The following is a 222,952-nucleotide window of genomic DNA, read 5'->3' on the forward strand; positions in this document are numbered from 1 at the left end:
CGTATTTATCACTTCTCAGAGGAATCCAAAGTTTAAAATGTCTCTTGCCAACAACCTATCTGTGATTATCTCAAGGACCGAGTTGCAATATTAAGCCCCCATTAGGAAGCCCTAACTGGTGAGGAGGGAGGTAGAGAGAGCAGAGGTGGTTTGAGAACAGATAGGTTTCCCATGGAGGTCGGTAAAATATTATAAATTCCCTCCAGCCTAAGGGAGGAATGAGCCACGTGAAGTTACCTTTTGTATATATTCCAGGCTTCTCACCCAGAGTAAATCGACTCACCATCTTTTTGCATTCATTATCTCTGGCAGGGGGAAAAAATATATAAGATCAGAAAAGTGTCTGCAACAGGAAACATCCTCCCACCCCATCCATGCCTGAACCAACTGAAATTCTGGCCTAGGGAATCTTGCGAGTCTATGTAGGGAAATCCTTGCCAATCCAGTGCCCTCCCAATGTTCTAGACTAAACATCACTAGCCCCAGCCGGTATGGCTGCATGATACAGAAACTAATAAGAACATGACTGGACTGGTTGGGGTTGATAGGGACTGTAGTCCAAAACATCTAGAGCAGCCTTTCTCAACCTTGGGTCCCCAGATGTTTTTGGCCTATGAAGCTCTGAGATGGTTCCACAGCAAATGGAATGCTCTTGAGTGTTCTTGCTACTTTTGGGCTAAGTTCTTGGGGGTTGGGTGTCTGGTAGAGCGTGAGAGTCCCGAGCACTTACATTTCAAGTGATGAGTCAATAAGTCCAATCCAATGTGGGAAATTGCTGGGCAGGGCCCTGGAGAACTTTTCTTTGGCATGTTTGCGCAGAGTTCTCTCAGAATCAGGCATTACCCCAGCAGCATGCTGATGTCTTCTGAGGCCTTACTTATTATGACAGGCTGGTCGGATAGCTCTTGAGAAGGTGTGGAGCCAACAGACAGTGTACTGTACATTATCTAAAGGCCTATTGCCCTATTCTCCTCTAAAAACTACGTGCGTGTTATGGTCGGGTGCGTGTTATAGAGCGAAAAATACGGTACCTTTTCCCTCCTAAAAAGTAAGGGAAAGTGTGTGTGCATCTTATGGAGTGAATGCAGGGGGGAGTCAGGCAGGAAAGGCCCCAAGAGCCGCACGGCTCTTGCGGGCTTTTCCCCAGGAGGGAGAAGGGACTGATGCGGCCAGTCAGTCCCTTCTCCCTCCTCGTAGAAAAGCCCGCAGGAGCTGTGCACTTCTTAAAGGGTGCGCGGCTCCTGTGGGCTTTTCTACGAGGTGGGGGAATTCCCCCACCTCACGCAAAAGCCACGCACTCTTTAATATTCTAATAAAATTTTTTTCCTGATTTCCCTCTCTAAAAACTAGGTGCACCTTATGGTCAGGTGCGCCTTATGGAGCGAAAAATACGGTAATCCAAGAGAACTTACTGATAAGCATCTATTACATAAACCATGTCTCCATTGCTTTCAGGCTCCACTGTAATAAGACGTCTGTTGTAATGCGTTGGATCACCTTTCTCTATTGCCAGTGCAACAAGATTCCATCTTCCAGCCAACTAGAAAAAGAAGTTGTTATAGTTTGTTTTTCATAAATGCATCCAGGGAAATTAATCATCTTTCCACTTGCATCAGTCCAGGCAGAAAGCCCACTCTGCCCCCCCCCTTTCCTTAAGGCACCTCGACTAGTGTAAGATACCTTAGCTTGGAAGAATCAGAGGATACAAACAGAACTCTCTCACATAGCTTATGACCTTCTTGGATCCTCTGTGCAAAGGGAAAATGGCATCAGTGATGTGGTGGCCTGTTTTAGGATTTATGTATTTTTCAGCCATGGCAATAAAGGGAATTTTTACAGCTCTCCAACCAGAGGTAGGTAAGGGCCATGTTATGTGCTGTGTGTCACTAATCCACTAATCTCTCTCTCTCTCTCTCTCTCTCTCTCTCTCTCTCTCTCTCTCTCTCTCGTGTGTGTGTCCAGCACACATACACACACAGCACCACAATTTTAGTGTCCCTCCCTCTTTCTATCTATCACAGAGTTTACATTTACTGGAAATGTGGTCTTTTTCTCTTCCCAGAAAAAAATATGTGAAAAGTGTAAAACTGTGTTTCTACTCTTCTGCATCACAGCACTTTTACCCTTCACATTATAGATAGGTTTTGCTTTGTTTCAGTTGTGTGTTATTTGAAAAGCAATAAAGATTACTGTGCAATGATGTGGAGGAAAATGCCATGTAGAAGCATCTCCTTCTGACATCATGGTGTGGTTGCGTAGCAGAGAGAAGAGAAGAGAAGAGAAGAGAAGAGAAGAGAAGAGAAGAGAAGAGAAGAGAAGAGAAATGAAATGCTGCTTTAGTCTGAGATCACAAATCAGCCACAAGAGGCACATGAATGTAGCAAGTGCTACAGAATTACTCTTAAGTAAGGAAGTAGTTTTTGCTTTGTATTGTGGAGACTGGAGACAGTGTTTGGCGGGATGGGGCTTCATTATGAACATTATGAAATAGTCACAAACTTTTAAGGAAAAATAAAGGGCAGTGATTGGTAGCAGCAATACTGAAATTAATTTGTTTATTTAAAATCTGTAACAGTTTCACAATTAAGAGATCTTTGGCACAACAAAAAACTCTCTTGGGGAGACAAATCTGGCCTGCAGGCTGCAAGACCCCTGACAGTAAGAGCTGGGAGTAAAATTCACACAAGTTCAAATCTATACTCAAAATCCAAACCTGCGAGTTTGTGATTTACAGTGACCAAGTAAATAAGAGACCATATCCCAGAAGCTAGATATGTCAAAGATCTCCAGATGGTGCTATTTAATGCTCCCTTGTGCTAAAGGATTGTTGGAATATCTACCTGATCCGATCAGAAATGTGCAAAGGAAAAAGCATCTTAAAGTGCCAAAATTCTGACATGCTTTCTCCATATAAAAGGTGGCAAACACATACCATCACCCCTTTAAGTGTTTAAAGCTAAACCCCGAACAGTTATTATATGGGGCTCAGATTTGGACAGGCCCTCACCTTGGATCTACAGAAGCTGTTCAATCTAAGATCCTAAGGCAACTTTTTTCTGTTCCATCCTTTGTTCCAAATGCTTCATTGCACTTAGAGGCTAATCTCCCCTCTATTGAATTACAGATTTGGTGTAGGACATTTATTTATTGGCTTTGCCTAAATTTAAACCCCACTGGTCTACTACACTTCGTATCGCAAGATACGACATTTTATCCATGGTATGATTATTTTCCACCTTGACATTTTGGCACCCTATTCTGCAAAATTTAACAATTCCAAAATTCAGACACGCTTTCATTTTCGCAAGATTGAATATACTGTCTTTGACTGTACTTGAGGGTCAATTTCAAAAAATTCCACTGGAAAAATGGTTATGTCCAGGTGGAAATGGCAGTATTGAGTCAGTGGCTCACGTACTTGCACTCTATTTATAATGATTTGAGGACTGAGGTCATTATTCCTCTATTATTGTCTATGCCTGGTCGCTTAACCATTGCAACTGTGTCCTTTCTTTTAGATGATCAAGATGACAGCAAAAACTGCAAGGTTTTTAGCGGGGGCAATTAGAATAAGATCTATTATTTGATTATTGATGTAAACCTCCAAAATGTATTTTGTATAGTTAAGTTTTTACCTCTTTCTTCAGTACATTTTATTTTATTTTATTGCTATGACTAGTGGCTGATGCAATAAAGATTCTTCTGATTCTGATTCTACCTGATCATTCCCCTACTTTCAGGCAAGCAGCCAAAGGCAGGTGGGCATTGTGCCCCAAAATTCAAGGCCCCCAAATGGCAGTGCCAAATTATTGCCTCGCTGTTGACTTGACGCCTTGAACTGTTGCAGTAAAAGGAGAAATTGAACACTTATCTTGTTGCCACAGTCCTGCAAAACTGGCATTTGTAAGGCACAAGAGCTGTTACCTTTTGAACATCAAGGTCTGGCTGAATGTCGATGCTGTCTGAAGCTTGAAGCAAGTATAAGGAAGTCAACACCAAACTTAACAGCACACCTGTCATCCTTGCAATGGGCTCACCTTTGCACCAGATTTCTTTCTTCCTTCCTTCCTTTCTTTCATGATGGCTCTTTATAACCTTCAAAGTTTATCTAAGCATATCCACCTATCCACCTCTTTGAAGCTAATTATTCACAGGGAAACAAGATAACCAGGTTATTTTCAGAAGAAATGGTTTCATCAGTACCCATATTCAGAAAGCTCTAGCACACCATGCACATCACAGCTTGTCCCACTGGAAATCTGAAGAGTCAGTCTGTGACTGGAGCCCACTGCATGAATGGAGGGAATATTGCCAACTTTCAGTGTGTGGGGGTAAAAATGCTCAGAACTCTGAAGTGGAGTGGGCTTACTTTTAATGATGAGGTGGCCAAGGATTCTCAGCACACCCTCTTTTTAACAGAAGAAAGCATTGGTACAAATGCAAGTGGTGCCTAGCTTGCCATCAGCAACATGGAACTATTCTGATTTGTTTTATATCTTTATTTTGCCATTTACATGCTTATTTATAATAGGGTTAGATGTAGGGGATGAGTGGTGTCAGCTTAAGTGCAGGGCTGGCGGGCCCATGAGCCTTGCTGAGGCAGTCACCTCAGGCAGCAAGCTGGGGACAGTTGAGAGGGCTGGCGGGTCTGAGGAACCTCAATCGCTGCCTGCCCACTGAGAATCTTCCCTTCTCTTCTGCCCCAGGGAGCACACTGCTCACACCACCTTCTCTTCTCCAGCCTCATTTTTTCTCCCCTGCCTTCAGCACACTGGGGTTTCCCCAGGCCGCCTCCAGTCACTTCATGTGGAGGAGGAGGATATGGGTGCCATTTTCCATTTTGCCTCAGGCGGCAAAATGTCATCTGTCGGCCCTGCTTAGGCGGGTATTTAGGTAGGTAGAGTATGCAGGTTGTTGTTGTTTCTAAGGTATCTTACTAGAGACAATTTTCACAATGTTAAAAATGCAAGTAGAATTTAGTTTGCATCTATTAATATTCTGGGATGAGGGCCTGGAGCCTCCCATACATCCTTGGCCCTCTTGGAGGTCACAAAGCCTAGTGCTCCACTCCTTTGCTGAGTCCAAACTCCCTTTTGTGGTCAGCAGAGTGACTGTCTCCACCACCTACTGAGCTGGAGAAACCCAGATGACTATCCTTGTATCGTTTTATTTGGTTATAGCTACACAGGACATGTGGGGTGAGATAATACTTCTGTTGTACTACACCAAGACACAGTATTAAGCATGTGTTTGTGTCAGTCTCCGCAGACACTCTACACCTGCCTCTCAGACACTGGTTCCAACTAAGACCATCGCATTCCTCTGCTGCCCAGCTTTTTTCTGCTTTTTTTCCTTTTAGCCCTTGATGCTTCCAGGACATTTTTAGGAGCTTCCTCCCTCTATATGGAAGGCAGGGTTATCCTTAAAAAAGTTATGCTGAGGGCGCATTTAAATCCTGTAAATGCTTCACTTTTGTTTTGGAGGGAATGTTTGAATCGCTTCATGTGATGTGTCATAGCAATGAATGGGGCTTCACACATGCACATATATAAATTCACACACCAGAGATACACCACAGTATCTCTGTGGAGAACAGGTCGGTGTTTGCGTCTGCATAAAAAGAGCCAATTTACTGGATCAGAGCAAAGACCCATCTAGTCTGGTGGACAACCAGGAAGCCCAGAAACACGAGTCCACTCTTGCTGATTGCCTTCTAGCAGGTGGTAGATTGCCCCTGAACCAGGGTATTCTATATAGCCATAATTGAGAACTGCCATGGGCAGTCATCTTCTCCCTACCTCAATGAATTTGTGGACTCTTGCTTTCCAAGCCTCCAAGTTTATTGGCCCCATCACAGTTTGTGCCTGTGCATTCCACAAAGCAATTAAGTACTACATGAAGAACCTTTTCCATGGTCTGTAATTTCCCCATCAACAATAGTGGATTACCCAAAGTTCTAGTATTAGATGCAAGAAACTCCCCCTCCAACCACTTTGTGTTCAAGCCCTTGATCATCTTGGCTGCTGCCTTCGTGTTCCTTTTAACTGCAGAGATGATACATGAAATTGTAAGGCTTTGTTTGCAATTAGAAAGTTTTAAATATATTATGCCACCCACATTTCTGTTCTGTTTCTTCTGCAATGAGTCCGGGGGTGCCAACTTGAATAAAATATTTGGAATGGGGTAAGTCCCATCCTAGGGATGCGGGTGGCGCTGTGGGTTAAACCACAGAGCCTAGGACTGTGCGCTGCTCTGGTTCGCCAGAAGCGACTTAGTCATGCTGGCCACATGACCCGGAAGCTGTACGCCGGCTCCCTCGGCCAATAGAGCGAGATGAGCGCCACAACCCCAGAGTCGGCCACGACTGGACGTGATGGTCAGGGGTCCCTTTACCTTTACCTAAGTCCCATCCTGCACAATCGATCACATGCATGCAAATGGTATCATTTGAACGGCAATGCCTATTTGGGGTGGGGGTCTGGACTCCTTAAATATTTTCTGGGGGGTGGGGGCTGAAGGGACCACGGCCCCTAAGAGTTGACTTGTATGAATGAGTCCCTGTCTTCTTTAACACCCACCCACCCACCCACCCACACACACACACACAAACAATAACATTTCTGGTATTTCTGATTAAAGGCCTCCTTTCCTCCTCCTGATCTGTTCCAGATCCAGGCAACTCCAGGGCTTCAGAAGGAGGAAGACTAATAAAGTTAACCCCTAAGGCTTAGAGGAAGCTAAGAGGAAGCTAAGCCAACTGAGGTCCCATCTCAATTCTGGCCCCCCTCTGGTGGGTGCCATTGCCATTATAAAAGAACAAGGGAGGTGTTCATGTTGAGTTCAGGCACCTCATTTTCTAGAAAAATAGCACTGGTGATAATAACAGTCCAAAGCAGAGTGATACAAATAAATTATCTAAAGAACAAAACATAGAAACGCAGTGAAAGTCGGGGAGAGAATTTTATTTTGAAAATGTTCACAAGGTTTTCATGTAAACCCTCCTCCTCCCAAAGTGGCCACCTGGGCCACTTATTGTATCTCCTCAGTGAGCGGTGGTTGCGGCCTGACTTGGGGCCTCCCTCGCTGCTCAGACGCAACACACCATTTTGAGCGCAGCACGTCTCCCTCAGCTGCCGTGGGGGCTCAGGGGTTCCCGCCAAACCTGCTGATTCAAATGAGCCAATCCATGGCAGCCTTAGGGCTGATGAACAGACCTGAGAGAGGCAGGCTTCACTCAGGTCTGCTCAGCAACTATAATTCCCAGCTAACCCTGCCCTCCTTGTTGCAGCAATCCCATTGCTAAGGCAAGTCAGGCGGGGAAGCATGTCACTTAGAAGTTCAGTTATGAGGCACTAAATGGGAATAACATTTAAAAGATACTCAACGGTATACTTTTGAACAGGGGAAAACAGCAACAGCAATGTTTCCCAAAGTATAGTGAGGGGAAAGAGAAGAAGCCTTTGTTTAATGTGTGTGTGTGTGTGTGTGTGTGTGTGTGTGTGAGAGAGAGAGAGAGAGAGAGAGAGAGAGAGAGAGAGAGAGAGAGAGAGAGAGATTAAAGATGACAGGAACTAGAACCACCTTTGCACAATAAAGTGAGGAGAACTGGTAGTCAGCAAACGTAGAGAAATGCTATACATCAGACAGGCTGGGGTCGCAAAGGCAGCTTGCGTCCATAAAATAAATAATGGTGGTGGGGGGAATCAATAAGCAAAAAGCGAAGGCCGTGTATGCACAGAGAAACATGGTTTTTAAAAAGAGACTAGGGTAAGGCTACCAGATTTTCTTCAATGAATCCGGGGACACTTTTCAACTTCCTACTAAATTGATAGATTGATTTGTAAATCTGGGGACTGTCCCTGGGAAATGGGGACGTCTGGTAACCTTAGACTAGGGAGGACTTGTGAATAAAACTAGATTTATTACAGAACAAATGGGAGTCATTGAGCAGAAATAAGGAGTTGTTGTATGACAAGACTTTACCATCTAAGTTTCCTTATACCCAGGGTTGCCAGATCTCCAGGGCTGACCTGGGGTATCCAGGCGTTAATGCACCATAGAGGCTTGTTTAGGTCATGTGTGTCAATAGCTGCTTCTCTGAATGCTGCGGCTGCTTCAACAGTCAGTTCTAGCCCAGGAGACTCAGGTTCTGTCCACACTTCAATTCGTCCTGCACTTCCTTAGCACTTGTATCACATCAGTAGCACTGAACCAAAAGTTTTTCATTTATATTTCAATACAGAAACACACAGACACAAAAATGCTTTTTTACCACTATATCAGAATGAACAAACAAAGCAAATAAACTTGAAAAGAAATTTGGTCCCCTTCCTATCTGATCCTTTTTGGGGCTCTGGAACAGAGAAACACACACTTTCCCTTGTGGCACTGTATGGCATTCCTCTTTAATCTCTTTCACCTCCACACCTTCAGTCTCCATCCATGCCTTGAGTAAAATTCAAGTTATCTCCAGAGCCCATGGTTGTGCGCTTCTGGTTCTCTGCCCCAGACACTATTTTCTTTAAAACGTGTCCCCCTTTTGCACTGACATGGGCATTGTGACAAACTGCATACACATGAGAGAAAGCAGTTTCTCTTTCCAGTGCCAATGTGTGTTAGATGTGTGACCACAATGCAAAAGCAGAGAATGACTGGCTATTGTACAACATCCAAAATTGTCCCTGCTTTCTTGGGTGCAGGGTTGGTGTCTTGTGCCACAGCCACCTCAAACTTTCTATATTATGGGCTGTGTGGATGGTCTTCCTTTAATGGCAATTAAATTATGGTCTATTTTTAACTTGTGCTTGCTGGACTCCCACTTGAGGGTTCCAGAGAAGTGATAACGGTATGCCTTGGAATGCCAGTTGCAAGAACATGGGTGTGAAAGGACTATTGCAATCATGTCTTGCTTGCATGATTGGGACATCTGGCTGGTCACGGTAGGAAACAGAATACTGGGCCAGATAGACCTCTAAACTGATGCAACTGGGCACGTCTTATGTGATTATGATGGTTGTTGTTAAAAAACCGGAAAGGAATTTCCCCCTGCTCCGCAGGTTTTGCCTTCCCCATAGCAATTGTCACAACTTTGGTGGTTTTCGGCCTTGGGCGAAATCCTTTAATCTATCTTCCCTAAATGGGGGGTGGTGTGAAGTGGTGACTCACCCCCCCCACCCCGTGCGGCAGTGATTCCAGGGTTCCCTGTTAAAGGGGTTTGTGTGAAGGGAGTCACTGGCCATACACTGAAAGGTTGTCAGTTAACTCCCCTGGGTTGCACAGAAAAGGGCCCTGGCTTGCTGCGTAAACAAATGTCTTGCAGTGCCCCCTCCCCGGATCCAATTAACCCTGATGTGCCTCAGTCCCCCGGCTGGGAGGGATACACACCCAATGCCTAAGCCAAGGTCTTCCTGAAAGTGTTAATAAAGTTGTGGCCAATGTAAATCCCATAACACTTCATGAGTTATTCATTCCTTTTGGTGGTCTCTCGGGGGTCTGGGGGTCTCCGCCTGGGCATGCAATTAGCACTGATAGAAAAATTAATCACAAACCACAAACTTTTGGTAGCTATGATTGCATGCGGTAACTGGAACTGCCACACAGTTGCAAATACAGCAGTTTAAGGAATGTACACTCCAAAGAAATCTTACCTCACATCTTTGCAAAAGGTGGGAGGGTGCTTTTTTGTTCTACCAGTTTCTTGTATTGTAACTTGAGAAAATAATTTTAAAATCTTTTCTAAAAAGTGTGTCAAATGACTCTTGTTGGTCTTGCTGAACAGTTTCTTTATGAGCCAGAACCCAAATGCAAAGACCGCTGACTAGTTGGCTGCCTTGGGAATGGTAACTGTGAGTTACACATAAGGTCGCTATGCAGCTATCCAAGACTCCAGAGGCTAATGCTCTGAGTCAAAAGGGAGCCCAGAGCAAGAGAGCATGGCTGTCCAGGTAAGCAACTCAGAGGTGTTCTCTTCAGCGCAGAGGGACTGGCCTTTATCCTGAGGGCTTTGCTTTCTAGAATTTCAAGCCATAACACTTGTGGAGCCCTTTTCACAAGGACAGAGAAGCATTGGATAAGAAGCATCAGCTATCACAGGAGGGAGAAGAGAAGCAGAGGTTGTGCTTTGTAAAGAAGAATTGGCTTGCAACTCTTGCAGAGGCCCGTCTTTTCTCTCTTTACACATGTACATTTACATCTGTGATATTACACAGGTGCTGTTGATAGGAACAGCAGTCAAAGTAGATGGTGCACAAGGGGACAATTCCAAAAAAATATAATAATAATCAATGAGGGCTACAACTTTAAAACAGAGTTTTAATGTGCAAAGGAGAGCAAAAATATCAGTTCGCACAAAAGTGCTATAGAAACCTAAGCCTGGTGGGGCAGTGTAACAGGACCACAATTTTGTTTCTTCAGTGGTAGTCCTGCCTGGCTTGGGCAAAGTCCCATACACCCAGAAAATGAAAATAATGAAAGAGAAGGAGATTTGGCAGGATTTTATCTTAATGCCCAATTCCCTTTAATTCTGCGACCTGAATTTGTGAGTATGTGACTGAATCCCATAGGTAATATAATAATAACCTGGAAGTGTCCCTAATTCGTTCTCTGAACATCCATCTCTGACAAATAGAAAGGGTCCCTCCAGAATAATGCAATTCCAGAACGTGCCATTGGCACAACAGTGCATTAGTGGTGAATTTGTTTTTGACTGCCCATGCATCCTTCTGCTTTACTAATTGTTCTGTGATGTTTCCCCAGCCTTACCACATTATTGCCGTATGGAGGGACACAACAAAAGTGGGATCCCCCCTAAAGAGTCTCAGAAAACTTGTGAGATGAAAATTTACAGGATTTTAACAGGAAGTTGCAGGACATGCATGAGCTGGAAACAAAGGAGTACATGAGCCCCAAAACATTTGCAGAAGCAAATGCTACTGATAGCAGGATTGAAAAGAGTTGTGAATATTAAATAAGAAGGACGTCCAGACAGTCCATAAGAAAGATAAATGTTAAATTACCATAGTCCTTTCACAGAATATGCAGCTCTCATAGAAAATAAAAAAGGAAGGAAAGACTCTTTAGTCCCTTTTCCAATGAAGGTGTAAACGTAGTGGTGTAGACCACTTGGTCTACCCAACTGCCCCTGCACCTCTTTTCAGTATGCCAGCCAAGGAGTGCAAAAGCACTGGGGTCATCCACATTTGTCACCAGACTGCTGTCTTGTGGGTTAGATGTGCAACCCATAAGGGAGTCTGCCGATTCTTGGCAGTACGAAGAACGACATCAAAAAACCAAGTTGGGGGAGAGAGGTTTTCTGTCAAAGCAGCTGCTCCAATTGTACCACCGATAACCCAGTCTGGCACAGCTGAGTCTCGCAGGCCATAGCCCAGGGGTAGGGAATTGGAGGAATGCTGTTGACATATTCTATCTTGATTTATTAAAATAAATTTTATTAAGGTTTATAATGAAAAATTTAATATATTTTCTCTATTTTTAAACTAACTAATAATTTTATCTAGATACAATAAAAACATGCAAAGTGGTAGGGTGTGTGTGTGGAGAAATTGAGGAGGATAAAGAAAGAAAGAAGGAAGGAAGGAAGGAAGGAAGGAAGGAAGGAAGGAAGGAAAGAAAGAAAGAAAGAAAGAAAGAAAGAAAGAAAGAAAGAAAGAAATTAAAAGAGAAAGATAGAAAATTAAGATTCAGAAAGTAAAGAACTTCCAATTCTTCATCTGTCTGCTATATAAAAACAATATTCACTTCATCCAACCCAATATCACACCCACCAAACATAATATATATTTTAATAAAAAAATTATTGATATTTTATTAGTTTTTTCAATTATAAAGTAATATAGTGGAACCTTGGCTCCCGAACAAACGAAAACCGGAGGTAATTGTTCCGGTTCTTTGGAATGTTCTTTGGAAGTCGAATGCCCAGCACGGCTTCCGCAACTTCTGATTGGCTGCAGGAAGCTGCTGCAGCCAATCAGAAGCCTTGCCTTGGTTCCCAGACTGTTTCAGGAATTGAACAGACTCCCAGAATGGATTAAGTTTGGGAACCAAGGTTCTAGTGGAACCATCCCACTGTAAAGAGATACAAAGAGAAAGAAGAAAGAACACAACACACAACTGTGTCAATGGGGAAAACATTATATTAAGATATAAAAAAATATATCAGCCTCTTGGCTACCATTAGAGCGCATAAAATCTATTTTTGTTGTCCCATTATTAACATCCATATAGTTGGTAAATGATATATCTTGATTTCAGTAAGGCTTTTGAAAAAAAACAACACCCATGATATTCTTGCATAGAAGCTGGTGGACTGAATGAGGATTCTGTTAGGTGGATTAGTAGCTGGCTGGCTGACCAAACCCAAACGGTTCCTCATCATCCTGATAAAAGGTAAGTAGGGTACTGCAGGGTTCTGCCCTGGGCCCACTGTTGTTCAATGTCTTTATACATGACTTGGACGAAGGAATTGAGGGGATGTTCATCCAATTTACCAGTGACACAAAACTGGGAGGAGTAGCTAATTCTGGGTATGCAAAGTGACGTTAACAGATTGGAGAACTGGGCCCCAACTAACGAAGTGAATTTCAATAGGAAAGAATAGGAAGCAGACGTTTCAAGACCAAGTCTCACTGTGCTTAGAGTAAAATTAATCCAATACATCTGCTTCCATTTTAAAACACTTTACAGTGGTACTTTGGGTTAAGAACTTAATTCGTTCTTAACCTGAAACTGTTCTTAACCTGAGGTACCACTTTAGCTAATTGGGCCTCCCGCTGCCGCTGTGGCGCAATTTCTGTTCTCATCCTGAAGAAAAGTTCTTAATCCGAGGTACTATTTCTGGGTTAGCGGAGTCTGTAACCTGAAGCATCTGTAACCTGAAGCATCTGTAACCTGAGGTACCACTGTACTTTGGCCTTGAAGGACATTAGAAGCTATGCAGAAAGTTTTCAGGAGAGAGTGGAAAGACTCCTCAAGCAAAAGAACCCCAAAACTTCTACTATCCATTTCCCAACTAGTCTGCTGCAAAGGAGCAAGTGGCACTGTGCTCTAAACCACTGAGCCTCTTGGGCTTGTGGATCAGAAGGTCAGCGGTTAGAATCCACCTGATGGGGTGAGCTCCCTTTGCTTGGTCCCAGGTCCTGCACACCTAGCAGTTTGAAAGCATACTAGTGCGAATAGATAAATAGGTACCACTGTGGCGGGAAGGTGAATGGTGTTTCCGTGTGCTCTGGCACTTGTCACGGTTCTCCATGCGCCAGTAGTAGTTTAGTCATGCTGGCCACGTGACCCAGAAAGCTGTCATGCGGACAAATGCCAGCTCCCTTGGCCTGAAGCAAGATGAGCACCGCAACCCCATAGTCGCCTTTGACAGGACTTAACCATCCAGGCGTTTTTTACCTTTACCTTTTTACCTGCTGCAAGGTAAAACTACCCACTGTATAGAAATTTGTTCATGTATGCAGCTACAGCGGTAAGAACGTTACTTGCCCGAAAATGGAATGAAGAAGAAGTCCCAGCAAAGGAAGAATGGATATAAAAAATTATGGAATATGCAGCTACAGCGGTAAGAATGTTACTTGCCCGAAAATGGAATGAAGAAGTCCCAGCAAAGGAAGAATGGATATAAAAAATTATGGAATATGCAGAAATGGCGAAACTTGCTGGAAAAATAAGAAATCAAGATAAGAAACTTATAATAAATGAATGGAAATGCTTTATTGTATAAAAAATAAACTATAAACAAATAAGATCACTGGCAGGATGATTGAATTAACCAGAAGTTTTATAACAATATATATTTAAAGTACAGTCATACCTCGGGTTACAGCTGCTTCAGGTTGCATTTTTTTGGCAGGTTGGGTTTCAGACTGCTGAAAGCCGGAAGTACCGGAATAGGTTACTTCTGGGTTTCGGCGTCAGGCATGCACAGAAGCGCCGAATCACAACCTGCACATGCGCAGACGCGGGTTGCGAATGTGCATCCCACAAATCACGTTTGCAATCCGAGTGTCCACTGTATATACTTAATTAGCAAATTCAGCTAATTTTGATATTCAGAAATACTTTAAAACCTCCTTGAATGTTTCTGGCGTTTGTTCCAACCAATAGCAGGAGGAGAAAAACAAATAGAGTTACATCTCCAATATGGACCATGATCAAACATCCAGGGAAGCATCCTGGCTCTTTTACCACCCTTAATATCATATACATAGCAACATTCTGCAGCTGCCTAAGCATGGCTGGGGTCTAGCATGGGCTAAGGCAATCGTTCTCAGATTGACAGACTGTTGCATACTTGCAAAATCTTTTCCTGTGGCATTTTGCCAGTTCCTCTGACAGGTAGTGGCAAGAGTCTTGAACTAAGACTGGGCAGACCAGGGTCTACAGCCACACTAGGCCTTGAAGCTAAATGGGAATAAGTGGGAGACGTACTGGAAGCCAATGCAGATCTCTCAGGACCGGTGTTATGTGGTCCATAAGAACTTAGACACCCCAAATCTCCGTCTCCCCTCCCTTCACCTCCCTTCATCGTCGCTTTCTTCACTGCTGGATGAGGAGCTGCTTCTCAGAATCTCTGGGGGCTCTCTGTACGCCCATGCCTCCCCCACCCTTCTGAGTGGCATATCCCAGGCCTTCGCCCACTTTACATAATCCACCTCCCTGGCGTCGTCGGGAGGTGTGAATTGGAGGAAGATATTGTTCTCCTCCTTCTCCTCCACCGGATATCCGTCTTCAAAAATTTTTTCCCAAACCCCCCAAAGTGTATCTGACTCGTCGGAACGTCGCTCCACATCAGACATCTCAGCAACTTCATTCCCCGTTCCCTCCTCCTCCCCGGAGGATTGGAATCCCTCAAAGGTCCCCTCGTCGTCTGTAGATCCGAACACCTCTGGGAAAAACCTCTCCGGGGGTTTGGGCTTGTCTGGGAAGAGACCGTGGAACTCCTCTATGAGATACGCCTCCGTCACCTGCTCCGCAGGAATCCACGCGTTTTCCGAAATGGGAGCATCCTCCCAAGCAACTAGATATTCTAGTTGATCTCCGTTCCACCTGGAGTCCTGTATCTCCGTCGCTTCATTATATTGTTCTCTTTCTTCTACGCTCGGTGAGGCGGGCTCCTCCTGCTCCCTCTCCAGGAAGCCATGCCCCTCCCTGTAAGGCAACAGCAGTGACCTGTGAAACACCGGCTGTATCCTCATGTTATCCAGCAACTTAGCCTAAACGCTACTGGGTTGACCTGCTGTGTCACTTCAAAGGGGTCCACCCTCCTAGGCTGCAGTTTCTTGCACCCCCCTCTCAGGGGCAACCCCTGAGATGACAACCACACCTTGTCCCCCACCTGGATGACCTCCCCTGGTCTCCTATTTTTGTCTGCCTCCTTCTTGTACGCCTCCTTGGCTCTCTCCAGAGTTTTCTTGAGCTGTTGGTGTATGGCCTCCATCTCTTCCGCAAATTGCTCTGCGGCCGGTACACTCCATTCCTCCTCCTCCCGCCCTGGAAAGGCCCTGGGGTGACACCCGTAATTGGCAAGGAAGGGACTCATCCCTGTGGACACGTGTTCAGCATTATTGTACGCAAACTCTGCCAGTGCTGGCTTCTCCACCCAATCATTCTGCCTCTGATTGATGCAACAGCGCAAGTACTGCTGCAAACTAGCGTTCGCTCCCTCCACCTGTCCATTAGTTTGTGGGTGCCTTGCTGTCGAGAAGCTCATGTCTACCTGCAACAAACTCATGAGTTTGCGCCAGAAACGCGAGGTGAACTGTCTTCCACAATTGGATCTTACCCTAGAAGGGACCCCATGCAGCCGAAAGATGTGATCCATCCACAAACAACTCTGCTGTCACTACATGAGAGCATGCCACAAAGTGACACATTTTGGTCAGCAGATCCACCACCACCATAACTGCCGTCTTACCTCTGGACAGGGGCAGGTCCATCATGAAGTCTATGGATACCACCTCCCATGGCCTCCCAGGCGTTGGCAAGGGTTCTAGCAACCCCGCCGGGGCCGCCCTTTCCCTCTCTGACACACGTCGCATCCTCTTCCATAATCCCACACATCCTCCCTTACTCTGGGCCACCAAAAATCTGCACTGCTACCCATGAGCAACCGCAAAGACTCCCGGAATGCTGTCAGATGTGCAGGTGGTTGCTCATGAGTAACCAAGCAAGACTCTGACCTGTCTTTTTCAGGTTTTATTGGTGCAAGCTATTTACAGCGCACAACTCCAAAGTTCATGTCCGTCTTAGTCACTTGCAGATTCCAGGAGTGCCCCTTTCCGGTTTCTCCCTCAGCATAATAATAATAATAATAATATTTATACCCCGTCCATCTGGCTGAGTTTTCCCAGCCACTCTGGGCAGCTTCCAATCAAGTGTTAAAAACAATATAGCATCAAATATTAAAAACTTCCCTAAACAGGGCTGCCTTCGGGTGTCTTTTAAAGATAAGATAGCTGCTTATTTCCTTCACATCTGAAGGGAGGGTGTTCCACAAGGCGGGCGCCACTATTGAGAAGGCCCTCTGTTTGGTTCCCTGTAACCTCACTTCTCACAATGAGGGAACCACCAGAAGGCCCTTGGCGCTGGATCTCAGTGTCTGGGCTGAATGATGGGGGTGGAGACGCTCCTTCAGGTATACAGGACCAAGGCCGTTTAGGGCTTTAAAGGTCAACACCAACACTTTGAATTGTGCTTGGAAACATACTGGGAGCCAATGCAGATCTCTCAGGACCGCTGTTATGTGGTCCATAAGAACTTAGCCACCCCAAATCTCTACCTCCCCTCCTTATGTTTCACCCCTCTGCGCAAGCAGAGCGACGGAAGGGTCGTTTGTGGTTGAGGCTTTCTCCATTGCCGGACGAGGAGCTGCTTCTCAGAATCACTGGAAGCTCTCTGTGCCGCCCCTGCCTCCCTCCCCCTTTCCAATGGCAGTTCCCTGGCAGACTTTAAGTGAAGAAACTTACCCAGTAGCTTCTTCCGAATCCATACTCAGACCTGCAGCAGCAGGAGGAACATAAATAGAGTTACATCTCCAATATGGAACATGATCAAACATCGAGGGAAGCATCCTGGCTCTTTTACCACCCTTAATATCATACATGTAGCAGCATTCTGCAGCTGCCTAAGCATGGCTGGGGTCTAGCATGGGCTAAGGCAATAGTGCTCAGATTGAAAGACGGTTGCATACTTGCAAAATCTTTTCCTGTGGCTTTTTGCCAATTCCTCTGACAGGTAGTGACAAGAGTCTCGAAGTAAGACTGGGCAGACCAGGGTCCACAGCCTCACTAGGCCTTGAAGCTCACTGAATGCCGAGTCACTGTCTTTCAGCGTGGTAGTGGGAATAAATGGGAGGGAAGAACTATGTTCCGTCCCTTGAGAACATGGCAGAGCAATGGTTCCACAGTAGCTTCACTTCTCTCGATCACATCAAAGTTGATGCATCGCTCCAAAGGGGCAGAAGACCTGCTTGGCTCAGAATTGGGGATGGGCAGCAAGGATCAGACACTTTAGCAGCATGTTTCTGTCCCAAGAACCAAAAATATGGCTAAGCGGTTAAGGATAGGGGTGAGTTTTCCCTCATGAATTTAAGGCTTCCACCACATAATTCATAATAATATATAAGTGCGGGGGAGGGCGAATAGGGAGCGCGTGTTGGAGACCAAATCTTGCTGTGCTTGGGGTAAAATTATGCAGTTACATCCACTTCCATTTTAAATCACTACTTTGGCCCTGTAGGACATTAGAGGCTATACGGAAAGTTTTCAGGCGTGGAAAGAAACCTCAAGAAGAAGAACCCCAAAAAGAAAGAAAGAAACTTCTGCTGCCCATTCCCAGTTAGTCTGCTGCAAGGAGCTGCATAATACCGAAAGGAAGGAAGGAAGGAAGGAAGGAAAACAGAAAGAAAGAGAATGTAATGGTTATCTCACGATATTGAAACTTACCGGTCGGACTCGGCATGGGTGTTTCTGAACTTGGTTCCTGAGGCAGATTCTGTATATTGGTCTCCATGTTCAATTCTGCCTCAGACCTTTCAATACCAGACGTTACGACAGTGGGCATCGGTCCTCTTGTTGAAGGAGTGCTTATTTCCTGGTGGGGAACACCTAGGATTCCAGAGTCTGAGGTCCTCTGAGATGTAGAAGGATGCAAAGCTGAATCATCCATTGCAGTAGCTGGATCCAGTTGAGATGTTTGGGGCAGAGGACTAGAAGATCTCTCTGGCAACCTGATAAAAGAAACATCTTGTCAGGCATGCAAGGTGGTGAAGACATTTGTGGATCAAACCGCCACTTACTCCTCCATGCCAGAAAAGAAGTTAGGCTGTCAGAAGAAACCAAATAAAATAATTTCTTTCTAGACACAGGGCAAAAATTGAGCCATCAGTATATATTGGGTCAGAGTTGCAATGGACAACCGTGTAGTGAAGAATGGATTTTTAAGGGAGTCTTTCTGGGGTGCATGTGTTAGGAATTGCTATGCCCTCATATGATGAGGCAAAACATGGGGAAACTTATCAATGTCAATTGAACGGCAGGCACGCTTTAAATTTGCAAGGAGGGATTAAAAAACTTTTTATGAAATTGCAAACTCTAAAAAGAAAAAACGTTGCATGGTCCCGCCATAACTTTCTGTTTTCACAAGGTGGCAGTGCACTGTTGGAACATGAGGAAAGCTGCAGGCTGTGGAAGTGTGCATCTCGATTGGGCTCACAGTAAAAGCGACTGCACAGAAGCAGCGTCAATATTGTCCACCTCTTTTGCAAAGACTTTAAGTGAAGAAACTTACCTAGTAGCCTCTTCCGAAGCCACACTCACACCTGCAGTAGGAGGAGAAACACAAATAGAGTTACATCTCTAATATGGACCATTCAGGGAAGCATCCTGGCTCTTTTACCACACTTAATATCAAACACGGAGCAGCATTCTGCAGCTACCTAAGCATGGCTGGGGTCTAGCATGGGCTAAGGCAATAGTGCTCAGATTGACAGACTGTTGCATACTTGCAAAATCTTTTCCTGTGGCATTTTGCCAATTCCTCTGACAGGTAGTGGCAAGAGTCTTGAACTAAGACTGGGCAGACCAGGGTCCACAGCCTCACTAGGCCTTGAAGCTCACTCATGTATTTAAGGCTTGCACCACATAATTCATAATAATAAATAAGAGCGGGGGAGGGTGAATAGAGAGCGGGTGTTTCAAGATCAAATCTTGCTGTGCTTGGGGTAAAATTATGCATTTACATCCACTTCCATCTTAACTCACTACTTTGGCCGTGTAGGACATTAGAAGCTATACGGAAAGTTTTCAGGCGTGGAAAGAAACCTCAAGAAGAAGAACCCCAAAAAGAAAGAAACTTCTGCTCTCCATTCCCAGTTAGTCTGCTGCAAGGAGCTGCATAACACCGAAAGGAAGGAAGGAAGGAAAACAGAAAGAAAGAGAATGTAATGGTTATCTCACAATATTGAAACTTACCGGTCGGAATATTTAAAGTCTCTGTGGATGTTTCTGGCCTTAGTTCCTGAAACCTACTTCGTAGATAGTTCACCATTTCCAAATCTGCCGCAGACTTTTCAATACCAGGGACTACGACCAAGAGCATCGGTATTCTTCTTAAAGAATATCTTCTTTCCCGGATGGGAACATCTAGGATTCCAGAGTCTGAGGCCCTCTGAGATGTAGAAGGATGCAAAGCTGAATCATCCATTGCAGTAGCTTGATCCAGTTGAGATGTTTGGGGCTGAGGACTAGAAGATCTCTCTGGCAACCTGATAAAAGAAACATCTTGTCAGGCATGCAAGGTTGGGAAGACAAATGTGGATCAAACCGCCACTTACTCTTCCATGCAAGAAAAGAAGTTAGGCTGTCAGAACAAGCCAAATAAAATAATTTCTTTATAGACACAGGGCAAAAATTGAGCCATAAGTATTTATTGAGTCAGTGTTGCAATGGACAACTGTGTAGTGAAAAATGGATTTTTAAGGGAGTCTTTCTGGGGTGCATGTGTTTGGAATTGCTATGCCCTCATATGCTGAGGCACAATGTGGGGAAACTTATCAATGTCAATTGAACAGGAGGCAGAGTGTAAATATGCAAGGAATGATTTAAAAACATTTTATTGAATTGCAAGCATTCAAAAGAAAAAAAGTTGCATGGTCCCTCCATAACTTTCTGTTTTCACAAGGTAGCAGTGCACTGTTGGGAACACGAGGAAAGCGGCAGGCTGTGGAAGTGTGCATCTCGATTGGGCTCACAGTAAAAGCGACTGCACAGAAGCAGCGTCAAGATTGTCTACCCCTTTTGCAAAGACTTTAAGTGAAGAAACTTACCCAGTAGCCTCTTCCGAAGCCACAGTGAGACCTGCAGCTGGAGGAGAAACATAAATAGAGTTACATCTCTAATATGGACCATGATCAAACATCCAGGGAACCATCGTGGCTCTTTTACCACACTTAATATCATACACGGAGCAGCATTCTGCAGCTGCCTAAGCATGGCTGGGGTCTAGCATGGCTAAGCGGTTAAGGATAGGGATGAGTTTTCCCTCATGTATTTAAGGCTTGCAACACATAATTCATAATAATAAATAAGAGCAGGGGAGGGCGAATAGGGAGCGGGTGTTTGAAGATCAAATCTTGCTGTGCTTGGGGTAAAATTATGCAGTTACATCCACTTCCATTTTAAATCACTAATTTGGCCCTGTAGGACATTAGAAGCTATACAGAAAGTTTTCAGGCGTGGAAAGCAACCTCAAGAAGAAGCCCAAAAAGAAAGAAACTTCTGCTCTCCATTCCCAGTTAGTCTGCAGCAAGGAGCTGCATAACACCGAAAGAAAGGAAGGAAGGAAAACAGAAAGAAAGAGAATGTAATGGTTATGTCACGATATTGAAACTTACCGGTTGGACTCGGCATGGGTGTTTGTGGCCTTGGTTCCTGAGGCAGATTCTGTATATTGGTCTCCATGTTCAATTCTGCCTCAGGCCTTTCAGTACCAGAGATTACGACAGTGGGCATCGGTCCTCTTGTTGAAGGAGTGCTTATTTCCTGGTGGGGAACATCTAGGATTCCAGAGTCTGAGGCCCTCTGAGATGTAGCAGGATGCAAAGCTGAATCATCCATTGCAGTAGCTTGATCCAGTTGAGATGTTTGGGGCTGAGGACTAGAAGATCTCTCTGGCAACCTGATAAAAGAAACATCTTGTCAGGCATGCAAGGTGGGGAAGACATATGTGGATCAAACCGCCACTTACTCTTCCATGCAAGAAAAGAAGTTAGGCTGTCAGAACAAGCCAAATAAAATAATTTCTTTATAGACACAGGGCAAAAATTGAGCCATAAGTTTTTAATGTGTTAGCGTTGTAATGGACAACTGTGTAGTGAAAAATGGATTTTTAAGGGAGTCTTTCTGGGGTGCATGTGTTTGGAATTGCTATGCCTTCATATGCTGAGGCACAACATGGGGAAACTTATCAATGTCAATTGAACGGCAGGCATGCTTTAAATTTGCAAGGAGGGATTAAAAAACTTTTTATTGAATTGCAACCTTTAAAAAAAAAAGTTGCATAGTCCCTCCATAACTTTCTGTTTGCAAAAGTTGGCAGTGCACTGTTGGGAACATGAGGAAAGCTGCAGGCTGTGGAAGTGTGCATCTTGAATGGGCTCACAATAAAAGCGACTGCACAGAAGCAGTGTCAATATTATCCACCTCTTTGGCAAAGTCTCTATATAGAGTTGCAAACTTTCTAAAGAAAAAAAGTTGCATGGTCCCTCCATAACTTTCTGTTTGCACAAGGTGGCAGCTGCAGGCTGTGGAAGTGTGCATCACAATCGGGCTCACAGTAGAAGTCACTGCACAGAAGCAGCATCAATATTGTCCACCTCTTTTGCAAAGACTTTAAGTGAAGAAACTTACCCAGTAGCCTCTTCCAAATCCACAGTCAGACCTGCAGCAAGAGGAGAAACACAAATAGAGTTACATCTCCAATATGGACCATGATCAAACACACATACAGGTATCCTGGCTCTTTTACCACACTTAATATCATACACGGAGCAGCATTCTGCAGCTGCCTAAGCATGGCTGCGGTCTAGCATGTCTAAGGCAATAGTGCTCAGATTGACAGACGGTTGCATACTTCCAAAACTTGCTCCGACCATAACGCTGTAAAGATGGAAATGAACATAACAACAGCTGGTTCCTTCAGATGGAGGATGAATGACTCCCTATTTAGAGATGAAGAGGTGTACAGAAAGGCCCAGAAAACTATCAAGGACTACTTTGAGATAAATCTGAAAACAGAGGTGGAGAAAAGAACAATTTGGGACGCAAGTAAAGCCGTTATGAGAGGATTTCTGATACAGCAGAATACCTTAAAAAAGAAGAGACAGAATGAAAAGAAAGATAAGATTTTGGAAAGAATAAAAGAAGGTGAAAAGAAATTGAGATTAAAGCCAAAGTCTCATGAAATTTTAAGAGAAATAAAGTTTTACCAGAGACAATATATGGAATTGATGAACCAGGAGATAGAATGGAAAATAAAGCAAATGAGACAAAAGACATTTGAATCGGCAGATAAATGTGGGAAACTTCTGGCATGGCAACTGAAGAAGAGACAAAAGCTGAATATGGTTACAAGCTTAGAGGTTGAAGGAAAGAACATTTTTAGGCCAAATGAGATTAGAAACTGCTTTCAGAGTTATTTCAGAAAACTTTATGCACAAGGGCCGGTGGAGGAAAAAGAGATGGAAGAGATGGAAGAATTTTCTTAAAATTTCTTTAAAAATATGGATTACAAAAAATATCTGAACAAAGTAAAGTGATTTTAAACCAGAAAATAACTGAGCAAGAAATAGAGGGAGCCATTCAAAATATGAAACTGGGAAAATCTCCAGGACCAGATGGACTGACTTCCAGATACTACAAAGCTTTGAAAGATTGGCTGATTCAACCGTTTAAGGAAGTCTGTAATGAAATTTTAGAGGGGAAGAAGGCACCTGAATCGTGGAAAGAAGCATATATCACACTTATACCAAAATCTGAAACTGAAAAGAACCACATTAAGAACTACCGTCCTATATCATTGCTTAATGTGGATTACAAAATTTTTGCAGACATTTTGGCAAAAAGACTGAAGAGGGTTTTGGTGGGTGAGATTCATAAAGACCAGGCTGGCTTTCTCCCAGGAAGACATTTATCTGACAATGTGAGAAATATAATAGATATTATGGAATTACTCGAAAACAATATTAATACTAAGGCAGTATTAATATTTGTGGACGCGGAGAAAGCCTTTGACAATATCTCTTGGAGCTTTATGAAAATGAATCTTAAAGGAATGGGGGTAGGCCAAGGTTTTGAGAATGGTATAGGTGCAATTTATTCTGAACAAAAAGCAAAACTAATTGTAAATAACGTGGTTACTGAAGAAATTGCTATTGAAAAAGGGACACGACAGGGGTGCCCAATATCCCCATTACTTTTTATAACTGTTCTGGAGGTCTTACTAAATATGATTAGAGGGGACCAGCTGGTAAAAGGGATTCAGGTCGGAGCTAAACAATATAAGTTGAAAGCGTTTGCAGATGATTTAGTTTTAACTTTGCAAGAGCCAGACACTAGTACTAAAAAAGTTTTGGAGATAATACAAGTTTTTGGTCGAGTAGCAGGTTTTAAGCTAAATAAACAAAAAACAAAGGTACTGGGAAAGAATTTAACAGTGGAGGAAAGAGAGAAGTTTCAGAGTGAAACTGGATTAATGGTAGCAAATAAAGTGAAATATCTAGGGGTTAATTTAACAACTAAGAATGTGAATTTATTTAAAGATAACTATGAGAAAGGTTGGACAGAAATTAAGAAAGATTTGGAAATATGGTCAAACTTGAGACTTTCCTTGTTAGGCCGAATGGCTGTTATTAAGATGAATGTTTTGCCAAGAATGTTGTTTTTGTTTCAAACACTGCAGATTGTGGACAGAATGGATTGTTTCAAGAAGTGGCAGAAAGATATATCGAGATTTGTCTGGCAGGGCAAAAAGCCCAGAATAAAATTTAAGATACTAACTGATGCAAAAGAAAGAGGGGGGTTTGCCCTGCCGGATTTAAAATTGTACTATGAAGCAGCAGCTTTTTGCTGGCTGAAAGATTGGCTACTTCTTGAGAACACAGACATTTTGGACTTAGAAGGGTTCAATAATAGATTTGGTTGGCATGCATATATATGGTATGACAAGGTAAAAACTCATAAAAGTTTCAAAAACCATATTGTTAGGAAAGCATTATACAATGTTTGGATCCGTTATAAAGATTTGTTGGAAAATAAAACCCCTAGGTGGTTGTCACCAATGGAGGCTAAGGAGGTTAAAAAACTTAATATGGAATCTAAATGGCCAAAATATTGGGAAATTGTAGAACAATAAGGTGAAAAGGTGAAATTACAGAGTTATGAAAAATTGAAGTCTAAAGTTAGAGACTGGCTTCATTATTACCAGATAAATGAAGTTTTCAAACAGGACAGGAAAATTGGCTTCCAGGTGGAGAAGTCAAAGTTAGAAACAGAATTGTTAGAACCCAATACTAAGAATCTGTCTAGAATGTACAATTTGCTGCTGAAATGGAATACACAGGATGAAACGGTTAAATCAGCTATGATTAAATGGGCACAGGACATTGGTCATGACATCAGGTTTGCTGACTGGGAACAGTTATGGACCACCGGTATAAAATTTACGGCATGTAATGCCTTAAGAGAGAATATTATGAAAATGATTTATAGGTGGTGCATGACCCCAGTCAAGCTTGCAAAAATTTATCATTTGCCCAATAACAAATGCTGGAAATGTAATGGAACTGAAGGTACTTTTTATCACCTTTGGTGGACATGCCCAAGGATTAAGGCCTTCTGGGAAACGATATATAATGAAATTAAGAAGGTGCTTAAGTGTACCTTTCATAAGAAACCAGAGGCTTTTCTCCTGGGCATGGTAGGCCAATTGGTGTCAAAGAAAGATAGGACGTTTTTTATGTATGCTACAACAGCAGCAAGAGTTCTACTAGCAAAGTATTGGAAGACACAAGAACTACCCACACTGGAAGAGTGGCAGACGAAGGTGATCGACTACATGGGACTAGCAGAGATGACGAGCAGAATCCGTGACCAAGGGAAAGAGACGGTGGAAAGAAAGGAAGGAAAACAGAAAGAAAGAGAATGTAATGGTTATCTCACGATATTGAAACTTACTGGTCGGACTCGCCATGGGTGTTTCTGTCCTTGGTTCCTGAGGCAGATTCTGTATATTGGTCTCCATGTTCAATTCTGCCTCAGGCCTTTCAGTACCAGAGATTACGACAGTGGGCATCGGTCCTATTGTTGAAGGAGTGCTTATTTCCTGGTGGGGAACATCTAGGATTCCAGAGTCTGAGGCCCTCTGAGATGTAGAAGAATGCAAAGCTGAATCATCCATTGCAGTAGCTTGATCCAGTTGAGATGTTTGGGGCTGAGGACTAGAAGATCTCTCTGGCAACCTGATAAAAGAAACATCTTGTCAGGCATGCAAGGTGGGGAAGACATATGTGGATCAAACCGCCACTTACTCTTCCATGCAAGAAAAGAAGTTAGGCTGTCAGAACAAGCCAAATAAAATAATTTCTTTATAGACACAGGGCAAAAATTGAGCCATAAGTATTTATTGAGTCAGTGTTGCAATGGACAACTGTGTAGTGAAAAATGGATTATTAAGGGAGTCTTTCTGGGGTGCATGTGTTTGGAATTGCTATGCCTTCATATGCTGAGGCACAACATGGGGAAACTTATCAATGTCAATTGAACGGCAGGCCTGCTTTAAATTTGCAAGGAGGGATTAAAAAACTTTTTATTGAATTGCAACCTTTTAAAAAAAAAAAGTTGCATAGTCCCTCCATAACTTTCTGTTTCCAAAAGTTGGCAGTGCACTGTTGGGAACATGAGGAAAGCTGCAGGCTGTGGAAGTGTGCATCTTGAATGGGCTCACAATAAAAGCGACTGCACAGAAGCAGTGTCAATATTATCCACCTCTTTGGCAAAGTCTCTATATAGAGTTGCAAACTTTCTAAAGAAAAAAAGTTGCATGGTCCCTCCATAACTTTCTGTTTGCACAAGGTGGCAGCTGCAGGCTGTGGAAGTGTGCATCACAATCGGGCTCACAGTAGAAGTCACTGCACAGAAGCAGCATCAATATTGTCCACCTCTTTTGCAAAGACTTTAAGTGAAGAAACTTACCCAGTAGCCTCTTCCAAATCCACAGTCAGACCTGCAGCAAGAGGAGAAACACAAATAGAGTTACATCTCCAATATGGACCATGATCAAACATACATACAGGTATCCTGGCTCTTTTACCACACTTAATATCATACACGGAGCAGTATTCTGCAGCTGCCTAAGCATGGCTGCGGTCTAGCATGTCTAAGGCAATAGTGCTCAGATTGACAGACGGTTGCATACTTCCAAAACCCCCAAAATTTGCTGCCCATTCCAAGGTATTCTGCTGCAAGGTGAAACCATAACACTGGAAGGAAGGAGGTAAAACAGAAAGAGAATGTAATGCTTATCTCACGTTATTGAAACTTACTGGTTAGAGACCTTACAGCCTCCTCGGATGTTTCTGGCCTTTGTTCCGAACCCTCTGAATCAAACTCTTCCTGAGCCTCCTGCATAGTGGGAGTACTTGCTCTCCTTTGGGGTGGTGTTGCTCTTAGATACAAGTCTGCAAGACGTCTCTCATTAGCGGGGATGGCTACTATGGGTATCGGACCTCTGCATAAATGAATACGTGGATTCAGTTGGGGACTATCTTCGATTCTAAAAGTTGGGGGAGCTTGAGATCTAGTAAGACAAGAAAAAGAGGTTTGTTTGCATTATCCTTATTGATTTGCAATTTTTTAGGCTAGAGACTAGAAGATGAGCAACTACTCTTTCTCTTTGATAACCTGGTCAAAGAAACACCTTGTCAGGAATGCAAAATGGATCGAGCTCATTGCATGCCATATCTGGAATACATATGACTAAAGCCCAACAAGCTGCCACTTACCCTTGCATGCATAAGAAAAGTCAGGCTGTCAGAACAAACCAAATAAAATAATTTCTTTCTAGACACAGGGCAAAAATTGATCCATAAGTATTTATTGAGTCAGTGTTGCAATGGACAACTGTGTAGTGAAGAGTGGATTTTTAAGGGAGTCTTTCTGGGGTGCATGTGTTTGGAATTGCTATGCCCTCATATGCTGAGCCAAAACATGGGGAAACTTATCAACGTCAATTGAACAGCAGGCACGCTTTAAATTTGCAAGGAGGGATTAAAAAACATTTTATTGAATTGCAAACTTCCAAAAGAAAAAAAGTTGCATGGTCTCTCCATAACTTTCTGTTTGCACAAGGTGGCAGTGCACTGTTGGAACCTGAGGAAAGCTGCAGGCTGTGGAAGTGTGCATCACAATCGGGCTCACAGTAGAAGCGACTGCACGGAAGCAGTATCAATATTGTCCAGCTCTTTTGCAAAGACTTTAAGTGAAGAAACTTACCCAGTAGCCTCTTCCAAATCCACAGTCAGACCTGCAGCAGGAGGAGAAACATAAATAGAGTTACATCTCTAATATGGACCATGATCAAACATCCAGGGAAGCATCCTGGCTCTTTTACCACCCTTAATATCATACATGTAGCAGCATTCTGCAGCTGCCTAAGCATGGCTGGGGTCTAGCATGGGCTAAGGCAATAGTGCTCAGATTGATAGACGGTTGCATACTTGCAAAATCTTTTCCTGTGGCTTTTTGCCAGTTCCTCTGACAGGTAGTGACAAGAGTCTCGAAGTAAGACTGGGCAGACCAGGGTCCACAGCCTCACTAGGCCTTGAAGCTCACTGAATGCCGAGTCACTGTCTTTCAGCGTGGTAGTGGGAATAAATGGGAGGGAGAAGAACTATGTACCGCCCCTTGAGAACATGGCAGAGCAATGGTTCCACAGTAGCTTCACTTCTCTCGATCACATCAAAGTTGATGCATCGCTCCAAAGGGGCAGAAGACCTGCTTGGCTCAGAATTGGGGATGGGCAGCAAGGATCGGACACTTTAGCAGCATGTTTCTGTCCCAAGAACAAGAATATGGCTAAGCGGTTAAGGATAGGGGTGAGTTTTCCCTCATGAATTTAAGGCTTGCACCACATAATTCATAATAATAAATAAGAGCGGGGGAGGGTGAATAGGGAGCGCGTGTTGAAGACCAAATCTTGCTGTGCTTGGGGTAAAATTATGCAGTTACATCCACTTCCATTTTAAATCACTACTTTGGCCCTGTAGGACATTAGAGGCTATACGGAAAGTTTTCAGGCGTGGAAAGAAACCTCAAGAAGAAGAACCCCAAAAAGAAAGAAAGAAACTTCTGCTGCCCATTCCCAGTTAGTCTGCTGCAAGGAGCTGCATAATACTGAAAGGAAGGAAGGAAGGAAATCAGAAATAAAGGGAATGTAATGGTTATGTCACGATATTGAAACTTACCGGTCGGACTCTCCATGGGTGTTTCTGGCCTTGGTTCCTGAGGCAGATTCTGTATATTGGTCTCCATGTTCAATTCTGCCTCAGACCTTTCAGTACCAGACGTTACGACAGTGGGCATCGGTCCTCTTGTTGAAGGAGTGCTTATTTCCTGGTGGGGAACATCTAGGATTCCAGAGTCTGAGGCCGTCTGAGATGTAGAAGGATGCAAAGCTGAATCATCCATTGCAGTAGCTTGATCCAGTTGAGATGTTTGGGGCTGAGGACTAGAAGATCTCTCTGGCAACCTGATAAAAGAAACATCTTGTCAGGCATGCAAGGTGGGGAAGACATATGTGGATCAAACCGCCACTTACTCTTCCATGCAAGAAAAGAAGTCAGGCTGTCAGAACAAGCCAAATAAAATAATTTCTTTACAGACACAGGGCAAAAATTGAGCCATAAGTTTTTAATGTGTTAGCGTTGCAATGGACAACTGTGTAGTGAAAAATGGATTTTTAAGGGAGTCTTTCTGGGGTGCATGTGTTTGGAATTGCTATGCCCTCATATGCTGAGGCAGAATGTGGGGAAACTTATCAATGTCAATTGAACGGCAGGCACGCTTTAAATTTGCAAGGAGGGATTAAAAAACTTTTTATCGAATTGCAAACTTCCAAAAGAAACAAAGTTGCATGGTCCCTCCATAACTTTCTGTTTGCACAAGGTGGCAGTGCACTGTTGGAACCTGAGGAAAGCTGCAGGCTGTGGAAGTGTGCATCACAATCGGGCTCACAGTAGAAGCGACTGCACGGAAGCAGTATCAATATTGTCCAGCTCTTTTGCAAAGACTTTAAGTGAAGAAACTTACCCAGTAGCCTCTTCGAAATCCACAGTCAGACCTGCAGCTGGAGGAGAAACACAAATAGAGTTACATCTCTAATATGGACCATGATCAAACATCCAGGGAAGCATCCTGGCTCTTTTACCACCCTTAATATCATACATGTAGCAGCATTCTGCAGCTGCCTAAGCATGGCTGGGGTCTAGCATGGGCTAAGGCAATAGTGCTCAGATTGATAGACGGTTGCATACTTGCAAAATCTTTTCCTGTGGCTTTTTGCCAGTTCCTCTGACAGGTAGTGACAAGAGTCTCGAAGTAAGACTGGGCAGACCAGTGTCCACAGCCTCACTAGGCCTTGAAGCTCACTGAATGCCGAGTCACTGCCTTTCAGCGTGGTAGCGGGAATAAATGGGAGGGAAGAACTATGTACCGCCCCTTGAGAACATGGCAGAGCAATGGTTCCACAGTAGCTTTACTTCTCTCGATCACATCAAAGTTGATGCATCGCTCCAAAGGGGCAGAAGACCTGCTTGGCTCAGAATTGGGGATGGGCAGCAAGGATCGGACACTTTAGCAGCATGTTTCTGTCCCAAGAACAAGAATATGGCTAAGCGGTTAAGGATAGGGGTGAGTTTTCCCTCATGAATTTAAGGCTTGCACCACATAATTCATAATATTAAATAAGTGCGGGAGAGGGCGAAAAGGGAGCGGGTGTTTGAAGACCAAATCTTGCTGTGCTTGGGGTAAAATTATGCCGTTACATCCACTTCCATTTTAAGTCACTACTTTGGCCCTGTAGGACATTAGAAACTATAGTTTTCAGGCGTGGAAAGAAACCTCAAGAAGAAGAACCCCAAAAGAAGAAGAAGAACCCCAAAAAGAAAGAAAGAAACTTCTGCTGCCCATTCCCAGTTAGTCTGCTGCAAGGAGCTGCATAATACTGAAAGGAAGGAAGGAAGGAAAACAGAAAGAAAGGGAATGTAATGGTTATCTCACGATATTGAAACTTACCGGTCGGACTCTCCATGGGTGTTTCTGGCCTTGGTTCCTGAAGCTGTATATTGGTCTCCATGTTCAATTCTGCCTCAGACCTTTCAATACCAGACATTACGACAGTGGGCATCGGTCCTCTTGTTGAAGGAGTGCTTATTTCCTGGTGGGGAACATCTAGGATTCCAGAGTCTGAGGCCCTCTGAGATGTAGAAGGATGCAAAGCTGAATCATCCATTGCAGTAGCTTGATCCAGTTGAGATGTTTGGGGCTGAGGACTAGAAGATCTCTCTGGCAACCTGGTAAAAGAAACATCTTGTCAGGCATGCAAGGTGGGGAAGACATATGTGGATCAAACCGCCACTTACTCTTCCATGCAAGAAAAGAAGTTAGGCTGTCAGAACAAGCCAAATAAAATAATTTCTTTATAGACACAGGGCAAAAATTGAGCCATAAGTATTTATTGAGTCAGTGTTGCAATGGACAACTGTGTAGTGAAAAATGGATTTTTAAGGGAGTCTTTCTGGGGTGCATGTGTTTGGAATTGCTATGCCTTCATATGCTGAGGCACAACGTGGGGAAACTTATCAATGTCAATTGAACGGCAGGCACGCTTTAAATTTGCAAGGAGGGATTAAAAAAAACTTTTTATCGAATTGCAAACTTCCAAAAGAAAAAAAGTTGCATGGTCCTTCCATAACTTTCTGTTTTCAAAAGATGGCAGTGCACTGTTCGAACATGAGGAAAGCTGCAGGCTGTGGAAGTGTGCATCACAATCGGGATCACAGTAGAAGCGACTGCACGGAAGCAGCATCAATATTGTCCAGCTCTTTTGCAAAGACTTTAAGTGAAGAAACTTACCCAGTAGCCTCTTCCGAAGCCACAGTCAGACCTGCAGCTGGAGGAGAAACATAAATAGAGTTACATCTCCAATATGGACCAGGATCAGACATCCAGGGAAGCATCGTGGCTCTTTTACCACACTTAATATCATACATGTAGCAGCAGTCAGCAGCTGCCTAATCATGGCTGGGGTCTAGCATGGGCTAAGGCAATAGTGCTCAGATTGACAGACGGTTGCATACTTGCAAAAACCCCAAAATTTGCTGCCCATTCCCAGCTAGTCTGCTGCAAGGTGAAACCATAACACTGGAAGGAAGGAGGTAAAACAGAAAGAGAATGTAATGCTTATCTCACGTTATTGAAACTTACTGGTTAGAGACCTTACAGCCTCCTCGGATGTTTCTGGCCTTTGTTCCGAACCCTCTGAATCAAACTCTTCCTGAGCCTCCTGCATAGTGGGAGTACTTGCTCTCCTTTGGGGTGGTGTTGCTCTTAGATACAAGTCTGCAAGACGTCTCTCATTAGCGGGGATGGCTACTATGGGTATCGGACCTCTGCATAAATGAATACGTGGATTCAGTTGGGGACTATCTTCGATTCTAAAAGTTGGGGGAGCTTGAGATCTAGTAAGACAAGAAAAAGAGGTTTGTTTGCATTATCCTTATTGATTTGCAATTTTTTAGGCTAGAGACTAGAAGATGAGCAACTACTCTTTCTCTTTGATAACCTGGTCAAAGAAACACCTTGTCAGGAATGCAAAATGGATCGAGCTCATTGCATGCCATATCTGGAATACATATGACTAAAGCCCAACAAGCTGCCACTTACCCTTGCATGCAAAAGAAAAGTCAGGCTGTCAGAACAAGCCAAATAAAATAATTTCTTTCTAGACACAGGGCAAAAATTGAGCCATAAGTATTTATTGAGTCAGTGTTGCAATGGACAACTGTGTAGTGAAGAGTGGATTTTTAAGGGAGTCTTTCTGGGGTGCATGTGTTTGGAATTGCTATGCCCTCATATGCTGAGCCAAAACATGGGGAAACTTATCAACGTCAGTTGAACAGCAGGCACGCTTTAAATTTCCAAGGAGGGATTAAAAAACATTTTATTGAATTGCAAACTTCCAAAAGAAAAAAAGTTGCATGGTCCCTCCATAACTTTCTGTTTGCAAAAGTTGGCAGTGCACTGTTGGGAACATGAGGAAAGCTGCAGGCTGTGGAAGTGTGCATCACAATCGGGATCACAGTAGAAGCGACTGCACGGAAGCAGTATCAATATTGTCCAGCTCTTTCGCAAAGACTTTAAGTGAAGAAACTTACCCAGTAGCCTCTTCCAAATCCACAGTCAGACCTGCAGCACGAGGAGAAACACAAATAGAGTTACATCTCTAATATGGACCATTCAGGGAAGCATCCTGGCTCTTTTACCACACTTAATATCAAACACGGAGCAGCATTCTGCAGCTGCCTAAGCATGGCTGGGGTCTAGCATGGGCTAAGGCAATAGTGCTCAGATTGATGGACGGTTGCATACTTGCAAAATCTTTTCCTGTGGCTTTTTGCCAGTTCCTCTGACAGGTAGTGACAAGAGTCTCGAACTAAGACTGGGCAGACCAGGGTCCACAGCCTCACTAGGCCTTGAAGCTCACTGAATGCCGAGTCACTGCCTTTCAGCGTGGTAGTGGGAATAAATGGGAGGGAGAAAAACTATGTACCGCCCCTTGAGAATATGGCAGAGCAACGGTTCCACAGTAGCTTCACTTCTCTCGATCACATCAAAGTTGATGAATTGCTCCAAAGGGGCAGAAGACCTGCTTGGCTCATAATTGGGAATGGGCAGCAAGGATCGGCACTTTAGCAGCATATTTCTGTCCCAAGAACCAAAAAGATGGCTAAGCGGTTAAGGATAGGGGTGAGTTTTCCCTCATGAATTTAAGGCTTGCACCACATAATTCATAATAATAAATAAGAGCGGGGGAGGGCGAAAAGGGAGCGGGTGTTTGAAGACCAAATCTTGCTGTGCTTGGGGTAAAATTATGCCGTTACATCCACTTCCATTTTAAGTCACTACTTTGGCCCTGTAGGACATTAGAAACTATAGTTTTCAGGCGTGGAAAGAAACCTCAAGAAGAAGAACCCCAAAAGAAGAAGAAGAACCCCAAAAAGAAAGAAAGAAATGGGACTTCCGGGTTAGCGCCAGCGGCTAATGGCGGATTCCCTCCGAGCTCCGGAGGGAATCGGCTCCACAGGATCAGGGTCTTACCGCTGCGGCGACGCGGGGACCCCTAAAAATCACAGGTGGTGAAGCCTGTGAACCTGGTGACTCAGCGGGCACTATTTGCGCCTCCCCGACCTGCGAAGGAGCCTTTTTAAAGGCTTCGGAACGGGGGACAGGGTGAGCGGCGTGGTGCTGAGAGTCGACTGCTTCTCCTGCGGAGTGAAGCCGCGTTGCCATGGCCGGAGAGCGCTGACTTCTTCTTGTGATTTGGACTTCAAAATAACAACCCGTGAGTAGTATGGAAATTGGATTTTTAAAGAATTTTTTTTTTGTTAATTAGGCACGATCGGGGAAGGCGCAAACAGGAAGTCCGCCTCCCCGTCTTGTAAACAGCCTAAAGCAAGGACCTTCTAACTAAGGTCGAGAGAATTTTTTCTTTTATTATTGGGCAAAAGACATTAATTTCACGATTTGGCACTAGAAGAAACCTTACTGGAGGATAAGAGCTAATTTTGGGAGCTGAAGTGCCACCCCGCCGGACCCAGGAGTGATCCGTGAGAGAGCCTGTTGAAGGTATTGAAGAGTTTGATAGCTGTCAAATTAGCTGTCAAGACGGAAAAAGAGAACTTTGTTTCTGCTGCTTCTGCTGGCTATATTTGTTACAATTTGACTATGTTGAAAACAAGGAAGAACTGATACAAACTAATTTGATTTTTTGATTTGAACTGGAAAGAATACCAAGTAACCAAAATCCCTGTAGAGGGGGTTTTGGGACATTACAAGAATGGCTGAAGGAGGGAAAATTCAAGCTAAATTGGACAGAGTCTTTGTTCTCTTGGGAAAGCTACAAGGCCAAATTTATGTTATGGCTACAAATGTTGCAACTCTGGACTTAACAGTAAACAAATCCATTGAATTTGATAAGGAATTGACTCAGGAAGCCCATGCAGCTGGACAAGAAGAGAAACTTGAGAGTTTTGAGAGTGTGAAGAAAGAGATATATGTTGTTCCTGAGGAAAAGGAAGGAGGAGCTGTAACTTTGCAGATGATAAAGGAGAGCCAGAGGCATGACATGATGGCTACAAAGGAAAATAAGAACTTGATGGTGAAAATTTGGTCTGAATTGGAGACTGAAGAATGGAGAGATCTCCTTATGTGGAGATCTGAAGACCCAAGGATTACAAATTTGATTAAGGTGGAAGTTGGAGCTTTGGAGACATTTGGATTTGAAAGGAGTAAGAAACAAGATTCAGGCTCCACTTTTAAGTATGGAGGTCTGGCTGGAAGAAACATGGACCCTATTGGACTAGAGCTTCTTCGAGATTTGGTGCTTAATACAAAGGGCTATCAAAAAAACCGGCAGAGAGGAATTGAGAGAGAATTAAGAGCCTCGGATGTGAGGTCTCCAGGCTGATAGTAGATTGACTGATGGACACTTGTTGGGGATTGGAACCGGGAAAGGGGGGGGTGGAGTTTGGGAATCCAAAGGGTGTATAATTATAATCTGTTTTGCTTTTACTTTGTTTTGTTATTTGTATGAGAATTGAGGAAATCGTGGAAGGGAGTTTAGGCCGACTTTAGAAAAAGGTTTTAAGAATAAGCACTGATGTATAATCATTTATGTTTATAAGGCAAAATCGGTTTTTCAAAATGAACTAAATATAAAATATAAAAAGGTTAAAAATTAGGGACAAGAACTTGTTGAACCAACAATTTGAATTGCAATACCAGAGGGGGAGGTGTGGGGAGGTCAGGGAAATATGTTATTGAAAATAAGGATTGTGAATTCTATGTGTTTTTAAACTTTTTTGTTTCTTCTTTTTTGATTTTTTAATGTATTACAATGGAAAATTTTAATAAATATCTTTTTAAGAAAGAAAGGAAGACAGAAACTTCTGCTGCCCATTCCCAGTTAGTCTGCTGCAAGGAGCTGCATAATACTGAAAGGAAGGAAGGAAGGAAATCAGAAATAAAGGGAATGTAATGGTTATGTCACGATATTGAAACTTACCGGTCGGACTCTCCATGGGTGTTTCTGGCCTTGGTTCCTGAGGCTGTATATTGGTCTCCATGTTCAATTCTGCCTCAGACCTTTCAGTACCAGACATTACGACAGTGGGCATCGGTCCTCTTGTTGAAGGAGTGCTTATTTCCTGGTGGGGAACATCTAGGATTCCAGAGTCTGAGGCCCTCTGAGATGTAGAAGGATGCAAAGCTGAATCATCCATTGCAGTAGCTTGATCCAGTTGAGATGTTTGGGGCTGAGGACTAGAAGATCTCTCTGGCAACCTGATAAAAGAAACATCTTGTCAGGCATGCAAGGTGGGGAAGACATATGTGGATCAAACCGCCACTTACTCTTCCATGCAAGAAAAGAAGTTAGGCTGTCAGAACAAGCCAAATAAAATAATTTCTTTATAGACACAGGGCAAAAATTGAGCCATAAGTATTTATTGAGTCAGTGTTGCAATGGACAACTGTGTAGTGAAAAATGGATTTTTAAGGGAGTCTTTCTGGGGTGCATGTGTTTGGAATTGCTATGCCTTCATATGCTGAGGCACAACGTGGGGAAACTTATCAATGTCAATTGAACGGCAGGCACGCTTTAAATTTGCAAGGAGGGATTAAAAAAAACTTTTTATCGAATTGCAAACTTCCAAAAGAAAAAAAGTTGCATGGTCCTTCCATAACTTTCTGTTTTCAAAAGATGGCAGTGCACTGTTCGAACATGAGGAAAGCTGCAGGCTGTGGAAGTGTGCATCACAATCGGGATCACAGTAGAAGCGACTGCACGGAAGCAGCATCAATATTGTCCAGCTCTTTTGCAAAGACTTTAAGTGAAGAAACTTACCCAGTAGCCTCTTCCGAAGCCACAGTCAGACCTGCAGCTGGAGGAGAAACATAAATAGAGTTACATCTCCAATATGGACCAGGATCAGACATCCAGGGAAGCATCGTGGCTCTTTTACCACACTTAATATCATACATGTAGCAGCAGTCAGCAGCTGCCTAATCATGGCTGGGGTCTAGCATGGGCTAAGGCAATAGTGCTCAGATTGACAGACGGTTGCATACTTGCAAAAACCCCAAAATTTGCTGCCCATTCCCAGCTAGTCTGCTGCAAGGTGAAACCATAACACTGGAAGGAAGGAGGTAAAACAGAAAGAGAATGTAATGCTTATCTCACGTTATTGAAACTTACTGGTTAGAGACCTTACAGCCTCCTCGGATGTTTCTGGCCTTTGTTCCGAACCCTCTGAATCAAACTCTTCCTGAGCCTCCTGCATAGTGGGAGTACTTGCTCTCCTTTGGGGTGGTGTTGCTCTTAGATACAAGTCTGCAAGACGTCTCTCATTAGCGGGGATGGCTACTATGGGTATCGGACCTCTGCATAAATGAATACGTGGATTCAGTTGGGGACTATCTTCGATTCTAAAAGTTGGGGGAGCTTGAGATCTAGTAAGACAAGAAAAAGAGGTTTGTTTGCATTATCCTTATTGATTTGCAATTTTTTAGGCTAGAGACTAGAAGATGAGCAACTACTCTTTCTCTTTGATAACCTGGTCAAAGAAACACCTTGTCAGGAATGCAAAATGGATCGAGCTCATTGCATGCCATATCTGGAATACATATGACTAAAGCCCAACAAGCTGCCACTTACCCTTGCATGCAAAAGAAAAGTCAGGCTGTCAGAACAAGCCAAATAAAATAATTTCTTTCTAGACACAGGGCAAAAATTGAGCCATAAGTATTTATTGAGTCAGTGTTGCAATGGACAACTGTGTAGTGAAGAGTGGATTTTTAAGGGAGTCTTTCTGGGGTGCATGTGTTTGGAATTGCTATGCCCTCATATGCTGAGCCAAAACATGGGGAAACTTATCAACGTCAGTTGAACAGCAGGCACGCTTTAAATTTCCAAGGAGGGATTAAAAAACATTTTATTGAATTGCAAACTTCCAAAAGAAAAAAAGTTGCATGGTCCCTCCATAACTTTCTGTTTGCAAAAGTTGGCAGTGCACTGTTGGGAACATGAGGAAAGCTGCAGGCTGTGGAAGTGTGCATCACAATCGGGATCACAGTAGAAGCGACTGCACGGAAGCAGTATCAATATTGTCCAGCTCTTTCGCAAAGACTTTAAGTGAAGAAACTTACCCAGTAGCCTCTTCCAAATCCACAGTCAGACCTGCAGCACGAGGAGAAACACAAATAGAGTTACATCTCTAATATGGACCATTCAGGGAAGCATCCTGGCTCTTTTACCACACTTAATATCAAACACGGAGCAGCATTCTGCAGCTGCCTAAGCATGGCTGGGGTCTAGCATGGGCTAAGGCAATAGTGCTCAGATTGATGGACGGTTGCATACTTGCAAAATCTTTTCCTGTGGCTTTTTGCCAGTTCCTCTGACAGGTAGTGACAAGAGTCTCGAACTAAGACTGGGCAGACCAGGGTCCACAGCCTCACTAGGCCTTGAAGCTCACTGAATGCCGAGTCACTGCCTTTCAGCGTGGTAGTGGGAATAAATGGGAGGGAGAAAAACTATGTACCGCCCCTTGAGAATATGGCAGAGCAACGGTTCCACAGTAGCTTCACTTCTCTCGATCACATCAAAGTTGATGAATTGCTCCAAAGGGGCAGAAGACCTGCTTGGCTCATAATTGGGAATGGGCAGCAAGGATCGGCACTTTAGCAGCATATTTCTGTCCCAAGAACCAAAAAGATGGCTAAGCGGTTAAGGATAGGGGTGAGTTTTCCCTCATGAATTTAAGGCTTGCACCACATAATTCATAATAATAAATAAGAGCGGGGGAGGGCGAAAAGGGAGCGGGTGTTTGAAGACCAAATCTTGCTGTGCTTGGGGTAAAATTATGCCGTTACATCCACTTCCATTTTAAGTCACTACTTTGGCCCTGTAGGACATTAGAAACTATAGTTTTCAGGCGTGGAAAGAAACCTCAAGAAGAAGAACCCCAAAAGAAGAAGAAGAACCCCAAAAAGAAAGAAAGAAATGGGACTTCCGGGTTAGCGCCAGCGGCTAATGGCGGATTCCCTCCGAGCTCCGGAGGGAATCGGCTCCACAGGATCAGGGTCTTACCGCTGCGGCGACGCGGGGACCCCTAAAAATCACAGGTGGTGAAGCCTGTGAACCTGGTGACTCAGCGGGCACTATTTGCGCCTCCCCGACCTGCGAAGGAGCCTTTTTAAAGGCTTCGGAACGGGGGACAGGGTGAGCGGCGTGGTGCTGAGAGTCGACTGCTTCTCCTGCGGAGTGAAGCCGCGTTGCCATGGCCGGAGAGCGCTGACTTCTTCTTGTGATTTGGACTTCAAAATAACAACCCGTGAGTAGTATGGAAATTGGATTTTTAAAGAATTTTTTTTTTGTTAATTAGGCACGATCGGGGAAGGCGCAAACAGGAAGTCCGCCTCCCCGTCTTGTAAACAGCCTAAAGCAAGGACCTTCTAACTAAGGTCGAGAGAATTTTTTCTTTTATTATTGGGCAAAAGACATTAATTTCACGATTTGGCACTAGAAGAAACCTTACTGGAGGATAAGAGCTAATTTTGGGAGCTGAAGTGCCACCCCGCCGGACCCAGGAGTGATCCGTGAGAGAGCCTGTTGAAGGTATTGAAGAGTTTGATAGCTGTCAAATTAGCTGTCAAGACGGAAAAAGAGAACTTTGTTTCTGCTGCTTCTGCTGGCTATATTTGTTACAATTTGACTATGTTGAAAACAAGGAAGAACTGATACAAACTAATTTGATTTTTTGATTTGAACTGGAAAGAATACCAAGTAACCAAAATCCCTGTAGAGGGGGTTTTGGGACATTACAAGAATGGCTGAAGGAGGGAAAATTCAAGCTAAATTGGACAGAGTCTTTGTTCTCTTGGGAAAGCTACAAGGCCAAATTTATGTTATGGCTACAAATGTTGCAACTCTGGACTTAACAGTAAACAAATCCATTGAATTTGATAAGGAATTGACTCAGGAAGCCCATGCAGCTGGACAAGAAGAGAAACTTGAGAGTTTTGAGAGTGTGAAGAAAGAGATATATGTTGTTCCTGAGGAAAAGGAAGGAGGAGCTGTAACTTTGCAGATGATAAAGGAGAGCCAGAGGCATGACATGATGGCTACAAAGGAAAATAAGAACTTGATGGTGAAAATTTGGTCTGAATTGGAGACTGAAGAATGGAGAGATCTCCTTATGTGGAGATCTGAAGACCCAAGGATTACAAATTTGATTAAGGTGGAAGTTGGAGCTTTGGAGACATTTGGATTTGAAAGGAGTAAGAAACAAGATTCAGGCTCCACTTTTAAGTATGGAGGTCTGGCTGGAAGAAACATGGACCCTATTGGACTAGAGCTTCTTCGAGATTTGGTGCTTAATACAAAGGGCTATCAAAAAAACCGGCAGAGAGGAATTGAGAGAGAATTAAGAGCCTCGGATGTGAGGTCTCCAGGCTGATAGTAGATTGACTGATGGACACTTGTTGGGGATTGGAACCGGGAAAGGGGGGGGTGGAGTTTGGGAATCCAAAGGGTGTATAATTATAATCTGTTTTGCTTTTACTTTGTTTTGTTATTTGTATGAGAATTGAGGAAATCGTGGAAGGGAGTTTAGGCCGACTTTAGAAAAAGGTTTTAAGAATAAGCACTGATGTATAATCATTTATGTTTATAAGGCAAAATCGGTTTTTCAAAATGAACTAAATATAAAATATAAAAAGGTTAAAAATTAGGGACAAGAACTTGTTGAACCAACAATTTGAATTGCAATACCAGAGGGGGAGGTGTGGGGAGGTCAGGGAAATATGTTATTGAAAATAAGGATTGTGAATTCTATGTGTTTTTAAACTTTTTTGTTTCTTCTTTTTTGATTTTTTAATGTATTACAATGGAAAATTTTAATAAATATCTTTTTAAGAAAGAAAGGAAGACAGAAACTTCTGCTGCCCATTCCCAGTTAGTCTGCTGCAAGGAGCTGCATAATACTGAAAGGAAGGAAGGAAGGAAATCAGAAATAAAGGGAATGTAATGGTTATGTCACGATATTGAAACTTACCGGTCGGACTCTCCATGGGTGTTTCTGGCCTTGGTTCCTGAGGCAGATTCTGTATATTGGTCTCCATGTTCAATTCTGCCTCAGACCTTTCAATACCAGACATTACGACAGTGGGCATCGGTCCTCTTGTTGAAGGAGTGCTTATTTCCTGGTGGGGAACATCTAGGATTCCAGAGTCTGAGGCCCTCTGAGATGTAGAAGGATGCAAAGCTGAATCATCCATTGCAGTAGCTTGATCCAGTTGAGATGTTTGGGGCTGAGGACTAGAAGATCTCTCTGGCAACCTGATAAAAGAAACATCTTGTCAGGCATGCAAGGTGGGGAAGACATATGTGGATCAAACCGCCACTTACTCTTCCATGCAAGAAAAGAAGTCAGGCTGTCAGAACAAGCCAAATAAAATAATTTCTTTACAGACACAGGGCAAAAATTGAGCCATACGTTTTTACTGTGTTAGCGTTGCAATGGACAACTGTGTAGTGAAAAATGGATTTTTAAGGGAGTCTTTCTGGGGTGCATGTGTTTGGAATTGCTATGCCTTCATATGCTGAGGCACAATGTGGGGAAACTTATCAATGTCAATTGAACGGCAGGCACGCTTTAAATTTGCAAGGAGGGATTAAAAAACTTTTTATCGAATTGCAAACTTTCAAAAGAAAAAAAGTTGCATGGTCCCTCCATAACTTTCTGTTTTCAAAAGATGGCAGTTCACTGTTGGGAACCTGAGGAAAGCTGCAGGCTGTGGAAGTGTGCATCACAATCGGGCTCACAGTAGAAGCGACTGCATGGAAGCAGCATCAATATTGTCCACGTCTTTTGCAAAGACTTTAAGTGAAGAAACTTACCCAGTAGCCTCTTCCGAAGCCACAGTCAGACCTGCAGCTGGAGGAGAAACACAAATAGAGTTACATCTCCAATATGGACCAGGATCAGACATCCAGGGAAGCATCGTGGCTCTTTTACCACACTTAATATCATACATGTAGCAGCAGTCAGCAGCTGCCTAATCATGGCTGGGGTCTAGCATGGGCTAAGGCAATAGTGCTCAGATTGACAGACGGTTGCATACTTGCAAAACCCCCAAAATTTGCTGCCCATTCCTAGGTATTCTGCTGCAAGGTGAAACCATAACACTGGAAGGAAGGAGGTAAAACAGAAAGAGAATGTAATGCTTATCTCACGTTATTGAAACTTACTAGTTAGAGACCTTACAGCCTCCTCGGATGTTTCTGGCCTTTGTTCCGAACCCTCTGAATCAAACTCTTCCTGAGCCTCCTGCATAGTGGGAGTACTTGCTCTCCTTTGGGGTGGTGTTGCTCTTAGATACAAGTCTGCAAGACGTCTCTCATTAGCGGGGATGGCTACTATGGGTATCGGACCTCTGCATAAATGAATACGTGGATTCAGTTGGGGACTATCTTCGATTCTAAAAGTTGGGGGAGCTTGAGATCTAGTAAGACAAGAAAAAGAGGTTTGTTTGCATTATCCTTATTGATTTGCAATTTTTTAGGCTAGAGACTAGAAGATGAGCAACTACTCTTTCTCTTTGATAACCTGGTCAAAGAAACACCTTGTCAGGAATGCAAAATGGATCGAGCTCATTGCATGCCATATCTGGAATACATATGACTAAAGCCCAACAAGCTGCCACTTACCCTTGCATGCAAAAGAAAAGTCAGGCTGTCAGAACAAGCCAAATAAAATAATTTCTTTCTAGACACAGGGCAAAAATTGAGCCATAAGTATTTATTGAGTCAGTGTTGCAATGGACAACTGTGTAGTGAAGAGTGGATTTTTAAGGGAGTCTTTCTGGGGTGCATGTGTTTGGAATTGCTATGCCCTCATATGCTGAGCCAAAACATGGGGAAACTTATCAACGTCAATTGAACAGCAGGCACGCTTTAAATTTGCAAGGAGGGATTAAAAAACATTTTATTGAATTGCAAACTTCCAAAAGAAAAAAAGTTGCATGGTCTCTCCATAACTTTCTGTTTGCACAAGGTGGCAGTGCACTGTTGGAACCTGAGGAAAGCTGCAGGCTGTGGAAGTGTGCATCACAATCGGGCTCACAGTAGAAGCGACTGCACGGAAGCAGTATCAATATTGTCCAGCTCTTTTGCAAAGACTTTAAGTGAAGAAACTTACCCAGTAGCCTCTTCCAAATCCACAGTCAGACCTGCAGCAGGAGGAGAAACACAAATAGAGTTACATCTCTAATATGGACCATTCAGGGAAGCATCCTGGCTCTTTTACCACACTTAATATCAAACACGGAGCAGCATTCTGCAGCTGCCTAAGCATGGCTGGGGTCTAGCATGGGCTAAGGCAATAGTGCTCAGATTGATAGACAGTTGCATACTTGCAAAATCTTTTCCGGTGGCTTTTTGCCAGTTCCTCTGACAGGTAGTGACAAGAGTCTCGAACTAAGACTGGGCAGACCAGGGTCCACAGCCTCACTAGGCCTTGAAGCTCACTGAATGCCGAGTCACTGTCTTTCAGCGTGGTAGTGGGAATAAATGGGAGGGAAGAACTATGTTCCGCCCCTTGAGAACATGGCAGAGCAATGGTTCCACAGTAGCTTCACTTCTCTCGATCACATCAAAGTTGATGCATCGCTCCAAAGGGGCAGAAGACCTGCTTGGCTCAGAATTGGGGATGGGCAGCAAGGATCGGACACTTCAGCAGCATGTTTCTGTCCCAAGAACAAGAATATGGCTAAGCGGTTAAGGATAGGGGTGAGTTTTCCCTCATGAATTTAAGGCTTGCACCACATAATTCATAATAATAAATAAGTGCGGGGGAGGGCGAATAGGGAGCGGGTGTTTGAAGACCAAATCTTGCTGTGCTTGGGGTAAAATTATGCAGTTACATCCACTTCCATTTTAAATCACTACTTTGGCCCTGTAGGACATTAGAAACTATAGTTTTCAGGCGTGGAAAGAAACCTCAAGAAGAAGAACCCCAAAAGAAGAAGAAGAACCCCAAAAAGAAAGAAAGAAACTTCTGCTGCCCATTCCCAGTTAGTCTGCTGCAAGGAGCTGCATAATACTGAAAGGAAGGAAGGAAGGAAATCAGAAATAAAGGGAATGTAATGGTTATGTCACGATATTGAAACTTACTGGTCGGACTCTCCATGGGTGTTTCTGGCCTTGGTTCCTGAGGCAGATTCTGTATATTGGTCTCCATGTTCAATTCTGCCTCAGACCTTTCAGTACCAGAGATTACGACAGTGGGCATCGGTCCTATTGTTGAAGGAGTGCTTATTTCCTGGTGGGGAACATCTAGGATTCCAGAGTCTGAGGCCCTCTGAGATGTAGCAGGATGCAAAGCTGAATCATCCATTGCAGTAGCTTGATCCAGTTGAGATGTTTGGGGCTGAGGACTAGAAGATATCTCTGGCAACCTGATAAAAGAAACATCTTGTCAGGCATGCAAGGTGGGGAAGACATATGTGGATCAAACCGCCACTTACTCCTCCATGCCAGAAAAGAAGTTAAGCTGTCAGAACAAACCAAATAAAATAATTTCTTTATAGACACAGGGCAAAAATTGAGCCATAAGTATATATTGAGTCAGTGTTGCAATGGACAACCGTGTAGTGAAGAGTGGATTTTTAAGGGAGTCTTTCTGGGGTGCATGTGTTAGGAATTGCTATGCCCTCATATGCTGAGGCACAACGTGGGGAAACTTATCAATGTCAATTGAACGGTAGGCTCGCTTTAAATTTGCAAGGAGGGATTAAAAAAACTTTTTATCGAATTGCAAACTTTAAAAAGAAAAAAAGTTGCAAGGTCCCGCCGTAACTTTCTGTTTTCACAAGGTGGCAGTTCACTGTTGGGAACACGAGGAAAGCTGCAGGCTGTGGAAGTGTGCATCACAATCGGTCTCACAGTAGAAGCAACTGCCCGGAAGCAGCGTCAATATTGTCCAGCTCTTTTGCAAAGACTTTAAGTGAGAAAACTTACCCAGTAGCCTCTTCCGAAGCCACACTCACACCTGCAGTAGGAGGAGAAACACAAATAGAGTTACATCTCTAATATGGACCATTCAGGGAAGCATCCTGGCTCTTTTACCACACTTAATATCATACACAGAGTAGCATTCTGCAGCTGCCTAAGCATGGCTGGGGTCTAGCATGGGCTAAGGCAAAAGTGCTCAGATTGACAGACGGTTGCATACTTGCAAAATCTTTTCCTGTGCCTTTTTGCCAATTCCTCTGACAGGTAGTGGCAAGAGTCTTGAACTAAGACTGGGCAGACCAGGGTCCACAGCCTCACTAGGCCTTGAAGCTCACTCATGTATTTAAGGCTTGCACCACATAATTCATAATAATAAATAAGAGCGGGGGAGGGCGAATAGGGATCGGGTGTTTCAAGACCAAATCTTGCTGTGCTTGGGGTAAAATTATGCAGTTACATCCACTTCCATTTTAAATCACTACTTTGGCCCTGTAGGACATTAGAAACTATACAGAAAGGGACTTCCGGGTTAGCGCCAATGGCTAATGGCGGATTCCCTCTGAGCTCCGGAGGGAATGGGCTCTACAGGATTAGGGTCGTACCGCTGCGGCGACACGCAGACCCTTAAAAATCACAGGTGGTGAAGCCTGTGAACCTGGTGACTCGGCGGGCACCATTTGCGGCCCCCCGACCCGTGAAGGAGCCTTTTTAAAGGCTCCGGAACGGGGGACGGGGTGAGCCGCGCAGTGCTGTGAGTCATCTGCTTCTCCTGTGGAGTGAAGCCGCGTGCCATGGCCGGAGAGCGCTGACTTCTTCTTGTGATTTGGACTCCAAAATAATAACCCGTGAGTAGTACGGAAATTGGATTTTTAAAGAATTTTTTTTGAAGAATTAGGTACGATTGGGGGAGGTGTAAACAGGAAGTCAGCCTCCTCCTCCTGTAAATAATCTAAAGCAAGGACCTGCTAACTAAGGTCGAGAGAATTTTTTTTTCATCATTTGACAAAAGACATTAATTTCACGATTTGTAACTAGAAGAAATCTTACTGGAGGATAAGAGCTAATTTTGGGAGTTGAAGTGCCACCCCCCCCCCCCGGACCCGGGAGCGATCCGCGAGAGAGCCTGCTGAAGGTATTGTAAGAGTTTGACAGCTGTCAAATTAGCTGTCAGACGGAAAGAGAGAACTTTGTTTCTGTTGCTTCTGCTGGCTATATTTGTTACAATTTGACTATATTTTGTTGAAAATAAGGAAGAACTGATACAAACTAATCTGATTTTTGGATTTGAACTGGAAAGAACACCAAGTAACCAAAATCGCTCTAGAGGGGGTTTTGGGACACTACAAGAATGGCTGAAGGAGGGGAAATTCATGCTGAACTGGACAGAGTCTTTGTTCTCTTGGGAAAGTTACAAGGCCAAATTGATGTTTTGGCTACAAATGTTACAACTCTGGACTTAACAGTAAACAAATTCATTGAATCTGACAAGGAATCGACACAGGAAGCTCATGCAGTTGAACAAGAAGAGAAACTGGAGAGTTTTGAGAGTGGGAAGAAAGAGATATATGGTGTTCCTGAGAAAGAGGAAGGAGGAGCTGTAATTTTACAGATGGCAAAGAAGAGCCAGAGGCCTGGCATGATGGCTGTAAAGGAAAATAAGAACTTGATGGTGAAAATTTGGTTTGAATTGGAGACTGAAGAATGGAGAGATCTTCTTGTGTGGAGATCTGAAGACCTATGGATTACAAATCTGATTAAAATGGAAGTTGGAGCTTTCGGGACATTTGGATTTAAAAAGAGTAAGAAACAAGACTTAGGCTCCAATTTTGAGTGTGGAGGTCTGGCTGGAAGAAACATGGACTTTATTGGACTAGAGCTTCTCCGAGATTTGGTGTTCAATACCAAGGATTATCCAAAAAGCCGGCAGAGAGGGACTGAGAGAGAAGTGAGATCCCCAGGCTGAGAGTAGACTAAGACTGATGGACATTTGTTGGGGATTGAAACCGGGAAAGGGGGGTGGAGTTTGGGAATCCAAAGGGGGCATAATTATAATTTGTTTTTGTTTTTATTTGGTTTTATGTATGAGAATTGGGGAAATCGTGGAAGGGAATTTAGGTTGACTTAAAAGGCTTTAAGTATGAGAACAGATGTGCAATTATTGATGTTTATAAGTTATAAGTTATTAATTTATAAGTTAAAAGTTTAAAAGTTAAAATTGGTTTTTCTAAAAATGACTGAAATTTAAAAAGGTTAAAAATTGGGGACAAGAACTTGTTGAGCCAACAATTTGAACTGGAATACAAGAGGGGGAGGTGGGGGGAAGTCAAGAAAATATGTTATTGAAAGTGAGGACTTTGAATTTTATGTGTTTTTAAATCTTTTCTTTTTGTTTTGTTTTCTTACTTGTGTTTTTGTGTTTTTCTTTGACTTTTTTGGATAATGGAAAAATCTTAATAAATATCATTAAAAAAAAGAAACTATACAGAAAGGCGTGGAAAGAAACCTCAAGAAGAAGAACCCCAAAAGAAGAAGAAGAACCCCAAAAAGAAAGAAAGAAACTTCTGCTGCCCATTCCCAGTTAGTCTGCTGCAAGGAGCTGCATAATACTGAAAGGGAGGAAGGAGGAAAACAGAAAGAAAGAGAATGTAATGGTTATGTCACGATATTGAAACTTACCGGTCGGACTCTCCATGGGTGTTTGTGGCCTTGGTTCCTGAGGCAGATTCTGTATATTGGTCTCCATGTACAATTCTGCCTCAGACCTTTCAATACCAGACATTACGACAGTGGGCATCGGTCCTCTTGTTGAAGGAGTGCTTATTTCCTGGTGGGGAACATCTAGGATTCCAGAGTCTGAGGCCGTCTGAGATGTAGAAGGATGCAAAGCTGAATCATCCATTGCAGTAGCTTGATCCAGTTGAGATGTTTGGGGCTGAGGACTAGAAGATCTCTCTGGCAACCTGGTAAAAGAAACATCTTGTCAGGCATGCAAGGTGGGGAAGACATATGTGGATCAAACCGCCACTTACTCTTCCATGCAAGAAAAGAAGTTAGGCTGTCAGAACAAGCCAAATAAAATAATTTCTTTATAGACACAGGGCAAAAATTGAGCCATAAGTATTTATTGAGTCAGTGTTGCAATGGACAACTGTGTAGTGAAAAATGGATTTTTAAGGGAGTCTTTCTGGGGTGCATGTGTTTGGAATTGCTATGCCCTCATATGCTGAGGCACAACATGGGGAAACTTATCAATGTCAATTGAACAGCAGGCACACTTTAAATTTGCAAGGAGGGATTAAAAAACTTTTTATTGAATTGCAAACTTCCGAAAGAAAAAAAGTTGCATGGTCCCTCCATAACTTTCTGTTTGCACAATGACCGCTCCCCGCATAAAATGGGGGGCGCCTTTGCGTTGACGCGCACAGCCCCCGTATCTGGAGCGGCTCCATCAGCATAGGCTTGGCTTCACCTTCGCTCAGGTGGGATACCTGGAAGTCTCCGCCTACCTCAGTCAGTTGTCCAATCCCACCTGGGGGAAGCGTTGCCAAGGAGACCAGGCCAGGTAGGGGAGGGAATACCTGCCCACACAATAGAGGGAGGATCTTACCTGGGAATCCTCACTTGGCTCCAGAGCTTCTCCCTCCCTACCCACCCTCAGTTAATGTCTTATTTTGCAGGTTAACTTTTCTTCACAGGTGTGCAGGCGCTGCTACGTCAAGGTCACTGTTAAACGGCCGGAAAGGAATTCCCCTGCATTTGCAGGTTTTGCCCTTCCCGTAGCAAAACGTCACAACTTTGCCGGTATCAGGCCTTGGGCGGAATCCTTTAGTCTATCTTCCCCTTGCAGCGGCGATACCAGGGTTCCCAGTTAAAGGGGTTTCTGAAGGGAGGCTTTGACCGTACGCCTAGAGGTCGTCATTGCTCTCCCCTGCGGCAGCGGCGTAACGGGGGCGGCTATCTCTGCTTGAACATATGTTCTCCAGAGCCGGCCCATCCCCCCCCCACTGGATAACCCTGATGCTCCCTAGGTCCCCGGCTGGGGACTGGGGAGGGATAACGCCCAATGCCTGAGCCAAGGTCTACCCACATTTGAAATTTAATAAAGTTGTGGCCAATTTAATCCTATAGCACGTTGTCTTGAGTCGTTATTCCACATGACGGGGGGGGGGGGCGCCCGGGATCTGGGAGACTCCGCCTGTCCACGCAAGGTGGCAGTGCACTATTGGAACACAAGGAAAGCTGCAGGCTGTGGAAGTGTGCATCTCGATTGGGCTCACAGTAAAAGCACGGAAGCAGCGTCAATATTGTCCACGTCTTTTGCAAAGACTTTAAGTGAAAAAACTTACCCAGTAGCTTCTTCCGAAGCCACAGTCAGACCTGCAGCTGGAGGAGAAACATAAATAGAGTTACATCTCCCATATGGACCAGGATCAGATGTCCAGGGAAGCATCGTGACTCTTTTACCACACTTAATATCATACATGTAGCAGCAGTCAGCAGCTGCCTAATCATGGCTGGGGTCTAGCATGTCTAAGGCAATAGTGCTCAGATTGACAGACGGTTGCATACTTCCAAAACCCCCAAATTTGCTGCCCATTCCTAGGTATTCTGCTGCAAGGTGAAACCATAACACTGGAAGGAAGGAGGTAAAACAGAAAGAGAATGTAATGCTTATCTCACGTTATTGAAACTTACTAGTTAGAGACCTTACAGCCTCCTCGGATGTTTCTGGCCTTTGTTCCGAACCCTCTGAATCAAACTCTTCCTGAGCCTCCTGCATAGTGGGAGTACTTGTTCTCCTTTGGGGTGGTGTTGCTCTTAGATACAAGTCTGCAAGACGTCTCTCATTAGCGGGGATGGCTACTATGGGTATCGGACCTCTGCATAAATGAATACGTGGATTCAGTTGGGGACTATCTTCGATTCTAAAAGTTGGGGGAGCTTGAGATCTAGTAAGACAAGAAAAAGAGGTTTGTTTGCATTATCCTTATTGATTTGCAATTTTTTGGGCTACGGACTAGAAGATGAGCAACTACTCTTTCTCTTTGATAACCTGGTAAAAAAAGAAACACCTTGTCAGGAATGCAAAATGGATCGAGCTCATTGAATGCCATATCTGGAATACATATGACTAAAGCCCAACAAACTGCCACTTACCCTTGCATGCAAAAGAAAAGTCAGGCTGTCAGAACAAACCAAATAAAATAATTTATTTATAGACACAGGGCAAAAATTGAGCCATAAGCATTTAATCAAGTCAATATTGCAATGAACGACTGCATAGCTGAATTGAAAACCCCTAGACCAATTAAGTGATAAATATTAGGACTACAATGTATCACTTATAGATCAATCAAACCTGCGGTTGATTAAGTTACTGGGGGTAATATTTATTTTGAAGATTTATACTCTCCATTTCGGTTGAGAGTAGCTCTGTGTATGTTACTATAAGGGAACAAGCAACACAGAGACAATCCAGCACTCATTGACCTGATGGGGTTGGAGACTGAAACAGGACTGACTGTGGTTAAGAAAGTGAAATACCTGGGGATTAATATGATAGCTAAAAATGGGAATTTGTTTAAAGATAATTATGAAAAATGCTGGGCTGAAGTGAAAAAAGATTTAGAAATTTGGTCAAATTTGAAGCTTTCCATGTTGGGTCGAATTGCAGCTATAAAGATGAATGTATTGCCTAGAATGTTGTTTTTGTTTCAAACATTGCAAATTTTGGACAAAATGGACTGTTTCAAGAAGTGGCAGAAAGACATTTATAAATTTGTCTGGCAGGGCAAGAAGCCTAGAATAAAATTTAAGATATTAACTGATGTAAAGGAAAGGGGTGGATTTGCCCTGCCAGACTTCAAACTTTATTATGAGTCAGCAGCATTCTGCTGGTTGAGAGACTGGCTGCTTCTTGAGAATACAGACATTTTGGATCTTGAAGGTTTTAACAATGTATTTGGGTGGCATGCATATTTGTGGTACGACAAGGTTAAAGCACACAAAGCTTTCAAAAACCATATTGTCAGGAGAGCACTGTTTAATGTTTGGATTAGATATAAGGATCTATTGGAAAATAAAACTCCAAGGTGGTTGTCACCAATGGAGGCTAAGGCTCAGAAAAAAACTTAACATGGAGGCCAAATGGCCAAAATATTGGGAAATTTTGGAACAAGAAGGGGACAGACTGAAATTGCAGAGTTTTGAGAAATTGAAAGATAAAGTGCGAGATTGGCTTCATTATTACCAGATAATGGAGGTTTACAATTCGGATAAGAAAGTTGGTTTCCAGGTGGAAAAATCTAAATTGGAAACAGAATTGTTAGAATCCAAAACTAAGACTTTGTCAAAAATGTATAACTTGCTGCTGAAATGGAATACTCAGGATGAGACGGTTAAATCTGTAATGATTAAGTGGGCACAAGACGTTGGACACAATATTATGTTTGCTGACTGGGAACAGTTGTGGACCACCGGAATTAAATTTACGGCATGTAATGCCTTAAGAGAGAATATTATGAAAATGATATATAGGTGGTACATGACCCCAGTCAAGCTTGCAAAAATCTATCATTTGCCCGATAATAAATGTTGGAAATGTAAGGAAAATGAAGGTACATTCTTTCACCTTTGGTGGACATGCCCCAGGATTAAGGCTTTCTGGGAAATGATATATAATGAATTGAAAAAGGTATTTAAATATACCTTCTTGAAGAAACCAGAGGCCTTTCTCTTGGGCATGGCCGGCCAAGTGGTGCCAAAGAAGGACAGAATTTTTTTTATGTATGCTACAACAGCAGCAAGAATACTCATTGCAAAGTATTGGAAGACACAAGATCTACCCACTCTGGAAGAATGGCAGATGAAACTGATTGACTGTATGGGATTGGCAGAAATGACGAGCAGAATCCGTGACCAGGGAGAAGAGTCGGCAGAAGAAGACTGGAAAAAATTTAAGGACTATTTACAGAAATATTGTAAAATTAAGGAATGCTGAATGATGTTGGATTGAAATTGAGTGGTTTCTAGCTGTAATGATATAAAAGAACATGGATGAAAAAAAGGGTTTGGATAGAAAATAAGGTGATATGATAAGCTGTAATGCTTTAAGTTAAGGATTTGCTGAACAAATAATCTGAAATGGAATACAAGAAGGGGAGGTATGAGGAGGTCAGAGAAATATGTTACTGAAAAGATTGCATTATGAACTATATGTCTTTTTTAATCTTTTTGTTTGCTTTTTGTTCGTATAAAAATTGAAAATCTTAATAAATATCCTTTAAAAAAAAATGATGGGGTTGGAGAGAAGGCTTTCCTTCATATTTCCCGGATTTACGCAGGACACATGGCAGTTTGAATAGTGGGTCGGGGGAAAGGGTAAAACTTCCTGCACTTGCTCCTTTCTTAGTCTAAGGATGAGGTTAGGAAGGTCGTACCCTTGCTGTGCTGTGCCTTGTGAGGCCGTGAATGCCAATCTCATGGGGGCCATTGTTTTTATTCTGTTGAAAACATTTCTTTCCCATTCTTCATTGCAAATGCCAATTCCAGAATAGGCTACAAATTAAAGGAAATCAATTATCCTCATCCTCATCTATTTAATTTCTATGCTTCCCTTCATCTGATGATCCCGGGGGGAGGGGTTACAATATAGAAACACTAGTTATTAATATTGGTACTACTGCTACTACTACTACAATACATACTATAGTTTCAAACAAAAATAATCCCCTCCCCCGCCATTGTGTAATTAGCCAAAAGCTTGGGAGAAGAGAAATGTTTTTGCCTGGCGCCTAAAAAATAGGTAATTCATTGCAGAGCTCCAGATGACCCCAATTCAGCAGTTTCACGTAGGTGTTAAGCAGCTCTGGGATAAAATTGAACCCTAAGGAGCCCCACATTGCAGGCTCCACAGGGCAGAACAGCACTCATGCAAACAAGACATGTCACACAAGTATAAACGAAAGCAAGGCATTGCCACCATGCAATGCTCACATAAGAGCAATCCTCACTGTTGCTCGTCAAAATACAGACATTTTAGTGCTTTGGAGATTTAAGCTGGATGAAAACAGGAAAAGTTTACTTATGAATTAAAAGATACATGTATCTCAGTAGACATTTCCCCTCCTATGAAAAGCTGAGGGGCAAACTCCTCCAGGATGGGGCTCCTTTTTTACACAATTGTATTAAGAATGATTTTAACATCAGCAACAACAACACACGTCCAATAATGAGGAACATATTTTCAACCCAGTCAGTGTTGCAACCTTAATCTAGAACCATCTAGGAATGTTCAACATTATTCTTCAGATTCCTCCCCTAGCAGAGACCCCAAACAAATACATCTCATCTATCTCTCTTTAGCAAGCAGTTCATTCTTTCTTAACGTTTCTTTAAAAAAAAATTACTTTCAATAAATCATCAACTCAGCTTTGATGTTGGAGCTGCAGTTTGGACATAAAAGTTTTTAATTCTGCTTTGCCAAGTGTCTTTATCCAGGAAAATTGCTGACCACTAATTTTTTTTTCTTATTTCAATCCACACAATAAATGCTGTGGGATTTCTGACCCAGGAACAGCATCCAACTTCCTTATACCTAGAAATAATTATTACCACAAAAAGCATGGTACCCTGATGCAATAAAATTACACTGGCTGTCCCGAAGAACGAAGGATAAAAATGTGGCTGGCTGGAGGCTTTCATAGGAATGGATGCAAAAGTGAAAGCAAACCTTTCCTCCCTGCTTTCTAGTTTGCGGCTGTTATCCTGCCTTGATAAAATTAAAGCATTTTCTTTCGCTCTTTACGGGGTCAGTATCGGAACAGCAATTTATAAGTTTTGTTGGTAAACAGATTCCCAATCTAAAAAGACAAGCGATGTTGCATACCCGCGGGGTTGGCAGGGAGATCCCCGGTTTGAGCGCGTTAGAGGAAAAGGCAGGGTATAAACACAAGAAAGAAGTAAAACTAATTAAGAGAGTTAAATAATAGAAGTAAAAAAGAAGCAAAGTAACCCCCACAAGTTTTACCTATCCATTTCTTCCTTTTTCAAAGGAGAAGCCGTCCACAGTTGTCTGCCAAGACACCTTGTAACTGCCAAATGGTGCCAAATTGGTCTGTGGGTGAGGTGGAAATGGCGTTGAGTAAGCGGGGGCTTATCTTAAGATTTTCAAGGTCCTTCCCAGTGTTCATTTCTTTTTATTTTGAATAGTCGTAAAGTCAGCTGGGTCAACAGATGTGTTCTCACCAAGGCAGACTAGAGGAGGAGGACTACTGCTTCACTCCAACAGCACACTATACTTGTTGATGCAGCCTAGAAAAGCATTAGCTTTTTTCACTGTTGCAGTGCACTGTTGGTTATTGTTTTTTATAATAAAAAAATATATTGAAAAGTTGCAATAGTTACAATACATTTTCAATCAATATACAGTTGTATCTTGGTTGTCGAACAACTTAGTTGCCAAACGTCTCGGCTCCCAAAGGCTGAAGAAGTGAGTGTTCCGATCTTCAAACGTTTTTTGGAAGCAGAATGTCCAATGCAGCTTCTGCGGCTTCCGAGTGAGTGCAGGAAGCTCCTGCAGCCAATCGGAAGCTGCACCTTGGTTGTTGAATGGTTCTGGGAGTCGAATGGAATCCTGGAACCTTTGACAACCAAGATATGACTGTTTCCCCTCCACAGACACCTCTGTGATGATGGTGGCATTAAAATATCCCGTAATTTGTTTTAGTAAAGCAGTCTAATTTGTCAGTGCCTAAATGATATTGAGCGTCAGAACAACTTGGCCATAATAAGGACATTTTGCCCATGGTATGACTATTTTCCGTCTTCCCATTTCGACTCTCAGGAACCTTATCTGCATAACCTAGCAATTCTAAAATACAGACGCACTTTTACCCTTGCAAGATTGAATGTATTGCCCTCAGCTGTACTTGAGGGTTGATTCCAACAGATTCCACATGAAAAATGCTTATGTCCCTGTGGAGATGGCAGTACCGAATTGGTGGCACATGTCCTTCTGGCATGCACTCTTTATAAAGACTTGAGGAATGAGGTTATCACCCCTCTTTTACTGTCCATTCCGGGTCGCCCAATCACTGCCAGTGTCCTTTCTCTTGGCAGATCAAGATGAGCAGGTGACAGCAAAGGTTGCAAGGTTTTTAGCTGGGGCAATCAGAATAAGGTCCACTATTTGACTGTTGATTCAGGACCCTAAAGTGTGTTTTATATAATTGACTTTTTATTTCTGTTCTTTGTATATCGCATTGTTGTTTTGCTGCTATGGTCGATGACTGACGCAAATAAAGATTCATTCATTAAATATCCTGTTCTTCAATAAAAGAGAAAAAAGGAGACCAGATCATGTCAAAGGTAACTTTTTTGGAGATGCCTTTGAATAGTTGCTGATGGTATGTGAGGCGTTCTGATAGAGCAATGCTCCAGGTGTTATTAACCCAAGCCTCTATGGGGGTTTTAGAAGGTTCCTTCCATCATTGGGCAATAACTAGTCTAGCTGTTGTGAACAGGATGAAAATTAATTCTTTAGATTTAAGGGTAGAATTTGGGGCCAAATCTAATTATAAGCTTGTGGTCATGTTAAGCTTGTGTTCTCTGCTAGATCCTTTTCACATGTGCTGCTGGCAAGCCAGGTGTTTGCAAACTTATATTTGTGAAGTTGGTTATTCATTGTGTTAGTTTTGGCCCAGTTCTCCAACACATTAAAGTCACTTTACATCCCTATTCTGTCTTCTGCCGCACCCCTCTTTCCTTGGTGTCATCTGCAGCTTGGATGAGCATCCCCTCATTTCCGTTATCTGAAATATTTACAGTGGTACCTCGGGTTAAGTACTTAATTTGTTCCAGAGGTCCGTTCTTAACCTGAAACTGTTCTTAACATGAAGCACCACTTTAGCTAATGGGGCCTCCCGCTGCTGCCGTGCTGTTCTCATTCTGAAGCAAAGTTCTTAACCCGAGGTAATATTTCTGGGTTAGTGGAGTCTGTAACCTGAAGCGTATGTAACCTGAAGCATATGTAACTCGAGGTACCACTGTATTTTAAAAAGTGGAACAAAAACCGACCCAGGACAGAATCTTGTTAGTTTTTTCCAGGATGCTGAGGAAACATTTACCTGCCTCCAGTCTACAGGAACCTTCATTTGTTCTCCAAGATTATAGACAGAGGCTCTGAGATTGCATCCACAAGTTCCTTTAGTACCCTTGGATGCAACTCCTTAGGCCCCAGAGACCTGAATTCATTTAAAGTAACTAAAGTCCCCCCCCCCCCAATTTTGTTGTAATGTTCATGAAATGAAATACCAACAAGAATTCTTTCAAAGCGTTAATTCTATCATGCAATAGCAAGCTATCACTCAGCTTTGGAACACATTTTTAAGAGAAAAGCATGACCAGCTTTTCAGATACCTTTCAGTTGAATAACTTTCTTTAAAAATGCCTGAAGTAACTGAGGAGATTTCACCCCTCCCATATCCAAGAATCTGCTGGTGTTCTCTGCTGATTCTCCAGAGAGGAGGGGGAGGTTTCTGCTCTCTACTTATTCCACTCCAACCTCACATCAAAGAGAAAGAGAGAGACTGAGTGTTAGAGAGAGATCGTGTGTATAGATAAGGTTGCTGCTAAGAGCAGCTGCAGACACTCAGTGCAGTTCAGCATTTTTGCTTAGACCTCGTTTAGCTCTGTATATAGTTGTGTATTATAGTTGTAGATAGAATAAAGAAGATATTCTACAGAGCTGCTCTCTGAGTCATTTATGCTCTGCTATACTCTGCTATACTCTGCTGTGCGACGACTGTCTTCTTGTGGAAGTGAATCCGGTGCTCACAACTCTAAGCTGTGAGTCCACAGCACTTTGACCTGTTCCTGTGCAGAAGGTGGTCTCTGGAAGTGCTACCCAGCTCGCCTAGCCCAGTCGGGGCTGAAGTGGATGAGTCCAGTTGGTGGCACTGGCTCAAGAGCGATGCTGACAGTAACTGATATTATAGTTTGAAGTCTTGTTCATTCTGTTATATTTTACTCCAAGAACACTCATTTATCCTAGACAGAACCCAATGAGGCAGACATGTATGTACAAAATATATATTTTAATGTGATCCCATTGAGATCCCAAGTTGAAATTTTGCAGGTAGCTCTTAGAAATATTAAATAAACAATTTTTTAGGAAATTTTAAATCATATTTTTAAAATCACGTTTTAACATTTTAAATTTTGTAAAATTTAACGTAAGTCCATCATGTGACATATCATATTAAAGCCCATGACGTTCTACAGAGATTGGTGTTCTTAGTTTTGACGTATCTCAATGCTGGGCTGAGTTTTTAAGGTTTTTGTGTCGTCCAGAAAGGCCAAAATTGACAATTTTTTGAAATTTCATAACTTACAAACAGGATGAGATAAAAAAAATTATAAATGTAGATTTAAATTTAAGTTTTGATTATTTAACAAGTGTACAGAATATTAAGAAAATTGGCTGCCATGAGATAAAAAAGTTGGATCACTTGATTTGGAAAATTACCCGTGATAAATGGGGATGACCCCAGTGCTTTTGCACTCATTTGCTGACATGCTGAAAAGAGGTGCAGGGACTGCTGGGTAGACTGCTGTCCACACCACTTTCCTTGTATCTCCAACAGAAAAGGGGCTAAAAGTTTTTTCATTATTGCTGGATCAGGCCCCTCTAGCCCAAGAAATCACCCCAAACCCAACTGCACACATCTAAAGGTGTGTGCAAGGTTGCATGCAAATTACTATTTGTGCCCCAGTATGTGACAAGAAAGGGGACGCAGGTGGCGCTGTGGGTTAAACCACAGAGCCTAGGACTTGCTGATCAAAAGGTCGGTGGTTCGAATCCCCGCGACGGGGTGAGCTCCCGTTGCCCGGTCCCTGCTCCTGCCAACCTAGCAATTCAAAAGCACGTCAAAGTGCAAGTAGATAAATAGGTACCACTCCGGTGAGAAGGTAAACGGTGTTTCCATGCGCTGCTCTGGTTCGCCAGAAGCGGCTTAGTCATGCTGGCCACATGACCCGGAAGCTGTACACCAGCACCCTTGGCCAATAAAGAAAGATGAGTGCCACAACCCTAGAGTCGGCCACGACTGGACCTAATGGTCAGGGGTCCCTTTACCTTTGCCTATGTGACAAGAAAGAATCTGCCTCATACCAGTTTGGGTTCCTTCTCTGTTCAGCCCAATATTGTCTATGCAGACCAGCAGCAGCTCTCAGAAAGAGGAAGGGCCTCCTCCCACCCAATTCTTTTGACCAGAGATGTGCATGTGAAGCACGTACGCTGTTAGCGAGAGCATTGGTGCCAAAATGAGTTTGGCAAAGGATGGATTTTTAAGGGAGTCTTTCTGGTGTGCGTGTGTTTGGAACTGCTATGCCCTTGTATGCTAAGGCACAACATGGGGAAACTGATCGAACAACAGGCAAGCTTTGAATTTGCAAGGGGGGAGGTTAAAAAATAAAAATAAAAATCTTGAAGTGCGAACTTTGAAAAGAAAAAAAAAGTTGCATGATCCCTCCATAGCTTCTTGTTTCCACAAGGCGGCAGTGCACTGTTGGGAACGTGAGGCAGGAAGCAGGCAGGATCTCTGGCTCACAGTAAAAGTCACCACACAGAAACAGAATCAATATTGTCCACCCCTTTTACAAAGACTTGTAAGTATAGCAAACTCACCCAGGTTTAAGACCTTTAGAGGCCCTAAGCACTTAAAAGATTTTGTAACCCCCCCTCCATATATATCTAATTCGAAATATAAACCATAAAATAAAATTGCTCGTGCTCGTGCTTTTATACCTCAACCACCACTGTATTGCTCACAGTTCCTCCTAGCTTTATCCCAAGCTCTGCTGTTTAAAACTACCATTTTAAGGGCTGTTCTCTTTTTTTCTCTCTGCCCTGACTTCATGAAAATTCAGGGTTCTGATGAGGCATTAACAAATCCTCCAGTGGGAGTTGCGTGATGACAGCCTTACATTTTTATGTATAGGAAGATTTTCTTAAACATTGAGAAGCTGCCATTCTGGCGCATGTCTCAGCATGTAATGCTCATCTACTTCAGTCCCCTGCAGTGATGAATCTCAACACACATGGTTCCCCCAAGCAATTTGAAACCATACTGGACTCCGCTTTGCTTTGCTAATGTGCTAGCAGCTTTATCACTCCAGTCTGAACACTATCAACACCAATACAAAATAATCCCGGCAGTAATGCAAATTAACACTTTGGGTGCACACTTTGTTGTACGATCTAGACATATCTTCTCAGAAGTAAGTTTCTTTATGTTTAACGGGGCTTACTCTCAGGTGAGTGTGTAGAGGGATTGCACCCTCTGCTTTCTCAGAAGATAGGAGCACAACTAAACTATTATGAACGAAATGAAATGTACTCTGTAGCATTTTAAAATCCTGCTAATTATCTCAGTGATTTTAGCTGTGGGGGTAGAATGCTGAAAAAGGAAGGTATATCTCTTTCTTTCTTTTTTGCTGAGAACTTAGGAAAATGTGTCTCTTTACAAATTTACATGTAAAATTGAAATAGTGAATAAATGAATAAACTATTTTTAAAAAAATGAAAACAGCTCACTCTGCTTTCCATAGCGCATCCAAAGTCAGGTTTAGGGCAATGTGATTGGTTCCGCCATACTTGGTGCCAAGCCTAGGGGGCGCCACAGTGCATCGTAACTATTATGCAGTGAATTGAGAAGAACAGGAGCAGTGGCACTGAATTGGGCCAGATAATGTCTTTTGAGCTAACCTTCATCACATATTTTTTTGTGAGGATAAAATGGAAAGTGGGAGAATCACATATGCCACCTTGAGTTTCTTGGAGGGGGGGAATGTGCAATAGAAATGTAATAATAAAGAAATAAAATTATTTTTTAATCCAGTATTGCAAAAACAAACAAACAAACAACCCGTAATTAATCAGACAGGGCAGGGTTCTCATCTAATGTGATTAAAAAGAAATTAATACTTTTGTCAGTATTAATTTTTAAATGCGGCATCAATCAACTATTTTGTTTCATGCAATATGCTTTGTATGCTTGCCTTTTTTGCTTTGATACTTTTCTTCTTGGTCAGACAGCAGACGTAACATTTTAATAGGTTTACTAGCAAATTGCTCACAAAATGTAGAGGAACACAGAGACACAGAGAGCTGCCTCATTCCAAGAAAGACCTCTGGTCCATTTAGCTCACTAGGGTTGCCATGTGTCCAGAATTTCCTGGACATATCTGGAACACTGCAGCCAGAGGCAGTGTCCAGGTGGAAATCGGCAAAAAAAATGTCCAGGAAATTCCGGACATATGGCCGCCCATGTTGGCGGTGTCATTTTTGCCAAATTTCCTTAAAAATAGCTCAAAAACATTTTTTGTAATTTTGCCAAAAAAGCTCAAGCACTTTTGTGTCCGGATTTTCACTTTTTGAAATATGGCAACCCTAGTCTACACTGATTGGCAGTGACTTCGAGGGTTTGGGTTTGGGGTCTCTCCCAGTGCCTTTTCTGGGGAAAAGGGGTGCCAATACTCACCATGAAGTTGTTAGAGTAAGTGCTACACTTTTAACATTTTTCGTTGGGAGGGGAGGAGGTGCCGGCACTGAGACCTTTGAATACCCCCAGGAAAAAAGCACGGCCTTTTGTTATATTGAATCAGTTGGCGCCATCTATTGTCTGCCTGTTCCATTCACATCACACAGAAAGTATTTGGGCAAATTACACATTCCATTTTATTTTTCTAGGAAAAAATGATGAAGTTAAATGCTGGGTCTGGGGTGTTTGTGTGTGTGTTGCTTAATAAGGAGGAGGGAAACCAGACAACCCCAAGTGCTTGTGTGTATTTTGCTAATGTGAAGCAGGGATGCAATATTCACTTTTGTGGAGAGAAAGGGCAGCAGTCTAACATTACTTCCACCACACCCACAGCGGAACGTTGAAGCAAACTGAACCTATCTTCGCCATGGTTTCCAATAATGTGATCTTGGTGCTGCTCCACTGAAATGCAGAGCCCTGCTTCTACTTAAATCTGTTTCCCCAAGGTTCTACTTTCTTTCATTTATTCATTTTACAGATTAATTCCTGATAAAGGTGTGTTTAATACAATAACCTATTAAACATTAAAAGCTTCCCTAAACAGGGCTGCCTTCAGATGTCTTCTAAAAGTTTGGTAGTTGTTTATCTCTTTGACATCTGGTGGGAGGGAGTTCCACAGGGCGGGCGCCACTACTGAGAAGGCCCTCTGCCTGGTCTACTGTAACTTCGCTTCTCGCAGTGAGGGAACTGCCAGAAGGCCCTCGGCGCTGGACCTCAGTGTCCGGGCAGAACACACCTGTGCACCTCTTTCCCAAGCTCAGGCTGGCAGCAGCCGTGGCATGCAGAGCAGCCCAAGCCCCTGCTGCCTAAGCCGGAAAATCCCACACATTTCCTTTTAAATGTAAAAATCTGCCTGGATGGGCATGTTGTATGGGCGTAGCCAGGTTTTGTGTTGGGGGGAGCAGGACATGTCTGGGTTTTCCTGGACATACAGCAACCCTAGAATCACTGACGATATAAAGCTAGGATGGGTAAGTAAGAAGCAACATCCCATAATGATTGTCATTGTTTAACACACACGATACAGGACATGATCCCCATGGAAGTTCTCTAGCAGAAGCTCCACTAAAACTAATGGGAGCTGCTCAGAGGTATGGTCATGTTTTCCCCCAGCTCCCATTAAATACAGTGGCGGTTCTTCTGGAGAACCTCCCTGTGGACAGTGGTGCTGCACGCAAATGGGCACAGGGCAGGAAATTTAACAGTTGGTGGAGCCAGAGCCAATGACAGCCAAAGCGAAGATATAATAGCTTGCCTTCACTCCCCTCCCTTCTGATTTCTACCAGAGGCAATAATGCTACTAATGAGGAGGAAGTTGACAGGCAGTTCCACCCACTAAAAGAAGGCTGTGCCCCATTCATCCTAATACCAGTGGATCACATCCTGTATCACATGTGCTGTACAAGGGCTAGAATTCTGAAATTTTCCCACCCTTCCACCAGCCCCAGCTATACATTGTCATGGAAGTTTCAAAGCAAATAATTTTTAAGGATGGAATCAAAGCTGAGGTTGCTTCTTCATAGTTGACAAGGGTAGCAGATTATCTGGGTGGAAAGGACCCCCATCACCTAGTAGGTCAGTTATCACATAGGAAATTGTCTACATCTGGTACCATTGTCACCAAGGAAGGTTCGTATTCATCTGTGAATCATCCTGCCTCATCAGAAAATCTGATTATAAAGACCTTTCTGGTTGGCCGCAGATGCTCTCATCATAATGAGTTTCATTTATTCAAGATAATGAAACACGCACTTAGAGTTTAGATCAGATATTACAGATCTCTGCACCAGACATCACGCAACATTAGGTGACTGGCAGATGGACATGGCTTGCCAAAATAGCATTACCTAAATTCAGAGTCTTAACAGCAATCTTTACTCCATGGTTGCGCCAGAGCAGGAAGTAAGTTTCAGCTTTCAACTATTCTTACCTTTTCAGAAAAAGCAGCACTCTAGTGTGAGTCAAAAGAACCTTAAAAAAATAAAACCCAAAGGAGGTGTGCAAAAATAGCATTCAAACACACATTATAAATATATTGGCAAATGCTGCACAGGAACAATAAAAATCCAATATAAATGCCTATTTCTGGTTTATTGTTTATTTTACTGTACTGCAATTTTTTTATAAACCTCTTGATTGTAAAAAAAAAAGAAATGAAAATGAAAATTCAAAGCATTTTACAAAGGGAATAAAACAAAATTATCAGTAAAAAAAAACATTCAAAACATAAAATGAGCAATAAATTAAAAACAGATTAAACATACATCAATGTTCTATTTGTCTGCATAATCTTGTCTGGAAAATGTTTTTAGGAAGCGCCAGAAAAAGTATAGTGATGGCACCTGCCTCATGTCAATAGGCTGGGAGTTCCAAAGTGTAGGTGCTGAAACACTAAAAGGTTGATTTCTTACAAATGCAGAATGGCACCTGTCACACCTGTAACGGTACTAGTTCAGCAGAACAAAGTAGGTGAGTGGAGATTTATGGGGTAAGTCGATCTTGCAGGAAACAGGCCCAAAATTGTTAGGAATCTTATATACTAATAGAAACACCTTGAATTTGGCCTGGCCGCAACCAATGCAATACAGGTGTTATATGCTAAGGAGGTCTCACTCCTGTCAGCAATTGTGCTGCAGCATTCTGCACTATTATGGATGATAAATGAAACAGTTACCTGGCTTAGGTTTGTATATTAGTGTTCTTGGAAGTGACTTGATAAGGGGTGGTCTAGATCAGGATTTCCCAAACTTGGGTCTCCAGCTGTTTTCAGTCTCCAGCTCTGACCATCCCTAGTCAGCAGGACCTGTGGTCAGGGATGATGGGAGCCGTAGTCCAAAAACAACTGGAGATTGTTGGAGCAGCAACAGTGGCAAGGCACCTCGGAACCCACACAAGTAAACTGGGCCGGGGGGGGGGGGGGATGAGCAGGGCTATGTTGCACCCAGTGCCACAGCCAGAGGGTTGGGTGCTTCGGCACCCTAGCATTATGTTCAGCGATGATATCTTATTCATAGCAGAAGGGGTGCATTTGTCACTAATGGGGAATGAAGTCTGGTCGCTGGATTTAGCTGAAGGCCTTTGAGATTGGTTGCAGATGTGAGTGCTTTGGTGGTGACCTGCCAAAGAGGGCCAGCCCATGTGGAGGATAAGGCATTGGGTGGATCCTTAGTCTAGGTGGCGATGAGGCGAGCGGTGGGCCATAACACTCTTCCAAAATGGAGGGGTGCCCTGATGTCCAACCCTGAGGTGACCCAGCCAATATAATTAACTAGCAGACAGGCTGGTTTATCCAGGATACATACCTGACACCTTCGCCAAAACCTACTTACATCAGTAATCAATAAAGCTGTGGCCTATTTGAACCCAATACCTTTTGTCATGTGTTACCTTCCTCTCCTAGGGCCCTGCCACCAGTGTGCTCCCTGCACACCTGGGCCCGCAATCAGCACAAACGAGATTGGGAGAGTTGCTTGACAATATGTTCTCTGTGGGTCCAACACCCTGCTGCGTTATCTGAAATATCTCATGACAGCAAATTCTTGTCACACCTGGAGGTATCAGGTGCCTTAGATTTAGAGCAGGGCACAGTAACCTTTTTCAGCAGGGGGCCGATCCACCGTCCCTCAGACCATGTGGTGGGCCAGACTATATTTTTTGGGGGGGAAATGAATGAATTTCTATGCCCCACAAATAACCCAGAGATGCATTTTAAATAAAAGGACACATTCTAGTCATGTAAAAACACGCTAATTCTCAGACCGTCCGTGGGTCGGATTGAGAAGGCGATTGGGCCACATCCAGTCCCCAGGCCTTAGGTTGCCTACCCCTGGTTTAGAGCCTGAAGACAGTACAACTCAAGTTCCTCACCTTCTCCACACTCCTTCATAGGTTGCAAAAGCTTTGGAAGCTCTTAACAAAGGTATGTGTCAAAGGTGAGCCCTCCAAACCACTGAGTATTTGTTTCTTTTTTCTTTTCACTTTATTTAAAAAATGCTTTTCAAAGATGGAGAAAAATAAATACAGTGGTACCTCGGGTTAAGAACTTAATTTGTTCCGGAGGTCTGTTCTTAACCTGAAACTGTTCTTAACCTGAAGCACCACTTTAGCTAATGGGGCCTCCCACTGCTGCCACGCCGCCGGAGCACGATTGGAGAGAGAAGATTCGCGGGCTATAAATAATAAATTATTATTATTATTATCCCATAGAAGGGAATCTATTGCAATCCCTATTTGCCTGAAAACCATGTAAAATTATATGTATCTCTCAGTAAAGTTAGTAGATTTTCCTGATCTCTGTTAAAGTGAATTTTTAGCCAGTATTTGAAAGTCATAATCCAGCCCCTAGATTCTAAGAGATGCTGGCTTAACTCTGCACACATAGCCAGATAGGAGGTGCGTTTTGGAGCTCCTAGAATTTGTCGGAAGAAGGATGCCTGTAAACCCTCGACTTTGTTGTTAAAGTCAATTATCCATAAGTGAATCCCATAAAGGAGTTGCAAAATGTTTTTTGCTCTATAGACCCTAACCACTGCAGGCACATTCTGGTTACCATTGAAAAAATAGTATTGATTAATTTGTGATGCAGATTCACTGTAAAATGAATTTCAGCCTTTGGGTCTGTTTAGATGTCTCTGGTTACTGCATCTATTATAATAACTTTCTTTTCCTTTTAAAAATGTGCCACCAAACATGTACATGGTCTTTGGAGGAGACTCCCCGGGGTCAGCTGTTGTTATTCTTTGGTCGTTTGGTCGTGTCCGACTCTTCGTGACCCCATGGACCAGAGCACGCCAGGCACTTCTGTCTTCCACTGCCTCCCGCAGTTTGGTCAGACTCATGTTTGTAGCTTCGAAGACACTATCCAACCATCTCGTCCTCTGTCATCCCCTTCTCCTCATGCCCTCCATCTTTCCCAACATCAGGGTCTTTTCCAGGGAGTCTTCTCTTCTCATGAGGTGGCCAAAATATTGGAGCCTCAGCTTCACGATCTGTCCTTCCATTGAGCACTCAGGGCTGATTTCTCAGGGCTCAGCTATACAGCTGCAAATAAAGCATTTTAAGTGCAATATACAATGTGACACTAGATGGCAATGGTGAGCCTTATGGAAAATTCAATGTATTTTTTAAAAAATGCTTTTTTAAAAAAGCATTTTCAGAAGGGTTTTTTAAATGTGTGTAGATTCCACCCCTGAAACATTTTGTTTGCTTACCTTTATATCTCAGTTCCCTTCCATCATGGAACCTGAGGCAGCACACATGTTTCTAGGCAATTGTGCAATTGTTGAGACACCAAGCCACTGCAATACTGGAAATGACTGCTTTGTATTCTTATTCTTTTGTAACCCAACTTTTGTAACACTGTTTTTAATAAAAAATATAATAGCGCTTTACAACACATAAAAATATCAAATAAAACAATCCAGAACAAAACAAATACAAGCTTCAAGGGAAATACTTCAGATCCTCCTCTAAATGACATTTTGCTTTCCCCATATCAATTTACCTACTTAATTTATATAGCTGCCCCATAGCAGAAGTACAGTGTGTGGTGTAGTGGTTAGTATGTCAGACCAGGACCTTGAGAGATCAGGGTTCAAATCCTAACTCAGTCATAAAGCTCCCTCAACATATCTATAGGTGTGTGCAAAGTTATGGTCAAATTCCTATATGTGTCCAGTATGTGACAAGAAAGATCCTCAGTATTGATGTTCCTCCTAATTTTCAAAATTGCTCACACACTCCCCCCCCCCCCGCCACACACAACTTGGTGTTTTGAGGACATTCATCTCTGCACTGCCGAGAATTGGAAGACTACCTTAAGGGTTGCACATTTAACCCACAAGATGGCAGTCTGGTGACAAATGTAGATGACCCCAGTGCTTTTGCACTCATTGGCTGGCATGCTGAAAAGAGGGGTTGGAATAGTTAGGTGTGGAGTTTTTGCAGAGGAATATTGTTAGGGGGAGGGACTGATGGCTTAATCCATGGGTAGGCAAACTAAGGCCCGGGGGCCATATCTGGCCCAATCGGCTTCTCAATCCGGCCCATGGACAGAAAACACAGAATCAGCGTGTTTTCACATGAGTAGAATGTGTCCTTTTATTTAAAATGCATCTCTGGGTTATTTGTGGGACCTGCCTGGTGTTTTTACATGAGTAGAATGTGTCCTTTTATTTAAAATGCATCTCTGGGTTATTTGTGGGACCTGCCTAGTGTTTTTACATGAGTAGAATGTGTGCTTTCATTTAAAATGCATCTCTGGGTTATTTGTGGGCCATAGGAATTCATTCATATATTTTTTTCAAAATATAGTCTGGCCCCCCACAAGGTCTGAGGGACAGTGGAATGGGCCCCTGCTGAAAACGTTTGCTGGCCCCTGGCCTTAATCCCTCCCCTCTATGTGCCCAGTGCCTGTTCGGCAGCATTTCCAGCTTCCCTGCCACCTCTCACTAACAGCTTTCTCTGAGGACCAAAATAAGTTTCAGAGTGGGAGGGCTGGGGGAGGGCTTGTGGAAAGGAATCAAAAGATTTGGGCAGGGGGCGGGAAGGAGTTGAGCACCCTTGCTTACTGTTCAACAAATGTGCCATTAACTGACCCCCTGAGTTAGAATAATGTGTGGTTTCACCTCAGTCCACAGAATAGGTCAGATATGAGGGAACTTTTTCAGTTTGAGGGCCACATTCACTTCTGGGCAAACTTGCAGGGGGCCACATTGCAGGGCCAGATGCGGAAGTGGGTGGAGCAACACATGCCATTTTCACCTTTCAGTTTGATAGTTTCTACACCCACCCAAATGTTATCAGATTTCAAGTTTGACCTAGGCAAACACACTCCAGGGCAGTGTGAGATGCAGCTTGGGCAGAGAGGGTGTGCCTGGGGAGGGATGTACAGCTTGGGGAGAGTCCCAAGGGCCAGAGAGAGAGACCATGAGGGGTGCATTTGGCCCTCAGGCCCCCTGTCCCTGGATCAGCTGATTCATAAACTCCCGTATTCAAGGCTCCTGGTGGGAATTTCTTGGATTTTGTGTCTTTGGGCCCATGCAGTTTATTTTCCTTCTGTTATTGAATGGAATCTAACTGGAATAAAAACCAGATGTATTCCCCACATTGTGTTGGCGCATAGCTTGGAGTCAAGATGAATGGCAACTGGGCATTTGGGAGCAATTTAGTGTAGGGGGTTGGACGGTTCTGGTAGAACGTCCATATTTTCTGAGCAGAGCTTGCTTTGCTTCATTTATTGATTAGATCAGCAAATGGGCTTGTGAGGCATTTTCTCTCCCTCCCCTTTGTTTCCATGTGCAGTCAGTACTCTTCCATTTTCCTGCTGGTTGTGTTTTTCTTGATTGCAAACTGAATTCATTGCTTAAACACGGTTCATTTGTAAATGCGTTTCTATGCTCTTTATAGTGGGGGAGGGAGGGCAATGTGTGTGATCATATCAAGAGCCAAATTTAAAAAGAGGCAGAAAGGAACACACCCTGCCTGGATTTTTCAAGAACTGAGAGGATGTTTCCTTTGTCATTCTTTAATTCACCTTTGAATTTACATGAGAAAATTGTAGTTTAGCTATTGCATTCCTTGATAAATGGTGTGTGTGTGTGTGTGTGTGTGTGTGTGTGTGTGAGAGAGAGAGAGAGAGAGAGAGAGAGAGAGAGAGAGAGAGAGAGAACAATGGGATCAGAAGAACAATGGTGATCTGCAATTTTGGCGGAGAAATTCTGCAATGGTGGCATTTGGCTGTCACCATACTGTAAATGAGAAATAAAGGAGAACACTTTGAATGGGAGGGGGAGTCCGACTGCACACCCCTCCTTAAGTCTGTTTTTGGTGATCGGTTCAAGCTGTTTGTACAGTCTTGGTTTCTCAGCTGTTCTTGCCGGTAAAAGGAGAATAGGCTGTGGAAGCAGAACGGCAATTATTCCTAGTATGTAACTCGACAGCCGAGTGTTTTGCGCACAGCAGCTGAGCTCAACCAGAATCCACACACTCACACTCTCACGACTGATTACTCATCTCCTGCCAACAGACAGGTTTCCTCAGGGCCTCACTGCTATCTTGGGGAATGTCTGGCACCCATATTCTCCAGCCTGAGGACACACATTGATTCAGCATTACAAACTCCAGTGCAAGTTCAACTGATAATGCATCTGTTCCACCAGGGATATGGGAGTTAAAGAGAACTCATAAAATTTCGCAGCCAGTAAATTATATGATTGGAACATATATCACTGGAACTTTGGGGCATGCAGTTAAGCTGAATCCTGGAAGCTTCAGGGCAGGAAAACGAAGTGCACAGCACATAATTAAAGTAACAAATTTGCTTCCATAGGAGGTAGTGGTGGTTATGAACTTGGATGCTTTTAAAAACGGGTTAGCCACATTCATGAAGGCTATGGCTATCAAAGACTATTAGCTACAATGGCTATGTTTTATCTCCACTGTTGGAGGCACTGTTGAGTACCAGTTGCTGGAAATCACAAGTGAGTAGAGTGCTCCTGCACTCAGGTCCTGCATTCAAGTTTCCCACAGGGATGCTGGACTACATGGGCCTCTGGCCTGATCCAGGCTTATCTTATGTTCTTAGTTGCATAAGTGGATTTTAGTTGTAGATTTGCTCTTGCTGGAGAAAATTATCGTGCAAATGGGCTTGCTTGACTGGGTGCCCTGTAGTCAAGGGTGAACAGTGTAGAGCAGTTGTCATAGACTGGCCAAATCCAGAGGAGTGGTGGGAGGCACCAGCCAGGGAAACTTCTAGGGAACCCCCTAGGAAGAAGGCTTAGTGTCAGCAGATTGGTGGTGGGACAGTGATGAGTGGTCAGAGCGAGAAGTTGCAAACTGGGTAGAAGGAGGTGCCAGGAGCAGACGAGGCAACAGGGTTTAGTGTGCAGGAAGAGGCTGTGCAGACTCCGAGGCTGAGTGTAGGCAGGCTGTGGAAGAAGACAGGAAGTCTTCCTCTCCTGCTGCAGCCAGATCCCCTTTCTCCTGGGCTCCCAGAACACACAGAGAAGTGAAGAGGGCGGAGCAACAAGAGGCAAGAAGGTGGAGCCTTAAGCTACTGGGGAAGGAACCGGGGTGGGGGGGTGGAAGTCTTAAAGAGTGGAGGAAAGGCAGGAACCTTCAGTCTTCGCAGCTGCTTCATTGGCGCAACACATTTTGGAAAGAGTTGCTGAGACTATTAGGCCTGAGCTGTGGTTTGTTTCCTTGAATAAAGAGTTAAATGGTCTTGGGTGATTTACTGTTTTATTGCTGACCTACAGCTGACTCCAGCCCTGATGGCAGTGGAGGACAGATTTCAGGCTTGCAGAATCGGGTGGTTTTTTTAATAGACTTGAAAGATCCACCAACTGTAGCTGGTTCCAAAAGACATAACACTTGGAATTTTAAAAATCATGAGACTAGAAATTATTACCTTTAGTATCAGAATTGAACTGAGATAATACTTCTACTACTAATAATAATAATACATGCCAGACATTGTATGAATGTGGCAAGTGCTATCTGAATACACTTATAATTAAGGTACAGTACTTTGGAAGCTAGACTTGGATAGTTGCAAGCTCAGATATGCTACCACATAATGGATGGCAAGACCCTCCTATAAGTTGTACAATGTCAGGGCTATTGCAGCTTTGGAGACATCTGTTCCCTATAAAATGAATTGTTATGACTCAGGTCTGAAATTTATGCTTTATTTTGGTGGGTCATTTTTTATTAGCCCTTAGCAATGAATCATGGCCATTAGTGCTCAAGAATGTGCTAAAAATAGCAGCTTCACCCAAGTGGGCAGCAACTGAGCCGCCAGCCACACTTGTAATAGGTAGGAATGGACAAGATGAATCAATTTTGGTCCCTCTGTTTCTCATTTGTCCAGACTTAAGTTCTGTGCATGTCATTTTTGTATACATTTGCAAATATGTTTTGAAAGAGGGGGAAATTCTGCCTGAACTCTCATACACATTTTCATGTGTATACAAGGGCTAATGTCCAGATCCTGAACTGAATTGAAACAATGCAGGTTAATCCAGTCTTGGTTTGAGACAACCCCAGATGGCCTTGGGTCAGGTCAGCCCACCCAGAGCATAGCTGTCAACTGCCCCTTATTTGGAGGGACAGTCCCTTATCCCAGCGCCATGTCCTGCTGCTGTCCCTTATTGATGGATGTCCCTTAAATTTCCCGGGTTTCAAAGGAAGCAGTTCCTCTCCCTCCCTCCCTGCCGACCAGGGAGGAGGGAGGCTCCAACTGTGTTTCTTGGCTGCCCGGCCCGCCCCCCTCTGGCCTCCTCTCACCAGCCTCAGCCCCTGTGAGCCCCTCCCCGCCGGGACTGGCGGAAGCCTCGGGCCCTTCTGCCGCCATCCTCCTCGCAGCCGCCGAACTGAGCATCTGCCTGGGGCCTCCCCTCTGCCCATCGCCACCGCTCCCGCTAGACCGTACTGCGGCTGTGCTGCCGAAGGACCCGGATGAGATGGGCAGCCTGGCATGGCCTATGAATTGCTGAGGAGCCTTGAGAGGAGAGTGAGGGCAACCATAGAGAAAGCAGTTCAGAGAGAGGAGGAAGAGGAGGAGGCGGAGGCGGAGGAAGAGGAATGGGCAGGTGTTCCAAGGGCTACAAGGGAAGGACCGCAAGCGCTTCTCCCATAGATTTGTAGTGGTAGACTAGCATAGATGGTCTGATCTGCGCGTTTACTTCAGGCGCTATTTCCCCCCCTTCCTCCCGCCCCACCTGATGGAATTGAGAGCTGCAGATGGAGCACGAGAGAAAAGATACAGAACTGCAGCAGCATCTTCGTAACTTGGACTTCATTTTGCGCAAAAAGTGGTTGCTGCTTGTAGTTATTTAATTGCAGTGTTTCATTGGCTGGTGTCTTGAGCAGCAACCTCTGGAAACGAAGGGCTAAAAACCGGCGCTGCTCTCCCAAATTATCTGGTCCCTTTTAACTTCATATTTCAGCTGGTTGACTAAAATCCCTTATTTTGGCTGCTGGTCCCTTATTTTCAAGGCCGCTGGTCCCTTATTTTCAAATCTGTAAGTTGACAGCTATGAACCAGAGTGATGCAGCACTGTCAAAAGGAAATGTACTGGTGAAAGATCACCCAGCAGGATCAAACTCTGCACTCACCAGGCGGTAGTACAGTGGTAACTTGGGGTTACGGTACATATACTTCAGGTTACAGATACTTCAGGTTACAGACTCCACTAACCCAGAAATATTACCTCGCGTTAAGAACTTTGCTTAAGGATGAGAACAGATATCGCGCAGCAGCGGCACGGCAGCAGCAGGAGGCCCCATTAGCTAAAGTGGTGCTTCAGGTTAAGAACAGTTTCAGGTTAAGAACAGCCCTCCAGAACGAATTAAGTTCTCAACCTGAGGTACCACTGTAAAAGGTTTAGTCTTACTCTCTGTGTTACAGTAGAGGTACAGGGGCATTTCCTCTTCCTCCTCCCCTCTCCCTCCAGATCACATGTTTGGAACCCTAACTGAACATTAGGGCTAGGCTCCTGAATTGATCTGGAGCCTGGATTTGAGTTGGGTCAGCCTTGGATTGAACTGGGGGACCCTATACTGAGCCAAACCTTGGTCTATCTAGCACAGTACTGTTTAAACCGACTGGCCGCAGGTCTCCAGGGTTTTAGGCAGATATTGTTCCCAGACCTTTCTGGACATGTTAGGGACTGAGCCTGGGATCTTTTGAATTTAGGGCAGATATTTCACCACTGGCCATATGACTGTTATGTCAATAATAACTAAGGGGTGGAGTGCAAGCATTATCCAAAAAGAAAGGGGGGGGGAGAGACCAAGGGCCTCCTCTTTTTACCTACCCTTCTCCATGATTAGTGACTGGCAAATATGAAATTTTCAGTTTTTCTGTTTCTCATTAAGTACAGTTGTCAATATTTCCACATCAGCGTGTGAATTGTTATTATTATTTAAAAAGGCCTCATACTAAATTAATCACTATCTTGATGCGATTTTCTCCCTATATGCAAATTTTTGTATGCAATTTTGCCCAGTGTAGACTCCCCCCCCTTTTTCCTTTTTTTTTGCAAAGCAGTGTTCCCTGGTATAATGCACTTTCTGCATATACAGTGGTACCTCGGGTTAAGTACTTAATTCGTTCTGGAGGTCTGTTCTTAACCTTAAACTGTTCTTAACCTGAAGCACCACTTTAGCTAATGGGGCCTCCCACTGCTGCCGCCGCGCAACCAGAACACGATTTCTGTTCTCATCCTGAAGCAAAGTTCTTAACCTGAAGCACTATTTCTGGGTTAGCAGAGTGTGAAACCTGAAGTGTATGTAACCTGAAGCGTATGTAACCCGAGGTACCACTGTATAATCTACGCCTTTTCATGCATACTTTACCCTGTAAAATGTATTTTTGCACACATCGCTTGGCTGGAGAACTGCATTGCAAAACTTAGAGAAGTTTAACTCTCAAAGGATGGCTGTGTTTCAGTTCACGTATTCTTTCAGAAATTGCAAATTAATTAGGTTCACTTGTGAACTGGATTGAATTTCTTCGCCATCCCTATGAGCATAATGTAGATGACTTTCTTAGCCTAACACATATGCATTCAGGGGCTAGTAACCACAGAAGCCTTTTTGCAGTAAAATCTCCTAGCTCTGCCCAAGCAATAGCCTACAAACAGCTTATGAGTCTTAAGGTATTACAGTTGCTAATGAAAAGAGCTATACATTTCCAAATCCATCATGCATCGTTTTGTGTTATCATTCTGTGCAGCAATGCCCAAGAAAAGGCAATGTTTGAAAGGCTGATTACAAATCACTAAGAAAAGGGATAATTGGGGAAAATGTTGCAAGTTCCTCCTGGAAATTAATAGCAGCTAATGAGCCATTGTCAGAAATTGCAGCAGGGTGGGTAGGTGGGAAATCCTGGGCCAGTAATTTCTTTTTGTGTCTGGATCTGGATCTGGAGAGCCAGAAGGAAGGATAGTTAGAGGTGAATTTCATGGAAGATCCCATAGTGTTGTAAATTTGCATGGCATAAAATATGTTAAATGTTGGCTTTGTGGTGCTCGCAAATGGACTTTGATTATTATTATTATTATTATTATTATTATTATTATTATTATTATTATTTTGGCACATTTGAGGGACTGAGCAGCAGCCATTCCAACAGGCTGTAAAGCTGAGGGAGTGTTGTGAACTTTGGCTCTGCTTTGCTCCTCAACAGGCTACCACCAAATTATCTGCTTGCACATTATCTGGTGACCTTCCTGTTTCTGAACTCTTTGCCAACCTTTCATCAGTGCGACTGTCTGGCCCAGTACAGTGGTACCTCAGGTTACATACGCTTCAGGTTACAGACTCTGCTAACCCAGAAATAGTACCTTGGGTTAAGAACTTTGCTTCAGGATGAGAACAGAAACCGTGTGGTGGTGCAGCAGCAGCGGGAGGCCCCATTAGCTAAAGTGGTACCTCAGGTTAAGAACAGTTTCAGGTTAAGAACGGACCTCCAGAATGAATTAAGTTCTTAACCCGAGGTACCACTGTATTTGCTATCTCTTAGACCTTAATGCTTGATACCATTTTTTTCCAGTAGTGGGAAACTTGTGGTTTGTGGGCCCAGTTAGACCCACAAGCCTTCTGCGGGATGGCTGCCAGCCATCTTGGGTGAGCCACGCCCACCTTTAGCACACATGACATCATATGATGTCAGGCCCAGGAAAGCTAAAAAAAAGAATTCAAATCATTACTGTGATCCTGAAACTTCCTTTGCTTGAAGGCTGGCCACTTCTGCCCCTGGCCCTCCAGACACAAGTGGTTCCTCATTCCTCACCTATGTAGAAATAACAATCTTTTGCTGAATCAGTTACAGATTGCCTGCCATAAAACTGGTCCATTTTGACATAAGCAGTACCTTTTAGTATCACTAGCAGCAGGGCTTTTTTTTCAGCCAGAACTCAGTTCCGGTCCCTCTTGGATGGGCACCATAGCCTTTATAAGAGAACAAGAGAGGCATTCATAGTGAGTTCCGGCACCTCTTTTTCTAGAAAAATAGCACTGACTAGCAGTCGTACAAATTTAGATGAGAGTTTTTGGATTGGCAGATCATGGGCTCTCCAGGCTCAACCAGAGCTATGCGAGAATAAATCCCTCACCCCAGTTCAGCCGGTTGAACTGGTGGCATTCAAGCCAGCATAATTAATGCCAGTGAATATCCCCAAAAGACAAGTTCTGGGGGCATGGTAGGGACATGGTGAGGAGCGCTGGTGCTGGTGGAGTGAGGAAAGGAGAGACTTAAACCCTATGTGTCCTGGAAAAAATGGGACACCCCATTTTCCCGTGTGAGATCACAGTGGCCATTTGGGGGGCACAATCTCCTCCCCCCAAGTTCTTTCTTGGGGTGAGATCACAGCGCAGGTCATGTGATTCTCCTTGAGCACATCTTGGAAGACACGGATCCCAGTTTTTGATCTGAAAATGTTGGATGGTATGCTTAAACTTATTCCATATCACTTTCAGGTCATTTGCGTGTTCAGACCCAGAAAAAGGTAAAGGGACCACTGACCGTTAGGTCCAGTAATGACTGACTCTGGGGTTGCAGCGCTCATCTCACTTTATTGGCCGAGGGAGCCGGCGTAGAGCTTCCGAGTCATGTGGCCAGCATGACTAAGCCACTTCTGGCGAACCAGAGCAGCGCACAGAAACGCCGTTTACCTTCCCGCTGGAGCGGTAGCTATTGATCTACTTGCACTTTGATGTGCTTTCGAACTGCTAGGTTGGCAGGATCGGGGACCGAGCAGCGGGAGCTCACCTCATGGCGGGGATTCGAACCGCTGACCTTCTGATCAGCAAGTCCTAGGTTCTGTGGTTTAACCCACAGCGCCACCCATGTCCCTTCAGACCCAGATACCTCCCCCCTAAATAAATTCACACTTGACTCAAATTTGGGTTTTGGTTTTTGGCAGAATTTAGGCCACAACTTTATTGATTACAGAAAGTGACTGGTTGCATAGGCTCTGGTTCGACTAGCTCCCTACACCCTTGCAGGTAGTGCTGACCCAGGGTTCCAGCATAGGTCTGCCAAGGGTGAACACCTGGATACAGGCTGTCTCCGCCCAAATGTCCCCCTGGACTCAGACACTGGCACAACACCCTCTCAGGGGTTGACCAAACCAAGTTGAGTCCCTGGATTCCTTTAACGGAATACCCTTCCCATAGGGATGGCGAGAGTGTTCTCCCATCCCTATCACCTGAACCAGAGCCTATCCGCAACCTTACAAGTTGTGACGATTTGCTACGTGGCAGGTGAAACCCAAATGGCAACAGCCAATCAGCCAAGTGGGGAAAATTCCTGCCATGCCCCTGTCCCAATGACAGATGACACACGACGGCATAGCAAGGTCAATCAAAAAATACCCTAAATATAGGGAGAGGTGGGTGGGTGTTCCGATGGACGAGCCAAAAGAGGAAGCTCTGGATCACATGCATAGGCATATATTGGTCCCTCGAACCATTTAGACTGTACCCCATTGGCCAGATTAAGCCCAGCAATGAGGGACCTACCAATCAGGTGTTGTGGCTTGTCCAATATACCCACCCACAACACAAGAGGTCAGTCTCCAGGTCTCTTTAAGGGAGGACCCGATTTATGTGACTTAGCAAGCCAGTGGACCTTAAGCTGGCAAAAAGGGTGGAACAGGGATAAAATACTCCAGCAAAACTTTTACTGGTGCAAGTTAAACTGCCTTTGTTCGGTTAAGGGCTGCTCTGTTAGTCAGTTAAACGGCAGATGTTTCATTGACTAAAAGTTATTCAATATGTTGACAGCCCTCTTGATAATGCATGCAATGTAGTGTGAACAGAATCAACGCCAGTTATAAAAATCCAACCCATTATGGGCCTCTCCTGATATTTTTTCTATCTTGCCAATTTTTTTACTACTTCAAACTCCCTCTCTCCCTCTCCCTCTTTCCTCTGGAATCTATTTCCCTGGGATATTGAGTACAACTCAGCTGATTTCTTGTTGGGGTTCCACAAACAAGAAATGGTGCATCTGGTGCAAATTATTCTGCTCTCCTTGAAGCAAAACCGCTGCCTGTTTCTGCAAATGGCATTTCAGCCCCATTGTAAAGAGTACACCACCAGGAAATCACACAACTGTGATTGATGATACACTGGATCTGTGCTAGGTGGGAAATAATTCACATTTCCAACGCAAATGTGACATGATCCTTTTTGATGGATTTAATGGGATTTACTTCCCTGTAATTTAAAATATAACAATAAAAGAATCATTTCGTCTTGTAGCTCAGTAACAGTTTTGTATGATCATGCATCTGGCACAGTTTCTTTTTGTTATCAAATTACATGGTAGTGTTTAGGAAATTGTTTTATTCTTAGAGTTCAAAAGGCCAGGAGTGCTAACCTGGGCTCCAGATTGTGGGTGCCCAGTAGTGCATGGGACGTAACATGGCATCATAACGTGACAACATGACATGACATCACATTACGTCATGCATGCCACCTCGGAACCCCAGAAGTCACATGCGAGACCCTGTGTGCCCTCAGACATGACTTCCAGTTTCTCCTGGAAGTTGTGTCGGAGGCTCCATGAGGCCTCGGACACGACCTCCGAGCCCTGTGAGACCTCTGATGTGGCTTTCAGGGCCTCATGAAGCACCAGAAGTCTCATCGGAGACCCCATGGTGTGGGTACTGAGCACTCACAATTTTCTTGTGGGTCCCCAGGGCCCCCATGGGACACGGGTGGCGCTGTGGGTTAAACCACAGAGCCTAGGACTTGCCGATCAGAAGGTCGGCGGTTTGAATCCTCACAATGGGGTGAGCTACCATTGCTCGGTCCCTGCTTCTGCCAACCTAGCAGTTCAAAAGCACATCAAAGTGCAAGTAGATAAATAGGTACCACTCCGGCGGGAAGGTAAACGGCGTTTCCGTGCGCTGCTCTGGTTCGCCAGAAGCGGCTTAGTCATGCTGGCCACATGACCTGGAAACTGCACGCCGGCTCCCTCGGCCAATAAAGTGAGATGAGCGCCGCAACCCCAGAGTCGGCCACAACTGGACCTAATGGTCAGATGTCCCTTTACCCAGGGCCCCCTATAGTTCATGCCAGTGCAAAAGGCTCTTAAACAATATGGAGAAGGGCAATTCATTGAATGAAGGATCCCATCTTAGGGTGAACACAGACTTTTCTCCCAACTAAGTGTGTGTGGGATTGCTAAGAGTAGTATCAGCAGGTTCTTCCCCCAAGATGTGTTGGCTACACAATTTGCATTAAACATAGCAAGCGGTTGGCCGGTCTAGCTCCATATTGTTCGCAGCAGCAGTGGGAGACCTCTAACCCATAGGTTTAATTAGACCCACCAGGCCTCCCCACGTGGCTCATGAAGACATTTATTTCAAGCTATGCCCACCTCCCTACACCTGATGCCATATATGCTCCTGGGCTGCAAAATGATGAGCTGAAGACATATGAGAGCACCAGTTTAATTTTAGTAGCACCCTATGTGAGCCCAAAATTCAGCACCCCACTCCTCGCCTTCTGTTCTGCTCAATTCACTATGTCATAGTTGTGGCACTCTAGGCTCAGTACCCAGTGCAACAGAACTGGTTGCACTGCCCTAAATCTAACTCTGTTTCAAATGTTAATTGTTAGGAGTCTAATTTTAAATCCTTAATTTCTTTTTTTAATTGAGAAAGTATGGCCTCTACATTCCAAGGACATATTCATTCACTGCCAATGCATGCTGATTTGAAGCTATAGCTGCAGTGCTGTTATAATTCATCATCTGCTGAAACTCTCTGCTTCCTTGCAACCATTAGCTCCTATGGCAACCAGTTACCTACTCGGGCAATTCATAGTCATGGTGGGGGGAGGTATACTTAAAAGATTATGCTAAGGCAATTTACCAGGAAGTGTTTTGACTATTGCAGCAGTCTTTGTTTTCTGCATACATTGAATTATACATGCATTATGCTTATGTGTGCATATGGGTATATTATATGCGTGCAATATAATGTTGCATATTTTAATAAAGCAAAGGGGAGCAAACTTGCTTCTGATAGAGATAGATGAGTGAGATGGGAAGTAGAAAAAAATCTGTGTGGATTAACTTGACATTGAGATTTTCAGAAACTTCCATCACTAGGTTCACCCTATTTCTGTTTTTTTGTTTTGAAGTTAGCATGAAAATATATATGTAGTTTTGTATGCTTTAACACAATATATCCCTTTTTGCATGTATCTGTTTGGGGTGGGAAAAGTGAAATCATGTTACTCTTCTAGTTGTTGGAGGGCAATCCGTTAATAATAATAATAATAATAATAATAATAATAATAATAATAATTTATTTATACCCCGCCCAGCTGGCTGGGTTTCCCCAGCCACTCTGGGTGGCTCCCAACAGAATATTAAAAACACAATAAAACATTAAAAACTTCCCTAAAGTAGGTGCCAGATGGCCTGCTATGTTAAATGACTTCATCTTCATTATGAAAAAACTGGAAGAGCCTCAGTTTTTTTTTTCTTGCCAGCTCCCTTCCCTTCTTGGAAGTACCCTCTAGGACTACAGTTCCCATCATCCCTGACCACTGATCTGGCTACCTTGGGATGATGGATGTTGTAGTCCAAAAACAGCTGGACTTTTATGGAACTACATGACTGGGAAATGGGGTCAAAGCAACTACTTATATACATTTCTGAAAGCCTGGGCCACTCCCACTCCCAATGTGATTGGCTGTCTACACTTCCAAACTGCGAATCAAGACTTAGAGTTGAAGGGCCAATGGCAGAGGCCCAAATCCTGAAATGTTCTGTGATTGGACAACATGTATCGAATCAGAACACAGGAGCTCGGAATCCTTAGTCCATACTCAAGCTCAGGCAAACACAGACCACTGACTACACAACAAGACCCACATCTGGGAAACCCTGCTCTAGGAAGAGAAAAGGGAGAGCTATAATTTTAAATAGTTTGTTAGGAAAGAGGAGGCTTGGGGAAGGAGTGGGTCACCCCAATCATAGGCACCAACTCCTAGGAGCCGAGGCACTTTGGGGCTCCCCTTTTTGGGGGGACCCCCCATTGTTCAGAGGGCAGAGGAGGGTGAATGTGGAGCTGGGAGTGACATGGCTTTGGTGGTTGGCAGCTCCTGCTGTTGCTGCTGCTGCCGCCCCTGGCTGAGGCTGACTTTCCCTGTCTTTCCCTTGTACAGGAGGTGCAGGGGGAGGATGGGGCCACCGGCTACTGAGGCCATGTGCTGCCACTGGATTCAGCTCCGCTCCCTGGCTCTCATGAAATGTCAGGACGTTGCATGACATTGCATGTGTGATGTCAGGACGTTGCGTTAGACCCCCGCAATCTTTGCCAGAAGTTGAAGCTTCTGAACTCAGTTGTGTAATCCCACCATTTACAGCAGGGGTTGTCAACCTGGTCCCTACCACCTACTAGTGGGCGTTTCAGGATTCTAGGTGGGCGGTAGGGGGTTCTACGGCACAAGCTGAATCCTCCTTCTATCAAGCACTGGTGGGCAATAAGGAAATTTTACCATCAAGAAAGATGCATTAGTGGGCGGTAGGTATAAAAAGGTTGACTACCCCTGATTTACTGCCTGCTCTCACTGTGAATTGGGAAAGGAATTCACTGCTATTAAAAGCTAGGAGTTAGGACTTGGCTAGAGAACTGCTTTGCAAAATTCTGAGATATGTGAGTTTAGAAGGATGGCTGTGTTTTGGTTCATGAATTGTTTTAGAAAGTGAGTATCAGGGAGGTTCATCTTTAAATGTAAAAGTAAAGGTAAAGGGACCCTTGACCATTAGGTCCAGTTGTGACCGACTCTGGGGTTGCGGCGCTCATCTCACTTTATTGGCCGAGGAAGCCGGCATACAGCTTCCGGGTCATGTGACCAGCATGACTAAGCCGCTTCTGGCGAACCAGAGCAGCGCACGGAAACGCCGTTTACCTTCCCGCCGGAGCGGTACCTATTTACGTGCTTTAGAACTGCTAGGTTGGCAGGAGCAGGGACTGAGCAATGGGAGCTCACCCTGTTGTGGGGATTCGAACTGCCGACCTTCTGATCAGCAAGTCCTAGGCTCTGTGGCTTAACCCACAGTGCCACCCGTGTCGCTTTCTTTAAATGTAAACTGAATCAAATTCCTCGCCCATCCCTAGTTTCTACTTATTCAGCAACTGCACTTTTATCTTATAATGCACAACTCCTACAGATTATCAGAAGTCAACACTAAAGAATTGATTCCTTGAAAGTCTGGAATGAATATTGTCTTGTAAAAGCAGCAGTTACACAGGTCAAAGTTGTAGAATGGCGATCCTTCAAGTTAACATTGTTTTTTGAAATCAGGCTTTATATATAAACCAAAATCTCTTAAAAGTCATGTCAAACTAAGATGTGGATATAACTGTGTTTAAAGTGTCCCTATGGTTACTCCTTGAGAAAACATTGAGAGTTCATGAAATTTATCCAAGAATGTGCATTTTATGATCATGCCATGCAATGACAGAACATAGTTCCTAGTATCTTAATGTGTGGGGGGATGGTGGTTTTTGGTTTGTGGGGTGTTTTTTTTTTGCTTTTTGTTCTTGTTTTTATTATGTATTAGGTATTTTTATCTTGTATTTTTATGTTGTGAACTGCCCTGAGTTCTAAAAATGAAGGGCATTATACAAAATTAATAAATAAGAATAATTATAATCCTGCAAATCTCAACATATTATTTTTTTATTTTGTATAAAGCTCCATGTTTTTAGCTCTTACGGTTGCAAGAATGAGCTTGATCGTGATAGAACTGAATGAAGACACACCTCTTTCAGCAGACTTTAATGTGAGGGGAATTATGACCGTAATAATTTATGAACAGTTTCCTCCTCCTCCGGCTTTTATGAGTTGTCGTCTGTGGCCTTTTGATGAAGGGTGGCACACACATCTCATAAATAAATAATGCAAACTGAATTTCTCCCCCATTACTAGCATTTTCCCCATAACACTTAGCATAAATCTTAATTTATGCATAATGAAGGACCAATTGTCAATCATACACTGGTGTTGTCCACACATTATCTGGTTTAACTCCACCATTTGGGAGCTGCTGTGATGACTTGAGTTTCTTTTCTCTGAAAGTGTATGATAAATCCCATCCAGTCAGGTATGATGTAGTGAACAGGAGAATGCCATGAAAGCATGAAGTCAATTGGATTTGGAAGCCATTATGACTCAAGTTTCATTTCTCTAAAATGGTAATGATACATAATTTATATCCCATCTCAAGGTCATGTTCATGGTTCTCTGCCCCCACCTTATTTCACAACAGCCCCATGAGATGGTGACTGGTCACCCAGTGACTTTCACGGCTGAGTGGGGATTTGAACCGCGGTCTCCCAGATCCTTGTTCAACACTCTAACCAATACACAACATACACACAGATCCAACACTGTGTGTACGATGTATAGTGCTTGATAAATACATAGTAGTGTACAATTTCCCTGAAGAGATCCTTCCAGTTTTTCTTTGCCCGAGGCCACCTGGCATGTTTATTAAGGTGAAAGTTGATCTCAGCCTTCACATAATCACCCCCAAGCAGTTCTGTGTTTAACCAGGAGGTCACCTTCTTGGCTCAGTTTTGTGGTGTCTCTCCCTCCCACCCCTGCTATTCATCACCACATGTACTGTTGCCGGTGGACAAACATACACCAAGTAATACCAACTACTCACATCTCAATCATCCTTTGCATATCTGAAAATGTGTATCAAGTAGTTCAGGTGTCTTCCACCTTTTCAGGCCCAGGACCCACTTTTAACCCCAAAATGCATATGTGGACCCATTTCTTAATGGGTTAGCATGTATCTGCAGGGTGTTAGTGCTCCTGTTGCATCTTGTTGAAGCCCAGTGATGTAGCTCATTCAGCCATTACTTTTTTTTTTATTGATGAGGTCCATTGCTAGGACTTGGCCACTTAACTTGGCTGGGGCCACGGGGGAAAGCCAAGCTGACCCAGTGTGGCTGGAAGGTGTCACCCTTTGTTTCCACAGTTGAATCAAAGCCGGCCGTGGACATAAAGAGCAGGCCAAGAGAAGTGGGAACAGTAGAGGGACTTGGTAGAGGTGTGTAAGGGATGTGAGGGCAATCTGGCTGTGACATCTGTCACCCCATTGATCGCCAGGGTTGATTCAGCTGATCTGGCTGGCTAGGCGGATGTCTCCTCCCTCCCTTACTGCTCCATGTGCACCCCTCCCAAAGCTGCATGCTCAGTGGAAGAGGATGACCATCCCAGATAGAAGGAGTGTACAGTTCTTTGGTAAAGGGTATATGATAGCTGCGCTCCCCTGCTAGAACCTCCAAACAAGCTCATGGTAGAGGTGTATAAGGTCATGCTTGGTGTGGAGAAAGTGGCTATAGAGAAGTTTTTCTGCCTCTCTCTCATACTCCCTCTCTCATACTAGAACCCAAGCTAATCCAACAGAAGATTCAGGACAGGAGGGGAGAATGCTTTTGTGCTTGAATCCTGCTTGAATTCCATGGGAACCTGGTTGATCTCTGTGAGAGCAGGATGCTGGACTAGGTGGGCCATTGGCCTGATCCAGCAGGCTCTTATGTTCTTATGTAAAATGTTTTCCGCATCATTGGGGAATTCCCTACTCACCCCTGAACCCAATCCAAAGTGCAGCTGTAAATGCTATACTCCTCATGAAGCCATTAGGAGTACAACAGGACTGGTCCCTCCAGTGAGCCCCCCCACACACACTTTGGTCCATCTCTCCCACTGCTTAATTACTTTTGTTGATGTTCTGCTGGCAGCAGAAGGAAGATCTGTTTCTCCATTGTTATTTTTTACACTGCTGAGTTGCACTTGGGAAGGGAAAGCATTTCCCATTGCTCCTGGCCCCTGATATGTAGCCACAGGAGTGTGTGAGACATCAGCACATGTGTGTAGTGGGAGGTTGGGGAGGGATACCCTCCTCCTTCCCTTTATTCCCATACTGCCATAGCAGCAACAAAGGTAAATGAAAGAGGTCTGGAGGTCATGGAGTAGGTGGGCAGGCATGCAGATAGGGTTGAATAAATTCTCTATTGTGGATTAAAATCTGAGCTGGAGAAGAAAAATCACAGACCTTTAAAATTAACCAAATTCATATTTCTGAAACTGGGAATATGAATGGTGGCACCATGCCACTGGCAGCACCAGAAGCCCACCTGCAGCCATTGAGAAAATGGATCACCTCCAGCACCTCCAAGTGATAATTTCTAAATGAACCATTGTGGGCTAAGGTGGACCCACCTTTTCAGTTTGGCTTTCTTGTTCTGCGTGAAATTTACTTTTCCTGTGATATATATATATATATATATATATATATATATATATATATATATGTGTGTGTGTGTGTGTGTGTGTGTGTGTGTGAGAGAGAGAGAGAGAGAGAGAGAGAGAGAGAGAGAGAGAGAGAGAAACCAATATTATAAGAGGGGGATAGCTAACTTGGTGTCCTCCAGATGGAGTATGGATTTCCCCCATGGAACCTATTCTAGAGATATAAGGGTTACTACAGAGAAGACCCTTCCCCTGGTACTCGGTGCTGTGGAAAAGCAGTCTAGGATGCTGAGTGCACTTGCCCCTCCAGCGAAAGCTTTTAATCCAGAAACTCTCCAAAATCAAGGACTTGGGTAAGCATCCTGAGACATCAGTTAAGCAGTGAAGGGTTAAATCACTCTCCTTCAGGCAGATGCAGTGGAGTAGAGAATGGAAGCCCTGGAGAACTGACTTCACCACCCACGTGGGTAGAGGCAAATGATGAGGATAGGATTCCCCCAAGGAGGGTGTGGCTTGGAGGAGCAAATCAGCAATATTTATATATTTTATTTATTATTTTTATTTAGACAATTCCTATTTCACTTAATGTACAAATATCTTTAACTAAACCAACAACAAAAGTTACGAAAATGCACAGCAAAACCTTTAATACAAGTTACTGATATCAGTTCCTTCTCATTCTGACACACTTCCTCACTCCACCCTTTTGGCTCTCACAAATCAACCCCAAAACCTCACAACCAAGAGGGTTTTTGGAATCTGCTTACATCATCATACTGCTTGACTTTGTGAGCAGCCACTAAGATTGATGAAGCTTGAGCTCTGAACCAGGATGAGCTTGTCCTAAACCAGGGGTAGCCAATGTAGTGCCCTTCACATCCAATGGACTACAACATCCATTGGTCATGCTGCTAGGGTTTATGAGAGTCCTAGTCCAGAACGTGTGAAGCACATCAGGTTAGCTATTCTTGCTGCTATTGAGTATGAGAAAGGAAAACATTGAAATAATTCCTATCATAATCACATATATCAAAAGTCCCATTGATTCCAACTCAGATTTGAATGACAGCTAAAACTTCCATTACCCCCGTCCAAGGTATATTCCTGCTCCAATAACATATGAATGGAATCCATTGTTTTGACAAAGTCTCAGATGAATAGCTCTCAACTTCCTATACATGTTAGAAATAAGCCTGTTTACTCATCAGCATAGTTTTTGAATTCTTACATTTCTAAGTTTCCATTCACGCCAGATGTTCTTCTTTCTAGTAGTTAGCTAGCGATGTCCTACGTCCTACAACAAATTAGCCATTAGCTATCTGTGTTCTGCAGCAACACAGTGATTTGAATATACAAATGAAATAACTGGGTACCATCTCACAGTTAATATGAGGTGATAAAATATCCTCATAATATTTTTGAGCAGCTGGAAATTTCTTGGACCACAGTTTAAATAGTCAGTTCATTTTTTTCTATCTGGAGTTGCCAACATGAATGTTGTTGCTCTATAGCTCCCATCAGCTCAGACAGCATGGCTACGGCCAGGGGTTACGGAACATATAGTCTAGCAGCATCTAGTGGCACCATATTGGCTGTCCTGGTTTATATGACCAATATAGACCATTTATGTTCTACGTTTTCTAGAATGTAATGGGTATACAGAATAATATATACAGCCTCTGGCTTCTTCAGCAGCCTGCCTCATTTCTGTCTCTTGGCCCTCTCCTCTGCAGCCTCCTCTTCTGCCTCTGCCTCTGGACTGCTCTCTGCTCCAGCCTCTTCCTGCTCACTAAACCCTGTTACCTTTTCAGCTTCTGACATCTTCTGCTCCGCAGTCCCCCTCTGACCACTCATCCCACCACCAACTCCTTGGCTCTGAGCTTTCTTTCCTTGGTTGTTGCCAGCTCGTTCCTGCCACCACTCTTGCATCCAGCCAGTCCACAGCAATATATTTGATCCAGTTACTGCATGTTTGTTTTCTGGTCTCTGGTCATTCCTGGGCCAGATGGAGGACCAGGTGAAGTCACTGCTATGCAAGGCTCATGTGTGAATGCACTCTAATTGCCTGTGCCCCAGAGCATCCTTATTCAACTGTGGGTCTCCAGAGGCTGTTGCATTAACAACGCTTATCATCCCTGACTATTGGCTAAACTGTTTGAGGATTATGGGGATTGTAGTTCAACAATATCTGGGGGCACAGAGTTGAAGAACTTTGCTACAGAACCCTTCAAGTAGAAACTAGGAGTTGTTTTCAGCTACTCAGAGTAGACCCATGGGTAGGCTGACGCTGCCTTTGGCATTCATACGGCACTTTTGAATGCTAACACTTTGTACAGTTTACCTCAGTTTGTTCAATTTATTTTAGTAAATCAAATCTAGCAATAATAATAATAATAATAAATTTTATTTATATCCCGCCCTCCCCAGCCGAAGCTGGGCTCAGGGCGGCTAACAACAATAAAACAATACAAAAGTACAACACAAACAACACTCTAAAATCATTCATTATAAAATTAATTAAATTCAAGCCACTGGCCACCATTGGGCCAGAGCTCCGCGAAGATTGCCGAGGGAGGGAGTCAGGCTGTGCCCTGGCCAAAGGCCTGGCGGAACAGCTCTGTCTTGCAGGCCCTGCGGAAAGATGTCAAGTCCCGCAGGGCCCTAGTCTCTTGTGACAGAGTGTTCCACCAGGTCGGAGCCACAGCCGAAAAAGCCCTGGCTCTAGTTGAGGCCAGCCTAACTTCTCTGTGGCCTGGGACCTTCAAGATATTTTTATTTGAAGACCGTAGGTTTCTCTGTGGGGCATACCAGGAGAGGCGGTCCCGTAGGTACGAGGGTCCTAGGCCGTATAGGGCTTTAAAGGTTAAAACCAGCACCTTAAACCTGATCCTGTACTCCACCGGGAGCCAATGCAGTTGATATAGCACCGGATGAATGTGATCTCGCAGCGAAGACCCCGTAAGGAGTCTCGCTGCAGCATTCTGCACCCGCTGGAGTTTCTGGGTCAGTCTTAAGGGCAGCCCCACGTAGAGCGAGTTACAATAATCCAGTCTGGAGGTGACCGTCGCGTGGATCACAGTGGCTAGGTCAGGGCGAGAGAGGTAAGGAGCCAACTGCTTAGCTTGGCGGAGATGGAAAAATGCCGCCTTTGTTATAGCTGCAATCTGCGCCTCCATGGAAAGGGAGGTGTCGAAGATTACACCCAGACTCTTAACGGACGGTGCTGGCACTAACTGCGCCCCCGCAAAAGATGGGAGCAAGATCTAATGTTAGTTAGAACACACTCATTGAAGTAAATGTTGATTTCAATGGGTATACTCTGTGTATGACTAATGTTGGATCTCATCCATCAACTCCATAATTCAGACATAAAGTTATGTCTAGAAGGCAGGACATTGTCAATGGCCACCTAGAGACTTTGTGGATGTGGTGCAGTGAGATTCAAACCAGGAGTTTCCACGATGGCCACTTGTAACCATATTTTCTTTCATCGCCCTTTTCCAAACAAAGGAGTGGGGGTGGGGGAGAAGGAAATCTCAAGGAACAGGGCAGCTATATATATTTAGCCAGATTTAATTGCTCAGGGTAAACATTGACTCTCTGCTACTGCTTAGCGGACAGAGCGTTTCCTTCATTTAGGCCAGGTAATTGGATTCAAGGAACTAAATTTAACCTACCTTTTTATCTAAATGAATTTATTGATGGGAGGGAAATGGCTGCAATTCCAGTGCCTCAGTCACTGGCCATGTCTGAAGTCATTAAGCAATGATGGCTTCACAAAACCGCCTTTTCCCTCTACCAAGCGAAAAGTGATGTAATCAGGGACAGCATCATCATTGAGGCCCATTAGTGTCTCAACAAGCATCAGATTATCTTATGTGAGGCTCCAACAAGGCACTAGCTGGGTTCATCCTGGTGGCCCCAGGGCTGACTCTGACTCTGATATTTGACTCCAGAAAAAAAATGCATTTGCAGCCCCCTTAACTGAGAAAATCATGGGAGTAAAGTGACAACAATTGTGAAAGTTATTTTCCTGGGGAAATCATGAGGGAATCGTGAGGGAACAGAAACACATACATGCAGAAATCAATCAAAATGTTTATTCGGCTTTACGCCCATCATGAAACACAACACAACAAAACAAATCAAATAAAACAGTGGACTCATACAAACCACAAGTAGTATAACACAATTCACAACTCACAAGGACAGATATTAGCCGTTCATAAAAAAAAAGAAGTTTAAGACTAAGATTAAAAATTTTAGGCACTACACTAAAATCAATATCTGATGTCATTATAGAAAATTCTTATAACCATCAATAATCAGCTAACATTCCATTCCGTCTCTTGTACGAGAGGACGGCTGTTAGGAATTTAGCAACCTGTAGGGTAATATAAGGATCCACATCTTGAAGAACCCAGGCAAGCTGTAGGTCTACTGGTTTGTCAGCCATAGGCTGGATTATGGAGTTTAGTATACTAGCACGGGCTGAACTGTACAAAGGGCAGATAAACATAACATGATGTAGAGATTCAGATGTTTTCATTTCACAAGCACACATTGAAGGGACTTGGCCCTTAGTGAATCTATGTCTCAGCACGTTTGTTGGAAAGACATTGAACCTAGCTCTAATGAAGGCATATAGATGAGACGCGGCCATAAGCAAAGTTAAGTAGGACGGAGCACGGTAGATAGGGCTACATGCAGAAAGTGTTGGGGAGTAGCGATGTTGTCCAATGCAATGTTGTTGTGCCATACCACATCCACTGGCGTGAATGAAAATTAGTATGACATGACAGTTTCTCGGCCCCAAAGCCACAGTTCCGTAACAAAGCAAAGCTATTACAGTGGTACCTTGCTTCCACTGGCGGAGGAAGAGGAATGCGGGGGGAGCGCACCACCCCTGGCAGCACGATCCCAGTGGGGTGCCATCACTGCTGCCCCCCACAGGTGATGTGCCATGCCCCTAGGATGCGCACCATGCCCCTGTGGGCAGTGCCCCCGCCCCCAGGATGCGCGCCAGCCCCTCCTCTGCCTGTTCTCTGCCCCCCGGTGCCGGAGCATGAAGCTCCGCCACTGCTTGCTTCTCAACCGCCTTGGTACTCAACTGCCTTGGTTCTCAAAAGCTGAAAACCCGGAAGTAGGTGTTCCAGTTTTCAAACGTTTTTCGGAAGCCAAATGTCCAATGTGGCTGTCAGCTATGTATTGTTTCTTGGGCACCTGCAGCAATCAGAAGCTGTGCCTTGGTTTTTGAACATTTTGGAAGTCAAATGGACTTCCAGAACAGATTAAGTTTGGTGCTTTTGTTTTTGCTATTTATTTTGCATTTTTGTTTTTGAGGCTTTTTCAGTTAATTTGTTTTTGTGACTTTGTGGAACCCTGTTCAGCTACTGATTGCTTGATTGTGTGACAGCGGAATTGGATAGTCATCAAAACAATAACTATCATCAGTGCAGGTAAGGGGGTAAAATGTAATTTTAATTTTTATCATCTACAATCCTGTCTTATTTATTTTATAGTACAGTACATTGATTATTGCTTTCATTTTGTGGATCAATGGTCTCATTAGTAAAATTCATGTTAAATTGCTGTTTTAGGCAGTTTTTAAAAGTCTGGAACAGATAAATCCATTTTGCATTACTTTCTTTGGGAAAGAATGCCTTGGTTTTGGAACGGACTTCTGGAATGGATTAAATTTGGGAACCAAGGTACCACTGTACTGTGGTGTGAAAGGAACAGAAGTGGTATCAGGAAAACTAACACAATGTCTGAATCCACCCATGGAGGGAATGATTGCACATGATGTGCAAAATATGGATAGAGATTCCTTCCCCCACCCTTCCATAAGAGCAGAAATCAGGCTCACTTAATAAACCTGATGAGCAGGAGACTCAGGGGAAACAAAGAGATGGTGATCTTTGCAGACAGAACTTAATTAAATTGTGGAATTTGCTGCCACATGATGAGGGATACCTATTAATTTGGGTGGCTTAATGTCAGGGTACTGCCACCGGAACAAGGGTAGGAAAGAAGAGGGGCAGTTGGGTTACAGGGAACCTCTGAAAATCTTGCAAAGCAGTTTCCTCTTCCTGTGGTGAGAAAAGCCACACCTCCAGTACTGCTTCTGGCCAAGCCAGCCAGGAGGGAAGTACGCCCCTTCCATCGCCCACCCTGTGTAAAACGCCGAGAAGGAAGGAAAAGGCTGGGGGTGACGATGCTCTTATGTTGGGGGAGGTCCCGGAAACAACCACTCTCGGATTCTGCTAGCGATTGAGGCAGACATGAACTTGTGGCTCTGCGCTGTAAATAGTTTTGCATCAAAATAAAACCTGTAAAAGTCCTGACTGGTTACTCACGAGCAACCACCATTGCCTTCTGACAGTTAAGAAACAAGTAGACTAACTCATGGGAGGCAGGTCACTGGCTGCTACAACAGCAGGGCTAAGGAACCTGCTGGCTTCCAGATGCTTTTGGGTTCCAACTCCCATCAGCCTCAATGAGCATGGCCAGTGGTCAAGGATGATGGGTATTGTAGTACAGTAATATCTGGATGGCTTTCACATTCAGAGGTAGTATGCCTCTGAACACCAATTACTGGGCAGCAGCCATATCTTCAGGAGCACTTGACTTCATTCTGCACCTTATTTATTTATTATTAGTTGCAGTATTTTTATAGGTTTATTGAAACAGATTACGCTTGGATGTTGCTCTTGGCACTGAAAGCTATGTAATACACTAGGTGACCAATGAATGCTGCCAGCACCTCAGTGGAGACCCATGGTCCGTTCCAGGCACCTTGATGATCCGCATTGACCGAAAAGAGGGGCTTTTCCTCGTCGCGTCTCACTGGTTGCGATGGCGGGCGCCGGGCTGAGGCTGATTTGTCTGGCTGCGGTGGTGGCGCTGCTGGTGCTGAGCGGGGCGCGAGCTGAAACCTGTACAGACCCAGTCATCTCTCCATCCTACTATACTAGCTCAGATGCTGTTGCAGTATTTTTATATCCACAGCATTCATAGACCACTTTTCAGGTGGACCTCACAAAGTGGTTTACATAAGATTATTACAACAACAGGTATAATTTCAGGTGTGTTTTTTTTTAAAAAAAGTTGCAATAGAACGGAAAGGATAACATGTTTGTTTAGAACAAAAGCTGTTACTGCTTCTGCTTCTTCTCCTCTCCCCCAGGGCCACTGCTCTCATTAGGCCAACTGGGCAGCAGGCCTAGGGTGCAGACCTTTGAGGAGCACAGTTTTATACAGATTAGTTTTTCTTTTACAGTATCTTATAAATTTCCAATGATATTTTACTTTTATTATTATATTTCATATTAATGCTTTGAAACCACTGAGATACCATTTTGGTATGTGATGCTTTAATAAAGATCTTTGATGACACAAGCCTAAAAGGTTTAGCTGGGAATACTTCCCAAACTGAAGCTAAGGCCCTTTGCTGATGCAATTTGTAAGTTCAAGTTTGTGGTACCCCTTGTTATATGGTACAACCTCCCTTTGGAAGTCAATCTTACAAGCAAGCTACTACAGAATAAGGAAACTGATTTAAATTCAGCTACAAGCCAATTGGAAGTGACCAATTGGAAGTGACCTTGTGGGCTGCAGGTGTGTTGAGGGTTTTGATAGATGCTACTGAGATTGCAAAGGAGCTCGAAATTCTACCAGACTTTGGGACAGAACAAGTTAGAAAACAGAGAAAGAAACAGCAGTTTGAGAATGAGGCCCAAGAAGAGGCACCACAAGCTCCAAAGCCACAATTTGATGTAAGTTTCTACGATGCTGTCTTAGTCAATGGGCCATACAATCTGTTCAAGAGAGAGTCCAACAGCTACAATGTAATTTGGCTCCTGTGTGATATATAGAGTATCAACAACAACAAATCTACTGAATATATACTTAAGGCCTGCAAGAATTTAGGAAAACAAGTGATGCACAGTGGGAAATAGGATATTGATGCTGAACATCTGTGCTGTAAAGTTACAGCAATAGCTTGAAGACTGCCATACAAGGAAAATTTCTCCTCATGCTACAGGAACCCTGCAACTTATGCAGGGGTTAACGTTCTGGGGATCATGCTGGAAGCCAAAATCATGTATTGTCAAAACAGATTGGGTGCAATGGTGGATGGGATTGCCAAAGTCTTTTCCCCTTGATGCCCCTCCAATGCCCCCTTTTTACTTCTTCTTTTTTAACTTTCCCCCCAAGCACATAAAGCTGAATGCACACAAGTTAAATGCATGTAGGTTGTGAGCTTACGGTTCAACAAAAACTCATGTATAATTTGCCTAATGTTTCTGTTCCTCTAAGGATCTTTCTCACACTTCCAGTGTCAGTGACAAGTATTGAATACAGTTTCTCAGAACTCAAACTTATAGAAACTTACATATGCTCAACTGTGTAGTAAAAGAGACTTGCTGGCTTGGCAAATATATTAGGGTTGACATATTTCAAAAAGTGAAGCAATCCGGACACAAAATCTACACTTCTGACATGCCATACATCCGCCCAGATGCTGTTTAGGAGGTCTGAATACCGGCTATGTCCCGGAAATTCCAGATGTATGGCAACCCTAAACAATATCAATTGAACATGCCAGAGCATCAGTACTTGGCTTGAAGGAATTGGTGACCAAATTTCCAAAGAAAAAGGCATGCAAATTGCAATTCTGGTGTGTCTGAAATTGAAACTTTTAAGAGCCTTGAATTTTAACACCATAATTAACAAGATGATTAAAAGTGATTTGTGTGCTAAAACATTTTCTTTTGTATTTGAGAAAGATAATCCAAGATTGTTTAATTACGTATACTTGGAATTGAAGTTTAGACATCTGTTTTTGAAAATTGAAGTTAGCAATTTGGGGGTGGGGTACAAGTAGTTAGCATCGCCTGGTCAGCTGTGACTGTGACCATTGAGAAGCAAGCAATGTGACATCACTCATACTTGTAAACAGGGCCTGTCTTCATAGACATTAAGGGGAGGCAGCAAAGGTGGATTTAGGGGTGTTCCCCCACCCCCCAGTTCAGTTGCACTGAGAGGTTGCATCGCAGGGGATACCACAACTATTATTTAGGCTGGAGCAACAGAGGTTGGGGGCACCGCATAGGGCACTGTTGAAATTGAGACCCCAAGGTCCACCACTGGAGGTGGGTCCACAATGAAGGCTGGAGCCAATTGAAAGGACATTGGACTGTCCATAGAATAGCCCAGCCTCTTTCCCCCAGATGCATTTGCAATTCCTATTCGCTCCCATGTACCCAAACAAAGACATGGTATGGGGGTACCTGAACAGCTGTTGGGACTGAGTAACCATTTCCCACCCACTTCAGCCCACCGTTGAGCAAGACACTTGTGGTTTTTCTGCCTGCAACAGACAGTGTATGGGGTACAGGGTTATTTCTTCAGAGATATGCAATTAATTCAGTGCAATTAGTAGGTCACAAGTAGATTTGCCAGATCATGTAAAACATGATGTAAAAGTAAGGAATTTGGTTGTTCTTACTATTATTTTATTATTCCTGTATTGCAGGCTGTTGGACTAGATGATGAGTAGGCAAACTTAAGGCCAGGGGACCGGATGCGGCCCAGTAGCCTTCTCAATCCAGCCCACAGATGGTCTGGCAATCAGCGTGTTTTTACATGAGTAGAATGTGTACTTTTATTTAAAATGCATCTCTGGGTTATTTGTGGGGCATAGGAATTTATTCATTCTTTCTTTTTCCAAAATATAGTTTGCCTCCGCACAAGGTCTGAGGGACAGTGGACAGGCCCCCTGCTGAAAAAGTTTGCTGACCCCTGGACTAGATGACCTGTAGGGGCCCTTAAAAGGTAAAGTAAAGTGACCCCTGACCATTAGGTCCAGTCGTGACCGACTCGGGTTGCGGCGCTCATCTCGCTTTATTGGCCGAGGGAGCCGGCATACAGCTTCCGGGTCATGTGGCCAGCATGACTAAGCCGCTTCTGGCGAACCAGAACAGCACATGGAAATGCCGTTTACCTTTCCGCCACAGCAGTACCTATTTATCTACTTGAACTTTGACGTGCTTTCAAACAGCTAGGTTGGCAGGAGCAGGGACCAAGAAACGGGAGCTTACCCCGTCGCAGGGATTTGAACCGCCAACCTTCTGATCGGCAAGCCCTAGGCTCTGTGGTTTAACCCACAGTGCCACCTGTGTCCCTTGTAGGGGCCCTTACAACTCTATGATTTTATGAATCTATTATTCTAGCCCATGTTTTAAGGTATATACTTTCTCAAAGCAGATTACAAGAAATCAGTACAGCAGCTGCCCCAACCTGTTGCCCTTCAGATGTTTTGGACTACATCCCCCATCAGCTCCAGCCAGCATGGCGGTGCTGGTTGAGGCTGAGGCTACAGTACAACATTAAAATTTAGGATGGCAGTAAAAAACTAAACATAAAAAAAATAAAATAACAGGAGGAAATAAAGCGGTTATTAAATAAAACAAGCATAAATCTGGCTGAATCCAGGTCTTCTTGAATGTTTCCCCAAAGTTTAACAGAGTGGGTCATGTGAATTTCCCTGAAGAGGCCATTCCAGAGATACAGAGGCTACCACAGAGAAGGCCCTGTCCTTGGAACTCAATGCTGGTAAAACGGACTCCTGGACATGGAGGCCTGGAGCGGGGCAGGTGGAAGCAGTGAATGGAGGACTTACCTTAGCAACCACACAATGCCACAGGGTCTAAGTCATGGGTAGGCAAACTAAGGCTCGGGGGCCAGATCTGGCCTAATCGCCTTCTAAATCTGGTCTGCGAATCAGCATGTTTTTACATGAGTAGAATTTTTAAAAACATATTTAAAATATAAAACATATTTAAAACATACCTCTGGGTTATTTGTGGGGCCTGCCTGGTGTTTTTACATGAGTAGAATGTGTGCTTTTATTTAAAATGCATCTCTGGGTTATTTGTGGGGCATAGGAATTCATTCATTTTTTCCCTTCAGAATATAGTCTGGCCCCCCACAAGGTCTGAGGGATAGTGGACCGGGCCCCTGCTGAAAAGTTTGCTGACCTCTGGTCTAAGGGGAAGTAAGTAAGAAGGGCAAGCTTATCTCAAGGAGGTGTGGCTTAGAGGAGCTGATAATAAGGGATTTGTGGGAATGTGACCTCTGGTCACATGCAGAGGAAGTCCGTCCCCAGGAAGTTTACCTGCTTGCTAGACAGACATCCCTCCCCATGTTCTAACATGTACACTCTAGGAATGTTGTCATTGACTGCTCCTGTGTTTACATCCCACATACCCCTTCTCAGGCAATACAACATACACAAAACATAAACAACTTTATTCAACCACCCAGAGTCCCAGCTTGACACGTAGATTCTGGAAACTCTCTCTTGGTAGGGGTTTCGTCAGAATGTCAGCAGTCATCTCTTGGGTGCTGCAGTAGGATAGCTCCACAAGTCCATCCTGGATCATCTGGTGTATGTAGTGGTATTTAACCCCAATGTCTTTTGTTCTGGCCAGGAACTTCTCACTCTGCGTCAGCTTCAGGCAACTTTGATTGTCCTCCAGCAAGCTGACAGGCCCTTTCCTCACCAACCCAAAGTCCTTTATGAGTCGATCAAGCCAGGCGATCTCTCTGCAGGCTTCTGTTGCTGCAACGTATTCTGATTCTGTGGAAGATAATGCTACACAGCTCTGTTTATAACTGCCCCATGCGACAGGTCCATCACCAAACATGAAAACATGACCACTTGTTGATTTATAATCAGCATTATCCCCAGCCCAATCCGCATCAGTATACCCAACCAACTTAGGGTCTCTGATGGCTGGTAACCTTAATTTACAATTCATGGTACCCTTCAAATATCGCACCACCCTCTTTACACCTGCCCAATCATGCTCAGTGGGAGAATTCACTTTTCTGCTAAGAATCCCCACGGCATTAGCTAAGTCAGGTCTACATGTGGTAACTAAATACAAAAGTTTACCAATCGCCGACCTGTAGTCATTGTTGTCTGGCAACTGCTTCAAATCCTGCTGATTCTTCAGGAAGTCAGTGGCCATTGGTGTAGCAACTGGATGTGCGTCTTGCATCTGCATGTGCTCAATTAGCTCGTGGATCTTCTGTCTTTGGCTGAGAAGAAATGAGCCGTCTTCTCTTTCCACCTGGATCCTGAGGTAGTACTGGACATCTCCTAGCTCCTTGACCTCCACCTCTTTGCTAAGGTGCTTTACTATCTGTGTATAGTCTTTCTCACTTGCTGTGGCAATAATCAGGTCATCAACAAATGATAGGATATATGAGAATTGTCCATTATTTGACTTACTGTACAAGCACTTGTCAGCGTCGCCTTGCTTGTACCCAAGTTGCGTCAGCATTTTATGCAACTTCTGGTTCCAGGCTCTAGCAGCCTGTTTAAGTCCATAAAGTCCTTTCTGGAGTTTGCACACTAAATGTGCCTCATGTGGTTTTACAAAACTTTTGGGCTGTTTCATGTAAATTTCTTCAGAAATCTGCCCATGTAGAAAAGCGGTAGCAATGTCTATGTGTTTCACTCTCACTTTCTTGGAGGCTGCAATGCTTAAAAGCATTCTTACGCTGCTGTACCTCACGGTTGGTGCAAAAACTTCATCATAGTCTTCACCAAAACGCTGTGAAAATCCCTGTGCTACAAGTCTAGCTTTGTAGCGCTGCACTTCTCCTTCTGACCCCTTCTTAACCTTGAAAACCCATTTACTGCCAATGGCCTTCTTACCGGGAGGCAGCTCAGTGAGTGTCCAGGTCTTGTTCTGATGCAGTGCATCCATCTCCTCCTGCGCAGCCTTCTTCCAGAGACTGGCTTCTGCAGCTGGCATCTCCTGTATCTCTTCCCAAGTGGAAGGTTCCTGTGGAAACACCGACCCTGCAAAGTAGGACAACCGTAATGGTGGGACAGCTTTGTTGGTTCTGGACGAGCGCCTGACCTCTGGTTCTGCGACCGCATCAGCTTCCTCATCCTCCTCCAACGCAGGCATGTCCCCATCTGAGTCCTCATCTTCGTCTCTGGTACCGCCAGGGTTCTGGTCCTCTGCGTCTTCTGGTGCGTCACCTGTAGGGGGCGCTGTAACACTCGAAGGCAGATTATTGCTTTGTGGCGTCTCAAAAGGGAAATATACAAACTCTTGAGTCCTTTCTGACTCATCTGAAGAATCCACAACAGTGTTCTTAGTGTCTACTTTTCCATATTCATCAAAATAAACCGCATGGTATGCATTTGTCTTACCAGTTTGTAAGTCCATAATTCTGTATCCTTTGCCTCCAGAGGCATATCCCACAAGGATACCTGCTTTTGCCCTGGAGTCAAGCTTGTGTCTGTGTTCTTTGGGCACGTGGAAGTAACACGGACTTCGAAACACACGTATGTGTGACAGATTGGGAGCTTTCCCATGCCAAAGTTCAAATGGTGTGCGCTCTGCACCTTTAGTTGGCAGTCTATTCTGCAAATAGACCGACGTGTATACTCCTTCGGCCCACAGCTTCTGTGGCAAACATGCATCCTTTAGCATGCACCTTGTCATGTCCATAATGGACCTAAACTTTCTCTCAGCTATGGCATTCTGCTGTGGTGTGTAAGGAATTGTGGTTACGTGTGCAATTCCTTCCTTGGCGAGGAGAGCCTGCATTTCATTTGAGCAGTACTCACCTCCATTGTCGCTCATTAGCACAGCTGGAGCTCTCTGGAATTTGTTCTTGACCATGGCAATGTATTCCTGGAGCTTGTCCACTGTCTCACTCTTCTCTTTGAGGAAATATACAACACAAAATCTTGAAAAGTCATCCAGAAATATTAAAATATATCTATTCTTTCCCAGTGAGGGAACATTCATGGGTCCACATATGTCAGTGTGCACTATGTCAAGCACTTTGTTGCTTCTTTGTTCTGCACAACGTGGAAATGAAGGTTTTACAGCCTTCTCAGTAATACAGCTTATGCACTTTGCTGGAGCTTTGTTGCTCTGCTTTACCTGCAAACCTCTTACAAGATCTCTTTTCTGTAGATCCAGAATGACGCTGGTGTCTCTGTGTCCAAGCCTTCTGTGCCATAGGTCCAGATCTGCTTCATCCTTCTGGCTGGAATGTGCCACTTTTGCAGACTGGTTCTCTGAAAGATCAAGCTCATATACACCATTGATTAGCTTTGCTTGAGCAAACACTTTGCCATTTCTAGTCACTTTACATTCTCCATTTCCAAATGTGATCTGGAAACCTTTCTTGTCCAAAGTGGACACGCTGATTAAATTGCAGCTCAGCTCTGGTACGTACAAAACTCTAGAGATTCTGTTCTCAATGCATTCATTGTTTATATTGCATTTCAGACTCATGGAACCTGCACCTTTTGCTTTAACAATGTTGCCATCTGCAATCTCAATTTCAGATCCTTCTTCATCATTTATCTCATTAATCTCATTAAAATAGTCCTTTTTATATGAAAAATGCGAACTGGCACCTGAATCTAAAATCCATTTATTACATTTATTTTCACGATTCTGGACAGCTAAATTCCTTTCTTGCAGTAACCATGTGCATTCACATTTCCCCTTCTTTTCCCCTTTTGGCTGAAAGGGGTGTGGTTTCTTTGCTTTAGGAGCCTTGCAATTCTTTGCAATGTGTCCTTCTTTGTTACAATTGAAACAAATCACTTTCTTAGGCATCTCTTTGGACTTTGTACATTGCCTAGATGCATAACTGCTGTCTTTGCTTCTAGCATTTCTCACTGGAGATTCAGCTCTATCTCTGCATTCTTCTTTTAAATAACCAATCAAGTCTTTAAAAGTCAGACCTTGTCTATGATCCATCAAACTTACAAATGCGCTAAAACGTGGTCCAAGTGATGATAACAAAAATGCTATCTTTGTATCCTCATCAAAAGCTTTGGGAGTCAAATCAATTCTTTGAATAATCTCAGTAAACTTGTTGATGTGCTCTGTGAATTCCTCTTTTGAATTCATCCTCACTCTGGTTAATTTACACACCAAGTTTCTGAAGCAGTTTATGCTAGATTCTCCATACACGCGCTCAATATCTCTTAAGATTTGAGATGCATCATCTGTACTATTTATTAATGATAGCTGCTCATCACGAAGTCCACTCAAAATTATGTTTCTAGCTTCGCTGTTCATGCGTTTCCAAGCACTTATCTTGGCTAAGTCTCCCTCAGTTGTTCCTATAGGCTGAGGCTTTAAAGCTTCCAAAATGTGTTTATAATCTAAACATGCTATCAAGCGCTGCTTCCAGTGTATGAAATTGTGTTCATTCAGCGCAGGCATTCCTAGCTTTGCATCACTATCAAAAGCTGCTCTAGCCATCTTAAAATCCAAAATTTGAAAATTCTTCAAAATTTCAAAATTTCTCAAAATTTTAAAATCAAAATCTCAAAAATCTCAAAATGCAAAACAGTTCTTCACTGCCTTGGGTCACTGTGAACTCTGAGGGAAGGGGAGGGGGTTGCTTAATCCTCACCGCACAATGGAACAAAGGACCATGTGCTTACCAGGAAGTTAACTCAGAAAAATACTACTCAACTCAAAATCACAATCCAATGCAATCCTTCAAAAATACGCAGAAATATGCGATACTGGGCCCATAACCCTTTGTGGGAATGTTCAGGGGTACAGGAGAGGATATATTGACTAATTATATCCTTATCCAACTTGTGCTAACAAGTTCCCAAAATATCAGCAGAGTTTATAGACATTCCCCTTTAAGTTCGCAACGGTAACGTCTGCACAGGTTCGCTAGAACCTCTATAATAATTACTCTGGTAATTTCCCCTTTGTTCCCTCTTAAAATACAAGACACAACACAGTCTTTATAAAAGTATAAAAGAGTTTACTCACGTTCTGTTCACAATATGATCCCAGAAGGCAGACAGGCTTAAAAAGGTAAAATACATTTAGAATCTATCTTGTAGCAAGATAGTCCTTATCTCCTCTCTTGGCTGGGAGCCAAGAGAGCATCCTTAGATGTTTCCTCATCGAAAGAAGATGGCAGAGAGAGAGAGATGGCTGCCTGCCCTGTGCTTTTGTCATTTACCTGCACAGGTGAGGCCACACCCACCTCTGGTCACATGCGGAGGAAGTCCGTCCCCAGGAAGTTTACCTGCTTGCTAGACAGACATCCCTCCCCATGTTCTAACATGTACACTCTAGGAATGTTGTCATTGACTGCTCCTGTGTTTACACCCCACAGGATTGAATTCAGAAACAGGGATGGGTTGTCCTAAACCAGGGGTCGTCAATATTGGTACCCTTCAGAAGTTGTGGACTCCCACACCCATCATTCTTGATTATTGGCTATGCTGGCTAAAGCTGATGGGAGTCGCAGTCTAATATCACCACATTGGGCACCCTGTTGGCTGCTATGCCTGCTCTAAAAGGTGCTGGTGTTGGCAGGTGCCTAAGGCATGCCTTTGCAACCTAAATAGTTACCCATACTGTGGACTTGTGGCTGCTTTTAATCAGGGGAGGCCATCTATTGTTTATAATGGATGAAGTTGTAGTCTTTAAAAATCATTCCAACAAAGTGCCTCCTTGTTCCCAGCCTTGTGGGCAGATTCTGTTCATGAGTGTGGCTGGGGAGCGTCAGCTTATGCCTTCATTTGCTCACAACCTCCCCCTTCTAGGCAAGTGTGATTTTCAGCAGGAATCAGAAATTCAGCTTACAAGACTTAACACCTTCGTTGCATCTGCAAATTCGTAGCACTGTGGCATAAATCAAATGTTGGCTGATTCCAGCTGGGTCTGGAAGGTCATTAGGACAAGTAGAGACAATGGGAGGTTTGCCTTGGAACATAGTGAACAATGCAGTCAAGATGTAGCTCACTCAGCCCTCTTCATCTGCTTAAGGAAATGAAATCTGGAATCATGCTCTCTTTCCTCTGTTAAGTTTGGAGAGGGAGAATTTTAGAGAGTCGATCCATCATGAGCAGCAAGCCCACTGACACAAAAATACTTTGCAGAAGGGGTGTGTGTGTGTGTGTGTGTGTGAGTGTGTGTGACTCAAGGCACTAGGACCTAGGAGGAGTCCTAGCCAAACTGGCAGGAATTTCTTGCTTGGAGCTCAGACAACAAAGACAGAGTGTGGCTGGGTTTCTCTCTCTTAGCATCTCCACCCTGCGAGCTGAAAAACCGGTGAGTAGAGCTTACGCTTTCCCAGGCAGAAAGTAACAGATGCCAGATGCACAAGAGAGGGGGGAAGAAAGACCTCACATTGCAAGTGAACAATGCCTCCCAACAAAAATCTCTTGACTGCAAAAGTTGTGCTGAGATTGCATTGTTTTCAGAACATCGTTCCTAGACCTGTGAGCGTCTTCAAGTGCTGGCAGGGGGAAGCATTTTCTTAAACTTGGAGAAAGGAAGATAGGCTAGTGGGAATGGAAACTCCTTTTGCTACCCAACAGTGACAATAGGGTCAGAGACAGGTCACTGGCACTGAAGAGAATGAATGAAGGGATAGGGCTTGGCTAGCCGGATGAGAGGCAGAAGGAAAGCAACAGCTTTTTCCAGGATTTGTACCTGATTGCTGAGTCTAGGGCTTTAATCCCATTTCTGTTGTGTGAATCTGTGATGAGAAGATGTGAGCTGCATGTTAATAGCCCTGCACAGCCAAATGGTAGCGGTATAAGGTTTCCAGTCACCCAGAGCTTTCTTTTTGGTTTGGAGTTTTCCATTGCAAGAGGATACACTCTCTTGTGTCTTAGTTCATGCTCGAGATTATTTCTGTCATTCCTCCGCCCGCCCCCTTCTCCGCTCCGCTGCAGAAATTCAATTGACTCTCTTGTCCGCTCCCTCTTCCTATAGTAGTACTACGCCGCAGCCTCTGAACAATGAAAGGTGCGCTTGTAGTGGTGTGATGCACATACCTTCAGCAATTAAAAAATGCTTCATTAAGAGGGAAGGCGTGGGGGGAAGGGATAAAAAAAAACCCTCTTCCTGATCAGATGATGCAGCAGATTAACTGTGCAGGGGGAAATCTTGCAATTTAACATAAACTTATTCCAATGCCATTTGAATGTCAGGGATTCCCACCCACTGCCTCCCAGATTCTAATATCTGAAACTGATAGCTAGATCAGAGGAGGTATCTGAAGGACTGGTCACAAAGAAGTCTGGATCCTAGCTAGATGTCTTCCTGGTCTATCAGCCATTTCAATTTATAGTCCCCCATTTGACATAGCCCTGTGATTCAGCTTGTCGCCCCATCGGTGAATGGGCATGTTGAAAACCATGCAAATGGAGCTGGTGGTTCAGTCTTTGGGATGCTTAATCCCTCAGGGTTGCTTAGTCTGTCACTTCCTTGTATCCACCTACCAGCCGAAGTTCTTTTTTTCTGCCTTCAGTCTGCAGCCCCAACTACACTGCAGTGAACTTCTGTTCACTGGTCTTTAGTAGTTTGTGGATGGCTTGCTTTCTGAAATGGCAACCCTGGACATTTCTGTCCCAGTCTCACCTACTAAGCCAGATATAGCAAGGGATCCTTAGAATCCCTGGGGCCAACTCCATGCAATTGATTGCCTATTACTAAGTCTGCTCCATTGTATTGCCTAGAGTACACCCACCCTTCCCGGCACTTGAACCACACCCCCACATATAAGGAAGAAACCTTCTATGGTGTTACTCCAGGGGAAGTAAAACATAAGAGCAAAAGTGTGGGTTTCTTTTCACATCCAGACCACCAATTGTCAGTTATTGGGTTGACTCACTTAATTCCTCCCTTTGCATCTTTCCCTTCTCCTGTTCCTCCTCTGCCTCAGCTTCACACCTCTAGGGCTCACCGAGCTATGGAACTTGATTTTGGACACTTTGACGAAAGAGATAAGGCGTCCAGAAACATGCGAGGCTCCCGTATGAATGGCCTGCCTAGCCCCACTCACAGTGCCCACTGTAGCTTCTACCGGACCAGGACCTTGCAAGCGCTGAGCAATGAGAAGAAAGCCAAGAAGGTGCGCTTCTACCGCAACGGGGACCGCTACTTCAAGGGGATTGTGTACGCTGTTTCCGGAGACCGCTTCCGAAGCTTTGACGCCTTGCTTGCTGACCTGACTCGGTCTCTGTCTGATAACATTAACCTGCCTCAGGGAGTTCGCTACATTTACACCATCGATGGCACCAGAAAGATTGGGAGCATGGATGAGCTGGAAGAAGGTAATTAGTAGGAAACAATGCTTGCTTGCTGGTGCAGGGAGGGCATGGGTGTGTGGAAGAGGCATGATCAGCTTAGAAAGCAACACATAGGAGTCCCACTACTTCAGCCCTCATTAGAGGAGCATGGGTCATGATCCAGTATATGAATGGCAAGGGCCTGGTTCACAGGATTGTTTAAAAAAGCAGCATTTCATCCATGGGTTCTTTTTCATGAATGGCAATAGAATTCATTCAGAACCTTGGGTATGGATCCTATGAAGCTGCCTTTATTCCAGACTGTTGATCCATCTGGCCCAATATCTGATGGGTGGTAGCTTTCCATGGTCTCAGGTGGATGTCCCCCTTCAGCCCCCCCTTCCTGAGACCACTTCACAGAAGACTGGACACACATGCAAATCATGTGCTCAGTTCCTACAGGGACTGAGAAGACAAACAGTGCCTATTAAAAGGAGCAGGAAGTTCTCCACTGGTTGTTTAATAAGGACTTTTCTCCCCATCATTTAAAGGATGTTCTGGGGGGGGTGTCCTCAATGCACAGTGCATTTGCATGATTTATGTACAAACTGTGGGCGTATTTCTGTACTATGTCTGTGCTTGGGTGTGCTTGCATGTATATGCATTTGAAGTCGAGTTCATTTGGGGAAGGAGGGGGAAAGGTGCCAGGTATTCAAATATGTGTATGTTGGTTTTGTCTGTGGCTTTTGGGCATTATTTTCAGTCTGTCCATAGGGATGTCCTTCTGTGGGTCATTAGTGAGGTTGCCTGAGGGTGGTATGTGTACAGGGCAACTACAATCGTATGGAGGGGCATTAAGGACCATGTCTGTGTTTAGAGCATGTGTGCGCATAAGTAGTCATACCCAGTATATTTGCAGGATCCATGTCCTTGGGCCGGAAATATTACTAGAAAGCATGGTGTTTGTGTTATGCCATTTGGGATTATGTCTATCTGTGTGTTGATTTGGAGTGGGGAGGAGAAGGCTGTTCTGAGTATTCCCTCAGGACCATGTCTGCAATATCACTCTCCGTGCCGCCTTGTACCCAATGCATCAGTGCTTCTGCTTTGTATTAAAGGGGGTGTGCCCAGGATTTCTGTAGGAGCGAGTGTGAATAAGAATGTGTATCCATGTGGTTGGAGGATTTGTGGAAAGTACTATTCCACATGGGTGTGTCTGGGTGAAGCTGTGTCTCGGTAGGGTGCATGTGAACAATTTGCACTATGTTCTGCAAGGTATATGCATGCATTTATGTAGCCATTCCTTACAGGCATAGTTGTGCGGAGTCGCCGGTCTGTAAATGTGACTCAGTGTCTGCAGCATGCAAAGTCACCAACTCCAAATGCCCAAACCTCATATTGTGAGTCATGCAAAAAACCCAAAGTAGATTGCCTTAAAACTTGTAAGATCATTTAAGATGATTTAATAAAGCACATTGCTGATGTGATCTTTAGTTTATCATTTGTGCTAAAGGATGCTTTTTTATTGCTCATCATTACTGCAAATTTTTTTAAAAAATGTTTTATAATACAAGTTGAGCTTTCTCATGCTTCCAGTACCTGTGGCTTTACAAAACGTTTTTTCATGTGGGGTGGGGGGAACAAGGTTGGAGGGGGTGAAAACCACAGGATTTGCCATCCATGTGCATCAGTGTGACTGCAGGGTGTGTCCCTTTGTTTGGGGCGACTGTGTTCAGTGTCTCTATAAGGTGCATCTGTGGCAGCTCAGAAGGGAAGCTACATGGAGATGCCCCAGGGGGAAGGTGTGTCTGCTGAAGTGAGAGAGGTGTAGTAGATGTGGGTGTGGATCTGTCAAAGGGGGCAGTTGGAGTATGAAAGGGGGCGGAGGAGGAATGTTTGCAGTGCTATGCCTGTTAAAAGGAGACAGGAATGGAAAGAGAGATTGACTAAAAGAGGGAATTCAGGCATGGTGATGCAGCAGAGTCTGGCATGTCTAATATTTCTCACAGCGTTCCATGGCGAGTTTGGAGATTCCTGCAGAGAGTCGTATTTTGTGATAAAGTGAGGAGTCATCCTTTTTTTAAAAAAAAGATCGCCTCTCTCCATGATATATCTGAGAGGCAAATGAAAGGTTTGTTCCTCGTATGTATATCTAAATAAGCATCTTTAAAAGCCTTGATTGTATGGTACCAGTCCTTTCTAAAGGTGGAGATTCTGGATATCCGTGTCTACAGCTGCTACCTTTTTTGTTTGTCAAGGTGGATGCACAAATAGATTTCTGCTCATTGTGTGCCTGGAGATGCAAAGGTTAAATCCCATGTTGCTTCTCATCCCTCTCAGGCAACATTTCCATGTACTCTTAAGTTGCAGAGGTACTCTGCCACTTGTCTTTAAGCCAGTGAGTTGCCATCTTGAATGATGTCATCCCATGGAAATGCTGTCCCTGAAGCTAGGATTTCCAATAATGACATCATGGTGTCAGCAATCAACCAGGCCTGCTTTGTTACCATTTTGCCATGGGCAGGAAACTGATGTGCATCGAACATGAAGAGGGCAACATTCAGCTGCGGTGGCTGCTGATGCTACTGAGCCTGCTGTAAGTCTTCATGCTTTGTTTCAGCACCTGAGTTCCATCTTTAAAGCAGAAATCCAAGTGTTTTCCCCATTCACCTTGCCTCCTGGCTTTTTGTTAACACGTATGACTCCTGCCCTGCCTTCCTCTCTTAGGAAGCAACATCTTTGCACTACAGAAAAAGAAAGAAAGAGAATAAACTCAACTGTACATGTACATTTGTGTGTCTTTGAGAAGAGTGGGGATAATGAAGTTTGAAAATAGCTGGAGCAAAGCCACTGCGGTTGTTCCCCTCTATCTTTGTTACCTGTGCCTTATCTGTCTTTTCCTCTCTTCCCTTCCAACTTTATGATTCTATGGTTCTCTTGATCCTCCCCTCCCCCTCGCCCATATTTTCTGGCAAAATCAAATTGGAATCTACTTGGGGCAGGGAGCTGATGTGTTTGCATTGCTACTCGGTAAAGTCCCATGTATACTGATGACACTACTGAGATAATTAAAATCATAATCATAAAGCCACAAGGATTTACAACTAAAAACTCATATGGGATTTTGGGTGGGTGGAGGAGACAATATGGATTTGCTGCTATAGTTACAATGGAACAATACCCTCAGACAAGTTCAGGATGAGTTGTTTTACCCTTGCAATTATATAATTCATATTTGTCCACATGCACGAGTGCACACACAAATGCAGGGGGCATTTGTGTGGAAGCCTTGTGGCGTAAAGGGTCACTGCATCTGGCTGTTAACCAGGAGGCTGGTGATTTATTTATTTTTTTAAAAAAATATTTTTATTAAACCATTTTAACAAAACAATTATCAATCATTCTTTGTTTTGCTTGGCAGGTCTCGTCCTAAAATCCCTAACAAAAACACTTCTGGCTTCTTTACAAATGTCAATTTAAACATTTTTTTCAATTCATTATATATCATCTCCCAATTTTTTTAAACTTCTCTACATTCCCACCACATATGATACAAGTTACCTTCTTTTTCTTTACATTTCCAACATTTATTTGACCGGGTTTTGTACATTTTTGCTGTTTATACTGGTGTAATATACCATCTATACATCATTTTTATGTAATTTTCTTTCAAAAGAGAACAATCTGTAAATTTCAAGTCCACCTTCTACAGCTTTTCCCAATCCTCAAAAAGTATATTGTGTCCTATATCTTGTGCCCATTTGATCAGAACTGCTTTGACCTCATCTTTTGTTTCCCATTCTAGCAGAATGTTATATGCTTTCTTCAGCAGCTTCACTACATCTTCTATAACCTCCTTTTGAAATCTGGAGGTTGTGTAGCTAAACCGGAGGCTGGTGATTTGAGCTTGCCTAGGAATGGCTGTGGGCAAGATTCCTGCATTGCAGGGGGTTGGACTGGATGACCTTCAGGATTCCTTCCAATTCTATGATTCTAATTTTTATTTCCAATCCCTGAAAAGTACTGCTTATGCAGAATACTTTGATATGGCTATGACAGGCTTGTTCACACATCACACATTTGTTTAGGCAAGCCTATACAGACATATAGATGTTGGTGTGCATTAATCTCTTTTTCCATTAATATTAATTGTTTTTAATTGTTTTGAACTGATTTGTAATAATTTTAACATTTCTTTCCAAGTGCTTAGTGGCTTTACTGCAATCAAGCGGTGTATAAATTTTGTTAAATCAGTCAAATATATTACACTGGGTGTAGGTGGAAGCTAAGATTACACAGGTTTGTATGAAAGAATGATTGCTTGATGATTTGTACAGTTCAACTATTCTGTGCACAGGTCCACAAACTACATTTGTTGAATGCAACATGTGAACACCACTTAAATGTCTATATTTCATTTATCTTTCCTGGTATTTAAATGCAATGAGTTGTTCACACATTATATACTGTGCACAGGTACAAGCTGCCTCTCTACACATGTACAAATGCGTGTTCTTGTTTATTTGTACAGTTCATCTATTGTGTAACACACAGAATGCCCATACACTTAATGTTACATGTGTAGGAATGTACAGTTCAAATATTTGTTGAACATAGACTGTACACTCATTGAATGTAACGTGCAGATACCCCTATGATGTGCTTGGGAAATCTGGCAAACTGATTTGCCTCTCTTGGTTACTCCAGGCACAGGTCCAGAGGAATTCAATCCAGTCCCAAAACACAGCCCTTCATTAAGCACACACCCTGCTTTCTAACAGCACTTTGCCTGGATCTACTGAAATACAAAAAGCTTTATCAAAGCCTCATAGAATTGTAGAGTTGGAAGGGACCCCAAGGGCCAACTAGTCCAACCCCCTCAAATGTAGGAACTGGAACCTCTATTACTGTTCACATGAGGAGAAAGAGGGTTAGAGCCCTGTGCTTGTGTCACCATGCGTGGAGGTGTGCCAGTAGGTGGAGCTAATATTGAGAAATGTTCGGTTCCAAATATGGCCCCCACCCCCAAAAAACAATAGTTGCTGAACAAGGTTTTGCACCTGGTGGCAAAGGATTCTATAATGAAGTTGTGGGATTTCCTGCCACAAAATATGTGATGCTGATCACTAGCTGATAATACTCTAAAGGGATTAGATACATTAATGGAGAAGGGAAGTTTATCAGTAGCTGCTTTTTAGGATGGCCCAAATCAGACTTGGGGTGTCTTTGGTCGTGCTTTACAGGGGACAGTTCTCTATTTCAGGGGTGGAGAAGCTGTTTCAGAACAAGAGCCACATTACGGAAACCTTTCAGGTGGGCAGTATGTGGCAGTAGGGGCCGGTCCAGAAGCAGAAGACCAGTGGCTTTGGTTGAGATTACAGTGAAGTGAAATGGAATCCGTTCTGGAAGTCCGTTTGACTTCCAAAACATTTGAAAACCAAGGCATGGCTTCTGATTGGCTACAGGAAGCTCCTGCAGCCAATCAGAAGCTGCAGAAGCCACATCGAACATTTGGGTTCCAAAGAACATTCGCAAACCAGAACACTCACTTCCAGGTTTGCCGTGTTTGGGAGCCAAAACATTCGACATGCAAGGCATTCGGGATCCAAGGTATGACTGTACAATAATTTTATGTTCAGCACCCCAGTTGGCATCTGAGTGGGAAGAGACAGATGCCTTTCCTCTGAGGGTAAAGAAACCTTTTCAGCCCGAGGATCACATTCCCTCCTGGGGAAACTTTTGGGGATCACATGGAAGTGGTGGGTGTGGCCAGAGGCAAAAGTGGGTGAAGCATCAGATTCGACTCTATCTGAAGGTGTCCTTATTTAAAGGACTGCCTGCTCCAAGTCAGGTTTAAGAATAAATATGTAGAAGCAAAGAATAGAGAACAGGAGCCTTGAAGTTACCCATCAATCATTAATGCCTGGAGAGCAGGCTGAGAAAGCCTATAGGTCACTTGATCTCAATCTCCCCTCCTATGTACTGTACTTCTGCTTAAATTATAATCACTATTTCTAAATTTACACCTGTAATTACGATTCAGCACATGCAAATTTTATGCAAACACATGTGCTTTTTCTGCCTTCTCATTTGTCAGTGCAAAAATGGTCACCTTAATAGAACCTCTGAATACCAGCCTCTTATGTTCTGGCCAGTTTCACAGTCATTGGTCTCCTGAAGAGTTCAGATGGAGCTTGATGGATCAAAGTACATTGGTACCTTAGGTTAAGAACTTAATTCTTTCTGGAGGTCCGTTCTTAACCTGAAACTGTTCTTAACCTGAAGCACCACTTTAGCTAATGTGGCCTCCCGAGCCGCTGCTGCGCGATTTCTGTTCTCATCCTAAGGTAAAGTTCTTAACTCGAGGTACCATTTCTGGGTTAGCAGAGTCTGTAACCTGAAGCGTCTGTAACCCGAGGTACCACTGTAAAGCATAATCTGGTTTCTCTGAAAGTTCTGTAAAACTGTAGTTTGAAACATAATTGACATAGCACCTAGTACGTTCAACAATTGTACTGCTAGGTAAAATCTTATGTTCTGTATGCAGACTTTGTAAAAGGTGTTATAGGACTTTTGACAGCAGGGCTACAGAATGCCCAGAATGATTAGGCCCGTTTGTCATCCTGGTGCCCTCCAGATGTTCTGGACTACAACTCCAAAACATCTGGAGAGTGCTAGAATGGTATTTGTAGCTATAGAGAACTCAGTGAAATAATTCTATGACTCTGGGAATGTGAATGCCAATGCTATATTTAATTCCTGAAAGGGCTGTCGGCAGCAGAGTGAGCAGTCATGCTTCCTTGAGTTTGCTGAAGGCCATCTAGAAATGAAAATAGACATTAATGGGCTATGATCTATGATATATTGCCAGCATTTGCACCTGATGTAGTAGTTATAGCACAATGCATTTCATTTCAGGGAGTGACTTTCTTGCTCATGGTTTGAGGCAAGGTTCATGCATCAGGAATGCTAGAAGAAAACAGGCTTCCATGAGGAAAATGAACTCCTCTGCAGAGTAGGGTTGGCTGTCTATCCTTGCACATTGGTTTATTAGGCTACCTTGTCCCAAACTAAATGGTTTCAAAATGCCAGTGCAATGGGCAATGGTGGAGCTGATGCATCTCCCTTCTGATTCTTCCACTTGCCCTTTTGTATCTCCTGCTTCCTGTAGACAAACCGGATCTCAGTTTCACCTCATGATGAGCAGGGTGGGAGGGTGCATGAAAGGATCATAGAATCGTAGAATTGTAGAGTTGGAAGGGATCCTGAAGATCATCTAGTCCAACCCCCTGCAATGCAGGAATATGCAGTTGATATGAAGATGAACAAAGTGAGAAACTCCACCCTGTAACGTTATAAATTGTAGGCAGAATCTACAACAAGGTTGGGGAACTTTTTTTTCTCCCGAAGACTGGATCCTTCAAGTGAAAGAGCTCTCTTGCCTGCTTTGCCAACTCATTGTAGAATGGGAGAAGTGGAGAAGGGGGAGGGGGAGGGGATGTGCTTTAGGCGAAATGCATGGGCTTGGTTAACAGGTCTGGTGGGCTGTGATAGGTCTTTTGGCCAGAGGTTCTCCACGTTGGATCTACAGGTTGTGGTCTAGTAGCAACTCAACAGAGTCCATTCATTCATTCACTCATTTTATGACTGACACGTTTTATTACTGAAACCTTAAAAAGGACAACAGAACTAGTAAATCATACGACAATAATGCTAAACACACTGAATAAAAAAACTAAAATCCAATAAAGCAGCCACTGGAATGGCTTTGTGGAAAATCAATGTGTAAGCAGATAGCAGAGAGGGAGGCATAAGGAAGCCAATGAAAAGGAGGGCTGTCATCTTGTTAAGCGGCATAGATGACAACTCCCTGGGGTGCCCGAGCACCCACAAAATTTCCCATGAAGGGGCTGGGCATCCACAAATTTCGGTGCCAGGGCCAGGCACACTGCATGGCACCCATGGCCCCAGGCACCCATGATCGCAGAGCCAAGGTGGCACTCCTGTTAACTGGGGTCTGGTGAAGGGTGCAATATATGGACCTATCAGTCAAGCAAAGTCATATGCCATAGGTATTGCCAAATAAAGTCATACTTCACTGGGATAAGTGGCTTCATATGTTGTTTGCTCATGTGTACCACATGTGCCCTCTAATAGGCAGCAAAGTTCATTGGCTTAGTACTCCCCTTCAAAACCTTAAGATGATGAGTTAATTTTTCTTAAGACAATTCAAACTGAACTGTAGCCAACCAGTAGGGATGGATGGACCAGCCTATTTCTATTATCTGTCAGTTTTGCATGTCTTCAATCATAGGTCCATTCCATCTTGGCTTTGAAGGAAAAAAACACGTACGTGAAAAATTCAGATGTAAATTGTATGGGCTTTAGGCACATTGTTCCCATGCATTTCTCCTTTGATGGACAAACAAGGCAGGCATGTAAATAGGTCTGTAGCTTAGGGCTCAACTTGATCTGATATTAATTTTGTGTGGATGCACATTTGTTTGGTTATGCAAATAGCATAACCTGAACAGCCCCAGGTCCATCAGAGGTGGGCGTTCAACTTCTTCTCATCCTTTCATGGACTTGTGCAGCTCCCCAAAGCTGTTGTTTGCAGACATCCCTTGAAATGCAAATGGAGAGGTGATTTTGTTTGGATCATGGCAGAGAGAGAGAGAGAGAGAGACTGCTCATCCCCACAGTCCAGAGGCTTCCTCACACATGCCATTTACATAACAAAAGCATACATCCTAATTGCATTGATGCAATTATAGTCACATGTGGCATTGTCTATATAGGAAGCAGTGCTGGTGGTCTCTCCAAAATATCACAGAATCTGACTTCTGTACACCTTTGTTTCTATAGTATATTATTAGGGACACCTCTTTTTTAAAAGCCCAGCACATTCACAAAACATTCCCTTTTCTATCTAGACACACTTCTAGAATCCAGAAATATTAGCTAAATTAGCTTCAGCATGGTATGGTGCGCCCCACCCCCTTTCTAACAGCTTGCGTCATTCTGAAAAGGATACAGTCGTGCCCCCTCAGGGGGGATGCCCTCCCTGCTGTGCAGATATTATATTATTTGTTATGCTAGCAGCTGTCCCTGGAGGGTCTGATTGATTTGTACAAACAAGGACAGAGGCTCTAGGAAAGACAAAGCTTGAAATATTTCAAACCTCAATATTTTAGGGGGTTTCAGAGCCTTCTTATGTGGGTTGATTTAAAGTTCAGGTGACAGAGGGAAGGGCAGATGTAGAGAAATTCCAGATGGGTTCTAAACATGTGTAATTCCCACTCAAATTGTAAATCCCTGTAAAGTGGAAAGCTGAGAAATGCAATCCAAGTATGGCACATAATGGATGATGGGAGAGAGCTCAGCTGACAGTCAGAGAAATTGGCCGTTGCCCTCTGGAGAGTATTCATTCAAATGAGTTTTCATGGCTGAATTTCAAAATGGCCTCAACACAAAGTGTTCATATCCAACTGATTGCCAATGCAGAACCTGATGCTTTTTTGAAGTTTGCACGCAACATGTTTGAGGTGTAAAATATGTATTTTGATTACAGGAGGTGAAAGTAATCTGTGCATGAGGCAAACACACATGCTTGCAGTTACATGTGTCATGAGGTGAGATCATCTGTAGCTCCCTGATGTCTGCCTTTTGTTGGAGCTGCATCAGCAGAGATCTGCATCAGCAGAGATCATTCCATATACAGTTAAAGGGTTAATTCTGTTATTATTCACAAGTGAAGAGGGGGCAGGTAGAGGTGTTGCTTAGCAACCAAGCAGAGTACCATTATGTTTGCTGCTGAGGTATCATGTGCTCTGATTGATGAATGAGTTCTTGACCTGTATGTTTGGTTGAATTTCTCCCTGCTATGTATGAGGCCTGAAGTAAGAAAGACAAAAGCCCTCTGTATATGTCTCCTCCAGTTATATAGTTTTTGTTCGGTTTTCCTCAGCAAAGTGTTATCAGCATTTCTTTCTCTCTTTTGACTCTGTTTCTGTTATTTAAGTGACTTTACTAACACCTTTTCCTCCAGAGGGCTTCTTTCCCTCATAGGCAGCCATTTTGAGGGGCAAGTACCCATGGTGGTTCTTATTTTTCTAAGCCTACCCACAAACCACAGGCTTCTACAGTCACACACATCGCTCCATCCAGGCAAGAAAGAGGTATCACTATGGTTCTCGAACACACTATAGGTGTGCAAAAGTGTCTGAGGAGGGCACAAAGCAGGGCTGATGAGGGGTGTGGTCCAGGAAGAGTCTGGGGGGCCATATACATACAGGGTTCTTTTTGATCAGAACTCACCGGAACCAAGGATGCCAGTTTGAATAAAATGTTGGAGGGGGGCAGGTAAGCCCCATCCCGCATAATTGATCACAAGGTGTGGCACACACACCATTTGAATGGCAATAGCTATAAACTTTTGGGGCCCTCAAATATTTTACTGGGGGGTGGGGGCCACTGCCATTCTAAAAGAACGGGGTGGGGGTGTTCATGGTGAGTTCCAGTACCTATTTTTCTAGATATATTCTCGGATACACACACACACACACACAATTTTATAGGTATGCTGCCTTTCCATGGTTAAAGTCATGCTCAATGCAGCTTACCACATGAAAAAATACATAATTAGAAATATAACAAAAGTAGTCATAACCAATGAGTAAAACATCAAAAAGTACACAACCAAATTGATTTTTTTCCACATAAATCATAATATCTAAAATAAAGATACAAAAAATTAATATCAATTACAGCAGCAATCCCCACCCCCACCCAAACCCTAGCCCAAGAGTCTGTTTAGCAGCCTCAGCTTTTGTAGCTGGTGTCAATCCAGGCCTTCCCTTCCCTGATCAGGTGGCAAAAGTCCTGCAAGTCAGGGAGCAGGTTTTCCAGGATTCACAGCAAGAATAATCTTTGGCCTCTTCAGCAGCCCCAGCTTCTATAAAGAGCCCTGGAGGAGCACATTCATATGGTAAATTCCAGTAAAGTGAAAGCTGAGCCTTGGGTTCCCACCTCAGGAATACATCATGGGAAATATGGGTTTGCTATCATGAAATGTTAGTCTGCAAATGTGGTCTCTCAGTCTTTTTTGAAAAACTCTTGAACTTTCAGCGCTTTTACACATGTAACAAAATTTATAGGCTACTTAATAAAATAAAAGTCTGCAATTGGTTTACACGGCACTCACCATGAAGTTGTTACAGTTAGCACCACACTTTTAATATGTGGGTAAGGGGAGGTTCAGTACCCCCAGGAAGAAAAGGACCAGGTTTATATAAATAGTAAAAAATGTTTACAGGAAAATACCAATAGGATTTACAGACTATCAAAACAAGCAGGTGAACAAACATAATAAAACTCTCAGTATACAGTGGAACCTCGGTCTCTGAAGCGTCTCTGAAGCTGAATGATTTGGAACACGAAATCATGCTGAAAACCTGAAAGCGAATGCTTCCGTTTTCAAATGCGTCTTGGATGTCGACCAGCTTCTGAGGTGCATTTCTCCATTTTCTCCAATGAAATTGCCAACTGCCGATTGCGCCTCATTTTGTCGAATGTTTCGGAAGTCGAAAGGTCTTCCAGAACAGATTACGTTCAACAACCGAGGTTCTACTACATATATAAAATCAAGAGAGTTTAAGAATGTGTGCCTTGCCTAAACAAAAGCATTTTTAGCAAGCATCAAAAACAACACAACAGAGACCTCTGGTTGTAGAGCACAGGTGCTATCATTGTTTAAAAGGGAAGTATGCAACTATGTCATAACTATGTCATAATCAGAGTGTGCTTTTCCCTTTCAAAAGCTCGAAAATCCTAAGAAAAGATGCAGACCCCGGGTCTGCTCTTTCTTCATCTCCTCCATCTCCCGTGGGGCAGAATTAGGTTGAGAGTGGTCTGGAGGCAGTCTAGCACCAACCCAATAGTAGTAATGTTTTGAGTTCTGCCAGGCTCAAATCAGATTTCATTAAGATGAGCCATTTCCCCAGCCAAGATTTAATAAGCTCTAATTCCTCCCAGCCATTATCTTCTAACTCTCTGCTCTCCTTCCTTCCCATCTAGCTGGTGCTGCTCCAGTCATTCATTCATTCATTCATTCATTTGTATACCATCCTTCAACCAAACAGGCAGTTCAAAACATAAAAATCAAGCAGGAGAGAAAAAGGAACAAGATTCTCCTCTGACTTGAATAGAAATACAAGCTGGACAATCATTCCAAAGTCACAGAGCCAATTCAGACCTAATAGGCAACCATGATATTGCAAATGGACCTGTGATAGAATGGCTTGCATGCTCCCTCCCGCTCCCCTCTTAAAAACCATCAAAAGGAGATCAGAAACTTTAACTTCCACTTTTAAGCAAACCATAGTTTTCCGTTACCTCCAAACTCAGGAATAAGTGATTTGCTTAAACAGTGGTTTCAGAACATACTACAGGTTGATTGCAGCTTCTCCCAAGTTTGGATGTAATGTGGGATGGTGGTTTGTTAATAATAATAATAATAATAATAATAATAATAATAATAGCAGAAGTGAACGTTAAGAAATGTTCTCCTCATCATAGATGTACAAAAAGACGTCAGGTAGGATCATTCATGTACAGTGGTACCTCAGGTTAAGTACTTAATTCGTTCTAGAGGTCCGTTCTTAACCTGAAACTATTCTTAACCTGAAGCACTACTTTAGCTAATGGGGCCTCCTGCTGCTGTCGCACCGCCGGAGCCCGATTTCTGTTCTTATCCTGAAGCAACGTTCTTAACCTGAAGCGTATGTAGCCTGAGGTACCACTGTAGTGGGGAACTGGTTTTCAGTTGATATCTAAGACAACCAAATACATTTGCCTTGTATTGGAGGTAAGTGTCACAGTCCCCCAAGACTCAGATTTCTGAGCATGTGGAGGGTGGAGGAGTTTTGGTAATATCTCTTGGAAGCGCCCTCCCTGTGGAACACCCTTCCATCAGATGTCAAGGAGATTAAGAAGTACACAATTTTTGGAGGCATCTGAAGGCAGCCCTGTATCGGGAAGTTTTTAACGTGGCCGGGGAAACCTAGCCAGATGGACAGGGTATAAATAATAACATTATTCTTATTCTTATTCTTATTCTTATTAACCAGACAAGCCGTCTGGTTGTCTGAGTGGTTAGCTACATACAAGCTAGGAACAAAACAAAACAAAACAAAAAAATAGGGAGAACTGCTGGATCAGCCAATGGTCCATATACAGTGGTACCTCTGGTTACAAACTTAATTCATTCCGGAGGTCTGTTCTTAACCTGAAACCGTTCCTAACTTGAGGTACCACTTTAGCTAATGGGGCCTCTTGCTGCTGCCACACCGCCGGCATGCGATTTCTGTTCTCATCCTGAAGTAATGTTCTTAACTCGAGGTACTACTTCCGGGTTAGCAGAGTCTGTAACCTGAAGTGTTTGTAACCTGAGGTGTTTGTAACCCGAGGTACCACTGTAGTCCATCACCCTGTTTTCACAATGGCCAACCAGATACCTACATGATAAGCCCACAAACAGAATCTGAACACAGCAGCACTCTTCTCACCTGTGATTCTCAGCAACTGGTACTCAGAAGCATAATGTTTATGGCATTGCAATAATATTCAGGGTGTGTTTCTTGAATCGTGGTACAGCCACTTAGAGTTGTCAAAGCCAGACTTGCCTGTTACACTTCTGGTATTGCACTGAGTAGTAAAAGAATTTCAGCATCTTGAATGGTGTTGCATATGGTCCGTGGATAGGATTACGTCTCTGCTGTAAATATCATTGGGTGGGTGGGGGAAAGTTGACACATATTTCCCACTCCCCTTCAAGGGTATTTTTGTCACTCATTCTCACCAATCCACTTGATTCCCAGTTCTCCTGAACTGACAATTTACATACTCTTAGGGTATTCTAGTACCATGTGCTGATTGATTGATTGATTGATTGATTGCCTTGATCCATCGACTCCCTGTACAAGAAAATTTACAAGCAGAAGTGATTTAAAATATATGCAATTTAGTTCCATAAAATTCCATTTGTAAAATCCAAGCGGAAACAACAGTGACTCAATTAAAGCAACAATAAAATGTTCATTATGGAAAGCCTAGCAGCTTGGCAGAGATGTTGAACAGATTTTACCCCCTCCAAGGAGAAAGGGAGAAGGAAGGTTTGCTTGATTGAAGATGGAGAAAAACACACACACACGAACATGACTAAATATATAAATGTATTTCCTCCACACCAGCTCACCTATGCTGTTGTATGAGCATTAGTGCTGTAGACACAATAGAATAAGTAAGTGCTATTCATTCATTTGCTTTAAGCTTATTAGAGGCTTCCTTGTGCTATAAACCTTGCCATATGCTGAGTGAAATGAGCTTCTGCTTGGCATCCTGAGCTTTCTGTAAACACCTAAGGACATGCAAGGACACAGGCTCTTGGGGAGGGTGCTTTGAGGAAACAGTGAAGAAAAAAGAAGTCAGCATTAATTAGTGACTCTCAATAAGGATAATTGTAGTCCAAAATATCAGGAGGGAACCAGGCTGATGAAGACTTGTCTGGACCTAGTGCAGAAGTGAATGCATCCCTTATCCAGTGACACCTGCTCATCTTTTGCTACAGAAGATGGACTTCTTTTTCCTTCTGAAGATCATGATGTGAATCAGCATTTGGGGTTCACAGAAGGGATGTACAAAAGGGCCTTAATTTATTCTGACATTCATTCAGGTTTTCATCTGATATTTTCCTTTCTGCTGCAATTGGTTTATTTTACACAAGTTGTCTTCTGTTTCATCCTCTGATGATGTGAAAACATACATGTTCTTTTAATGTATTTCACTGCACACAATAGACCTGCATGGTGCTATTTTTCTAGAAAAAGAGGTGCTGGAACTCATCATGAACACCTCCCTTGTTCTTTTAGAATGATAATGGTGCCCACCTGAGAGGGGCCAGAACTGAGTTCCAGCAAGTTCCAGCTGAAAAGATGTCCTGGACCTGCAGATCTCAGGCATCAACAGATATTTAGATATCGGTTACATTCCCTAGATGTTCCCTTTCAAAGTTAATGAGATTCCAGAGGTCAGAAATTCCCTGCTGGTCTGCTATGGCAAAAAACCCTCCAAAGAGTCTTGTGACACCTGAAATACAAAGTTAATGAACTGGCTAAAGGTCCATCACAAATCCATCTTTAGCTACAATTCCAGCAGTAGCTCCAGGAGGTTAATCTGGACAGCCCAGAAGTCTCCCCTCAACTCTTAATATTCTATGAAATAGATTCTTGCCTTAATCCACCAGTTGTGAATGACAGGAAAAACTTGAGGTCCTGCCTAAGGTGGGTGGGGCCAGAGGGAAAAGTAGGCAGAGCGATGTAGGCACTTACCTCTGCACAGCCAGGCAAAAGGCAGAGGTTCTGTACACTCACATCTCTTTATCCCAGCAAGCAGGAGGCATTACAAAGGTTCAGTGACAGATTCCAGCCAGGCAAAAGCTCTCACTTAAGTAGAGCACAGAGCAGAGAAGATTGAGGGAGGTGGCATGGGGAAGAGCCCTAAGGGATGGATAGAGGTCTACATACACCCCCTGGGACTGATGTTCCCTACCCTTCTCTATGACAATAATACTTGAATGTAGGTCACTTGCTCTGTGATGAGGAGAGAGCCAGGGGCCAGGGCAGGGCAAGGTTCATTCTAGATGCAAGATTCAAGCAGCACAGAGTTCTGACATTGCTTCAGCAAAAAACATCCCAATTGTTTCCCCACTTGCACTAGAAGGTTCTCCTTTAATCAAAGGGGCCTAGCCCTCTCCCGTAGTCTCCTATTAAGGCAGAAATGTGGGGGTCTCTGGTCCTGCTGGCTTTCCTCTAATGGAATAATCCGAGTCTGAGGCCATTAGTGCCACATTCTTGGGCTGGAGGGACATTGACCCCAGAGGCTTATCCTGTAGCAGCATGCCTTTATCCTTCTGGTTCAGACTGTGGCTCTATGATCTGGAGAAGACTCTGACTCCTGGTTACCAATGGTAGGGGCAGAAAGAGTTTTGGTTGAAGTCCTCCTTCAACCAGGGTGTTTCTGTCCTTTGGCCTCTATATATTCCTGCATTGTCTCCTCCAGATTTAGGGTTGCAATCCAGCAACATCTGGAAGGCACCAGTGGAAGCCATGCCTGGCTATGCATGTGAAAAATCATTTGGGATTATTTTGAGAACAAAATTCAACAGTGATGCAAAACACACTAGGCATCCTAATCTGGTGTTTGTTTACTCAGAAGTAAGGCCCAAATAAATTAATGTGCATAGGATTGTTGCTATAGTCAGTAATATGATCACAGCTCTTAAATTGGCAGGCTGAAATTAATGTTAACTTATTGATTTTTATTCTAGCTTGTCTGTTGAATTTGGGCATGGTCTAATTTTTCCCATGTGATGAGTGAGCATAAGGTGTTGGTTTGTTAGATATGTTGCAATGTAGAGAAGTAATTATATCACTGACAGCCGTAGTATTAGTTGACAGGTTGTTTGATTGCTGTTGCCTCAAGGTCATATCTCTTTCAGTAGATTCAACAGTGCAGCAGAGACATCTTTCTATGGCTCCAGTTTTCATCAGAATAGCTGTTCCTGCAAGAAGCAAATCGGAGAGACAGATTCTCTCCCTTTATGTATATAAGAATTTCTTATTGTACATGATAACAAGTGTCTCGTTTTTGATCTGGGATAGTATCCTCTTGGCAACTATTCTGTTGGTTGTAATCCTTTGAGGAATGTTTTGGAAGTAGTTTCTTACTAAAATATGGATAACAGCTCCTTTTTTGTTGAAATACTGTTCCTCCTTATAGTTACATTAAATGCTCTCAGCAATTAGGAAAATGAGTCTGGAACAGGCCCCCTCAAGAGGTGGTGGACTCTCCTTCCTTGGAGGCTTTTAAGCAGAGGTTGGATGGCCATCTGTCATGGATGATCTAATTGAGATTCTTGCATTGCAGGGGGCTGGATTATATGACCCTCGGGATCCTTCCAGCTCTATAATTCTACGATTCTGTAAATATGTGTGTTTAAATAAAAGCCTTTTCCTTAGCACTTCAGATGTTTATGAATGTTCTGTGACATCACAACCACCTCAGACAATCAAACAATGTTCCTCCCCTGGTCTTGACTGCCCCATTGTGTATGAGACTGCATGTCTCATATCACCTTAACTCTAATAGTATTCTAAACTCGTTCTTTGGGGGAAGGTTTTTTTGGGCATAAATGGTTGCTCCCTTTTGGAACTGCTTTTAATTGCTGTAGTTAACTTTTTTTTTGTTGTTGCTGCATTTATAAAACCTTTCTCGCGCTGCTGTTTCAGTGTTTAACGGCTGCTTAATCAGTGTTATATTGTGCTTAAAATGGTCAAGTGTGCATTAAGTTTAAATTGGTGTCAATGAAAGTTGTTTGTTAAACCTAATTATAATCTGGAAGCAATTTTGGGTGAGCGTGGGGGTCATAGCTGTCAACTTTCCCCCTTTTTTAAGGGAAAATCCTATTCGCAATAAGGGAATTTCCCTTTAAAAAAAGGGAAATGTTGACAGCTATGGTGGGGGTTGCAGTTGGGAAGGAAAGTGTTAATCTTCTTAATATACTTACACACACACACACTGCATCCACTGCCCAACTATTAGTTTTATATATTTTTACGTATGTCCCATTGGAAACTGTCTACTAAGTCCAAATGGGGAGACTAGGGAGGGGACAAAGAGGGGTGAAGAGAGGGGAAAGGAAATAAAGTGAAAAGGCAGAATGAGGGGGAGGGAATGGATGGTGTATCAGAGCCCTGCTCTTACCTGCTGCTCCACACCTGGGCTGCATTCACTTGGCAGTTTATTCCAGTTCCCTGATGCTTCTCTGTTCATTTCCACATTATTTTTGAGCTTTCACATCACCTAAGAGCCACTTCCTGAAAACTAATGGAACACAGAGCATACTCAAAGCTCATTTCCATGTTATTTGTTTCCAAGAGGGTGGGTGGGTGGTGGGTGGGATGTGTTTGCAGCCTTCTTTACCTGGAAAATCACAGAAGTAAAGTAACCAAATCTGGAGTGGTATGCCAGAGTGCAAATCTTTCCTCCTGCAGTTTTCATGGCGGAATCATGAGGGCACAGAAGCACCCATGTGCAGAAAGGGTTGTTGGGGAGCAGTGACAATGACATTCTTTGTTGTTGTACCTGGGGTTTGGCAAAGCTGGCCCCTGCCAAGGGCACTGGCGGGGTGTGTGTGCAAAAATCGCTCCTCACTTGGTGCCTCAACAGAGGAATCTGAATTCTGGTGTGGGCCATCACAGCAGCAATTGCAGGGGTTAGTGGGCGGGCTGGTCAGCCAAATTTCATCCATGGGCCAAACATTCCCCACCTCTGGAATAGAATGTGTGTCTGTGAGTGTGTGAGAGAGAGGAAGGAGGGAGGTGTTTCTGGTACTACTGAAGGGGAGGGTGAATTTTGCCCACCTCTGCTCTTGCTACTACAGCCTTTAAAATTACATAAATACTGGGCCCTCTCCTGGAATAACTGTTGCTGTATCAGGAAGGTTGATAAATTGATAATGCCCAGTGGGCACTTCCCACTGTTTTAGAAATCCATCTGTGTTTAAGAAATGTGATAGCAGGAGGAACTTCTCTTCCTCTGGCTCTACTTTTATTTGAAATACCCCATTGCTATATTGTCACTGTTGTTTTCTAATCCCTTCCCTCTTTTCCGTTCTCAAAAGGGGAAAGTTACGTATGTTCATCTGACAACTTTTTTAAGAAAGTGGAGTATACCAAGAATGTCAACCCCAACTGGTCTGTCAACGTGAAAACCTCCGCCAACATGAAAGCGCCTCAGTCCCTGGCCAGTAGCAACAGTGGTCAGGCCAGGGAGAACAAGGATTTCGTGCGCCCCAAGCTGGTGACCATCATTCGGAGTGGGGTGAAACCCAGGAAGGCTGTCCGTGTGCTGCTGAACAAGAAGACAGCACATTCCTTTGAGCAAGTTCTCACCGATATCACAGAAGCCATAAAGCTGGAAACAGGAGTCGTCAAAAAGCTGTACACACTGGATGGAAAGCAGGTAAGACCATTTTGTTCAAATGCCCCCAAGACCTCCAAAGTTTCACAACAGTACAAAGAGTGGAAGGAAATACACACGTAGAATTGTGTGGCGTTTGCTCCAAATATTTTTCGCTCTATAAGACACACCAGACCACAAGACGCACCTAGTTTTTGGAGGAGGAAAACAAGAAAAAAAATATTCTGAATCTCAGAAGCCAGAACAGCAAGTGGGATTGCTACTCAGTGAAAGCAGCAATCCCTCTTGCTGTTCTGGCTTCTGTGATAGCTGTGCAGCCTGCATTCGCTCCATAAGACGCACACACATTTCCCCTTACTTTTTAGGAGGGAAAAAGTGAGTCTTATAGAGCAAAAAATACGGTACTTAAAAACACCACCAAATTCTTAACCAGCGAGCCTCAGAATGGGAGACTTGTTACAACACTGGTGTCTTCTCCTCTCCCACATGCTATCTGGAGTCTTCAGTCTGTTTAGAAGCCAGGATTGGAACTCCTTCCTAAATTGAGACAGTGTCCTGTTTGGAGGGTCTCATTTTCTATCCCACATCCACTCTTGCCACTTGATCATAAGCAAGCCCTACTCACATGATGGGTGAGCAGGTAAGCTGACTTGGTCATATGATGCTTGTGTCTACACTGAAGCTGTGTATACCCTAATATCCAAAATAATTCATGTTTTTCCTTAACATGCTGCTTTGAATCTAGATTGATTCTAGGTCCTGCCATCTTCAAGGGTGGGTGTGACTACTTGTCACTTGTTTGAAAACTCGCCCCTTGATTAAGTTATCCTTGCCTTTTGCACCCTGCACATCTCCTAGGTGAATGAAGAAGGAAGTGGGGTTTGTAGTATTGGCGTACAACCACCCAGTGTCATTGGATATACTCCTTGTGCACACACACACACACTTTGCCAGGACAGCCTACATCTGTTTTCAAATTACAGTGCAGCATAATGCAGAATCAATTTGCAAGAAGTTTTGTTTTTTTAAATGAAACCAGTTTCTTGAACTGCTTTTCAGGTGCAATTCAGCAAATAAATAAATAAAACAATGCAATAGATCTAGATTGTGTGTAGACTACATCGAAAAAGCAAGTACTGAGTCTCCAATTTGTTCTAGAATAAAATGCCACGTGTACACAGTCTGAGTGGCGTAAGTTAGCTTCCTTCACAACTGCATCACAAGTCGTTCTAGGGAAGGGTCCTAGCTCAATGGTAGAGCACCTGCTGTGCAAAAGAACATAAGGGGATCTCTGCGGGATCAAGCCAAAGGATTATCTAGTCCAGCATCCTATTCTCACAGTGGCCAAGCAGATGCCCATAGGAAACCTGCAAACAGGACCTAAATGTAATAGCGTTCTTCCAACTTGTGATGCCAATCAGCTGGTTTTCAGAGGCATACTGACAGCCTTCTCCGCTCCGAATTTATCTAATTCTCCTTAAAGTCATCCACGTTGGTAGTCATCATTACATCCTGTGCGAGCAAATCGGGTCCCAGCTTCAATTACCAGTTAGGTATGGGATCCATCCTTGTCTGAAATCACTGTTGTGAGCACTGGCGGAGGAACAGGGGGGCGGGGGGAGCGCACTGCCCCCGGCGACACAATCCTGGTGGGGTGCCATCATGGCTGCCCCCCATGCTGGGCGCCACACCCTCAGGCAGCGTGCCATGCCCCCAGGACGCGTGCCATGCCCCTTTGGGAAGCGTGCCACACTCCCAGGATGTGCGCTATGCCCCTGCGGGCAGCACACCACACCCTGGGATGCATGCCACGCCCCTGTGAGCAGCGTGCCATGCCCCCTGGACGCGTGCCAGCCACACCTCCGCCTGCTCTCCACGCCCCCCACGCACCGGAGTTTGAAGCTCCGCCACTGGTTGTGAGACAGCATAATACTGACCTAAGTAAACAGTGGTCTGAATCAGTATAAAACTCCTTCCTTCCTTTCTACCACATACATATTAAGCCTTCCCCACCTTATGCCTGACCATTAGCCATGCTGGCTAATGCTGAAAGAAAACTGTTCTCCACCCAAAGGGTACCATGTTGGAGAAAGCTGGCAGGAAAATCACATTAACCTCCTTTTGAAACCTCCTTATTTGTCCCTGGGGGGGAAATGAGTGAATCTAATATGTAGATATACCCCTCAATCCAGTATATTCAATATATGGGCAGCTAAGGGGGGTGGGGTAGGGGCAGCTGCCCCCCCTAAAACAAGTAAATCAATAAAAATATTTAACTAACTGAGATTCTGCACCCCCAACATAAAGCCACCCCCAATCACAAAGTCTGGCTATGCCCATGGTTCAATATGCTAACTACATTTAAATGTAGTTAATGAAAAACTGGGAATCCTTAGCTGAACATCCTTCAAATATTTGAAAGCTGCAGAGTGCAATCCTAAGCATATTTCCTCAGAAGTAACTCTCGCTGTGTTTCATCAGAATTATTCCCTAGTCAGCAGGCACAGGATTGCAGCCTTAGCCCCTTCACACTCTACAATTTTATAATCTGTTGCAATATCCTCTTCTCGTTTCCCTTACCCATGTTTTTCCATATTCCTTCTCTGATACTAAAGCCATGCTGACTAAGTGAACATCTACTGAAGCCTAAAATTAACCTGCCAAAGTGGCCACCATCTGTTCCTATAGAAGCCAGATTTTTCATGCCAGTGGTTATGTTACTAAATTGTCACTGGTATTAGTATCAGGCGGGAGAATGCAGCCAACCATTAGAGGAAAACAGATGCACCAACACCACTGTCCTGAGCACCACTGAACTGTGAATATTCTCCAAAGGATTCTCCCTCCGCTGCTGCTGCTGCTGCTGCTGCCACCACCACACACTTTGAAATAAACAATGCAGGCAGATTGTACCAGAGTATTATTTTGGCTTTAGGGCACAGTCTCAACAGTTCTCAAGCTTCACACTAGTCAGAACGTTTTAAAGCAAAATGGGTTGCTGTCTGTCTAGAAACAAAGTGAGTTGGAGGAATTGGTAGAGATCATTTGGGGTGAACAGATTCCCCGGCATATTGCATCCCATTATTACTGTGGAGGAGTCTGCTGAAAATGTCGTGCTCCTCTTTCCTTTGGGTTTATTACTGAGATTTTCCAAAAGTATGTCTGGAATTGGCACATGGACAGTTTCCTGAAGGTTTAAGGTGTCCTGCTGTTCATTGGTTATCTCTCTCTCACACACACACATACTCCTCAGCCCCACCCTGCTGCTTCTAGTGTGTGCAGATAAATTAGGTTACAAAAAGGAATGTGGATGCAATTCCTTTTGCACTGTACTTCATTGGTTACTGAGGGCTAATCCACACTTCCTCTGGTCCCACTGCTTTTCCCTGGGGATAACTGCTCTTTAGTGTTCAATCCGGCTTCACCCGGGTTGCCATTTATTCCAATCTATCACTAAAGAGCAGATTTTTCCTTGGAAAGCAGAGGGCAACAAGCTGATGTGTGGATTAGCCCTTAGACTGAACACACACAAGGGACTGAGAACGCACATGTCCAGCAGTCTGAATGAAGTCCAGAAATAAAATTTTAAAACTGAGCATAGGAAGCTGCCTTATATTGACTCATACCATTGGTCCATCTAGATCAGTATTGTCTACGGTGACTGACAGCAGTACTCCAGTACTGCTGGAATCTTTTTCAGCCCTACCTGGAGATGCCAGGGTTTGAACCTGGGGTTTTCTGCTTTCAAAGCAGAATCTCTAGTGCTGAATTGTGGCCCTTCTCCATAATGCTAATTCCAAACTCTCTATCTATCTAGCTATCTATATACATACATTCAAATAAACTGTGCCTTTCTTTAGGGCTGGTTTTCAAAATGAGGAAAAGGACTTCTAGGTGAGCTGATCTAGGACCCTCTAGACTCCCTGCCCTTTGACCTCCCTACCTCCTAGGTCCTCTTCCCCTTCCACATCTGTTCCACAAAACGTCCCCTGCCCACAAAATTTCTGCTCAGCCAAACTGACAATGTTGCCTTCCCTCACAGACTTTGGAATACAAATATTTTTACAGCTTTGTTCTGACTTGTGTGCAACGGAGGGCAAGGGGAGTCAACTATGGACTAAAGTGACATAAAGCTCACAGAGCCAATGCCCTAATTGCTCACATTAGTGAGCAGGCCTGACATGGAATTTTTTTAAAGGGCATCAAAAGAGTTTCACATGACCAACTGGTTTACTGGCATCATTGGAGACCTGAAGGAGCGTCTCCACCCCCTTCGTTCAGCCCGGACACTGAGGTCCAGCTCCGAGGGCCTTCTGGCGGGCGATTTCCTCGCTGCGAGAAGCGAAGTTACAGGGAACCAGGCAGAGGGCCTTCTCAGTAGTGGCGCCCGCCCTGTGGAACACCTTTCTGTCAGATGTCAAGGAAATAAACAACTATATGACTTTTAGAAGCCATCTGAAGGCAGCCCTGTTTAGGGAAGTCTTATGGTATTTATTATTATTAAATTTATTATTAAATTTATTATTAATATTTATTATTAATATTATTATTATTGGCTTCCAGAACTCTCCCTAAAGTTGCATTCTTTTTCCTAACCTCTGACAGCCTGAACATCTCAAGTTCTTGACTTGCTCACCGATTGAATGGTTCCATTGGGTTAAAAGTAATGGCTTGAGAATGTACAACATGCAGTCAGGATCTGCATGTTGTGCAGGGCCTGCTGGAGATTATGCATAATAACCAGAGATTGAACAAAATTCAACCTATATATACACATTCCCCAAGGCCATGGTCAGAGGCAGTAACACTTCTGAATACCGACTGTTTGACACCACAGGAGAGGAAGATGCTCTTGTGCTTGAGTCCTACTTGAGGGTTTCCCATAGACATCTAGGTGGTCACTGTGAGAACAGAATGCTGGACTAGATAGGCCATCAGCCTGGTCTAGCAGGCTCTTTTCATCTGTGAAATGTGCATAATTCTCTCTTAATGGACAGGTTATTTGCTCCTTCTGCACATATAAGATCTATATTTGGGGGAAGGTTATAATATGCACCTACCAAAAACAAATGGGGAGGAGGAACATTGGCTTGTTGTTCCATAGCTTTTATTTTCCTAAGTCTTTAGCTAAGTGCTGCTGCTGCTTCTAAATGTTACCTGTCTTTTCCAATGAAGTTATATACATATTCATGTGTCAGGACATTTGTGGTTTTACACGCCAGAGAATTCCTAGCCCTGTTAGAATGTTTCCCTCTAGCAGTCTTTGCCTCTACAAGGATGTAATGTGGCAGGTGATAGGTGAACTCCAGATACCTGCTGGAGAAGCAGATGCAAATGTGTACCAAGGCTAGGTCACTGCTGGATTCTGCAGAGCTCTGTGAATTTGCCACCTTTGCTTAGATGACGCGTGAAGTGAGATAGTTCAAGCAGTGGAAGAAGAAGAAAAGTTAGTGAACAGCCGTTTCCACAGAAGGTACAAATACAAACGAAACCATTGTTTCCAGAGCTATGGTGGTGCCATTCTTCAAGAAACAACGCCTAACGTGATTGCTTCAGACCCATAACATTGGCTACACATTGACATGTGGGTATTCAGTAGTTCAGGGGCAGCTAACCTGGTCCCCTCAAGATGTTGTTGGACGACAACTCCCATAAACCTCCACTAGCATAACCAATGGTCAGGGATGATGGCCATTCCTGCTAGCTCATACTGATGAGGGGACCAAATGTTTCATCCTTGAAAGTAGGCAAGGTCCCCAAATCCAGAGAGAAATGTGGGCTTGGCCAGAGGATCATAAGGATCCCTAGGATGAAGGTTGGATTGGCCAGGTTTGCTATCTAATATATTAGGAGTCTGTTGTTATTCAGCTCAAGCCACTGATATCAGGGATAATATTGATTGTAAAATGGTGTAGAGAGATTTAAAATGGCACCACCAGGGAGCAGATCTTTTTCAATGAATCATGACTTTTCTATTATATCCTACTTTGCAAAATGGAAGATAATTTAAAACCAGTTTGAGGGGGGACAGTTTATATTACATACACAGAGGAATACACACACACACACACACACACACACACACACGGAGTGCAAATATACAGCAGCTGGAACAGTGCAGAAGGTCACAGCTTTTGCAGCTCTGCTCCATGAAGAACAATGGAAATAATAAGTGGTATTGACTCCACAGGAATAATTATGCAGCCAGTCTGCCTGCAGGGCAGCAGGGGAGAACAGGACGGTGAGGTCCTTCGTTTCTATCCCCATCCCTCGCCATCTGTTCTCTGCCACTTAGCTGATATCTGGTCCACTGGCAGGGCCTGAAAAAGCTTGTTCTTCTCTTGGCAATCTACAGACATCAGTCCCTACCATGTGCTGATGGGCTTGAAGGCTCAAGAGCCTGGTAGAGGGACTTGACCTCAGATACCATGTCTGGTAGAAGGGCAAATGGCACAGTCTTTCCATCCCTTCTCCTTTTTGACTAACTTACGTATATAAAAGTATTTGCTTGGACAGTGAAATATACATCTTATTTAAAAAAAAAGCTGGCTGGAATGCTTGGTGTAATTCTATGTTCCCTATTTCTAAGCTATGTGAATAGAAATAAATGTATTCGTACTCTCCTCCAACATCTCATGGCTCCACGAAGAGGATTCTTATGCACTTGGTGAATTTCTGGGATGCACATTCTTTTACTTTTCTGCCAAACTTTTTTGCATTAGGCTTTCTTGATCTTGGTCTAAGAACTTATGGAAGCTTCTACTAATCTGATCTTTTTATATTTTGATTTACTGCATGCTCTAGGTTGCTTTGTTGGCTGTTTGTCAAAAAATGAAGACATGCGCAAAAAATGAAAAGCCAATCAACCAAACAAAAAACCTGGTTGGAACAGTAAATAAGGGTGGGGTCAATTATTTATTTACTTCCAATATTTACAGACTGCTTTTCACCATAAATGGTCTTGAAGCAACCAGTTTTTAAAACGTCCATCATCTTGGCTAGTAACTATTATCCTACTTACCTTCCATGAATTTCTCCAACCCTCTTTAAAGCCACCCAAATGTGTAGCCATCACTAACTCTTGTTGGAGCTAATTCCAGGGTTTAACTATTTGCTGCGTGAAGAAGTGCCTCCTTATCTGTTCTGATTCTTCCAGAATTCAGTTTCAGTGGGTAACCCCATCAGATTCTAATATTATGAGAGATGGGGGCGGGGGACCTCTCTCTGTCCACTTTCTCCAAGCTTGAGGTTTCCATGCCTGAGGGGGCCCTGAACAAAGTGTCCTCTGGTGGGTCTCTTTCTTCATCAATGGGCCCTGGAGGGCTTACCTAGAGAAAGAGAGCAACAGTCCGCTGTGTATTACGAGATGGCTTAGCTGCCATTTTAATTTCACATGGTGCCCTGAGACAATGTCGCACTTTCCCATTATGGGAAATTTAAATTGCAGTAGACTTAAAAGGGGCCATGTCAGGCAGCAGCCCTGGGCCATACCAGGGTGCTGGGTGACGGCAACTGCCCTGGGACACCAGGTGCTGATGCTGACCCAGATTAAAAATTACTTGAGTATATACTGAAAGATTTGTGAACTTCTTAAACCTGAAAAGCTTTCCTGGAGAGTTCATTTCTGGACAACTCAGCTGTAATGGGACTGAAACACTCCCTCTCGCCTTCCTAATGCAGCCATATCAGAAACCTTATCAACTGCTGGCAGACTGCAGGATTACATGTAAATGAAGTATCAAAGGCTAGAATTAGAATATTAGCTATGATGAATATGACTTTTGCATGCTCAAGTGGGCTTCACAGTGGATTAAAAGCATCCTAGCCTACATCTCTTAATTCTTGCTGAAAGTTTAAGGCACTGTTTTCACTGAATTTTAATATGGTGTTATTACTTTCTGCGATACTATGGATTTTCTATTATTTTAGACAACTGCAGTCACTGAGGTTTACATCTGGACAAGCATATGTCAGGATGAAATGAAAGCAATGAGACTTTTATAGCCAAACATGCCAGTCAACAAACTGCTTCATTGCCTGTGTAGGGAATTTTTATTTTTAACTTTTTGGCATCATTTGTTGTTCAAAATTTGAAATGGAGTTTTGCTGATGTTGCTAGCCTAGATCTTTAATCCTTGTTTTTCGGTGTGATTAGGGACTTGCCATCAAATCACCCATAATCACCAATGATTGCATGTTCTCTGCATATTTTTTTAAGCAGCAGCAAAGGAAACTCTCAGCTGTGCATAATAGCAAGGATTTGGACACCTCTTAATTACTAATGTTAAGTATTCAATTGGCAAATCATCCTCATTGCATGCTAATTAGTGTCACAGTCCAAAGAAGAGATGGGCACAATATAGACTATAAGTGCCATGAGGTCCAAGATGCCCGTTTTAGAAACTGTATTTGTGCAGTCAATGCAGCCAGATCTTTATTGGAATACAACTTTCATCATTCCTGATCTGATGGGTGTTGGCCAAAAGCTGACAGTGCCCACTTTGCTGCCACCACTGTCGTAAACAACTTCAAATATATATGTATAATCTATAGGCAAACATGAGTACCAGGACAGTACAACTGACTGGAGAAAATACTGCACAGCTCTCATGAAGAATTCCAACCATAATGTCTTCCTCAGGGTCTTGGTCTCAGTGCTGCCTTTGTAGAACTCAGTAAGGAAAAGGATGGTGACAAAACTCAACCTATTGCCCATTGGGAATGATAAGGGGGAAGGCAAGGAGCCCAACAGTAAGTGGAGACAAAGCCCATGACAGGCAAAGCCAGAACAAAATAACACCCAGCACCAACCAATTTTAGTTCCTCTGCCCCTGTCCTGGACCATCACTGGACTGCTTGTAAATACAGTGGTATCTCGGGTTACATACGCTTCAGGTTACAGACTCCGCTAACCAAGAAATAGTACCTCGGGTTAAGAACTTTGCTTCAGAATGAGAACAGAAATTGGGCGGTGGTGGTGTGGCGGCAGTGGGAGGCCCCATTAGCTAAAGTGGTGCTTCAGGTTAAGAACAGTTTCAGGTTAAGAACGGACCTCCAGAACGAATTAAGTACTTAACCCGAGGTACCACTGTAAGAAGATAAGCAGGTGGGAGCTTGCTAAGGGCAGGCTGTGTTTAGTGAGGCAGTGCTCCATTTGCCTTTATGGGTTAGCCTCCTTTGACAGCCGCGTTTGTGCTTGAGCTAATGAATAAATAATAATAAAAACCCAGAGTCTCATCCTGCAAAGCCACAGGTGTTTTGAAGGCCCACTCTCAGCACGAGAGGCTATCCAAGGGCAATATTTAGGCCATAGGACAAAAACCGTCTTGATTCAATGTCTCCCACCTTCCCTTCTTCACGTGCTTCCTTCCCATAACTCATGGCTTTGACTGTTGTGCGTATTCCCATTCCCCCAACCTCCCATTGTGTAGTCTGGCAGCTGCAAGGACCAGTTGCTAGGTGACAGCCTCTGCAGCACAAAGCGCTCCGGCTGGGCAGGTCAGTCCTGCCATTTTCAGACAGCTGTGCATAATTTCTATTTGCCTTTCTCTCACTGTCGCTAAATCACAGGGCGCCGAATCAGCATAAAACATCTAATGGAGATTAAAGGGCTGCACTTATTCTCATTGCTTTATTCTTCTTTAAAAACAATTCTTTGGTGAAAAGAGATTGCACATGGGTAGGCTTGTCTTTGACTAGAGCCAGACCAGTGGGGTTAAAAATTAATGTCAGGCCAGAGTATTTTTTTTGGCATTTAGTGTGTGTGCACGTGTGTGTGTGTGTGTAAATACACTCAAAAGATTGGATTACTCATTGTGGACAGGCAAAATCAAATAACAGGTGGAGTAAGATTACCTTTGAAGGAGAAAGAGCTGTAACCTGTAGCTCAGTGGCAGAGTACTTGGTTTGATGCCCAGAATCTCTAGTTTGGACTGGGAATGTCCCCTGCCTGAGATCCTGGACAGCTTCTGCTGGTCAGTGAACAGTTATTGTGCTGTGTGAGTCAGTGGTCTGACTCTATAAAAGACAACTTCCTATATTTCTGCAAGGGGGCTATGAACTTAGCTTCCTTTTCTTTGTTAGTAGGGAAAAAAACTTTTCTGCCACTTCAGGGAGCCAGTTGGCTGACCTCAGTAATCCAAGGGTGTTCCCTTTGTAATTTAAGAACCTTTGGCCCTCCAGATGTTGCTGAACTGGAACTTGCATCACTCCCATTGCCTGGGGCTGATGGGAGTTGTAGTTCAGCAACATCCGGAGGGCCGGATGTTCCTTGCACCTGGTACAGAAGGCCATTCCCAGGCAGATTCTTGGGAAGGTGGAGGAGATGACTGCTCTAATTGAAACAGAGTTCGCCAGCATGCAAAGTTGAGATCCATTCCAGAGACACATTCTGACTCTGTGCGCTGCTAGAAGATCAGATCCAGATTCCTTAGATGGCATCATTGTAATCAATGCTAGCCCTATTCAAAGTAGACCCACTGAATCAATGGGATTCAATGGCTGTGTGTCTGTAAGTGTGATGACTACAGAGAGTGAAAAGTCTTATCTTCTATGGGCAGGGAGCAGGGGAAGGTGGAACCCTGATCATCAAATGCTGATTTTCAGAGTTGAATGAAATTGTAAATGGAGATAAACAGATGGTACCTGAACATGAGCACATGAGTGGGTGGGCCATTTGGAACTAGGATGATCTTCATTCTAATCCTCTTTCACTCAGCTAACCCTGTTCCAGCTATTATTATAATGCTCACACACCTTGACTGAATTTATCGGAAATGAGTTCATTGGTTAGATACAGACTACAGCTGGATCTGCTGGGCTTTTGTCTCCTTAACAGTAGGGTTGCCATATTTCAAAAAGTAAAGAACAGGACACCCCAAAAGTTGCTGAGCTTTTTTAAAAGGAAACACCCAAAATTGTTGAGCTGAAAAAAAGGGACTTTTCGGTTGACTTTCCTAGGATCCAGGCCTTTTGGAAATCCCTCCCCTCCAGACATCAGTTTGGAACACAGGTTGACATATGTCTGTCTCTGGAGACAATAGAAGAGTGTGCCTTTGGGGATGAAGTCAAACGGTTGGAGAGTTACAGCACCTGCTGTGGCTGTAGAGACCAATATGTTTTATTGCAAGTGGGGCAGATGAAGTTGTGTTGCTCCGCTACTGGAGAGGAAGAAACATCTCTTAGTTATGGGTTTTGGCCTACTTGTCAAATGCCACCCACATCACAAAAACAGAGTAGTCACAGCGGTGTTGCATTCTTGCCCGTCTGTGCATTGGGAAGAAGGATTTGTGTATCTGGCTCTGCTAGAAGTAAGAAGATTAAATCCTTCAATTAGCATAGGATTTGACACAGCAGATAAGACCACAGAGCCCACTGAGGTTTCTGCCTCTTTTTGATTTCCTATCAGGCAGTGCAACAGCTCAGATGCACCAGTGCTAATCAAGATGCCATATGCTTGCTCAGACCTTAGCTTTTGCAGGGGCTTAAACTCAGAACCGGTTTTAATGGAAGAGGCCATAGCACAGTAATAGAGCATATATTTTGCATGTATAGCATTCATGACCCAAGGGGAAGGTCACCAACAAGGAGGGGTGGTAGCCAAGATGAGGCAAGGTAAAGGTCAGAGGGAGTTCAAGGTGGAGAGAGTTCAAGGTGTTGGTTCAGGAACAAGCGCAGTGTTCCTGCCACTGAGGCTGGACATCCAAGTTGTCTCGCCTAAGTTCTGGAGCATCTGACTGAGTTTCAAAGCAGTACTAGATGATTATTAGTCAGAGGGCAGTTGCCAGTTCCTTCGTCTGTAAACAATGACTTCTTTGTGGCAGCTGTGGGGATGTCTGCTTAGGTTTCCCTTGGGGCACTGAAGAGTCAGTAGACCAGCCGTCAGTCTGGCAGCTGAAGTGTCTCCTGAGGGCCCAGGGGACTAGAGCTCTGTTGCCAGCAGATCCACAGAGGATGGATCCATCCAAGCTTCAGTTGCCAAAGAACTCTGTCTCCAAGGAAACTTTATCTGGGGTCATGGTACCAGATCACAAGTATTTCCAGTTAAAAGGTGGAAAGGTTAGGAACATCCTCTGCCTGAAGACTTGGAGCACTATCAGCATAGATAACACTGAGAAAGATGGGTCATTGGTTTGATGTAGTACAAGGCACTTAGGAGGGGGGCAGCAAGTAGTTTGTCTGCATCTGGCTAGCTGAAGCTTTCCCACCCCTGCCTTGGAGCACAAACACATGAAGTTTCACTATACTGAGAGGGGTCACTGTTCCATCTAGCTGAGTACTGTCTGCAATGACTGGCAGTGACCCCCTGGGTTTCAGGTAGGGATCTTGCCTCAGCCAAGTCCAGTAGCTACCAGAGTATTCAGACTCTAGGGTCATATGTGTCAAGTTCCAAATACAGTCATACCTCATGTTACGTCCGCTTCATGTTATGTTCTTTCAGGTTACGTCCCACGGCGACCCGGAAGTACCGGAAAGGGTTACTTCCGGGTTTCACCATTCGCGCATGCGCAGATGTGCAAAATGATGTCACGCGCATGAGCAGAAGTGGCGAATCACAATTCACGTGTGCACAGATGCGCCATTGCGGGTTGCGCTCTTTTCATGTTACGAATGGGCCTCCGGAACGGATCCCGTTCACAACCAGAAGTACCACTATAGTATTTATAGACCACACGGGGTATGGATGCTGATCAGAACATGTACCCTCCAAAGTCTAAACTGGAGGCACATTATATGTGGTTCCTTTTTGCATGTGCTAAGCTGCATCTACAAAGACAGGACTGAGGCTTTTCCTCTGAACTGGTACATCACGTCAACGTAGCTTTGCCAGTCTCTGTGGCTGGCTGGTCCTTTGGAAGGAATGCTGGATGCATGTGGCTTATTAATTCCGCTGCCAAGTCTTTTCCCAAGCTGGCCTTTTGTTGTAGCTTATTTCTCACCGCAGAGCTCTTTTGATTCCCAGCCCCCTCCTCTCACTGGAGCTTCAGTTCCTCTTGGCTGCTTCTTGCTCACCCCATTGTTACTCCATTTTCAGCCTGGAACTGCATCTCCCCAACATGCACGTCCAGACTATTAGCAAAGTTGGTCCTTTCTCTCTTTTTCTCCCAAGTTCATGTGACCTGTGCCTTTCTTGGATCCAAATACTCCCGTGCATTGACTCAACTCATGTAAAAGAGACAAAAGAATCAGCAAAACATAAGCTGGGCTCACCAGAGCCAGCTGGCAGTTCTGTGTGTATCTGTGTGTGTGTGTGCACATGTGCATGCATGCATACAGAGGGGGAAAGGTGGGTCACCAAACTGTTACAAATGCTTGTTTTGACCTTTAAAAAATGAACTAGAGTTCTCAGAAACAGTTGTGGTTTTCCTTAGGAATTATACTGCTATTTCATAAAGTCCTGCGGAGTGGGGGCTGGCACATCCACATTCTGAAAACTGTAATTTAAAAACCAGCTGAGTATGACTGAACATGCCCTGAATGATACATTCAGCAGAATCAAAGGATGCATGTTTTTCCTAGAGTTACATGCCTAAATGCTTTGCATATACACCTATACACCCACCCACCCCTTTCTGTCTATAGCGAACTAGCATGGCAGAGATGGAAGTTCAACCTAGCTTTCTCCCATGCATGAAACCATGGCTGAAGACTCCATCCCACCCCTATCAGAGAAGGGTCTTGAAGACTCAGAAGATGCAGAGGATTTGCATGTGAACCAAAAATCAGCTGCCCTCTTAGAGAATTTTGATACTACTTTCCTTTCAGAAATAGCATTTAGCAGTACCTTTTTATAGGGACATTACTGTCTTTTCTGAAGATTAATGTCTGTTTTGATTCAGCAGTAAACTGTAGGTTTTCCTGGGGAAGGTGGTGAGACAAATTAAAAAGGTCTCAGACCTGTGCCTAGTAATCACACAACAAAAGCGGTCAGGGAGCAGCTCATTTGGTTAGAGCACGGTGCAGATAACACCAAGGTTGCAGGTTCAGTCTCTGTATGGGACAGTTGCATATTCCTGCATTACAGGGGGTTGCGACTAGATGATTCTCAGGGCCCCTATGAACTGTGCAGTTCTATGGTTCTATGAAACGCTTTTTATCCGAGAAGATCTGTTCATGGTGCTGAATGCAGGTTCCATTATCAAAACAACTCTGGGCAATGGAAAGGGAAATAAACTAGGATGACCCTTGGTATCACATCCTCTTGTAAGACCTAGTTTAATTATTTGATCATCCTGATAGCCATACAAATTAACAAACCGGCTATAAAATGTTTATGTTTTGGCATATAGTCATGTCACTTTCCTGAAGAAAGGAGAGGAAAGTTTATCCTGATGTTAAGTAATATTTACATTAACATTCATTATGCATAGAACAATCAGCCAGAAAAGGGAAGAAAGCAGGAAGGTTTGACACTGTAGGTTCTTTTTGTCTATATTTGCACTACAATTTAAATTTAAACTAATATTCAACTTCCTCCTCTAAGTGTTTTTTTAAATAGATGTTTCACACCGCATAGGATGACATGCATTCACGCACGCACACCCCAATTTTATCCTCATAGCAACTGAGAAGTAGGTAGGCTAGGCTGCGAGACATACACGAACTTGGAAAAACCAGCCAGATGGGGTTTTTTTTTAGGATTTGAACCCAGGGCTCCTTGGTCCGAGTCCAATGGTCTAGCCAGTATACCACACTGGCTTTCAATATGTTAAGTATTGAACTGTTTCCCCTTTTGGCTGATGAGATGTCATTATGTTTACACACGTATGCTTACTTTCTAAAACCCCATCATAAGGTTATCTTAATATATCCAAAGCATACAGTTGCACTGTGGACAAGTTTCATTTCATCTTTTCATTTTGAGTTTGGACCATTAAAAACATGTGAGATCAACTGCTGGTGCATGTTCATAAGTGTACTTACTTACTTACTGTAGATTCCGGCATATAAGATGACTTTTTAACTCCAGAAAAGAGGTTAAAAAGTCAGGGGTCATCTTATACGCCGGGTATGGCTGCAGTGGGCGGCGGGCTCCACTCCACACTAAGCCAGCTTCGCTGGGCAGCTTCCTCCCGGCACGGAGCCCACCGCGCAGCGAAGCTGCCAAAGCGTATAAGGTGACCCCCCCAAAAATTGGCAGTCATCTTATACACCCAGTCACCTAATACGCCAGAATCTACGGTACTTTAAATTGTTATATATCCACAAGAGTTCATACAGTACAAACATGGAAAGCTGTCTTATACTGAGTCAGGTCATAACCTTATGTAGCATAATATTGCCAACACTGACCGACAGTGGTTCTCCAAGGTTTCAGAATACGGCCACTCCCAGACCCACTGGTACTCTGTCACTGAGGAATAGTCCTTCAGACATATTCTTATGCCTCAGGGCAGTTCACAGGACAAAATCAAAATATAAAGCCACAAAAATATGTAATCAAAATAACAACAACAACCCAATACCCCCCCCAAGAGCCACATTTTAAAAGGGCATAGGATGTCAATCAAATCAACCAAAGGCCTGGTTAAAAAGGAATATTTTTGCCTGGTGCCTAAAGGTGAAGGCACCAGGCAAACTTCCTTGGGGAGAGCATTCCACAGACAGGGAGCCACTGCAGAGAAGGCCCATTCTTGTGTTGCTGCCCTCCGGACCTCTCAAATAGGAGGCACACAAAGAAGGGCCTCATATGATGATCGCAGGGTCCGGGGAGGCAGTGGCAGAGCAACATGCTGCAGCCCCCGGAGCGGAGAACAGCTGGGGGCATGGTTGTCACGCGTCCCAGGGGCATGACGCGTCGCCCGTGGGGGCATGGTACACGTCCTGGGGGCGTGGCGCATTGCCCACATGGGTGTGGCACGCATCCCAGGGTTGCATGTGCTGGGGGTGCAGCTGTGATGGCACCCTTTCCCCAAATGGTACCCAGTGTGGCACACTCCCCTGCCCCCTTCATACGCCAGTGGAAAGAGGCAGTCCTTGAGGTATTGTGGTCCTGAGCCATTTAAGGCTTTATAGGTCAAAATCAGCACTTTGAAGTGGGCCAAACGGGCTCCACGACGTGGAAGAGGACACTTGGGCGATTGTGTCAACACCCGAATCTATTTGGGTGTTCCAGAGGTCAGCTAGAGCTTCGACAGGGGCACAAGCTGAACCCCCCCCCCCAGCCATTTGGAATCCCACTGGATCCATCAGCCTCCAAGAGCGGACCTTCCTAATAGGTCCCCTGCCTCTGCGGAGGGGAAAAGGTCTGGCAGCCTAAATCTCAACAGGAAGTGATCTGCCCATGACAAGGGACTAATGTTGATGTCCACCAACTTCAAATCACCCGCTTCCTGCCTACTCGAGAAAACAAGATCCAGATTGTGGCCTGCCATGTGCATTGGGCTGGTGACATGTTGGGACAGCCCCATGGTTGCCTTGACAACCATGAAGTACTGAGCTACCCCAGAGCCCGCTGTCTTGGCATGGATGTTAAAGTCTCCCAGAACCAGCAGTCTGGGAGTCCTCAATACCTCCTCTGAGACCAGCTCCGTCAGCTCAGGTAGGGAGACTGCTGGGCAGCGGGGTGGGCAGTAAACAAGCAAAATCCCTAATCTGTCCTGATTGCCCAATGCCAGAAAACACTCTAAATCCCCCCCCAACTGTACAGAGAACCTGAAGATAAGAGAAAGAATCTCTATAAACCACAGCAACTCTCCCTCCCCGACCCTCAAGTCTGGCCTGATGCTGCACTGAGTACCCAGGTGGGCACAGCTGGGTAAGACCAGCTCCACCCTGTTCACCCACCCAGGCCAGGTTTCAGTGATACATGCCAGATCAGCCTCCTCATCCAAAACCAGATCATGGATCAGGGAGATTTTATTCTGGACCGACCTGTCATTCAACAGCAGCAGTCGCAGACCCGAGGGATGGCTGATATGACAACCACCTTGCCCCAGGTTGGAGTAGGAGCTGGCACACAGCACAGTCACTAACTGCCTGGGCCGTATGCCCCTTACCCAGCCTGCCCCTCCTCCCATGCAAGACCTCCCCCTACCTAGAACCACTGTAATTGTGCCTCCGCCTGCTTTCCCCCACTCCTTTCCTCGAGGAACATCCCACCAAATGCCCTTACATATCTAACTGACCAAGTGGATAGAGGCAGGATTATGGCCCCCAGGCTCTCAGCAGGGTGGTCCCTGCTGTGCAACAGCAGTTGTCCTTATGAAGCCTGTCAGGCCCTGTCCTGGGCCAGGTAGATAGAAGCACAAGGATGGCCCCCAGGCTCTCAGCAGGGTGGTCCCCAATGTGCAACAGCAGCAGGGACCACTTGGGCCAGGTGGATAGAGGCACGAGGACGGCCCCCAGCATTGTGATCCCCAATGTGCAACAGCAGCAGTCCTTCTGAAGCCTGTCAGGCCCTGCCCTGGGCCAGGTGGATAGAGGCACAAGGATGGCCCCCAGGCTCTCGGCAGGGTGGTCCCCAATGTGCAACAGCAGCAGGGACCACTTGGGCCAGGTGGATAGAGGCACGAGGACGGCCCCCAGCATTGTGATCCCCAATGTGCAACAGCAGCAGTCCTTCTGAAGCCTGTCAGGCCCTGCCCTGGGCCAGGTGGACAGAGGCACAAGGATGGCCCCCAGGCTCTCGGCAGGGTGGTCCCCAATGTGCAACAGCAGCAGGGACCACTTGGGCCAGGTGGATAGAGGCACGAGGACGGCCCCCAGCATTGTGATCCCCAATGTGCAACAGCAGCAGTCCTTCTGAAGCCTGTCAGGCCCTGCCCTGGGCCAGGTGGATAGAGGCACAAGGATGGCCCCCAGGCTCTCGGCAGGGTGGTCCCCAATGTGCAACAGCAGCAGGGACCACTTGGGCCAGGTGGATAGAGGCACGAGGACGGCCCCCAGCATTGTGGTCCCCAATGTGCAACAGCAGCAGTCCTTCTGAAGCCTGTCAGGCCCTGCCCTGGGCCAGGTGGATAGAGGCACAAGGATGGCCCCCAGGCTCTCGGCAGGGTGGTCCCCAATGTGCAACAGCAGCAGGGACCACTTGGGCCAGGTGGATAGAGGCACGAGGACGGCCCCCAGCATTGTGATCCCCAATGTGCAACAGCAGCAGTCCTTCTGAAGCCTGTCAGGCCCTGCCCTGGGCCAGGTGGATAGAGGCACAAGGATGGCCCCCAGGCTCTCGGCAGGGTGGTCCCCAATGTGCAACAGCAGCAGGGACCACTTGGGCCAGGTGGATAGAGGCACGAGGACGGCCCCCAGCATTGTGGTCCCCAATGTGCAACAGCAGCAGTCCTTCTGAAGCCTGTCAGGCCCTGCCCTGGGCCAGGTGGATAGAGGCACAAGGATGGCCCCCAGGCTCTCGGCAGGGTGGTCCCCAATGTGCAACAGCAGCAGGGACCACTTGGGCCAGGTGGATAGAGGCACGAGGACGGCCCCCAGCATTGTGATCCCCAATGTGCAACAGCAGCAGTCCTTCTGAAGCCTGTCAGGCCCTGCCCTGGGCCAGGTGGATAGAGGCACAAGGATGGCCCCCAGGCTCTCGGCAGGGTGGTCCCCAATGTGCAACAGCAGCAGGGACCACTTGGGCCAGGTGGATAGAGGCACGAGGACGGCCCCCAGCATTGTGATCCCCAATGTGCAACAGCAGCAGTCCTTCTGAAGCCTGTCAGGCCCTGCCCTGGGCCAGGTGGATAGAGGCAGGAGCACGGTCCTCAGGTTCTCTCTGGAAATAAAGTGATGATGAGACAATGATGCCAGGAGCTGAGGGAATCTCTGGGGCTGAATCATTGGCATCAGAGGATGTCAGCAGGGAAACATTTTCAAAAATGAATGATGTGGGAAGCACAATCCATTGAAGTTCTCAGTAACCTCTGGCAGAGATCTCTGCAGAACATAGTTCTCTAGCAGCTGCTTCCTATGATCCAAAGAAAGATTTTTTTTACCAGTATTGGGCTCTGTGGTGGCTCAGGATTCCTCCTCTATGGCTGAAGCTCCCAAGGTGTCTGGCTCAGTCATTCCATAGCTGACCTTGGTGGTTTGCCATGAGGTTAAGTAGTAGAACAAATAATGTGGGCAAATGTGGGCAGACATGAAGGGAAGTCAATGACTGAGGCTCTGCCACTAATCCTTCCTCTTTGTATAGCTCTGTAGTGGATTGGACTCTCTTCCCTAGTCCAATCCAGGCAAGCTCCGCCCCTCCAACAAGCATGCAGTGCTGGCTAAGGGATGGGACATTCAAGGAAGGTGACATGGCCACCCACCTGTCACACCTTATGTGGGACCATAGCCAGCAATACTGCCAATCTCTTACCATGCTTGCCACTCCTTCCCTCTTGGCACTGGGCACAATGAGGCCCTGTGCTATGGAAGCCAGGCCAATCGGAAGTGACTAGGATATAAGCTGCAAAGAATACAGAGTCAAATCTATACTAAGCATCTGTTAGTTATTAGCATCTAGCGATGCAATCCTTCCGACTTAATTCTCTTTAGCTTTAGCCTTTGCAGTTCTGCAGTATGTTTGACCCAAATATCCCCATTGTGGTTTTCATATTTTTACACTTCCATTCACATAAGTTGAAAGGGCTTCTCCTGAGTCTGTTGCAGGAGTTGGTTTAGAGAGCCAGTTCATGGCTCCTTATCAAATTATTGCCAGAGCCCCAAAGGCTCTCTGAAAACACCCTCAAAAACATTCTCCATAGACCCGCCCCATTGCGTCTTCTGCTTATCTCCACTGCTTAAGTACTTACACTTTCAAATTCATTTAGACACAGGGCTTCGGGGAATTTTTATCCTCATACTGATAATAGGAGCATTGTTTGATTTGTTTCAGCCATTATCCTTTTCTTTTGGTAGGATAAAAAAGAGAGCGCATTGTATCCACTTAGGTACTCCATTATTTTCTGGTGAAAGTATGTAATGATTCTGCTGCTGCCCAATGAAAATGTTGCCACCCAGTATTGCTGATGTTGGAAGAAAGGATGAGAGGAGAGGAACCATGATCTAAAGCTGTAAAGATTCTGCTGCACCAGCACAGATGTCTTTTAAAGGGACCAGGTAAATGCATGGATGAGCCAGTGTGATGTAGTGGTTAGATTGTCAGATTGGCACCTGGAAAATCAGGATTCAAATCCCCACTCAGCCATGAAGCTCCCTGGGTGACCTCTGGCAGTCTCTGTCTCTCAGCCTAACCTACTTCACATGGTTGCCATGAGGGGGATGAACCATGGGATCCTAGCAGTTCAAAAGAACGTCAAGTGCAGATAAATAGGTACCGCTCTGGCGGGAAGATAAATGGCGTTTCCGTGTGCTGCTCTGGTTCGCCAGAAGTGGCTTAGTCATGCTGGCCACATGACCCAGAAGCTGTCTGCGGACAATCGCCGGCTCCCTCGGCCTATAGAGCGAGATGAGCGCGCAACCCCAGAGTTGTCCACAACTGGACCTAATGGTCAGGGGTACCTTTACCTTTAACTGTATATTAAATGCTCCTATGTGCTGCTATACACATATATTCTGGCATCTGGAGTTAGGAACTATGAAGTTTATCAGTGGCTACCAGGCAAATTTATTTGATAGAAACCATTGGCCATCACAATGCAAACAGTATAGAAATTTATCTTGGAACAGGTGGTCCCCAGCACATGGGATCCTATGTTGTGCAATGAAATTTTGGGCTGTTGGGCTGCTAAGGTGAACTGTAGGTGTAGCACATTTATTCCCATCCATCAGCAAGTAGCAGCTACCTACTCCTTGGAGAATTAATACAAGGAACAACGCAGTACATAATGAACAATATTTCCCACCTCTTCGTGGAACAGGTATGCAAATGACATTTTGGAGGTATCCTGGCATATCTCCCATCCAAATATGCTGTGGGCATAGTTTCAAATCTCAACGCTATAATTGCCTTCCTCAGCATATGAATTGATGATTCAAATGAAGCTGGAAGTTGGAAGAATTAGGGCAGACAAAAGAAGAACAGTGCATAGTTAAAACTGTGGAATTTGCTCCCACAAGTGGTAGTAATGGCCTCAATTTTGGATGACTTTAAAAAAAGAATTAGACAAATTCATGGGTGATTAGCCTATTCATGGCTACTAGCTATGATGGCTTTGTGCTGCTTCCATTGTTGGAAGCAGTATGTCCTTGACTACCAGTTGCTGGATATCATAAGTGGCAAGAGCACTGTTGCACTAAAGTCCTGCTTGTAGGCTTCCCATTGTGGCATCTGGCTGGCCACTGTGAGAACAGGATGCAGGACTGGATGGGCCTTTGGCTTGATCCAGCAGGGCTCTTCCTATGTTCTTATGCTCCATTTAAAGAGCAGCGTGATGGTCCTGAACCAGTTTCCTTCCCAAAGCAGCTGTTTGATGCCTGCAAGGAGACGTTCAGCAATTGTGTTGGAATGGTAATCAAACATCTTTTCCAGCTGTGAGCCTGAGCTGCTGCTGCTGCTGCCATAACCAAGTTGCCCATAAACTCTTTGTTTCGGCAACTGCTGCAGTGCAGAAAAAAAAGCAGGACAGGCTGGTCTGCAGCCAACCTTCTGGATTTGTTAATAGGGAAAGATGTCCAAAGGGAAAACTTTTGTCAATATGGCCTTCCCTTCGCTTTGCTTATTTTTTTTGTAAGGTGAGAAAGACCCCCATCTTTTTATTTAAAAAATAATTTATTTCCTTGTTGTTTGGCCTCAATCCGTGGTTTCAAACATTCATGGTACAAATTTAAATAGTAGCAGCAATCCTGGGGAGCTACTGATCAGCAGCAAATCTACATTGCTAGCAATGCTTCTGCAATTCTCCTCCCATTAATGTCTCACTGGATTTCAAAGCTCTGAATTACTTGGTCTTCTTTCCACAGTGGAGTGAACATATTAGGAATTCTCCACCATTCCATGATTTTTTTTTCAAATTAATTTTTCTTCAAAGCATGGTGCTGCAGCTTCCAGTCCTTGTAGTTTATTTGCATCTTGCCATTCTACTCTCTGCATTGCCAAAGCAACCCAAGTACTATCCACACAACCTACCATGCCAATTTATTGCACTCTTATCACAATGACTTTACATATGAAGTTGCCTTTACATAGAAAGTTGCCATTGGCCCATTTAGCTCAGCATTGTCCACCCTGACTAGCAGCAGTGATTCAAAATTCCAGACAGCCCCACCTGGTGATGCCAGGAATTGAAGCTGGGGCCTTCTGCATGCAAAGCAGATGCTCTATCACTGAGCTTAAGCCCTTCTCCCCCTTAGTCAAGGATTGCTCTACCTCCCACCTTTGGTGACAGATTTACTTCTGCCTCTTGGATCACTCTGGCTCCTTAGGATGGCCATTGTCAAATTCCATTGGGATCTTCATTATTCTATGAGTTAAACAGATGGAAGAATATCACCAGCTCTGTATTTCCTGTTATATTGATGAAATGAAGGAAGTAGCCACACTTGGCATATCCACCTCCTCCCCCCCATTTTACATCTCTTGAAGGTACATTTGTGAGTCATGGGCTAGCAATATCAGCAAGTCTCTGGTTTTGCAGGCCAGAAATACGAATCTTGGGGGCTTATAACACGTATTGCAAATAAAGGAAATACAACGACAACCAAATTCTTCCACGGCTTACATTCAGACCAAAGTCAGAGAATACTTCTTTTCCCACCCCCATCCATTCAGTCAGCTCCTAAATACCCTCTCATGCATCCATTCATCCAACCAAACAAACAAACCCCAAGCTCCACCAACCCACCAGTGATTCTCCAGCCCGCCTTCTATCTCACCCCACATAGCTGAGGGTAGGGAATCAATGGCAATAGTAGGAATTGATTTGGATTGAATGAGAAAGGTTTCAGGGTTGGTTAAGGGTTGAGGAAGAGGCTGAACAATGTTGCTCCCCTGACAAGTCCGTATTGGTTTGGAATGGCTCAGAATAAACTGCGCCAAAATTACCTAATTTTTCTAAAGCTGGAGGTGGGGGCTCAACTCTCTCTAGCATGGGCTGCTCTTTAACCCTCTCAACTACTTTACTCCAATTGCTGAATGACCACTGAGAAGTAAACACACATTCACACCCACCCACCACCCCACACTCATAAGGAAAGAAGAGCTGCATTGAAATGGTATGAGGAACATGACAGATGGTGGGTAATGATGACAGATTGATTCTAGATTGACATTGATAGAATTTCACCCTTTGGCTCTTGAGTACCTAATGCATTCCATTTTTTGCCGTAGCAACTTCAAGATACAAATGGTTTTATTTGCATCTTTCTTGTTTGCCTGCCAAATAAAAGTGAAGACTCTTCAAGTTCTACATTTTGTCAAAACATAGCTCTGTTGATTTGCTTCTGCCTAAATGCAGAGAAGGTCCAGGTCCCCAGAAAGTCTGAGGACTATATTTATATTGAGTTACCAAATCCAGCCCTTAGCCTGACCTAGCCAAATGAGAGCAGAAGGGGTCTAAATCATTTCCCTGAAGACTGCAAAGGGATTTTCTATGGACATAGAAGGCAGCAGGGAGCTGATGAGCCTTTGCATATGGTTCGGCCATGTGGCAGAAGGAATGTGACATGTCCAAATAGCTAGGGCCTTAAACAGGTCTCAAATACCATAATCACAGGTGCAAAAGTGGACGGATTATCTTTGATGCAGAAATCACTGTCATAGGCCATCTGAACATTTTCTATTACTGCCTGGCAAGGTGTGTAAGTAGATAAATGAAGCAAAAGCAGAGTGAAGGGATGAGGTAAGCAAAATCCTGGATTGGCACATTTGGAACTTATGCAGTGGGGTGCAGAAAAGACCAGTAGTATGAAGAAGATACCTGAGTTTTAATTTCTTTTTGAAAATTATTTTAAAATAAATTATTATTACTATTATTAACCATTATTCATCACTTACTACATAACATGTCTCAAAACAACTTACAGTTGTTTAAAAAAAGAAACAGCAACCCCATAATGATGCAAATATAAAAGAACATAGAGAGAATGATATGCTTACTAAAACTGCAATATTATCCTGCAATATGATAAAATGACAACCCATTTCAGTGCAAAGCAAATGCAAAGCAATTGCGGGGAGGATAATCAATTACCGGTAAGTATCATCTCCAGACTGAAAGTTACAGCAAATACTGATAATATTTGCTGGATATATTTTTGTTCCGGACATGGGACAAATAAGTGCTCAACCGCCATTTCGCCTCCCATTTCCACTTCCAGCAAAAAACCTAATATCCCTACTTCATAGTGTCTAATGCTTCCTCCAAAGTGTGCTTCACAATGTATCATTTAAAGCATCAATAGATCCAGCTTGTGGGCCAGATCCTTACCTCCCTCAACTCCCCACAGGTCAACTTTGACAGGTGGTTGGGGCCATCCACCTGTCAGTCACTTTGCACAATTAGGAGGCCAGGTGATGACTTCAAAGGGGCTCCCTTTAGTACCAGTTGGGTCAGAGGTAGACTGAGCTTTTTTGAAGGTGGGCAGCTAGCCAGTGCCAATCAGGAAGAGCAACACTCCCATGCAACAGGTGATGATAGTGATGGTGGTGTAAAAGGTAAATTGGGGTGACCTCAAGCCTATCTTCCCCAACCCCAATGTTTGAAACTGTTGGGATATTCAGACCAGACAAAAGAAAGAACTTCATTCAGTGCGTAGTTAAAACTATGGAACTCACTCCTACAGGAAGGAGTGATAGCCACCAACCTGGTTGACTTTAAAAGAAGATTAAACAAATTAATGGATAATAAGACTATCAAAGGCTACTAGCCGTGATGGCTTAACTTTGCCTCCAGTCAGACGTAGGAATGCTTCTGAACATCAGTTGCTGGAAACCACAGGAGAGGAGAATGTTTTTGTGCTTAAGCTTGCTAGCTTTCCATGGGCATCTAGTTGGCCATTGTGAGAATATGATGCTGGACTAGATGGGTGACCAGCCTGATCCAGCAGGTTCTTCTTATATTCTTACGTTTTGGGTTACATTCTTATGATGCCACTTGCATGGTAGGGATATGTATGGAAATATAGTGATAAAGGTAGGTTATGAATGGGTGGATGAATATTAGCTGCAATTTCCCTTCTCTTCCTTTCCCTCTGCCTCTGCTTTCTGCTGCTTTTGATGTAAGCTCCCAGGTGATACCTCTTCCACCTGCAGCAGCCAAGCGGTCCAGAAGGAGAAGCTGGATGAGAGCTGGTGGATATTCTTATATAAAATCTCTCTACTCAAATATCATTTCCAGTATCTCATAGCTGGAGGCCTGGCCCCAAACTTGGTTAGCAAAAGTGTAGCCAAAGAAAAACGCTGGTGGGTTATATCCAAATCAGACACTGAAATTCATAGATCTAAGTAATGTTCATTATTTTCAATAGGTCTACTATGAATAGGAATAACATTGGTTACAAGCTGATGCTTCCTCAGTGCACTTTTTAAAAAATCCATTATAATGTAGTTAAAAGTGCATCTGCTATAGGATAAGATAGATATGTAAAGCTAAAATATAGATATCCAAGATACACATTTTTTCGACATGATTCTTTTATCTGGGAAAATCTGATTCCACAAAATAATGCATCATAGGAGGCAGGGAGGAAGGATAAATTTAATATGATAAATAATTACAGGAGCATAAATAAAACATAATTTATTCTTTTAAAAATATCCCTCGGGTTTGGCACTTCTCCAGAGCTCTTTAAAACATAACATGAGTCATAGAAACCAATGATGATTTCTCCAGACAACCACAAACTCAGCTAATTTGATATTGAAATGGCTGTGATAGATGATTTAACAGTGATCTTTCAAGAATTGAAATGCAAGCCAGCATTTTGCAATCTCATTCAAGATACTGTCTTAGAGCTCGATAAATCATGTGTTGAAAAACTTGTTGGTTGCTTATTTCCTGGGTATGCCCTTCCATTTTACCATAGCTCAGTAGCACATTCTTTGCATGTAAAAGGTCCCTGTTTTAGTCTCCTGAGACTTTACTTAAAGGGTATTTTGGGGGATTCTGATGCAAACTGATCTGATGTGAACCTCTTGGACCAAAGCGCAGATCAGAATATATTGGTTCTTTGGATTTCACACTTCTCTGACTTTTTTGTTAGGGAAGTCATTTAGAAATGTGTATTCATTCATTCATTTTTTAAAAGGGGGGTTCAAAAGTCCAGATTTATATATGTATCTAAAATATTGGTGGGTGGGTGGGTGGGTTTATAGGGATTAACCCAGAGGTGGAGCAGACATGAAGCAAAAATAGACTGATCCATCCACCCCAAGAAAACCTCCTTTCCATGTGCTTTCCAAGTTCTGCCACTCATTATGCACCACTGGAGAGGGTAGTGAAATGCAGAAGCGATCAGCACAAAGTGTAAACAGAATGAAATATGCATCAGAAGAATTAAATATGTATTGGGTTGGATTCTACAACTGTAAACCTGACCCTTGGTGGGAAAAGAGCTCACTGTCTCTGACTCCATTCATTTCTACAGATGTTTCCCAACTGTGCTCCAGAGAGAAAACTGAAGCTGTTCAGTGGTTCTTCAGTGGTAGTCTAGGCACGACTGATAAAGGTGTTTTTACTGTTTACTCTGTTGTACCACCGTGAATGGTGGTTTTTATCTATGTATTTTTGTTTTGTTCTGTTTTGGTTTGGTTTGGGGTTGGATATTGAGTGGGGTGGGGATTGGTTTTGTTTGGGTATAACTGTTTTTAGTTGTTTTGTTTTTCTATTTTGTAAATGGAGGCAAGTATGAGAGTTGGGATTGCTACCATGGAGGGGCGAGGGAGGTATGGCGGTGGGGGCAGATGTTATAGGCGAAGGGGATTGAGATACGGATACACTCATACCCCTTCCTATCTGCGCCCTATCCCGAGGGACGAGGGTAGGGTGAGCAAGGATTACTCACCTCCTTCACTGGTGTTGTGCAATGCCAGGTCTATAGGCAACAAAACCGCCACCCTGCGAGATTTCTTTACCTCGCAGGGGGTCGATCTGGCTTGTGTGACAGAGACCTGGGTGCGCAAAGGGGAAACTGTTACCTTATGAGAGATGGCGCCCCCGGGTTTCTCTGTCCTCCACCAGTCACGGACTGTGGGCTGGAGGGGGGAGGGGTGGCATTATTAATCCGGGAAGATTGTTCTTTCAGGGCTCTACCATCGCCATTGATCCCCGGCATTGAATGTGTTGGCCTAGTGTGGGGCTCTGAGGTGAGCTTGGCTGTCTGGCTGGTGTACCAGCCACCTAGCGCACCAGCAGCCACCCTGTCAGGCCTGCTGGAGGCGGTGGCTGGCTGGGCCTTGGAGTTCCCTAACCTATTGGTATTGGGGGACTTCAACATCCATGCTGATGCCACTCCCTCCTCACAGGCTCTGGACCTGGTGTCTTCCATGGCGACACTAGGGCTCTCCCAGTTTGTTTCGGGCCCCACACATCAAGCAGGCCACACGCTGGATTTGATCTTTGGCGCCGGTATAGATGTGATCATGTCTCCTTTGATGAAGGTGCCATGGTCTGATCACTACGCTCTGAAAGCCAGGATTAACTTTCCACCCCCACCCTGCTTAGGTGGCGAGCCGATTTGGGCTCGCCCGCAGAGGCTGATGGACCCTGATAGATTCCGTCAAGCCTTGCGGGACCTTGCTCCCCCTGGCGACTCATTGACTGAGCTTGTTGAGGGCTGGAATACCCAGCTCCTGGCAGCCATCAATGAGATCGCACCTAAGCGCCCTCTGCGACCCCGCAGAAACCGGGCTCCCTGGTTTACCGAGGAGCTTCGGAAAATGAAGCGGGATCTCAGACGGCTAGAGTGAGTATGGCAGGGTGCCCGTGACGGAGCCTCAAGAACATCTTATAGGGTTTTTATGAAAACCTATGAGATGGCAGTGAAGGCCGCTAAGAAGTCTTACTTCTCGGCCTCCATTGCATCCGCTAGCTCTCGCCCGGCGCAATGATTTAGTATAATTAGGTCTTTAACGTCCCTTGAAGGACAGCCAGATTTAAATAACAATCTCACAGCTGTGAGGCATTTGCGAGCTTTTTTGCGGAGAAGGTCCTGTTGCTCCGCCATGACCTTCCTGCCAATTTGGATACAATAAATGAACTGGCGGCCCCTCGACTGTCCTCGGGTCCAGTATTGGACCACTTTGACCAGATATCTCCAGCCGATGTGGACAGACTCCTCCAAGCTGGAAAGCCCACCACCTGTCCTCTTGACCCGTGCCCGTCATGGCTGATTAGAGCGTGTCCAGACGAGGTGCGGGCCCCCCTGGGGGATATCATCAATTTGTCCCTTGGCACCGGGATATTCCCAGGGGAACTGAAGGAGGCAGTGGTGCGTCCGCTCTTAAAGAAAACATCATTAGATCCCTTAGATCTATCCAATTACCGCCCGGTTTCGAATCTTCCATTCCTGGTTAAGGTGATTGAGAGAGCGGTTGCTGAACAGCTTGGTAGGTTTCTGGATGAAACATCGGCTCTGGATCCATTCCAGTCCGGCTTCCGCGCTGGTCATGGGACCGAGACGGCTCTGGTCGCCCTAACAGATGATCTCCGCAGGCAGCTGGATCAAGGCGGGTCGGGGCTGCTGATTCTTCTGTCAGCAGCCTTCGACATGGTCGATCACGAACTCCTAGACCACCGCCTTGCCGACGTGGGGATCCAGGGCACAGTCCTCCAATGGCTGCGCTCGTTTCTCTCTGGTCGGGGACAGAGGGTGGCGCTTGGGGGGGAATTGTCATCGCGCCACTCCTTGGTGTGTGGAGTGCCTCAGGGTGCGATTCTCTCCCCGATGCTTTTTAACATCTTTATGCGCCCCCTCGCCCAGCTTGTCCGGAGTTTTGGGCTGGGTTGCCATCAGTATGCCGATGACACCCAACTCTATCTGTTGATGGATGGCCATCCTGACTCAGCCCCAGACACACTGACCAGATGTCTGGAAGCTGTGGCTGGATGGTTACGTGGGAGCCGGCTGAAGTTAAATCCTTCGAAGACAGAGGTCCTCTGGCTGGGACGGGACGATATGGGATTGAGGGGGCAACTCCCATCTCTTGCGGGGGTGCAATTAGTGCCAGCACCGTCCGTTAAGAGTTTGGGTGTAATCTTCGATACCTCCCTCTCTATGGAGGCACAGATTACAGCTATAACAAAGGCGGCATTTTTTCAGCTCCGCCAAGCTAAGCAGTTGGCCCCTTATCTCTCTCGCCCTGACCTAGCCACTGTGATCCATGCGACGGTCACCTCCAGACTGGATTATTGTAACTTGCTCTACGTGGGGCTGCCCTTGAGACTGACCCAGAAACTCCAGCGGGTGCAGAATGCCGCGGCGAGACTCCTTATGGGGTCTTCGCTGCGAGACCACATTCATCCGGTGCTATACCAGCTGCACTGGCTCCCGGTGGAGTACAGGATCAGGTTTAAGGTGCTGGTTTTAACCTTTAAAGCCCTATACGGCCTAGGACCCTCGTACCTACGGGACCGCCTCTCCTGGTATGCCCCACAGAGAAACCTACGGTCTGCAAATAAAAACATCCTGAAGGTCCCAGGCCTCAAAGAGGTTAGGCTGGCCTCAACTAGAGCCAGGGCCTTCTCGGCTGCGGCTCCAATCTGGTGGAATGCTCTGTCACAAGAGACTAGGGCCCTGCGGGACCTGACATCTTTCCGCAGGGCCTGCAAGACAGAGTTGTTCCACCAGGCCTTTGGTCAGGGCGCAGCCTGACTCCCTCCTCTGGCAACCTGCACAGAATTTTGCTTAATGGTTGCCATCAACTTGATTTTAATTAAATTTTATAATGAAATATAATGGATTATTTGATTGTTTGATTATTTGATTGTTGTTAGCCGCCCTGAGCCCGGCTTCGGCTGGGGAGGGCGGGATATATATAAAAGTTATTATTATTATTATTATTATTATTATTATTATTATTTACAATGATGATAAATTTATCTACAATGCATAGTGATTTAATAGTAGATACATCAGGGTGTTTTGAAAGACAAATCACAGTGCAGAAAGCATTCATTGAGGAAGGGAAGCTTGAAAAATACCATCACTACTAGTGATGAAGATTCAGCTTCAATTTGGGGGCACCAGAGATGGGTAAAAAAACAACGAAGAGAGGGGTTCACTGATATCACTGGAATCCCCAGTGGTTGCCATCTTGTCCCCACCCCTGCAAAGACATAGAGCCATGCTATCCATGAAATATCATTACTCTGATCATTGGCATCTCTCAATCACTGCATTCATTTTATGTAAATAGAAACAGGAAGGCAGATAATAAGCACAATAGCTTGGATATACCTTTGCTGCAATGGTTGGGGATCTTTTTCCTGACTAGGGGCCACATTCCCTCCTGGGGAACTTGGGGGGGAGGTGTATGTCAATGGTGAGTGGAGCTAGAGTTAATATGCCATAGCCAAAATTAAACCATACAATTGTCTATAACCATATGAAACTCCAGGCAAATTTCCCACTCCTGTTACTTCTTTCCCAGTAAGCCAAGGAGACACCAAAGAGATTTCATTATATTTAATTTCTATCCTTCCATAGCACTGCTACATGTATGTAAATTTCGGATTCCTTGTCAGAGTTTATTTTCCCATTGCCTGATTCTCAGAGTCTCCTTGCCCTACCCTACTTGAAGCCCTGCAATTAAAATCCTAGCAGCTGCCAATAAATTATAAATAAACTCAGTTTCATATTTGAATTTAAATGCTTTCAAATGAACTAATACTGCAGTTTCTGGGCCCATTGGTATAATTTTGGCTGTCTTTTAAAAGGTGGTGTGCATTTATTATTTATTTCTCGAAATATTTTTAAACTATCCTTCAGCAATTGGATATTGGGGCAGAGTACAGAATAAGACCAAATAGGCCATACAACTATAAAAACCACAATCGTTAATATATTAACCATAAAATACAACTAAAAGAATGTTAAAAGGTTTAGTTTAGTTTCCAGTACTGTTATCCTGGATTGCTATCATATGCATTTGCTGTCAGCCTTTGTCTGTTGAGTTAGTTATGACAGCAATCATTTTGCGTAGGAGTTCTGTTCCTGGATCCCAAGCATGTCAGTGGCATGCGCATAAACCTGCTCTGCTCCACCCCGTCCCCTTTCTACCCTGTTCTGAGCCCAAAAGGACCTGGACATCAGTTGGCCCGCACAAAATGGCCGCCACCTGTATTTATTATTTGTACCTATAGCCCTCTCTTCACCCATATGCTCCCAGTTAACAGAGGTACAAATTATCAGTAAGATCATTGATGTGTTTTAACTGTTTTTGTGGAATGCTCAGTCCAAAAAGAAAACTGTCTCAGCAGTTTACCCCAAAAGAACTGCAAAAATTGAGATAAAATAAGATTAAAAAAGAACTACACAGGATAAAACCATCAAAAATACAGATTCAACCAAATGAATCTAAAAGCAAGTATACTGTAATGTTACTGGAATTCAGTTTGTGTTTTATGCCGTCTGGTTCACCAGAGTCCTGAAAAATTTCAGTCCAGGGTTGACACAAAACTCAGGGGAAGGGGCCTGTAGAGACTTGGCTCTACTGCACAGAGCTGAGAGGCAGTTCAAAACCTGAGGCCTTTATTCCACAGCAGAACATGGTTTCCTAAAATCTTCCCCATGGCCCCTGTTTCAGGCTGGCTGGAACCCTGAAAGCCAGAGGTCTCTGGCTAGGGACTGGGAAAGTGGCACAACATTTTGTTGCTGGTTCCCCTTTGTTCCCTCTAATGCCAAACAGAGTGGCTGTGTGCCAGCCACTAAGGTAGTAAACTGCCCACCAACCCTCCATGAGCTCCCTCTCCCTACTCTGTAAACTTTGAATAGCACCGCATGCTGGAGACTCACAGCTTAAAAGAGCCCTACTTGTAAATAGATAATATTTGCCAGAATAAAAAATAACTCAGGATCTGAAGGAAATATTTGGTCTCCAATCTGTCAAAAGGGTGATGTAAGCAGCATGAAACCCCTTTCTCCTGTGTCAGCACTTACAACCTCAGTGCTTAACCAATAATTGCCATCAGCTTTGCCATGACAAAGTACAAATCTGATTTGCACAGAGGTTAAGAGCATCTGTACACTGTCTCTGCAGTAGCTAAGGGCAGCTTAATTTGTAATTAAAGTCTTTAATTTCAGATAATCTTCATTAAGAATATAATATTTCCTCATATCCAAATTCTTTGAGGATTGATTGTCACAGATGTAAAACAGCAAGTCTTTTTTTTGCATCAAGTACTTCTTTGGAGGACAAGCTGAATGCAAAACCACCAGTTAGATTTCTTACAGCAAAGGAAGACTAAGAGTTCAATAGGTATTGTTGCACACCAGGGGTACCAGGCACTTAGCCAGGGTTCAGTTTCCTCAGAATGAGGTACAGCAGAGACTGTGGTGTCTTTAGGATATATGGTTTGTTCATACATATATACAACCTGAGCGTCTGATGGAGAGGCTCATAGCATTTACAGAATCAGGTCTTACTTCTCCCATAGCCACAGCCTTGGATCCCAGCAGAAATATGTCATGGCTTTGTCTCTGCAGTTGCTGCCTACTTCTAGCCCAGCCCTTTCACACAATTCCGCACTGGCTTTTGACCTCATAAGGACCAGACTATTGAGGGTGGGACCCATTTGTCCTCTGTTACCACTTCATCTGTTACCTTAACATCTCATACTTTGGGGCCATTAGCAAGAAGCTGGGCTGGTTATTCCAGCAACTGAATGCTTGCTGGATCCAGGAATGTGACGGGACTCAGACATACAGCCTAACTCCTGCCCAACTCACAAAAGCATATTCACACATTTGCAATATGAATAATGGAGCTTTTTGACTGGATAATTAAGTTGTGTTAAATCCCTCTTTATGGAAAGGTCAACAACTCTACTCCATATTTTTAGGGAAGATCTGTAAACCTAACAAATAGTTATATATGGCGCAGACTTGACAAGCACATGCATATTAGGAGAGATTCACACTGAAATGCTGCTACATTTTCATGTGATTTTTTAAAATTGAACTAATGTGAGGAATTGAATTTAAGATGGGGGGAAATGAGAAACTGGAATAACTGAAATCGTTATATTTACCCATTTCTATCAGACTGCTTCAGTTCCCCACCCCTACCATAGAAGGCAGGCAGGCAGAGCAGCCATTTTTCATTTATATTCACCACAAGTCTGTGAAGTCAGGCATTAATGTTCCAATCCTGTGGATAGTTTAAAAGATAATGACTTGCTGTTTTTAAAAAAACATATCAGGGCATAGACAGTGCTGCCATGGTATCCTTAACACAGGTATTATCTTCTCCTAATCCTGTTTAAAGCTTGAGTATGAATGTTTTCCATCTTTTACTCCCTCTAATGCGGCGTGCTGCATCCTGATTTCGGACAGTGATCCCTGCAAACAAATGAAATGCGTATATTGCAAGGCATTCATACAAAGTGTCGGCAAAGCATGAAATTTTTAGTACAAGAGTGCGTTAGGAGAGTGGTGAAAATTTCACGCTCAACTATGCACAATGATCTGAATGGATTACATTGGGGAAAGTTTGCCAGCAATGATTTGCAGTGTGTTTTATTCAACACTGATAATGTCTCCATTTCCTCTGAGTCAAATGTGTTAGCCAGAGTTATTTCATTATTTACCAGATATTTTAAAATGTGAAATGGCCATCAACTTGGATGGCTTTAAAAGAGGAGTGCACAAATACAAAGGCTACTAGCTGCATGCACAAAGCATTGCAAGTTCAGAGCTATGCCTTTGCCTACAGTTTGATTTCAAACTGTATGGGTAGAAATGGGATGTCATGGGATGGTCAGGGGGTGGGGGGCTTATTCCTAGGTAAGTGGGGTTAGGATTGCAGTCTCAACCAAGTAATTGTGATGCATTTTTAGGGCTGCCATATGTCTGGAATTTTCTGGACATAGCTGGGATTCGTCCTTCAGAAATAGCGCCTGGGCAGAATTTTTGGAAACCGGTTCAAATGTCTGGGGAAATCCGGGCATATGGCAACCCATGTTGGAAGTTTAAAGTTTTGGCAAATTTCCAAAAAAACACACGAAAAAATAGCTTTACAACTTTGCCAAGAAAAGCTCAACAACCTTTGTGTCCGGATTTTTACTTCTTGAAATATGACACCCCTGTGCAGTTATTATTATCATAGCGCTTGTGCTGAGTTTGTATCCTGTTTCTTTCAGTTGTTTAATCAAGATGGCTGCTAGTCCATTTATGCACTGGAGAGTAACCTCCATTGAACACAATGGAAAATATTTCTGAGCAGGCCCCTGCAGGTGGGGGGCAAGCAGGTGCACTTGCCCCAGGCCTCAGAGGGCTAAGTTGGCCCAGGCCCCCACCAGGGACCAGCTGCCTTTTTGTTAGAATTTATAACTTTATTCTAACAACACTCCCTCCCAGGGCCTCAAACAAACTCTGCACAGGCCTGCTCCTGAGTAAACATGCATAGGCTTCTTCCACTAATCAGTTCAAAGTAAGGCCATTGATTAACTTTAATCAAATTATATAACGTTAATAAATCATCATCACCGGATAGGTGTAATATTTTCTTTGCGTGTGTAATTAGTTAAGGTAGATAAAAACAGCAACTTTTAATTAGCTGACAGTTCTAGGAAAAGGTCTCTTTCATTTTAGAACTGATTTCAATGAAATAAACTAATGGAGAACTTACTGGTAGGCAGCAACAAGATATGTGTAGCTGAAATAAGTGGTGCGCCTTTGCAATTAATTCTGCATGCCTGAGTCCAGGGTAATGTAGCAAATGGAAAACACTTGTTAAATCATTCTAGTGTGCTGATATTATAGTGTATTCCATGTCCTAGGCATAGGGCATACTTGCATGTAATTGTGAGGACATTATTATTATTATTATTTTATGAATGTGATCCAGTAGGGTTCTTCTTAGGTTCCCATGCACAACAAGCCTCAGAATCCTCTGTAGCAAGCTGGAGTCATCGGATGCACTCAGGAGCCCCTCAACAGGTCAGTTGATGTGGAAAAGAATACCTTTAAGGTACAGATTGGACAATCACTTTAGCTGCTTTCAGACCTTCAGTGAGCGTGGAGCGTGAATGGGCAGCAAGTTTCTGTGTGCTGTGCTTGCCCCCAATTTATGCCAATTCACTTGAACATCTGCATAGAGTTTACACGTGTGCAACAGATATCTGTGGAGGGTTGTCTCCTTAAAAACTGGGCCCTTGCCTTTTCCGAGATGCCTGACTACATGGATAAAAGTGTCCACATGCAGAGGGAAGGTTAGGAATAAGACTGGGGTCTGCTGACTTTATCCATTTCCCACACCCAACTCATGTTCTGAATGTCAGAGAAGAGCTCTTGTGTCATCATGTTATGTGAAATATTACAGCTTTTGCCAAAACAATCTGGACTTCGCAACTTAAAAGTAATTCCAGTAAAAACTGTGGCTTTACAAAGCCCAGAACATTGTAAGAAAGAAAGAAAAAAGAACACAACTGTAAATGTGAGGAAGGGCTGTGAGATCCATATAATCTTAGCCTAGCAACAGCTGAAACCTGCTATATTATGTAAGAAAAAATTAAAATGCCTAGACCATGATAACTATATAGAGCTGAGTATAGAACCATAGAACTGTAGCATTGGAAGGCACCCAAGGATCATCTAGTCCAACCCTCCGCAATGCAGGAATATGCAGCTGTCCCATATGGGGATCAAACCTTCAACCTTGGCACTAAGCAGCACCACTCTCTAACCAACTGCGCTATCCAAGCTGACAAAGTAAGAGCTGAGTAGATGCTCGTGGATTCCATATCAACTCACATAATACAGTTCTTAGGGAACTGATATTCATGTGTAGGATTTGGGTGTCAAGGAGGAGATAAAGCCAAGACTTGGTATGAAGTGTTTCGATAATAAAGAAATGTCTACAGTTATTGTGATGAAAACAAAAGGATTGGTGTGAGGCTAGTTCATGTGACAAATTTCCTTGTACTTTTCATGATGATCACTTGGGCATAGGCTGCACATGCAAATAATTTTTTACTGGTCCTTCATTTTTAATTGGAATGTACATTATAGTAAAGGTCAATTGAATTCTCAAAGGCCAGCATCCCATCCCATCCTATGTATAACTTGACATCTTCTCCCTTGAAGGACTGGCATCTTAGAGCTAAACTCATTATTAGGTTTCAGCTCCATAGCCTAGCCTTTGATAGCAATAGCCTAGCCTTTGATAGCCTTGCAAATACACTATTTGCAAAGTAAAATGATTTCCCCCAACACAGTGCATTTTTGTATTATATGTTCATCAATATTTTGCACATTTAACCCCAATAAATGCGGTTTAGTACACATTACTTGGCTAGAAATCTGCATCTTGTCTAAAATTTAGAAAATGTGGATTTTGAAGGGTAGTTATGTTTCACTTTGTGTATTGTTTTGGAAAGTAGGTTCACCTTTAAGTGTGAACTGAATCAACCCTAATTACGACAGATAAAGGTGCATTGTTGTTGTTGTTGTTGTTTTGAGTATTATAACCAGGTTTGTGTATTTATTTATTTCTCTATCAAAGATTTCTTGGTTTACAAAAGTATGTGCAATGTCTCTTTTTTTGAAGTTCCATTTTCTACAGATCAGTTTCATTTGTTGAGACATTAGTGTTACATTAGGAAGAAAGGGGGGAAAGAGGTGATGGGGGGAGTGGTGAGTGGGGTTCAGTTGGGTGGCAATACTTCTATTCTACTTAGTGTATGTGTGGGGTTTTGTGTCAGCATCACTTCTGTGGGTACTCTTTACTATTCGCTTGTATTCTTTTGCTGGTGAGAGAGGTAAGGTGTATTGTTAACTGAGACCAGGGGTTGTCAACCTGATTCCTACCACCCACTAGTGGGTGTTTCAGGATTCTAGGTGGGCGGTAGGGGGTTCTACAGCACAAGCTGAATCCTCCTTCCATTGAGCACTGGTGGGTGGTAAGGAAATTTTACCATCAAGAAAGATGCATTAGTGGGCGGGCGGTATAAAAAGGCTGACTACCCCTGACAGAGACTAATGATCTCTCCATGTCACTGGAATTTGGAATGGAGGCTTCATCTTAGGATCAGGCTAAAAGCTTTTGGTGGTGGTGGTAGTGTTAGTAGTAATACTTTAATTTCCATAATTAATAATAAATTAGTAATTATTTATCTTACAATTTTGAATCTCGGTTGAGATGAATAAATATAGTTTGAGTTTCTGGAACTATTAGACAATAGGTAGCCTTGAGAAAGTACAATTGTGTGCCTTTAGGGAGATGGGGATTTGCTGTTTAAGATTTAACGCTGCCTATCTGTGAATTTGCTATTTCTCCCGCTCCTTGCTCAAGTTGCACATTTGTAAATTAAAAAAAGTATGAAGTCAGCTAGTGTACATTAACTGCCTGAAATTTGACTTGTGTCTTAGTAGCAATACAAAATTTTTTTCATTTGCTAAAAAAACTAAAAAGCATTGGTGTTTATGAGATCCTGGGGGGGAAATGCAATATTGCATCACATTTCTCCTTGCCCTGTGCCTTCCTTGGCGTAAGAGAAGCAGTAGATCCATTCTTAAAACCATCTGCCTCCTCTGTTTCCCCCTGGGCTGTTAGTTGGATGTTCGGATCCTCTTCAAATGAATTTTTCCTGATTCCCAGGAGCAAGTGAACATGATAGGATTATAAATCAGGACTCTCTCTCACTGTAGAAATATTTGCACTCACTCCAATTATGCAGCCTCCTATTTTAACACTCCATCTATTTCAGTCTAACTGCATCACTTACTCAATTCATGTAGTAACCAGAGACTAGATTGGAGCTTGTTTCTGGTCCAATGGAGGTATCAGGGTGTATATACAGTATGTTATATATGTATTTAAATTGGGCTGTGTGCCTCTACACACTTCACTTTCTAAGGGGTGCACCTAAAAATGGAATGTGAGCATGGCTCACATTTTCAAAATGTGGTCAAACATACAACTGGGGCCTGGAACTTGCGGTCCAAGAGCCACGATTGCAATCAGCCCTCATCATTCTTAATCTCTCTGGATGCTACAAGGCCCATTTTTGCTCTCTGCAGACCACCCCTCTGAGAATCACAGGGCTGTATCTGATGTAGCACTAAGTACCACATTCCAGCACCTCAAGGATTTCTGCATGGGCAGTGGAATCCCTCCCACCACCACACACCCTTTAAATTGGTTCTAGGGATGGTATGGTACATGTACATAATAGAAGAGATGGGGCAGTGTCAAGAGCCCTGTGGTCATGACTGGCTTGGGACTGGGGTGGCAGTTGTTGTTAGATGAGAAAGAACAGGAACAGAGGCACAGAGGATGCTGGGAGGCAGGGAGTCCTGCTGGCCCCTGTCCTGCTACAGCCATGGAAAAGAGAGATTGTCTAGAAATGAGGGAGGGTTCAAAGAGGGGAGGCTGGACAGGTGAAGGAGGGGGAGCCAGAGGAGCTGTTCTCCATCATGTCACTGAGAACTTGATGCCATCTATGCTGTTGGGAACAGACTCATTCCCCACCCCCAGGAAAGCACTTACCTCCAAGCACACCGGTCTCATGGGGAGAAAGAGTATTGAGAATGAGCATGCCACATCGCACCTTTAAAGCTGGCAGGAGGGGCATGACTGTTTGTTGAGATATCTTCTCAGCTTTAATCTGGTTTGGACTCCTGATGTTGCTCTGGAACTCTCTAGTCATGCCTTTGGCGATCTACACCTGTAGCCTGACCTATACCGTTGAAAGCCTCAAATAAATCAGTATTTCTTTCTTCAGATGTAAGAGCTGCTGTTGTAGTTTTTGAGACAGGAGCCAAGATCAGGACTTCCCCTGTGCAAAGATATTTGTGCTGGTAGAACACATTGGTTGATTGGGGCAGATCTTGAAAACACAACTGCAAAACAGAGGATTGAATCTGGTTGAGGAGGATTCCACAACTGTCCCTACTTGTGATACCATGAAAACAAGCATTTCAGTTTAAAGTGCTTTTACTTGTTGTATGTGTGGTTTAAGAGAAATCAAGGGGAAACAATGCAACACAACGCTGAAGTGCTGTGCCACTTTACAAAACAATGAAGGTTTTCGTATCTTTAAGGAAGCTACTTACATTTGCTGAAACCTTAAAGCATCACTGTAAGGCAATAGCTGCCATTCCTGTTTTTCAGTATATCCTCTGGTGCAATTTAGTTGTTAAGCAAGTCTGTTTTTAGCCTGTTGCTAATCTCTAAAACTGATAGTCTAATACAGACCTGTGTGAAAACTGAGATTTAGCCAGTCAAAGAGTCTTCTCAGCTCCTTTCAGAATAGCTTAGCAAGTGACTTTCTCCCTAATACCTTGCAGCTAAGGAGGTTTGGGAGGAAGGCAGTGAAACCAGAATGTCTTAATTAGGGTGCTCTGCTGGCTGAATCTTTATCTCATATTTAAAGACTTGCTGACAGGAGGTGGTGAATTCAAGGATATTTATAGCCTAGGTTAAAATTCAGGAAGATTAAAAGTTTGGGAATTAACTTGTTCGTTTCTTATAAAACAGAGCCCGACACTTAGTTCTCTTTCAGCTTACATATGAAAAGCAACAGTCACCATTATCTACCTGTAAATTCCACTGGAGCAACACTGGAGTTGTGAATAGAGAGGGACAAATATGACAATTTCAGTTTCTCTGTTCTTTATATTCCCAGTCTTAATTTCAGCTCTCCACATTTCCACATTTGGGGCTCAGGTTCTAATTCCATCAAAGCCTTAGAAATACAGTGGTGCAGAATAAATTTCTTTTAGTCCCTCCCTTCAGGAACCTCTGGAGCTCTCTTATGTAAAAAATTGGGGTAGCCAACAATCAAGGCAAGAGCTGACAGCGCCCAGATGAACTGCAAGCCTGTCAGCCAAACGTTTTCCTGCTTTGTGTTATTTGGAATGGGGTAATAACCAATAATGGAAGTTTATAAGACAAAACCTTATAGATAGTTATTACTTCTCAGAGTTGAATTCTACATTTAAAATGAATAAGAGACAACTTTGGGATTGGCTCTTCTGGAATGATTCAAGAAGACATTTGCATATAATTGGGCATTCCAAAGTTCCCATTTGTTAATGTGACCTTTATATAGGAATCCAACAGACTGATTCCCAAAACCTTTGCTAATTCCTGGAAGCAGAATTACTATAGCAGAAACGGTTCCCTTTCCTTTGAGTGACACTAACAGAATTGTTGCACATAAAGTGGCACTTTATGTTCTGGCTGCAAGAAAGATAAGAAAGAGATAGAGAAAGAGAAAGAGGTAAGAAAGTTGCACAAGAGATTTGGAGTTCTAATGGAAGTTAAGATGGGTATGAGTTAGCAGGTGATGCTTATGAACTCTGCTGTCCTCTCTTTAAACCCTTGATGCCTTTTATTATGTAATCGTCTTATGCAGTCAGGTATGGTTTGCATTTTGGCAAATTGAAATGAAATTGTAATGGTCTTCGTTTAATTAAAATATTTGATGATGGTCACAGTAAAATTATTTGGTGATGATATTACCACCTTTCTCCTTATATACCAATTGATTTCTGCTTCAAATTAGCAGTAAACAGTGGGTTTTCCCAGAGGAGGCAGTGTGAGAAAAGAACCTGTCAGGCTCGTGCGTAGAAATCATGGGACAAGTGGCAAGGGCAGAGGCAAAAGGGGGGCAGAGCAATGAATGTAAACTTCATCTTTGTACAGTAGACTAGTTTCTAAATAGATTCACAACCCCTCTCAGTCCTCCATCCTGACAAAGAGGCATTATCAGGCCCAGTATCCCTGAAGGAGCGTCTCCACCCCCATCGTTCTGCCTGGACACTGAGGTCCAGCTCTGAGGGCCTTCTGGCGGTTCCCTCACTGCAAGAAGCAAAGCTACAGGGAACCAGGCAGAGGGCCTTCTCGGAAGCGGCGCCCGCCTTGTGGCACGCCCTCCCATCAGATGTCAAAGAGATAAACGACTACCTGACATTTAGAAGACATCTGAAGGCAGCCCTGTTCAGGGAAGTTTTTAATGTGTGACATTTTAATGTATTTTTAATCTTTGTTGGAAGCCGCCCAGATTGGCGGGGGAAACCCAGCCAGATGGGCGGGGTACAAATATATTTATTATTATTATTATTATTATTATTATTATTATTATTATTATTATTATTATTATTATACCAGAGTTCAAGGATACTTTCAGGTCAGAGAAAAATGCTTGGGTTTAAAGCAGGACCAATGAGGAAACGTGATCTGGGGATAATTCTAAGTTAGAGAGGCCTAGAGGGCTGCATTTACCCTCTTCCAGCACAAGGTCACCCAACCCTGAAGTATGATTGGGTTTTGCATTTAAAATGCAAAATAAAAAAGAGATGGCTTACCTTACAAATACTGCAAAAACTGCAAGAGGATGGGTTTGTTTCTTTATTAAGCTAGCCTAATATTTTACAGGAGAGCATAGCTGTCAATGTTTCCCTTTTTTAAAGGGAAATTCCCTTATTCCGAATAGGATTCCTCGCAAGAAAAGGGAAAAGCTATTGACAGCTATGCAGGAGAGATCCACACATCACGGGTGACTAAAATGATAGTACTGTATAGAGATAAGAAATAGCAAAAAGGACTGAAGGCTCAGTAAGAAGCTTTGTCTTTTAGGGAGAGCTATAAGCAACTGACCTCTCCTAATATATGAAGATAAATTGGAAAGGCCTTCTGCAGGGGAAGAAGACATTCTCCAGCCGTTTCTTGGAAGGGAGGGGGCAAAACATTAGCAATGGTCATAGCACAACTTCTTTGACTTTTCCTAATGAGTTTTGTTGGGGTGGGGTCTGCTGCTGCTGCTGCTGCTGCTGCAAATGACAGCAGCAGCAACTGTGTTTTCAGCCTAGCCACCATTTTGCATCATCCATAGTGTCATTCCAGGGAAAATGGCAGCCCACACAGACACGCACACAGAGAATATTCAGATATGATTCTGCAAAATGGCCTTTTTTCAGGGGTTGAGAAAAAAGAAAAATATTTTTGTCTGTCACGTTCTGAAGCATATGCTTGTGCTAAGTTTATGATGTTGAAGATAGAGAGGCAGTCCTTTTTGTAGAAGAAATGAGCTGATAGTGGGATTTATACATTAGATTAGTTAACAGGATTGGACAGAGGATTCTTGTCATTGCTGTTTTTATTGCACCTCCCTGCAAATGCTGAGTATGTGTTTTCAATTACTGCACCTTTCTGTGGTACATCAGCTCTCAGTGCTCATGCATTTCCTAAATAGTCAGAGGGAATTAATGTTTATAAATGCATATTTCAATGTTTTAAAGTGGATGCTCGAATGGACTAGTGATTTTGCCCCCATCTGTGCTACATATTTAAAGCAGTATCATGCCATTTTAAGCAACCATGATGTAGGTATGTCCTGTGTTGTCACATTACTGGGCAGAAATTGTTAATGGCATTAAGAACAAAAGAACATAAGAGCCTGCTGGATCAGGCCAATGGTCCATCTAGCCCACTATGCTGATCTCACAGTGGTCAAACAGATGACTGTAGGAAATCTGCAAGCAGAATTAGAACACAAAAGCGCTCTTCCGTCCTGTGGTTTCCAGCAACTGGAAGTCAGAAGGGAGGATGAGCAATGCCATTGTAACTAGAAGCCAGTGATAGCCCCGTTTTCCATGAATTTGTCCAGTCTCCTTTGAAAGCCATCCAATTAAATTGGTGCTGGATTGCAGCCTAGCCTTTGGTATGTTGTGGAAGGTGGGGGTGATTAAAACTTCCTTTTGCATTGTGAAGGAACCAATGGTGCTGCTCCAAGAGGAGAATTTTAGGCTGGTCCTCCATGGTGGCAGAGCCTGCGCTCCTCTGTAAGGCCTGAGATACCAGTATATTCAAGGAATCCAACATCTTTACAATGGATTGTAAAGTTATTGAAGTTAGTACAAACGATTCTGCAAGCAGTTCTGCATAATGCACATTAGAGAATAAATTTTCCTCTAGTGGAGTGTCTGCAGATCTCTCTGGTAGGGTGCCCCCAACCGTGGCTTTCTTCTGGGCCTCCTCCATGGCCCGTTTCAGGCTGGCTGGAACCCTGAAAGCCAGAGCTCTCTGGCTAGGGACTGGGAAAGTGGCACAACATTTTGTTGCTGGTTCCCCCTTGTTCCCTCTAATGCCAAACAGAGTGGCTGTGTGCCAGCCGCTAAGGTAGTAAACTGCCCACCAACCCTCCATGAGCTCCCTCTCCCTACTCTGTAAACTTTGAATAGCACCGCATGCTGGAGACTCACAGCTTAAAAGAGCCCTACTTGTAAATAGATAATATTTGCCAGAATAAAAAATAACTCAGGATCTGAAGGAAATATTTGGTCTCCAATCTGTCAAAAGGGTGATGTAAGCAGCATGAAACCCCTTTTTCCTGTGTCAGCACTTACAACCTCAGTGCTTAACCAATAATTGCCATCAGCTTTGCCATGACAAAGTACAAATCTGTAAAAGGCGAAAGATTTATACGATCTGAAGAGAAACCAGAGTACAAATCTGGACTTCCGGTTGGCGCCAGCGCTAATGGCCGCCTCCCGCTGAGCTCCGCTCAGGGAGGCTTCTTCACGAGTTCGGGTCTGACCGCTACGGCGAAGCGGGGACCCTTAAAATCTCAGGCACAGAAGCCTGAGAGCAAGGAGGCTCGGTGGGCACCTAAAGCGCCCCTCTTTATCGCAAAGGAGCCTTTTTAAAGGCTCCGGAGTGGCAGCGGGGGAGCGCGGTGCTGAGAGCCGCTACCCAGCCCGTGAAGTGAAGCCGCGTCGCCATTGGCGGAGAGCGCCGACTTCTTCCTGACATTTGGATTACAAATTGGACTACCGTGAGTAAGATTGAGCAACAAATTTATAAGGAAATAATCGTAAATTGGCTGAAAGCGGAGAAGGTAAAAAATAAGGAAGTCTGCCTTCTCCGGACTGCATGTAAATAAAGCATTGAAATAAGAAGCTGCAATTGTCAGAAAGCGCTTTAAAAGTGACGGACTCAGGCATTGGACTCAGCTCCCCCCCCTAAGCAAGCAGGGGCAGGGGGGGAAGATTTATGAACTGTTTTGCCTGCATGAAAGAGGCTTAGAAGGGAAAGTTCTGCCGTTTTAAACCCTTGGGGAGGACTGCCTGGGAGTGAGTTACCGGGACTGAGAGCTGTCATTTGAGACTTGCTACAAAGTAGGTGTTCTGCTGGATTACAACTATAGACTTGATTTGACAGAAGTTTGGAACTTTGGAAAGATACTTTGGAAAGATACAATTTGGCTATTTAGAAGATATTGGACATTTGGTTGCTACTTTTGTTTATTTGGGAAGGGAATCTTTGTTACCTTGTACTGGAAACTCTGAATTGCTCCATCTAGAGGCTGAAGGGAAATAACTACTATTTTTTACTGTAAGGAACAGACTTGTGGAATTTTCCACCTGAAAGTGATTCTCGTGGGAAAGACCTTGGGATATGAGTGGCCCAACAGAGGAGAGAACAACAAGGGCTAAAAGTAAAGCTGAACAAAAGAGAAGAGGTTCAATCGTACCACCTGCAGCTCCTTCCATGGATACAGTAACAATAACAAAAGCATTAGTCAAAATAAATGAAACCTTAGAAGTGCTAACAAAGCAGAGCACTGAAAATTCCAAACAGTTGAATCAATTATCAACAAAATTGGATCTGAATACAGAGACTATAAATAAATTAGTTCAAGAGAATGAGATAACTAGAAAGATTGCAGAGGAGGCAAAAGTTTCGGCAGAGGAAGCAAAACTTTCTGTAGGAAATACACAGGAACAGATAGTACCAGTCTGTAAAAAGCTGGAAGAACATGAGGCTGCTCTGTCTCTATTGGAACTACAGAGAAAAAATAAAAATTTGAGACTGAGATCGATTCCAGAAAATGAAAAGGACAATTTGATAGAATATTTGACAAAAGAATTTCTGGAATTTTGGCAGGACAGCTTGAAAGAGGAGGAATTTAAGATAACAACTGCTTTCAGACTGGGAAGGAGACAGAACAGAAAGAGCCCAAGAGATTGCCTTATAACTCTGAGATCTCAGGAGGAGAGAGATAAGATATTGAATTTACATTTCCAAACAGCCCTTGAAATTGGAGACTCACGCGTGCAGATCTTTAAAGACATTCCTAAAAACATCTTGGAAGCGAGGACCCATTATAAGGACTTGGTCACTCTATTGAGAAAGAACAACATACTATTCAGATGGGAGTTCCCACAAGGTCTGTCCTTTAACTACAAAGGAAAGAAAATCAAGATAAAAACAGTGCAAGACAAAGAACAGTTCCTGACAAGAAATGAGGAAGACCTTCTTAAGGAAACGGCGGAGCCTACGGACCTAGAAAATTTACCAGACATTTCAAACTTATCTTTTGGAGCTAGAAAATCAACAGAAGATCTCCTTGGAGCTGTTGGAGGGGCAACTGAATAAATAACAAGATGTCCTTGAAACTCTTAAGTTGGAATTGTAACGGTTTGAACCTTCCTAGAAAGAGACGAGAAGTCTTTCACATTCTGAAAAAAGAACAATTGGACTTGATTTGTCTACAGGAAACCCATGTGACTAGGGTACACCGAAAATTACTTATCAATAAAAGATTAGGACAAGAATTTATTTCATCGGATAAAGTGGGATGGCAGCAAAGGTCAAGAGAGTGGAGATCTGACCAGCATACACCTTACTGTATGCAGTTTTGACTGCATTTTTGCAAGTAATTTTAGCTAATACACTTTCTCCTAATATGCATCTTTTTGTAAGCACTGATTGATTGGAGAACTGCATTGCAAAATTCAGATACGTGCAGATTCTGAGGGATGGTTTCATTTCACTTCTTGTATTGTTTCAGAAAGTGAAAACCTGGTAAATTCACCTTTTAATGCAAACTGAATTCCATTTCTCTCCCCCTCCCCCCCCAATTCCCTAAGAGACACACACAAACATGAGCTCTGACAGAGGCAAGACCAGGCTGTAGACTTGATACCATAATAACAACAATAACACCAAGGCTGACATTGATTTCCTTCAGCATTTATTCCAGCAGGGAGCTATTGATATCAGCAGGAAAGGCCTCTATGTGCAACAGCTATAGAATTTAATGAGAGGCGGGCATGCTGAGTGAAATGTTCCTACGGAGCTGTCAGATACCAAAAACACATTCACGTTTCATACAGTTTCCTCTTCCTGCTTTGGGGGTTTTCCCTGAGACACCAAAGACTTCTGTTAAAAGGTAGCCACCCCATCAGTCACTGAGTCCCTTTGCCCTTAAATCACATCTGTGAGATGATGCAGGGCTTCAAACTCTCTCTTCCTCCCCTCCTCCCTCCATCCCATCTGCTTCACACATTAACGTTGATGGGTATGCCTGGGATTTTGAAGAGAGAGAGAGGAAGAGAGAGAGAGAAGTGCACTCCAAATCTGGCGTGTATTGAAGAATGTGTTCTGCACTGATTGTTTCTATGGTTACACACTAGAGAGTTGTGAAGAGGGGTGTGGATTTGGGAGAGACCCTTTAATTTGCACAGAAATAGCCAAAAGAGAATGCTGAAAAGCAGGACCAGATAAAAGCCTGTGGTGCTCTTGATGCTAAATGTGGGATGGGGAACTTGTGGACCTCCAGGTGCTTTTAGGCTCCGTCTTCTACTAGCTCTAGTTAGCATGGCCAGTGGTCTGCAGTGACTGTGGGAGTTGTAGTTCAGCCACATCTGGAGAGCAACAGTTTCACATCCCTGAGAAAAACCAAGCTTTGTTTCTTGCCTCTTTGTGATCCTCTCCCTCTCCCTCAACATGGGGTTGTTTCTGCATTGTAGGAAGCAGAAAATGTATGGGAAGGCATCAGTAGGGGATGGTAGAGTCAGTGGGGATGGGGTGAAAGAGTAATGCTGGGATCTTTGTTGCTATGGAGTCAGCGGACCAGATTTCATGTTCTTGCCTCCCATTGCGTGGCGATGTCCTAGGAAGTGAACCCTGTGTTGTCTGTGTTAGCATCGCCACCACAGTTGTAAACTCATCTTCACGGACAATCATGAGTGTGCAAATCAGTCTATTTTTGTTTAGTGCCATTTTTGCTCACAAACTTGTTCCATTCTATTTCCACAGTAGTCTGCCATTTGTTTTTGTACAGGCAATGCCCCATTTGCACAGGGGTTGCATTTTGAGGCACCGCATACATCATCAGGGTGAGCATAAGCCTGCTCTGCCCCCCTTCGGTGTTGAAAACAGTATGTGCGCCAGCTGTCGCACACATGCCAAATGTGTGCAAATGGGGAGCTGCCTGTATTTTTAAAAACCCACATGAAAATTCACATCTAAACATATATTTAAATGCCTATCTTAAAACATCTTTTTCTCTCTCTAGATGCTCATTTCTAATGGAGTCTTTGGGAACATTTGTTAAGTGCAAAAGCCAAGGTAGAACAACTTTCTAATCCACACATTAGTCTGGACATGGTGGACCTGGTCTGTCAGTTCGTATCAGAATTCACTAAGATTACATTCCTTGAGCATCCTTAGCCTAAGAAAAATGCCTTGACAGGTGTACCGGTAATATCCAGTGAAGCCAATGAATGTTATTATATGTAGCTTTGTACGTCCTTTTATGAAGTGGGTTCCTGTGAACTTTTAATACCTATAAGGGTCACTGGAATGACAAGGTTCTGTTTCTCCTGATGGAGCATGTACTGGTGGAAGAAGCAGAGCATGCTGGGTAGGTAAGGTAGATGATGCTCTTAGGTGCCTCCAGACAAGGCAGAGTTCCAGTCAATGAAGGGAATGAAGTGGTGATTACTTACCGTATTTTTTGCACCATAACACTCACTTTTTTCCTCCTAGAAAGTAAGGGGAAATGTCTGTGCGTGTTATGGAGCGAATGCCTATGGGTGGCATGCCTACGGATTTTCCTCCTCTAAAAACTACGTGCGTGTTATGGTCGGGTGCGTGTTATAGAGCGAAAAATACACCATAACACTCACTTTTTTCCTCCTAGAAAGTAAGGGGAAATGTCTGTGCGTGTTATGGAGCGAATGCCTACGGGTGGCATGCCTACGGATTTTCCTCCTCTAAAAACTACGTGCGTGTTATGGTCGGGTGCGTGTTATAGAGCGAAAAATACGGTACTTTGCATCTAATGTTTGAAGAAGCGGCTTGCCATTGGAATCTTCCTTCCAAGCTAACTGAGTCTCCACTTCTCTTGCTCCTTGCGTTTACAATGTTCATGGAGTGTGTGGGAGAGTTAACAATAGGGGTGGTGGTGTATACTTGCTAGAAACAAATAAATTATTATTATTATTATTATTATTATTATTATTATTATTATTATTTATACCCTGCCCATCCAGCTGGGTTTCCCCCGCCACTCTGGGCAGCTCCCAACACATTAAAAAATTTCCTAAACAAACAAAGCTTTCCTTCCTATTGTATGTTGTTTCTGCAACTCCTTACAAGTGGTGGAAGGAGGGAAGTCTCATTAGTGGACAGAGAAACCCAGGAGTTTTAAATATGTATGTTGACTTTACCCATACAATGTGGAGGAATAGGAGAAATTAATGCTTGTTTGCTATTGACCGGAATCGGAATCTACAACTATTTTAGTATTAATGCTTCAACATGTTTGCAGCACTGACCCGTCGCCAGAAATGTTGACTGTAGACCAATGAATCTCTTTTCCAACACAGGTCGATAATCCAACCTCTGACACCATTGGCTGTAAATACAATGTTTATATGGGGGAAAATAGCATCTCAGCTTGGGACTAATTGGATTTCTCATGTTTTGGAGGCACCAAAAGTTCACCAGACATGTTCAATTCCTTTTTAATGTTTATATTGGGCAACTTGGCAATTGGCCAAGTTACATTCGGCTTTATTTCAAAGTGGCACACAGTTGGGGGTGAGCAAGCTTATTATATAGCCTTTAAATAGAGCAGCACTTATTTATTCATGTGAGAGGGCTGAAATGAATGCACCCCACAAGAAAAAAAAATCTGCACAAAAATGATAGGTCCAAACTGTTTCCTGAAAGATTTCCAAAAGCTTACCTTTATCACACCATTTTGCTGATGCTTGGAATTCAAATCAACTGCATTTTTGGCACTGTTTATTATTTAAATATAACCGGTTATGGCATAAGCGGGCTGCCAGTCCAATCTAATTGTGTGCAATGTCATTTGTGAAGCTAGTTTGGAGTGAGGGCAATGACCTCGCTCTGAATTCATTTTGTTTACCCTCAGTGACATCATCACATACTTGAATGACTATCTGACATCGTCACTGTTAAGAGCAAGTGGATTGTTTTGAATTTGTTTATTTAACTCAGTCTCAAAAATAAACTTGGCAAGCTGTAGCAAATCTAAATGAGCTAGATTCTGCTGCCTAAAATGAAATCCATGAGATTTTAGAAGGAATTTGCTTCATGAAATAGTCTACAACTCGGCATGGTCTTTTCCTCAACATTCTCCATCTGCTGACTTCCTTCTTCTACTCCAGCTCTTCAACATTGCTAAAGAAACAACTGTTATATTTTGGCAGCACAGATGGCATAATGCACAATATCATGTGTTACAAAAAACATTTGAAACTGCAATACTAATAGTGGCAGTGCCACAAGTTGCGTGTGCCGCAACACACACCTACGCCTTCAGAACTTTCACTAGCCCTGGTGAAACGTCTTTGTCTTCCTTCCAAATCCCTCACTTTTGTTTGAAGAGAAACCTTCAAGTACTCTTAGAATTGGGCAAAATATCTATCGTGCCTGTAAACATCAAATGACATTGTTGAGCAAGATGGAGCCAATGGCCTGACCCAATTTAAGGAAGCTTCCTGTGCCTGTACTAACCAGGAACAACTAAAAGAAGCAAAGAGAATAAAAGTTTATGTTAAATAATCAAGTCGGAGAATGACTAAAGAATTCAAGCAGAGCAGGAATGGGGAATCTTTATGATACTGTGGCCCACATTTCCTTCTGGACAACATTCCAAGAGTCCTATGTCAGTGGTGGCAAGGGCAGAGGCAAAAGGGGGGCAGAACAATTAATGTAAACTTCACCTTTGTACAGTAGACTAGTTTCTACATGGACTCACAACCCCTCTCAGTCCTCCATCCTGATAAAGAGGCATTATCAGAGTTCAAGGACACCTTCAAGAAACCCAAGAAAAATGTTTGGGTTTAAAGCAGGACTAATGAGGACACGTGGTCTGAGGAGAATTCTAAGGGCCAGTTAGAGAGGCCTAGAGGGCAGCATTTACTCCCTCCCAGCACAAGGTCCCCCAACCCCGAAGTAGGGTTGGATTTTGCATTTAAAATGCAAAATAAAAAAGAGATGGGTTACCTTAAAAATATGCAAAAACTGCAAGAGGCTGGGTTTGTTTTTTGAGCTAGCCAAATGTTTTACAGGAGAGATCCACACGTTATACAGATAAGAAATAGCAAAAAGACTGAAGGCTCCATAAGAAGATTTGTCTTTTAAAGGTAAAGGTACCCCGGCCCGTACGGGCCAGTCATGTCCGACTCTAGGGTTGTGCGCCCATCTCACTTAAGAGGCCGGGGGCCAGCGCTGTCCGCAGACACTTCCAGGTCACGTGGCCAGCGTGACAAGCTGCATCTGGTGAGCCAGCGCAGCACACGGAAACGCCGTTTACCTTCCCGCTAGTAAGCGGTCCCTATTTATCTACTTGCACCCGGGGGGTGCTTTCGAACTGCTAGGTTGGCAGGCGCTGGGACCGAACGATGGGAGCGCACCCCGCCGCGGGGATTCGAACCGCCGACCTGACGATTGGCAAGTCCTAGGCGCTGAGGTTTTACCCACAGCACCACCCGCGTCCCTATTTGTCTTTTAGGGAGACCTATAAGCAACTTACCTCTCCTAATATATGAAGATAAATTGGAAAGGCCTTCTCCAGGGGAAGAAGACATTCTCCAGCCGTTTCTTGGAAGGGAGGGGGCAAAACATTAGCAATGGTCATAGCACAGCTTCTTTGACTTTTCCTAAAGAGTTTTGTTGGGGTGGGGTCTGCTGCTGCTGCTGCTGCTGCTGCAAATGACAGCAGCAACTGTGTTTTCAGCCTAGCCACCATTTTGCATCATCCATAGTGTCATTCCAGGGGAAATGGCAGCCCACACAGACATGCACACAGAATATATTCAGATATGATTCTGCAAAATCGTCCTTTTTTCAGGGGTTGAGAAACAAGAAAAATCTTTTGTCTGTTACATTCTGAGCCATAGGCTTGTGTTAAATTTGATGTATATCATTAAATTAGGATTGATGGATTATTCTTACATGTTTATTGATTATTAGCTGACACTGCTCCTTTTCCTCATTCTTTTTCCTTTTGTTTTAATAAAGGGGAGGGGGGGCAGAGAATCTCAAGTCCACCGCCCTCCAAAGGTCTTCTGAGAGCCATTTCAGCTCAGCTGTGATTTTAAGATTAGAATTGCATCTTTAAAGCAGGCAAAATATACATTTAGAATATTTCTGCCTCCTATATTCTGCATATGCCAGGAAGGAACTAGATTGTCCAGGTTCCCATGCTTTCTGTTAATCATACGAATTCCACACATTAAAACCAGGAAATTGTGATCTGTAATGTGCCTTTAGGGAAACTCTAATGGTCTCCAAGAATCTCTAGCTTAAAGTTTTAGTTAGGTGTAGAGAAAGACAACTCTAAAAGGGTGGGGGAGAAAGGAAAGTAGGAAGGAATTGCAATATATGCAAAGGATGATGATTCAAAATGTAGTAGCCAAAAGATAAATTGAAATTTGTATTTAGGAAAGCATTTCTACAAAACACCACATGCAGGTTTAAATGGCATTGCAGGGGGTTGAACTAGATGCCCCTTGTCATCCCTTCTAGCTTTACACTTCTCTGAAATGACACGATCACTTGCCGTTTCTCTTTGTATTCCACAATGGTCTGAAAATCCCCTATAGAACATGTGCACATGAATGCATATCTGCACAAGCTTCTCCCCATCCACCTCATATATCATGTCCCAGTATGCAGTGAGCATGCTGGTATAATCTGCACCTAATTTGGGAGAGTATCCTGTTTACAGTGCCAAATCCTGCTATTGCTTTGGAGAGGTCACTACTCATTTAAGAGAGGTTTGTTTTTGTTTTTTTTGTTTTGCAAAAGTCATTGTAATATTTGTGCAGAATACTTTTGTTTCCTGAAATTTATGGAAAAGTTGGAATCCCACTTTGTAATCCTGTCCTTCAGAGAAAGCAGAAATGTGATTTTGGGGGGTGCGGAGAGCGGATCTTGAGAAAAGAAGGCAAAGAGGGTGAGAGATTACTAGTCATATCCCTCTTGGTCTTAGGCTCCAGATTTCAGCCTCCGATTAATTTTTTTTTTTTTATCCTGTGAGATAATAGCACTGCACATACATATGTGGGAGAAATTTGATTCAGTGACCCTACCTAATCCATGGTCTCTGAAACAATACGCAAAGTTAAACAAAGCCATCCCTAAAAATTGCTGTGTAGTTCTCCAGCCAAATAATGTATTCAATGATGCATATACTGAGGTAAAGTGTTTCATTAAAAAATACATAAATTAGCAATCATAACATACAATAGCCACGCTGCGTGGGCCTGATGGGAATTGTAGTCCAAAACATTTGGAGGATACTAGGTAACATAACACAACTACCTTGTATTGACTTTGACCATTGGTCCATCTAGCTCAGTACTATCCACATTGGCTGTCAGTGGTTCTCCAGGATTTTGTGGGATAACCAGCCTCATATAGCCAACATACTTAATTCTAATTATTGCATGGATGGGTTAATGCCATAGAGTAAGCTATCCTGCTGGGCTTAGGTAGGTCACTCACCCTCACCTTGGAAGGAAGATAATCAAGCCTAGAGGCTAATCTGGTTGCTTCTACTTGACTGCTTCGCTCTTATAAGCCATTCTTCATTTTCTCTACCAGTAATTTAGGAACTTTCACCACTGTACCTAAGCCACGTTTTACTGTTATTCTGGATGCTGTATGGAAAAGCTCAGTCAATTCCACTTTCAACTTCTCCCGAATGCTAGCCTTTGACTCCATTGCCTCACTGTCCCACTGACTTATTTGCCCCACAATTCCCTACCCCAGCCAGTCAACGTATCTGTTCTTCCTTTTGTGCTACTGAAGGACATGCCTAATTTTGTCCAACTTCATTCTTCTCCTTCCCCTCTGCTGCATCAGTATGACCTACAACCATTCAACCAGTCCTTAGTGTCACTGGTGGAGGAAGGGGGTGCAGTGGGTGCAGTCCGCCCCAGGTGTCATCCCTGAGGGGGGTGACATCGCTGTGCCGCCCCCCTGGGATGCTCGCCTCGCCCCTGCAGGCAGCTAGCCCCGTCCCTGGGTGCACAGCATGTGTGCTGCTCCGGGTGCTGGAGCAGCTAGCTCCGCCTCTGCTCAGTGTTCCCATTTCTCAGGATGGAACAATTGCATAAAGGTACTATATTAAATGTCCTGCTATTACCCATTTCATTCATTGCAGTTTCATTGTTTACTCACTGTGTACAAAACAAAGGGAGCAGAGGTCTTCAAACAATGAAAACTTGCAGCTTTTCTTTGTTGCTGTTGGCTTGAAAGCTGTTGTGATGACATTATTGCCAGTGCTGTGCTTATTCTAGCTTCAACAGCTTGCTACCTTTGCAAACAAGCTGCTTTCATATTTCCTGTTCTTCGACTTAATAAATTCATTGCTAGGAGCATAAAGAAGCATTTAGAACAATTAATGATGTGCCGGATATCTGCTTGGATATATTTGCATTGACATGCCCTTTCTCCTGGGATGCTTCTGCTTCTCTGGCTAATTATTGAACTTAATTAGAACAGCTGATGGGGGGGGGGACACAAGTAGCAACCAGTCTTTTAAAGTGTGTCAGGCTTACTTAGAGGTAAAGTATTCATTAGCCTCAGTTTAGAGTCGGCAGAGGACATCACTAGTGTTAAGTTTCCCATGTGGCTCCCATCAGATTTAAATGCACACCATGTTCACTAGACTTTGTTACAACACATATATTAGTATAGTACACCAGCTGTGCACATGCCCAACCCATATATAAAACAGAGAGAGCACAACCATTACCAATGCACCCATCTTAATTTAAACATACAAGTTGATATAAGCCATCCAACTGTCCAGATAAGTATCTGCACAAAATTGCCATTTAGAAGAATCATGTTCAAGTTTAGCTAGGGCAGTGAAGTCCTCAGACCATTGCATGTTGGCAAGTGTTAATTGTTGGCAGATGTTTATTCTTCCAGGTTTGGAATATAAGTCTCCTGGCAACCATAAGGTATGTCATGTGTAAGCCACCTTTAACATAAGAAGCAGCCCCTAGCCAATGTTTTGAATAATAAACGCTGCATGCAGATGAACTGAGAAAAATGAGAAGTGCACATACTACATATATGTGAAGAGGCAATGCTTTACTTCTAAGATGGAGGGGAAATGGATTTCTCCAGTTTCTCCATAACCATTGATAATCAAGATGACTGTTAAAGCGGATAACATCAAGTTTGCTTCTCCCCCCCCCCCACTTTTATCTGTCTGTGCCCACATGTGAATTGGAAATGTGAGGGTGGGAGGAGACACAAAGAAGCCAAAGCATAGGAAGCTGCCTTAAACAGTCAGATCATGGATCCATCTAGTGCAGTGTTATCTACACTGAGCAGCAGTGTTTCAGGAAGGGTACATTGCGTGGACAGGCGGAGTCCCCAGATCCCAAGCCGTCCCCCCCCCCGTCATGTGGAATAACGACTCAAGACAACGTGCTATGGGATTAAATTGGCCACAACTTTATTAAATTTCAAATGTGCCTTGGCTCAGGCATTGGGCGTTCTCCCTCCCCAGTCCCCAGCCGGGGACCTAGGGAGCATCAGGGTTATCCAGTGTGTGTGTGGGGGGGATGGGCCGGCTCTGGAGAACATATGTTCAAGCAGAGATAGCCGCCCCCGTTACGCCACCGCCGCAGGGGAGAGCAATGACGACTTTTCGGCGTACGGTCAAAGCCTCCCTTCAGAAACCCCTTTAACGGGGAACCCTGGTATCGCCGCCGCAAAGAGGAAGATGGACTAAAGGATTCCGCCCAAGGCCTGATACCGCCAAAGTTGTGACGTTTTGCTACGGGAAAGGCGAAACCTGCCAATGCAGGGAAATTCCTTTCCGGCCCTTTAACAGCGACCTTAACGTAGCAGCGCCCGCATACCTGTGAAGAAAAGTTAACCTGCAAGACCTGTGAAGGAAAGTTAACCTGCAAAATAAGACATTAACTGAGGGTGGGTAGGGTGGGAGAAGCTCTGGAGCCAAATGAGGATTCCCAGGTAAGATCCTCCCTCTATTGTGTGGGCAGGTAATCCCTCCCCTACCTGGCCTGGTCTCCTTGGCAACACTTCCCCCAGGTGGGATTGGACAACTGACTGAGGTAGGCGGAGACCTCCAGGTATCCCACCTGAGGGAAGGCAAAGCCAAGCCTATGCTGATGGAGCCGCTCCAGATCCAGGGGCTGCGCGCGTCCACGCAAAGGGCACCCCCCATTTTAAGTGGGGAGCGGTCATTCCCAACCCTACCTGGAGATATTGAGGATTGAACCTAGGACCTTCTCCATGCATGCAGGATTCTTTCTCCCACAAAGCCCCAGACCATTTTGTAATTGCATATGTCCACTACTCCTTGTGTTTATGCCTTTGTTGTTGTTTAGTCATTTAGTCGTGTCCAACTCTTTGTGACCCCATGGACCAGAGCACACCAGGCACTTCTGTCTTCCACTGCCTCCCGCGGTATGCCTACTGCTCTTTAAGTTTATCAAATCATACATGGCGTGGAGAAAGAACAGGGCTTCTCCTTTTCTCATAACACTAGAACTCATGGACACCCAGTGAAGCTGAAGGATGGAAGATTCATGACCTACAGAAGGAAGTACTGCTTCACATACCACTTGTTTCACTCACTCCCACAAGGAGGCAGTGATGGCCATCAACTTGGATGGCTTTAAAAGAGGATTGGACAAATCCATGGAGGAGAAGGCTATCTATGGCTGCTAGCCATGATGGACATGTTCTGTCTTTGCAGTTGGAGACAGTGTGCCTCTTAATGCCAGTTGCTGGAAACCACAGAGGGAGAGTGCTCCGGTCTTGCTTGTGGGTTTCCTAGAAGGCAACTGAGTGGCCACTTTGAGAGCAGGATGCTGGACTAGGTGGCCCATTGACTGATCCAGCATGTTTTTTTCTGAAATTCTGAAATGTTAAAGAATGGAGCTGGGGGGGGGGTCCTTATTTATCAGTTCCTCTTGAAAGAGAACATCAAGCCATGTAGAACTCCAATCTCCGGGGAGATCTTTCAATGGGAAGAACTTCAGACATTCTCCCCTTAGCAAATTTGAAGGAGAGAGGCTGCACGAAACACTTATGTGGGTAAGGGCATGATGTGTGTTGCCCATATCAGCTATAAACTGGGTCTCATTGTGGGTCTCATATAGGTGAATCAGCGGGGGGGGGGGGGCTTCCCCAAAGTTCCTGGCTTGGAAAATGAAAGATGTGTGAAAACCAAAGAATTGTAATGGCAACTATTCTGTAGTTTTATCTGTCTGTCTGGTTTTAATCTGCAATAATAGTCACCCATCTGAAATGCTGAGACCCATCGCGGTAATGGAAAGCTTTGCGTCTGATTTATTATAGCCTGAAATTAATTTAATCACAGTCCAATTCAGATCAGTCTGTGGCAATGAAGATGAACTACTTCTGGCTCAGTAGGCAGTAAGCTGATGTGCACAGTATACCCACTAGGCATGGCACTCTCTGCAAATATGCAGGCAAACTGTGAAAGCTACAACATAGCTTGTGTAGGGCATGCCTGATACTTAATTTGTGCAATGGAGGAGGGTTTGAAGTCCAAATCCATCTTGAGGGCATGCCCTGATCTTGAAAGATGGGAATGGATTGTGAGTACCCAGTGTTTTAGGAGAGGCATTCTAAACAATCTGTACATAGTGGGTGGCTAACCTATGGCCCTCTAGATGTTATCCAGCTCCAGATCCCATCAGCCCCAGGCTTCATGGCCAATGGTCAGGTATGGTGGGAGTTGTAGCTCCAGTGCTCAGGTTGTGCTTGGGGGTTTCCTAGAGATATCTGGTTTGCTGCTATAGGAACAGGATGCTGGACTGGATGGGCCATTGGCCTGATTCAGCGCGTTCTTCCTATGCTCTTATGTTCGTTTTCATGTAATTTTACAGGACAATTCTGTGCATGTCTGTGCTGAAGTAAGTCCCATTGAGTTCAATGAGACTTACTTCCTGGTGTGTATAGATCTGCAGCTTTACAACTAAATCCTATGCACGTCTGTCTAATCTGTACATGCCAATAGGATTGCAATTCATGTTTGGGGTTTTTTTTGTTTTTGTTTCCACTTGTCAGGGAACTGACATCGGAGCCAGAGGCGGAGGCAAGGCTCCCAAGCGATGCTGGAGAAGGGCCCAGCAGGGAGAGAGGCAGCTCATCAGCTGGGGAAGGAAATCAGCATAACACCAGGGATAAAGGGGGGCAGATGGGGGAATCGGCGAGGGGGCTCCAGGACTCCTCGCCGGAGACCAGCGGGGAGAGCATGGGTCCTCCGCTACCCACACCCACCCTGTGCAGAAGACTTCCGGGCAGGGAAAGTAGGCGTAGACTTGGCATCAAGGAACTTCTTTGCTGGAAGAAGTTCAAGAAACTGACGGATTCTGCTAGCGACTGAACAGCCACGAAGTGAATGGCTGTCCAGACAGAAAAGGTTTAACCAGGCAACCTAGCCTAGAGTGGCAGTAACTTACGCACGAGCAACCCCTAAAACCATTACAGCACTAAATCAAAGCTCAACTTTGACTAGCAGCAAGACACTCTTTGACCCAAAAACAGAGTGGTTATCACCATGTCAGGAATATAGGTTATCACCATGCCAGAAAATAGACATAAGAAATACAGAATTCCAAAGCATTTATCCCAAGTTACTAATCAAATGCATATTGAGCAAGATGGGTTTTCTGAAACACTCTTTAAAGAAACTTTTTGAGCAGAGGCTATTGTTTCCCATCCTGGTGGCTCTGTTGTTCTGACTCACCTTAAATCTGAGCTCTCCAAAGATTAGGTGACACAAGTTACTGTGAAATTATTGCTGTTTCCAGTAGATTAATGAAGAACTTAGTTATCTTCTTGTTACTGTGTAATCGTAACTGATATTTCACATGTAAGGTATAATTAAGCTGTCATGACTGAAGCTACTGAGGAGCACATGGGAGCTTTTTCTGACACCTTGCTTATTATTTGTGTTGCCTCCATTGTTCTTGGCGCCCTGTGACATGGCAGGATAGTCAAGCATCCCCATTGCTCTTATGTAACCATCATCTAAAGAAGGAAAAAGCACTGGTGGGCACATGGGATCCTGTCTTGCTCCTCCATTAGCAGGCAAACCAAACAAATTTATCCCCCTATCCTTAACTGAGGGGTGCAGGACTGGGAAACCTGCCTGAATGCCTGTAGATGTCACAAATAAAATTTGGCTTGTGAAATGTAGACTAGAGGCTAAGCCCACTCAAATCAATGTGTTCATATTTATCATTGAAAACATTTTTGCCCTGCTTGTTTAACTGGAGAAAGGTGGATGGACCCAGTGAGGCTTACAAATATCAGTGGAAGACACTGCTCTCTGGTTCATAATCTAAAGGTCATAATTTAAACATAAAGGGGATTGGGAGGGAAGAGGTGCAAAGCCAACTCAGGGACTAGTTCTTAGTTGCAGAGCTCTTGCAAGAACCAGATGGAACAGAACACAGCAGAAGGAGAGAAGGTCCCAAAGGTTGCTAGTCTCTATTTGCTGAGGGGGAAATATTGTTGCCACTACCATTTTGCAAGGTGCAGTCCCTCCAAATGTCCCTATTTTCCAGGGATGTCCCTGATTTAGAGAAGCTGTCCCAGTTTCTAATTTGATCCTGAAATGTCCTGCTTTTCCTTAGGACATCCATATTTTCATTAGATAAATTTTGGAGGATGTGGTGGGATGTCCCTATTTTCACTGGAGAAATTTTAGAAGGTATGGAGTTATCCAACCCCCGAGCCAGTTGAAGGCAACCCTGTATAGGGAAGGTTTTTTAAAATGTTTAATGTCTTATTATATTATTATATATGTTGGAAGCTGCCCAGAGAGGCTGGGGCAACCCAGTAAGATGGGTGGGGGATAATTAGTAAAATTATCATTATGGAATGGGACATCCCTATTTTCATCAGAGAAATGTTGTAGGGTATGAAGGTGAAGGTCTTCTTCTTCTTTACAAAAAACCAACAGTTTATCCTTGTTTTTCTGAGAATATATGACATTTTGCAGCAGGCTTTTGGGAAATGAAGAAATAGCAATGGAGAGAAGGGGTAAAAGTTGCTTTATGCTTGCATGAAGCCTGTTCTGTAAGTGTGTGGTATGAATTAAAACTACAATGAATGACTTTGTTCTCTCGATAGGTGACCTGTCTCCACGATTTCTTCGGTGACGATGATGTGTTTATTGCCTGTGGTCCAGAGAAATTCCGCTATGCACAGGATGACTTTTCTCTGGATGAAAATGGTAATATCAATCACACTGTTGTTGTACTATCTATAAATTTGTGTGTTGTAGGAGGCAGGGGTAAAATCTTTTTATACCTTTATCAGCTTGAAGTTGGACTGCCACAGGGCTTTTTATTTTAGATGTGTGGGTGTGAATGCATGTACCAGTAAATACTAAGGGTGTGTGTCACTTCTGTGACAAGGTAAACCTAGGTGATTTGGGGAAGTCTCATATTTCTGAGTTGGATCGTGCAGTTAACAAGGCATTTTGAGGTGTAGCAGGCACTCCCTAAGCTAAGAGTGACCTTGGCAGTTGAAAAATGTGCACAACCAAAACCCACCTGGAACGAAGGATGGTATTCAACCAAATAATTATGGCAGTAGAACTCGTTTTGCTTGCACAGAGGGACTTCCCCCCCCTCTTCTCCATAGCACACTACACAAATCTGCTTCAGAGGGTTGAGGGTAACCGCATAATAGATTTAGTGAGCGTGTGGCTGGAGGAGAAGGGAGAAGATTCTGTTGCACAAGGATAAATCCTTGCCCTGATGGGATCTTCCCCTTGGTGCTGCTTTGAATACAACCCCAAGCTGACTCGGGAAAGTCCTAGAGCTCAAGAGGGCTAGGGGTGAATGTTTTGGGAGCTTCAATTTGATGGACAGGTCTAACTTTTAATCACATTTGTTTTTCTAGAGCATTCGAATAACAGTGACAATTTCATTTTGATTTTTGGTAGTGGGTAAAAACAATGGCTGGCAGTCAATGAAGTTTTACTCAGAGCAGAGCTACTGAAATTACTTGGCCTAACTTAGTCGTGTTCATTAATTTAAGTGGGTCTACTCTGAGTGAAAACCACTGTATGTTTATTTTTCACATGGATCTATGCCTCTCATTCTGCAAATCAATGACAAATTCTTCATTATATCCCCAAAAATCTAAGGTTTGGTGGACAGAAACCCACATCCAGAAACCCTATTGGAGTAATAGGGTCATTTTGGTGTGTGACATTTTTCCTACCATGGGGAAGATGTTCATTCCCCCCCCTCACCCTATTATTCCTATTGTACTAATATCCAAAAGGTAAAGTCTTCCTTTGCTGAATAAGAACTGCAGCTACCATTTAAAAATTGGACAGGCTTCCTCTGCTCAGGAGGAGTGACAATGCCTGCAAATGGCATCCTGTTCCATGAGAAAATGGAAAGTTATAGCTTTTATAAAATAATAATAATCAAAATATAAAGGTGCCCTATATGAAAACCATTGAATACATTTGCCTATACTTTGGCAGCCTCAATCCATTCTCGAGGTTCTGCTGTGCCTACAAATTTCATCCACTTCTGAGAAAATAAAAGGCTATAGCCATGTTTAGATTCCCTGTTATAGGGGGTGTGGGGCAGGGGACAGAGGATAGACACATCTTTGTTTTTAACAGATCTAAAAATTTGGTCCTGAATAACAAATCAACTTGGAGGGATGCTGAATAGCTCTGAAACAGACTAGGCTGCTTCCCAAAGTTAGAAATATATTCAAATATTGTGGTGAGTGCACACCTCTAGAAAAGGCAGCTTGAATTTTATACGCACAAGTGGTTGTTTTGCTGTCTGTGAGTTTTCAATATCCCCTACTCACCAACACCAAGTCTGTCTGTCCAATGTTAGTTAAAGCTTATGAATTGTCCACCTGGGTGTGGCTTGTCTCACTTTTAAACTTCACAGCATATCTCCCTTGTCCACTTTGAAATGTGTGAAGAACTGAGACAAGTGATCTCCTCCAGAGAAATTGTACATGTCTTATCCAAACTGCCTCTCCAAATGTTGCTTTAGCCAAAATCCACTGACAGCCTAAGAATCGGCAACCTCACCTCTTCCTTGAGAAATATTGCTAAAGCTCCTCTGTCTCCTCTTAAAAATCCTGCTTGAGGCCCAACACTGACTCTGAATTTCGGAAAGGTTGTGATGGTAGCATTTGAGACGGGAAATTCTGACAGCGCAATTTTCTGTCTTATTTGTGCCATGGCTCACTCTGTGCTGGCCTCAAGCCACTGTTAGGAGGCAGACGATGCCTGTATTTCAAGTGAGAGGGTAAAATAACCTCCTTTCAGAATATACTACTAACTGGGATGTACTTGCCTATGTAACAACACACAAAATTTCAAATTCTCTTGTGGGGAAATGTGCTGCTACCATCTTTGATGAAACCCTAGTGTCTTCATAAATGCATAGATATCTGGAAATGCAGTCCGTGAATGTAGATGTCTGGGTTTCCCACTGATTGAGCAGTTTACGCATGTTAGCATCTAATGGGCAATGACAGATTTGCCACAAGGCAGAATAGGTGGTCTCATTAATGGTGCCAACATTATACACTTCACAGGAGCGGCAGGATCTGCCAGGAAATGTCATCTCATTATAGCCATATGGATGCATTTTGTATAAGATACTTAATCACTCCCATTAATTTTTTAAAATGTTGATTTGTCAAGTGCTTCAAATGCAGGATGCAGCACCCCAAGAACTCCCTCCCTCTCTCTTTCTTTTTTGTAAACCAATGCTCTGTTGAATGAAATCTCTTAAACTCAGTAGAAGGCCCTATATAACTCCTTACCCATATTCCAAATTGAAAAGCAAATAACACTATGTAGAACAAGCAAATCTATGCAAGTTTAGCTTAAGTTGCATAATTAATACTGCTTGCAGCATTCAGCAAACTTGGCTGAGATATGAATGGCAAAGGATTTCATCTGTCACCCCCCCTTTTCCTGACATAGATCCTCAATCACCCCTTCTTCCCCGGCATGGATGGAGTCACTATTTTGTGGTTCACCTCAGGTACCGGCCCTGATTGCATTGAGCCCCTCAGTGGGCAGATCCAATGTTGCTGGCTTCTCAGCCCTCAGTTAATTATCAGCCAACTGGGAACCTGAGCAGGAAATGTGCAAGCCACCAGGACCATAACAGGGTCCAAGGGTCTCAAGTCATAATGCATGCTTATTATGCAAGCTCCAAAATGCATCCCCAGAAAACTGCCCCTTCTTCACTGCCTCCCAATCTAAAGTCTTTGCTAGTTTACCCATCATTTCCACTTGACTGAGATGGTTTTTTGGTGGGTGGCAGCCCTTGGTTTTCCTCCCACCCCTACACACACAAAAGTCTCACTCATTCTTTATGGAATCAGAAAGTCTTCATGAAACTTACATGTTGGCTTGGACCCAAGAGTCTTATGTATATTTTAGCAGTTCTCACAGCTCCAGGGAAGCTCTTTCTCTGTCTCTCTCAAGACAATTTGGAAAAGAAATCCTGACAGGGCAACTTGACAGGAAGCCCAGCCTGAGGTGTCTGAACCCAAAGAAGACTGGGCATTCTGCCAACCAGCGGAACATTTTGCTTGCAGGTGCTCAGAGCTCCCACATCTCTTTTCAGGTTCTTGGGAGATGCAAAAACTAGAAGCTGTTTATTGTGCATTATGTGTTGCTAGTGAGAGCCCCATTAAAATTCCAGTGTATTAGCTTTTATTATTAATTAATTAGATTTATATCTTTCCCTTCCTTACGAAAGAGCCCAGGGCAGCAAACAGACAAGCCATAAAACAGTTAAAACATCTAAAAAACAATTCCAATGCAGCTGCAGACTTGGAAAGATCTCTGCTTAAAAGGCTTGCTGAAAGAGAAAGGTCTTCTGTGGGCACCCAAAAGATGACATAGGTGCTGCCTATCTGATACCCAAGGGAAGAGAATTATGAATGGTAGATGCTGTCACACTAAAGGCCTGATTCCTATATTGTACTATACGGACCTCCTGATAAGGTGGTATCTACAAGAGGCCCTCATCTGCAGACCTCAATGACTGATTGAGTATATAAGATGTGAGATTTTTTACAGATATCCTGATCCCATGCTATAGAGGGCTTTATACACCAGAAGCAGCACCTTGATTGCAGCCTGTTAGGTAGCTGACAGCAGTGTACATGAGAACGTGACTGTTTGAAACCACATCATCTTTGGCACATGCACACCCTCACACACCACACCATACCAGCTCTGCAGTCTGACTTGTGTGGGCCAAAAGGGCTTCAGACTCCCAGGCATCTTCTCTTCTATCACCACAGCAGAGAGACCAAAGAGTTGAAAGTCTCTGCAGCCACTGGTTTGGCTGTTCTAAGTCATGCTGCCCCCTCCTAAGGCAATGTGGACTGTATTCAAGGCACCTGCAGCAACAAAATGCATCTCTCTCTAGACCTGGCATTAAAAAAGAAAAGAAAAGTCAGTAATAACAGATTCAACAACTAACAATTCGCTTTCCTGACACCTAAAAAACTCTGTCTAATGATAGGGTCAGTCGTAGTAGCAAAAGCCAGAGCAGGCTACCTTGCAGCTGCACCCAGAATTATAGCAGCGAAGGAATAACTTCCTTAAACCAAACCCTGCCATCTTCAGGGGCAGACCTATGGCACAGGGAGAGGTAGCTGCAGCCTTGAGGTGCTGCTGCTGATGTGAGTTTCAGCCCATGTGTTATCAATAGAAAAGAGAAGCACCAGGCACCATCTACTCCTGTGTAAAAGCATTGAGACTGTGTCCTCTTAGACCTTTGCCAGCCACACACATTTTGTTCACAGTAGATAAAAAGCTTAAATGAATAGAGAGAGTCATGGATAAGAATGGAGGAGTAATCTGTTTTAAATGGGTTTATACCCACAATTTGGTGGTTCTGACTGGTCAAGCTTTGCCCACATGTTACAGCCTCTTGCATCAAGCCTCTTGTGCATGTTTATGAAAAAGCCCAACTAATTATATGCAAAGTTACACAAGCAAAAACTATGCATATGAAAAGAGTCAAGCTCCACACAGTACTATATTTCTGCAGTATAATTTCATAAGAATGAATACATGAGTATTTTTATACATTGTTGTCTGTATCTGTTTATGTGCTGGTTACTTTGGAAATATATTAATATAATATGCATATAATAATGTGAGCATTGTTTGTATTCTTTTAGCAGAAAGAGTAAAAATCAAGGAGCAGGATGAGTATTAGTGGGAGAAAACCCACATCTGTATGGATAGGCTCAACATCAAGATTTCAAGAAAATTTCACTCCTTATCTCAGTCCAAGCTTTCCTTTTCAGTTGCTTGCTTAGTTGTTTGTTTGGGGTCCCCCTCCCTTCAAATAAATTCCTAAGGCTGCTAAACCCCCAACAGAAATACAATTAAAATATACAAGACTACATGTTTTTAATTAGTAAGGTTGGGCACTTGAACCCCTAGTGCCTAACATTTATTGTTAGTGTATCATATATAATTAATATTCATGCCATTCCATCCAATTTTGGTACATAAATGCAAATCAGGCATTTAGAAACATAAAGACTTTAGAAACTAAAGGACATCTTTTGATCTTCCCATTCTTCAAAACGAGTAAGGTCTTTGGGGTAAGGAGAAGATGCTCTGTGTTACAAATTCATATTGGGCACAGAGAAATGATACTTCCATTTTGGATGGATTGGGTGGATAGGCAGATGAATAGAAAGATAAATGCTGTTTTGAGAGGTTCAGTAGTGATGGCTAACTGGTGTTGGTCCCCAGCATTCTGAAGTACATATTGGAGTTCTGCGAGAATTGGGTTGCCCCAGTGTTGCCCGGGTGTTTGATAGGGCCCATCTGCACTATACATTTAAGACAGTATCATTCCACATTAAGCAGTCACTGCTTCCTTCCAAAGTATCTGGGAATTGGGGCTGTGTGAGTGGGATAAGGGTCTCCTAATGACTTTCAGCATAATGAACAAACTACAGTTCACTGGACCCTTTGGGGAAACAATGACTGTCTAAAGTGATAGGGTTGTGCTTTTGATGTATAGTGCAGATGGGGCTATAATATGCATCCAAGCTCCTATACAGGCATTAGAGTCTCTGAATTGGACCATGCCCTTGCCATCCTCCTTTCTCAGGCTTTATTTCACAGCTCAGCAGCTAGAGTTGATATGTCTGTGGTGCCTGATGTCCTGCAGATGCATGTCTCTTACTGTGATGGCTTTTGTCATGATGACATGAGTAATTCTGCTTGCCTGACTGGAGGATAGCTGACAATGTGAGGGACATCGGCTGCTGCCTGATGTGATGTCCTGATGCTTGACAAGGCAAAGTATTCTCTATCTCATATTTCTCTCCTGTATTCATCTCCCTGCTTCTGTGCCTCTGAGCTCCTTTGAAAAAAGGTTATTCCATCTCTTTTAAATCTATTCATCTTGGCAGTGTCTTAGGGCTCCCCAGCAAGCCTGACTCTTGGAGACTGTTATAATCTTGCTTTCTGCCTCTCCAACCCCCATGCCTAGCTCTGATGGTGCGGTTCTGCATATACTGGCATTTTCCATGGTGACATTACATTATAATACCATCTCAGAAGACGTCATATTGTTGTCGTCCCCCCACACTAATTGTAAGGAAACTTGGGGAATTTTATTGCCAACCTCGGTTCTGGTGTGTGTGTGTGTGTGTGTGTGTGTGTATCTTCTCTAGTTTTCAGTTAAAAAAAATGCATGTAACGAACAATCTCCATATACCCTCACCACCCAAGGAACATTCCACCCAAGGAACATTCCATGCATATACTGGCATTTTCCATGGTGACATTACATTATAATACCATCTCAGAAGACGTCATATTGTTGTCGTCCCCCCACACTAATTGTAAGGAAACTTGGGGAATTTTATTGCCAACCTCGGTTCTGGTGTGTGTGTGTGTGTGTGTGTGTGTGTGTATCTTCTCTAGTTTTCAGTTAAAAAAAATGCATGTAACGAACAATCTCCATATACCCTCACCACCCAAGGAACATTCCACCCAAGGAACATTCCATGCATATACTGCCATTTTCCATGGTGACATTACATTATAATACCATCTCAGAAGACGTCATATTGTTGTCGTCCCCCCACACTAATTGTAAGGAAACTTGGGGAATTTTATTGCCAACCTCGGTTCTGGTGTGTGTGTGTGTGTGTGTGTGTGTGTGTATCTTCTCTAGTTTTCAGTTTAAAAAAATGCATGTAACGAACAATCTCCATATACCCTCACCACCCAAGGAACATTCCATGCATATACAAAGCAAATGAAGACTGTATCAAGCAGATTATAATTAACTATAGTAGTTAAGGGTCTTTTACTCTTCATCTTAACACACTGCCCTAGAGTGAACCATTGGTAGCTGGTGGACGGGTGGGACAACATTCTTCTTTCCAGATTTAATAAAGCTAGCCTCAGAACAGGTTGTATCACTTGTCTTGTAATGGAAGGAATTTCTTCAAAGACTAATTTCCAAAATAATTGTGCAGGTTTGCATTCCCACCGCATATGGATGTATTAGCCTATCTGCTGACATCCTCTCCAACATAACGCTTAATAATAATAATAATTATAATTATAATAATAATTGTATGCCACCCATCTGACTGGGTTGCCCCAGCCACTCTGGGCAGCTCTCAACAGAGTATTAAAAACACGGTAAAACATCATACATTAAGAACTTCCCTAAACAGGGCTGCCTTCTAAAAGTCAAATACAGTGGTACCTCGGGTTCCGAACTTAATTCGTTCCAGAGGTCTGTTCTTAACCCGAAACCATTCTTAACCTGAGACGGGCTTTCACTAATGGGGCCTCCTGCTACTGCCAGTGTGCAATTTCCGTTCTCATCCTGGGGCAAAGTTTGCAACCTGAGGTACTACTTGCGGTTTAGCGGAGTTCCACAGGGTGGGTGCTACTATTGAGAATGCCCTCGGCCTGGTTCCCCACAACCTCACTTCTCGCAGTGAGGGAACTGCCAGGAGGCCCCTGGAGCTGGACCTCAATGTCCCGGCTGAACAACATTGGTGGAGACAGGTGTGTAGTCCCATCTGTGAATTGTTTTAAAACTACTTTCTCTCATTTTAGCTAAATCTGACATAAAAGCGCCCCCCCCCCCGTTTTCGCCATACTGTGTTATCAATTTCACAATATTGATCTGATTCACAAATAGATTTTTATGAAATCAGATCCCTGTCATTACATCACAGGTAATCTTTTAGATACTGGATAGCAACCTTTTTGATTCTATGTATAATTTAAAGTCAGTTGTTCAATAACATTTAAGGGTCTGGTGGCTTGAGATAATACGGCTGGGTTAGCAAGGAAATGTATAATTTGATGTATGGACAGTGAACTGATTTCAAGGTCACCAAATTGTATCATTTTCTGCACTCCAGTAAGAGGTTTCATCCCCTTATAGAGGTCTCTTTTTGTGTATAGTCCCTTTTGTTTTCAGCCTTTGAAATGTGTTTCTCTAGAACTGTTACAAAATGAATAATTGTACACATTACTGGGGCCAAATTTTTGGATCTTGAGGTTCAAACTTGTAAGTCTGCTAAAGAAAAGGGACTCAGTATATTGTTGAGGACAATAGACTGGTAAGTTAAATAGGGTAAGGTCTCAGCTCTATTTCTATAAAAACAGATTATTGTTTCATTATTACATGCGCAGGATCATGACCATAATAAATTTGGGGTCCTAAGTCCTCCCATATGTGTTGATTTATTTAAATTGGATTCTGCCATCTTGGTTTTTTGCTTTGCTGTATAAAGTTAATTGAGTTAAATTCTGTTTGTTTGTTTTTTAATAATAATTATGGATTTGATCAGGGCATCAAAATTCTTTTTCTTGCAGAAATATTCTGTAGGGATCTTCTTTTTTTATATAAAGTGCATTGGAAGGGAGTTAGCAGAAAACACACCCTCCACAAGAGAAAGAAAGAAAAAGTCCCAGCTACCTCAAACAGCAGCAACAAACATAATCATTTCATTTTGGCATTATTATTCATCATTCCATTTTGGCAAGCGTCCCAGGGGGGCCATGACACCTGGGGTGGACCGCACCCACCGCACACCCCTTCCTCTGCCAATGCCCACAGGCTTAGATTCTAATAAATAAAAATACATCACACAAGGAGAAAGGGGCAAGGAGGGAAGAGAATAAAAGCAAAAAAAAAAAAAACCTTAAACCCCCATGTTTAGACAGCTGTTCCTATCTCTCCCACTGAGGCAGCCTGACAAAATGGCTGCCCTCAGATGACTGTGGAGGGAGAGAATAATAATAATAATAATAATTTATTATTTATACCCCGCCCATCTGGCTGAGTTTCCCCAGCCACTCTGGGCGGCTCCCAATCAGTGTTAAAAACAGTACAGCGTTACATATTAAAAACTTCCCTGAACAGGGCTGCCTTAAGATGTCTTCTGAATGTCAGGTAATTATTTATCTCTTTGACATCTGATGGGAGGGCGTTCCACAGGGCGGGCGCCACTACCGAGAAGGCCCTCTGTCTGGTTCCCTGTAACCTCACTTCTCGCAATGAGGGAACCGCCAGAAGGCCCTCGGCGCTGGATCTCAGTGTCCGGGCTGAACGATGGGGGTGGAGACGCTCCTTCAGGTATACAGGACCGAGGCCGTTTAGGGCTTTAAAGGTCAACACCAACACTTTGAATCGTGCTCGGAAACGTACTGGGAGCCAATGCAGATCTCTCAGAACCGGTGTTATGTGGTCCCGGCGGCCACTCCCAGTCACCAGTCTAGCTGCCGCATTCTGGATTAATTGCAGTTTCCGGGTCACCTTCAAAGGTAGCCCCACGTAGAGCGCGTTGCAGTAGTCCAAGCGTGAGATAACTAGAGCATGCACCACTCTGGCGAGACAGTTTGCGGGCAGGTAGGGTCTTAGCCTGCGTACCAGGTGGAGCTGGTAGACAGCTGCCCTGGACACAGAGTTAACCTGCGCCTCCATGGACAGCTGTGAGTCCAAAATGACTCCCAGGCTGCGCACCTGGTCCTTCAGGGGCACAGTTACCCCATTCAAGACCAGGGAATCCCCCACACCAACCCGCTCCCTGTCCCCCAAAAACAGTACTTCTGTCTTGTCAGGATTCAACCTCAATCTGTTAGCCGCCATCCATCCTCCAACTGCCTCCAGGCACTCACACAGGACCTTCACTGCCTTCACTGGTTCTGATTTAAAGGAGAGGTAGAGCTGGGTGTCATCTGCATACTGATGAACACCCAGTCCAAACCCCCTGATGATCTCTCCCAGCGGCTTCATATAGATATTAAAAAGCATGGGGGAGAGGACAGAACCCTGAGGCACCCCACAAGTGAGAGAAGGCCTAACGGAGCTGGCCTGTCGCAGCTCTGCTTCTCAGCTCTCCCAGTGGCTGCCCTTGATTGGCAGTCTCCTTTACCCATAAAATAAATAAATGGAGATCCCACTCTCACATATACACACTGACTCACCCACCCACCCACCCCTTGAGCCCTAAATTAGTTATGCAATTTCTATTCTCCCAATCAATCAATGCTATTATGAACATCTACTGATGTTTCTTAAGGGAAGAAATTACGGCCTTGTGCTTTAGAGCAAGATCTACAGCCCCACTTGCAGTTTTAATTATTTCCTTCATTGCTATAGGGAGGTCTCTTCTCTCAAAGCAGTAGCTACATTCTGCCACTCCTCCCTAAGTTCCTTTAAATATTCCTGTAAAAGCTCAACAGTTAGAGCTAATTCCTTCTCAGGCGTGGTTTGATTTTCTTGCTATTGCAGGCCACTCTCCATTCACTGCTGGCCTGAAATTTTTAGATTAGCTGATCACAATGGGAAATAGGACTTTTTCTCTTTCTCGCCTCCAAAACTCTGAAGCATTGTTTTCTTATGCTAAATCTGCAATAGCACACTGAGGGCTGATTAAGGTTGAAAAGTATTTTAATTTGGTGGCGTGAGTGGGATTAGATAATCTAAACCACCATTTTATGTGATGATATCATCACACACGCCCCTTGGGTGTATAAGATTACTTTGTTCCCAGTTCAGACCTTGCAATCCGAATTGTGGGTTTGCTGCAGAATCTGTAGGTTAAATATCTGCATAGTTATATGCAATATGTTGTTTGGGATTAGATAGTGCCAGGAATGATCTCATAGTAATTAGACCAGGTTTTCCAGGAGAAAGTGTTGGGGCAAAGGGAAAAGTGCTTGGGCCCTAGCAAGTATGAGACAAGTGGGAAACCACTTGAGCCCGTGCTTTCTAAGACAAGTGGAAGTATGGTCAAGCCATTAGACAAGGCTTGCTAAGAAGTGGGGGAGGCATGGCTGCACCACCACCAGGATGGATATACTTCCTTTCCTGCGAGGAAGTCTGGATGTGTCAGAGGGCTGGAAGTTCCTGTTAAACCTGCAGCTGCTGTCCATAAACCAAGTAAGCACTGGTCAAGAAGAATCAACTCCAGAACTCTCCAGGAGTCCAGGGAGATGGAAGAGAGCAGAAACAAGAGATTGGGGAAAGAAGAGGAAAATTCAGGTTGATTTAATTGACATTGGCTCTCTAAGGTTTCAGGCAGAAATCTTTCCTACCTGAGGATTCCAGGGACCTTTCAAATGCAGATCATGTGCACTACTGCTGAACTATATAGGCCTCCCTCAATGTATAATTGTAATGCCATGCTTAAAAACAACAACAGCATACTACCATCTCTCTAGGTCAGGCTTGCTCAAACTCTGCCCTCCAGATGTTTTTGGCCTACAAATCCCATGATCCATAGCTAGCAGGACCAGTGGTCATGGATGATGAGAACTGTAGTCTCAAAACATCTGGAGGGCCGAGTTTGAGGAAGCCTGCTCTAGCTGCTGCAGATATGTAAGACACTTAACGGATCAATGCAATCACTTACTTTGGTTTTGTATGTTGTTTATCAGAGTGCCGGGTAATGAAAAGCAACCCTCCAACTACTCCAGGCAGCAAGTCCTCCCCAACACCTCAGAAGAGCTCTGCAAAGAGTCCAGCTCCTGTGCGCCGGAGCAAATCCCCAGCTGATTCAGGTAACCATCAGGATGGTGAGTGACACTTCTTTTCCCAGCAGATAAATGTTGGCTCCACCTGGATCTGGGTGATAAGTTAGCATCAGGGTCATTGAGTCATACATTTCTCACTCATGTGTCACACAGGGCTGGCAACAGGAGCTTTGTATCTTTAGGCATCTGACAAGGTCCATAACCTGGCAGAGATTGTCTAGAGAACTGGACCTGCCTGCCTGTTGTTGCTCCTCCTCATCACCACAGTCACTTGGCTGTCTTTTGCCCAATCCTGACTCTTCATCGCCAACTCAGAGCAGGGATGCGTGTTTCTCATTTTTCCAAGGTTACTCAGGAACGCTTGTTGAAAGCTCATTGAAAATCTGAGCACACTTTATCAACGGAATCACCTTTTTCTGTTTACTTGTTGACATTCTTCAAAGAACTCTAATAGGTTTGTGAGACAGGACTTGCTCTTGCAGAAGCCATGCTGGCTCTGCTTCAGTGAGGTTTGCTCTTCTATGTGATACAAACATACACACACACAAAAAATAATTTCTACCAATTTTCCTGGGACAGTCATTTAGCTAATCAGCCTGTTATTCCCAGGATCCTGATTCCCAGGGGGCTGACCTAAGGGACAAGTTACATAATTTTGTTTGAAGACCAGCAATTGCACATATGATGATGATGATGATTTTAGAACTCTTGGGTGGATGCCATCAGGACCCAGATTTACCAGTTTTTATTTTGCCTATTAGGCCTAGAACTTCATCTCTCATCACTGGTATCTGTCTTGGTTCCCCAGCCTCGCCTTCTGTAAAGGTTCTTCAGGCAAGAATATACACAATTTTTGCTCAGGACACTTAACAGAAAGAAAATAAAATATAATAAAAATCCAGCAAAACAGTAACATGCAAAAATAAAAAGATGCGGAAATTTGAGAGTAAAGCCTATTACTAAAAATATATAAATTCAAACTCAGATCTATGAATGGCCCATTTCTTGACTAACAATACTTACAAATAAAATCAAGTCTTCATTAGCCAGAACATCCATTTTGACTTGCCCAACATGTTTCACCCTATGGATGTCTTTAGCGGCTCATATACACTAATTTTTTTTTATCTTTTTAAAATAAAGAGTTCCACAAATTCATCAGGGCAGTTGATTAGCCCTAAGATCACTTCAGTGCCCTACAATTTAACCTACACATAAACACACAATCTAAGACCATAAGAAGACCCTGGCTGCTGAATCAGGCCAAAGACCCAACTAGTCCAGCATCCTTTTCTCACAGTGGCCAACCAGTTGCCTCTGTAGGAAGACCACAGGCAGGATCTGAGTGCAAAGAGTGCTCTCTCCCCACTTAACAATTCTCAGCAACTGGTTTTAGAGGCATGCTGCTGCTTCTGACCATGGAAGGAGAACATAGCCATTGTTGCTTGAAGGCATTGACAGCCTTATCCGCCATGAATCCACCTAATCCGTTTTTAAGCCATCCACTACCTCTTGTGGTAGTGAATGCCCTGTGGGAAAGACAACTTTTTTTCTATCTTGAATCTGCCCCCTCAAGGCACTGGCATTCTGCTAGTTCGTATGAAACAGCAATGTTTGGTTTGGGGGTTTGCTTTTTTTCTTTTCTTTTTTACGTGAATGACAAATAGGCTAAGTAAGTTTTGATTTGTAACAAATTGGAAGAGACACATGAGAAGAGAAAAAATGGTGCTGAATAAGGACACCATGAATAAAACATTATCTGGCCTGATTTTTGTGTGATGCTTATCTATTTTATTTGGTTGAAACAGCATATTCCTGAAACTTTTCATCTGTGACATGCCTTGACAACTTATTCCTCACCCTTACATGTTACAGTCATTTGGTCTTTTGTTTGACCCAGACGTGTTTTCCTAACGAAAAAAGAATATTAGGCTGGAAATAAGATCAGCTTGATGAGTGCAAAACATCTGAATCTTTGCATATCTTTCCCGGTTTTTGGTTGTATAAGAAACAGAGTGTCTAGGTGAATTTATTCGTTCAATGTTTCTGCCACCCCCATGATAATCTATACCAGCTCTAGTGATACTTGCTATATTCATGCCAGTGACTGAAATTTTAAGACTGGTGATGACATTCGACATATTATTTATAGAGAAGTCACAGCTGTTTCTTCACCTGCAGTAGAAAAAAGCCCCTCAGCTTCTATCCAGTTTTGCAGCTTGTATGATAGTTTTGCATTGTACATGGATGCTGTCAGTTATTATTATTATTACTACCACCACCACCACCATCAACCTTTCAACATTTGCATGCTGCCTTTTCAGGGCTAGCCCTCCAATGGCAGTTCACAGCCTACTAAAACAAAAATGCATCACAAAACAGCAACCAAAAAATGCTAGGGTAGTCAGTAATGCATTGCTAAATTTATATTGTACAACACTTAGATATTAAGTGATTTATAAATCTTTTTAAATAAAACAGAGGGGAAGAAGGATTTGCATTGAATTTGCACAGGTTCATTTATACAAAGATGCAAACGTAAAATGTAAAGATATAATTGAATATAATATGTACAGATGTAAAGATGCAATCCATTTCACCACAGTGGGGGCAGAGTGTGACCTGGTGGCTTGTGCACCTGATTAGTCTGCTGTCCAGCTGCTTACTGTGGATGGGCAACTTCAAGGCCCCTCCCCTCTTCTTTCCCTTCTTTCTTTTTAATCCAGGCTTAAACCTGGCAGCCCTTCCAATAGAGGGCTGCCCTCTTTAAAGTAAGCCACTTGACCACAGTATATCAATCCACAATCTCTACTGTAACAATAAATCAACAAAGACCCCAATAGACTGAAACAAGTGTTACCTGCAACATCATGCTATAGCATGGATTGCTGCAGAGCTACTACATATCCCTTTCCTGGGATATGTTAATTAATTAATCTGGCCCCTCCCCTCTTATGCTTTTAGTGGGCTCCAACCCCTTTTAAAAGTACACGCAGACCTAATGTAAGAAGCAATTACTTGACCCAAAGCATTCACAAGTGATCAGCTGCACTGTGGATTATGAGAAACAGGGAAATGTTCTGTTTTTAATAGAGAAGCTTGGAGTCTTTAAAATGAGATTTCATAAGATTGCTTTCAAGCAGTGTTATTTATTCCCACTTCCAAGTTTTATTTGAACCATAATGACCTATTCATTCTGCTATTATTTCATGCATCAGTCTGAAATCATACCCAGATATGACCAAAGCTTGCTTCTTAGCCAGCCCTGCAAAAAACAAACATAGCATCTTTCAGTTAGATGTATTTTTCATCCCAATATATATCAGTACTAAAAGATTTTACAGAGAAGTTTAAATGTATGATTTATTGGTGGCAGAGTGTTGCATCCTACTAGGATGTAATCAGATCAGACCCTTTAAAATGAATGGTCCTATTTTGGTCATGTCTATTAATTTCAATGGGTCTATCAAAAACATTATTTTTTTTTAAATGCCCATGCAGATTTTCATTACAGCAAATAACAAACCAATCAAGAATTGTAACTATACCGTGACAAAAGGAGATTTCTTTCAAGGCTCAACCTAGATCAGGTGTTCTCAAAGGTGTTGTAAGAGGCACCCCCAAATAAAAAAGAGAGAGAGCAAAGACTCCCCAAGTGTAACCAAAATGACACCATTAGGAAAATTAATCATTTTCTATAATGAAGTTCAATACAAAGGAAGGCCTCAAACGCCCTACTTTTAATAAAGCTAATGCATCTAATTAGACGTAGGGGAGGCAAAAAGACGCTAGAACTACTTTCAAAGACAGTAGAATCATTTTGCAACCAAGACGTAACCAAAATATAAACTGAATTCTATTCTCCTTTCAATAAAATATGTAAATTGTCCCAAATACTACAAATAATACACTTTCTTATTTGATCCATATTCGAACACTTCTGTAAAATATTGCTACATACATACACTTTCATCTCCAAGCGGTGAGAGATTTTATTGGTCTGCATGCCACAGGTTTGCTTTCCTCATTTTCTGGGAAAGCCCGTGTCATTGTATAAAATCCTCATCGGCTTTCCAGAAAGGACAGTCAGGGAGATTGTGGAGTTCAGGGAATGAGGGCAAATATAAAGAAAACACACACACACACATCATCAAGCACCTCATAGCATGTCCAAAGCAGGAATAAATAATTCCTCTTTCGTGGTGGGCAGAGAATTTTACAAAAATTAGGGTTTTTTTTTACCTCAGCTTCCTAGCTATATGAAACCTTCGTTGTGTGATGTGGAGAGGATTCCATGTTGCTTTAAGGCCAATTAACATTCCCATGCCCTTTGCAAGTACCAGGGGGAAGATCCATAGGACATTGATTTTAAATTAAAACATGACCTTCTCATGCTAGTGTCTAGCAGGCTGAGCCTGAATGGGGAAGGCACGATCTTCTAGCCAATGAGAATCTGGATGGACGCTTCTCATTCATTGCTTCCCTAAAGGCCTGCAGAGAAAGGGATGCGTTTTCACAAGACTGCAAGATCTAGCAAAACATCCACAGAATGCCAGCCTGGCTTGATCTTTTGAATGTTTACCAAGAATCTTTATTACAAGTGGATCTATTGCGGTCTGGATAGTCTGCAAAGGAGACTTCTAGATTATTACTTAATGCTTTGGTCTGTATATAATGTAGCAAATATTGCATTGTTTTCCTGCCCTCATCCCCTATTTGCCTCCCCGCCCCCCATTTTATGTTCTCTACAACTACTCTATGAGGCAGGTTAATGTGAGTGGTTTTGACCTAAGATCAACAGGTGAGCTTCATGGCGTTTCACACAATTCTTATTGCAAATATAACAGACAGAAAGGAAAGAAAGAATGAAAGATCCACTCACATTAACAATAAGAATAATCCACCAATCCTAATTCAAGCATATGTATTAATATAGGCATACATATACATTGCTGTTATAGCACATGTGATAGAAAGAAGAGAGTTTCTTCGTAGACTTAAGCCTACCTCTCTCAGAGCTGGTAAACCTGTATTTATAGTTTAGGAAGCCAAGTTGAGAACATGTTGGGGAATTTTCCTTGAACATTCAGAGCACATAGAACCTCACCCCAAAGAAAAATAGGAACTATTGTTTGTTAAGGATGATGGGAGCTTTAGCTCTTACGAGTTCCCCGGATTCGTTGGGTGAAGCCATGTGCTTTGAATGTATGATGTGGATGTGACTCAAGTCAGACCTTTGGTCCGCCCAGCTCAATATTGTATCTACATTGACTGGCAAGAGCAGTTTAGGGTTTCAGGTAACAGTTTTTCCCAACTCAACGTATATATCAAGGATTGAAACTGGGGCCTTCTGTGTGTAAAGCATGTGCTCTGCCACTGAGCTACAACTTTATCTATAGATAGTACCTCACATGATTGAATACTTCTCTGTACAAATGCATATACTGTATAAACAAATCCATGCACATAGAAAACTAGCTAGGGCAGAACCCTTTGCCTGACACCCAGCTTTCAGTATGGAGGGATTTTTAAATATATATTTATTTTTTGGTACAGTCGTACCCTGGTTGTCAAACACCCTGGAACCCAGACGTTTTGGCTCCCGAACGCCGCAAACCCGGAAGTGATTGTTCTGGTTTGCGAATGTTCTTTTTTGAACCTGAACATCTGATGGGGCTTCTGTGGCTTCTGATTGGCTGTAGGAGCTTCCTGTAGCCAATTAGAAGCCACAATTTGGTTTTCGAATGTTTTGGAAGTCCAACAGACTTCCGGAACAGATTCCATTCAGCTTCCAAAGTATGACTGTATACAGGAGTATTGATTTGTATGTGCTGCTGAGTTGCGACCTAAAGAGGTACCACTAGGATACAGGTTTACCATCTTACTGAGGACAAGATATGTTGGCAAGAATTGGGGACAAAGAGAAAGAATTGCTGTTCAACTCCAGGTGGGACAAAATACATTGATGTGTTCACAAAGTTATAGATAAGTAAAAAGGGGAGGGGAAACTGCTAAGGTTATCTGCTAATGACATATAAAGATTTTCTATGGAAGATCTACTGGCCTGGATTTTTTCCCCTTTTGTGGAATAATACCTTTTTGTGACTTTGCAAAAGTGCATTGTGCTGATGAAAGTTAAAGAAGTGTTAAAGTGCAAATTTAAAGTGCACAATTTTCAGTTCCAATCTTATCTTTCTTTGGAAGGAAAGGAAGGATTTAAATTCAATAAATAAAAATAATTCAATCAAAACTGTTTCAAACTCAGCATTTCCTATCCTTCTTGCAGCACCCAAGTCATGTTTTCAAAAACATGACCTGTTACTTGCAAAGCAAAAGATATGTAGACAGACAGACAGATACCTCAACTGTGAGGTGGAAAAGAAACTTCATCTGAACCAGCAAATCATGATTTAAAAATTTTATTTTGGAATTATGCTTCATAAACTGGAACGTTTCAATGGGAAACTGAATAGGCATTAAAATATATATATATTGTCTTTGTTCATTGCTGATTTCTCGTTTGCTTTGTACAGCCAATGGAACATCAAGCAGCCAACTGTCCACACCCAAATCGAAGCAGTCTCCAATCTCCACACCCACCAGCCCAGGGAGCCTCCGTAAGCACAAGGTATTACGTTTCTTATACCTTACTAAACCTCCTACATGATTATTACCTGCCTGCATCACTGTAAGAGTTTGTGAGGGCGGGAGGAGTACCTGGACTGCTCCACTTGAAATAGCCAGATGGTGGTAAGTCAGTCACTGGCTCAGCTGCAGTCTAGTAACTATAATGGATCTCTATGCTTGATTCTGCATGGGGCTGACATTTTGGTTGGTGGTGCAATCAACTGTTAGGGATCACCCACTCTTCTGTGCTGGTTTCCCCTGGGGAAGCCTGATCTTCAGCGCTGAATTGGAGCAAATTGGGTTTTCTGCAGATTGATGTTTGCTCCAATTTAGCTCTTAAGAGTGAGTTCTCTGGGGGAAAGCAGCAAGGAAAAGGCAAGACCACTTGAAGCCATGCCTAGAAAGCACAGGACAAGTGGGAAACAGCTCAGACTTGTGCTTTCTAGGCATGAGGAAAGTGGAAGTGGATGAGCCCTCATACAGAATTCCTATTGCGCCATGCTGTCCAGGCACAGACCCACTCTTTAAACCTCTGTGTCCAAGTGTGGGTTTTTTGTTCAAACTCTGTGTTTTACCATTGAGTTGGAGCAAATGGCAATGCATAGAAAACCCAATTGCCGTTTGCTTCGATTCAGTGGCAGAACATGGATTCTCCCAGGGAAAGTGCTGGGACAAAAAACCAAAACAAAACTGTTTGGACATGGAGCTTTGAAGCCTGGGGCTGTGCCTAGAAATGCAACACAAAAGGAAGTCTGAATGAGTCATTAGTCTCAGCTGTCCATCTACATTTTAGCAAGAATAGTGTATTGACCTTCCAGGATTGTTGTAAAATGTAAGGCTTACTGAAATCCTTTGAAAACAAACATACAGTGTGTGTGTGTGTGTGTGTGTGTGTGTGTACATGCATTATATCTAATGTTTTCAAATATAAGTATCTACAGATATACTTATAAAAATGATTGTCATTCTGGAAAGTACATTCTTTCATCTTCATTATATGGACAACAGATATAGTCATCTGTTATATTTCTTGGGTGAGCAGGAAATAAGGCATATTGTATCATGAAAGCTGAAATGAATGGAAAGTGTTGATTGATTAAGAATAGAGACTTTGTATGTTGTGATCATAGTCACTTTCTACTCCAGACAATGGCCTAAGAATACCCTCATCATTGTTATGGCATTCCGCCCCCCAAGCCCCCAAACCATGGAAATTGTTGCCAGTTATACATTACTGCAAATGATTTCCATTGATTTGGGATGAGCAAACATCCCACCTCAGGAAATCTCCTTCATAAATTATCCAGATTAATAAACTTGATTAATTTCCAAAACATCCTCTCCAGACCTCTGGACCTAGTTAGATTATTCTAAATAGCTAATCTGGATACGTTTCGTATTTGACCAGAAGTGAAATGGACCCATGAGGGTAGACTTCCTAAATACAGGCTTTAATTACAGGTTTGTTGCAATTTCCTGACTTCTCTTTCTCTGACTCGTTAACACTCTATTTCTCCACATGAATGCTTGCAGGGACCGAAAAAGTATTGTGCAAACCAGCCCTTAATAAGGACAGTCAGTCAGCAGGAGCTTTCAGAGATGGTAGTTTACATCAAAAAAATTTTTGAATCCTAATTGTGTGTGTTTCCTCTGCCCAGATTTTTCCCACTGTATATTTTCTATAGGAACTTTCTGCTGCCATCATAATGAGATACAGCCAAGTGAGACCCTGGTGAACCTCTACAATGTCTTCTTAAGATCAGTGAAAAGGACGACAGTTCAGGGGCAATAAAAGTTCCTTTGAGCAAGTGATGCTTATACATGAATCTAAAGGAACTGAAATGAATGTGATGGTTCTATGTATTAACTGCATCCATCGCTAATGATGATTTTGTTCAACGTTCCTGGGGCTTCATTTGAATGGTGGCTTTGATTGAAACTGTAGCAGAAATATGTTCTGAAACACAGTACCACAAGCTCCCTCTGCTCACCAATGAAACCAAAAGTAAAGGTTTTAGGTCCTATACCTATTCATTCCCCACATTTCATCATCATTCCGTCCACATAGCATTTCATTTTTTCACCTGTCTGTTTAACTTTCTGGAAGGTGTAGATTTTCAAGGAAAGATCAGCATCAGAAAGGCTATGAAAAAGGGAGGTACTCCAACTATGTCACCTGTAGGCTGTAGTGGACCATGGTGGAGCAGGTGCTGTTACCAGCTTACAGAAGGTTTTGGATAACTGGGTTGAGGTTTGGGTTCTTAAAATGCATTCGTTGAAGATTTAACAATACAGTATCAGGGGCAGACCTTAGTTATATGAAGCCCTGCAGGAGGCCAATTGTTGCCGTCCCCACAGCCCTTACAAGGCCAGTTTAAGTGCTTGCCCAGCTTTGGGAAGGAGGAAGGAGGACTCTAGGACCCTGTCCAAGCCGCTTCACACCTGAATGGTCAGGAGGTTGTGGACTCTCTTTGCATGGAGGTTTTAAAGCAGATGTTGGATGGCCATCTGTCATGGATGGTTTAGTTGAGATTTCTGCATTGCAGGGGTTTGGACTAGATGGCCCTTGGGGTCTCTTCCAACTCTAGATTCTATGCTTCTATGACTGAATTTACTTGTATGCCACTTTTTACACAATGAGCTGCACCAAAAGCAGCTTTTGAAACATCAAAGTACAGAGAATTGAAAATGCAAATATACAAAGTGCAGAGCATGTCAGTAAATTAAAATAAAAAATCCTGGCACTAAAACAATTTTAAGGTTTGTGCCAGGTGGTCCTCCCTGAGGAGACTATTCCATAAACAGGAGACTACTAGAGAGAAGGCTTATTTTCTGTTCCCCACACTCCATTGGAGGTGGCATGCAGTGAAGAACCTCAGATAATGATCTCAGATTCTTGACAGGTTTATATGGGGAAAGGCGGTCCTTTAGGTATAGTAGTCCTGAGTCATATAAAGCTTTAAAGGTCAAAAATAGCACTATGACTGGAACCCAGAAACCAACTGGCAACCAGTGCTGTTAGGACAGAATAGGTGTTATATGCTCATGCCTTCTTTTCCTAGTTAACCATCTAGCTGCCACATCTCCAGTAGCTGTAGTTTCCACACAGTCTTCAAAGGCAGCCCCATTTGCTAACTGTCATCCATGACTACTCTGTATGCTGACTGGGGCAGATGGGCATTGGAGTGACAAATTCCCTAAGGCTGCTAAAGATGCCCTTGTAACAGCACTCATGACCACTTGGTCCCTAGGAAGATGAAGAGCAGTTCAGGAAGTGGGCTAGAGGTCAGGAAAGGCATCCTAAACTGGTGTTAATCCAGAACTGGTGCTATATGTTCACACCTTCTTGTTCCAGTTATGTCCGAATGTAAGATTGACAGGACTCCTTAGAAGGTCATAACTCCAGCAGACCTCTTCCTTTGTGCTTAGAATTTAAAGTGAAATATGGAGAAAAGCTTCATCAAAATTTGGGGAACTTCTGGAAACATGCTCAGCAGTAGAGTATATGCTTTGCATGCAAAAGATCCCAAATTCAATCCCTGGCACTATAAAAAGTTTGTGTCTGAAACGCAGGAAAACCATTAAAGTACTAGACAGAAAAGAACTTTTTAAGGCTGTGTTTAGATCAAGCTGTACTTGCCACCCAAATTCCTACTATGCAGCCAGAAAATCTGGACTTTGGCAACATCACTACTTATTGGAACTGGGGGAGGTGTGTGTCTCTGTCCACAAGGAAGTGGAAACTGGGCATACCAAGCACCCCACTGTATCTTTTTTGTTCATCAAAATGCTCAAATACTGGCAATTCTACTCCATTAAGCAATGAAAGACACGCAGATAATTACAAAGCTTTAGCAGGCATATTGTTATTCCCTTATAAGGACACTTTTTTAAAATGTTGAGATTAATGCTTCATTCTGCCAGCTGTAAAGTACTGTATGATTGTATTTTGCTAGTGCTGTCACAGTAGCCTTCTGGGACAGGATTGCCTGTAGCAGCTCTAGGGTCTTCTAATTTTCCATCCCATGCTCCCTCCCATGCTCCTATGTCAGATCATGGTATTGCATGCAAACTCATCTACAAACATAGGGTGATAGCAGTGGCGTAGCGTGGGGGGTGCCAGGGGTGCCGGCCGCACCGGGCGCAACATCTGGGGGGGGCGCGAGTCCAGAGGGAAGGGACAAGTTCCTTCCTCCGCCGGGCTCCCCGCCGCCACCGCCAGCCTTGCGCCCTAGCGCGTGCGCCCCCCGCCGCTGCTGCGGCTGCGCTCCACGCACTGCTCGCAGGAGGAGCAGCCGCTGCAGCAGCGCCGCCACCGACGCCTGGCCGGGCACGGGCAGCCTCCGCACCCCGCCGCCGCCGCCACCATCCCCTCGGCCCAGCCACAGGTGGCGGCTGCTTCTGCCGACTGGAAGGGAGGAGAGCTCCGAGGGGCCTCGACGCGCCCTTCCCTCCCCAAAACCCTCTGAGACGAAGCCGGCGGGCGGGCGAGGGTCTCCTGGCGGAAGGGGGCGCCGCTGGCTCCGGCCCTCAGTGCAAGTCTCAGCCGCGGGGGGGGGGGGGGGGCGAGAACGGAGCGCGGCTGGAAGCCCCCGGACCCGGCCGGGAGGAGGAGAGGCGCTCGCCAAGCCCGGATCTGGAGCGCCTCGGAGCACGGGCTCCACCTACAGCCCAAGGAGAGGAGGGGGCGGGGAGGCGCCCGAGGGGAGGGGGCTTCGGCTGCCTCGGCCCGTGGGGGCTCCGCAAATAATAAATTTAATAAATTCCTGCTGAGCCTTTGGGGGGGGTCCTTGGCACCTTCGCTCGCCCCCAGCCCCAGTGGCGTAGCGTGGGGGGGTGCAGGGGGGGCCAGCCGCACCGGCCGCAACATCTGGGGGGGGGCGTGCTCGCACTCGAGTGCTAAAATCCACGGGTTAGGGGGCGCAAATTACTTGCCTTATCCGGGGTGCTGACAACCCACGCTACGCCACTGGGTGATAGCATTGTTCTCATTTGCAGTGACAGGTGGATCATGTGAAAAAATAGTTCACCAACAGAGGCAGATATCTTCCTAGATACATAAAAATGTAAGGCTGTCATCACGTAGCTCCCATTTCAGTATTTGTAGTGCTACATCACAATCCTGATTTTGTATGAAATGAGGGTGGGAGAAAGTGAGAAGGGAAAAGTGGTGGTTTAGAGCAACAGAAGATGCTTGAATACAGCAAGGATAGAGAAAGCTGAGAGGAAAATAATGGTTTTAAACAACAGCAAAGGTTTGAGTAAAGTACCTTAATACAATGGAATATTTGAGGGCCCTGCATCCTTTAGCTCTCTCACGTGAGGCAGCTGAGGAATGGAATAGAGAAGGTTCAGTATAATGAGAAGGATGGTACACTGAAAGGGGAAGAAGTGGCTGTTCTAAACAATGACAGAAGTTTGAGTAAAGTGGAGATGGAAAGACACAGAGGGAAAATGGCAGTTTCAAACAATGGCAGAGGTTTGAATAAAGTAAGAATGGAGCAAAAGTGAGAGAGAAAAGTAGCATTTTTTAACCATGGAAGAGGTTTGAGTACAGTGATCAGGAGATGGCAATGAAGGGAGGGGAAGCAGCAGTTTTAAAAAAGATTTGGGTTAAAATAAGAATTCCCTGGAAAGAGGAATAGATTTTTAAACCACTCTGAGAATTGTAACTCTGTAAGGGGAACAGAGGTCTGTTAACTATTCTCAGTACCCTTAGCAAACTACAGTTCCCAGGATTATTTGGGGGAAACCATGTTTAGAGTGGTACGACACTGCTTTAAATGTATGCTGCAGATTGGGCCTAAGTCTGCAATGATTATTTGCGCACTGAGTCACTGAAGCAGTTCTTCATTGATGCAGAAGAGGCTAATTGTGGGAGTTAACACGTTTTCCCTTTCTCCTTACAGGACTTGTACCTGCCTCTATCCTTGGACGACTCTGATTCCCTTGGAGACTCCATGTAAAGAAACTCCCTTCCCTGTGTCCACACTCCATTTTAGATATAGCACCACACTTCTGCCAAAAGGAGCAGAGAGGTCACTGGTGCAAATCCAAGGATACAAAAGTTATGTCTTTTCTTTTCCTTTCCTATATTTCTCCTCTGTGCCACAAAACCAACACCTATGAATCCACAGAGATAAAGGGATACCGATCACCTGAGTAACTTCATAGGAAAGATAAGTGGCCATTATTGGCAGCTTGAAGTCAGAAGGCTTGAATCCTCATGCTCTTCTCACACATTTTAGCCCAAGCGTTTCCTTTTCTTAAAAAAAAACCCCTATAATGTACTGGCTTTTTTTATTTGGCTGCTGGTCAGGTGACAACTTTCTTTTGCAAATGTTCCATTAGCAACTCTGTCCAAAGCCCAAGAGTGGAAACAGGTCTATCCACCAGCACCTCCCTCCACCCCCAAATACCAATGAATACCAGCAACTCTGCAAAAGCAGACCTGTTTCCAAGGCTGGGTCTCTGAGTTTAACACCTGCATATTGTCTGATGTTAACTCACAGCCAGTGGGAGGCAACTCTTGTCTCTTTGTGAACATCCATATAAGTACAAGGGTGATTGGACAATGCTAAGAAATAAAGAGCTACATATCATGACTTTCTCCTCAAATAGGACACAGGGATATGTTCTAATAAACACACAAAGTTGTTTTAGCGGGGTGGGATTTGGGAATCCACCCTGCTGGCTCTTCCTGCCAACTCTGCTCTCCATCTTTTCCTCTTCCTCAGTTGCACCTCAATCTCCCAACCCACCTCAGCTGAGCAAAACTCACCTCGGCCTCATCCCCTCACCCTACCATATTCTCTTCAATTGCCCCAAATCACCTCGGCCCCATCTTTTCCTCCCCTTCTGTCTCACTTCAACCCTTCCAATGTACTCAGCCTTTTTCTTCCTTTTTCTTCCTTCTTTGTCTGGTCTCCCTCCAAATCACATAAGCCCCATCTTTTCCTTCTCCACTTCACCTCAACCCCCCACCATATCCATGCTCTCAGCCCTGTCTTTGCTTCCTTTCACCTGGACACCTTGGCCCTATCCTCAAATCCTTTGTCTTCCACCTATACTCAAGTCCTACCACCTGCCCATCCTCACCATCAACCTCCCCCCCCCCCACATTTTTGATCAGATGGAACCAGCCCTGGTCCTGAGGCACTCCATGGCTGCAGAGGTGATGGCTCCACTGCCCCTCAATGCCCTCTGCTTTGAGGCCATTGGTCACACATATACGTACATTTATATATACATACATATGACCAGCAATAAACATGGTCTGGTTGATATGAAGTTACTGAAATGGTATCTCTCTATCTCTGTGGAGACTATCAATGCCTTGCAAACAGCCAACACTGAAAACACTGTGAAAAAAAATTGTTTTCAGGTCTAACACCTTCAGCTTATTATTAATTTTTAATAACAAGAAATCCATACAACTTTTATAGAGGAAAACAAATAATGTTAGCTGTGTCTTAGAGTCAGTTCTTCAATATCCTTTTTTTAAAAAAAGAAAACTGGTGACTTTCTTTTGCTTTAAAAAAGAAACAAAATTTTAAAATATACAAAAAAAAAGTTCAACACAGTAAGTGTTTTGAAGTCACTACCAAACTGACATCAGAGGCTCATAAAATGGGAGGGGTCTGCATGGGGTGGGGGAGGGATATCACAATTAATTCAAAATGGTTAATATTTTGAGAGTGTTTGTAACATGCTTAAGGTTATGTTTTTAATTTTCTGTATTTCAATAATTCTAACTATGGCCAGATGCTCAGACTGTAGAACTGTTAGGATGTTCATGATACGGTATTATAAACTTTTATCTTGAAGCAGTGCATTATAGTGAAATGGGAAGAAAAGGAATCCATTCAATTTTTAAAAAATAATCATTGATGCAAAGTTCACAGTTTTATACAGACCTGGCCATTTTATTTACTGGGTCTGGATACACATACCAGATAATACTGTGCATTGCATTATTCCTTATTTGTAGGAATAAGCTCTCCATAATCTTGCAAAATGTTATCAGAGCAATACCCATATAACCAACCTTGGGGATTGCTTTCCCCACTCTCCTTTAGATTCATTTGCAAACCGTTGTGAGTTTAGAATGTATTGCAGCAATTGTACTTTTGATAAGGTTATGTTTTCATTTTGCAATTTCATTTTGTGAGCCACCTTGGGCAATTTGCATAAAGTCGAAAGGCATATGGAAATTTCTAATAATAAATAATACTTCACACTGGGGTACTTAACTCTACAACAACTTTTGGCTATTAGAGGAAGACAATGCTTGGCCCAAAGTTGGTATTTGGTGGTTATCTTTTGCATTCCTTACCACTGGCATCTTTGTGATTCATGTGGCAATGTGGATAAGCCAAGCTTGCAGTTTTGTTTTAATTATTTTTAAAATAGAAGGTTTCAGACTACCCAATGGCTGCAGTTTTAGTAGAGACCCTGCATCACAAGGGCAAGCGAGGATCTACCCTTTGTTGAACTAAGCAGTTAAAGCCTAGGGTTTCCTTACCTCTATGCCATTGTTTGGCCAAAGCTATCTAAACTTTGGTTCAGAAGATTCAGCATTCATGTAAGTTCAATGGTCAGATCACTGTGGAGAAGGCTGGCTTTGAGGACAAAGCATAGGGAAGGCCTACAGGAAAAAAAATTCCAGTGTGTGTTTGATATCTGGCAGATCTGGTGTATGAATTGGAGCAGGTCTCTTAATTTCTCTGTGCCTCAATTTACCGTATCTGTCAAATAAGGACAGTAATACTTTCTCTACCTCATGGGGAGGGATTGGGAGGGTTGGCCAGTGAGTCCTTTCGTTGATGCCGTTAAATATTTTTGGATCATCTGGTGGGAAAGTGCTGTCTATGACCTCCTAGGGACTAGTATTGAGGAAGACTTTGGAAAGATTGTCAGGTTTCTTTGGTCAATTCCAGTGATGGCTTCTTGGGGTTAACTTAAAAGGCACTGTTGCTTGCTAAAGCTGCCAAGTGGCCCTGACACACAGCCAGTTCATACCCACAGTTGTCAGCACCAGAAGCAGCAAACTCTGTATGCTCACTGACCTCACCCCTCACAGAGGGGCACTGTGTACCATATGAGGCTCTGAATCCTGGGCATGAGCGTAGCATAGATTGTGAACTGCTTAAGCCCACACTCCAGTCCACTTGGAGATGTGTTTTGCTTGTGATGTTTGATCTCCTGTTCTCTCTCCTCTCAGTCTTGATAGGTTGCTCCCAATTGCCCCTCAGAGTGTGACCAGGGGCATGCACTGGATGAATGTGGAACTGAGGAATTGTTTCTGTTATAATATGATAGGGAAGCAGTACTCCACCATAGCACTGTTCCTTAGTAATATGGAGGAATAATGCAAATATTTCTCCATCCAGGAACTAAAGGTCTTTGTAATAATGTACAATCCAATCTTCACTATTTCAATAAGCAGGAAGAAAATGATCCGCAATACAGAACACACACCACCTCTCCTCTTCCTGTCCCCTAGCCCCCAAAACAGATCCTACACACAATTGGGTACAGTCCATTTAATTGCTGGTTTTGTGCAAGGCCCAAAAACTGAGCCTATGATTGGCAGGAATACTGTAGTCTTTTGAATGTTATACTCTGTTCCCCCCTCTTCATCATGTCCACAGGAGACAAAGCTAGATGGCTAATGCTATTAGCCACAATAGCTACATGTAACCCCAGAGGCAATAAACCTCTGAATGTCAAATGCTGGAGGCAAACAGTTGGGAAAAGCTGTTGACTTCATCCCCTGTTTGTAAGCTTTCCAGATGCTGGCCCCTGTTGGTAGACAGAATGTTGGGCTTTTGGTCCAATCCAGCAGGGCTTTTCTTATATTCTTAAGTAGAACATTGTTTACATGGAGTATGTTTCCCATTTACCAACAACAACAATGTGTTTATTTAAACAAGTAATACAGATATAGGCATTTTTCTTTGATTGCACTTAATAGTGGCATATCTGAGAGCCTGGACCAATATGGACTCCCTTGCCTGATGTGCTCCAATAATGCACATCGCTCTTTTGAATAAGGGCCTGGCAAGATGAGGCTTTTGTAATAGTTTGTGTTGCCACACATTGCATCAGCAAGCAAATATACAGCAGCCTAGTGGAAAGAGAAGGTAGATCTTTTTTTCCCACAAGGAAAAGAAAAGCCATTCAGACCTGCAAAAGTGAAACAGGGTAAAGGGCCAGACTCCCAGGTTTTAGAAGCAATTCTTCAGGTAAACGTTCTTGAACTGTAGGTAGAAATCAGTGACCATGTCGGATGTAAAACTGCCTGTATAGTTGATGTTGCATGAGTCTTTATACAAAAATAAAAATAAAAAATGCATGCAGAATAGCAGTGTGTACAATGCTAGGTGTGTTCAGCTCTTAACTCTTGGAAAGGTTATTTGAAAAGAAAGAAAGAAGGATTACAGGGCACTTCTCTTATACCTGATTCATTGATGCAAGCACATGAGGTGGGTGGTCTCAACACTAACACTAACCCAGCAGTGACTGTCTAGGAGGGTGGTTTTCCATATCTCTGGGGAGAACCATTTCTACATTGGCTAATCTCTTGAGGAACCTCTACATTTCAGAGGATGCTGTGCGTGTTCTAGGGTGCAAATATTGTACACACAAAAAACAACAACTGGACAGGTCTGTGGGGCCTCACTATCATCCCGTGTGAACTGAAAGTAAACCTTGGAACTGGGGCTAGCTTCATGTTTGGCAAAGTGTTTGCTGATGGACTGCCAGTGCTCCTGTAGCAGGCTTATATGATGGTTTTATGCTGGGCAGCAGTGGTGCTCTGATAAATGCTGAGCATTGGGAGTCCTGAAGGCCTGTTTTACTTTGAATTGAATGTTTCATTTCCCACAATACCTCTGACTGATGCTACATTAGGGCCACAAGTGACATTATAATGGCCGTCTAGCATTTATTGAGTGGCTTGCGCAGGCACCTGCAGGCACCACCATTGGGCATGTTGTTGAGACTACCCCAAGCTGAGCCATGGGCTCCCTAGAGCACACACAACATTCTTCTGCAGTTAGAGAAAATGCCAGAAGATTGGGAACAGATGGCAAGCTCTAGGAAATGCCTGGCTGCTATTACTTATTTTCTCACTGAACAACTGTGACTAAGTTCTAAAGGACCTCCAGAAGTTCCTGTAACACAGCTCAGAAACCTCTGATCTAATCAATGTCACTGGCAGCATGCCTCTGAATCACAGTTGTTGGAAACCACAGGAGGGGAGTGTGCTCTTGTGCTCACGTCCTGCTTTCAGATTCTCCACAGGCATCTGGTTGGCCACTGTGAGAACAGAATGCTGGACTAGACAGGTCACTGACCTGATCCAGGTACAGGACTTCTGTTCTTCTGTTCTTAGTGGTTTCCCATTTTTGCCCAGTAAGTGGAGCTGCCTGTGTACATAAAGGGTGAAATAGTTCTAGGTAGTTGCTGGGGTTGTTCATCGGCTCCCTATTCCCCCAGTATCAGGTTCTTATGTAAAATTAATTATAAACCATTGCCAAACACAAGGCTGGCCTGAGGCAAAGGACAAGGAAGTACCACCCCCACCATCCCATTCAGTGCAGAAGCTGACTGAACTGGCAGATGAATCTTACTGAAATACTGACAACAATGTGATAATACTCTCCACCACACCTGAGGGTAGCAGGTTGGTTTAAGAGGTGCCCGAGAGACCTGTGGCTCACAACAGTAATTGCCAGGGGAATCCAAGGTGCACCATCTCCTGAATGAGGCAATTGCCTTACTCTGCCTAATGGTAAGGCAAGCCCTATAACCAGTGTCGGAGGCAATATGTCTCTGATTGCCAGTTTCTGGGGATCAAGAGTGGAGAGGGTGCTGTTGTGCTCTGTTGTGTTGTGGCTTCCCAGTGGAACATCTGGTTGTCTTCTGTGAGAACAGGAGGCTGGACCAGATGGGCCTTTGGCCTAATATAGCAGGGCTTTTGGCCGAATATAGCAGGGTTCAAACAACAGTCTGCCATCTCCTCACTCTTTTAAAATTTGTTTAAATTTTCCACACAGAATTCTGTACGACAAGGCTACTGCACTGATTCTGCTGCAAAAAGTCACTGCTAAATTTCCCTTGGAGGAGGTGTGCCTTTGAACCAGGGATTAACTGGAATCATTCAAAGGATGCTGTAATCCAAAATCAAGTCCATTTATATTCTCAGACATAGTCTCAGACATCTGTCAACGATTCTTTAACTGATTCATTGCAGGGGGTTGGAATAAGGCATGGCCAAACTTGGCCTTCCAGCTGTTTTGGGACTACAACTCCTTTTTTTTTTTAATAAATTTTTTTATTCATATTTGCACATATATCCAGGAAAAACATAAACAAAAAATCCACCACATACCTTATACAAATTATATCCACTTCACAAATCATAAATAAAATACATAACTGAGTTAGTCTCAACTGAGCCTTGGAGGCTCAGTTTTGGGACTACAACTCCTATCATCCCTAGCTAACAGGACCAGTGGTCAGGGAAGATGGGAATTGTAGTTCCAAAACAGTTGGAAGGCCAAGTTTGGCCATGCCTGGACTAGATGAAACCTTGGGATTGGAATCTACAGGATTGGGGATAAGGGACAGTCTAAGTCTGCTATGCTACTGATAGTTATGCCTTGTATGTTTAACCCAACCTGGGAACAAAACTGACTGAAGGGTGTGCTAGAAACAGAACAGTAGAATTGACTCCCTTGGAAGGTGGTGGGCTCTCCTTCCATGGAGGTTTTTAAGCAGAGGCTGGATGGCCATCTATCATGGATGAGATTCCTGCATTGCAAGGGTTGGACAAGATGGCCTTCCCGTCCCTCCCAGCCCTACAATTCTATTAACTCTCTGAAGGATGGGCTAGACATTGAAATAATAGATACTGAAATGCTTAAGACTAGTGGTTGTTTTGCAGGTGTATTATGCAACAGATCAGGTGCAATAATAGTGCATTAGTGATGGATTTATGCTGGGCCATTCACACATCATTCTACTTTGTAAGTTGTTTTGTGATGCTTCCCCAACGTTATTGCCATTGGAAGGATGCTATAACAAAAATGGAACACATACACACCCTGCAACATTTGTGGTATAAAAAGGATTTCAGCAGGAAGGATTTCAGCAGGAAGTTACAGGACATGCACTGATTGGAAACAAAATAGTATGTTCACCCCAAAGCTTTTGCAGGCACAAACAGTATTGGAAGCAGGACTGGGTATCTTTGCCCCAATACCATCATGAGCACAAATCGTCATAAATGCACAATGAAAAGGACATCTGGAGTGTCTCTATATACAAACAGGAAGACAGACATAGCCCCCCATACTGATTCACCAACTTTTCCTTTTCCTTTGTTTGGGAGATTCATATTTAGGCCATGGCGTTGGTGAAATGGATTCTATCCCCACTCCTGCCCCATTACAACCCTGATCCAGATCCCACAACCTCAACATGGAATGCTCCCATCCCATAAAGTTTGGCTCTTAGGACATTCATCTCTGCTTTTATTTTACAGTGACCCAAAATCGGTTGTAAATATTTAAAGTTAAATCTGTTAAGACTTGGCACGTTTCCATGAGAGTGCAGCTAGAAGTGTGAAATGACCATCTGCCCTAAAGCTATTTGAGCGCCTAACATCTGTATATATGCTGAAAGGGCATATGTAAGAAAGTGGAGCTCTATACTTAAAAGTTTTTTGTTAAAAAAACACACCCAGAGAAGTTTTGCTCACCATGCAGCTGTCACATTTTGCTTTCTGTTTTAACATACATACACACACCAGCTGCAGATGTTTAACGTTCAGCCATCTTTCAAAGGAAAATTAAACAAGAGGGTGGCATTAACACCTAGGATTTAGAACTCTGGATGGTTTCTTATCTTCCGGTGAGACTCTTGCTCAGCAAGTTTGGCTACCACGTTTCATTTCAGGATCTCTTTCTATGTATCTGTAGAGTTTCCCCAAGTTCTAGCATCTTCTCTTGGCTTGCCACTGCAGCTTAAAGCCCTAAATCTTCCCTCTTTCCCCCCTTTCTTTCCATACCAGTTCCTCAGTCCTTAATGAGGTAAGAGAACCTCCTTCTTTCATTCCCTTCCTGCAATCTATACCTCTTTCCTCCTCCTTAGCAAAATCCTTTCTTGGGGTTTACTTGTTCTCTTCACATCCATCTGAGCTGTCCTCTCCACCATATTCTCCCTGATAGGATATAGCTATAAAGCCTCCAGATCTTGCGTTTTCTGCAGTGGCTTTGCATGCATGGTGACATCCATAAGAGCATTTCCCTCATGTGCCCTCAGCCTGGATGCTTCCACATCCTGTCAAACCAGCTGGGGTATCACACAAAAAGAGCCCACAGCTGCCACACAACTTGTATACAGCAAAAACTGCATCACTGAAATGTTTTAAAAGAGAAAAAGTGTTGTCAACTGTTTATCAGATTGGCAGTGCCAAACCTTCTCATGGTCTTTATTTTGACCATTTGAGTTGGTTAGGGGCAAAGCAAAGATGCTTTCAAAAAGAGCAGTGAGTCCACCCAAGAATCCTCTGTGCAGAAACAAGAAGCTCAGATGACTGAGTTAACAAAATCGGTGCTCCTGGTTCAGGACAAGTGTAACATCTCTTCACAAGATACCCAATTCATTTATGGAATTCACAGTCATTACCCATGGTGACAGCCAGCAGTTTAGACGGCTTTAAAAGAGGACTAGACAAAATCATCAGAAGAATGGGACTGCTGGTGGCTATTAGCCATGAGGGGTATATGGAACCCCTATGGTTCAGAGGCAGTATGCAACTGAAATGCCAGCTACTCAGAGACAACAGTGAGAGAGGGCTGTAGCCTTCATGCCCAGCTAATTGGCTTCCAAAAGGCATATGATTGGGTAGTGTAGGAAACAAGATGCTAGAGTGGGTGAAACTGTAGTCTTATCTAGCAGAGCTCGTTTTCATTTCCCTCCTGCTGCCAAACTTAGAACCTGTCTCAGACCCTGTTTGGCCTGACTGTACAATTCACCTTTTGTGGGGTGAGGAGAGGGCAAATTAGGTAGGTCTGCATTAAAATGTGAACCAATTTTCTCCCCCATTCATATTCACAAGTAACTACAAAGCAGGTCATATTCTAAAGCAGAAATAACTTGTTAGACAATTTCTCATTTAAACTGCAGATCATACCAGCTATTGATATTACAGCTTATGTTGTCAGCTTAGAAGATGGACCGAGTTTTATGCAATGCCAATCCTACTCAGGGTAGACGCGCTGGCATAGATAATTTAGGATCATTCATTTCAGTGGGTCTATTCTGAGTAGAATGTAGCTTGATGCAATCTATAGATGATAGATAAGAGTGAGCTCTTATGAAAAAAAGTTTTCAAGATTAATGGTTCCCCAAGTCTGCAAAATGATGGTAAGATCTGGAAGATAGCAAGGAGAAGCAGCTCACTGGATGGAGTAGAACCACTATGCTACCTTCCCAGGAGGTGGTTCACTGCTGATTACTAAGAGCGGGACGGCCAAGGTGGTGAGGGCTTTGATGGAGTGCTGACATGCAAGTGGGAGTACCAAATTGGCTCCACCGGTGGGTTTGCATTGTGTCAACCTTCCCACCACTTCATCCCCTACCAGTAAGCAACAGAAACCCACTGCTGCGAAGACAGCATAGCAGCTCTGCCCCACCTGGAGAACTTCTGGTAGCCAGGTCAACTTCCCACTTCTCCCTATCCTTGTGTAGGCATCCTGTTATAGTATGGCTCCTCCAGATGACCTCTTTATTGAGAATTCAACATGATTTGCTTGCACAAAACTTATATCATTGGTCTTTTATCCTATGCTTTCTAGTGATTTCCCTATCACTTTCCTAACTGCAAAAAAACTTTTTTTTTTATTTTAAAGTGGATTTGCAACAGAACAAGCCATTTTATTTATTTCATAAAATTTATATACCACTTGATTGTAAAAAAAAAATGAAAATCAAAGTGGTTTGCAAAAAGATACAACAATAAAATCCAAGGCGAAAAAATACAATGCTATAAAAAAATTAACAGTGCACACCTAAATATATGGCATGCAACTGAATTCTTTCCGCCAGATACCGACAGTCTGCCTTACAGCAGTGGTTTTCATTTCTACTTTCCTCTGGGCCACTTTCAGAATAAAAATTTGCTCATGCTACACCGGATTGATAAGAAATACATTGGAAAACAAAAAGAAGACTCCCACCAGTGCTTGATTAGTAACATAGAACACTATAATATGATCATGGGATATCCAGACAGTATAAAACAATGCAGCTACATAAGAACATGCATCGTTCCCAAAATATAGTATTGATTGTCCTTGAATCTTCCTGCCGTACTTGCCATCCTCTCCTGCCACACCCTTTGAGAACCATGGCCTTACTGATTAGAGTTTTGAGAAGCACAGGGGGGGGAGGGGGGAGGTCCAATATGGATTCATTGGTGCTGCTCACCACCAGTGTTCTTAACCATAAGCATGCTGCACATTGACAGAAATAGCTGTAGTAGCAATCTCACAGTACTATCTGCATGGGACACATACGGCTTTCTGGAATCTGATCTATAGCTCTTTTGAGAAGTGGACTGTGTCCAGGGAAGTAGTCAGCTAAAACAAATCCTGATGGCTTGAGCTTTTGAGCTGATTTCGTATGATTCTTCTCATTCATGAAAAAATTAAAAGCTGCAATATAATATAACCAAGAGGTCATAATGTATTTTCTTCTATAGTTGTTCTTGTGTTGGGTGGGGTTAGAATAAAAGAGCATGGGAATTTTAAAGGGTTAATAAATCAAGGTGGGGTTTAAAGTTTAGCTGGCATACTTTAAACTCCCTGTACAGAACCTTGAAGGTCATCTCCTTTGTGCAAGCTGTTGTATTTTACAGGGTCAGGCAATTTTTGTTTCGTTTAAATGACATATTTAATAAATGAGTGTTTGTAAAAAGGATGAATTAAATTAAATTAAGGGTGGGGTTTTTTTTGTCTCTCTTTAGCAGGTGTAATAGGTTTTCATAAGCCTATGCAGAGTAATACGATATATTTGAGGAAGGATTTTCATGGTTTATATGTAGCTGGAAACTGGGTTGCATTTTCCTTTTTTCCTTTTGGTCCAACAAAGATCACGTCCCTTTTAGCAGATCATCAAGATGTTTTTCATCTCATTAAGATGCCTCCCCCCCAGTCACCTCTGAGGAACATCCACGTGGAACTGCATCATAGAAAGAAAGCAACACATGTTGAGACCGTGTCATGAAATCAGTTTCCCCAAGCCTCACAAATCCGTTTGCCAAAACACTATCCCAATGAAAACCACTCATTTTAGTAGATAGGCAACCTGAGAAAATAGGAAAGTTAAATGACCTCAATTTGGGATGGGGAACCGCAGGCCACACTGTTCTCCCCAGACCACATCTCCTCACCAGCCCTGTTCTGCTCTCTACTTCAGTGTCTTCACCTGGCTGGAATGTGCCTGTGAACTGCAATAGTGCCACTTGCTGGGATGGAGGATGCGGAGTTGTGTGTGTCTGCGTGTGTGAGAGAAGATTTGTTGTCCCATCCACATCTGTCTCTAGTTCTGTCCACTACTGGCATGCTACCTCCAGAATGCAGCCCTCAGACTGAAGAAAAAGTCCCCACGCCTGACCTAAATGTAGATCACATCAATTTTTGCGCAATAAAGGGGGAACCTTCAATACATTTTATGATCAAGAGAGCTTGTGTGTGACACCAACCATTTTTTAGGGACAGGGCTGGTGTCAGGGGTTGGCTTCATTGGGCATTTGTGAAGGTCCACACCTCAGCAAGAGGCTCTTTGACCCTGCTGTTCCTCCTCCTCGCCATCATTGTCCATTTACCTCCATTTTGGGGTAATGAAATGGAGCTTCAGGCTCTGCCTACCTTACATTCTCTTACTCTATGTTGCTGATTGTGTGGATTGTGTCCAGAGGAGAAAGGTGAGCTGATGGGTAATAAGGAAACAGCCAAGGAGGAAATGGGCCCACTCAGTAAGAGGTGTGCATTGAAACCATTTTTCTTGAGGAGCCCCCCAAACCTGAAGCCAGCATTGAGCATGGAGGTGGTCAAGCATTTGCCAGTTGGCTAAAGTTTTCCATTGACAGCAATTGTGAATATCTTTTATCACTTAAGACCAGATAGGACTCCACTTGCTTTAATGTCACACCTTCCATCCATTTATGAAGCTTGCAGCCTGATGCTGTGCATGTTTGTTCTATTATGAGTGGAATATCACCTGAGTGACAGTGGCTACATTCCCCATGCAAAGTCACCCACGCTTGTAGCCACATGAAGGAAGTAGCTTCCAGGAGTGGTTTTGCATGAATGCAGTGGCATGATCCGTACCCCCTGTGCTCAGGCAGTTCACCACCGGGAAACCACATAAACCTTTGGGCTTATGGGCAACAACCTCCTTGTTCCTGTGGCCATTGGACCACTCTTCATGGAAATGAACTCTTCTGGAGTTCAATAAGGACCCCAGCAGGAGGCAATTCTATTCTTCAACTTTTTTAAGCACCTTGGTCTCAGTCAATTAAATCTACTCTCACGCTTGACATACCACTTGGGGATTTGGAAAAGTTTTCCACATGGCAAATTATCATTTTAGGTTCCACACCAAGTCACCTCACCCACATCTTCTTGTAATATATTGCAGCTTTAAACCAATGATTCTTCTTTCCTTTCTTACAGTGCATGTTTTGAACGGATTCTGCATTCTACATTTGTGGTGGGTTGCTTAGCATTCTGTCCATTTTAAAAAAATGTGCCATTCAACTTGTACAGAAAACAATTTTATTGATGGACGTTTTGGGGGGAGGGGATTCCTTTTTTATTATAAAAAAAAGCTTCAGCTCCATGGGTAGAGGTAGAACTAGGATAATTAGTTGGCAGGTGTCAATTAGTGGTGGTAGTTGTAGACATTTTAGCTTGCTATCGAACAAGCTTTTGAGAGTAAATGCATGGTACTGACATCTCATGGTTTTAAATCACTTTCCCTTGCTTTCCCTCAGTCTCTCGTGGTTTTAAGTTAAAGATAAGGGCATGGAGAAAATGACAGAGCAAAACCTAAACCATCACTGATTTTGAACGTTTGTAACATACAGACACTGTTCAGTCAGCTGCCTTTCTGTATTGTACCGTTAACCCCTCCCAAGAGCAGCCTGCTACGATTTTATCTCTCCATGGCATCAGAGCATTATACCCAGTGCAATTCAGGATTGTTGTCTTGGTGAGGTTATTTTTTAAAATAATAATAATAATAATTAATAATAATAATAATGTAAATAATTTAGCAGATCTTCATACACCAATTCTGGAGTAGGGAGAATCCAATGTAACAGTGCAGTTTACGAACGCTATGAGTTATAAAGTTGTTCCCTCCTCAACAGTTTTCTGTGATCAAAGAGGGCTTATTATTTCATGTGTCTAGTTAACATGGTTCCTGTGTCGATAAAGAACATAACAAGCAAAGACTTAGAACCTGTGGTTCTGCTCACTAACTAGTGGCTTTTATGGGACTTGCACAGAAGACAAACCCAAACGGATGTACCCTGGATCCATGCGTCTTATGCCTCCTCCCCTGTAGGAGTCTTTCTTAGGAGGTTTGATGTTACAAAGCCACTTTTCATTTCATTAGAACCCCACCCCTGTGAAGTGTTGTGAACTGTTTTTATTGCTTGTTATACTCCACCTAACCCATTCCTCACCTCTCTCGGATTGTTTCTGTGGTTGGATACCATGCAGCGGAGGGACCTGTTCACTCTGTAGCTTTTGCTCTCAGTATTTGTTATGCATTTTTTCTCATCTAAGTGTACATTTGCAAGGTGCGTGTGATGTCATTTTCCAAAATAAAATTTGGTTTCAATACCTAAGCAAAGCCAGGCCTGTGGATTACTATCTTTCCCGTTGCATTTTGTTGTTTTTAAGACTGAGAAAACCATCAGTCAATGAAGATTCACACACGTATGTGTTACACACACACACACACACACACACACACACACACACTTTTTGTCTTTCCTCCAAGGAACTCAAGGTAGTGTACATTTCATCCTTACCACAAAGTTGTATGGTAGGCTAGGCTGAGGGATTGCAACACAGGAAATTGCTTATTCCTAGCTCCAAGTATTTCCCGGTGTAGCTTGCTCTGACTGGCAGAGTAATGTCTACTCCAGGGGGTGAGGAAACCTTGAGCCCATGGGCGTAATCCAGGTATAGGCAAACTTGGCCCTCCAGAAGTTTTGGGACTACAACTCCCATCATCCCTGACCACTGGTCCTGTTTGCTAGGGATGATGAGAGTTGTAGTCCCAAAACATCTGGAGGGCCGAGTTTGCCTTTGCGTCGCATAATCAGACCCAGCATAGGTTGCAGTTTGGCTCCCTAAGCCACACCCTCCTTTCCTCCCATCACCCATGTGGCAGCAGGTGTGTGGCAGGTAGAGTTGGTTTGTACATTGTAAACTCTGTAGTGCAATTGATCCCAGTGGGATTCCTGTAAACAGTGAACAGCTGATGGGGAACCCCACAGTGCAGGCAATACCTGCTCAAGTTGGCTTGCTGTGCTTGCCAGGGCTTGTTGCAAATGCAGCTATTCGTTTTCATCATTAGCTTAAACAGAAGCCGGTGATGCAATGATTTAGGACAGATAAAAGAACGTACTTCACACAGCACACAGCCAAACTATGGAACTTGCTCCCCCAAGAGGCAGTGGTGGCCATCAAATTGGATGACTTTAAAAGAAGATTAGACAAATTCATGGAGGACAGGCCTACCAATGGGAGTAGGAGGTCAGGATCCAGTCCACCAGCCAAGTCCTGTACCCTGGTCTATTCTGTCACTAGCTCTCCAAGGTCTGGCCATTCCTACTTCCTACCTGCTCATTCTACCTGCAGATGCCAGGGATATGGAACCCGGGATGATGATGATGATGATGATTTGCATACAAAGCATGTAGTAAGCATGTAGTTAAACAGTTATCTCTCCCCTCAATCTAAGGTGTGAGAACTCTGGATTTGCCCCTTAAAATATCTGCAGCCATTCTAAACTTGCCCACAGTTCCTGATAGGCTGAAATTAATCTGGGCACAGAAAATGGCAGAATATAGCAATATTCTTTATGCATGTTGACCCATCCAGATCCAAGAGGGAGGGATCAGCAGGCTTGGAAGGATTAGCATATCTGGCTTCTTTACACCACCTAGCCCAGGATTGCCTAATCTGACTAGCAGCACCTCTCCAAGCTGTCAGGCAGAGAGAGGGCTTCACATGGAATCCTTTTAACTGGAAATGCTGGTGACTGAACTCAGGACTTTCTGCACAGCAGCTCATGTACTCTGCCACTGACGTACTGACCCAAGTAAACCCAATGAGCTTCATGGTTGGGAAGGTTTCCTGCCTGAAATCCTGGAGAACCACTGCCTGTCATTGTTGACAATACAGAGCAAAACAGACAATGCTCTGACTCAGTATATGACAGCTTGCTCCATTATTCCATTTTTGGATTACAGCAACCCTTCAGCATTAATTTGGCCCACGTATGGATTAAGAGACCAGTTCAGTTCCATTGCTCTGGAGATCCAGTGGTTGAATGTTGCTCTTTCTTCTTGCTTTCTTTTCAGCAATCATTGGAGAAGGGCCTTTGCTCACTGGCAGAGTATCTGCTTTGTATGCAGAAGGTTCCAAGTTCAATCCTCAGCATCTCCAGGTAGGGTTGGCAGGCAGGACCCCTGCCAGTGTAGACAATACTGAATTAAATGGGCCAATGGTCTGATTCAGAGTAAGGCAGTTTCCTATGTTCCTATGCACCTATTTCAATCCTTTTTTTTTTTGTTGCTACCTTTGAATAAGGGCCATCACCAAAGATTCAACATGAGTTCCGTTTTGCATCTCATCATTAGTTGTTGGAAACATAAACATCAGTCCATGGAAAACTCTGATTCTGTTGACTAATATTTCATGGTCAAAAGCAGCCTTTTGTCCATCTTCTTTCCTTTCTCTCTCCCCATCCCTTTTGTGGTCACCGTACCCGAAAGGCAGCTTACTCAGCTCTCTGGGCAGCAATTATCCCCATCCCATTAATGCATAATAGAGACAGTCCTGCAACACATCAGTTGCTGGCATATATTGGCACCCAAAGGCCATATATCATCTGGTCTGCCTAGAAAAAACAGAGGGCAGAGTGTACAGTGTTCTAACGCTTTGTTGTGAAAGATGACCTTAAAAATCAGTGACTCTTTTGAAAATGCAATCCCCGGGTGGAACTTGCCAATAAAGCATTCTCTTGCATTTGCATAGTGATGATAACAATAAGAGCGTGGAGGCAAGATGGGAACCAGAGTTGGAGAGGAAATTTCAAACACAGGCAGCTCTTCCTTTGCCTCCCCTGACCCTCCACCCCACAATGCTTAGCCAATTTTCTAAAATGAATGAAGGTTCTTGACATGAATAGGGTTGGAACAAAAGAGCCCCCTACACCATTAGATTCTCTTCATTAACATTTCATCTGCATTTATTCTGAGTAGGGGGTGGGCTCAGCAGGCTCTTCACTACACCATGAAAATGAAGTGGATTATTTTAAGAATAATAAAGAGCAACGAGCCTATTATGAAAATCAGCCCTCACTGTATGTTTCGCTGTGAATTTGACAATTGATGGGGAACCTTTGATTTCAATGGGGAGATATCACGAACAACCAGCACCTCTTATTTGAAGCAACTGAATTAGGAAGCCGCCTTCTATTGGCTCATCATTCCCTGCACCAACTGTGAGTAAAGTTTCAGCTGGTGGGTCAAATTTGGCCTCCCAGACTCTTCCATACATCCCAGACGCCCATTTCTATCAAACCCTTGTCGATCCAACAATTATGTGATGTCACCTGAAGTCACTTTTCAGTTGTTTAAATCTGCCTCACCAGTTTCTGCAGCTTCCTAGGGTTAGAATTAGGTTTTTATACATTTTACATACAAATGTCAGGTTCTGCACTTAGTCAGGAAGAACCAGCAGCACAAAGGTAAGATGGGTGACACCTGGCTTGCCAGTAGTAGACCACAAGCTTAACATGAGCCAATAGTGTGATACAGCAGCAAAAAAGGCAATGCTACTCTGTGATGCATCAACAGAAGTATAGCGTCCTGATCAAGGAAAGTAATAGTACCACTCTATTTTGCCTCAGTCAGACCACACCGGGAATACTGTTGTGGATACCACAATTTAAGAAGAATATTGACAAGCTGGAATGTGTGCAGAGGAGGGCAACCAAGATTATCAAGGGTCTGTAAACCAAGCCTAATGAGGAGTTGGGTATGTTTAGCTTGGATAAGAGGAGAGAAGATATGATAGCCATCTTCACATATCTCAAGGGCTGTCACATGGAAGGTGGAGCAA

At 43.7% G+C, this 222,952-nt stretch overlaps 2 protein-coding genes and 1 long non-coding RNA gene across 6 annotated transcripts in view; 1 reads left to right on the forward strand and 2 right to left on the reverse strand.

The window, feature by feature from the left end:
- The window catches only part of LOC128406600 (epididymal secretory protein 4-like), a 9,150-nt gene extending 5,095 nt beyond the window's left edge, over positions 1 to 4,055 (reverse strand). Inside the window, exons 1-3 of the mRNA XM_053374141.1 lie at positions 3,925 to 4,055; positions 1,413 to 1,540; positions 238 to 305 (exon numbers count right to left, since the gene is read on the reverse strand). Coding sequence (XP_053230116.1) covers positions 238 to 305; positions 1,413 to 1,540; positions 3,925 to 4,020 — 292 coding nt within the window. The 5' untranslated portion in view covers positions 4,021 to 4,055. The remainder of the gene's footprint in view (positions 1 to 237; positions 306 to 1,412; positions 1,541 to 3,924) is intronic.
- A 96,301-nt stretch (positions 4,056 to 100,356) lies between these two features.
- On the forward strand, positions 100,357 to 209,877 carry DCX (doublecortin). 4 transcript variants are annotated; one of them, XM_053375022.1, is made up of 7 exons: positions 100,357 to 100,474; positions 102,096 to 102,486; positions 121,181 to 121,521; positions 180,950 to 181,052; positions 192,789 to 192,926; positions 199,418 to 199,515; positions 205,421 to 209,877. In XM_053375022.1, the coding sequence occupies exons 2-7, from the start codon at positions 102,123 to 102,125 to the stop codon at positions 205,475 to 205,477; spliced, it is 1,101 nt and encodes a 366-aa protein (XP_053230997.1). In that variant the 5' UTR covers positions 100,357 to 100,474; positions 102,096 to 102,122; the 3' UTR covers positions 205,478 to 209,877. The 4 variants fall into 4 exon arrangements, with proteins under 4 accessions (XP_053230997.1, XP_053230998.1, XP_053230999.1 ...); XM_053375023.1 differs by having other exon boundaries at positions 199,418 to 199,512; XM_053375024.1 differs by having other exon boundaries at positions 192,789 to 192,911.
- On the reverse strand, positions 118,796 to 130,941 carry LOC128407035 (uncharacterized). The gene is made up of 2 exons (XR_008328691.1): positions 130,825 to 130,941; positions 118,796 to 119,059 (listed from the first exon to the last, which is right to left on the reverse strand). It is a non-coding gene; the product is annotated as an uncharacterized LOC128407035 (long non-coding RNA).
- Positions 209,878 to 222,952: the final 13,075 nt, after the last annotated feature.

This window comes from Podarcis raffonei, chromosome Z (assembly GCF_027172205.1).
Source record: "Podarcis raffonei isolate rPodRaf1 chromosome Z, rPodRaf1.pri, whole genome shotgun sequence".
NCBI lineage: Eukaryota > Metazoa > Chordata > Lepidosauria > Squamata > Lacertidae > Podarcis > Podarcis raffonei.

Bases quoted from the DNA above. Each gene is read 5' to 3' on its own strand.
- DCX (XM_053375022.1), top strand. From the start codon at position 102,123: ATGGAACTTGATTTTGGACACTTTGACGAAAGAGATAAGGCGTCCAGA. The intron at 102,487-121,180 runs GTAATTAGTAGG...CGTTCTCAAAAG, and splicing joins CATGGATGAGCTGGAAGAAG to GGGAAAGTTACGTATGTTCA. The intron at 199,516-205,420 runs TTACGTTTCTTA...TTCTCCTTACAG, and splicing joins GCCTCCGTAAGCACAAGGTA to GACTTGTACCTGCCTCTATC.